This window comes from Ailuropoda melanoleuca, chromosome 2 (assembly GCF_002007445.2).
Source record: "Ailuropoda melanoleuca isolate Jingjing chromosome 2, ASM200744v2, whole genome shotgun sequence".
NCBI classification, from domain to species: Eukaryota; Metazoa; Chordata; class Mammalia; order Carnivora; family Ursidae; genus Ailuropoda; species Ailuropoda melanoleuca.
Window position 1 is genome coordinate 51,579,364 of NC_048219.1, and position 254,947 is coordinate 51,834,310.

The 254,947-nt window shown below is 35.6% G+C and overlaps 1 pseudogene; it reads left to right on the forward strand.

Annotated features, from left to right (window-relative positions):
- Window positions 1-118,438: 118,438 nt before the first annotated feature.
- LOC100463867 lies at window positions 118,439-226,968 on the forward strand (annotated as a pseudogene).
- Window positions 226,969-254,947: the final 27,979 nt, after the last annotated feature.

The window sequence follows — 254,947 nt, forward strand, 5'->3', positions numbered from 1 at the left end:
ATGCTTCTTATAATAAATTTATTCACTGAGAAGGAAAGGAATAGAGAAGAAGTGACAATAGCTTTTTTTCCAAGTAAATTAGGTGTTAGTGTCAAAGAAAAATTAGTTTTAGGATTCGAAGCACTGTATCACATAAGAATAAACAATATTAGGTTAATGGGAAACCAAATGGCATAGAATTCATCTTGGAGTGAGCAGTGGTAAGTTATTCTCAGAGAGAAAATACATATAACTATAAACAAGACCAATTCTTCAGAGTCATGTCAACTGGATGCCCCCTTTGAGCTTGTAACTGTGATTACATTTAGTGCGATGCACTTACACCTTCCTGCCCACACCCCTTTATGTCTAAATTCCTTCATGAAACTTCAGAAATCTGAAAGATGGCTTGTCAAAATGTTTTTTGTGACTTCTCTATAAGATTATCTTTTCTCCAGAAAAACCCAAAGAGGCATTTCGGTGTGGGCATTAAGACTACTTATTTCCATACTCAGCCCATTATAGTATATATGGTCCATCTTTGCTGCTTCAAATAGCATCTCCCCACAATATGCATTTCCTGTGATCATTTCTACTCATCTTTGCCTTACTTTGTTTTGAGGTCTGGGCCATACCTTAAAAATATTTCTGTTTACCTTCATGGTTTTACATATGGTAGACATTGAAAAAAGTAGAAAATATGTAAGTAAATGAATAAATGGCCCATTTGGGAATAAAAACAACCTGAGGGGGAAAATGCTACTTTTCAACCCCTTCCCCAGACATAAGTATTTTGAAATCACACCATCTTCTCATTTTACATTGGAACAAAAACACTTCCAATCCTTCATGTGGTTAGAAATCTAAACACTGTCAAAGATACATTTCTTATTTCACACTTCAGAAATGATGCAAAAGATCACTTTATCCCCCTAGGGCTTGAAATAATGGGTAGTCTTTGCATGTGCTCCGGTTAGAAAAGACTACAGATTACCCACTGTTCTTTTAACCATACCTATTAGACCACATGTCATCACCACTAAAAGCTTCATTTTTTAACAGGAAGGGAAAAAAAGAGAGAGAGAGAGCACGCACACGCCAACACACCTGTAAATGTGTTAACTGCTCAGTAAATGTTAATTATTCATTCAAGTAGCGGTGGGCTCTTCACGTCCACCAAATGCTTGGAATATGTTGTTCGAGGTTATCGACCCCCCAAGCCCAGGCTGATTTCACAAATTTCTCTTTCTAAGCATACCACGTGCAAGATCTTATAACAGCTCTTCAGAAGGAAGGCACAATATGAATCCAGCATATAAATAAATAAATATTGCTCGCAGATAGGGCTCCAGGTCATTTCTTTTTATCTTCTTCTGTTTCTGTTTTTCAGGTTTACACATTAGCTGTGTTGATTTCCCCCTTTCACACACTTTATTAGCATTGATGAATTCTAATGAGATGATACATTTTTTCCAAATACAAGAGATACAATTTTCTGAGTCGTACAATTACCGGTTTACTTAGGAAGCTTATAATAACTGAGATAGGTATTGGATGGACTATTTTAAGTCTTCTGTAACATGGAAACTCAAGGGATTGTGTAAGAACTATATAATGTGTACAGACTTAGAAACCATTTACTTGCTTCACTGACCCTGGGCTGGTTCCCTCCAGTCATTAAGACTTCACGTTTTTGTCTGTAAAATTGTGATGACAAACCCTAATACATGGGGATGTCCTGAGGATGTAATTAAATTCCCTGTTACATAGTAGGACTTTTCAAGTCTGCTTTATTTTAACCTAATCTAAAGCAAACAGTTTAATGCAAATTAATCAGGTTCACTGTTACAGGAACCCAAATATGCTTTCATTTCAGTTGATTTTTGTCAAGCAAGTCCCATTATGAAGCCAACAGTGAATTCTTTGTGGATACAATATAATTAGTATCTTTTAAAATTAATTTTCACTGAGCATTATAAATGAGCACAATTAGTATTAAGAGAAAACTATTGATATTCTGTGTTCACTCATTAAATGAAAGTGCATATTTAGGTCTCCTCTCCAGCTTAACTGTCACACATTTTCTCAGTCAGTGACTTAGGTGCCATTGCTGCTATATCAGAATACACAGTCTGATATAACAAGCCACAAATATTTCTTTCATTTCTATGAAGTGGAAAGGCATTATGCATAAGGCACAGCCCACGCAAGACTCTATTGAGGATGATACTCCCTGGGCAATATGATTAAGGGTTTTGGGAAAGAAAGTAGCTCAATTTTCATTATATGTTCTTTGATACATTTTGATTTTTAAAGCATATTCATGTATAATAGTCAAAATAACTAAAAGAAGAAAGAAAACATCTGTCTTCAAGGATTTTAAACGGGAGCAAGAAAGAATATGATGCACAAGGACATGATACCCTATGTTTGCCTTATTACTCTCTTGTCGTCTTAAAAGTCTTAAGTTTTGGACAAGGGGTCCAACATTCCCATTCTGCATTGGGCCTGTGTCTTATATAGATGCACCTTTATACACATAAATGTGGGATTATAAGGTAGAATGTGATGAGAACGAAGTGAATAGTACTCACAGTTCCTGACTAGGAGAAAAGAAAACCAAACCAGTGTGTCTAACAAACAGGCCAAAGTTGGATAAATAGCATCATCCATAAAAAGAACAGGTTATGCAAAGCATCTCGTTATTACTGTAAATAGTCCAGTCTCTAATGTGTCTTAACTCATTTTCAAATAGACCAAACCCTCTCTTCCAACCAAAAGATGATTAGAATTCTATGGTTATGATGTTTTTCAACTTTGATGCACTAACATTTAGAAGTAGCATCTGTTCACTGAGATAGAATAGGCTCCTCAGTGCAAACTGACACCTATTAGTAATCAAGAGTGTAGGCATTTGTTAACTTAGTGAAAGTTAATTTCCCTCTCCTTTATATTTAAATTTTCTATCCTTCTAATACATTGCTGCTATTGCCCTTTTGAAGGACCCCTTTGGGGACTGATCATGTCTATAATTCATGCAACAGGAGCAACTTGTTTTCAAAGCCTGGACAAGATACTGTCAGATGGGTCACTTTGTGACACATTTGAACTTGATTGGTACGAATTGTCAAAATCTTGGAGATGCTTCTTAATGCAAGAGTTTATCGATCCAAACCATCAAATTAAGTTGCATCAAGAAAAGATGCACCAGAAAACCTAACTTTTTGAAAATCGCTATAGACCAAAGGACTCTTGTAAAAAATGGAGACAGTTCAGCACCAATGCCCCCTTTCCCAAACTCTATGCATATTGACATGAGCATGTGGACATGATGCGTGGTGCCTAGCTTTTCTTAAGGAGAGAGACTGAAGTTTAAGCCAAGTGATTTAGGAAGCCAAGTGACGGCAGCTGACTGTTTCAGCACACAGACATGTAGAGATGCCACAGTGGCAAATGGAGCTGAAAGGCACGAGAAAAGTGGGACAGGAAAAGCGCTGGGCAAGACACAGGATGATTGATGGCATGCCTCTTTTGCTGGGTGCCATCTGGTGAAGAGTACAAGGAGATAAGTGAATAGTGTGTAATTTTTAAATAGCTTGTTATTTTTATGAAATCAATCAGTGTAATAGAACTTAAAATGTACATGTCTACTTGCCCTCACAGATTCCAGCCCTTTCCTTCTCCTGTCAAAAATATTTTTGGTAAGTAAAAAGAGGCCATCTGCCATATGTGTTTTAATATGATAATTTTTAAAGTTTATATTTTCTTTTCCTTCCCTCTTCGAGAAAAGGAAAAGTATAATTGCATAGATTCTATTCCAAAAGTCACTTGAGAAAAGATTTGCAGAACAAGTTCCTTCCTATTATGTTGTTGATTATTTCATTCACTGACATTCCCTAGTGTTCAAAACCATAACTTTAATTTAGAGTTGAAAATGAATAGTCAAAATACACTATCACTGTGCATTTTAGATAAAAGTATTGTAAAAACCTGTTATGCCTGTCATTGATGGGTCCTTAATTTGAGTAAGGTTTCTTAGTAACCTGTATGTTTATTAAAACTTATTTTAATTTTCAACTCCTGCTACCCATCTCTTCTCCTTCCCTCACCCTCCTAGAGAAAAGAAAGAATTTTATGTCTATGCCCAAATCCAGTATTTAAAAGTCCTAAAGTCATTTGAAACATTAAATTAACATGAGGCTACTTTTTTTTTCAGTGAAATGCCACCAATGCTTTTTATACAATGACTACACTGGAAAAGTCTCATATAGTGATGGTGAGGTCCAGCCTATATTTCACAGGAAAATATGCATCATTATTGATGAAGGGAAAGTTGTGTCTATATTTCCATAAGGAATTTGCATAAATCTCCACAGCAATAGGACTTTAAAATATTCTATGAATTTTGTCTTGCAAGTCAAGCTCCTACAATGAATTTAAAATAAGGTGGGTTAGGTCTGTGTTATAAAATGAAAATTCACCTATTTTCAATTGCATGGATTAGAAATTGGATAAGGAGATGGCTTCTTCTATTCTTTTACCCATTTCTTGAGGCTATGTATACTGATTTCAAATATTATTATGGATCAATATCAGCTTTAAGCCAGCATTTTAGCAATATATGTGTAAAGATGAGATCAGTTCTATCAAAAGAAAATTAAAATTTATTACATTTAATGCAACAATTTATAGTGATTATAGCTCCTTGTTAAAAAGCAAAATTTCATTAACTAGGTAATTATTACTAGAGAAAAAAATTACCCTAATACCTTTAATGAAATTTTAAAGGTATTGCTTTGGGGCTTGAAATAACCAGACAAAATCTTCTACGAATCTGGTTTTAGAACAAAATCTAGGTCCCTTTTTGTATCCTACTCCTAGAGTCTCACCAATGAAATGGAGGCTCTCCAGGATCAATCCTAGAGCTCTTAAAATACAGAGGGAAAAATTAAACCATCAAAAACAAGAATCTGATAAAAATATAAAAACTTAACTACAGACCACAAATCTGAAGAGCCAGAAGACACTTTTGTAAAGATTCAGTAATAAGAGCCAGAAAGACTTTTTTTTAGATTTATTTACTTATTTTAGAAAGAGAGACAAGAGAACGTGCACACACACACACACACACACACACACACACGCACACACACGGGAAGCGGCTGAAGGAGAGGGAGAGAATCCTCAAGTAGGCTCTCCACTGAGCTCAGAGCCTGATCCCGTGACTCTGAGATCATGATCTGAGCCGAAATCAAGAGCCTAGAGTTTAACCAACTAGGCCACCCAGGCACCCCTAGACTTTTTAAAAGAAATTTTATATGTGAATAGAAATCAAGTTCAAAGCTTGTCCCTTCCCCTTCTCATATCAGTGAGATCCTTCTAGAATATACTCTTGCTTTGATTTACTCCACCATGTTGGGGCTGTGCTGAAATAATTTTTATCAAGGCAGTTAATAATATGTTAATCCAGACCTATCAACTAATTCATGAAATATTTGATATTTACTGAGATCTTACTAGGTTCTCTTCCAGGTAGTGTGTCAGTATCCGGGCTTAAAGATACAAAAGATACAGTCCATATGTACCATTAGAAAAAATTAGCAAAAAGTAATGAAAGAAAATAAAAAATAAAATTCCATCCCAAACACATGAAAAGCATTTTCCTGATCCCTCCCCTACTGGCTTCATTATTACTACTGTAAATAGACATGTGATAGATATGTAAATAAATNTGAGCCTGCTTCTTCCTCTCCCACTCCCCCTGCTTGTGTTCCCTCTCTCGCTGGCTGTCTCTATCTCTGTTAAATAAATTAATAAAATCTTTAAAAAAAAAAAAGTAATGAAAGAAAATAAAAAATAAAATTCCATCCCAAACACATGAAAAGCATTCTCCTGATCCCTCCCCTACTGGCTTCATTATTACTACTGTAAATAGACATGTGATAGATATGTAAATAAACATTATAATGTGACAAGTGGAATGATAGCATCATATAGAAAACAAACAAATATGAGAAGGATTCTAGTGATACACATATGTTTGTAATTTCACAGTAGGAGTGATGCTTTAATGATTCCATTCATGTATTCCAAATTGCTACAATGTCTGCTTTTGGCTCTAACAAAAGGAATATGCTGCTTTGAGGTGTGCGCCATAGATAATAGTGATTGAATTAAAGAAAGCAGGTGGAAAGAGGAAGAAATAAGAATAGGGCTTAGGAGAGAGAAAATACAACTTTCTTACCAAAGTTCAGAGCTATACTTCTGAGTATGGTGGAGGAAGAGCATAAAGCATGTACAAAATTACTCAGAAATTGTTAAGGAACTAATAATGAACACATCTGTTAGGAACAGACAACAGCCTAGCATGGCAAAGTTGGAAAAACAGGAGGGTTTTCTGTCTTTTTATTATTTTATTCCCTTCCTTAGTGCTTGTTATGTGTGTGTATATGCATATGTACACATATTATTAATCAAACTTTTCTCCTTGATCTAATTTTAGGAATGCACATAGGTAGGAAGCATGGAGCAGGATCAGGCCATTTGCAGATGCAGTGCCACACCATGATTGTGATATTGCGCTATCCACCCAGGCTGAGACAAGACAGGCTAAGAACAGACATCATGATGGACAAAAGTCAGATTAAAAGAAAAAAAAATTTCTTAACATTTAACAAGATGAGGTTAAATTACACCAATAAAAATGAAAAAGCACATGAAAAAAGTTAGATCTAAGCCACTCCCCAAAACACCTAGCAGCACATGTTAAGCATGATAGATACTCAGTAAATATAGATTGACCATGTCGGCCTCAGTATTGATTGTACATAGCCCATTAAGTTGACCACACTCTCCACCCAATTCCTATTAAAAATGGGACCCTCAAGCCTTAATGCCAACCACAGAGAAAGGGAGGGGGAAGAGCAGGTGGACAGATTTTATTGTCTTTTTAATTAACCAACTCCACCTTTTGATTAAAGTGTTAGAATAGTCATGAGGGCTCATCATTACATTGGGATAATGGGAGTCATGTTTCTCATAGTTGGAGAAGAGAGTAACAAACATGGGAAGGAGAAAGGTAGAATAAAAATCTTTGAAGTTGAATCAATGTTGAGAATACTGGTGTGAACTCATTTTTTAACATATTTATCTATAAATATACATATAGAGTTGATATAGACAAATATGTGGATATGCGTGCATGATTATACAAACATATTTTCCAGCTTTGCCTGCAGACACCCAGTGGCAATAACACCCCAGTATCGATGAGCAGAATATCATCTGTGTATCAGTTTCTAAATTTGGTTCTCCAATAAAAGAAACCAAAGGTCTAGGAGAAATGACTGATTACAGATCTAGGTTAAGAGAAGTATAAGCTATACTGAGAATATCTTTTTTTGTGCTAGAAGAAAGACCATGATCAAAGAATAATAGGTATCATGCTATAATGCCATGATCAAAGAATAATAGGTATCATCATGCTATAATGTCGAAAGGACACAATTTAAGGTCGTTTCTGCTGCCAAATCTGAGATAATTGGTACATCTAAATAAATAGATAATTGGTACATCTAAATAAATAATAAATAACATATCGTAACCCATTGGATCCTGAATTTCTAAAGGATGAAAATGAAAAAACTGAGTAAATTTAAATGGGGTCTATAGACTAAATGATAGTATGATATCAATGTTAATTCCCTAATTGTGATAATCCTTTTGTGGTCATGAGGAGAATGTTCTTGTTTTAAGAAAATGCACACTATTCTAGAATGGTCAAGAAAAAATGATATATATAAATATATACAGAAAATGATAAGCCCAATGTGGTATAATGTCAACAATTTGAGAACCTGGTAAAAGATATACAAAGACTTTTTGTTTTATTCTTGCTACTTTTTCTGTAAGTTTGAAATCATATCAAAATAAAAATTTAATAAAGAAAATAAACAAAAATACAATATAGGTCTGGTGCTCATATAAAGCATCTCTTACTCAGTTTACTTGTCATTGGTTTGTTAGCAGGTGCAATCTACATACAGCTAAATCTCTTCCAATACTGTGTTTCAGTGTTAATTTACAAGGTGGGCTTAGGAAAGCTTGTGAAAGCCTATCCTTAAAACCAAGCAAAATATTATAATCTGACTTTAACAGAAATGAAAAGTAGAAGTTGTTATTTTACTTGGAGGTAACTTTATAACATTGAATAAGCCTAATGACTCATCTGTACACATTAAAAAAAAAGACAATAATAGCTCTTGATTCCTCATTAATGATATATAGTGTTAAAAAGATAGAGGGCAGATGTACAAAATGGGAGATGCCTCTGGTATATGGAACTAGTGTTCAGAGTTTAAAGATGCTTTGAATGATGCTAAGAAACCAACAAACCCTAAGGTCAAGAGTGAAAAATAACCCTCTTTGGAGTGTGAGAGATTAAAGATTTTTTTTCAAGAAGTCAAATCATTAGACATTGATTGCTATGCCATGTACTACTATCTTTATCGCTATCTTAATTACATCATGATATTAATTATTCACAGGCTGTTCTTAAGTTATCAAGGGATACTCTATCACATCTACATATTTATTTCATAGCCAGATAGATGCATATGGGTTATAGTTCAAACAATATCCATGAAGTATTTTAAATTTAAATATCCCAGAAATATCATAGTAGCATTTATTATAAGTTTAAAACAATGCAATAGAAAGCAAATAAAAGATAGTTATTAATTTTACATATTTATAATAGAGCATGACATGGCCCAAGTCTTCCAACTTACATTTAGAATGTAAGTTATTANTAAAACAATGCAATAGAAAGCAAATAAAAGATAGTTATTAATTTTACATATTTATAATAGAGCATGACATGGTCCAAGTCTTCCAACTTACATTTAGAATGTAAGTTATTAAAAAAAATAGAATGTAAGTAATAAAGCAATGTACAAATAAATACCGATTTGCAAAGGATGATACATGAGCTAAAAAGTTGGTAGCATGTATATTTGTGAAACTGAATTATGAGATTCTCACTTTGTGGGTTTTTAAAATATATTTTTCCTATTTTCAACAATGCTAAGTTTCACTATGTGATTGGATAATAGATATTATACCTACATATACATAATATTCTAATGACAAATGTTTTTGACTACCCGGAAAAATCTTCTGGCTAGAAGTCTTTTTCCCTAAGATTTCTACAACAGTAAGACTTTACTGTGTGGAACATTATTGATTACTGAAATAGAATACTGCACACCGAAACTGCATGCTATTTAATCCATAGGATTAAAACTGAAAGAATAATCAATAATTTATTTAGCCAAAATCTTCAATAGAGACAAACTCTACAAAGGTGTATNCTGAAAGAATAATCAATAATTTATTTAGCCAAAATCTTCAATAGAGACAAACTCTACAATGGTGTATGCCAGTATTATCAGTAGTTATCTTAGTCTTGAGTGGATAGAGCTCAAGCATGGTTTTCCAAAATTCCCTCTTGAAAAAAATGTGGAACATCAATGAAAATCTTCTTTTACTGTTGATCATATAGACCTTAGAGGTAAAAAGCATAAATCACTTTCTTTATCTGTATAAAAAGTGACTTCAGAGGTGCTTGGAAGGTTCGGTCAGTTAAGCATCTGCCTTCCGCCCAGGTCATGATCCCAGGGTCTGGGAATCGAGCCCCTCCTCCCCACTTGTGCTCTCTCTCTTGTTCTCCATCTCAAATAAATAAATAAATTAGTTTATAAATAAGTAAATAAATACAAATAAAAAGTGACTTCATACAAGAAATTAGATGCTCACAAGCATTTCTGATAAGTTGCAGATGTGCACCCCACCCTGAGCCTCCAAGTCACATAACTCTTGGAACCATACTACTGAGATGGTCCATTGGGGATACCACCTCTGCCAGTATCAGAGAGAAGAACTGAGAGAGCTCTTTTAGAGCTATAATTAAGGAATTAGAAAGCTATCACTATTACTGTGGCAACTGCCTCTTGACACCCACAATTAGTAACTTGACCCTGTAATGCTGTTACAGAAATGCCCAGTGCGTCAATGAACATGCACTGCAGCAACAGCCAATGGAGAGAGAAAAGTCTCATTAATTTTCATCTTCAGAATCAAGTGTAAGTGCATCTATATGAAGGGAATTAATTTTGGATATTGAAACCTCGGTGTAAAGGATTCTGGGATATTGTTTCAATTTTTCAACATGTGCCATAAGGGAAGGCACATTCAAAAGGTGGGCCAATGAATTCTATATTCAGTGTATGATACCTACTTCATTCTTCTCGTCAGACTTTCAGTGCCGTACCTCAAAATCCTTCACACAAAGTTAAGTGGGTCATTCTGTAAACTGGCCATCACCTGGTGACCTGTTTCCTCCCTTCTGGTTTTCTGCTAGTGTTCTTCTATTTGAAATCTTTCCTCTATTCCAAATGAGTTATTCTAATTTTATTCCTCATCTTGCTATCCAGGTCTCTCTGAATATCAAAATATTGTCCTACAGAAGTCAATGTCTGCCATTCTACACCCATTTCTCAGTCTTTCTATTCTTCAGGATCTGGATCCTGAATTAATTAATATCAGGATACTCTTCTAAAGAAGAAGAGAGAAGAAAGAAGAAGAAGTAGAAGAAGAAGAGAGAAGAAGAGAGAAGAAGGGGAAGAGGAAGAAGGGGGAGGGGCCGGGAGGGCAGGGGAAGGAGGAGGAAGAAAAAGAAGAAGAGCAATTCCCCTCCACTTCATTTCTAGTTTCCTCTTAGTCTCCTTTCCAAGTCCTTTACTCCCTACTAGATTTTGAGGGCCTTAGAGGATCAACTGTGCTTGATATTTGTATCAACTCTCTCCATATTAACTAGCATAATGTTTTGTACACGGTAGATATTCAACAAATATTAGTTATGCTATTGAAATTATCTATACAGCTAGCATTTTAAAGGATCTGATTAAAATGTTGTATTTTGAAAAATTATAATTAAAATTAAGTTATTTTCCAAGTTCTTTAGTAAAATATATGGGGATCGAAGTTAAATTTTCAAGGGAATTGAGATTTTTATTTAGAATTTGGATTATTTCTATTGTCAATGCAAAATAATAGTTAAAAGCCTCTCATGCTGGAAATACACTTTGGTGGTCGCATGCATATATGCATATAGTACATTTGACAATATAAAAGTATTTATAAAAACAAAATTGAACTAAATAGATTTGAAGATATAACTGGCTTTATTAAGCCGTTCAAGAATGGGGCAGCATCCCATCTAGCAAGTAGACTGGAGTTGCAAGGAGTTGTACAAAATGGAAAGATTTTATAGGAAAGAGGGTGAGATGAGGAGGTTATTAGCAAAACAAAAGAAAGGATTGTTTTCAGGCAAGGTCACCTTCCCTTAGGGGAAGGGCAGGGAGTCTTTGCCAAATTATCTCATCTTCCTTTGTGGGATGAAGAGGGCAATGTGACAGGTTAACTCATTGGTGCTGACCAGAAAATTCCTGACTGGTTAAGTAAGAATCCATTTCTGGAGGAGGCTGAAATTGCAGTTAGGTATTAAACCTTGGTTTGGTTACTTGGCCTGGCATAAGTGATTCCATTTAGAGCCTGTGGTTTCCTTTTTAATAAAAGGCAAAGTAAGTTCATTCTTAAAAAATAAAGAGGTGACATCTTAATAATATGTCCAATAAAGGGGATATGATAACTATAAATGTGCTTGATATATGTAGTTACAAGTCTTTATGAATATATGATTTGTGTGGACACAGAAAATAATTGAAACAGTGTAAGGAGTCTTCTATTAAGAATTAAAGCCCATCATTAAGCAAAATAAAGAATGGATAAATATAAGAAATTTTAGAAATATTCTCAAAATGCAAATCTACTTGGGTAATTTAAGGGTCTCCATAGTGTCATCCCTTAAGACATTAAGAACTGAACTGAAGGGGCGCCTGCGTGGCACAGCGGTTAAGCGTCTGCCTTCAGCTCAGGGCGTGATCCCGGCGTTATGGGATTGAGCCCCACATCAGGCTTCTCCGCTATGAGCCTGCTTCTTCCTCTCCCACTCCCCCTGCTTGTGTTCCCTCTCTCGCTGGCTGTCTCTATCTCTGTCGAATAAATAAATAAAATCTTCAAAAAAAAAAAAAAGAACTGAACTGAAGATAAGATTATTTATTATCTTATTAGTAAAAAACAAAACAAAACAAAACAAAAAACTGTCATTTAAAGGAATAAGTCTGGATGACCCTAATTATTAGGTCAATGTAATTTCTATGATACACCCATTTTCTTTCCAGATGTTTCGATTTTCAACTGAATTACTTTGGCAAATGAACTGTGAAGCTACTGGTGTTATTTACATATTTATTAATTTAGTCATTTATATATCTATTCATTTATTTTACTTTTAGTTGAATAATGAGTTTTGACAATAATTTTTGGCAAGCTATGTAAAAACATTATGACACATATATTTGCAAATATATATCACTAGATGCAATTGCAGGTCTAATGTTGGAATTGAGCAAGAAGCATTCCATTGTGCCAGCTAAAGCTAAGACAGCAGGCTTTATTTCAATTTAAATAAAACCTGAAGGTATTGCTGCAGAAAGCTGGCTCAAGCTGTATGGCATTCTGCCTGGAAGAGAATCTTTGATAGTGTTCTTCTTTAGACTATATTAGCTTCACCAGTTTTTCTTAGTTAACATTAAAAATTTAATTCTCCAAACAGTATAATTCATCAGGATTTTGCAATTGTTTCATCCGCCTCCTCTTTTCCACATTTTATAAAGCATTTCATTCAAATCAAGATCCTTGAATTCACAAATGAATAATCTACATTTTGCTGACAGTTTTCCTTTCTGAATTCAATATAGTATTGTCATTCAGAACTTGGAAGCACCATTTAATTATATGCTACTGCAGAACTCTGAGCTCAGGGTAGTAAATATTCCTAAAACCTAAAGGGGACATTTTAAAAATGTGTTTCTTAACTTTATTTTCATGTAAGTTTTCAGAGGCTGGGGATTATCAGTCAAAGTGAAAGGCGGATTAAGAAGCATCTGTAGGTTCTGATGGGTTTATGATAAAAACAGTCTGCTTTACATCTGCTTTGTAGGAACAAGTACTCCCTCCATAAAAGTGCTTAGAACACGGAAAAGGAAAAAAATCATAATCTCAAATGGACTAGGTTTTCACTTCTTATATGTTTCAGGCTTTTGGATTTTCATGTCCTGATATCTGAGCACAGTAATTTCCCCATGCCCCACAGGTGTGATTTCCTCAGAGCTGCCTAGCCTCTTTATACATGCATTCCACGAGGATCTCCTTCTAAATATCTTCACAGGAGGTCACTGACAGATATTAACACAATCCAAAAGCAAAGTTATTGAGTTTATTTTTCTGTGAGCATCTATTGGTAGTTTCACAAGGCCTGGAAGTTTATTCAACAGATCTCTTGGTCATTCAGAACCATTTCACTCCTCAATTCCCTTTGACCTGCTTTTGGGATAACTCTGTTGCCCCTTTTATCAGCGTGTTAGGGATAAGAACCACATTTTTTCATATTTGCTATGTAAATTGGGGTCTCACCCAGTTTTGAAAGAAAAAACTTAAGTTGAAAAATTAAAATGACCTCTTGGTATCTCAAGTTTTATTTGGTAACTTTTGTTTCTGCTCTGAGAGTTAGGTCACCTTTCTCTAGCAATATATCAATTGCTAACTTACTATTTACACTGAAGTTAATTTCCTTTTAGATATTGCATTAATTAAATCCCCTTGCCTCATTCAACTATGAGACTTCTTTGAAATTCTTTAAAACTTCATGCAGCAAAGCTTTAGTGACCATCTAGTAAGTGTAGGTTATTACGCTTTGCTGCTGCAATAGATGCACTTTTAATTACCATGAATTTTCCCCATGTGAACTAGCAGAAATGTGAGATAAGCCAAGAATTTTCATGTGTTGCTTTACAGTTTTGTTTGGTTGTAGTTTTGGTTTTCCTGAGAGTGAGAGACCCCTCAGCTCCTTCATCTGAATGGTCGAGTTTATAAATAATACTCTGCAACAACAAAAAAGTATTTCTTACAGGAAGAAAGTATTAGAGATTGCAGGTTAAATGTGGAACTTTCTTGCTAGGTTATAATATGGATAACAGATACAACATAGGCTTTATAATCATTTGGCATCAACAAATAAGGATTTGTTGTAATTTATAGTTTAGTAATTGAATGAAACCAAACACTGGAAATTGAATTAAAATAAAGGAAGATATGGAGATTCTATCTGATGGCATACTGTTTTCATCATCTTTTTAATAAGCCTCACAAGATTACCTATCAACATTTTTAAATGGTAAATATAAATCAATTCCTTCAAAAGCATTACCGGAGCAAAGGATTTCAGTACAAGTAATTTATTTGGAAGCATGGCAAGGGATTAGGAAGTGAGAAAAACTTTTACTCTGCAGAAGATACCATCAAGAGAAATAAAGAGAAACCCAGGGCAAGACAGAAAATATTTACAAACCATGTATTTCATAAGGGAATTTTACCCAGATGATACAAAAGACACTTACGACTTGACAATAAGAACAATAGTACCCTAAATTAAAAATGGATAAAAGTATTTGAATAGATGTTGCCCCAAAGATATACCAATTATCAATAAGCTCATGACAAGACCCTCAACATTAGTCATTAGGGAAATGCAAATCAAAATCACTTTACAAGCACTGGGATTGCTACAATCAGAGACAGACCATAACAAATGCTGGCAAGAATGTCAAGAATTTGACACTCTTGTGTTGTTGAGGGAAATGCAAAATAGTGCAACCACTTTAGAAAACAGTTGGGCCATCCTCAACATGTTAAACATAAATGTACTGTATGACACAGCAATTCCACTCTGAGGTATTTACCGAAGAGCAATGAAAACATGAATCCATGCAAAAATGTGTACACAAATGTTCATAGAAGCATTATTCATAATAGCCAAAAAGTGGAAATAACTCAAGTATCCATCAACTGCTGAATGGATAAATGAAATGTGTTAGGTATATCTATATAATTAAATATGACTTGGAAATAAACAAATTAACATAAACAAAAAAAAATGAAATTCTGACATATGATACAAAACAGTTGGACCTTGAACATGCTAAGTCAAAGAAACCAGACACAAAAAGATCCATATACTGTATCCCTCTGTTTTCTTTTTTTTTTTTTTAAAGATTTTAATTATTTATTTGACAGAGACAGCCAGCGAGAGAGGAAACACAAGCAGGGGGAGTGGGAGAGGAAGAAGCAGGCTCATAGCGGAGAAGCCTGATGTGGGGCTCGATCCCATAATGCTGGGATCACTCCCTGAGCTGAAGGCAGACGCTTAACCACTGTGCCACCCAGGCGCCCCAATGTATCCCTCCATTTTCATTAAAGATTAGAAATCTACAGAAACAGAAATTTGATCACTGTTTGCCTAGGCCTGGGGCAGTAGGGAGAATGGGAAGTGGCTGTATTTTGTGCCAACAAAAATGCTCCAGAATTAGATTGTGTTGATGGTTGCTCTACTTTGTGGATATAATATTAAAATTAGAAACAAGCAAACGAACAAAAATCACCAAATCACATACTTTAATCAGATGAATGGTATTGTGTAAACATTGTATCTCAATAATGATTTTGGTTTTGGTTTTTGGTTTTGGTTTTAAGTAATTGCGACTAAATAATAGCAATTACTACCCTCAAATTTAGTTAAACCTAAAATAATACATTAGGTATTAATATAAAAAAGAATCCTTGTTCCTAGAGGTTTATGATTTAAACATTGTTTATAGTAGTCCCTTTATGTGTAGAACTAAGGTTTAAAACACTAAAACATAAGTACATTTCTAAACATCTAAACATTTTCACATAAAAGCCCCACCATTTCTAACTGGATCCTTTAGTAAACTATCCTATACATTTGCATTAATGGAAATCCCTGTCCAGTCCAGGGAACTGTCAAAGAGAATGGTTTGCTGGGTTCTCTATTATTTTGTAAGGGAAATAAGGAAATGACGAGTAGTAGACTAAAGTAGGATCACATATTATCATAATCTGCCCTCAACATATAGAAGGGTAGAGGGACATCAAAAGTTGCACTGTTTCTTGCTTTGTCAATACATTCCCAAGGTGTCTTTATCCAGTATTTTCATATACTCATATACTAGAGCCTTAAATAACCAGGTTAGGGGTGCCTGGGTGGCACAGCAGTTAAGCGTCTGCCTTTGGCTCAGGGCATGATCCCAGCGTTATGGGATCGAGCCCCACATCAGGCTCCTCTGCTATTAGCCTGCTTCTTCCTCTCCCACTCCCCCTGCTTGTGTTCCCTCTCTCACTGGCTGTCTCTATCTCTGTAGAATAAATAAATAAAAAATCTTTAAAAAAATAAATAAATAAATAAATAAATAACCAGGTTAATCATCTATAGCTTACTACATGGCTGTGCTTCTTCACTGAAGATTGTAAGCAAGTCTACAATATATCATAAGAAATGAAATATAAAATTCTGATAAATCTAACATTCTATCAGTGTCTTAAAAATCACTCTCCTTCAGGCAAAGATCACTAATTTGGTCTCCTTCTAAACCTAGGCTTAAATTTGGCAGGTAAGACTTTAGGACATGAAGAGATGAGTACTAGCTGAAATCCAAGGCTACCTAATACATCTCTAATCTGAAGCCAAGTGCCTAAAACTATATCATGGATAATAGTAGAAAAAAAAAAAAGTGTAACCTCCCTAGAAATTTTTTTCTCGTTTTTCTTTTTTTTTTTCAGGGACTCTGACAATCTTACCCAATAATAAATGCAAATGAGCTGATGAATAAACACCATATTCAACCTTGGAGTTTCCTTTTTAGAACCTAAAAACTTTCAAAAAGATAGTAGCCTCTGCATAAAAGAAAATCTTTTTTTTCTTTTTTCTTTTTTGATGTTCTGCAACTAGTAAGCAAAATTACTTACATAATTAAACCAAATACTTGCATTAACATCAAAAAGTAAACTCACACATGCAATGAGTAATTTTTTAAAAAATTCTAATTACAGAGTGGGATTTAATTGGTTCTCTGTAGTAACAATCATATAGCTTCTTCAAGTAGTCACTTTGCTTCAGTCCACTAAAAAACACTATGTTCAATAGAAAAATTGATTCCAATTNGTTCAATAGAAAAAATTGATTCCAATCTGGAAATAGCCTCAATTATCCTGCAATATTATGTCCGGCAACATATCTAAGGCAATGCTTCTTAAACAATATAATACGATGACAGAAAAGAAATTACACAGTGAACAGGCTTATTCATGTATTTATTTATTTATATCTGCTTCATTCCCTAAAAACGATTTGTGCCTACTCGGAACAAGCTTGTGTGTAAGCAAGGAGGGCTGATGAAGTGCACATTTTAAACTTGGAAAGAAAACAGAGATATAGTAAAGATACAATGTTTAGGGCAGGTTGGCTGCTGAACATAGATTTTATGAAATCTTTTGCAAATATTATCTATGCCAGGAGTTAAATAATCATCAAGCATCCATTAGACAAATCAGGTGTCAAGGAAAGTTTCAGTGACAACTTGGCAATCCTAGAAATCGTTTTTTCATCAGGTTTGGTAGAAATAGATCCTGTCAGCACTTACCTTTCAGCTCTAGAACTGAAATAGTGTGCTGCTGGAAAGAAATTTCAATTGGCCATGTTGCTTTAAATATAATAGTGACAAGACTTTTCTTTCTTAAAGTGCAATCTCTTGACCTTGAATTTGGCAAACTTGCATTAACTTCCAGCTATGCTACAAAGTACCCGAATAATCTTGAACAGTTTTCTGATGTCTCAACTCCTTGGTTTTCTCTCCTAAAAATGGTGACAATATCTGTTCCATCTGGAACAAGTATAATAGTGTGAATACAAAAATAAAAAGTAACTATACAAACTATCGCTGTGGGTTATGAGAATAATTTACATTTATATAACCATTTACTTTCTGTAAATTGATTTCATGTGCCCCCTCAAAGCAACTACAGGAGCTCTAAAGTTGAGACTAATAGGTTAGAAGACTTGCTGTAGCCTATATGGCACAGAGAACAATAGAGAGAGAGGACTCATATTTGATAGTCACATAATAATAAATTATCAATTGTATCACTTTAGAGTTTATAACAGGTTTCATATACATGTTATGTGTATGTTTAATTATCTCAACAGCTCTGAGAGAAGTTTTAATATCTCCATTTGTAGGTAATAACAATTGTTAACATGTCTTAAGTACAGCAAGGCATTCTAAACATGGTGCCCAGGAAGGTCTTAACTATTTTCTTTAGATAAGAATCCAGTGGAGTAGGTACTATTAACTCCTATTTATAGATGAGGAACCAAAGTAAAGAGATACTAACTTGATTAAAGTCATCCACTTAATAAATGGCAGATACTAAAGCTGGGGCTCATACTCTTAAGTACAATACGCTTCTCAACACATAAAGCTAAGACTCAAGCTGCAACATCTCACGTAGGCTCCTTAGTTAGTCAGATTCAAAGGTCTGTAATCTTCACTTTGGACTGTTTTGCTTTTCTTGAAAGTAAAAGTGTACGTGTGTGTGTAATGTTGTCATTAAAATGAGAATTAATGGAGTGGTGAAATGGCTACAGAGATATAATTATAATAAAAATGAAATATAGTATTTCCATTTGTAGAAAGTATATATCCTCACTTTTTCAAATATGCTATGAGAGTATATCTTCTCTCTAATGCAATATTAAAATATAATGTAAAATACCTTAAAATCATTATCTTCCAGAAAATGTAATGTTTCATGTTTAGTTTATGCCTCTTGACTGTTTTCTGCATCAACTTTTTTTTTTCTTTTTTACTGGAAAACCATGCCATTTTTCTTGCTTCTAGCTACTGGTTTTGCAGCAGGTGCTTCTGTATAATATAGCTGTATTTAATATTTAATTATTTTCCAAAAAGTGTAAATAATCTTTAACAAAAGAAGATATTCTTATCAAATTCTTCAATATTCTTACATTAAAGCAGTTGTTTTCAAGTTCAACAAGTACCTGATCCAAAATGCATACAAATATGAGAATATGGTGAAATTCATTTAAAAATAAATAAATGTAGGCACTCTCGTTGGAAGCAATTTTAGTATATCACTTGAAGAATGTTCCACTTAAAATTCTGTTTTACCAAGTTGGTTGATTTAATCCTGTTTTATATTCAGATAAACTAGCTGTTATTTATTGCCCGCATACTAGCTCTTCCACAAGCAAATGTAATTCACTTTTTTGACTTTTCCCTTGCTTAGTTAGTCCACAGTTATTGAAAAGTCAGGAACAGAAATAGGCCAATCTAAATAAAGATAATATAGACTGAATTAAAATTTTAAAATTATTTCATAATGCAATGCACAAAATAAATCTGCTATGATTTTTGTTTTCTGTTCAGAGGTGCTATTCCTGTTGCACAAAATCTAACTCTGTTCATGCCATTTTCTCCAGTGGAATAGGTGGCTAAGAGGTCAGATGTCAGTTTNTTCAACCTTGGAGTTTCCTTTTTAGAACCTAAAAACTTTCAAAAAGATAGTAGCCTCTGCATAAAAGAAAATCTTTTTTTTCTTTTTTCTTTTTTGATGTTCTGCAACTAGTAAGCAAAATTACTTACATAATTAAACCAAATACTTGCATTAACATCAAAAAGTAAACTCACACATGCAATGAGTAATTTTTTAAAAAATTCTAATTACAGAGTGGGATTTAATTGGTTCTCTGTAGTAACAATCATATAGCTTCTTCAAGTAGTCACTTTGCTTCAGTCCACTAAAAAACACTACGTTCAATAGAAAAAATTGATTCCAATCTGGAAATAGCCTCAATTATCCTGCAATATTATGTCCGGCAACATATCTAAGGCAATGCTTCTTAAACAATATAATACGATGACAGAAAAGAAATTACACAGTGAACAGGCTTATTCATGTATTTATTTATTTATATCTGCTTCATTCCCTAAAAACGATTTGTGCCTACTCGGAACAAGCTTGTGTGTAAGCAAGGAGGGCTGATGAAGTGCACATTTTAAACTTGGAAAGAAAACAGAGATATAGTAAAGATACAATGTTTAGGGCAGGTTGGCTGCTGAACATAGATTTTATGAAATCTTTTGCAAATATTATCTATGCCAGGAGTTAAATAATCATCAAGCATCCATTAGACAAATCAGGTGTCAAGGAAAGTTTCAGTGACAACTTGGCAATCCTAGAAATCGTTTTTTCATCAGGTTTGGTAGAAATAGATCCTGTCAGCACTTACCTTTCAGCTCTAGAACTTAAATAGTGTGCTGCTGGAAAGAAATTTCAATTGGCCATGTTGCTTTAAATATAATAGTGACAAGACTTTTCTTTCTTAAAGTGCAATCTCTTGACCTTGAATTTGGCAAACTTGCATTAACTTCCAGCTATGCTACAAAGTACCCGAATAATCTTGAACAGTTTTCTGATGTCTCAACTCCTTGGTTTTCTCTCCTAAAAATGGTGACAATATCTGTTCCATCTGGAACAAGTATAATAGTGTGAATACAAAAATAAAAAGTAACTATACAAACTATCGCTGTAGGTTATGAGAATAATTTACATTTATATAACCATTTACTTTCTGTAAATTGATTTCATGTGCCCCCTCAAAGCAACTACAGGAGCTCTAAAGTTGAGACTAATAGGTTAGAAGACTTGCTGTAGCCTATATGGCACAGAGAACAATAGAGAGAGAGGACTCATATTTGATAGTCACATAATAATAAATTATCAATTGTATCACTTTAGAGTTTATAACAGGTTTCATATACATGTTATGTGTATGTTTAATTATCTCAACAGCTCTGAGAGAAGTTTTAATATCTCCATTTGTAGGTAATAACAATTGTTAACATGTCTTAAGTACAGCAAGGCATTCTAAACATGGTGCCCAGGAAGGTCTTAACTATTTTCTTTAGAAAAGAATCCAGTGGAGTAGGTACTATTAACTCCTATTTATAGATGAGGAACCAAAGTAAAGAGATACTAACTTGATTAAAGTCATCCACTTAATAAATGGCAGATACTAAAGCTGGGGCTCATACTCTTAAGTACAATACGCTTCTCAACACATAAAGCTAAGACTCAAGCTGCAACATCTCGCGTAGGCTCCTTAGTTAGTCAGATTCAAAGGTCTGTAATCTTCACTTTGGACTGTTTTGCTTTTCTTGAAAGTAAAAGTGTACATGTGTGTGTAATGTTGTCATTAAAATGAGAATTAATGGAGTGGTGAAATGGCTACAGAGATATAATTATAATAAAAATGAAATATAGTATTTCCATTTGTAGAAAGTATATATCCTCACTTTTTCAAATATGCTATGAGAGTATATCTTCTCTCTAATGCAATATTAAAATATAATGTAAAATACCTTAAAATCATTATCTTCCAGAAAATGTAATGTTTCATGTTTAGTTTATGCCTCTTGACTGTTTTCTGCATCAACTTTTTTTTTTCTTTTTTACTGGAAAACCATGCCATTTTTCTTGCTTCTAGCTACTGGTTTTGCAGCAGGTGCTTCTGTATAATATAGCTGTATTTAATATTTAATTATTTTCCAAAAAGTGTAAATAATCTTTAACAAAAGAAGATATTCTTATCAAATTCTTCAATATTCTTACATTAAAGCAGTTGTTTTCAAGTTCAACAAGTACCTGATCCAAAATGCATACAAATATGAGAATATGGTGAAATTCATTTAAAAATAAATAAATGTAGGCACTCTCGTTGGAAGCAATTTTAGTATATCACTTGAAGAATGTTCCACTTAAAATTCTGTTTTACCAAGTTGGTTGATTTAATCCTGTTTTATATTCAGATAAACTAGCTGTTATTTATTGCCCGCATACTAGCTCTTCCACAAGCAAATGTAATTCACTTTTTTGACTTTTCCCTTGCTTAGTTAGTCCACAGTTATTGAAAAGTCAGGAACAGAAATAGGCCAATCTAAATAAAGATAATATAGACTGAACTAAAATTTTAAAATTATTTCATAATGCAATGCACAAAATAAATCTGCTATGATTTTTGTTTTCTGTTCAGAGGTGCTATTCCTGTTGCACAAAATCTAACTCTGTTCATGCCATTTTCTCCAGTGGAATAGGTGGCTAAGAGGTCAGATGTCAGTTTACGAGGATGTCACTGACTTGCAGAATAAAGGCAATAGGATAGGCAGTACTGTTTTTCCAGAAAGGTGTAGGGTATAGTGTGTTATGCTCAACAGTTTAGGTTAAAGTGGCAGAAAAACTCAGTAATCCCAACCAAATCTTAGGGGGACACTCTCATGGTCATAAGGGGTTTATTTCAGTAGATATCATAAATCATATATGCAAAGCTTGGTCTTCAATGTTGTTGAAGCTAAAAAACAAATGAACCTCTTTTCTGGCTCATTTTCTAGAAATGGGAGTGAAAAAAGTACTGGCTGTTTCTGCTGAAAAGATTGAGTAGGCAGGAAAAGCAACTGAAGCACACAAGCTTCTTTCTATCATTTTTTAATGGACACCACAGTTCTTTCTTCACCTCTGCCAAGTCCTCCCTGTACTCCCTTTATGATAAATGTCATTGTAAGAGGTATAAAATGCAGACTGGCATCAATCTTGTTATTCCCGGTTTTGGAGAGGCATAGATACAAACACGTTAGATGAAGTTATGAAAAGACCTCTGTTTGTTAAACCAAAGCCACGTATCTTCTATTCTGGAGAGGAATTACAACCTAGATCTTGGCTTCTATAAGTAAAAATTCATGAGTCTGGAAAGCAAAACGATTCTTTCAAACCAGTGAGTCGTGAAGGTTGGAGAGATTATTGGTAACCGTACTAGACCTGACCCTATTTCCAGAGTGGATTGACAGAGACGAAGCATCCAAGAGCTGCAAAAGATAGATTGCAAACCCAAGTCCAAAAAGTGGTTTTCTGCCTAGAATTTCTGTATAGACTGTAGCGACTATAAAGTAACAGAGTGTCTATATGGCCAGGCCACTATCAACAATGCACTGTGTATCACAGGTAAGTGAACTTCCCCCTTCTTGGCCAGATCAACTTTTACTTGTTGTTCAAAATTCTTGTTTAGATGTTGCAGTGAGATGAATAGTGTCCTCCCCCAACCCATGCCCACCAGGTCAGAATTTGGACTTATTTGGTAATAGGGTCTTTGCAGATGTAATTAGTTAATATGAGGTCATAATAGATTTGGCAGTTCGGGGATCAGAAGGCTAAATCCAATAACTGATGTCCTTACAAGAAAAGGAAAGAACAGATGGAGATACACCTAGGGAAGAAAGACATGCAAAGGTAGAAGCAGAGATTCTAATGATGCAGGTACAAGCCAGGAAATGCCAAGGATTGCTGGAAGGCAACCAAAAGTAGGAAGATGAAAGGAAGGATTCTTCCCTAGAGGCTGCAAATAGAGCATGACCCTACTGACACCTTGATTTTGGATTTCAGGCTCCCAGAACTGAAAGAACAAACTTCTGTTGTTTTAAGTCACCTATTTTGTAGTAATCTGTTACAGCAGCCCTAGGAAACTAATACAGCTGTCATGTCAAATCCTCAGAAAACTCTTCTCTGACCGCCCGTGCTTTGTCTCACTACCCCAGCTAACCTAGAAGTTTCCATGTTACACTGTACACTTTTTTCTATCACATTTTAAAGCAAATTCTTCATTTATTTGACTTTTTCTTCATAAAACAGTAATATATTTAAGGTCAAGGATTTTATTTACCTTTACATACCCAGAACTTAGGTTGGGACAGAAATCTAAGTAAACACTTACAGAATGAATGGGTGATTTTTTAAATTATAATTGAATCATTAACTACATTATTTGATGGTTTTCTACACGTATCCAATGAGGTGAGTATTATTTCATTGAATTAGTAATATATATTATCACCATCTATATACCACAATAATTTATTGAGCTAGGTGCTGACAATATTGTAAACCAGATGATCCCTGCCTTTGAAATAATCTAATGGAATGCATAGGAGAGAAAGAAAGAAAAGAAAAAAAAGAAAAGAAAAAAAGAAAAGTAAAGAAAAGAAAAAAAAAGAAAAGAAAAGAAAAAAGAAAAGAAAAGGAGGGAGGGAGGGGAGGGAGAGAGGGAGGAAATGTGGAAGGGAAGAAAAGGGAAAGAGGAAGAGAGGGAGGGAGAAAGAAAGAGTGAGCCTAGAGAGAAGAGGAAACTGCCCTATGATTTAAACTAAGGTCAGAAGGATTCTAGAACTTCTGCTTTTAACTACTTGGATATAATGACTTTGCCCAGGAAAGAGCAATTTTTTTCTACATAAATTCCCATCATGTTAGGAAAGGGAGTGCCAGTACTGACTGCTGTGTACTAACGGTGGGTTTCAAGTCTGGCTAAACTTTATCCATGGTTCACAAACTGTGGTGTGCATGACAATCACCAGAGATTTTTTTGGACCCACATCAAAGAGGTCTGAAATCCAAAGAGGCATCTTTTCAATAGTCATCTCAGAAACTCTGATTTCAGCTACACCTTTGAGAAACACTTCTTCGGGGAATTCTAAAGGCACTTTTAAAGGAAAATGTGATGGATGTTTTACCTATGTATCTTTGTTCATACCATTATCATACCATGAAATGTGCTATCAGTTTTTCTCTACCAATATTGAAAGATGTTCTTCAAATTCATGTTCAAATCTCACAGAATTTCCTGACCATTTCATATCACACCAGACACTTCCGCTCTGACTGCACGCAAGGACTTATTATGCAGTTCCTATTTCATTCTATGTTACTATTTTTTTTGCTGTATTTTTACCTGCATTCAGATGGCCAAGCACCTTTTGATGCATGTAGTTGATATTAAATATTTTACTTTAAATAGAAATGTATTCAAAATAATTTTGAGAGACCACAAGCAAGTAAGTTTGCCACACTAAATTATTTCTTGATAATCAACTATCTAGGACTTTTTAAATATTTCTTAAAGATACTGGTTTGTAGAAATTGTCCTAGCAAAATATATATATGTCTGCACGTGTGTGTTGTATGCATGTGTGCGTGTGTGTGTGCATGTGTGTGTGTATACAGGGATTGTAAAGCATTATAATTAGTGCTGTGCCTGTTCAAAAATTTTCTTGGAAAATTTAATATTCATGCATAATATTCTTTTGCCTGAGGAGCTTATTAAGCTCAAGTAATATAACTGCATGTGCTGAGAGTGTTTCCATTTGCGTATATACAACCGAAGACCATAGTAACAAAGGGTTTCATTAGTTCATATTGACATTATAGGTAAAAAACAGAGTGTTTAAAAAAATCTTGGTGAGGCTGATTTCTTCATAAGCAGCCTGCAGGACAAGCCCCTTTTAAATGAATTACTAATAGCATAAAATGTGTTGAATATTGCATCCAAATGGAATTCAGAAATGTGGAGTTCATTGACATTAATGAGTGGCAAGGGTGGGGAAAGCTTTTCTAATCCACAAATTTATAGTGTTCTCTATGTATCTACCCTTCCATCAGTCAGTCCTCCTGAAACTTGATTTAAAAAAATTGATTTTGCTTTTGCACTTTTAAATACAAATAATGATCTCCCTTTGCTTTCCACCCACAGCTGCAGAATCCCACCTGGATTAATCTAGTGATTTATTGAAAATGAGCACATTGATCTTCCTTTACCCTTCCCTTCTTGGCTTTGTAGAGGTACTCCTGGACCCAACTTTAGCAGCAGTATCTGATATTTAAAACCCTATAGAGACTGAGCCTCCCCAGTTGAAAATAAATTGCTGCTCATTTTGGTCAAGCTCAATTGGTTTTCTAGAACAGGGCTAAGCTGATGGTGATGTCATGACCACTCAGTTCCTGGTGGAAGAAAGTGATTGATTGGTCTTGCTCAGAATGTCAGAGGAGCAATGCACAGAGCGCAAGACATGAGCCACAGTGGGATTCCTGGGTTGACTTTGTGGTGAGATTTAAAATCCCTGGCAAAAAGGAAAACATGACAGTTGTGATGATAAGTGCCTCTGTAGGGTGGCTTCTTCAATTGTAGCAGGTCATGTCACAGAAACACTCTAAACAGCATGTATCAGGTAAAATAATTGCTGCTAGGTCACTTACAGGAAATTCTGAAAAGAGGCTTTTTAAAAAAGCACATCATCTTTCTTGAATACAATATACACCTAATTTTTAAAGACTTTTCTCCAATTTTGTAATTTCTTGCATATTACCCTCTTATTATGAAAGTGTAAGTGAGAACATTTTAAAATAAAATGGCTCACAACTAACAAACACCTTACCCAGATAACGCTGACTATTGAAAATTTTAGTGCAGAAGTTGCATCTGAGAAAAGCATTGAGGGTTGCTTCTTTCCATATGGAGAGCAAGGCTGTTGGAACAAAGCGCTAACTCCTGTTGATTATTTCACTCTCTCATACACTGATCTATTCAATCAATACCTATCAAGTGAAAGACATGCATAGAGTTTGGAGCCACAATGGTGAATAAAGTATTTCCCACCATCAAAGAATTAGTTTAACTATATAATAAGGTAGATTAAATACAGTTTGATGAATGCTGTAATACAGATAGGAACAAGTTGCTATGGGGCACGTATGAAGAAATTTCCAGCATTAACTGACACTGAGTATACATCTGAGGAGCACCTCACAAAGGCTAGAGTAGGAGATGGAGCCAGAGAAAGCTTTCTTTGGGAAAGAACATGCCTACTTCACTGTCATCATCTAATTTCCTGTGTAACACTGTACATTTTCTGGATTAATTAACCTCAAATTTTGTAATTCTTCCAATAATTTCATTTCAGTCTGATATCAACAGAATATTTTCCTCCCTTCTCACAAGATACTAAGGTAGTACAATCAGATCTTAACTCGTGGCATACACTCATTCAAAGTAAGACCATGGCTTTTCATCATCACAAAAAGTGTTCCAAGGAAATTAAAATGGACATTAACATCCTTCATCACCTGCTATTATCCTCTTCAGGCACTTCCAACCTCTTCACTTTGAGCCTTAGACACAAGGATTGTCAAGTTGCTTGTACTTGCTGAATATGTCACATAGCTTCATGTTATCATGACCTTCGTATGTTATTTTCTCTGACTGGAGGCCTTTTGCTTAGTTGACAGAAGCCAATAAATATGATCTCATTCATCATTTGCTCTACAGAATGTTCTCCAACGCCCCCAAGAACAGTTAACCTTTTTCCCCTCTGTGTTTACTTTCCTTTGGGTATTGTACTGTAAATGTAGCACTTCTTTCCCATTCATTCACATACAGTTGATCTTCATTATGTAGGATTCTGTTTTGCCAGTTTACCTACTCACCAAAATTTATTTGCAACCCCCATACACATGGCACATTTGCAGTCATTAGAGGACATGTGCAGGATGATGAAAAATTTGACTTGCTCAATGCAAGTGTTCCCATGTGAGGTACTATAGAGGGTCATTTTCCTAACCTTATTTGGTGACACATTTTTTACATTTTTGTGCTTTTCATTGGTGATTTTTCCTGTTTAAAATGGCCCGTAAGTGTGGTGCTGAAGTGCTGTCTAGTGTTTCTAAGCATAAGAAGGCTCTGATGTGCCTTATGAAGAAAATACATGGGCTAGATAAACTCCTTTCAGGCATGAGTTATGGTACTGTTGATCATGAGTTCAGTGTTAATGAATCAACAATATATATTGTATATAGTATCTTTAGACAAAAATGCACACAATGAATCCAGTTTATGTGTTGTTCAGTTGGCAAAAGTGTTGTGAAAAGAGTTTCAAAGGAACCTAACCCTGTATGCTCTAATTGAGTGTTCATAGTGACTTACAGAACATGACCACTGCAAATAAAGAGACTGACTATATATGTCTTAACCACTGTACTGCTGACTCCTGAAGTGTGGCACCATGTTTGCTCATCTTAGCGTCTTTGGGACTGACTATCATGCTGAATACTATAGGAGTTAATAGGAGACATTTATCAAATGCTTGTTTAATAGAAGGACAGATAAATGTGTTAATTAATCAAACAATGACTGTAGCTCTTTTTTTTTTGGTAGACTAAAGGGAGCCATTGAAAAATTTTAAACTAGCTGTTTACATTAAAAAAAAAAATCCTACTTCAAGATTAATTTGGAATCAAGTTGGAGAAAGAGAAAATAATATATATATACACATATTGCTTGATATATTTGCTTTTACACACATACACACACACACTATATATATATATAGAGAGAGAGAGAGAAAAGCTTCTAAGATTTTATGTAGGAATTATACACACTTAATATAAAAAAAAGAGTGAAGAGTCTAGATGAAATGAAAGAAATTCTAATCAGAGAAATTTTTAAATATCCATGGTAGCTATAGATTCCTCCCATCAAATCACATACCAAGAGGCAGAGCCAGGAGAGAAACTCTGGTTTCCTGCCTAGTAGTCCAGTTTTTTTCACTTAAAATCCTTTAGGCTGTCACAGACCACAAAACTAAAAAAAAAAAACAAAAAAAAAAACCATAGGTCCAACTTTGCATACTATCTTTTACTGTCTGAATAAAGAATAGGGTTCCCCAATGAGAAGTGAGATAAAGGTAAAATTATGACTGTAGGGAGGCCAAGTTTCTGCTTAACACTGATATCCTTCTGGTTTTCATCATGTTCATGCAGCAGAGGCAGCAGTCAGGGAAAAAGTTACACGTGGACACTGATTTCCAAAAACCCACATCTAGACAAAGCTGTGATGGCAAAATGATGCCCATTCATTTGTTCTTTAGAATGGAGAGAGGGTCAGAAGTATTCACATCCCAGAGCATTGTGAATGTTATCGCTAGCTCAGTGGTAATAGAAACTTGACGTTGTGAGAGTTTGGTCTTCCTTAACTAGACTGCGGTTTTTGTTTATTACTCCTAAATAGAAATGCTGCTGGCCCAGAATATCAGGGCACCTCAGGTAATTTTGTTCTTACGTATCTCCAGGTTGATATCACCCTACGACTATAGTTCAGTTGAATTCTGAATGACAGAAATTGTTGGAAGATATAATTTGGCAACCAGCATTTGCCGTTTGTCACAAAAATCAATCAATTAATCCATCATTCAAACACATAGAATGCTATTCTGGGTCTTGCACTATGTACACAGGAAAGTATATGGAATAGTATAAAGAAATTTAACTCCCATCTATTTTTCATTCTCTATTGAGTTGAATCTAGATTTATTTGACAATGGTAGACGTATCTGGATGCTGTTTAAAAGAGAAAAGGCTGTGTTTTATAAAGGTGATATTTATATAAATATTTGAACCATTTATTTGTTTATTAGGACTTCAAAATCCTTTGAGGAGTGGTGGACACAACTCAACCTATAACCATATTCTAGACAGTCAATAAATGTATGCCGGGGAAATAGATAAACAAAATGAATTTCTAAAAGTACCTGAAAACCGTAATTCCAATTAACTCTAATTCAAAGAAGGGAAGAACACATTTAAAACCCAAAAGTATTATAAATGGAACAGGACTCCATGAGTTTGCTCTTAAATTTGTGACACTTCTATTCTTAACGTCTGCTATAAGCTGAGCATAGGCACCTTATAGTGAATGTCTGTTGAAGTGGCTACGTGCCCCCATCCTACTTTTCTACAAGCTGCCTCTCTTCCCCCTCCAAACCAGAGTTTATAAAAGTAGGGTCCTCGAGGGGCACCTGGGTGGCTCAGGTCTTCCTTCAGCTCAGGTCATGATCCCAGGGTCCTGGGATCGAGCCCCACATTGGGCTCCCTACTCAGTGGGGAGCCAGCTTCTCTCTTTCCTCCCCACTCATGTGCTCTCTCTTGAGATCTCTCTCTCTCTCTCAAATAAATAAATAAAAATCTTTAAAAAAAAATGTAGGGTCCTGCAAGTTGTGATCACTAAGCATTATCTTGTGCCTCCAGCCCTATAATAGTTGTTTGGACCAAGGGTCACCAATTGGTCCATACCAAACTAATGAGTTCCTTCATTGCAATTTTTCAGTTTGCGACTATATGATTTCAACTTTAGGTGATGCATACGGTACTTGAAAGGAGAATATGTATATCTCATATCTTTCAGCCATATAAAGTAGCATGTAGAATAGCATATAAAGAGAACTAGCATGTAGTTCAAAATGGAAAGAAAGTGACTGCCAGAGGGGACACAAATATAAGAACTAAATATGTCTACTTTCTGGTTCTACTTCTTTCCTAAGAGTGCCTCTGGTTCCATTAAAAAAAAAAAAGACAAAAGAAAACACCCTTAATTATATATTTCCTAATATATATATAATATATATAATATATATTTCTGTAGATATTAGCTTGGCAAAAAGAATAGACAGAAAAATAGTAGTTTTCTAGTGACCTTGGATGCTCTCCATGAGTTGCCTCACCATGAACAAGGCAGAACAATTGCTTCAGGGGGAGGTCATTCAATCCAGTCCCAATTTTTCTCTAAGTTGTTAGATGTTATCAATTGGGCTTCCTAAATTATTCATCTAGAGAGTTGGCACTGAGCTCAGAGTACAAGCACCAGACTACCCTATAGCCTGGAACAAGAGAGAGGAACAAGGGTGAGGTCTCTGTTCTGAAGTACACCATGAATGAAGCTGGGCTCTCTCATCTTTGTTATCCTCTCCAAGGGAAGATAAGAGAACAAGGAAATAGGGTGCCTACTTGTGCTGACCATCTGCTTGAAAAGTGTTCCCAATAATGCTCGTTTTAGGATCCTAGGGCTGCTATAACAAAGTGCCTCAAATAGAGTGGCTTAAACAACAGAAATTTATTGTCTGACAAATCTGGAGGCTAGAATTCTAAGATCGAAGGTGTTCAAAAGTCTCTTTGCAAAGACACTCACTAAGGATCTTTTCCAGGTCTGTCTCCTGGCTCCTGCTAGACTTCTGGCAATACAACTCCAATCTTCATATGGCCTTCTCCCTGTGTCCATGTCTATCTCTGTGTCCAAATTTTCCCTCTTTATAAAGAAACTAGTCATACTGAATTAGAATCTACCTAGTGACCTTATCTGAACTTTATCATATGCAAAGATTCTATTTACAAATAAGGTCACATCCATAGATATCTAGGGTTAGGACTTCAATATCTTTTAGGGAATACAATTCAACCCATAATACTACCTATGCTGGAAAATGTAATAGTCAGCCACCATTGACAAGTATTAATCATGGAAGGCAATCAGGCTAATAAGGGGAGTAGTCATCAACTTCTGGTTATTCTATTCCAAAATTATTTTCTATTCTGACCTAGAAGAATAAATGATTGAAAGATATCGACACAGAAACATTGGAACCAAGACAATTCTCCCAGAATCTGACCCCTTTGTGTTCTATATGGCTATTTTCCTTAAAGCCTAAAGGAAGCAGGATGTCACTGTTAGTTTCTATGAATATTTACATATTGAGAAAAATATATTTCAATCACTATAAGTGCCAGAAGTATAAACATGAGGAAGATACATAACACCCAATCTTCAGGCACTCTCATTCTGACAAAGGAAATAGATAGTTACTAAATAAATTATAATAATTACGATTAGTTGCTTAATGGAATTATAAACAGTATTATCAGAGTACAGAGGAACAAAATATTAAATCTATCTGGGATCATAAGAAAAAGTTTTATGGTCACATCAGTATCACTCATAAATATTGAGATGGAAATAAAATGACCTTTGAGCACAGCTTTGAAAAACAAATAAAATTTCATGTGTGACAAAAGATGATAATAATATTATGCAGTTGAAGAATATTCATAATATTAGAATTGTGATTATTATGTCCTTTCTAATATTTACAAAATTAACATAATATGTCACATCATTAAAAAGGCCTCACATACACACACACATATACTCATAGAAAATCAGATTCACCCCATGGCTGCCCATTTCTAGTCCTGTTGCCAAGAAGGATTTACTTATTATCATCACTATTCATAATGTGATTAGTGGTAACAGTATCTAAATGTGTCCTTTGATTATCAACATTAGATATTTTCTCTTAATATTTTACCAAGATAAATGAGAATTTACTCACTCCATCCTACCTCCCCTACTCCTAATATAGAAATACCATTCTATTATCACCTTTACTTATTATAACTGACTCACAACCATAGTTTTCTTTTTAATAACTTCTCACTTTTTAGAATATTATTAGTACTCCACACTTCCCTTAACCTCCCCCTTCCCCAATTTCTGCTAGTTGTATTTTTACTTTTATATTGTCAAGAATAAAAATATTTACATTCTTTTTAAAATTATAATCAAATCTTGCACGAATGATCTATAGGTTGATTCTAAATGCTAAAAATGCATGACTATCATTTAAACACAACTACGTAATTATGGTTTACTGCAGAAGCAAGTATTTTGATAGGAATGCATTAGCCTCTCTAAATTTCTAATGCCATAATCCCTGTGCTACTCAAATGGGAATTTTCAAACGGATTTTCTACATTTCACTAATTGCTCAAAACCATCCTAATTTAATTTGCTTCATATTTGGACCATGATTTTCTTGCACTGCTTTCAATATTTTTATTTTGAAATGATGTCGGACTTAGAAATGTTGAAAAGCATGCACTGAGAGTTCACATACATGGTTGCACCTACTTTCCTAATGTTAACAACTTACATAACTACCATACTGTTATCCAAATGAGGAAATTAACTTGTTACAATACGTTTAGCAAAAGTATGGACTTCATTTGAATTTTACCAGTTTTTCTCCTTCTCTTCCAGGATCTCACATTGGATTTATTTCTCATTATCTCCTTAGTCTCTCCTAATCTCTGACAGTTCTTCAGTCTTTCCTTGTCTTTCTCGACTGAAACTTGTAAAGACTACTGGTTAGTATTTTATAGAATGCCTCTCCATTTGGCTTTGTCTTGTGATTAGGTTGTGATTTTGCATTTTTGGCAAAAATAACATAGGATTCATGTGTGTTCTTCTGATTGACTCTCATCCTGGGGACATGATGTCCATGTGTTTTATTATGGGTGCTTTTAACATTAATCACTTGTTTAAGATAGTGTTTGGTGTTTGTTAAGTGTTTGTTAAGATAGTGTTTGTTTCAGCAGTGTAGAATTACTATTTCTTTGTAAATATTTCGTAGGAGATCTTTTGTGGCTATACAAATATTCCATCTCTACTCTAATTTTCAACTACCAATTACAGCACCCATCAGTGAATCTTGCTGTAATAATAGTTATTAATGAAATTTTGTCTAATGGTAGTTTTATAGTTTTATCATTCTTTCTACATTTATTTTTTTTAAAGATTTTATTTATTTATTTATTTATTTATTTTTGAGAGAGAGAGAGAGAGAGCAAGATTGGGGTGAGAAGCAGGCTCTCCGCTGAGCAGGGAGCCCAATGTGGGGCTCCACCCTGGGACTCTGAGATCATGACCTGAGCTGAAGGCAGATCCTTAACCGACATTTATTTATTTATTTATTTTAAGATTTTTATTTATTTATTTGACAGAGATAGAGACAGCCAGAGAGATAGGGAACACAAGCAGGGGGAGTGGGAGAGGAAGAAGCAGGCCCACAGCAGAAGAGCCTGACGTGGGGCTTGATCCCATAACACCGGGATCACGCCCTGAGCCGAAGGCAGACGCTTAACCACTGTGCCACCCAGGCGCCCCCCCTTTCTACATTTATTAATTAGAATCTTTTTGTATGGGAGAGCTGTCTCTTCTCCTCTGTTTAATTATTTATTAAACTATATTAGTATGGGCCCAAAGATATTTATTTTATTCTATGGCTTAAAATGCAACACTACCACTATTTAATTGGCTGTTCAGTGTTATCCATCGTTGGCCATTGCTGGCTTCTTCTACTCGGGATCTTACATCTTTCTGACTTCATTATACCTTTTTTCTATCACTTGTTATTTTTTAGCCCAGGAAAATGTTCCAAGCATATCTTTTATTTTCTATTTGGCCTCGCCCTGGAATTTACTTTTCTCCAAAGAACTTGGTTCATTTTATTATCTACTTGGGTCTATTTCTGGACTTTCCTTTTAATGGTCAATTTGTCTATTAATGCCCTAGACAGTACCACATTGTTTTAATTATACCGGCAATTTTTAATGTCTGATATGGTTATTGCCTGTTTATAGCTTTTCTTTTTCAGTATTTTACTAGGCCAATCTAGCATGGTTGATTTTCCATATGTACTTTAGTATCAAATTGTTTAACTTCATAAAATAATGGCTGGTATTTTTACTGTGGCCAGAATGAATTTCTGTATTAACAGTAAGAACTAATATCTTTGTAATATAGAATTGTCGTCTCTAAAAATACAGAATATATATTCCGCTATTTCAAACCTACTTTTTTGAGTTTCAGAACTATTGATAAATTTTTTTTCTCATAGAGATTTTATGTCCATTTTATTCTTTAGTATTTAATATTCTTTGTTACTATGGTAAATGAGGTTTTTGCTATTTAGCTGATTACTGTTTGTATATATGAAGACTATTGGTTTTTGTATGTTAATTTTAGGCCCTATATTTTTCTGAATTCTTATTGTTTTAATTCATTTTATTATTGATTATCTGGGGTTTTCCAGATATACTATCATAGAGGCAGAGACTGATTGACTTTTTCATACCCATTTTATGCTACTAGTTGATTTCTCTTGTCTAATTTCATTGACTAACAATGCCTCTAGTACAAAGTTGAATAGTACAGTGTCATCTGTTATCACATTAAATGGGTTTTAGCTTCAGTTCTAAGGTGCCTGATATCAGGATCACTATCACTTCTCTGTTTTGATTTGTATTTGCCTGGTATAGCTTTCCTTCTTTTTCTGAATCACTTTGTTTTAAGTATATCTCTTATGCACAGCATACAGCTAGGTCTTATTTTGTAAGCCAATTTTATTTTTCCTTTAACTAGGTGCGTTAGTTCATATTTGGATATATTAATATAAATATATGAACATATGGCAGATAAATTTAATATGAACTCCTTCATTATCTTTTCTAATTATACTTATGTCATTGCATTTGTATATATAGATATTGCTCTGTTCCACTGATTTGTAAACCTTCTTTGGGGATTCCAATCACAGAAATACAATTCCTTCTTTGCCTGTCTTCCATTTCCACTAGCTGTTCTTAGATACTTTTTATCTTTCTTATATTTGTAGCCTCCTTTATGTCATTTTTGTTTACTGGATTGTCTTCCTGCCTTTCTTCAATATATGTTATTCAATTTTCATTTGTGTTAATTCTTGTTTTAGCTCTTGAAATTGGTTACTAATTTGTGACTTTTTTTCTTATTTTGTCCATTTCTTTTCAGAGTTTAATCCATTATTTTCTTCATTTCTCTCTGTTTTTTGCCAATTTCACTTTTTAAATTTCTGATTCAAATACTTGAGTACATCTCATTCTGTTTGGAATGCTAGTTTAAATACTTCTATTTTGTTGTTTTCTGTTTTCTGTGTTTTATGTTTTTTATTCTAATTTTCTACAATAGCTTTATAAGTATTTCCCTTTTCTTTTGTTCATTTTATGGTAATAGTGTACATAGTAAGAAACTGTAAAGCACTATGCAGTATTCCTAGTGTAAGCTTACTCTTATTTCAGTATAGAACAATCCAGATATTTTAAAAGGTTTTGTTGTTTGTTTTGATGACACAGTTATAGTCCTCTAGATTTTATGATTCTCTTTAGTCTCACATAAACACTAAATTCCCTCCCCTTTTCCTACGTTTTAACCTTTACTAACTAGGTGCCAAAGGACATACCTTTCTTTTTTGTTTTGCTTTGTTTCAGTGCCCCTTTGCATTTGGCCCTTTATTCATGACTCTTGAATCACTTGCTCTTGAAATGTCTTCCTTGTAGTCTGTGCTCTGATCTGCCCAAACACTTTTCCAGTATTTTCAGATTTGGGTGGTTGTTTTTACTCACACTAAGGCCTCTTTGCCAGACATCTTCATCTGCTCCTCTGTCTTCCCTGTAGTTTTTTTGTTTTGTTTTGTTTTGGTTTTTGTTTTGTTTTGTTTTTTTCAGTCTGTCCTTGGTCACCACAAAGCATTGAGGCTAACTGGAGATGAGGCAGACATATGAGGGATCACATATTAGGATTTAGTAATTATATTCTTTTTACTCATTTCATGGGTTTTGTGTTCTCTGTCTTTAAATTCTAATGATTTTTTTCACAAAATTTATGTTTCTCCCTTTTTTTTCATAAGAGTTGGGAGGATATTTTTGGAGATACTTGGTTTGTTCTTTCCATTGTCCTCAGCTATCCAGAAGTCTGACTTCTTATACTGATTTTTTTGGTTTATTTTTTAATATTTCAAATGACCTTCCCTTTTTTTATTATTAGAGTGCATGTTTTATGTCTTTATTATATCCATAATGTTTTTCACCTTATTCCTTAATCCACCTGTTGCTGGTATTTTATTATTTTTCAGTATCATCCAATTATATTACTAATTTTCAAAGGTTGCTTAATATTTAATTCTTTACTTTCTCCTAAAGTTTTGTTGTTGTTATTTTTCTTTTTTTCAAGAATTTCTAATTATTTTCCCTTTTTTGTTAAGAAAGAATATCCTTTCCCTTGACATTCTATGCTCACATGAAATGTCATCATTAGAATAATCTGACCTATCACTGTCCTCTCAAATACTTCTCCAGAGAGAAGAGAGTATCTTATTAAAAACAAGCAAATTTTGTAGAAAGAACTGAAGCTGTCATGGATCTGTTTCTTTCCTCTCTTTTCCTTCAAATTTGATGTATTACAAAGAGGAAGCACCTAACTAAAACCTTTTTAAAGAAAATATTAGAAGTTTTTTCCAGATCAGAAAGTGACAGAAGCCCAATGGCATCTGACAGAAGAGAGCAAAATCTAAGATAACAGATTTGGATGAGCACACCAGAGAAGACCAGAACTGAGGACACTACTAAGAGAAAACTTTGCAAAGCTACTGGTAGAGAATTCCCTGGAATAGCAATACAGGAAACATATTTTGAATATCTAAACAGACAAAAGTGGAGGGACAGGCAAGGTCAGTATAAAATAGTCAAAGTATTTTTAGGTGACATTTCAGGGTGTTGTGGTTATTGTAGGCAACATGTCTGACAAATTATGCTTCTCTAGGAGAAGCAAAAGATTTGAAGCATTAAAAGGATGCTAAGCAGAACTATAATGAAACTCCAGGCCTGCTTCTGATGTTGCTCAGCAGAGAAAATAATTTCTTGATGGGTTCATCCAATTCAGGGAGGTGAAAAAGGGTACGATTTTGGATGCTTTTGGATTTTCTTTCACTGACTATGGAAAACTTATATGAAAAAAAAGGAAAACAGATGCCAAGATGAAAAAAAAAAATATTGTGAGAGGGCACAGCAGAGATAGTGCTTCTTTCCAGACTAGGAGGAACACAAAGTTCAGAAACATTAATGGGAACTTCCATTCAAAATCTGCTGAGGGTTCTTCTCCAATTGAAGCAAATGTAGGTTATGGATAGGAAAGACAGTCATCTCATCTAAAATTTTGGCAAAGGGCAACATTTTCCCCAAATGTCACTTTCTGAGAGAGGAAGCATTACGTTTCGGTTACATTTTAGTACTTTAAAATTTTGATGGGAGATGGTCTTTTTACCAAATAGGTTTAAATTCACAGGTGATAGATTCTAGAATATTGGCATAGATTAACTAGAAACCCAATGAGGCTGACACTTAACAAGGATTTTTTTTTTAACCTAACTATGTTTAATTCAATATCCTTAAGTTTCTGTCATAGTTTCTTAAGTTTCTGACATGAGTTTTAGTAACCAAATTCTAGAATATAGAACCATAGTTTTGCTTGTGTCTACATTTCTAGGAACAGTGAATGGGCTTATTTTTAAAATTCGGGGGTATGGGCCAGTGCTATGAAGATACCATGTATCCTTTTATTTTCAATATGAAATTTTGCACTGACAACATCAGATAGTTTAGATAAGTAATGTCAGCAGTGTTAAAGGAATCTGTAGAATAGAGCGTAGCCCGACTCTATTGGGCACCTTAATTGAATACACTGGGACAGAGACTCCAGAGTACAAATTGGAAGAAGGAAGAAATTGTGAGTGTTCCTTTATTGGATTTCCAGTTCTCAGACTTTCAACTTACAAGGTCAAGGGAATTTGACTTTAACTCTTTTGAAATTGATGTATTTATGAGATTTGACATTAATATTTTGGAGTATTAATCAATATTTTAGAATTTGATAAAAGGATGTAGTTATATTATAAATTTAGGGCATCTCTAATATTTGTTATTTTTAAAATTTAAATGTAATCAGTTGATGTCATCACAGAACTTTTGATGAGCTATATGGGACAATGTGGCTGGACAAATTTGAGTTGGAAAATAGAACAGAAAGTGGAATTCAGCCTTAGATACAGAGAGACCCTGGAATTTCATCGATTTATCTGCTCCTTTATTCCAGAGCCTTCTGGAAGTTAAATTGTGAATCCTCACCAAGGGGAATTTAGAGTGGCTGGTATTGGAATAGAAGACTCAAGGAATGTAGGAGAATCACTCTAAGGAAAATCACAACTGATCTCTTTGCATCACAGACAGTCAGACTGTGGGTTGATCAGAGTCCCCATAGTTAGACAGAATGGTTTAAGAGAACAGATCNATAGAAGACTCAAGGAATGTAGGAGAATCACTCTAAGGAAAATCACAACTGATCTCTTTGCATCACAGACAGACTGTGGGTTGATCAGAGTCCCCATAGTTAGACAGAATGGTTTAAGAGAACAGATGTGGAGAAATCTGGAATACAAGATTAGGGAACCTGCTTTCATGTGGCATCTTAATTCTTCAAATCTCTGTCTACAAGGTCCCACCATTTCTTGGACTCTCAGGAATCCACCTGTGTTTCTTCAAGCAATTTTATCAGAGGATTTTAGGTGCAGAAAAGAAAGTTTCATCCATATCAATGAAATTCTCCATCAGATATATGCTAGTTCAGTGGTATTGTCCTGACATTTCTATTTAACATCAAAGATATTACTATTAGTTCTGATGGTATCTGGATGTCTAGATATAGCAGAAAAGATAGATTCATGACCATCAATTCTTCCTCTTTTGCACATTAAAATATTGTTATTTCACTTGTGATCTTAAATCTTATTTGCAAAACTATCCATTAACTTCAATTCTATGACTTAGTGTCTTAATCTATAAAAGCCCTAGGCCTGTGATAGTCTGCCTTTATTCCTGCATGTCAGGTTAACTTATGTAATAATACTGCATAACAGTTCAAACTATGTAATGATATTTAAATCCCTACTATACATTCATTCATGCACAAGGATTAACTAAGTCAAGCCAACTGTTCAAAACTCAAGATAGTGGGGTGAACAGAACATGACAACCTTGCCCTTAAGAAGTTTGTGCTCCAATGACAGATATTTATAATTATCCTGAATAAACAAGACACTTACAGGGTATGAGAAGTGTGATGAACACACAATTGATGTTTTGTAACACAGTGACTGCCCTACAGGGTCAGGGGTGCCTCCATGTGAAACAGAAAGGGAAGGGGATTCTAATGAGGAGCATTTAAGGGGACCTGAAGACAAGAAAGAGTCAGTCACAGCGAGAGTTGGAGGATGAGGAACACATTCCAGGCAGTGAGAATAGCCAGGAAGTGCAAAAGCCTTCAAAACTGGGCAAACTTAGCAGGGCTCTTACCCCAATTTTTAGTGGCTAGTAGGATACAGCTTTTCTATAAGCAGCCAACAGATCTGTACTGATGCACAGCAATCAATACCTGTCTGGGTGCCTGGGAGAGGGAATAAGTGGTGTGGCTGCAGAGAGGAGAGTGGGAGGAAATGTGACAACTTAGCTCTAGTAATGCAGGAGGATGTCTATCTCCTTGTGTATGCTGTTCATGTACTGCATAGGCAGGTCATGCTAAGGCATTTGAATGTTATTCAGTGAACATCTGAGAAGACCAAGAAATGATTTTATCAGAACAGGCACAGAGCTTGATTCATACCGTACAGAGTTGCTGTTTGGAGAATGGACAGCAGAGGAGTAAGAAGAGAGCCGGTGGCTGTTCTCTCTCTGCTTCAACTGCCTCCAAACAGCAGCTTGTACACGCCACTATCTTTGGCTCTTTGATGTGAAAACAGGCATATTCTCTTAGGTGTTTTGAGCTCAGGGGCATCTAATTTTAGCAGAACTCACAAAATATGAACATTTCCATATTTAATGGCACACAGCAGCAAAGCCCCTTGAGCAAGGAAGTCGTGACGTTTTGCCAGGCTGCCAGCAGGAAGGTTCACTGAAAAATCACCAGGACAGGATTTGTGGCCAAAAAAGAATAGAGCAGTAATAAGGATTTCTTAAGTCTATACTACAAATTTGCGGATTCTAGTAGAGTCAAAACTTGGCAAAGTTCACTATGAGGAAATCAGCTGTTGAAACAAACACCCACGATTTCCCTTAGGTAGCTTTCTCCTGTGATACATGTGAATTAATCCACATGATTTCAGTACGCAGAGATATTTGTCTTCAACTCCATGAGAAATACTTCAGTTCAGCTAATTTTCTTTCCAAGCAAAGCATGGAAAATTGTACATTTCCTCATTCCTTTCAGATATTTTATCTATAAAGTCATATTCCATGTGACAAACACTGCTTACCATTTCTAAACGGTTAGAGCTTGCAATAATAGTTTAACAGTTGGTACCAGGCAAATGGCTTGTTTTCCCTAAAGTAATCCTATGGGAATCCTAAAGCCAAGGTTCTAGAATTAGAAGGTGGTATACATAGGTGAAATCTCTGTGGGATTAAGATTTCAGTAGGGTCAAGTTCAAATGCATACAGTATGACCTTGGTCAAAGGTGTTTAGAGAAATGTATTTTATTTAGAGATCTTTGTTATTAGTGGAAAAGTTTGGAACATAATGAACAGCTGTCATTGTAACCCCCAGAAGAATATGTGGCCCAGGAGTGATAATATTAGTTCAGGTTATACCACTGTGTAAATTTAGGAGAAACTATACCCAACTTTCCGGGCCTTAGATATATTTTTTTCTCAACTGATACCAAATGTATTCTGCAACTAAGACCATTACTGACAGAAATAAAATAATTTAAAGGAAATAATTACTTGGGGATTGTGCCATTGCCAGTTAGCAACTAGTCAGGATTAATCTGATCCTTTTATTCTTGCTTATGTGCATATATATGATATTTCTTTTCTGTATGAAAACTCTTAGCATCTTCCTTTCTGTGGTATTTTAACATTTGATTGTAGTGTGTGTGTGTGTGTGTGTGTGTGTGTGTGTGTTTAATGTACTGTTCTAGAGCATTAGTAATGCTTTTAGTTTTAAAAGTCTTATCCTTAGCTCTGGAAAATGTTTTTGTATGCTCTATTTGCAATTTGTTCACTTAAATAACCCCTGCTTCTCCTTCTAAAGCTACTATTAATGAGCAGTTGATCTTCTTGGATTGAATTTAATGTTTGTATTTTTTCTACTTTTAGTTTCTATTTTTATCTTTATGTTCTACTTTTTGGGAGATTTCCTACACTGTTGACCTTTAAACTGAATGGTTGTTTGCTAGTGAAAATTTTGATTTTTCAAGAGCCTCTTCATGTTCTCCAATTGTTCATCTTTCATGTCCTGTTCTTGCATTATGGACACAATATTTTCTGTCATCTCATACATTACAGGTCTGGTTATTGGCAACTGTTCTTGTCATTGTATTTTTTCTGTGGATTCCCTTTGAGTTTGCTCATATTAATTAATTTTTTTCTTATCAGAGGATTTCTAAAAAATGTTGAGTTATGCTTGACTCTATTCATTTTTAAGATTAGGCACTAAAAAGCTGACTGGCTGCTCTCTGTGAGTGGGCATGAAGCTTACTGACTTGTGAGTTTCACTGCAGAATGATCAGCTGAGTGGACTTTTTTTTAGGTATGCGGCTCTCTAAGTGTCAATATATGAAGTTTTTTTCTCTGGGGCTATTTAGTTATTCAGGAGAAAATCCACTGAATCTTCTACTTGAGAGAAATTTTGTTTTCCAACAGTCTGAAAGCAGAGAGGGGTAAGATAACTTAGCATTTAGATTTAGCACCACTCAGCATATAGATTTTACTTGATTCTTTTTATTATTTATTTAACCCTATCTTCCACCTTCCCCCTGACTGTGCATGGGATACTAGTTGTAGGAATTGGTGGCAAGATTTTGGTGTGACCCATCCCTCCCCTATACAAATGTCCAATCAAGTTCCCAGCTATTAGCACAAGATTCACTCCCAACTTCCTTGTAATCTGTGCTCACAAGCTTCGAGGTGCTCAGAAGTTCACACAGGTGAACTGCCTTACTTTCCTTGGATACAATCTTCTTTAGAATTAGATTGTAACTTTCCCTGCACTTTGATATCATCACTTTTTCATTTGCTTCTTCTCTTCCAAAAATACATTGTCAGACTTCCTTTATTCTTGCCTTTTCTCATCTTCTCTTTGTCCTTATGTGCTAACTTTGTTGGGGTTGCATGTTTCATAAATATGTAAGTAGCTTGAAGTCATGCACCATATTTTGTTTAGTCTTTTTTTCATCAGCACCTAAGATAGTGTGTGGCATAAGGTAGGAGTTAAGAAGATCGGTTGGTTTTTAAGGGACTGATTACTAAAACCAGTATTTATTAAACTACTACTGAATTTTGAATATAAATATTATAGACAAAATTAGGATAAGATACACAACACCTTTCAGTATTGACATAATTCAGTTTTTAAAAAACGATCATTTTGTCCAAGCGGAGTATCCTTTCTTCCTCTTCTCTGTCAGCAGACTTCTTATTTATCCTTCAAAATGTTGACCCAGTGGGTTCATCACTTCTGATTAGACTTCTCTGGTTTATAGGAAATTAATCCCTATTCTTTGCTACATTTATATGTCAAATATATACTTATTGAATATGTCAATTTGCAAGTATTTGTTCATTGACAGCAGGAACCTGATCATATCTGCCTTTTTGTGCCTAGAAGCTAACATACTTGACACAGAATTAGAACTACACAAACACTTATTAAACTGAAATGAACTGAGTATTTTCTTCCAGAAATTATAGGGATAAGCAGAAAGGTAGGTACTGGTATTGCTGCCAGTTGGTTTTAGCCATTATAACATAACCACAAACTCAGGAAATTTGGGTTTCATTCTCCAAAAGGATTTTGTTGTTGCATTTATTGTACAAAAGGAGAAGTGTGTTTTCCTACAAAGGGAATGAGGACAAATAAGAAATAAACTGTCATCTCATAAGGGTTTGGAAACATATAGCCAAATCAGAATTGGCTCCTTGATTGAATTTGTTCTATTAGTTTTAGACTATCCCATAGGCCATTTAGATGATTGACCATGTGGAAAGTCAGAGTAGATTATCTAGTCAACCTCTTTTTAATATCAATATTTTTCATTAGATACTATAGCAATAGAGATCCATCAATTTTTTCTAGTGCATTTCTATCCTGAATGTTTATATATGTCAGAATGTGGTCCAAGGTCAAATGCTGCACTGTATTTTAAATAAGGGAGATTCATCATTTCATAGAGGCCAGGAGGAATTTTTCCCTCTATGGTTAGCAGATTTTTAGGTTTTCACACTTGCAGTGAAAACTTACTTTTTATAGAAAAAAGAAACACCTATCCATTGTAGAAAATGTCTTCTGGTTTGGGGATAGGGGAAAAAATGAGGTGGTGAATGAAAAATGATTTGCTCTTCTGTCAACCTTCAAAGAGGTGATTTTTCTCTGGTCTGCTTGGTGATGAGATTTATTTTGATTCAGCTCTATCAGCAGCAGGCCAAAGTGCAGTGTTTCTTTTCTTTTCCCTTTTTGTTTTGTTTTTCTTTAATTTGAAATTAATCAAATCAAACATTGCCACGCTGTACCTTGTAGCTGATATGAAATAAGAGAGCCAACTTGCCAGTTGTGGTCTGGATTACTATGCTTCACTACTATTGATTGGGGCAGTTATAGTCTTGCTGGTTGAATTTTAAATGTGGCTTGATGCACCCAGGCATGTGTGATCATCTAAATACAACTCCAGACATTTTAGCAATTAGAAAAAAAGCAATTTCTCTGAAGCTGCTTGGAAATACAAATTGCTTGTCAAAGGAACAAAACATGTTCTCTTTGCCAGGGAGAGCAAGATGGAGAAAGGTTAGGGAGATAGGAGGAAGACTTAACAGTTAGCAGTGCTGGGAGATAATTACCCTTCCTACATTAAAAAGCCTAACCTTTGTTCTACAATTATTGAAATAACATAGAGTTATTTAACTGATAACAGTTCAGTTTGAAAACAGTTGACTTTTTTCAAAATCTGCGTTGGCAAAAGTGGTCCGATTGAGAAAAATATATCTGCATCTCATATATAACTTCATTTCATAGAAAATCGTCAATATTCAGCATAATTAACAACGTATATATTGTATTCTTTCTATAAAGATTTCTAATGCCTGACTGCTTGAATAGGAATGAGGACACATGTTTTAAACACACCCTACTCTAACCTAACTGAAACAGCAGGAACGTCTAGTCACTAGAGGGCAGCCATAATCTGTTACAGTCCATAAAGATCTTCCTGGATATCCAAGTCCAATTGCGGATGTGGAGGGCATGATTTAGAATCAGTGAGCTGTTTTTCACTGTAGTTATTTTAGAAAGAGGACACTAACATCCTTGTTTAGACAACCTATCAGAAATGATCTGATTAAAAGGCAAAGCAAACAGACGATTGCAGCGCTGCTTGTGTAAATTTCATATAAATATATACCCCAGTTACCACAGAAAAAAACTGAATGTAATAAAAAAAAAAAAAAAAGCCCGTGAGCTTTTACGTGGATGGACGGGCCTCATCCACGTTTCCATTGTTTGCGATGGTTGCCAGGAAACCAAAGTTCCAAGCAAAAAAAAGGAACTCACTGAACAAGTAACTATGGAACGCCTATGAGCCTGCTCATTTCTTCAAAATTCAGCTCGTTTCAGAATACAAGTAAATCTAGTGGAAGAACTTGGAAATCAAAAGCAAATGAACACTTCATGTCAACAGATGTTACTAGAATTTTGTAACGGGTAAATGTGCTCCATGCCAACCCAAAAAACGAGCGCTGCCAAGTAAGCCTTACACATGGTAGAGTTTAAATCTCTTGGCTTTAAAGGGACCTCCTTGTCTGGACAATCGGAATTAAAGATAAGTGCCAATGAGCATCATGCAGACATTTCAGCTTTTGTCCTTTGCTGTAGAACTACCCACCTACCTATTTAAAAATCATTTGCAGGATCTATTAAGCCCAGTAGAGGTCAGTAATTAGCAGACATTGTAGTGCATGCTTATTCACGGTCTTTCACACTGTTAGGGTACTTCCTATGGGTGATCTGTACAAGAAAAATACTACTGTTGGTGATCGTAGCCTGCTAAAGAAGCTATGTTTTCATGCCTTGCTTTGTTCCACAGCAAATCTCACAGCCACTTTCTATTCTACTGGTCATAAGATCAGTTGAAAGAATATGGAAAGAAAAACATTGCTATTTGTATAGCAGGAAAGAACTCTAAACATATGCCTTATTAATAATTGTGTTTCATGTCTACAGTAAGATCAGCCTTCCTTAAATTAGTGAATGACGAATGAATGATTGGGCTTAATATCTTCACGTAAGATAACATTTTGAAGTAATGAATATAGCAGAATATGCACATACCCATTAGCTTTAATTTTTTAAGGTGTCTATAGATGCCTCTGTGCCTCACAACTTAAAGTTGCAAAATAATACATATTAGCCTTTTGCTATTTCATGTGTGTCCCAATCAACACTTACCGAGAGTAAGACTATAATTGTGTGAAGTTCCACACAATTTTAAAAAGATTGGCAACACTATTCTCATGAATTCAAATTAAATTTCAGATATCTGTAGATAACAAAAATAGTGCTTTTGTCATGACCTATCTATGGAGATTTGTTGCTTTGTTCCACTGACAATTCCGAATTTGACATTTTACAACCACTTTGAAAAATTTATCAGATTCATGAGTAGTGGGTTTAAAAGTTGTAAAATGGTATTTACTTGGCTTAGCCAAAATTTTAATTCATCCCATGTATTTTACAGTGTCCAGAAAGATTTTTTTATATACTTTCATTCTCTTTCATTAAAGTTAAACGTGCCAAAACCTAAGTAAAATTAAAGTTAGCTAAATTACCCAGAAGTGTCAGTGCTGTTTAGACTGAAAGGAGCGCTTGACTTGATGTCAAAAGACCTGACTTCCAGCCCTGGGTGTGTTCAAATACAGTGTGACCTTAAGCAATGCATTTCATCTTGACTTCATTCCCTCTTCTATAAAGTGAGGTGGATTCAACTGGCTGATTTTGTAGGTTCATTCCTAGTTGTACTTCTCTTTGGTACCACATTTTGTATAGTCATTTGTATACTTGTCAAATCCCCCCCCCCCCGTAGGACATAAGCTCTGTCCTCGAAAGTAAGAAATATGTCAGTCATTTTCTCTCCTGCAAATTAGATAGCAAAGGAACAAACACATAGCAGATGGGAGCACAGTAAATGTTTCTGGAAACCAAAATGGGGCATAGGAGTACTGTCTTATTCTAGAGACAGACATGCATTTCTCTGAACTGATGCATTGTGGTGACTGCCACTTCCACCTTATTAGTGTTGGAATGAAAGACAGCCAGTAGAGAAATGAGCAAGATATCAGAGCTTAAACAATGTACATGCAGGGAGGCCTGGGTGGCTCAGTCAATTAGCATCTGACTCTAGATTTTGGCTCAGGTCATGATATCAGGGTCATGAGATCAAGCCTCGCATCAGGCTGTGCACTGGGCGTGGAGCCTGCTTAAGATTCTCTGTCTCCCTCTTCCTGCCCCCCCCAAAAACACATATGCAGAAGATGACTGAAAAGTTACATCTATTTTGTTGTGCTTTGGGGTTACTAAAGATCCAAAGATCCTTTCCTTTAGGAGTTTAATAATCAACTGCAGCCCACAAGTATGTTCTCTAGCTCTCCATTTTCAAAACATCTCACTTACATCTGATAACTTCTGAACATTTTAATCTTCATAATAAATGTATCTCTATCCAGCAGTATCAGCATAGGTGAGTCAGTCATTTAACTTTTGAGTTTATGAAAAGCAAGAGTACCTAGGACATTTTTGACATTTTCCCTTTGTGTAAGTCTGTGAGGAAAAGAAAAAAAATCAGAGGAAAACAAACATATCCATATATTCGGGTACTTCCTAACATTTCTCAAAGCATAATTTAGAGAAGTTATTTCAGACGCAAAGGAAGGGATGTTTCATTTATTGTTACATTGCAACTTTGTGGGTTTGCTTTTAATTACTTCATAGATTAAAAAGAGTAGTTAAAATAAAGCCAAGGGTTTAAATCACCCTGATCCCTATATGAGTCCAAATAAAAATAGTTTATTATGAAAGTCAAACTACAATAAACAAATTGAAACAGGCATGTAGAGAAAGTATGAAAGAACCTTAAATCTTAATCTGTTCCTGTTTTTCTTAAATGCCTGAGGTGTTTATGTAAAGGAATGAGGTTTAGGCTTTTAGTTTTATCACTTTGTCCTGTGTAAATGGGTAACAAAGAATCAAAAATGCAATCCTTGAAATCATAAATATCTGTCTGAGAAGATGACCTTCCCAAATCCACTTTCTTTTTCCTGAAACTCTTTCCTGCTCTGGCCATAAGGTTGAAGAAACCGCTCAAGATTCTGACAACCAACCACAGTGGCCCATCTGTCTCCTAAACTATCCCCGCTACCCGCCTTTGTATTATTTTCCCCTTATTTATCATGGCACTCTCCAGGCCGCTTCATAACTCCCAGAGCATTCACACATGGGACATAGGGGCCTGTCCCTTGTCTGCCCTTATTTGATGTGGTTGGTTAGCTTGTCCTGGAGTAACTTTCCATTCCCTGGGGATAACCACCTGATAAGACCCTGCTGGGTCCTGTCTCAAAGGAGAGAACAAATCTGCGTAGTCTTAAATCGACTGGACTAGGGGTTAAATGCTGAAGTGACCTTGGCACCTGGAGATACTGCATCCTTGACCTTCAAGCAGCTGAGGCTGTGAATGACTGCTGAGCTGCTAGAGGTGTCACAGAGAGACTCAGTGGGGATGAGAATTTCTAATGATTTATGGAACTTTGCTCAGTACTGAGAACTACTCTTTGTAGTTACAGGACGCTGTAGAATTACTGCAATATGGAACTTCCGTTAACTGCTTGGTAGAAACATATACACAATAATGTTTATTATATCAAGATCTGCAATGTGCATGTGTGCTCACATGCATTCTGTTTCCTGTGAATCTGAAGTACAGAGCATTATACTGACAGATGTCATCATCTCCATCATCACAATAATAGCTAACATTTATCTAGCATTTACCATGTGTCAGTTACTGTGCTAAGAACCTTCTATGCATTTCTTTATGTCATCCCCATGATAACCCTGTATTATTTAAGCCACATCATAATCCCAAATGTTGTTACTATTATTATTCCCATCATACAGGTGAGGGAAATTATGCCTAGGTAGACCTAGCCCTGAGACACACAGCTTATGATCAGCAAAGAACAATTTCAAACCACTGTCGCCTTCATAGACTGCACTTCAAAGAATAACTGAGCATGCTACTCATTCTTGAAAATTTGCTGAATTTTTACAATGTGCAAGTCACACACAGAAAGAACTTAATTAACGTGGGAGGTGAACTTCCCAGGGCCAGGCTATGACGGTCAAAGAAACTACTAGGGTCTCTAACACTACAGCACCTGCGGCTGTTATTCTTAGAACACCTGATACAGTGCAGACATTTAATAAACATAGTAGAACAAAAATAGCACTGGGGCTTTTTAAAGGATAAAATGTAATCACTAGCATTCACTCACCCAAACCTGTTAAAAGTGACTCATCACAGATAAAATGTGTTTTTCAGTTGTTGGAGATGGTCTATCGTGAAGCTTAAAATCAGTGACACAGAGTTGGGAAGCCACTTACTGGTTGCAAAACAAGGGCCAAAGTATCTGATATTTCTAAACTCTTGGGATGATAATAATCTTACCTACCACAGGGGATTGTTCTTAGGACTCAATAAAATATTTCATTTGATAGGTTTAAAGGATACCTGACAGACGTATCATAAGCTCTCCATAAACATCAGCTATCAGGGTGACCATTTTCCATTTTATAGAAATCTCTGATGAAAAGGGCTATTAAAAGTCATCCCCTTTGGTGGAGTCATTAGGGTTTCTATATATAATATCATGGACTCCTATTAAGTGAAAAAGGAACTGGGAACACAAGATGATGCCATCTCATTTAGATGAGATGGGAGCTCACTACTTCACAAAATATCTTATTTTTTTTCCCCACTTCAGGAAATTTCTAAATGCTCAATGTCTCCCATATATTGAATTAACATCAGTCTCTCTGTAATTTCTGTCCATTAATCTGGAGCTTCACAGACTATGTCAATTTTCTCCTTAAAGACATTTTCAAATATTCAAATACCTCTGAATTATTATTATTTCCTCTACCCAAGGGGAAATTATCCATTTATTTTAATGGATATTTCTCCTTTGAGATATTTTTGAGATCTTTCCCCTTATTAGTCATCAATCTTTGGGTATATTTCAGTTTGAAAATGCCCATCCTAATATGTGGTAGGAGAATGAGAGGTGATATCTAGATGGAGTTTGTTTCTCAAATAATAAAATCTGTACCATTCATGTTCTAGACACTGATACCAATATAATCTAAAAAGTTTACACATTGATGACTGGGCAGAAATTTAGTCCGCTGAAACTCCTGAGCATTTTCCACTGATCTGTTTGTGAAAGGATTTTTGAATTCCTGTGCAAACTTTCATTGATTCTTATTGTTGTTGTTGGTGGTTTTATCATTCAAACTTGTCAAGATATTTTCATATTTCTATTCTACCAGAGAATTAGCTTCATCTGCACTTCTTTTTATTGTATATTTATAAAGTATGTTTTATACATTTTTAATACAAGAATTGAGAAAACTGGAAATAAGACTAAAGCACAAATTTAGAGATGTTTTTTCTAGGTGGATATCTACACATTAATCAAAAATGTCTATCAGTACCATGATAAATTAGTTCTGGTTCTTCCTAAGTATGAAAGTTTAACATATATGTATATATATATGTGTATATACACATATATATACACACACACACATACATGTTATATATAATACATGTTTTGACTCAGTATCCCATTCCTTGGAATCCATCTTGCAAAACTAATAGTTTTAAGCAGTTTTTATATAGTGGAGTTACATACTTTGTGGTGTTTAAGTTAGTGAAAAGCATTTCTGAAGATCCTTTAAATACTGGAATCACCCTCAGAAAAGAGACATGCTGTCATTAATGGCAGTTTCAAGAGAACTTAGGTTCTTGTAGCATTCTCCTGTAGCATTCAGGTTCTTGTAGCATTCTCCTGTAGCATTCTTACTCCTAAGTATATGAATCTGATCCTAAAAAAAAGGCCTACAGTATGTAAGTAATGAGGCTCTTCCCCTAAAACCTGGTGCATTCAAAGCTAAGGAATATTATGTACAAGGGTGAAGTAGATCTATGCTTGTTGATGAGTTGACCTACACACACACACACACACACACACACACACACACACACAAATTACCTCCACTAATAGGGATGGCAACATGTTAAAGAGAGGGGAGAACAAGACTATGAACATATACCCCTTGAGCCAATGTAGTATTTGAATCTTCATAATGACAATGTGTCACTTTAAAAAATATTAAGTATAATTTTAGGAATCAAAGATCTTAACGAAGCCTTGTGTCTTACGATTTTCCAAATATTTATGGAATATTTGGCCTGCAGGATTTCAATATAGTTAATCTTATCCAACCACTTTGAGAAACAAGCTACCTCACCAGGAAGACGGAAAAGGTACGGAATGCATTCTATCTTGAAACCTAAAGGAAATTACAAAGAAATTTACCATTAACCTGGGTCTTGGAGAATCCAAATGGATTAGTGGAGCAGGATAAGATATTTTAGGCAGAGGGGACAGCATGTTCCAATTAAAGGAAGCAAATATGTGCATGACCAATTGAAGAATAGTCTCACTTGGCCAGGACATGGGCTACATGGTACGGTCAAAAGTGACATGGGATGCGAGCTGGGGCTACAAGAGGGAGGCCCATGAATAGTATATTAAGTGTATCCTTAAGAAACTGGAATAACACAGGAGGATTTTTAGGTAAGAGAAGGACATGACAATGTATGTATTTTTTAGAAAGTTCACTCTAGGGTTGGTGTGGAGGACTGATCTCAATGAAGAGAGCCTGGGGCCAGGTAGACTGGACAGAAGGCTGTTAACATGATCCAGCAGAGAGATGATGAGTGCATGGGCTGGAGAGTGCAGCAAAGATAGACAAGAGCAGGCACATTCGTGAGATGAGTCAGAGTCCAAGTACAAGTTATTTCAGTCCTTGGGGATGTAATCAATCTGGACCTGGTAATGTGAACTCATTTAAGTAGCTAAGTGCTCTCTTACTATCTCCTCACTTATCTAAGGATTCAATTCCCTTGTTTGTCCTACCATTTCGAGTTTGAAGATCATTTTTTTCCTGATTGAGAAAACAGAAGCAAAATAGGAGTTTAGTCCTTCCAATGTCATCTGCTAATATTACACCATCTGTCCCAGGAAGCAGGCCTATTCCTTGTTCAGTATTTCTTAGAAATTATATTTAAATGGTCCTTAGTGCTTTCCAAAAGGCTCAGCTCACAGTGTGGTTCAGCCTTCTCCATACTAATTTTTGGGGTTCTTCCCACTCTTTCAATTTTGTCCTTGGTGGTATGTCTTCTCTCCTGGCTTCCATTTTCCTCAAGATTCCAGAAAGAGAAATATCTATTTGTGATACATGGTTATTTTTTTAGGCTTCAATTTTTAAATTCTCTCAGTGTAAGAAAATATTAAATATATATCCCTTTCATTTTATGTTAATGAACATTTTAGAGCTGCGGTGTTAATAACAATACACGTTAAATGGTGATTGGTATATTGAGCTCTTCTTTCCATTTCAACCCAGAAAGTCCTTCACTTACATACTGTGCCCTTTTTATATATATATATCCTCTTTCTTTTGTTGTTATTGCTTTGCTCCAGTTTGTTCCGCTTTACATAGCTCTTTCTCCAAGGATTTTCTTGCCATCAATTTCTATCTTGATTGATTTACTTTCTTCTGAATATTCCAGTCTCCTTTCTGGTTGTTCATGTCTTTCCCAAGTTACTATATTTAGTATACTAAATATACTAGTGCTAATATTCCTGGTATCCCTGGGCCATGAATACAGAATTCATAACATGTACCACGTGTGTGTGTGTGTGTGTGTGTGTACCAGTTTTTCAATGACATTTTAGAAATCTTCAAAACTGTGTTTTTGTTTTCTCTGGATAACATAAATTTTATAGTTGTTAAAGTGTTTAGTTGTTGTTACTCATAGTTATGCTATAGATGACAATGGTTTGGTAGAAATAATCCCTGAGTAGAAGTAAAAAGATATGGGATTTTCTGCTTTGCCACTGTATAACTTCCTTGTTTAAATCACAGTTTTCTTAAGGCTCAGTTTCTTTCTCATACATAAAATAGGAAGGGTGAGGGGCGCCTGGGTGGCACAGCGGTTAAGCGTCTGCCTTCGGCTCAGGGTGTGATCCCGGCGTTATGGGATCGAGCCCCCACATCAGGCTCCTCCGCTGTGAACCTGCTTCTTCCTCTCCCACTCCCCCTGCTTGTGTTCCATCTCTCGCTGGCTGTCTCTATCTCTGTCAAATAAATAAATAAAATCTTAAAAAAAAATAGGAAGGGTGATATTTTCTACGGTAAATCACAAACTTATAAGAATCAAATGAAATAATACACATAAGATCTATTTAGAATCTATCAAGTGTTACATATCGTTTTTAAATTAAATTAAATTAAGCTCAAACAAAAATTTCAGGTTTTGTTGTTGTTGTTTGTTTATATATATGATTCACTGCATAAAACTTAGGGAAACTAATGAAAGAAAATTGCTCAGGTACTTCTTTTTCTACCTGATGCTCTGAAAACCAAGCTTGCCAGACTACTCAATTTTTTTTTTCTTTTGAGCTACATTATTTAGTTTAGTTTAGCTTTAAATTTTATTTTTTCACTTACTGATGGAAAAGCATACACAGCCCATGGAATGAATTATATTTGCACTGTATTTTCATAAACAATATCTTTGCATTGAAAAAGTAACACAAATACCAATTTATGAAGTGTTTCTTCGTGAAAATGGAGATATTACAAATACTGGTTTCAAAAGCTACAGATTTGACTATTCTTCACACAAAGCATATATTCATAATGATGCTACTAGCAATTGTTCATGATTTCAATAGCTAGAGATTTAGAATTAAACATGTACTTATGGAGTATTGATTTCCAAATCTATCCACTTCAACACTCATCCGATTGGCATTACCTTCACTGGAATTAAAGAAGAGATTTATGTAAGAAATCTATTTGGGGATTAAGGAATTCAAAGAGAATGATAGGAACTCCTGGAATAAGAAATTTGGTTCTTTTTGATGCAAATTCAAGGAGACCTGATGTAATGTTAGTTGTAATTACCACCCATGTCCTGAGGTTAATCAAGCTCAGGATTGCAGATCCAAGCTGGGGCAGAAAGTATGGAAGGGCATCGACTCAGGCATTGACTCAGAACAACATCATAGTTGTTCTGCCTGTATGGGGTGAGCATATATTCCTCTACTTATTCAGTGTGGATCACTTTGTATTTTAAGTGACATTAAGTTCAGAGGTGCTGCTGACCCTATTAGGAAAGAAATAGCAAAGATCTTATGCTAAATAAAGGGAAGACTGGCAAAGTGAAACACAGGTACAGCATCACATTTTTGATGAGCTGGGTGGTATGGATGGGTATATGTCAAAGTGAAATATCGCATTGTTAGAGATGCACTAGAAGTTGTCCAAAGTTTGCCTGGGGGTGGGAGGAAGGAAAAAGTGGTGAGAATCAACATTCTTGCTTAGAATCTGCCAGTTACACACTTTAAAATGAAAGCTGTGTGTTTCTAAGCAGATGCCCATTGTGTTTTTCCTTCTTCAATTTAACTAACATTAGGCATTGTCACAAACCGAATACTATTTACAGCTCAGCCCAATGCCTTTATCCTCTTTCTTCTGGTTTCTTCATTTCTAATGTTCTCCCTTTTGTGTAGAGAAAACAAGGTAGGCAAGATCGACACCCACATTGGGCATTTACTCTCTTGAACTACATGGGGCTAAGCTCTAGACAGATGCCTGATTTTCTAAATCTCAAGGATTCTTGAATGGTTTTATATTTGTGGAAGAAAATGTGTACTGATATACTATAGGCAAAGCAAAATTAACATTACATCACATTATCTTGTATATTTCTTTGACTTTGAAAATGGTCAGCAATGCAACTGTAACATTAACAGTTATTACATATTTAAATGGGACTCTGCAACTGATTGACAAGATCAATAATTTTAAGATCAAATAGTAACAGCAGGTTGTGTTTTTTCTCTTTAATCGGGGCCTCTTTGTTTTATATGTATGCCTACAGCTAGATCCTGTTTTCTGTCTGTAGACAGTGATTCCTGCTGTGCACTGTTGAGAAAATGAGAAGACAAAATGGAGAATCAATTTAAGAAAGAAAAAAAAAAGCTTTAGTTGACAAAGCTTTATAGTAGATCAATGGAATCTAGCTAGTTAAGATAGCTTTAGTAGTTGACATAAGATTATATAATTAGTTTAAATACTTTTACATTTTATGTCTTCCTCATTTTGAATTTCTGTATTTGGAGAAAATCTTCATAATTATGCAAAATTTTTTTCCTTACGGCAGTTGAATGATCATTTCTTTTGTTATAATATATATAACCAACTTCATAAAGCAATAAATCAAAGATACTCCAACTCCATAAACATTCTACATACTTACTTGGAATTCATCTACTTAAGAATGAACTTCTCCTTCCAAGAATTGAAAAAAAGTGTTAAGTGCACTTTCAAGGTGGGCGTAATTGTTTTGCTCCATTACTTAGTACTTAAGGGAATTGCTTATTTTACAGTTATTCTTTTATCACTTGTTTGTTTAAACAGTGTTCCCCATAAGCACAGAATGTGTAAGACTGATACAAAGCAGGAACATTTGTTTAATAGGTTGATCCATAGATCTGATATTTATTTAATTAGGTTTCACTGAATTTGCATACTAAAGTAGTTAGTTGTTTAAAATTCCTAGTAGCATTCAGCAAAATACTGTTTGAACTATTTCAGCACACCTTTGTTTGTTTATTAAAAAAGTAAACAAACATTAATGAACATCCTGCTCCCTGGCTCTTAGTCACAAGAAGAAAATACCCAGCAATGTTGCCTAAATATGAAATATAGAAGTAAATTATTTAGAAACTAATATAAAGCTTGCAGCTAGTTTACAAAATAAATAATATGATTCATACTCTTCATTCAACTTTGACCTAAATATACTGTAGGCTGAGATCCTTATTTGTAAATAAGACTCTTTTTACTACATCAACACCATTTTTAGATTAAATCATATCTATTATACATAAACACTTTGGTGATTCCGGAGCATGGCTATTCAAAACTAGCAATAACCATGCACCTTTGAAACATTCTGATTGCAAAACCCAATGACACTTAAAATTGAATATTCTGAACACACTCAAGTATGCATTAGTTCCAAATTAAATCACACGGTATGTATAAATTTTCACATAGTAATTCATTATTAAAATGCAATTTCTGGACTTGGGAAAGCATAAAATATATACACACTCACCAAGTACATACATTCATCTCAAAATAAATGAAGCTATTGATACCACGTAGCCAATTAAGACTACCGTAACTGGCAATACTTGAGTGTGATAATTATATTTATTTTCTCTTGAAGACAATTTCAGTTTCCCAGATAAAAGCATACTGTTACAGAGTAGATTGTGATTGTTGATAGTGCAGAATTTAACAAGAATAGCTATCAAATGAAATCTCTTTTGCCATCACATTTCCATTGGGGAAATTGTGTGCCTATCTCCCTGGAGCAGAGAAAGTGAGACGGAGTTATAGAGGTATGAAGTTCATCAGTAAGATGAAAATTTGCAGAGCACCATTCCCTATGCAAAAGTACTGACTTCTTTAAACGATGCAGGTGGTTACTCTTAAGCTATGAGGCACCATTATTATAGTTGGAATGGCACAGAATGGCCTCCACTTAACTTCTAGGTTTGGGAGAATAATTACAACCTTACTACACTTGCTTTTTCCAGACAGTTCCTTCAGGAGACTTTGACTGTAAAGTAATGGATAAAACCTCTATCCTATGAGGCTACAACTTTATGAATTGTGATCATTGGTGAAAGAAGAGGGATGCTTTTGGAACCCTCTCAGTGGATCCAAAAAGATAAATGTCACATTGCCTCTTGTGGCAGCATTGATAGCAGCCTCACAACAGGGACAAAGCCATAATAAAGAGGATGCAGATAGGCAAGAGAATCATCAGATGGTGGTAGCTAGGATAGGTCCAGACAAGAATGGAAAAAAAACTCAGGCATTGTTTAATCATAACTCCTTGGGCGTGGGATTCAACAGGTTGGAGTAGAAGGTACATCCTTCCACCTTTATACCTGGGAAAGACTTACTGCAAACACAAATTGAGAAAGCATTGTTTCCAGCATCAAGTAATTCTAGTTTTCAAAGTAGTCTGACTTTATCCTATTAGAACTGAAACACAGTTCATGATTTCATTAATTATGAACACATAGGGAAGCTGTGGTTTTGAAAGCCCTCGAGGGTAATGGCCTACTTACCTGGGATGTGTACATGGGGGACAGAGAGGGGTTTTACAAGACAATCTGTGATCACTCGGGCATGTGCTTAGAAAACTGTCATGGTACTCTTGGTAAAGCAAGCTCATTTTAGTCAAATTATTGTTGAACTTAAGCAAGATTATTTTGATCTGTGTCTGGTTTTGTTCAGTATTTTTTCTGTGGTATAGAACGATGATTTTGTATAATACAAATTATATAACATGCGATGAGTCCAATTTGCATGTTCTGAAGACATATAGTTTGTGGTTAGAGTGGGGTTTAAATTCTTCCTCTGCCATTTAATTATTGTACGGTAGTGAATAAGTTGCTTAACCTAAAAATCTGCTTTCTTTTATTGTGTGGGTAAAAAACCTGATTTTGGGATGCCTGGGTGGCACAGCGGTTGGGCGTCTGCCTTCGGCCCAGGGCGTGATCCCGGGGTCCTGGGATCGAGCCCCACATCAGGCTCGTCCGCTATGAGCCTGCTTCTTCCTCTCCCACTCCCCCTGCTTGTGTTCCCTCTCTCGCTGGCTGTCTCTATCTCTGTCAAATAAATAAATAAAATCTTTAAAAAAATTATAAAAAACCCTGATGTTACATCATATAACATTTGCAGGTATTACTGTATTTCACAGAACCCAAGCACCATATTTTTTAAAGTTTTTATAACTCTGAAATTCAAAATTATCTTTCAGTGTATGGCATCTTAAAATCCCTGTAAATCTTGATGAAAGCACATTTCTTTAAGAGTAGAATTGCTTTTGCCTCTGTGGTCACTTGAGGATATTACGTACTAATGGCCAATTTAAAATTATAATACACACATACATTGTATTTTAGAGACAGTTCTTGTGAAATAATATGTGTGTGTGTGGAGAGAGAATGAGAGAGAAGACAGATGATCCGACTAAAGACAGAGAACACTCACTGAAAAAAATAAAATTAAAACCCCGAATCTTCACAAAACTGAGTAAGTGTACAAGAAATAATTAAATATTATAAGTTTGCAGTATTTATGCATTTGTAGTACTTTATATATCTGGAATCATTAAACTTAAAAATTGCCTGGGGCACCTAGGTGGCTCAGTTGGTTAAGCATCTGCCTTCAGTTTAGGTCATAATCCCAGGGTCCTGGGATCAAGCCCATGTCAGGCTCTCTGCTCAGTGGGGAATCTGCTTCTCCCTCTCCCTCTGCACCTGCCCCCCTCTGTTCATGCTCTCTCTCACTCTTGCTCTCTCTCAAATAAATAATAGAAAAAAAATTTAATTGCCTTAAGATTTTGTGTATGTGTGTGTGTGTGAATATTTTTATATGATGGAAAACCAGAAGCATATGTGGAGCAGATAGACTTTAAGGTGCCTCCATGATTTCTGCCTTCTGATATTCATATCCTTTTTAATCCCCTCCTCTGAGTGACTTGTAGGACCTATGTTTACTAATAGAATATGGCAAAGGTGATATGATGTTATTCCTCTGATTGTTATGTTATAAAAGAATCCATCTTGCCAGCATACGGCTCTGGAGTATCTCTCTTTACCTTGCTGGCTGTGAGGAAGCAAGCTACCGTGAGTCCTACAACTGCAAAAAAATGAATTCTGTCAGTAATTTGAGTGAACCTCAGAAGAGACCCTTTTCCAATCGATTCTCCAGATGACAAACTACCTTTGGCCCAAACCTTGATTGTAGCCTTACAGAAGACCCAACTAAGCCATGCCCAGACTCATTGTCCCACAGAAACTATGAGTTAAATGTATGTTGCTTTAAACCACTTATTTTGTCATGATGTCATATAATGGAAATCTAATTCAATGTGCATAGAATATGGACCCTTTTTAAACAAGGGATAAGTGATTTGTTATCAAGGTTAGGGGTCAGGAATGAAGACTGAAGTCTGTGGACAAAGTCAAGTATTTAGTCAAGATCAGAATTCTGAACAGGCTAAGATGTCTGCAGGAAGTTTCAAAGATCTGACAATGGAATTGTGGTTTAGGAAAAATTAAGGATTCTGCATATAGCAACAGATTGGAGGATAATCTAGAAGTCCAGGTCATGTTTCATCTAAAATGTTCACAACTCTTTCTAGAATGAGAACAGATCAGAAAGGTACACTAAAGCTGCTTTGTGAGGGATTAAGGAGCTAATACAAAAAAAAAAAGAAAGAAAGAGAAATTTGGGTGAGGAGGCATCAAAGACATTATGCAGAGGAGCAAAATAACCAGATCATGGTTTTTTGGAAGTGAGAGGTCACAACATTAGAGCATGAAATGTGAGGAGGGGGCTGGAGAATGCAGAGATGGGGTTGACTTGTCACAAAATTCAAACATTACAGAATGCTTGGACTAAGGCAGAATGTTTCACACTTTTTGAAACAGTTCATGTGGCCTTATTCCTTGATGTTTAGAATGCCATTCCTTCTTCTTCCCCGCTGAAACACTGTTAGCTTTTCAACCTCCAGGAAAATACCTGTTCCTTTAAATATTTTCCCATAGAAATTCACACCAAAATAGGAGAATTTTCTGTTCCTTATGCCCAGTCATAGGGTCAAATAAAGCTTGCATTTCACTTCTCAAAAAGACATCACATAGATGCTTTTAATTATGAACTTGGTAATATAATTTACAAATTTGTTCAATACTAATTGAAGAATGTTATTAAGCTTTAAAACTGGTTTGTTAAAGCATCTTAACAGAAAAAAAGAAAAGTGTAATTCTGAAACCTAGATATTTTAATTGTATTGTGGCACAAAAAGAATACTACAAAAAACATTGCAACATGCTTAGTTGATTCTTTTCTATTCATTGAAGTTTGGCATTTTAAAATTTCATAAAAGTTATTAATGCATAAAAAGCCACTTCATCTTGAATTCAGAATAATCATCACAATGTTTTGATAGTCTGTAGTACCCTCTTTTCATTCTCGTATTTAAAAATTCTGTGGTATTGTGTCACTCAAAAAGCTTTATTCTTTATTAAAACATTAAGGGATTTGTTGATTCAGTACAAAAAGATTTGGCTTGTCAATAAGTATATTAAATTTTATTTTAGTCTAATTCAAAATTGCTGATCCTTTTCTACTTTAATAATGATGGGCTTGGGAAGAGACAGGTCAACATTTCTGTTACTATCATATAAAACACCAGATAGCACTACCAGAAATCAATTCTTTACATTAATGTGGTGGTTTGAAGTTTTCAAAGCTTTATAATATCTTATGCCTTTATGGTACAGAAAAGGCAGTTATTAACTTTATTTCATCTATTTTTAAATATCTTTATTTATTTATTTTTGAAATACAAACTAAGACCTACAGGCTTTAATTGATTTGTTCCAAGTCACAGAGGTAGTAAATGATTACATTGGAATTATAGTTTAACTCATCTGAACCCTAGAGCTTTCCCATAAACCATGCTGGTTTCTATAACAAGACACACTTTGTAGCACTCTGAAGATAAAAGCATACAAATCCCCAACTGGAACCATCTTCCATGACAAGTATCTCAGTCAACAAAATGGCAACACTTAAAAAAAAAAAAAAGAAAGAAAGAAAGAAAAAAGAAAAGAAAAGAAACAGTTCAGATATAGTAGCTAGACTCCCAGGGCAACTACCAAAAGTGAATTTTCTGCATAGAATGCCTAAATCAACTTTCTGTAGTACAGTTATTTTCAGTTATATTGTATATTTAATTGTCTTTTTATGAGATGGAAATGAAGACAAATAACTATATTGTTTCTCTCAGAATAATATATTCTATGATGTGGGAAAAGAATAGAACATGTACCTCATGTAATCCAACCCTTTAGACCTGTTAACTTTATCACCAGAACAGAGAACAGGATGGGGGTGGAGTGAGTGTTGGAAACATTCGGGTCTCTTACTTTTCTTCTACAGATGAACAATGTTAGTCTAATCAGACAACGGAAGAAAGCAGTGGATTAGAGAAAAATGCATGCTCATGTAAAATATGGTAAGAATCATGGGCCATCATTGCCCTAATATGCCACACTTACATATTAAAACATAATATTTATGATTATAAATTTGTATTCTTAATGTTGGAAGTGTTAGCACCATCTGTGGTACACTGCAGTAGTTACCACTACTGTATTTACCACTACTGCAAAAATTGTTTTTTTCTGCCTCACTATATGTATGTTCTATTGCAATGTTTGTATGGTGCTTCCCACATTAAGATGGAGAGTCTGTTTCTATACTTCTTGATTCTAAGACTGGTTAATTCACTTGCTATGACCAATGGAACAGTATCAGTGTAACTCATGCAGAGACTTGAAGAGTGCTTGTATGGTAGAGTTCAACAACTTTTGCTGCTGGGAACCCTTCTGCCACCATGTGAACAAGCCAAGGTAACCTCCTGCAGTGTGGGAGACGATGGTAAGAGAGGACCCAGCCAACCAAGCTGTCCTAGGCATCCTACTTGTATTGTATGCAGACATGTAAATAAAGCTATTCCAAAGTGCTCAACCCGACCAACTAAGAGAACAATAAGGAATAACAAATGTTTCTTTAACCCACTGTTTTGGAGTGTATTGTGATGTAGCAAAAGTTTGATGATTCACCCATTTAATTGTGCAACTTGTCATCAATCTTGGTATCTAATAAAAATGAAAATCTGGGATTTTAAAACTTAAAGATTTGTGTACATTATTGATGTATATATTTGAAATTGATCTTCAAAGAAAATATATCAAAAACTAGATGGAGCATATTTTCCTTATGAATGTTCTCATTCTGTGCTCTCTTTCTGTTTATATGTTAGAGTTGTTTCATCCATTCAAGTTCAAGTTTTTAGTTATCTATTGATCTTTCTTTCTTTCTTGTACACTACATAGAATTCATCTCTAAGGTAATTATGAGAATTAAATAGGTTTACATAGACAGGTAGACAAAAAGCTAGATGATAGACCAATAAGTAGATAGAATAATAGAAGGACAGAAGGATAAAGGAGCAATGAAGAGATAGATCGAAATAGGGACAACTAGAACACTAATTGGTGAAACATAATAAGGATTTATAAATGTAAATATAAAATAATTTTATTATTATCTAACTAGATCCTATTTGAAAATGTTTGCCAATGTCTTGTTTTTCTTCATTCACGTTGCTTTTATTCTCTTCAGGGTCTTTCAATGCTTCTTGCTTTGAATATTCCTCTAATATAACTTTTTCAGCCTTTTCCCTCAAATACTATCTTTTCTCATCTTTTTTTATTTACAAATATTATCTTTATAAAATAATTCCTTTGCTCAGATATATCCATAGTTTTCCCTTACCTAACAAAATAAAATCTCAATCTATGTCTCTACCTTTATGTCCTTTGCAACCTGATACCCAACCAAACTTTCTGGCTTTATTATTTTCTACTCCATTATGTCTGTATTGAGTTTTAGCCCAGCTCCATTACTTTTTGTCACCTGCAGATAATGCATGCATTCTGCACCAAGTTCATGTCACAAGTGCATCAAGGATCCTCCTTGTGTCCAGTTCTTTTCCTATTGTTCTAGGCTTAATGTACTATTTTCTGTACATTTTTTTAGATAATTATACTCCTAGAATGTCCAGGCTTCTTTGACAATCATAACATTATAGTTGAACAGTTTTTGTGGCTACTTATAATTTTCTACTTTATATTATTGTTAGTATATTCATGTATTAAAATCACTACTAAATTTTATGTTTGTTCAGGCTTATATCTATGTATCTGTATCTCTGTCTATTCCATCTCCCATGTCACCTAGATAGTGCCTGGAATATATTTTGACTCTGTAAAGTTATTTTAAAATAAATATTGTAAAAGAAATATGTGAATAAAACCCCAAATTAAGTAGCTGCTAAGTAATTTGTAAATGGTCTTAAAACTGATACAACTTTAGGGATGCCTGTGTGGCTCAGTCAAACATTTGCCACCTTCAGCTCAGGTCATGATCTCAATGTCCTGGTATCAAACCCTGGGTCAGGGTCAGGCTCCCTGCTTAGCAGGAAATCTGTTTCTCCCTCTCCCTCTGCCACTCCCCCTACTTGTGCTCTCTCTTTCCCTCTCTCTCTCTTTCTCTCTCTGTCAAATAAATAAATAAAATCTTAAAAAAACAAAGCAGATACAATTTCCATTTAATTAAAAAAACAAAGCAAAGCAAAACAAAACAAAACAAAAAAATTCTAACCATCATCTTACAGCAACAAAGCAATCTTTCAGTATTCCCCATGTTACCGATCAGGACAAAAAAAACTAATGTATGGTGATAAACAACCTCATAGATACTGCATCCTTTCCAGGATTATTTCTGCCAAATGTGTATATCTAAATCTAATTGAGAGAAAAAAAAATCAGGTAAACCCAAACCAAGGCATATTCTTCAGTACTGTGAAGGTCCTGAAATGCAAGGAAAGACTGAGGAACTCTTCCATCTTGAAAGATGATAAATAGACATCATTTTTAGAGTCAACTAAATGAAACGTGCAATTATGAGCTAGATTTTTTGTTGTAGAGGACATAACCAGAACAACTGGTGAACTCTAAATAGAGTAATATTGAATCACCCACTATCAAAACCAAAAAAAAAAAAAAAGACACTGATATGTTATTATGACCATTAAGTATTAATAATTGGTGAACCCTAAATAGAGTGTGAATATTTAATGATAATGATGTACCAATGTTAATTTTTTTAGTTTTGATAGGATTGCTGTTATGTAGCAGAATCTTCTTGGTTTTCTTGGATAAATACTAACGTATTTTGGGCATCAGTTTGTCAACTAACTCAGAAACAGTTCTAAAAAAAAATAGAAAAAGAGAGGAAAGACAGTATAAAAATGGTATAATCTTAATATTTGGGTGAATATTAGTAACAGATACACAGGAATTGTTTGCACAGTATGGAAACTTAATTCTAATTTTTAAATTACATAAATTAAAAATTAAATGGTCCAGGGTGTTGATAAAGTGATATACCTTTATTTATTTTTTTCTCCATAAAGTTTACCAGCACAATTGTGTGCTAGAATTGAAATACAGGATATTACTATACTATCCCTGCAAGTATAGAATTATCTCCAAATGTCTAAAGGATTAACTCTCTGATGATTATCCCCACTGGAAACAGTATGTATGGATGCACTGTTTTGTTATCTTGCACTGTCCAGGATTGCTCTGACATAACCTACAACTTCCCATCTCCCAAGTCCATCATTCTCTGATATCCTCGATCTGTTATGCTCATCCACAAGGTGATTTTTCTGGCATGCTTAGTGTGATGAGTGAGATTGAATGTCTTTATCTCAGAATGAATCCTCTATCTCTTCCTACCTTTAGCAATAAAAGAGGACTTTATAGATGAGGTGATTAGCTTTTCCACCTCAGTTAATTCAGATCTTTATTCCATTGACCAAAGAAAGTGAAAAAAAATTTTAAAAAGGTAGAATTATAATAACATTCATTATTTGTGAACTATCACATGTATGTATGTAGTTAAATATTTTATCATGTAGTTTTTTGTTGCAATGGAGCAGAGACATTTTAACTGGCACAACCAAAAATGCAGATAGTTCATAGTTTTAAATTTATTTTTTAATTAAAATAATAATAATAATATGGACACACACAAGGAGATGTGATTTGCATGCAATGATGTCATTACTCCAGGGTAATTCTGTCTGCGTTTTATAGGTTACCTGTTAAGAACTGCCAGTGAAATATTTGCTTCTGGAAAATACCTTCTTTGTGTTCTATGCTGTCTGTGCTGTCTTTTATTTCTTTTCTAAGAGACATGAAGTTTTTATGTCTACACTCTAAATGATGATACTTACTTCTGGCTGCTGTACAGCAGTGTGCTCTCTCTGGATTCCATTCATTTACTCTCCATTCAGCAACATTTATTTTATCAGGCAGTGCACTAGACTCTGAGGATAACAAAATGAGTAAAATCTTGGCAAGGCTTTCTAATAGCAATCTAAATGACTTCTGCAGCAGATACCGCTCAGTATGCACGCACACACACAATTACTTCCTTTTACTGAAAAAAAGAAAAAGAAAGAAAGAAGAAAGAAAGAAAGAAAGAAAGAAAGAAAGAAAGAAAGAAAGAAAGAAAGAAAGAAAGAAAGAAAGGGAGAGAGAGAAATCTGGCTTCATGATTAGATTAGGATTGAAGACTTTACCCAACCAAGCTCAACCACTAAGATTCTCTTTTAATGATTTGGAATTAGGACTTAAAGGATCTAGTTCTGACATTTTGCTTTAATTTATACTCTAGAATGGTGTGGGGAGGTTACCTTCTCCCATGTCTGTGAAGAAGGAAAAAGCATTTAACTACCACGCAGAAGAATGAAGAGAGATCAGAGTAAGACAAACAGGAAAAATGATTAAACTTCAGAGAATAACTATTTGGCTTTCTGGCAGCTTTCCAGTTCCCATTTTAAGATTTTAGTTAGGCCCGGATGTACTGTTGACCCTTGAACAGCACAGGAGCTCAGGGCACCCACTTTCTGCGCAGTTGAAAATCCATGTATAAATTTTGATTCCCCCAAACCTTAGCCTACTGTTGACTGGATGCTTTATAGATAACATGAACAGTCAATTAACACATATTTTGTACATTATATGTATTATACAGTGTATTTTTAAAGTAAGCTAAAGAAAATGTTATTAAGAAAATCTTAAAGGGATACCTGGTGGCTCAGCTGGTTGAGTGTCTGACTCTTGATTTGGGCTCAGGTCATGATCTCAGGGTCCTGGGATTGACCCATGTCCACATAGGGCTCCGTGCTCAGCAGGGAGTCTGCTTCTCTCCCTCTCCCTCTGCCCCCGCCTTTATACAGACCAAATAAGACTAAACTGTACAAGATGAGTTTATTTTTTCTTTCACACAAACGTGTTAGCTGATAGACAATCAATTAAGTGTAGGGAAGCTGCACTTCAAAAAGGGAACCAGCAACCCAGACTCCATCTATCTCATTGCCCTGTCATTCTTTAGGGTGTTGCTTTCATGTTCCAGCCTACAGGAAGGGAAAAAAGAAAGTAGAGGTCAAGCAACACCCCTTTAAAGATGTGATCCAGAAGTTGCTCACAGAAATTCTCTTCATATCCCACTGGGTAGAAGCTAGTCATACGGCCGTGTGATAAATATTTAAGAGTTGCATTGCCTAAGGGAGGAAAGGTGCAATGGCTATTGGGAGCCTTTAGCAATTTCTGCTAAAATAGTGCCATTGGAACACAATGGTGGAGCTACTATGGTCATTCACTCGAGATCATAAGAAAAGGTATCCTGGAGAAAGTGAGTCTCAGCTGGATCTTGGATGATAAATTGGACATTGTTAAGGGAAAGAATGACAGTGGCCATTTCACAAAGAGGAGATATAATGTAAAAAGACGAAGATTTATTATTAGAATTTCTGTGGCTTAAGCATAGACTGTGTATGATGAGGGACTGGCAATGATATCAAATGAATCTGAAAAGCTAAACTTCAAAAATTTTATATTTCCTTGTAAGGAATTTAGATTTAATGCTATAGTAGCAAAAAGTCTCACATTTTTATTAGCAGAGTGGTGATCTAATTAGATCTGTTTTTAGGAAGATGACTGGTAACTGGTGAAGAATAGAAAGGAGTAGGTATAATGCTGGTGGTACATGGGGGTTAGGTCACAGAGAGAAAATGTGTGATCGATATTTCTGCAGGCACTCAGTAAACATAAAATGTATCTTAAAGTTCCCAATTTTCCTTTTATCAACACCATTTCTCAAAAGAATCACCTTCTTGTGTAGAGGTTTTCTCCTGTATTACTTATTCCTCAGATTGCCTTCTTTATCCAGCATTCTTGATTTTTCTCTTGTCCAAAAAAAAAAAAAAAAAAAGCACCTATATTTACTCAGATAATTACCAAGGAGAACCCAGAGAAATTAATGAAGTAATCTGTAACACATTAGCAAATCCTACTGGTTGAATGGAATAAACTCATTTATTTACTACACTGGCGCAATCTGCTTCTTTTTCTGGGCCTGGAACAAATGTTAAAAATCAACCACCAAACACTGGAGTTTCTAACTTAACTAAAATATAACTTCTTAACTGATAGTCAGTGGGAAACTGGAACTCAATTTTTCTGATTCTTTTTCATTGATCTTTGTACTCATCTGATCATCTCTCCCCACCTCCCCACCCCCATTCTTTGAGCACATGCTTTGTGTCAATCCAGGCTTTCAGGTTGTAGCTGTGACTGAGGACAAAATCCCTTCAGTTACAAAGCTTACTTTTGTTTCCCCTTTGCTTCTAGTATACCATAGGACCAGTATTTGTGTGTTAAGAGGGGCCTCATGAACATGTTTGTTCCACATAGTAATTGAGGGTATTATACAAAAGACTAAATACATGGTTCATTGAAGTCTGCTAACCTCTGAGGCTATACTCATAAACAATATATTGTCCTAATCCTCAAGAGACTTTGTTGGTTCCCAACAATAATGGGAAAATAACATCTTTAAAAGCGAATAAAGAGTTAAATATATGTTTATGTCAATGGGGCAGAAACACGTGTTCAATCTATCACCACACAATCCAACTTCTTCCAGGTTGGAAGGCAAAGTGGATAAATGAGGGGTTTTCAGGGATCAGTGATTTATTCATATATGTCTTCATTCATCCAACAACTAATTATAGAGTGGAACTACACTGCATGCTCCAGGAATACCCTAATTTAAAAAGTAGGCCCAAAACAAAACAATACAAAACCTTCCTTCACAAAGTTTGCATTCTGATGGATATTTATCCTCAAAGATATTTTCTGAGAACTTTACAAGTGTATGCAGTCCTTTGCTACAGGTGTATTTGGGTTTCTTGTGAGCTTTATCTTGTTTCCATATGTATGACACTATCAAGCCCAACAGCTGCTCCTTCCATATTACTATCACATTCATTCTGTTGCTCCCTCAGTAGCTGGAGTGATCTCTTTGAATAGAAAGTCACATTATGTCATCCTCTCTTCAAAATCTAGTTGGATTCCAACATCACTCAGAGAAAAAGCCCATATTGAGACAATGGTCTCTAAAGCCCCATGTGATCTAATTCCCTAACGTTTCTCTGATTTCAGCTCCTGATTTCCTCCTTATCCACTTTGATCCAGCCACATTGCCTTTCTTGTTTCTCTTCAAACATAATCTAATTTAGAACCTTTGAATTTACACTTTCCCATTCCCAGGCCTCCCTTGCCCTGTATATCTATGGCTAATTTTCTCACCTCCTGAAATATTTAACTTAAATATTGCCATATCAATGTGGTACACTTTGGTCAGCTCTCTAGATGACAACATCTCTCCACATATTATTCCCCTTACCATAATTCAACTTTATATGAGAACTTCTATTTTTTTCTTTATTACCTATACCTTCCCACTAGATTTTATGCTCCATGTGCTAGGGGTTTTTCTCTGCATTATACATATTTGTTTTGCATTTGTTTTCTATTGTTATGTAACAATTTACCACAATTAGCACAACTTTAGCATCTTAAAACAACACGTTTATTATCTCACAGCTTTGTAGGTCAGAAAGCCTGGGTGGACTTGGCCGTGTTCTTTGCTTAGGGTCTTATAAAATCAAAATCAAAGTATCAGTAAACCAAACTGGGCTCTTACCTGGAGGCTCTGGGGGAAACGTGCTTCCACGTTCATTCAGATTGTTGGCAAAATTCAGTTCCTTGCAATTAGGATTGAACTCCCCATATCCTTGCTGGTGGTCAGTAGAAGCCTCTCTTAGATTCTAGAGGCTGCCCACATTCCTTGCCATGTGACCCTCTCCATCTGTCAAATCCTTCTCGTGCTTAGAATCCCTCTGGTTCCTGCTTCTGCTACCAGATGGATAAAACCTGGTTTTTAAGCTCTCATGCAATTAGGTTTAGACCCACCCAGATAATCTCCCTTTTCCCATGTAATGTACATAGTTAGTTACATGAATAACGTTCGCAGTGGTGATTACATAAGGTTAAAGGTCATTGGGGTAATTTTAGAATTATGCCCACCACAATGCATATACCTCCACTTCCAAGATTTTCTGGAACATTCATTGAATGAATGCAAAAGTGAATAAATGAGTAAATGAATGAATAAATGAATGGATGACTATTGCTACAGTATCACATGATTCTACTGGGAATTCTCTATGAGTCTGCCTGCCTCTCTGCGTAGCACAACACACAATCATTGTTTAGTGGGGGCTAGTACGTACTCATTTCTAGGGCTCTACCCAGGCAAGGCACATGGTAGTACAACTTCCTTTGACTCTCAAATCTCATGAATGTATCTAGAGAATCTCTTTGCCCTTACTCCAGTAGATCAGCAGCCCTCATAGAGACTAAGAAGAGAACCCATTCACAAGGACCCATCACCTTCTAATCTTGTCATTTCCCTCCCAGCTCAATACCTCTTCCCCTCAATACAGAGAATCTTTTTCTAGCTAGACCCTACTCTTCTTTGTTGGGTTACTCCTAGTCCTTTGCAAAGTCCTTAAGTCTTTTTCCTTCTCTCTTCAGAACCTACATCTTTAAATGTCAAAAGTCAGGATGAGATCAGTTTATAGAATGAGAAAAGGGCAAGAGAGGATGGGAAAGGAAGGTAGAGAGGAGGAATTAGAAATACAACAAGAAACATTAGTTAATTTTTCCAACATATTATTCCCCACGACATTTTATTTATTTATTTATTTATTTATTTATTTATTTATTTATTTATATTTATTTAAAGATTTTATTTATTTATTCAACAGAGACAGAGACAGCCAGCGAGAGAGGGAACACAGGTAGGGGGAGTGGGAGAGGAAGAAGCAGGCTCCTAGCGGAGGAGCCTGTTGTGGGGCGATCCCATAACGCCGGGATCACACCCTGAGCCGAAGGCAGACGCTTAACCGCTGTGCCACCCAGGTGCCCCTCCCCACTACATTTTAAACTCTTATTTCACTTCATTACTATGATACATTTACAGATCTGTCTCTCCCTCTTATGCTATTGGATTATTAAGGGCAGAAATAGATATCACTAATTTATTGATTTATTTCCATTTCCTCGTACAACTCATAGCAGTTATCCAATAACTGTTTGCTGAATAAATGAGATGAATGCATGAATTAAAATGATGAAATAGAATGTGTACATATTTATTATTCAATTTAATATAAAGTATTCAGTCCAACAAAAGATACCCAGATTTCGAATATCTAGGTAGATAGAGATACTTAGAAAAGAATTTCAGATAATTTTTGCCACACGACAAAATGCAATGGTTAAAGAAATATTGATGGTAAATGTTATCTTTTCTACTAATGTAGTTTTGAATATAATCAAAATATTTAAGCACTGTTTTACTATATATTTTCATGTGCCATTTACCAATATGAATCAGATTATTAAATGCAAACATTCTTTCTTGGATTTCAAGTGCATGTATAATACATTCCAAAAGTTATAAATTTGTGTCGGTTGTTTTTTGATATCTGCTAGAGGATGTTCACATTAAGATAAATGGATTGTCATGTTTCGAGAACTGTTTAGTTTCACTTTTAGGGGACCATCTGTTCTCTGATGAATGGTTCTGTGTATAAGAGTGGGCATGTTGATTTAGCTCTTTTTTAAATAAATGCCATAGCTAATTATTTTCTTAAGAATGCAATTCTTAACCCCTTTAACTTCTATAGTCTCTTTTTAAAATAATAACTATGTAATAAGTGTCCATGCTAACATAAAGGTTTCTCTTAGGATGCAAATGTATTCATCTTCAGCTATAGAAAAAAATTAATTTGGTAGGCTGGAATTCATGTACTCTTGCTGAATAATTCCCTTCCCTATCTGAGAAACTCATAACCTGAATAAGCACATAATTTGAACTGCATACATTGAACAGTCAAAGAAGGAAGGACAGGCTTGAATCAATTTTATTCATCACTGAGATGAAAAGTAGTCCAATAATAGCACCTGCACATTTGTTTGGACACTGCTACTTTGCATCATCACAAAAGAAAAATAATACAAATAATAAAATTAAAAGCAATACAATTAACACATAATGATCTATATAATTTGTTGAACTGGTGGGTACTAGTTAATTTAAAGTCTGAACATGTATTTAAACCATTCAAATTATAGTCCACAGCTATATGATCAAAAGCAAAATTATTAAGTACTTTCAGTTGTCATTTGTATAGAAATGTTTAAAAGAATCTACTTTGTAACATATAAAATATATGGTAGCATTTGTAAAATACATAAATATAAATAGATGGTAGACGGACTTACAGACAGATAAATGACAGATAAATTTCTTTTACTGCAGAGATCTGTAGTTTTCCAACTGTGTTCTGCAGTAGAGCCCAAGGTTTATGAGAACTATGGGTAGGATTGAGAGAAAAGGCTAACTAAAATAGGACTTATGGACACCCATTCTTAATTCAAGCAAAACTGCTCCTTTTTAATTTTACAGAACATATTTTTGCATGTTTGCATTCATTGAATCAGTTCCATAGCTAAAGGAATGGGAAAGCCAGTGCCCTAGATAAATCCACCTCCCTGACACTTTTCTACTTTGAAACATCAACCATGATTGCAGACAATGTTTTTCTATGCAAAATAACATTTATCCTTGTCAGAAGAGACCAAGTAACGGCTGACAACTATTTCTTACTTATTGAAATAGGGAGAGGGAAGAGATAACTAGTTCATTGCTTCACATCTGCTCACCGGACACTGTCTCCTACAGTGCACACCAGTGACAAGCTCTCTGCAACCACATAGTCCTTAAGACCATGATGAGTATTCTCTGTTGCTGGGATCTCTGCCATGACATGGAGAAGCTCGAGAAGATATTTTAGGATAGAGAGATCTTTCTACTTAATGGTTCCCAAATTTTCATCAAGATGGCTTTCTTTGCATAGCACTGACTTATTTTATCATTTAAGGTTTTCTGTATTAAGTCAAAGAAAATTACTCCAGTTAACTAGAGTAAAAGGGAATTTATTGGGAGGATGTAGGGTAATTCACAGATTTAAAGTAAGGAATGAGGCTTCATAAAGGAAGACCCAGAGAAGCTTCCTGAATCTGGATAGTAGTAAATAGAAATATCTGTTCAGCTGACACCTATTTGGTTAAATCATTTGTAATTTTGTTCTTTATTCCTATTACAGTAGGACAAAGTGCCCTGTCCCCATCAGAAGTTAAACCACCCATCTGCACTCTATCAACCATCCCTCTCACTTTCTCCAAGACTAAACTCTGAAAATTTTACTCTCTCCAGGGTATTTCTCCCCTAATTTCTACATGTGCCCATATTCTCTTCAACATACAGACATGCTTTAGAATAGCCACCCCCCAAAAAAAAATTCTATACACTTTTGTCATCATTCTACCACCAGCTACCACTTCCTTACTATCTTTCATGTCAACACTTCTTAAAGGGAGCAGGTTACTGTTGCAGTTCATATGTCCTCACATAGCATTCTTTCCCACTCTCCCATTCTAACCCACTCTATTGTCTAGGGACCAATAACTGAAGAAATCACTGTTGCCAAAAATACCATTAATCTCTATCCTCGTCAGCTCTGATGGTAACCTCTCTGATTTTGCCTTACTTAGCTTCTGAGAATCATTAAGGCTTGGTGACCATACCCTCTTTCTCAAAACATGTTTTCTCTATTTTTCCATAGGAAATGTTCTTCCTGACTTACTGGATAGTCCTTTTCAAGATCTCTTGCTGGCTTGACTTCTAAGTGTTGAAGTGCCTCCTGAGCTTATCTCTGTCCTTTTCACCATCTACATGCTCCACACCCATGAACTCATTCTCTTTCTCATCAGTTACTCCACATGTCACAAAATCCCAAATACTTCTCTATAGCCCTGTCTTCTCCTCAGCTTAAGATACTTTATTCAGTTGCCTACTTGCATCTTCACATGCATGAGCAATAAGCATTTAAAACTTATGTGAAACACAGAATGTTTAAATTCTTCCCGTTCTCAACTAGATCTTTCTTTAGTCTTTCTCCAACTAGTTGGCCAAGCCAAAAATCTAGGATATACATCCAATCCAACAGCAAATTACTGTTGATTATACTTTTAAAACTTAAAACCCATTCACTTTTTTAAGTCTGTACTAAGGACACCCAGATCAAACTATCTCGTTTCTCGCTTGGACTATTATCATAGCCTCCTGAATAGTTCTCCATTCTGTATCTTAACAATTTACTTCTCTTCACAAGACAAGAAAAAAAAAAGACAATTTAGAAATAGTATTTGTAGTATCACTCTCTTATTTAAAACCCAATGATCTCATGTCATATTTGGAATAAAATCATATTCTGTGATATAATCCCACTAGTTCTCTGAATTTATTGCCTACCAGGTTACTTCACTGGTCTTCTTTACATAGATTGACCGAGATACCCCTTGAAAGCCCCTGATTTATACATGGATGACTCCTCTTATTCATTTTAATTTATATCTTTGTATAACTATCTGACATAACAAATAATTCCAAAATCTCAGACTTATCTCACACACACACACACACACACACACACACAATGGTTGATTTCTCACTGATATATAGTTCAATTTTACTCAGTGTGGTGTGTGTGTGTGCATGCACATATGTGGTAGGGGGACTTGCTCTGCACCATGCAGTTTCCAGGGGTTTCTTTTATTTAGTGGCACCAATGTCCTATGGGGCTTGAAGATTCCCCCCTTAAAGCCTCTGCATCTGGCCTATATCACCTTTAGGGAAGACAGTTTTTGGAGGATTACACAGGATCTTCTTATGGGCCAGGTCCAAGGTAGATTTCATTAGTTTTTCTCCGTATTCCTTTGGCTAGAATTCAGTCCCATGGTCACATTACAGAAAAGAAAGGCTGGGAAATGTGGCTTAGTGGTTTCTCCGGAATGAAGAGAAAATATGAATAGTGGTAATTACCAGTAGTCTTTGGTATACCACTTAACCAAGTAGTTACCCAGTAATATTTTTTTCACATTGCCTAATTTTAATTATGTGTAAAGCAATTTTTACAACATTATTTTTCTTGGTTTACTAATTATTCCTGTAGTCATGCATTAATTAATCAATATTCATGCTGCTTCCCTTTAGGAGAATGTAGGCTTCATAATGACAGGGATTTTGTCTGTTTTGCTTCATGCTATGCTATACCCTTAGTTCCTAGCTCTAACATATGACTAGAACATATTAAGGACTTCATATATATATTTGTTATAAGTGTAGAGGTTCTTGCATGGTTTATGCCCAAGATTTAAAAAGATTTAACAACTTGTTTGACAAATCTATGAACACTGTTATCTTACGAGAGATAAATGCAATTAAGTCTTGTTTCCTTCATTCACTTTTAGCAACTTAGCAAGAAGCTGGCTCAGAGCCAACTAAGCAATTCAGATTGAGTTAATTGGAAGAACAGGCCAGTACCAGAGGCTGAATTCTGGAGGGTTTCCTATTTCTAACAAGGTCACTATGTCCATACAAGGAGCCTCCACTATGGCATAGCTGCCTCAATATTTCCTGCTTTCCTTTTCCTAAAATACCTAGATCATTTCAGGTTTAAGTCTTTCTCTACTGTAATGCTGTCCATGTGTCCCCCAGCTAGTCCCAATCTAGACAAACTGGCCTAATGATAATGTGAGGGACTATGTTTTTAACTACAATCATTCTCTCTCTGTTTTTAAGATTTTATTTATTTTGAGAGAGAAAGAGGGAAAGGGGAAACTCAGGCACATTTGAGCAAGGGCGGTTGCGAGGGGTGGGGTGAGAGGCAGAGAGAATCTCAAGGAGACTCTGCACTGAGCTTAGAACCCAATGTTAGACTTGATCCCAGGACCCGAGACCATGATCTGAGCTGAAACCAAGAGTCAGACGCTTAACCAACTGACCCAGACAACCCTATAATCATTCTGTTTTTAAATTTTGGGGCAACTTATTTCTATTTTTATTTTTTACTGTGAGTGTTAGTATCCATGAACCCTATGTACAATAGTGTCCAGTGAAGGAGGATTAAGTCACCAGTCAAATCTGAGTATACTTATTAGAAAAAAAGGCGGAGAAGGATGGAATTTTAGCAAAAAAGAAAACAAAAGGGGCTATCTAGATTTTTCTTCTCAAAAAGTAAAAATCTGTATGAAATAATGTCATTATACACAAGTTTAAAGAAAATTTTGTCTTATTGAATACTAACAAAATCCTGAAATTATAGCAAGTAGAAAAATAATTGAAATAATTAATAGTAAGTAAATAACTATTTAATAAGTAAATAAGGATACGTTATTGTGCATATGTAAGAGTTCAGGATTCTTTATATTGAAAAATGCAATACAGATTCTTCTTTATTTCTAATTTTTTAAAAGTTCTTATATTTTCCCTCATATTTCTATTCTAGAAAGCCAATACTGTTCAAATGAAGCACACCTTTTGGGAGGGAAATTACAATTTCACTGGGATTTGAAAAAAAATCCTAGGAATTAGTATGCATAAGAGCTTTTTGGTGGTTTTAATATCTATTTTCCTTTATTCCATAAGACAACCTTTAAAGCAAGATGATATGATGAAGCATTTTTCAACTTTTATTATTTTTCATAATTTTATAACCTTGGTAAAGAGTTTTTTCCACTTGGATCCAGTATCAATTAAATATACTTGCAAACTGATGTTTATTTCATTTTACAAACATCGCTTTTTTTTTTTTTTTTAGTCTCAAAAAGCACTCATTAAAGACAGCAGTTTACTATGATGTAGGTACTACTTAAGACAAAGTTAAAGTCCTCAAAAAGTATAGATGTGCATACAGGTTATTAGGAAGCTTGTTAAAAGAGTCAAATCACACTTTACAGGAAGCAATGCTTTAGTTAAATCCTCCTGATGAGCAGGAGTTCGCTGGACAAAATCTAGAAAGTACAGTGTAGGGGAGCAGAATGTGGAGAGGCAGTGATTTGTAAAGTAGCATCAAAAATTCAGGTACGACTAATAGTTCAATACGTCTGTGGGAAAAACTGAGTTACATAAGAAGAAAAGAGCTAAGCACGGTTATCTCATAAGGGGTCTTCTATGTTAAGGAATTGTTTTTTGTCATCTATGCAAAGAAATTTGGAATTTGCCAACTTTCTAAATCTTCAAAATGAGTCAAGCATAGGAATTACATAATCAGATTCAGGTATCAGAAATATAACAATTAACGTTTGAGGTAGGAAACTTAATATGGAGACCAAATAGAATGACTTATGGTTATGATGGTCCTATAACATTATAGATTAAGCCACGGCCTTGAATCCTAAAACACAGTAATAATAAATAATTTTTAAAATATTAAAATTAAAAAATAATCAAAATAAATATCTCAATGATTTAGAAATGAAAACTGGAGACTCCACTTTGAGTATTTATTCAAATTAATGAAATCACTATATCGAAAAGATATCTGCACCTGTGTTTATTGCAGCATTATTAAAATAACCAAGTCATGGAAACAACCTAAATGTCCACCAACAAACGAATAAAGAAAATATTGTATATGCAATAATATAATATGATATATATATATTCATAAACATACACACTATTCAGCCATAAAAAAGAATACCCTATCATTTATGACAACATGGATGGACCTCAAGGGCATTATGTTAACTGAAATAAGTCAGACAGAGAAAGGCACATACTGTATGATGTCTCTCACACATAGAATCTAAAACAAAAACATAGAAAGCACATAGAAAAAGAGATCAGATTTGTGGTTACCAGATGTGGGAGGTGGAGGAATTGAATGAAGGCAGTAAAAAGATACAAATTTCCAGTTATAAAATAAGTACTGTAGACATAATGTACAATATGATGACTAAAGTTAACGGTGCTGTATGGTATATTTGAAAGTTGCTAGAGAGTACTAAAATTTCTCATCACAAGGAAAAAAACATTTTTTTTCTTTTTTTGTGTGTGTGTCTATATGTGATGATAGACATTAAATTTATTCTGATAATCGCTTCACAATATATGTAGCTAAAGACATATGCTGTAAAAAAAAAAAAAGAAAAGAAAGGGAAAGAAGAAAAAGAAATGAAAAATAAACACCAGGGTCAGTAAGAATTTTCATAATGACAGCACCATTATTTTCCCAGCACAATGAATGAAAACAAGTTCTACATCAAAGCATATTATCACAGAGTTTTCAGAACATCATGGATAAATATTCTCAAAATTTTGAAAAAGTAAAAATAGGATGCATACATAACAAAGCAATAATTGAGATGTCATCCCACTTCTAAACGGCAACACTAGAAATTAAAGACAATGGCGTGATGTTTTAAACACTAAAGGAAAATAATTTTCAACCCAGAAGCTTAGTGAAACTATCAGTCAAACTTGTGCATAAATTTAAGGTATTTTCAATCATTTAATGCACCTTTTATAAGCGTGCTGCTTGATGACATGTCCACAAAATCAAGAAAGAAAGAAAGATAAAAGCCCAGGTGCAAGAAATAGAATATAGAATATAGAAGGGAAGAGAATTCCTAAGGTGGCAGAGAAAAGCAGAAACAAGGAGATAATTGGGCAACATACCTAGANTGTGCTGCTTGATGACATGCCCACAAAATCAATAAAGAAAGAAAGATAAAAGCCAAGGGTGCAAGAAATAGAATATAGAATGTAGAAGGGAAGAGAATTCCTAAGGTGGCAGAGAAAAGCAGAAACAAGGAGATAATTGGGCAACATACCTAGAAAGCACAGGAATCCAGCCCAGGGGTCATACATCCATGAAAAATACAGATCCAATAGATCNGAAAAATAGGATGCATACATAACAAAGCAATAATTGAGATGTCATCCCACTTCTAAAGGGCAACACTAGAAATTAAAGACAATGGCGTGATGTTTTAAACACTAAAGGAAAATAATTTTCAACCCAGAAGCTTAGTGAAACTATCAGTCAAACTTGTGCATAAATTTAAGGTATTTTCAATCATTTAATGCACCTTTTATAAGTGTGCTGCTTGATGACATGCCCACAAAATCAATAAAGAAAGAAAGATAAAAGCCAAGGGTGCAAGAAATAGAATATAGAATGTAGAAGGGAAGAGAATTCCTAAGGTGGCAGAGAAAAGCAGAAACAAGGAGATAATTGGGCAACATACCTAGAAAGCACAGGAATCCAGCCCAGGGGTCATACATCCATGAAAAATACAGATCCAATAGATCACCTAGTGTCTTTGATCACGTAAGAAGAGTTTTATAGCTCCATAAGATAACTGAGTGAAAATTTGGGACAGATTAAGCATATATCTGAATAGAATTTCAGAACTAGGGAATGGGAGAAGACTAAAATGAAGGGAATATTTAAAAAGATCATGGCAAGAATTATCTGAACCGAAGGAACACAAGAGTACTCATACAAAAATCAAACATCAAATTTGGGGTAGAATAAATACAAACAAATACATGTCATAATGGAACTTCAGAACTTCAGAGAAAGAGTGAAAAGTCTTCCAGAGAAGAAAAGTCATTTAATTTACACAAGACATTAAGCTAAGATGACATCAAGAACAGGTGCCAGAAGACATTTTCATATAATTGTTTAGCCCTAGATTGGGTAAATTGGGAGGAGGAAACAATTAGAGGACTACCTGTCAGCCCACCTAGATTTATTGCTATTGTCTCCTTACTTGAGACACTCCTTTCTAGCTGGTTGGACAACGATTTGCCCAGGACACTGATAGAGGGGATGAGGGTTGGGGGGATTCATGGGAGGGGTCACTGAAGGGACACAGGAGAGAGGGGTGTATTGAATTTAAAAGAATAATCTCTCTCCTACCTACCCTACATCTATGACCTCCAACCATGTGTTCCAGGATAGTTCCTTTGCTTCTGTTCCCTGGTATCCAACCAGCTTCTATCTTCCCAAGGTATCCTCAGAGTTTTAGTAAATTATTCACCATAGCCTGGAGAATCATAATACTNAGGAGAGAAGGGTGGATTGAATTTAAAAGAATAATCTCTCTCCTACCTACCCTACATCTATGACCTCCAACCATGTGTTCCAGGATAGTTCCTTTGCTTCTGTTCCCTGGTATCCAACCAGCTTCTATCTTCCCAAGGTATCCTCAGAGTTTTAGTAAATTATTCACCATAGCCTGGAGAATCATAATACTCTGTCATGCGTGTTGCATCTCAGGGAGACAGAACCAGCAACTGATGCCAGCTTACCACCTTCTTGGGAAATAAAATTTTATCTAAACTTTCATTTTTATACTGACCTTTACATTTTCCTAACAGAACCAAAGTTTATGCAGTGTCTTTATCCTCTATCAAGACCCCTAATCTAGCAGATCTCTGAGAATTCTCTTTCCCCTCTTCTCCATGTCAAGAATAAGGAAATTAGGGGTGCCTGGGTGGCACAGCGGTTAAGCGTCTGCCTTCGGCTCAGGGCGTGATCCCGGCGTTGTGGGATCGAGCCCCACATCAGGCTCTTCTGCTATGAGCCTGCTTCTTCCTCTCCCACTCCCCCTGCTTGTGTTCCCTCTCTCGCTGGCTGTCTCTCTCTCTGTCAAATAAANATTTATGCAGTGTCTTTATCCTCTATCAAGACCCTAATCTAGCAGATCTCTGAGAATTCTCTTTCCCCTCTTCTCCATGTCAAGTAAGGAAATTAATTTAAAAGGTGCCTATATGGGAATGATGAAAGTGGTGCCTGGAATGAAAATACATTAGTTTCCTTAGGGCATAGGGATGCCTGGAATGTAAAATAAGAAGTGGTTAAGCCCAAACAGCAAAACTTGAGGCTCTCAGTCTTAAGGCACAACGTTCACTTCCCAACCTCAAAAAAGAATCCAGAAGGGTTGAAACCCAGGCTCTGCCCCCTACCCTAATGTAACTATCACTAGTACAAGCAAAGTTCTAAGGGAATAAAACAAACTCATATGGAAAAAGACAAAACATCTAAGATGTACCAGCACTAAGAAGGAAATCCATACTCTATCAGTGGAAGCCTAGAGGATTTTTCAAAATAGAAAAAATATTGTAGTATTCAGAATGCAAGGACACAGATCATGAACAAAAAGAAGATAGTGAATTTGAAAACATCAAAGTCAAGAAACAATCTAATTTCTTCCAGAGAAAATATAACCTCAACAGAGTAAGAGTCTGATTAACATAAGATTTCTTTATATTAAAGAGAGGTGGAAGAAGAAGAATCAGGAAAGACCTTTAATTGTACAACCAGAAAGAGAATCATATGTAGTTAAAATAAATATATAAATATCAAAGGCATACAAGATCTGAGAAAATTTAATACACGATGACTCTTTTTGGAAAAGGAAGGAAGGAAAGAAGGAAGGAAGGAAGGAAAGAAGGGAGAGAGGAAGGAAGCAAAAGCTTGTATTCTAGTAATAAAATAGCAATAAATAAGTCTAAGAGAAAAAGAAATAATACGAGAATGGCTATGAGAAGAGAAGAGATCAGAGATGACTGCAGGCCAAAGTTCTTTTCTTATTCAGACAGGATACACAGGCAGGGGAAAGTTTCACACAGACACAAGAAAATTCTCACACTTGTGGCTTTTATTTAGTAATGATAGCCCACAGCAGAGAAGAAAGAGAACATTTGGCTTTAAAACCAGAAGAATATTCCAAACATAGAGTGAAAGACATAAAAGAAAGGAAAAATTCATTATAAATAAGCAACACAAAATAGTAGAATAGAAATAATTATTGGTATAGTTATATTTACAATAAATATAAAATACTGAAGAGATCAGAGAAAAGAAGGGCTATGTATAAGCTGAATTACAGAAAAATGTTAGCCACATGTTATCTACAATAGCCACATTTAAACCTATAATGTGAAGAAATCTTGAAAGTGAAAGATTGAAAAAGATCTGTCAATTTTGCTTTAAAAAGATAACTGGGGTAGTATATGTTCTATCAACTGAGTCAAAATTAAGTTGAAAGTAATCACAAGGTAAATTTAGGTGTTAAATACTAGAAAGGGGGGCAAAATAACACAAAATATAGACTGTGAGCATATATAAACTCAACAATATAGGTTCAAAATGTATAAAACAACTGAGAGAGGGGCACCTAGGTGGCTCAGTCAGTTAAGTGGGCGCCTTCCTCTCAGATTATGATCCCGGGGGGTCCTGGGATCTAGTCCTGCACCAGGCTTCCTGCTCAGTGGGGAGACTGCTTCTCCTTCTCCCTGTGCCTCTCCCCAGGCTTGTTCTCTCTCTCTCTTTCTCTCTCATTTATCCTCTCTCTATCCCAAATAAATAAATAAAATCTTACGAAAAATTAAAAACTGAGAGAACTGGAGAGATTTACAGAAATCAAAAACTATACTGGACTTTTAATAAATCCTTCTCAAAAGCTGACATAAAAAGAAAAAATAGCAAAAATATAGGAAATTAAATAATATGATAAATTTGCTTAAACTAATAATCATCAGGAGAACTATAAACCTAACAACCAAAAATACAATTTTTTCTTGAGCAAACACAAAACATTCGCAAAAATCAAATATGTGCCAAGTTAACAAGGAAGCCTAATATATTGCCATAATCAGTATTATAAAAAACTGTATATTCTCACTCTGATGTAATAAAATTAGAAACGAGTAACAGAACGTGACTTAAAACTACTTATTTGTCTGTAAAGGTTTAAAATATACTGTTAAATAAGGGCACTTGGGTGGCTCAGTCGGCTAAGCATCTGCCTTTGGCTCAGGTCATGATCCCAGTGTTCTGGGATGGAGTCCCGTGTTGCAGCTCCCTACTCTGTGAGGAGTCTGCTTCTCTCCCTGCCCCTCCCCGCCACTTGCTCTCTCTCTCTCTCAAGTAAATAAATAAATAAATAAATAAATAAATAAATAAATAAAATCTTAAAAAATATATACTGTTAAAATAGCACTTGAGGGGCGCCTGGGTGGCACAGCGGTTAAGCGTCTGCCTTTGGCTCAGGGAGTGATCCCGGCGTTCTGGGATCGAGTCCCACATCAGGCTCCTCTGCCATGAGCCTGCTTCTTCCTCTCCCACTCCCCCTGCTTGTGTTCCCTCTCTCGCTGGCTGTCTCTATCTCTGTCAAATAAATAAATAAAAAAAATCTTAAAAAAAATAATAGCACTTGAAATAAGAATTACACTAAATTGAGTATGATACACTATGATTGATAAAAAATATCATGGGCAGTAAGGCCTTCTGTGGCTGGCATTGGCATAGAGAAAAGCTAAAAGCTGAAGGGAAAACATGAAGATTGAGGAAAAACCACCTAGAACTCCAGGCCTAAGCACTAGAAATGGCTAGAGATGAGTGAAGCATGTGGGACACTGATCGCAACCATCGCAACAACAAACCTAGATCATCTCCCAGCTGGATAAACACCAATGGGAACAGCTTGACAGAAGAAACAAGCCTATTTCCAGAATCAGTTGTACCTGCCTCGGTCTCAGTCTATACACATGATATCTGCCATTAAATATTTTTTTTAAAAAGTATGAAACATAAAACATAAATGGAAAATATGTCTCACTGTCAAGTTTCACCATACTTTTCATGGTCAAATTAATTTTTCTCTATTTTCTGTGTGTAATAAACTTGCTTCCCAAAAAGGTTTCTGTATGAGCAACATGAACATTATCTTATAACTTGATAGAAATGCAAATAATCAGGCGCCATCCTAGACTTATTGAGTCAGAAACTCTAGGGTTGGACCCAATAAACTGTTTTAAGGAGCTCTGCACATGATTGATACATACAAAAGTTTGAGAAATATTGCAGAGGAATTACTAGGCTAGTCTACATTCATTTCCTTGAAAATATAAAAATTTTAAAGGAAGGCAAAGGATTGTGTTAATATTGGCATGTGCCAATCTACACAAGTTCTTATGGAATCTAAATGAGGAGGGTTTGCTCTTTTTGCTTTTGAGCTTTTCTTATACCAGCTGAAAATCCTATAAGCTCTAGAGAAAGAAAGCTTATGGTAGTTAGTGACCCCCCACCTACACGTGTAACAGATCTGACTGTTCAAGCACAAATGACTTGTTGGAGAACTTTGATCCCATTCTTCAACACAACTTATTACAAAGAAAATATTAGCTGTATGATTTTTTTTCACAATCTAATTTGCTAACAGAAGATAGTAACTTTTAAATATGAAACGTGAAATCTGTCCTCAGTTTTGGGTTTCCTCTCTAAAATTTCATAATGGTCTCTTTCTAAAACACTGACTCGTGTTATAAGTGCTAGAGATTGCTCATAATATTTAACATCGGGAACATATGCTAGGAGATGGGCAGCAGCTTGCAGTAACTCATCAATCATGATAGAAAAGAGCTTACTGTACCATTTCATGAACTCAAGAGGAGTATATTTCATTTTGATACTTAGTCAAAAATAGTGATAGAGATAAAATAAACAAAAATAGTGGTTTATGTGTAATAATGTTTCCAATTAAATGGACTAACTTTGTTGGATAATATAACAATTACCATACCATATCAACTTTTATATTAGAGACAGTATATAATACAAAATTACGTCATTTAAGGCCTAGAACAAAAGTCTTCTCATTCTTAATTTTTTGAAAGACACTTGAGAAAATCAATGTAGTAATTGTCAACTTACCCTGAATGTTAGTCATTCCTTCTAATAAAAGATGATATTGTAAAAATGCCTAGGGTTTTATATGTAGCTCAAAAGTGTTACATATAGCTGAAAAATATGGATTTTATAAATGAAGAAATGCAAATGGGATATAATCTGTTTACTCCTAACCTATTACGCTGATTATAAAAACAGGTACCTTCGTGTTCAAGCAGCTAAAGCTTGACTTTACCACTTCCCAGTCTTTCCTTCATCTGCCCAGTGGTTCTGGGATATAAACACATGTACAACCCTGATGGACCAAAATTCTTTTTTTTTTTTAATCGGACTCTACCAACCACTGCTCTTCAGAATCAGTAATAAGAAAGTGACCACCATTATTTCTTACTATTGCATTTCCACGTTACTAAAACATTTTGAAATTAGAGAAACATTTTATGTTCTCTTATCCTGTAGATTTTCTCAGCTCCCTTAGGGCTCAGGTCTTGCAAATGTTATGATAATGTAAAAGACTGCTCTCTGTACCATCCATTCAGAGAAATCAACAATGCTATTACAAAACAGCTGGTTTAACTACAGGAGAGAAGTACAAATTAGCCTCAGGTATGAAACTACTGAGATGGGGAGAAGCAAAACAAGGCGTGGTGCTGAGGGGAGCACTGTGGCAGCTGCGAGAGGGGGAAGGTGCCTTAGAACAGAATGATAGGAAATGTTAAAAAAAAAAAAAAAAGAAAAAAGAAGGAAGGAAGGAAAAAGAAATATCCTGCCAGTAGAAAAAACTCACAAGGCTCCCGGTATTTAAGAACGATCTTCAGATTGAAAGAATAGTAGCCTAGCATCCTGGTAACTTGTTAAGTTATATAAAACTTCTCTTGTAACCCATTTGGGAATTATAAGTAACAAAACACAGTACTATTTAACTTTTTAAATTGGCATTTTCTTAAACCCGAATTTAATCTGCACATCGTTAGACTCATCACCGAGTAAGAGCAGATTGTTTTGTGCAGTGTTGGAAAGTGTTGAATATCTTCACTGAACATCTTTTTTTTTTTTTTTTTTTTTTTTTTGTATCCTCTCTACTCTTCCTTGGGGGAAGGTAGGGAGGCTCAAAGGTAAATATGACATTGACTTCTCCATATTCAAGCCCTTCAGGGCCCTTCCATTAAATCTAGAATAAAATGTATAAGCCTGGCATGTTTTCTGTTCGCTTCACTAGCTGAGCTTTCCTGAAACCCTAGTATCACTGCAGTTCTAGTTCAGTCCAGTCTAGTCATGTTAAATCTTTACAATTTCCAAAACCTACCCGTGAGTCCTGCCTGCCTTAGCATTACGGCTCACCTTTCCTTTTGCTTAGAAAGCCGGTATTGCTCCTCAGCTGCTTGTGGAACTTCTACCTACTTTCCAGTTCTAGCGCAAAAATGTCTTCACTTGTGAAGTCTTTTCTGATCAACCCAGGCATGGTTAATAATTTATTCCTCTGGAATCCCCCAAGTCTGTAATAAAGAACCCCTTTTATAAAGCTCATAATACAATTATGTGTTTACATTTCTGCACTTTTTACTAGAATCTTAAGTTCTTTAAAGGAGGATCTTGTCTTCTATATGGTTTCTGTGCACATATCAAAATGCTTGCCTTAGAATGAGTGCTCGAATGATATTTTTTCAAAGAGTGGATATTCAGGTCCCTCCTTAAAGGAGGCCAAAAGAGGGTGAATACACAAACCCCAAACAGAGTAGTATACATTTGTAATAATTTATTTCAACAAAGTTACTGCTTTGTAGTATTTAAGTGTCCCTTTCATTCAAGAAAATCATTAGTAATGAGGAAAAAGTGCAGCCTTCTTGCATATGGATAATAAAAGATCACTGTAGCCTTAATTACAGTGATGAGTATTTGGAAAAGATGTTTAACCTCCTGAGGCTGCAGCTTTCTCAGACATAAAAATAATATAAAATACAGCAAATTGACAGTTACTGAGTAAACTCTTACTACATGCTAGTTGCTATTTCAATTGTTAATATATTCAATTTGTCATTACAAATTGAGGTCAGTCCATTTCTATCTTACATGACTATCTTTAAGATTTTAAAATAAGACCATATTTGTAGCACCTCTCTTTGTTTTCATGTTTAGACAAACATACGCAAAAAAAAAAAATGTCAGATAGATATTCTCAGAGATCCTTTTTATTCTCTAATAGTTAGGAATAAAGTCCAGTGATAATGCATTTAGAAGGAATTTTTTAGAGAAATGATAATGGGGAAAACATGTATCCAGTGGTTGGATGGACAGATAGATAGGTGGGCAGAGAGATAGATAGATACTTCTTTACTAACACCCATTTCTAAAATTAAAAGAAATTTAAATGCCAGTCTTAATTTGTTATTCCTCCCTATTCATTTCTTATTTTTGACCTCCTCAATTCCTTTTCTTTTCTTTTTTCTTTTCTTTTTTTTTTCCTGACTCAATGGCAGAAGGATTACAAATGTATGCCCAGAATTGGGTAGCAATATTAGGATTTGTTTCAGGGAGTCAAGTTCATTTTTATCTCCATTAATAAATAATTCCCCTTCTAACAAATAAATTGTAATTTTAACTCATAAATTTGACACGAATACAGGCATATCAGTATAGATCTGTTAGTGAAATAAGTAGGCATTGTTCAATGCTCACTTTTACCCAGGCTTTTTTCTTCTAACCTCACAAAGAATAAAGAAAAATACACTTGTTATGAATGGTACTTATTTTGGCAACCATAAATTGATATCTCAGCTTTAGCCTTTTTTTTTTTAAGATTTTATTTATTTATTTGACAGAGAGAGACAGCCAGCAAGAGAGGGAACACAAGCAGGGGGAGTGGGAGAGGAAGAAGCAGGCTCCCAGCACCCTAGGATCATGCCCTGAGCTGAAGGCAGATGCTTAAAAACTGAGCCACCCAGGCGCCCCAGCTTTAGCCTTTTTATAGAACTATGACAACATCACAGGGTGACCTTAGGAAAAATTATTGTATAAAATCCCCAAGGAACTGAAATAAAAGAACTACTAAGTTAATTTCAACCCCTTTTGTTTTATATATCTAATGCACTTTATGGTTAATGAATAAGAGCTCCTAATAATGAAATAGACTAAAATTTAAAATGGGATTAAAAAAAAACCCCACACATCAAATCAGAAGATCAAAGTACAATATGTCTTAAATTAAAACAATGTATCCAATGTTTCCACTAAGTATTATAATAACAATGCCATATTTTAAAAAGTATAAAACTAACAATAAGGTACCAATAAATTTATGTTTTATTGATTTGTGTTTATTGGAATGATCCTATATAAATATTTTCTGCTGGGTTTCTATCCTGATAGACAAGTATGTAGTATTAACAACTGGATTTTGCTTAGTTAAGGACAACCTGTCTTACTTGTACAATTAATGACTTAGTGGATGATATTTATGTGGTTCAGATAAAACAGTAGGAAACAGACAATAGTACAAGGGGTGGATTTATGACACAAATTTATATATTATTATTCACTTTGAATGACCATATACAAAGAATATACCAGATAATGTTATTTATGTCAACTTGGATGGAGATTTTCAAAATCATACCAATGGGCAATACACAATCTATACAACAAGCATTTAGAAGAAGACACTAGTTGAAACACTGACCATGTTGGTATATAGGCTATAAGGAATAACTGAGTAAGCTGAATGACGAAATCCAAATTTTGAAAGATTCTGACAGGCATGAAAAATGAGCCAAATTTAACAACATGTAATCTGGGGGGAAAATGTCAATATATTGACATTCTCCGTATATTTTTGATAGGTATATAATCATGTGATCTTTGTAAAACTGAGGTTGTAAAGAAAAGACAAGAAGGGTCCTTTCAGGTATAGTGTCCCCAGCATTCCTGGCTCCAAGAGCACCTTCTTCCAAGGAAGATGTTGGAAGAAACAGAAATGTCTCTTTGTTTTTCTGTGGTTCATCAACTGTCAGAGAAGTAAAATTCTGCCCAAGCAATAGAATGGAATGACAGAATGCTTTTTAGGAAGTGAGTTTTCAGTGATATCAGTGATGACACATAAGTTAGTCTGTTCCAAGTAGCAAAGTGTTGAAGAGTGCAGTCTGGAGTAACTACTAAGGAGATGGGACCATATGTCAAGTGCATAGGAAGTCACCCATTCTTAGTGATGCTCACCTTCAATGATGTGGAGACCTAATGGGTATACATTTGTAAAATGATAAACTTTGTAAACTTTTCCACAAAATCTCTTAGTAAGGCTACTTCATGGTCATTTAAACTCTCCAGCAGTCTTTTCTGGTGTATGATTTAGCCTAGCTATACTACTAAATAAATTAAAATACAGTTCATTTAACTCAAAAATTGTTGCTACCAGACTTGAATAAAAATATTCTTTAAATATTATACAAGACAATTATGTAAAGAAAGTGCATCTCAATTTATCCAAAGGATATAATATAGTACATATTTTGCTTGATCCTGAAAATCTTTGCATTACTATCTGATGTTTTGAAAATTAAAATATTTCAGAAAAGGGGTATGCTAAAAATTAGTGTTTAAGACAAAACCCTCTATGTTAAAAAATAGCAAAGATCTTTAGAATAAGAACATCAAATTGATTTAATCATGAATGCAATTGAACTTTCTAATGGATATATTTAGAAGATTATTAAGTTGGAATTGATTTTTAAGTTGGAAATCATTAGTAAAAGATTCTCTTTAAGGTTAAAAAGAAGGCTTTTTAATCTGCATTCAAAAATTAACACAGAGAAATATATGCAGGGCAATATGGCACTAACTGAAATTTTAAAAAACACAGTATGTGTTTTTAACTGAAACTATCATTTCTTTCACTTAAAAGAAAGAAACTAAATTTGTTGTCTACGGAGAAATCAGTCATTTAGAAATTTGTGCTCAATCTCAACCATCAGAGCAGAACTTCCTACCAGGTAAATAGAGAAATAATTACTTGCTCATTAGACTTTGGGAGTTCTTTATCCAAACTGTGATCCTTTGTCTCCTACTCTGGGGCACACAGAGATAAAATAACTGGGTATTACTATTTTCAAGTAAAGGTTGAAGGATAGTTTTGAAATTTTTTACACTTTGTTCAAACATTTGACTACCTCCTCCCTGATAGAATATAAGAATTTTGAGGGCATATATTTAAAGGTTGTGCATCTAAACTCTAGAACAGTACCTGAATACTATATGCTCAACAAATTTTCACCAGATAAAGAAAGGAATATATGAAGGATAGATTGCAAAAATATAGAAACTAAAAAAATATGGATAAAATTATGTAAGGTTTTAAGAAAAATGATTGTTAGATGCTGGAACTTCTATCTAGGGTTTTGGAAATCCTCATTGTTGTAGATCTTGAAGATAATACAATTACACAGCTTGGAAGAAAGAAGTCTGAGTCCAGAAAATATAAAATAACAATACTACTTTTGAGGACCCAGAATTTCTGCGTTTTTTCATACATGCAAACTTTATCCAATTCATGATCTTCCAAACTCAAATCCTACATTAATCCTTGCCCCTGGACTTCCAATATTCTTCACTCAATTAAATAATATTATGGATAAAAACATACAATATAAACTAGAACTATACTCAGACGCTAGAGACTGCCAAATCTGAAACTCTAGCTCCAACTTCTGAAGGACTACAAACCAGGATTGCCAACTCTCAAGTAAAAATAATCACACTGATGACTCCCAAGAAACAAAAATAAACCCAGTGATTATCCATCTTCTTCCCTCCTCTTTATACATGCTTACTGGCCTTTATTTTTTTTTTTTTCTGTAAAATAGATAATAACATCACCAACAGATCATTTGCCCAAGCTAGGATCTTCTGAGGTTTACATGACTTCTCTCGCTTTTCATCTCTGGAGTCAGTTGGAAACTGTGTCAAACATAACTCCTCTCCATGGTCATTGTCACAACCTTCATTCACTCTCTCTCCATCACACCACAAAAGAATTAAGTGACCTCCTAATGGAAGTCCCATTCTCCAGTTGTTCCTCACCAAATTATTGCTTACATTGTCTGTGACCAATAGGTCATTTCAATTTTAATTAATGTTTAGGGAATAAGAAAAAAACCAAAACTCTTCTGTTTTCCAACTATGCACAGAACTATTCTCAATACTTCACTTTTGTCACTTCTGGTCACCAAATATATGGCCTCCCTCCCCCACGCTCCCAACCCCAAGGAATTCTGTAAAACAACTGTATGTCTTACAATTCAATTCAGTTCTGACACTACCTACCTAGAGTTGGCTTCAGATCCACAGATTAAGGGCTCAATCACAAGACTGCCCCTTCTCCCCATTTCAAATGTCAACTGCAAGTCCAGGTTGTTATCTGTCCTTCTGAATGACCAGAGCTTTCTACTATTCTATTCTTTCTACTATTCTTTCCTTGAGTCAGCTAAAAATGTGAGGTTCCCACTATTCCTACCTTAGTTCCAATTAATTTGCTAGAACTGCTCAGAGAACTCAGGAAAACAGTTTACTTACTAGATTATGGATTTATTTATTTTTTTAATTTTTTATTTATTTATTTGACAGAGATAGAGACAGCCAGAGAGAGAGGGAACACAAGCAGGGGGAGTGGGAGAGGAAGGAAGCAGGCTCACAGCAGAGAAGCCTGATGTGGGGCTCGATCCCACAACGCTGGGATCACACCCTGAGCCGAAGGCAGATGCTCAACCGCTGTGCCACCCAGGTGCCCCTTGATTATGGATTTATTACAAAGGATATTAAAAGATACAAATGAACAGCCAGATGAAGAGATATGTAGAGTGAGGTCCAGAAGGGTCCTAAACACAGGAGCTTCTGTCCCCACAGGGTTTGTCATGTGCCATTGTCCAATTCAGATTCAACCAACCTGAAAGCTCTCCAAACCTCATCCTTTTGGATTTTTATGGAGGGTGTATTATATAGGCATGGTTGATTAAAACACTGGACATTTGTGATTAATTCAATCATTATTCCCTCTCTCCTCTCTAGAGGTTGAGTGGTAGGGTTGAAAATTCCAACCCTCTAATCACATGGTTAGTTCCCCTAGCAAACCAACCCCATCCTTATGGGCTTTCCAAAACTTACCTTATTAATATGGTTAATATGGTTGAAAGGGGCTTGTTATGAATAATAAAAGATATCTCTATTGTCCTTATCACTTACGAAATTTCAAGCATTTTAGAAGTTCTGTGCTAGAAATAAGTACGAAAACCTAATATATGTTTCTTATTATAAATCACAATATCACAATTATATAATAGGTCAGTGAATAAAAATATGTGCTGTTACTGAGTATTTTAGTAGGGCAAATTTCTAGAAGTGCAATGACCAGATTTAAAGATATTAATATATTTCAATCTTTTGATCTATTGTTAAAAAAGAAATTTTTCCACATTTGTTCAAAGAAATTTTTCCACAGTTTAATGATCTAGCAAGCCTTTATTCAGCGATTCACGAATCCAGTCACATCCAGTCTAGTGGATAGTAAGAAACTCTGAAGAGCTATACAAGGTAAGACATTGTTATACACCATAGGGAGTAGGAATGGGAAGACAATATTGGGCTTTTGGTGACGGTTAGAGGTGGGTTGCTTTCCTTATATGGAACACATTTCTTTAAAGTGGATGGAAGTCTTAGAGCAAAGTTAGGTAATTCGTGCTGAGGAGACAGCACTGATTAGCTGACCTAACCTTTCCTTTCTGGGAGAGGCAAGCACAGAAATTTAGTTAATTTTGGTCTGCTGAGCTGGGGCTTAGCATGAACTACTCCCTTTGGGCTTAATCTGGTTACTTTAACAATTTACTATGGTGTTTTCTTCAGAAAAATTTTACAGATCTACCTTATAAACAAACAGCATGAGTGTATCTTTGCTCCCCAAACCTATTTATATAATTTTTTAATCAGAGCATTTTGATCAGCAAAAATAATATTTGGTTATTTCAATATGCAGTTTTATTACTGTTATTTGTGCATGTTTTATTATGTGCATGGCTATTTATATTTCTTGTTTTATAAAATTTTTATTCATGTCTTTGGCCCACTGATCTTTATAAACTTAGGTTATCATTATGTGGTATTTATGTTACAGACATTTCTACAGTTTGTTGTTTACTTTTCAGATTGAATGGTTTTTTTCCATAGATTTTGAGGTCCTTCTTGTTAACGTTTTGAAAAGTGAAAAAATGATAAACATCCTATTACTTTTCAGATTGAGCACGTGTGATTAGTAGTATCTAGCCAAAAATTTCCTAGTTTAGTCAGTAAGAAATAACATAGAGTAAGCATATTGAAAGGCAGAATAATGCACTTCTGGCCATTTTTAATGTTGGATTCTGAAACACTCAGAGAAAAAAATACTTTCATTCATCCAACAAATATTTATTAAACTTTTACTGAATTCTAGTACAGCCAATTCCTTTTTGTTGAAAGTCATCTAGGGCTTGCCCCTCTTTGAAAACAAATTTAGTCTGAGAAACACAACGTGCTCATATAGGATAACAAGAAAAAAAAAAGCAAGTACACAATAATTTAGTTTGAAACAATATATGAACTGAGACTAGTTTCAATATAGAATGGAATTGTTGAACTTCACATTGATGAATGTAAAAGAAACCTACGAATTGCAAGAAAGTTAAAAAAAGAAAAAATGATAAAAACCTCACCTTGCTGTTACAGACTTTCAAAATGCCTATAAAGCACTTGGGAATTATAATGAGAAAGGTACGAGTATAAAGAACATTCTCAGTTCTATTATATGCCTTGATACATGCAAGACTTGGCAAAAAAAATATTAAGCCCCCAACCTTGTATGTTTGTTGCTAGGTATATAATAATAAATAAGACAACACTCCTTTCCTCAAAGATAGAACCTAATGGGGCAGAGAGGGGCATAATCAAATATCTACCCAGCGTTATTATAAATTTAAAAGAGGAGTTAGTTTTATGGTGATAGAAAAGCATAGAAAAGAAAGCCTTTAGTTCTGCCTGGAAGGGCAAGCAAAAAGAGAAGAGTTAAATGAAGACTGCTTTCAGGAGGCTGTAGATTAGCAAATTATTGAAATATGAATAGGAGATGATATGCAGGGCCTGGAAGGAAGAAACTGAAGCCTGACTGAGGTGTGTTGTGTTCTGGAATTGCAGGTACTAATGGAAATTAAAGGGGAAGAGAAGACACAGGATGGAGCATGATGTCTCTTAAACCAGACAGAAGAATTAAAGTTATACTAAAATGTTAGAAACCATTAAAGGGCATTGAAATAATCAAGTTTATATTTTAGAAAGAGTATTAACAGAAATGAGGACAAATGAAGTGTAAATAGGTAACCTCGAAATTCAGAAACTCAAGCTGCTATAAAAACCCCAGCTGGTGGTGATGAGGGCGTGACCCCCTACAATGGAAGAGGGAAGCATAGGAGCTGACCCAGTTCGGAAGGGACCTAGGATGGCTACTATGTTTCTCAGCGGGTTGAATGGATGTATGGCAGTGCCATTCTCTAAGAACAGTCTATGGAAGAATTACAGAGGAGGAATATGTACATATCTCATTGTATCATGCTTCGCCTTATTGCTCTTTCCAGATATTGTGGTGCTTTTTGTTTTTGTTTTTTTACCAACTGAAAGTTTGCAGCAACCCTGCATGGAGCAAGTCTATCAGGGATATTTTTTTAACAGTATTTGCTCACTCTGTGTCTGTGTTACATTTTCTCATTCTATTTCAAACTTTTTTCATTATTATTATATTAGGGTGATCTGTGCTCAGTGATCTTTGATGTCACTATTGTAATTGTTTTGGGGGCACCATGAACCATGCCCATATAAAAAGGCTAATTTAACTGATCAATGTTGTATGTATCCTGACTGTTCTTCCAATCAGCTGTTCCTCCAACTCTCTCCCTCTCCTCAGTCATCCCTATTCTCTGAGTCAACAATATTGAAATTAGGCCATTTAATAACCCTACAATGGCCTCCAAGTGTTCAAGTGAAAGAAGAGTTGCAAATATCTCACTTTAAACCAAAAGCTAGAAATATTAAGCCTAGTTAGGAAGGCATGCAAAAAGTCAAGATAGGCTGAAAGCAAGGCATCTTGTGCTTAATATATCATTAGCCAAGTTATAAAAGCAAAAAGTTCTTGAAGGAAACTAGAAATCTATTCCTGTGAACACATGAATGATAAGAAGGCAAAAAGCCTTATTGCTGATATGGAGAAAGTTTTAGTCGTCTGGATAGAAGATCAAACCAGCCCCAGCATTCCCTTAAGCCAAAGCCTATTCCAGAGCAAGCCCCTAACTCTCTTCAATTCTATGAAGGCTGGAAGAAGTGAGAAAACTGCAGAAGAGAAGTTTGAAGCTAGCAGAGATTGGTTCACGATATTTAAGGAAAGAGCCAATCTCCATAACATAGAAGTACAAGGGGAAGTGCTCGCGTAGAAGCTGCAGGAAGTTATCCTCAATATTTAGCTATAATAAATGAACGTGGCTACAGTAAACAATAGATTTTCAATGTAGATGTAACAGCCTTCTACTGGAAAAAGATGTCATCTAGGACTTTCACAGCTAGAGAGAACTCAATGCCTGGCTTCAAGGCTTCATAGGACAGGCTGACTTTCTTGTTAGGGGCTAAAACAGCTGGTGACTGTAAGTTGAAGCCAATGGTCATTTACCATTCCAAAAATTGTAGGGCCCTTAAGAACTACACTAAACCTACTCTGCCCGTGCTCTGTAAATGGAACAATAAAGCCTGGGTGACAGCATATCTGTTTACAACGTGGTTTACTGAATATTTTACACCCACTATTTAGACCCATCACTCAAAAAAAGATATCCCTTTCAAAACACTGTGACTCATTGACAACGCACCTGGTCATCCAAGAGTTCTGATGAAAGATGTGCAGTGAGACTACTTTTTTTTTTCATACCTGCTAACATAACATCCATTCTGCAGCCCAGGGATCGAGAAATTTGTTTTTAAAATTTTATAATTTAAGAAATACATTTTTTAAGACTGAAACTGCCATAAGCAGTGATTCCTCTGATTGATCTGAGCAAAGTAAGTTAAAAACATTCTAGAAAGGATACACCATTCTAGATGCCATTAAAAATATTTGTGATTCATGAGAAGAGGTCAAAATATCAACATTAGCAGGCATTTGGAAGAAGTTGATCCCAGCCCTCATAGATGACTTGGAGAGGTTCAAGACTTCAGTGGAGGAAGTAATAAGAGATGTGGTGGACATTGCAAGAGAACTAGGAGTGATGTCTGAAGATATGACTGAATTTCTGCAACTTGATGATAAAACTTTATTGGATAAAATTGTTTCTTATGGATGAGCAAAGAAAGTAGTTTCTCAAGATGGAATCTACTTCCAGTGAAGAGGCTGTGAAGACTGTTGAAATGACAACAAAGGATTTAGAATATTACATAAATTTAGTTGCTGAAGCAGTGGCAGTTTGAGAAGGCCAACTCCAAGGCTGAAGGACATTTTACTGTGGGTAAAATGCTATCAAGCAGCATCACATGCTGCAGAGAAATCATTAGTGAAAGCAAGTCACTTAGTGTGGCAAAGTTCATTGTTACCTTATTTTAAGAAATTACCAGTCACCCCAACCTTCAGCAACCACCACCCTGATCAGTCACAGCCATCAACACTGCAGCAAGACCCCCATCAGCAAAAACATTAGGACTCACTGAGAGCTCAAATGATGGTTAGTGTTTGCTGGCAAAAAGTTATACTTATTTAAGATAGGTACATTATAATGCTTTCGCACACTTAATAGCCTACAGTATAGTGTAAACTTGTACCTTTTACTTGTACTGGGAAACCAAAAAATTCACTTGACTTGCTTTATTGTGGTGGTCTGGAACCAAAAATTAATTCAATGGATGCCCTGTAATTAACAAACGAGCTATTTTGACTTTGTAATCCCACAATGTCATTTGGGTTACTACACTTCTCTCACTCCCTTCAATCCATTTTGGTTCTCTATTGAGTATATTAATGTTTTCTTTGTGAGATAAATGTGTATTTTTGATGTCACTAAAAGTGTCAGAACTTGAATGATGCTTCTCCATGTGCGGGAGCCACCCTACCTGTTAGATTTTGCTGTTGTTCTTGCTTCCACCAACATATAATACAAATACAAAACTACTTCTTTTCCTTAGCTCTTCTACCAAGGTAACTTCACGGTGGCACAAAGCAAAGGAAATTGGAAACATTTCTCCAAAACCTTATGATGTCATTCCTAATGCCCACATCTGACATGATGCTTTGCTATCTCATGTTTGGGGCCTTGGGTGAGAACTCTTGGAAAAGCTAACACACGTCTGCTTTATTCTCTAATAGTTATTAAAGGAGAGGTTCTGACTTTCATTGTGCCTTTGCCTCTGTCAGTCCAACAAGGGAGAGTGAGGCCCACGGTATTGGTTTTACCTAGGATTGTTGTGGGAAAACTCTTACAGGGTTTTGTTTTTGTTTTTGTTTGTTTGTTTTTTAGCTTTCAGAAGAGTTAAATTTACTCTAGATCTACGAGTTACAAAGGAAACGCTGTTTGCTCCAGAAGTGCACCATTCCCTGCCATCGCCATCAGTCTGATGTCAGGCTGGAGACAAAGTCCAGTTTTTTGGTAAAAGCTCCTTCCCTTACTAAGGACATCGTATCGGTTTATTTTTCAATAGAGTTTAGGTTTTGGGTGGACTTTCTCTTTACGTGTCTCCTTGGTTTCTCTTGCTCCAATTTTCTTTGATGCTCCATCCAGGAAGTTTAAAATTATAATCTGTGCTGATGTAAGGTATTGTCCCTTTGAGCCCATGCAAGCTCTTAAAGACACATTGTGGAATGAAAATGGGTGACCAGCAAACAACTCACATTTGTTAGCTCCTCCGAGGGCACAGAAGTGAGGATGTGGCAATGCTGCACCCACTCTGTCCAGGACAATTCTGGACCCTCTCCCTGCTAAAGTTCAGGTTGTTCCATAATCCAGAAATTTTGTGCATGTATTTCCTTCTCCCGCTTTTGTTTCTTCTGTCTTAGCTGAAGTCTTGTTGGGCTGGAATTGCTAATTTCATTTTTCTTCCCCTTTACAAAATATTGTTTTGGAAAAATGATGATAAAAAGCCAGATTTGATTTATGGGTTATTTTGGCATGTCAAGGCAAAATCTTCAGACGTATTGGATATCAGTCTGGATTTTGGAAGAAATGTTGATGGTCCACCTGAAAAGAGCTGATAGGTGAAACCATGGAAATAGAAAAAAAAAATCCTCAAGAGAAGTATCTATGAGTAGAAAAGTCAAAGGAGACTAGAACACAGGATACCACCAAGAATAAGTGGATCAAGAGGTTCCTGTAAAGATGAGAACTATGGAGCGGTTTATGGTTTAAAAATTGATAAGAATTCTAAAAAAGAGTAATGTGGCAGAAACCAATCAGGCAAATAAACACACACAAAAAACAAAACACCAGATTTCAAGAAAGAAAGTGTTCACTGTTGTCTAACTCTGAAAATAAAAAAAAAAAATGTAGGCTTGGTGTTAGACTGACTATCTACACATACGTCTCAAGCTAATGTCTCAGTCATCTGTTTCTAAAACTTTTTTTTCCAATTCATTTGGAGCTTTGAGCCCAGATTAGCTCAATAAAGCACAAAAGACAAAATGAAAAATGATTACAAAGAAAAAGCATTGTAGTGTTTCTTTATTGTTTTCATATTTAATATTGATCTATGGTGTTCCAATAACAGATTTCCCTGGCCTAGGGAACTCAGCATTGTTTAAACATTAGGATTGATGTCAACAAACCTTCCTTACTATTATAATAATTTCTTTTATGTATCATCAGAAACATAGAATGTTAATACTTACATGTGAATAGAGTAGATTAATGACATTCCAGGCTTATCAGTGTGTTATAGGTTTATAGATATGGAATCTTCTGACGTTAGTCAATCATTCATCTTTATTCCCTGCATTCTCCTTACAGTTAAGTGCAAAGATATTGGATGCAATTTTAATATTGTAAAACCTCTGTAAACATTTTCCTATGGCAATCAAGTTGCATATTCTAGTAAATCAAATTTCCCTGCATTAGGTAAGAGTTTAAATGCTGGTTTTATAAAGGGTCATTAAGGACACACATCAGGTATGTATGATTGTGGTATAAAATTGATTTATTAAAAAAAATTCTGAATTTTAAACAAAAAGAGAAACATATCTTCATATAAATGTTCTTATGATACAAGTCTATTGTACTACAGAAATGCAAATAATAATAATATTTTATGAGTTGTGATATATTTATTGTACATATTCCTTATGCATCATAATAAAATATTTACTCCAAATACAATATGTAAAATTCACACAGTATGAGTCAGACTTACATACCTCCTACATTTAACTTTTTAAACATTTCATTAAATTATTTATTTGTAAGTACCTTCATAAACTAGAATACTTTTTTGGGTACCTAAAAAATGGTAAGATTAACAAGTTTTTGTGATAATATATATATATGCTTGGATTAGTTTGCTGAAGACAGATAATGCTGCACAAGAAAATTTTTTTAAAATCTATATATTCAAAATATCATTGGAAAGTTTATCACTCTCAAACAATATTCTCTTTTAAGCCTTAGATGAAACAAATGCTATGTTCATTAAACTGTGTAATTTCTTATCAACTACAGTGGCACTTCAATATATTACATAGATGTGGATTGAAAAGAAATCATTAAAAGTCATTCATGCTGCCCCTCCTTTGTCCCTTCCTGTTCATTCAAGAATAACAGCTGCAAGGAGCAGACCCATGGTTATGCTAAAGAATCCTGTGTTCTCTATAACTGTATTTAATTGTTATGTCAAGTGAGAGCCATAGAATTGAGATAATAAAAATAAATTTTCTAAGAAGCTGCATTTGGGAATTAATAAACTATATTAACTATTTTGATCTGTGCTCACCAGAGAGTAAATTTCCCATATTGTTTTCAGTATGGTAGAATCAATAGCCAAGTTTAAAATCATCGTATCAATTTTTAGTTGAAATCAATTAAAAGTTCAAATGAAGAAAGTCTGGAAATACAGTCCAAATTTTACATGGAAATAATAAGGTAGAATTGAATCAAACCACCATTTCTGTTGGAATAAGTTTCTCTAAAGCTTTCTTGCCAAACCGAGCTTCAATCTCAAGCGTAAAAACATATATACAACTTCCTATCAAAATGCCTGCTTATGCAGAAGTATGTCTAAAACCTCTTTTATTCTTTCATAACTCAGTTTAAGTTTTATTGAATCCACTAAAATCTTCTCTAGTAATAAGTAAGCATGGGATTAAATGACAATAATAACTACTCTTTATAACATGCCCACCATCTTTCAGTCACTTTCTCTAAATTATTTAATGTAATGCTTCCAAAGCCTTAAAAAGAAATTATTATCACCTGAATTTTCCGTATGAGGAAATGCATGATCAGATAAATTAAATAATTTGGTCACTTTCTATGGCTTATAAATCATGGGGCTTTAGAATCCCAAGTAACTCCTTGATCCAACAAATGATGAGCGTTTTGTGTCTGACACTATCCCAAGTACAGGGTTACAAAGATTGATAAGACAGTTCCTTGCAACCAACAAATTGGAAGTATGCTGGATTGCAGAGATCTGCCCTTTACCTGAGGTCCTACCGCCAAAGGAGGAACATTTGACCCGACTCTTTGATACATAATTTGATAACCCCTCTTTCCATTCCAAAAAATGAATTATTATTTAATAAATTTCAAATGCAGCTCAGGATGTTTATATGTGTGCATCAGACTACTTATAAAATAAGTCCTTTTATTCATTTCTGTTTACAAAATGAGTGTAACATAAAGGGAACTAAAAAACGTATCTCTATCTATTTAAGAAATTTCTCTTAGCATGGCATCAATGCTAAACATAAATATATGAAGAATAAAAGAATGATAAAATCTAAAATTTTAAATATGAAATCTTAAGTTTTAAATATTCCAATGTATCAAAGAAGACAAAATACAATCTAGAAACATTTTTATAATCAACTTGACACTCAAAAGTTTAAATCTTTAGTATATAAAGGAATAACTTTTGGTCTTGTTTTTTCAACTGAATCATTCATTGTAATTTCACATATAGAGAGAGAAAAAAAAGAGAAATTAATGAAGATATCCAGAGTTTGGAGCAGAGGTAGAGGCAAGCCATCTCTGAGTTTAAAAGCTGATCTACAACTTGGGTAGAATATTGATATGAGAGATATTTATGTATCAGGAAGAAAATAAAAGCTTGATACAAACATGGACAAATCATATAACCTGGCACTACAAAAGTTTAAACATAAATGTGACTAGAAACCCTTAAAAGATACTTAACTTCATTAGTAGATGAACTTCAGGACACACTAGTATAGTTTAAAAAAAAAAGTTTCCCCCGATTATATTAGCCTCGAGTCCCAATTCAGATAGCTAGCTAAATCTCTAGACAAATATCAATTATTACAAAGGTCTCACTCATTAACTTACATTCTATAGTTGTTCTTATTATCTAATTATTTATGTAGTATTTCTCGAATTAGAGAAAACTATAGAAGCATTTATTTATTCATTTAACCAATCATTCCACCAATATTTATTGAGATCCTAACATATACCAGGCATTGTATGAGACATTAGGGAGTAAAATGATACACCACCTGCTTTCAAAAGATTTCAGTCTATTGAGGCACACAAACATTTATTCAGTTGTTTCACATGCATTCATTTAATACCTTTTATGAGCAAGAACTGTTGTAGGTAAGATAATGGAGGGAAAATGAGAATATCATATCCAGGAATAGCATGTGAAAATGTCTGGAATTCAGTGAAGATGGCAAAGATGAAACTTGAAGACAGGCAAGGAGCAGGCCATGTAGGGGGCTTGCTAATAACTGTAGATTTTTTTTTTAAGATTTTTATTTATTTATTTATTTGACAGAGATAGAGACAGCCAGCGAGAGAGGGAATACAAGCAGGGAGAGTGGGAGAGGAAGAAGCAGGCTCATAGCGGAGGAGCCTGATGTGGGGCTCGATCCCATAACGCCGGGATCACGCCCTGAGCCGAAGGCAGACGCTTAACCGCTGTGCCACCCAGGCGCCCCAGTATCTGTAGATTTTATCCTAAATAAAATGGAGAGTCACTGATGGATTTTGAAGCAAGGATCGATACGGTGTGACATGTAATGATAGTAATAAGAAGTCTAATAGCATTCAAAATCATAATAACTAATATGGTATTGAAGACTTACAAATGTGCCAGGCATCATGCTATGTGCTCTTGTACACATTTTTGTTCATTTAACGCTCACAGGAAAACTATGAGGTAGATATGAATATCTCCATTTTACAGCTGAAGAAATTAGACTCTGTGAAGATGTATAATCTGTTCAAGATCACATGGCTACTACAGGAGGGTCTGAATTCAAACACAGTTCTGGCTGGTTCTAGACACTAACCAATGCGTTCTGACTCCAAATTAGAACTCTTTCAAGAATGCCATTGACAGATTATTAAAAGGCCAAGTAAGAAAGAGCTAATTTGCTTTCTTTCAAACCCCAGGCTCTGGTTCTAGAGAACAGAGGAAGATTTAGGTTGGAGTTTATGCTTCAAGCTTCTTACCTGCAGGGGCTTTTTCTAGAGGAGGCCCCAACTATCACCTCAATTGTACAAGATTCAGGGCATTATTATCTTAATTACGCCACGATACAGAGTCCTTTCTAAGTTAGGAATCAACCCAGGGAAGAAGGGCACTGGAGAAAAAAGAAAGCCCTCCAGAGTAGTATCACCAAATCCCCATGAATGACTCAGGATTTGTCACTCATCTGCAAGTAGCAAGGATAATAGGGTTGGGGGAGGCCCATCCTAGGTCCTTGAAAATAAGTGAGCTTTAATGAGCAAACTCTGTGATGCGGGTTAAGCCCTCCAGGAACCAGACTAGCGAGTGCCCTTCAGATTTAAACCTGTGCAAACAAGGGAAAGAAGCAATATCAGGCAGAGACATCAAACTGCAATGCACGCCAGACAGGCTCAACATTCACAGTTCTGGAAACTGGGGTGGGAAATCATGGGGGCCATTTTAGGATTCTGCCTACCACACAGGACATATGGTTTCTGTCACAACTGTTCAAATCTGCAAGCTGTAGTGTGAAAGCAGCCACCAAAGATGTATAAATGCATGGAAATGGCTGTTTTCCAATAAAACTTTATTTATAAAAATAGGTGTTTAGGTGGAGTTAGCCCATGGACCATAGTTTGCCAATATCTGGTCTAGTCAAACAGGAAAAGCAGAACTGTTGGGAAAAGACTCACATTAAATGCCTACTGAATGGAATCCAGCTGAACAAACCCCATGTAAGAGAATTCCAGGCATAAGAAAGAATATGGTAAATATCTACAATATCACAAATGAGACACATGAGAGGGAATACTAGAAAATGTGATTGCTTCTGTAATCAGCAAGATGCCCTTCAACAATGAAATGCTAGAATAAGTTTTAGCTCTTTCTAGACAGCAACTTTTACAAAAGGTGATAACCAGAGGACATTTAGAAGTGCTGCCCACGGGTTTCAGACAACTATTGGTCAAGAGACTTTGAAAATTAAAGAGATTCTGTAACATATGAGAAGTTAGATTTTAGTTAAGCAATTACAGAATGAAAAAAGTACAAATAAATTAAAGTCCCTAATCCATCAAGAATTACATTTACATAGTCAAGTGTTAAATAATATGAGAACACTAGTAAATACTACAGACATTTAGTTATTGTTATGTCATATGTTAATGCAAATAGTATATCTACCTACAATTACTGAAAATATCTTTTGTGGTCTAATTCATGTTTATATTATTTACTAAAATGTAATAAGTTCCTTTAGGGCAAAGACTGTGCTATCCCCATAAGTTTATGACTTAATAAATTGAATAAAAATAAGAGAAGCAATTAATTAAGAGAAATGTAAGATTTTATAGAATTAAAGAGTTGTAGATTACACTTTACTTAAAATGAGAAACCATATTTTTAATTTTTATTTTCCCCAAGGTACTTAGAATACTTTCTGGCTATAACAGGTGCTCAATCAATATGCTTTGCATTGTTCTCTGCTAAGTTATAACAACATCAACAACAACAGAATCCGGATAATTTTATTTGACTTCCATGTTGGTTGTTAGGGATCCCAGGTGTTCCCAGGCCATCAGTGGGTATATGCATACACAGATCTTATACAAAAACTTTTAAAATTATCAAATAGAGTGTACTGTTTAATTGAACTTATCCTATTTTCCTAATGTAGAGATTACATATTGTAAGAAAAAAAATAATGATTTGGTTTCACATCTCTGTCTCTCATCTCCCCTTTAACAGCAGAGCTCTCACTAAGGAGAAGCCAAAAACAAACTTTTCCTCCACTTCTCTAATTTAGAGCTATCTTTTTGTTATACACTGTGAATTTTCTATGGAATGATCAAGATAACTATGTCATTGGCCTAAATTCCCTTATTATGAAAAGCACATATTGTCTGAGTAGCAAGTGGTTATCTATAGCAAAACTGTCATGAATGTAAACATATTGCAACATACATATATATATTAGATCTTTCAAAAGTTCTGATACAAAGAATCTCCAAGCCCTAGTGTTATAAAAATTTTTTGCCTAAGTATATTGCTTATTCACCACATTTACTCAATTTTTTCAATATAAAATATAATTTTCCAATGTCATTTTACTTCTTGTGAACTGGCTATAACCCCCAGGGAATACTTGTTCAAAATGTTCATACTTTACCTGCATTCTGACAGAACATTCTGTACAAAATAAACAATTCTTATTTATTATACAAATTAATTTTCTTAGTGCTTGAACTTTAAAATAACATCCATATACATAGAAAGAATGCAGGGGTTTTGTGTGTGTGTGTGTGTGTGTGTGTGTGTGTGTGTGTGTGTGTTCACAGCAATCTCTGGCAGAAGCCCCAGTTTCAGGTCACTGTTCTTTGGCAGTCTATCAGTCCGCATTCAACCAGGGAAACAAGTATGATGATATGTAAAAATGTATTTCAAGGAATGGTTTATGCAGTTATGGGAGCTGGCTGAACAAATCAAAAGTCTGCAGGTCTGGCCATCAGGGAGGGAATATCATGATTAGGCTGAAACCCCAGGGACATGATCTGAATTTTGTTGTCTACAGGCAGCCAGGAAGGAAGATCCAGGGGAGAAAAATTGCCAACTCACATGCTTTTTGGAATCTCTGATCTCAGAGAAGGCCTGATTCACTTGCTCTTTGGAATCTCATTTAAATGCTTTCCTGCTGATTAGTCAGGATCACCCAGGATAATCTCCCTTTTGATTAACTTAAAGTCAACTGATTAGAGACTCTAATTACTTCTGCAAAACCCCCTCACTGCAGCATCTAGATTAGTGTTTGATTGAATAACTGTAAGAAAGTGTGTGCTTGATTAAAAATGGCCACTCCTTCTTCCCTGACCCACTCTTGTAAGAGATCATCTCTTATAGCGTATCCTAACATCTTAGAATCATCCCAGAAACATTCTCGAAAGGGAGTTCAGGGGATGGTAGTTCAGACTCAGCACATCTACATATCAAAACACCATCACAAAAATTATTTGCTTTTGGCCTTACAAAACTCCGAATAATTAGCATTTGACCAATGTCCAAGCAAAAACTTAAAAATATCTATTTGGTAGAACCAGAATCACCTCTGACATGGATTTCCTCAGTTTACCTAGGTATCTTAACTTTCTCATTTAGAGACAGGCACAAAAGCACTTAAGACATAAAAATGAGAAGAATAATAAGGTTTGAATAGTTAGATTTCAATAAAAATGGCAGACATAACAACATTTAAATTCTTACATAACGATATTTTAAAGGGAAATAGTTTAAATAATGAAATGCTTAAAGAAATATCTGGCTCAGTGCTCTGCATTTTTTTAAGACTTTTGAAAGGTAGGTCAAGCACATTTACCTGAAATGCCATCAACTCGGGTCTTTTTTGCTAGGTCAAACTGAAGGACTCCCCATCAAGTCATGAAATTCGCTAGTCTACTTCAGCAAGTCGCTCCATATGGAAATCATAGCTTGGTTGAAGTTGCAGCAGAGTATTTTTGAGCAATTATGTCAGGCAGCCAGAGACAAAAAAACATTTGTCCTAACATGACTGTCATGTATTTATACACACATTTATTTTAAAGAGTATTCTTTTTTTTTTTTTAGAGGGAACAAGCATGAGCGGGGGGTGGGGGGGGGCAGAGAACGAGAGAGAGAATCTTAAGCAAGTTCCACACCCAGCACAGAGTCCAACACAAGGCTCAATCTCAGGACCCTGAGGTCATGACCTGAGCCGAAAACCAAGAGTCAGACACTTAACCGACTGAGCCACCCAGGAGCCCCACAAAGTGTATTGTTGATCTAACTCCGTGCAAAGCACTATTTCTGCTGTTTCACATATTTATATGAAATATAAGAAGGAAAGAAATGCTGGAAGGACAAAGTGAAGGAGAGAGCTAGGGAGGGGAAGAGTGAAGGAAGGAGAGAGGACAAGGAAGGGAAGAGAAGGTAGAAGAGAGGAACATTTAGGTCAGCTGTTCTCTCCTCCTCATCTAGTGGCCCACTGCCTATTGCAGAGGAGCATAGCTTCAGAGATGTGCCCAGAATAAGGTGGTGTCTCATCTAAGTACCAATCTCCAGGGGAGGGTCAGAGCCTCAGATGCCTCTGCACAAGTTGTCAAGCTGCTTTCCTGCATTTTAGAAAAGGATTACCGCTGAGGTTCCATTACCTCTGTGGACATTTCCACAAGATTGGTTTTGAGCCATATATGATGTCACAGGTTAAAGATGTCACTCCCTGAGGAAATGGCTTTCCTGACAGCATACCCTAATTTTTAGAGGAACGCTGCTTAATAAAGAGGATATTGCAAAAACACCAAAGTAACCTGAAAAGTCAAGGTGTAAAGTAGTATTTAGTCCTAAGCTCTTCTGTGCTGCACTGTATTTCTCTACTTTGGAGGGCAAAGATGACAATCAGTCAGTGGTGGTCTGGAGCTGTTGCACCTGCTAGTGAGAGTCAGTGGTACTCATCTAGTAATTAGTAAAATGGAAAACTCCTCACCCCCACCAAAATTATCACCCAAAATTTTCTTTATGTAGGGAAATTTCCTGTTAATTTGTTTTGGGATTATCTTTCCTAGATTCATCTCCAAAACTAAAGCTTGCAGAGATACTATTTATAAGTTATATTTTTCAAGAATGAAGGATAAGAAGTAACTGGCTTCATAGGAATTCCAGGGCAAAGAAGTATTTGACTAAGTCTCAAATTTCTTATGAACTTACAGGAATCAAATGAGTGAACTCCATCCTGTGGTTAATACTCTCATTCCTTCATTCTCTGGATTGATTTTCTTAAGAGAAGAAGGATGCAGTCGAACATTTACTTCTTCTGTGTGAGGCATTTCTGCTTCTGTGCATACCTGAATGAATGGCATGAATGGGCACTTCATGTGGTGACAGAGTGTGAATGAACGTGGGTAGGATGATAAATGGTAAAGATATACTATTTAGAAAATTTGGAATAAAAAGATGATTTGGATATGGTCCTTGACTTAAATTCAAATGTCATTTTACCACTGAGGAATAGGTTTAGAAAACTGAATGAGAATTCAAAAAACTGTCATTTGAATTAATAGCCATATCATTTTCCACTCAATGACACTGTATGCTGAGGATATTTTGTATATGTTGTGTATATTAGATGTATTATAAATTTTTATTTCACACAGTATGAAAAATCAGCTGTGTGCAAACGTCTCACAATTTCCCATCACAACTTCAAAGGCCTGAATTCCAAAATAAGGAAGGATGTGGAAAAGACATTTCTTTGTCAATAGTCCTTTGTCTACATAAAAATTATCTGGGGGCATTTCTGAAAAATATAGATCACTAGGGCTTTACTCTACAGACCTTTCTTTCTTACACCTATGAAACCTGCATACATTAAACAAGCAGGTTAGGGTAAAATTCTGACAGATATTTCCATTCATATTGTGAAATACACATTGTGAAATACACATTGTGATGAGAGAGATTATCAGGACTTCCTGTTAGATGAAACCAAAACCCAAACCCTGTAACCACTGAGGGCAAAGTGCCTCTCCCCCATTCAGGGCCATGACGGTCCTTGAGCCGTTGTCTACCTCTCACAAATGAACATCTCCTAGCACTGAGTCTTTAGAAAAGTGGTTACACAATCAATACAAGTATTCTTTTATTTATTTATTTATTTTCAGTCCAGGGTGGAAGTGGAGTGGTAGAAAGGGGTAATCCTGCCTGGATGTAACTTGGTGCTAGACAGGAAATCTTGGTATCAGCCCAGTATGGGATTTTCAGTATATCTGAATTCCCTTTCTCTCATCACTTCTCAGACTCATAGAAGCACATCACTTCTCTGTAAAAAGTCATCTTCTCACTAAAAACCCATATTCTGGGAATCACTGTCATGAATAAATATCATGGCCAAAGTTCAAATAAGATGTAGAGAGGATTTATATGGTCTCACGACAAAAAACAAGAGGTCAAATACCAATAGGCATTTATCTTCTCTAAAATATTCCAATAATAGCTCTTCACTCTCACACCTAACACAAACTAATCAATAATCACAACACTTTAAAATCGTAATAAAGACATTTAATCCTTAAAAATTTATTTCCAATCTCTTAATTGAAAAGCTTTGACAGTAAAAAAGAACAAATAAATTATAAATTTATTTATAAATTTATATAAATTTCATCATAAAATGAAATGGGTGGACAAAGAGAAGAAAGGTTCCTGTCTCCCTAATGCAGTTTCTCCTGTAAACGATATGTTAGTTGTGATTTGTTGTAAAACATTACACATACACTATCTTCTCAACAATTTTGTTGGGTAAAATAATTAGAGTATAATGGTTATTATACCAGTTAAAAAAGAAAAATTTAGTTTCCTATTATTTGCATTTCTTATTTGCCACCAAATAAAATTGTTCCCTGTGTAAATATGCATATATAAATCTTGTTGGTACAGAATTTGATAAGCCATACGCAGAAAAAAAATCATAAATATTTCCTTGCTCTTTTTTGCAGAAGATGAAGTACAAACTATTGAGGAAGAACAGGTCCAGAATTTTTGTTCTGGTGATTTGTGTGACAAAACTAATGGTGAAAGATAAAAATCTCCTTGGAGGTAGAAAAGAGACAAACTTTGTGGTGTTTTCTGGGATATACTAGGAGATCTGCATGTGCACACAGCGGAGTGTGATACTCAAACAGCCTCAGTTTTCTCATGAATAATTACCCTCTTGGCTGCTGCCAATATGTCAGGCATCACCTGAGGCTACCGTGAATTTACTGGAGCACACACTTGTGGAGGGCCAACCACAAGTCAGTTTTGTGATTTAAAAATTATCAAAATATCTGCCACAGAAAGTAAATATCAGTTTATTTTTAACATATGAATAAACTGCTTGAATCATAATTTTTTAAAAATCCACTGGGGGGGCAGCATAAAATGCATTTTATAAGTTTAAACGTTAAATATTCAATCCTGGTAATTGTGCTTTTTGAGACAGGAGCTCATAGATGGCCACAAACCCCAGAACTTCAAGGAGAAAATTTAGAGTGTCTTAGATATTTTAAAATTATGGATACACTTAGATTAAATTTCATATGTAAGATTTTACCCAAAGGTAGGAGTCAGCAACCTTTTTCTGTAAAGGGCCAGCAAGTAATATTTTAGGCTTTGTGGGCCATATGGTTTCTGTCGCCACTGTTCAACTCTGCTGTTGTAGCATGCAAGCTGCCACAGACCAAATACAAACAGATGAGCGTGGCTGGGTTCTGATAAAATGTTATTTACAAAAACAGAAAGCAAGCCATAGTCTGCCAGCCTCTGTCCTAAGGAATTAAGCAGAGTTAGCAAGATTTATTATACAGATATTCTGAAAACATGTTATTTATAAAAACCAAGGATTAGACACAACCAAAATGCCTAATAGAATGGAAATTAATAAAGTAATTATTGCAAATCCACATAATGGTATAGTATCTGTTTAAACTTTGTAATATTAGGTGATTTGAGTAGAATATAAAATCACAAATGTAATTGTGATCCCAATGCTATCATATATAGGAATATTCAATATGAGAATTGTTAAGGAAATATATAAAATATTGACAATATTATCTGCTTTACCATTTTCCCTTTTAACCAAAATTTCTACAATTAGTCAATATTACCTCTGTGGTCAGAAACATAGTCTTAATTAAAGGCAAATCTAGTACAATTTAAATTTAATCAAAATGTAAGTAATTAAAATATTCACTTAGCTGATTACCCATTTCACTAAAAATGAGGGGGAAAAAAAAACCAAGTGGTGATGTGGATTTAATTGAAATATATGACAGTAAACTTGAGTAAATAGAAAAAACAAATTAATGATCAGGTTTTCACTTTTCCAAAAATTAATCTTTAAATTCAATATAATACCAATAAAAGTTGTAAGTTTCTTGCAACTCGAAAAAGAAACAAGATCCAAGATGATTTTACAAAAGAAGAACAAGACCACCTTCTCACCTTGTGAGGTATTAAAAATTACCTTGAAGTCATTATAATGAGGAAAGGATGATATTGACGCATGGCTAGACTAATCGATAACACTAGCCTATAGAAAACTTGCTGTAAGGGGTTTGATCATTAAGTGCCAATGTTGCATTTTATCTGAGTCTTGTGTTACCAGAAAGCAGTGATGGTTAAGGATTCTCCCACCTGGCCTTTTTGTTCTCTGGAATTCCTCCCTCACTTTTAAGTTCTAGAAAATGGGAAACTTTAAAATATGCCCTTGCATATCCTTAAATAAGACCCTTCTGTATCCTTCCTTATGATTCCCTAAGACTTGCAGATGACTCTGTGTAGCCACCTCAATGATACCCCAAGTGCAACTTACTTTACTTTGAGATGCTTATTAATTTTCTTCCATCTGCCATATCTAACTCTATAGAATGAAATTATTTCCTTATTTTTTCAGTACACTTTGTCTTTCACAAAAATCAAAAGGGACAATATGTACCATTCAGCATAGGAGCTTAGAAAATTGATTATCCTTTGTAAATTAAAAAAAAAAAAAGTATATCTTCTTCACAACACAGACATAAATAAATTTCTATAGGTGTAAATATATAATGTAAAAACTAAACTTTAAAAGCTTTAGGAAAAAATACAAGAGGGTATCTTTACTGCTTCAGGGTAGGAAAATATTTCCTTAAACAATACACAAAAATGCACATCGAAAAGGAAAACAGAAATAAATTTGAGTGTATCAAAACTAAAAACGTGTAGTTCAAGAGACAATTTTAAAAATGAAAAGCGGTGAATACAATGGAATAGGAAATGCACAATGGAGTTTACTACATGGTTTCCTATAGTTATTTTACGTCAGAATTACTTCATAATAAAAAAATTAAGTTTGAGATTTAATCTTGGGCAATCTTCAGCTCTGGAATGGAGTATTTCAAACCATTTAGAGCTCTCATCAATTAGTCATCAGCCTTGTCCCAGATCAAACAGTGTCTAGGCTGAAATTACAATCTGTGTGTTTTAGTAGTCTGACTTTAAATCTTCTTTTTTTTTACATAATCCTCAGGGAGAGACAATAGTCTGAATTACCATCCCCTGGTACTGGCGATAGGAGGTATTTCTTCAGCCCAGTCCCAACTCGCAGAGCCTCTGGTGTTTTTCCTGGGTCTGGTCCAACCCCTGCCAGTGCCGTGCCTGGACAATTACCCTGGTCATCTCGCCACACGGAGAGTCTTAACAGCAGGACTCCTTCTCTCTCAGTGGGTAGCCCAGTATTCTCTCTGGAGTACAGCAACAGCTCCAATATCCAGGTTCTTTTCAAGTTTGCTGTTAGCGATAATGACATAATATATGTGAAAGGGGTATAAAAAAGATAAGCGTTGCTTTGGGAAAGAATGTAGAAAAAAGAGGCTGATAGGGAAGGCTTCCCACTGAGAAAATGAATTCAGTGGTGTGGAAAAGAGAATAATAAAACTGCCCTGGATTTGTATATCACTGTTTCTTCCTAAGAACGCTGGGGGATTTCTCATTCTATTACTTCATTTTATCCTTGTAAACAGGTGCCCAGTGGAGATGGGAGCTTAAGATTTTTGAAGTTAGAAAACTGTCAAGTGGGAGGTTATAAGAAGTTTCTGCCTTATTGGCTGGAAATTGATATTTGTTTTGGGGCAGACCTTTCTTTATTCTGGGAGGGACCGCTTGGATAACCTACTCTTTAACTGATAGAGATGTTAGGCAAATAGGTGCATACTTAAATTATTCTTGGGGAATCCTGACTCAATGACATAATCCAAACTAAGATGCTTATGTGATAAATGTGAAGTGGGCTGTTTGCCAGGCTGACTTGGGTGTATCTGTCTATAAGGCAGCAGCTTTTTCTGGATCCCAATACTGAGTGTGCGGTTGAATTGTGTCCCCCTTCAAAAAAGACATGGTGAAGTCCCAGCCTCTGAACCTGTGAAAAGGACCTTATTTGAAAATAGAGTCTTTGCAGATGTAGTCAGGTTTGGATGATGTCATACCTGATTAGGGTGGGCCTAATCCTTGCTGTATGACTGGTGTCCTCACAAAAACAGGGAAACCTGGACACAAACACACACAGGATATTGCCATTGAAAGCAGAGATTGGAGCCATGTGTCTATAGATCAAGGAACTCCAAGGATTCCTGGCAACTACCAAAAGCTGCAAGAGAGACACGAAACACATTCTCCCTCAGAGCTTCCCAAAGGAACCAACCTTGTGGATACCTCAGTTTCAGACTTCAGAATTTTGGCCTCCAGAATTTTGAGAGAATAAATCCCTCTGTGTTTTTTTTTTTTTAAGATTTTATTTATTTATTTGACAGAGATAGAGACAGCTAGAGAGAGAGGGAACACAAGCAAGGGGAGTGGGAGAGGAAGAAGCAGGCTCATAGCGGAGGAGCCTGATGTGGGGCTCGATCCCATGATGCTGGGATCACGCCCTAAGCCAAAGGCAGAAGCTTAACCGCTATGCCACCCAGGAGCCCCAAATCTCTGCTGTTTTAAGCTACCTAGTATGTAGTACTTTGTTACAGCTGCCTCAGGAAACTAACCGAAGTCAAATTTAGTGCTAAGAGTTTAGCTTAGTTCAGTTTTCCCTGAATCTGGATTTAGAATATTTTATGCTTGAAATTTATATATTCTTTGTGATGTGTGTGTGTATATATGTGTGTGAGAGAGAGAGACAAAGACCAAGCGGGAAAGAAGGAGCAAGTTTTGGTTTAAGCAATTGCTTTTTTTTTTTTTTCTTTTTTTCATTAGCAGCCTAGACCAGACTTAGCCAGAATAGATAACCAGATTTGATTTTCCCTCCAATCCCACTGGTTGGAAAGAAATCAAAGGACTTGAAATGAGTTGTCTCACAGAGGTGTTATTTAATACAACATATCTGACTTGGGGAATGCACTGTCAGTTAATGAAGTCGCTATGCTGTTTGTGTGACCCAGACCACACCATAATCACGTGAGTGGGAGTTACACTCCCAAGTAATGGAGGTTCTCACTGCCAATCATTCTGAAAACAAGTTAAGTGGCAGGAAATTAACTGTAACTTAGACTCTCAGAGAGTCAGTGGTTTGGGTCTTCCTCTTATATCCGGGGATGGAATAAAGTCCATTCATGGAGGTGATGTATATTTTTTGTGATGTGAGATAAACCGGAAACCAGAATGTAAAGGCCTGTGTATAGGTAAGCAATGGTCTGAGAGTTTTGTTTTGTGGGACCTAAGAATAGCCCCTGCTAATAGTGGTTTCAAGCTACCTTTCTGTCACACTTAACATCGAGACTTTATGAATTCCTGATAAATGTTATTTCTTGGTATGAGTTGTGTTATGAAAAACATGGCAAAACATGTGAATTATCCATGACCATGGCCAGGGAAGAAAACCACACTGGAAGCAGGTAACCTGGTATAAATGCAGGGGTAGGATGGCAAAATGAGAAGACAGAAACATGGCACAGATTTTTCTGGGGCGTCTATGAAGCTTTCCAGGGAACCCTCAAAAATACATATAGGATTGTTAAGAAGTCCAAATTTTTGACATACAGGACAATAGGAACTCTAACTTTAACTCGGATATTGAAACCATATCATTTTTTGTCATCTTTACCTGGTGAGGCTTACAATTCATTCTCACATTTGTACATTCTCACACTATCCAGTTCTGTTGGGCCCCTAGTAGGTGCTCAACAGAAAAGCCTCAATGAAGCACTCTCTCTATTTTAAGGGTACAGCAAATGAGGAATGGGAAAGTTGGTAAAGTGACAGAGTTGGTATGAGAGAGGTTGAAACTTTAGTACATGAGTCTGTGGTCATCTCCAAAAGTGGCCCCCTAATTCCTTTCCTCTCTATGCACAGATGTCCCTCCTCACATCAAGAAATGCAACTTATTTCTCTTCCCTTGGATCTGGGCTGGCATACGGCTTTGGCCAAGAGAATGTGGTTAAAGTGATAGCCTGGGAATTAATGGATACCAGGACTTAAGAGTATTGGCAGCTTTTGCCTCCTTCCTCTTCAAAAGCTCATTCTTCCACCTCTATGTCGAGACCCAGCTCCTTGTACTCTGAGAAGCCAAAGCCCCATATAGACACAATGTGCAAAAAATGGAAATGCTCTGATCAACAACTCCAGAACAGTTCCTGGCCAGGAGCAGCACTGACTGCCAAGCCATGTGAGTGAGATAGTTTGGACATTCCAGACCAAGGCCCCAGATGACTGCAGTCTCATGAAACATAAAATGGAGCAGAAGAACCGCTCATTTGGGTTCAGTATCCCACAGAATCACAAAAGATAATGATTTTTTAAGCCACTCAGTTGGGGAGAAGGGAGAAGGTATGATTTGTTACACAACAATGAATGAATAATACAAATCCTAGTAGTCTCAGAATTAAGCTGCTAAAGCCATCGGTGCAAAAAAGAGACAGTCTTTTCTTCCATATTAAATGTAAACTGATGTGCTTTTGTCACCTTTTTGCCATTTCACAGATACAAAGAAAATCATCAAATAATACTCTGAACTTGATAGAATGCTGATGATCAGATGATGAAAATCCCTCTGAATAGCAGCCAGACTAAGACACTTCAGACAAAGGCCCTCTTGCCAACATTCTCTATATATGTATGGGAATTGAGAGGCATGATGATGCCAAGGAAAGTCATTTGCACATTTCTACTTCTAATATTTTTATAAGATGCTAGTTTTTCATTGTTTAAACTGAAATTGACTTTAAAATCTATGCAATCCAATGCAATGAAGAATCCAGAAAGTAAGAGCCCTGGCCTCATTATTTAAATGACATTAATATGAACCCAGAAAAAGTGAGCTGGACACAATTTATTACTTTTACTTTATTTGTCCCTGCTTCAACCCCCCCCCCAGACCTGTCTTTGATTAGGGGTGGGAATTGCTGGGAGTTTGTTGTCTATAAAATGCTTGGGAAAACAAACGTCAGATACATTACGGCAGGGGTGGGGAGGAAGGATTATGTGAACATTGTAACTTCATATGCAAACGTGACTGTCATTCATCATTGCCAAGTTATTCTCAAAGTGGCAAAGTTTCTTCTGCTTATATGAAAAATATAGACTGGCAATCAACTTAATTGTAACAACTGGATGATTTTTCAGAGACTTCAGCTATGATTACTTCTCTCTCAAAAATTTACATTGAATGAAAATGACACCATAATGCCTGAAAGTATAATAAGTAATAGACTCAAGAAAAATTATGACTCTCTAGAGACTATTAAAAATCTATAAACATTTTTGTACAGCAAATGAACCATTTTAAAATCAGCTTTTATAAAACATTTTCATGAGATCTTCTAAATCTTCACATGATTTAAATTAAACTGCCTTGGTAAAAATCAGGGATTATCTCCAACACATTTTTTTTTTTTTGGTATACTGTAAAAGTAGAAGATCCTCTGATTTCTAGTGTGATGTTCAGCAAGGTTCATTAAATCTGGTGATAATCCTTGATTAAACCATTTAACTCTTCACTCTTTACTCACACAGAGAAAGTCAAAATAGCTAAGTGAAACATGAAATGATCAATGGTCAAATACAGTAACATGAAGGAAATGCAATAAAAAGCCTCATCTGACAGCCTTTCCTCTACTTATTCTGAGCCATTTTTTTTTGGAAGTACAGTTCATCTCTCAATCTTCAGAGGCTAAAATCGATTACATAGCCCTTCACATGACTGAGGAAAGAGTAAGACAAGCTGACACATTGTGCTTTGCCTTCACTTAAAAAAATTTTGTTTCCTATTTCTTATACTGATGTGACAAATTACACTAATGAGCTAAATCAAAGTAGCTGGGGTATTTGTTTTTATCGTTAAATATATCATTTCCAACTTTTAAAATAGTTTTTGCTTTAATACTAAAAATTCATGACCTCTGAATGCCATTTATCATGCCACTTAAAATTGGGTAACAAAATCTGTATGCAAGAAAATCTCACTTTAAATTGTGCAATTATGTTCCTTAATTTAATGGTATCTACATGAATGTCTATATCATTATTTTTCTTCTAGTGGTACTTATATATATTTATTTGATATGTTATTATGTATGACATACTTTAGAAATATGAATTACATATTTTATTTAAACAAAATAAAATTATTTAGTTCTCTTCTAGTTGTAAGACTAGCTATACTTTGATCTTAACATTAAGAGATACACCATTTTGCACACATATTACACAAGATATGTTTTCATTAAAAAATCACGTAATGATTTAGATTTTTTTTTAAAGCAGAGGTTTCAGAACATCTACAATCAACTACTACAGCCAGTGCAGTAATTAGTGGGCACCCAGCCGGTGTTGTCCATAAAACTCTTACAACCACTGAGGTCCCGTATTGGTTACTTATTGCTTCATAGCAAACCACCACACAACTTAATAGCTTAAAATACCACTATTGCTCTCAGTTATTTGGGTCCAGCTGTGAGGCAGAACTCACTTGGCTCAGCCCATCTCTGCTCCGTAGTTGTACTGCCAGGGCTGACCTCGGCTAAGGCTGGACGATTCAAGATGACTTCACTCGTGCCTGCCACCAGAGCTGTATTGCCCCAAAATGTCTGGGGCTGGCTAGCACAGCTGGGGTACCCCTTTCCTTGGTGTTGCCTGGGCTTATACATCTGGAGCTTTTGTTTTCCTTCACAAGACCTCCCTTTCCACTTGGTTTCTTATTCCACAACACCTCTCTTTCCACCTGGCTTGTCTCTACAGCGTGATATTCTGGACTTTTGTACGTGGTGACTGTAATTTTTCTGAGTAAAAGCAGAAGCAAAAAGCCTCTTAAATTTTGGTCTCAGAAGTCCCAGCACATCACTCCTCGTGCTGTATCGGTAGAAAAAAGTCACAAGGCTGGCATAAATCAAAGATAGGGGAAAACCCACTCTACCTCCTGACGGCAGGAGCCGCAAAGCCACAGCCAAGGGCCACAGTCACAGAGAGGCACAGTGTATGGGGGGACCATTTTTAACAGTCTACCAACAGGTACACGGAACTTTTCCTATTTTCTTTTTAACTGGCACAAAATATGTTTCTCTTTGGGAGAGTGGTATATGAATTAGCTAAATGTGTGCTATTTCGCTGTTTTTCTGATCTGCTTTTAGACTATGAATTTGGTAGAAAACTTTCCTTTGCATTACCATTTTTAAGCTCCAACTTAAAGCCTGTGGAACAAAAGTAAATGTTCTTTTATTTTTTTTAATTAAAATGGAGCTGTTAAAATGTTATTGGCATCTGTTTTCTAACTATACAGTTGAAAATTCTGAAATATTCAGAAACACTCTGATTTCATTTTCCTCTCTCTTGTTCCTAGCAAGTAGCAAGTATAGATTTAGGGGATTTTTCCTGTAACCTTACTATAACCTCCACACATTTCCTTCTCAACTCTAGTCAACACATCTCTTTTATTAGCCTTCTTCCTTTTTAGTTTGATAATTATTCTAAGATTGTATTAAAACTCAAAGTGCAAAAAAGACACAGAAATCACTTATTCATTATTCCTTTCACTTAAAAAATTGATCATATGCTATGTATCAGGTACTGGAATTAATTTCTTTTTAAGATTTTATTTATTTATTTGAAAGAGAGCACAAGCAGGCAGAGGAGCACAGGGAGAGAGAGAAGCAGACTCCTCCTGAGCAGGGAGCCTGACATGGGGCTCGATCCCAGGATCCTAGGATCATGACCTGAGCAGAAGGTAGACTGTTAACCAACTGAGCCACCCAGGTATTCCTAGAACTAATTTAATAAGATACACTCCTTTACCCCAAAGAGCTTCCACTGGTAAAAGCAAACAAGTGAATACTTAATTATGATGTAACCTGATAACTGCAAACATTATTGTTAAAATAAGTGTATTGTATAAAAAAGCGCAGGGACTCTGGTGCAAAAGACTGGGCAAACACCAGCGTCATCCCTTGATACAGATGGGACCTCACAGTGCAAGAGTCAAAGATATATGCCTCAACTGCCTGTGCTCTTGCTAACCCATGAAGGGCACATGTAAGTCAGCACTGAGGAAACTCCAGGGGCTGTGGTTCTGGTGAGAGATGATGGCAACAACTTGATTTGGACTGAAGTATAAATAAAAGAAAAGATGTTAGTAAATCTTTTTTATTATGTATTTTATACATATATATATAGGCATATATATACATTTTGGAAGTACAGGTCATCTCTCAATCTTCAGAGACTAAAATCTATTACATAGCCCTTCACATGACTGAGGAAAGAGTAAGACACACTGACACATTGTTCTTTGCCTTCATTTGAAAAAATTTTGTTTCCTATTTCTTATACTGATGAGACAAATTATACTAACGAGCTAAATTAAAGTAGCTGGGGTATAGAAGTAATAGATGTTCATAAATCTTTTTTATTATGTATTATATATATATATATGTACATTTTAAAATATTTTTTATATTTTAACCAACCCTTTAGGTTGGTAATATAGACTGACTTTTCTCCTTTCACCTCCAGGCTTGGGGTTGGTTTTGGCATCCTGGGATAGTCGGAGTTCGTGTTTACATAAAACCAAATCATTAAGGGCAAAGGGGGTTTAAGGGCTTCACTGGCCAAGAAGTACATTTTCTTCCTTTGCCTTATTTTCTTCCAGGATCGGCTGTGGACATCCTTTTCTGTGCCTTTGAGCTTCCAAAACTACTATATTCTGGACTCAGGTGGAGGTGGGGGTAAGGAGTGATGGTTTCTAGTGATGGTCTCTTCCAGCATTTATCTTCACTGAAATTTGGTGATATATTCTCTATGTTCTGCCATAGCACAATCCAGTCAGACAGCAGCAGGGTAGCTCCTGTGCAACTGAAAGGCCTCGTAGGCAGTGCTCTCTTTTAGCTAATTCTATAATGCTCTCAGAAAAGTAAAGGAAATTTTGCATGTTCACCTAGGTTCTTGTCTGTATAGATTTACCATGACTGTCCCTGCTATTGTATTCTTTGACCACCAAGATGGTGTGGGGCAAACTTCAAAGGTTGGTTGCACCCTAGTACAACAAGGTAAAGATGCAGAAGTTCCCTGTGCTCTTGGATCCCCAAATCTCTCCAGGGATTATAACACCCTATGGGGATTTGACTCCAGAAGGAGTATTTGAATGCAGCTTCAAAGACGTGACATGGTGAATGGTATTGCTCTTCTTTCTGTTCTTCCTCCTCCTGCCTCTACCTTAAATCACTTTTATAGTTACAAATAGTCACCATTCAACTGTACCTATTGCTTAGGTCAGGACCTGAAAGGCACTTGGTGCTCCAGAGAATAGGTGTTCTATGTTCAGAGAGCCTTTCCTGGTCTTATCACTTCCATCTGTGATTTGAAACCTTAAAGCTAGACATTGACTACCTAGTTCCTGAAATTTCTGCAGTAATAGCTCTACCTTAAAGGTAATAAAGATAGAATTTCTTTGCTTCCTAACAGAGAAAGGAGAAGGTTTCTATTATGATTGGAGAGAACTGAGGCTAAGGTGGTAAAAGAATAGAAATTATTTGGAAAACCTTTTATAATATCAGACTGACCCATATAGATTTGAGGGAAGAATGAGTCTGTTCAACAGTATTTGTCCATGTTGGATGAAAGAATAAGAAATAAAGCATGACCCCAAGTAGCTTGGTGGTGTCATTCATCAAAATGGACAGCAGGAACAAAAGCAGGTTTGGGGAAAGATGAAGAGCTAGGTCAGATCTCAAAGTGTAATGTTTAAGAATAACTCAGTCTGGGTTTGAGATTTTGTCATTTAGTATATTACTGAACCCCAAAACAAGTAGTACAAAGGTCATGTGTGAGAAAAAAATGTAAATCAATCCATATGGTTCCATGGTCTCCAATGATATATGTTATTTGTGGTACAGTTTTTTGCTACTTCTGAGGCAAAATCTGACCATATAGCAAAGAATCCCCAGAACTCTTGGCAAATATTAGAAACAGTAGCAAGTTCTCCAGTCTCTGCGCATGGAAGGTATTACTGGAAGAAATGAGTTTTAAGTCAATTTTTAAAAATAAGCATAAAAAATGTTTCATTTTCTAAGTAACTACTGATTGTGGCAGAGACTACTCTGTTTCTCACAGCCAAAACTAATTCTAAGTGATATATGAATGAACTATTTCTTTACTCAAAATAAGTTGAGCTTTGTGTGGAAAAACTAACCTGAAAAGCAGACAAAAATGAATTAAGCATTAGCGAAAACACTGAGAACTGCATTTTCATTTCTTTCTGGAGACAGATTCTTCGTTCTGACATTAAATCAATTTCTTTGGCAAATCATTTTATTCATTTGTTCATTTTGTAGCATCACATTTTCATACCACAACACCTTTCTCTTTGTTGCTGATATAATATAGATCAGAACTTGGATCTTCAGACCCTCCTATGTTTTAATTCTTTTGCTTACCCATCTCAAACCAAACTGTACCATATTTAATATATTTGGCTATTTCAGCACTTGATCCTTTAACATTTCCCACAAGCCGTGAAATTTTTGCCATCAAAGATTTCCACTTTCTATACATGAAATTATGTGGCACAATTACCGCTGTAGAAGGTTAGTTGTGTCCTTAAATCTTATAGGCAATACGGTGTGGGCTCTGAGGTCTTACTACCTTAGTTTCACTACTTACTATCTATTGACCTTAGGCAAATTACTTATCAACTCTAAACCTTTCTTTATTTTTTTCTTGAATATAACATGGAGTATTAATGAAAGTAAAATTAAATAATCCATGTAAAGCAATTAACTGAGGCACTGTTAGAATAAGTGTACTCCATACACTAATTGAAAATAGTAATGGATTTTATTTCTACTTTGCAGTCTTAAAAAAATAACATCTTCTGTTATTTTCCTTTTGAAGATGATATTGTGTACATTAATTCATTTATTCAACAACTATTTCTGATTTGTTTTAATGCCTGGTGTTGAAAATACTATGTAACAGAAAAACCTGACCCCTACCATCATCACATGACTTCTCACTTGCTTGCTTGCATACAAATTTAGTAGTCAAACAATTGATATGCCTTACTGGTTTGATGCTCTTTCAGGAATTTTGTGCTTTTCTTATGTCTCTTTTTATATTTTTCATTGTCTTTTGGCAATTGTCTAGGTAAATAATGCATTTGTTTTAATTTATTTTTCTAGGTATGGGTACGTGACTACCTAGTGCCTCAAAGATATCTGTTTAATTAAAGATCATTAATTATTTGGGTGATAACCTATAAATAAAAAAGAGGAAAAGAAAGTTGGAATAATCATCTGAAAATAGTATTTTTATATTTGTTTTTTAAAAAGTCCGGTTCCAGTGAAATGTTAGATTGACTATGTTTCTTCATCACACTAAAAAAATAGACCTTGAAAGTTTATATTTTTTCTTTAAAAACACAGTTTGGATATTATAGATGAAAGTATTCAGAAATCTTAGCAGCTTCTCTCTGTGATTCAGCATAAGAAGGGATTATGGACTATGCACCATTGGGTAAAGGGCTCAGTGGTACACGCTCCGTGCATATGGCGTTCAGATCAGACCTCTCTGACATGGCAATGCTTCTGTTCTCTTTCCCTTACACTGTTTCTCATACCCTTCCTTACAATTCCCGCACCATCAAAAAATTTATCATTTCTCATCGTCAAATTTTTGCTCCTGACCTAAATAAACTTTAATTGAACCTTGAGTGATGCAAAAAAATTGAAAAAGAAACATTCTCTCTGCTACAACTTTATTTTTGTTATATCTGTTTGCTTTCTCACCCAACGGAAGAAGTAAAGAAAATATGAAAATCTCTGTCAGAAACTTGAAAATGGTATTAGTGGAAAGCCACTAAAGAATCCCAAAGGGCATCACTAGATTTGCACCCCAAAAATCTTTTCTGTTGAGATGAAAAAGCAAGCCCATTTATTAAAAATGTGCAGCGTATCACATTATACAGTATAAATCAACACAATGTGATATGATCTGACAAGTTAAAAAACTGCCTTTTCTGCTTCTGCTCAGACCATATGTTCAAATTATTAAAAATACCCACAAATGCTTATTATTTTAAACAAACTCAAGCTTCTCTCAAATAAACCAGCTTGGCTTTGTATTACTTGGGCAGAAAACTATTTTCTTCTCTTGAGCACTTTATTTTATAGATAATGTTTTGATTTTTTGCCAGGAGAGCTTTTATAGAAGAAACACATATGTACACACACATATATACTCAAAAAGTAAACTACTGTCAAAAAGAAAGGTGCTACTGTATAGTGAAGAAATATAACTTATCTGGGAAATAGTGATGTTTACTTGTGGTATCAGACACACCTTACAGTAAGAGCCTCTGAATATTTTACCTTATTTTGGACTTTTAATATTCTATATTATTATGAGTCATTGAATATCTAAATATGACTGCTCTTCATTGCAGCTGATTTTGACCTGAATTCTGTCTACTGAGCGATCTCTAAAAACCTGCTCACCCATGGGTAAATAGAAGCTAGCCTTTAAAATATATATATTTTTTTCCATGCAATTTATGGGAAAACAGCCATCTTGGCAAGTTTTAAACACACACACACACACACACACACGCACACACACGCAAGCCCTGGAACACCTTGACTGGGTTGATGACATGACAGCACTGCAGTAGTCTACCAGCTGGGCGCTGGCTGCGGTTCAGAAATGGACTCAAGACAGTGGAGCAGAATTCCAGAGGAGGCGGCTCTCCACTAGTGTGACTGCTTTGTTAAAACCAGCAAGAAGACCATTTGCTACACCAGCTTTCCCTCATTCTGCCCTGAGCTGATTTCTTGTGGGCAACAGAAAAATGTGACATAAGGGGATACAATAGCATGTGAAATGATACTGTGCAATCTGCTCAAGCTTCCCTCGCAGTCTCCAGGCGTGTTTCTCATCTAGCGCTGGATCCCCCCTGAGCTGATGCAAGCACGGAGTTCCGTGGAGTCCCGTGGACTTCCAAGGAGGCTCCCGGCCTCTGGCAGGCTAAAGAATGGAAGGTAGAAGGGGAGAAGGGGGGGGTAGGGCACATGAGTCACTAGGAGAGTTATCTGGTTCACTATTATTTGCCTAAAGTAAAGATCAATGAAATGTCAGGTAAAACTCAAAAAAAAAAAAAAAAAAAAAGAACCTCATTTATAAAGGTTTTGAAAGCACACTTCTGCCTTTTTAATGTCTCTGCACTTCTGGGTTTTTTCACCTCTTTTTAAGCTGACCCAGAGAATGCTGAAAAAGCAGGGAACAGCCGTGCATGTAGTACTTTCAGTCCAACCAGCAACACGATGCTTTCAAAAACTTGCAGGATAGCCCTTCCTCCACTACCCCCTCCCCACCCCCAGACTCGCAGTTCAATTTTGCAAACACCAGAATTTCCATAGTTTTGATAAAGTTCAAGTAAGCATCCTCAAAATTTCGGTACTTATCTGTACCAGTGTGAACGTTGCATTTTTTCTTTAATTCACCCAGCACTAATTACCTTAATATTTTGAGATAACAAATACTGATCTGTAATCTTTCCTGGGGAAAAAAAATCTGAGGTTCCCATAAAAAATAGCTTTTTATTAATATCCTTGAGGATCTTGAAATATTGGGTACTGTTATGTCAGCACATCTGTGGATCCTGTTTGGGCAGAGAAATTAACTATCTGGCATTACTGATACAGCAGGGGAATTTCTAAGGTCCTCTGATGAGAGGAAAGTATAACTGTAATGAAAAATTAAGTTTTTTTTTTCTTATCCTTCTTAATTTATATTGCAGTATCTCTGGCCATTAGGAAAGTGAAGGAAGTAGTGTAAATTTCTTAATAGCTAAATGAGGCCTGAAATAGACCTACAAATTTAAAAGCCTGTAACCCTAAGCATAAAGAGAAATTAACTACCTTCCAGCTTTCCTTTTTATTTTATTTTTTTTTTAAGATTTTATTTATTTATTTGACAGAGATAGAGACAGCCAGCGAGAGAGGGAACAAAAGCAGGGGGAGTGGGAGAGGAAGAAGCAGGCTCATACCGGAGGAGCCTGACGTGGGGCTCGATCCCATAACGCTGGGATCATGCCCTGAGCTGAAGGCAGATGCTTAACCGGCTGTGCCACCCAGGCGCCCCCAGCTTTCCTTTTTAAAGGACAACTCTTTCTAGCAATAATAATAAAGATCAGAAAAGTTTATGCTTTAATTTAATAGCTAACATTCTTTTAAAAATTTACTTCTACTAATCCTTTATGCTTGGTCAGCCATGAGAAATAAAATGTTGAAAATCTCACAAGCACGTATAGGAATTTGTTTTTGGCATACAGTACCCCATTATATTTGAAAAAGAAAATGTTAATTAGGACTGATGAATTAAAATATGTAGGTAAAATAAATTCTAATTGCCTTAGCTAGAAATAAAGGACTGTTATAACAGTCCTCAAGAGAGCAGCCCCGGGTATCTGATGGAACTATCAACTCAGAGGACTTGTACTCCATTCTCTTCTCACACCTTATGTCTTTTTTTTGAAGTGATTTTCCTGATAGAAATTCCATGCCTTAATTGACTTCTTCTTTCTCTCTGCCTTATGAACTTTCTTCTTTTTATTTCTATTCAGTTATATATTTCTCCTTTGCAGTCTCAGCTCCTGGCTAGATTTCACTAATCTAGTTTTAATTTCTTATAATTTCAGAATTCAAAGTAGATATTTAGGATGATAATATAGTAATAATAATAATAATAGCAAGCTAGGATTTATTGATTACTTATTATCTGTGGCACTCTGTGCTTGATGTACCACAAATGTGATCTCATTTAGTTCTCTTAATAACCTCGTAAAGCAGGCACTGTTATCTCCATTTAAGAATCAGTAAATTAAGGCTCAAAGAATTTAAATAAATTCAGCAACATCACAGATTTAGTGAAAAATAAAACTGGAAATGAAACCTTGGTCTCTCCGACTCTCGCACTTAATACCCATCAACACTAAGATACTCTTGCCCTTATTCATCCTGTCTTAAGATACGTCATTACGGAGAAAAAAAAGAAAGAAAGAAATGTCATTATGAAATGTCTATGCAGACTATAAACAAATTGAAAATATATCATGTTTAGCCCAAACATGAAGCACAGTTTTAATATCTTGTATTAATTTTTTTCCCCAAGCTTTTATTTATTTTGAGAGAGAGAGAGCATGCACATGAGCAGGGGGAGGAGCAGAAGGAGAGAGAGAATCTCAAGCAGACTCCAAACTGAGTGTGGTGTCTGACTTGGGGCTCGATCTCACTACCCCAAGATCATGATGTAAGCCAAAATCAAAAGTGGGATGCTCAACTGACTAAGCCACCCAGGCTTCCTTCTTGTATTAATTTTCTTATCATTCAGCCATCTCTGCATGGACAGACTTCATGTTTACACCCTGTGATGACACTGCCAAATTTGTGTGAAAGGTACAACTCTGACAGTAATAGTAGTCCATAAAATTGATATATATATATATATCTATGTATATATATATAGATAGATATAGTTTTCTTTATTTTTATGTGATTCAACTTAATTTCTAGCATGAGCTCATTCCCATTACTGTATGATAACAGAAAATTTGATCTACTTGATTCTGATTTCTCAGAGCCCAATCCAGTGATTTCTCAGTCATTTTCAGCTTACACCATAATGGCATTTAGTATTAAAATTCGACCTCTAGGGGCGCCTGGGTGGCACAGCGGTTAAGCGTCTGCCTTCGGCTCAGGGCGTGATCCTGGCGTTATGGGATCGAGCCCCACATCAGGCTCTTCCACTATGAGCCTGCTTCTTCCTCTCCTACTCTCCCTGCTTGTGTTCCCTCTCGCTGGCTGTCTCTATCTCTATCGAATAAATAAATAAAATCTTTAAAAAAAAAAAAATTCGACCTCTAATGTGTCTCTTTCTCCCTAAAGAAATTCTGAGATGATGCCATTTCAGAACTTGGATTGAATATATAGGAATATCATCTTTGTCTTCCTGTCTCATTTCTCTTTTGACCTTTGCTTCCGTTTTAATATTATCTTATCAGGCCATTTGTGGAATAATGAAGTGGTATCCAGGATTTTTGTGGGCTTAATTGTAGCTTTCACTTGGCTAACTCTGTCATAGTTAATGGATTCACTGATATTTCAGCTATGTCTTTACTTCATCACCGGGAGGGGAATGTATAAGATATAGGACACATTTCCTCCTAACTTTTAAGAGGCTTTCATGAAGACTTGCTGGCATGCTCTCTCTACCAAACTCAACGGTATCCTACTTGAGAACCAAAGGAACTTTGGAATACATCACAAAACACTCAAAATAACAAGTTGGGTCTTCTTGTTTTCAAAGTGAAGTATGCTCAGAAAAGAGAAATACAGGTCAATATCTCTGATGAACATAAATACAAAAATCCTCAATAAAATACTAGCAAACCAAATCCAACAATACATTTAAAAAAATCACTCACACGATCAAGTGGAATTTATTCCCAGGATGCAAGATGGGTTCAATATATGCAATCAATGTTACACATCACATCAAAAAGAGAAAGGATAAAAACCATATGGTCATTTCAATAGATGCAGAAAAAGCATTTGATGAAGTACAACATCAATTTATGATAAAAACCCTAAACAAAGCAAGTTTAGAGGGAACTCACAGCTAACATCATATTCAATGAGGAAAAAATTAAAGCTTTCGCCCTAAGGTCAGGAACAAGACAAGGATGTCTACTCTCACCACTTTTATTTGACATAATATTAGAAGTCCTTGCCACAGCAATCAGACAACCAAAAGAAATAGAAGGCATCCAAATCGGTAAGGAGGAATTAAAACTTTCACTACTTGCAGATGACATGACACTATATATATAGAAAATCCTAAAGACAACCAGAAATCTACTAGAACTGATAAATGAATCCAGTAAAATTTCTGGATACAAAATCAATGTACAAAAAAATTGCATATCTATATGCTAATAATGAAACAGCAGAAGGAGATATTAAGAAAATGATCCCATTCACAATTGCACCAAATATAATAAAATACCTAGGAAAAAAACTAAACCAAAAGGGTGAAACACCTGCACTCTGAAAACTATAAAACACTGATGAAAGAAACTGCAGATGGCTCAAAGATATGGGAAGACATTCCACGTTCTTGAATTGAAAGAATAAATATTACTAAAATATCTATATTACCAAAAGAAACCTACACATTTAATGCAATCCCTATCAAAACACCAACAGTATTTTTTTTCACAGAACTAGAAAAATCAATTCTAAAATTTGTATGAAACCACAAAAGACCTCGAAGGGCCAAACAATCTTGAGAAAGAAGAACAAAACTGGAGGCATCAGAATTCCAGACTTCCAAGTTATATTATGAAGCTCTAGTAATCAAAACAGTAAGGCACTGGCACAAAAACAGACACATAGATCAACAGAACAGAATAGAAAACCCAGAACTAAACCCACAATTCTATGGTCAATTAATCTTCAAAAAGCAGGAAAAATATGCAAGGAGAAAAAGACAGTCTCTTCAACAAATGGTGCTGGGAACACAGGGCAGCTACATGCAAAAGAATGAAACTGGACCACTTCCTTATACCATACACAAAAATAAACTCAAAATAGATTAAGGACCTAAATGCAAGACCTGAAGCTATAAAAATCCTAGAAGAGAGCATACACAGTAATTTTTCTGACATCAGCTGTAGCAGTATTTTTCTAGATAGGTGTTCTGAGGCAAGGGAAACAAAAGCAAAAATAAACTACTGGTACTATATAAAAAAAAAAAAAACAAAAAACAACAAAAAAAAAACCTTCTGCACAGTGAAGGAAACAATCAACAAAACTAAAAGGCAACCCACTGAATGGGAGAAGATATTTGCAAATGATGTACATGATAAAGGGTTAGCACCCAAAGTACATTAAGAACTGATACAGCTCAACACCCAAAAAACAAATAATCCAATTAAAACACAGGTAGTCGGGGCGCCTGGGTAGCCAGTCATTAGGTGGCTGCCTTCCGCTCAGGGCGTGATCCTGGCGTTCCGGGATTGAGTCCCACATCGGGCTCCTCCGCTGAGAGCCTGCTTCTTCTTCTCCAACTCCCCCTGCTTGTGTTCCCTCTCTCGCTGGCTGTCTCTCTGTCATATAAATAAATAAAAAATCTTAAAAAAAAAAAACACAGGTAGAAAACATGAACAGACATTTCTCCAAAGACATACAGATGACCAGTAGACGCATGAAAAGATGCTCAGCATCACTCATTATCAGGAAAATGCAAATCAAAACTACAATGAATTATCACCTCACACCTGTCAGAATGGCTAAAATCAAAATCACAAGAATCAAGTGTTGGAGAGGATGTGGAGAAAAAGAACTCTCATGTGCTGTGTGTGGGAACGAAAACTGGCACAGCCACTGTGGAAAACAGTAAAAAAATAAACGGAAAAAAAAAAGTTTAAAATAGAACTATTCTGTGATCCAGTAATTGCATTACTGGGTATTTACCCAAAAAATACAAACACACAAATTCAAAGGGAATATACACCCCAATGTTTATTGCAGCATTATTTACAATAGCCAAATTATGGAAGCAGCCCAAGTGTCCATAGATAGAGGAAAGGATAAAGATGATGTGATATATTAGAATGTGTTAGAATATTAGTCATAAAAAAGAATATAATCTGACCATTTACAACAACATGGATGGAGGTAGAGAGTATAATGATAAATGAAATAAATAAGTCAGAGAAAGACAAATACTGTATGATTTTATTCATATGTGGAATTTAATACACAAAACAAAGAACCAAAGGAAAAAGAGAGAAACAAACCCAGAAACAGACTCTTAACTATAGAGAACAAACTGATGGTTACTAGAGGAGAGGCGGATGGGGGCATGGATGAAATAGGTGAAGGGGATTAAGAGCACATTTATCATGATGAGTACCGAGTGATGTATAGAATTGTGAATTACTATATTGTACACCTGTAACACTGTATGTTAACAATACCAGAATTAAAATTAAAAACTTAGTTAAAAAAAAATGAAGTACGTTCTTCTCCTTGTATGTAAACTGGACTTTCTGGCTATCTTCCAAAAATAAAGGGGAAAAAAATAACTTTATAGTGAAGAAACATCTTAAGTAACCCTCCAACCCAAGCGATTGATGGAGTGAACAGCCAAGGATAAGTCATATTGATATTATGCATCAAGATGTGATGAGAAAGGCAACTCTTGTTTTGTATTCTTCTCAAAACCCATGAGAAAGCATCAGACAAACCCAAATCGAGCAACATTCTACAAAATACCAGATCAAGTATTCAAAGCTGTCAAGGTCATAAGAAAAGGCAAACCTGACAAACTGTCATAGACCAGAGGAGACTAATGCAACATGACAACTAAGAGCAATGTGGCTTCATGGACCGGATCCTGAAACAGGAAGACGTTTACTAGTAAAAAAAAATGCATGCAATCCATATAAAATCTGTAGTTAGTCAACAGCATTGTACCAATGTTACCTTCTTAGCTTTGGCAGATGTATCATGACTTTGTAAGTATTTTACATTAGGGGAAATTGGGTGAGGAGCATATGGAAACTCTGTACTGTCTCTGCAACTTTTCTATAAATCAAAAATTACAAAATGAAAAAGTCTATTGTACAGACCAAGTGCATGAGACAATTTAATTGAGATACAGGAAGGAAAAAAAAAAAACAAATACAAGCCATCCTTAGTCATAGCACATGAGCTGATTCCTTGTCACACACTATGGAAAAAATGGGAGTTCTACTTGGGTAGGCAGGGACATCCTTACTCCTTTGTTATGTATTAATATATTGTGAGGTACTGCAGTGTTTGAATGTGAACATAGAGACTATATTATCTAAAAGAAGCATCTCTAAATATTTTGAAAAATAGCAGGTCTTTTGAAGGAAAATCTCACATACCGAACAGAGATACTTCAAATATCGAAAGAATGCACTTAAGGAATTGTCAAAGTTAAAGATGACTTACATATTTTTCCTTTACAAAAATAAGTATTCCAAAATTGTCACATTTTAACAATGAAAAAGAATGTAGTTGCTTTACAAAGAAACTCCTGCTATAAAGAGGACATTTTGAAAGGGACTTTTTAAAATATATCCATCTTCAGATAAATTTGCTGCTGAAAACAAAGTGTCACCTATTCAAATTCTCATATCATCATACTTTAAAAACTTAGAATTCTCATTCTTTATTCTGATTGTAAATCTTTCTAATGAATTTCTGTGACTGTCTTTGAGCATATTTTATAAAAATATAGCACTTTCTAACTCAAAAGAACAATTGATGAATATCAGGGAAGCTCAAAACCTAATATCTGATTTCAACAAAATATTTGCATTATTAGTGGGTAGGATTAAAACATGAGTTTCAAGATTTAGTAAATGCAGGCAACATGCATTTCTTCTATTTGGATCTATGAAGCTTTACCACTTGACTTTTCCAAAATGACACTCATTAAACAAAATAGGCAGTATTTCATAAAAGAGAACTTAGATCTGCAAATCATTTTCTTGCATAAAGTTTTAAATCAAGATATTTATGATGATGCTGCTGCATATTTAATCACACTGAAAGCACTAAATAATTTTAATAAAATTTAAAAAGTTTTTAGCATCACTATAAATAGAACAGAACATTTTCTAGAAATGTTTTCATCTCACCTTTATCTCATCCATCTTAATTTCATGGATTTCTGTGTATATTATTTAAGACAAATATATGACTACAGTGACACATGTATAACTTGTAAAGATTTTTGTAAGCACATGCCTATTCACATATCAAAAAATAATTGACTTTTTTTAAAGATTTTATTTATTTGTCAGAGAGAGAGAGCACAAGCAGGGGGAGCACAAGCAGGCACAGGGAGAAGCAAGCCCCCTGCTGAGCAGAGAGCTGGATGTGGGACTCAATTCCAGGACCCTGGGATGATGACTGGAGCCAAAGGCAGACACTTAACCAACTGAGCCACCCAGGCATCCTAATAATTGACTTTTTTAACTGCAGAGATTTCTTAAAAAAATAAAAAATGGAAACAACTGCTTCCCATTCTCTGCTCTGGACTATGTCTAGATGTCTCTACTCTGTTTCCAAAACTTAAGGAGATTGCCAATACAGAGTGGAACATGGGTTGTGACGAATGTTCCTTAACAGGCATCAAACTCTTCCTCTCCAGCTCTCCGCCTTGTTTCTTGATAGAGAACAGGGAAAGAATGATTTTAGCCAGGTTATATATACCTTCAAACTTTTCTGTCTTGCATCAACTCTTGAATTTACAGGTTAAAAATTAGGGATTATTATTTACTGTCTTTTAACCTTATATCCTTTTTTCCTGGGGAAAATTGCAGCCCTATGTCTCCACTTTAAAAAGAGTGGTCCATGGGGCACCTGGTGGCTCAATTGGTTAAACATCTGCCTTTGGATCAGTTCCTGATCTCAGGGTCCTGGAAATGAGCCCTGCATGATCTGTCTCACTGCTCAGCTCAGCGGGGAGCCTGCTTCTCCATCCCCCCCGCCCCGGGACACACACACGTGCTCTCTCTCACTCTGTCTCTCAAACAAATAAATAAAATCTTTTAAAAAAAAAATTAAAAAGGGTGGTCCTCAGAAATAATGTCATTTAACAGTTCACATGGATGTTATCGTTTCAACTCATTTATATACCATTCAGATAGAAATTAAGGAGGGCACATATTGCATGGAGCACTGGGTGTTATATGCAAACAATGAATCATGGAACACTACATCAAAAACTAACGATGTACTGTATGGTGACTAACATATCATAATAAAAAAATGAAAATAACTACTCTAAGACTATTCAAGGAGTATAATCTATCATGAGACAGGCCCATCTTGGATGATTCACAAAGAAAGGTGAACCTGAATTTACAAGGCAGCCTCAGCTAAGCCCGGGACACAGAGCCAAAGGGCAGTGAGGCATCAGGGTATTGCAACCTGGAGTGGGTGTGCTTTGATATAAAAGAAAATCATCATGCTAACTGCACATGCCAATGTGGCACAGATTTTAAAGAATGAACCCTCAGGCCCTGAAAAAAATTAATGAGTTCTGCCTCTCCTTTCCGTGACCTTTTAGCAGGTTTTTATGGGAATTTGTTTTCTTTGTTTTAGTCGGAGCTGTTCTGGGAAGAGTCACAGTGGGATAGTGAATCTGCAAAAGGGCTCTCATGGCACAGATTTTGCAATCTACCATTGAGCTACTGGCTCCTGAGTACTTGAAGGTCCTGACCTAGGCAAATTTGTGAAGTCAAATATTGTCTTACAAAATCCAACCTGGGGTTCCTCTTTCTAGGTGTTTTCCTCTTTGAAAGATTTGTTGTGTTGTTTTTTTTTTTCTGCAAAGAGTAAGTATTTTCATCTCATTGTTACTCCTTTTTTCCATCTTTCAGATCTTGCTTTCGTTAACTGTTCAGATTAATTCACTCCCCATGTCACAAGAGAGTAGAATATAGGGACAAGAGCAACAGAACTGAGGTCAGATTATCTGGCCTAAAAATCTGACATTGCCACTTACTGAGAGTTTGAGGTCACATTCATCACGTGTTTGCCCTCAGTTTCTTATCCTATTCTATAGGGCTAATAACCTCTGCTTTGGTTCAAGTAGCAGTTGTGTAGATTGTGTTAGAGCATTCCTTCAACTTTGCCCCCTCCCCCTGCAGCAGCCAGTGCACTCTGAGTGGGATTGATCCAGAATGGGTCTTTGCTTGGTCTAAATTTATCAACTAATTTCACCCTATTTGCCATTGAGACTGGTGCCTGGATAAACAATAATTTAGGATTATGTGAATAGGCCTGATTTCTTCCCACAGCGGTTAGTCTAGTGGTGGGCTTGGAAACCCAATTTGCCCAATCAGCACGGAAAAAGCATCTCTTTTCTTCAAGTTACATTTTGTGTGGGTATGAACCTTGCTCAGAGCCAAAGGTTATTCAGAGATATGAAATTAACCATGGCAATATTAAAAATATCTAATATTCTTCAAACGGCTGCCTTCAGAGCATTCTATATCCTGCAAAGCTATTAGGAACTGCAATTAATCCAGTCTAATGAGCCCAACCCCATAGCCAATCACAGTCCTTGCTATATATGGAGTCATGGGAAAGCTACAAAAATATTTTCTGCTTGGCAATTTCCTATCAAATTATTCTGTTTTAGTTGGCTTTGCATAAGCACAATTCTTCAATTTTTTTTAGGGATTCAGAAAATATAAAACTGCGATATGAATTAGAAATAGTGAGGAAAGAGAAAAAAAGCAAAGTTAAGGAACATAAACATAATAAGGTTAATTAAAAAATACTATACATTGATATATGCATGTAAAGTGGATAGTAAATTTGCTTTATGTAAAAATTAAGTCTGATAGTTTGGAGATGTCTCCCTATAGTACTATGTTATAAATATTCTTCACCCATCTTAATACTTCAGGAATGTATGCTTTATTATGAGTGATAACTGCCACCATTCAATAAGGAATGTGTAAGCATTAGATACTGGGAGACAATTTTCCTGTTTCTGCCCATCACTGATAGATTTTGTATAGAAAGAGGCCTTAGAAGATAGAGATAGTGCCTCCCTTGGGAGCAAAGGCCAGGTTTATATACTATCCAGTTTAATAAAGATAATGTCTCACACTGGGTGAAGGTCAAGCAGGCTGACTGCCCATTATAAAAGATTTTTGTTTCCTGTGCTGGGACTTCCTTTCCTGTAACAGACCCCAGTGCATGTGCGGAGAGGCCCAGTCATCTGGCCCTCTCTGCATTACCCTGCGGGAATTAGGGTTCACGTAATCAGCACAAATCCTGACACTTCTGGCCCTGCTATCATTGTAAGTACTAAGACCATCTGTCTGTGGTCCAGGAATCTCCTGTCTCCTACCCACATGCAGGGAATTGTGTGGCAAGTTACATTTTAGTTGCAAGCGGAGTAAAATTTCAGACCCTTCACAGTTCTGGAGATAACAGTCTGCATTTGCTTCCTATTGCTGCAAAAGAAATTATTACAAACTTAGTGACTTAAAATGAGACTCATTCATTAGCTCAAACTTCTTCAGGTCCGAAGTCCAGGCAGAGTGTGGCTAGGTTTCTGTTCGGGTGTTAAAAGGTAAAATCAAAGTGGTGGCCAGGATTTGTTAAAGTCTGGAGTCTCCAGGGGGAAGGATGATCTTCCAAACACTTTTTGGACAAATTTAGTTCCTTGCAACTGTCAAACTGAGGTCCCCATTTCCCTGCTGGAGACAACTCTCAGCTCTTAGGACCCACCCATATCCCTTGCCACACAGCCCCATCCGTCTTCAAAGCCAGAACAGAGAATATACCTCAAGTTGAATCCCTCTCCATTTTGGATCTTTGACTCCTTCTGACTCCAAACTCTAGATCCATATTTTAAAAGCTCATGTGAGTAGGCCAGCACCACCCAGATAATCTGCCAATCTTAAGATCAATTAATTTGGAAACTTATAATGTGACATTTGCAAAATCTCATCTCCCCTCACATTCAAGTGGAGGAGAACATGCAAGGGTGAGAGTCCACAGAGGTCATGGGAGAATGCTGCTTACCACAGAGTTCTGACATTTGTTATCCTGTCCATCTTGGGAAAACTACCCCCAGTGTCTCCTTGACTCTCACATGACTAACCACATGACATCACTTCTAACACCACATGTGTGGGTTTTCATACATCAAGCCAGGCTTTGAAACACCAGCTGGGTGTCCTAACAATTCAATTCAATGTGACACTAACCAAAGCTAGTGCAGACTCCAGTGGTTAACAGGCTCAGCCTGACAAGACTATTCCCTCCACCACCTCAGATGTTAGTCATGAGTCCCAGGTTGTCTGTCACCTGTGCTTCTGACCACCAGCTATAAACTGGAGGTTTTCATGACCCCCTCCTTGGCTTTCATCATTTGCTAGAACAGCTCATAGAACTCAGAGAAATACTTAATTACATTTATTGATCTATTAATGTAATAAACCAATAGAGAGCAGACCCTCCAGTCATCATGGAGTTGGGGGACACTACCTTCTTGGCACATGAAAGTGTTCATCTACTTGGAAGCTCTCTGAACCCCGTACTCATAGGATTTTTATAGAGATTTATCACATAGGCATGAGCAATCACTGACTAAATTTCCAGCCTCTCTCCCCTTCCCAGGGGATGGGAGGTGGGGTTGAAACTCCAAGCTTCTAAATATGGTTTGATCTTTCTGGTAACCAGCCCCCATTCTGAATCTAACTACCAGCCCACCAAGAGTTACCTTATCTGAACAAAAAACATTCTTATCACTCAGGAAATTTCAAGGGATTTAGGAGTTATGTGTCAGAAGCCATGGTCGGAGACCAAATATTAGAATGAAAGACTCTCTTAGTGTTCTTATCATTTAGTACATTATCAGGGTTTTAGGAGCTTTGTGCCAGAAACTGGGGACAGAGACCAGTATATGTATTTTCTACTATTTCACATTGACCTAAGTTTTCAAACAAACAGTGGAAACGGCACACTGAAATCATTTCTTAAAATAACAGTATCCTGGGATAAAAATGAGCCAACTAATTAGAGCAATAACTTATCCAATAATATTAGAAATTAAGTTTTTGATTATCATTTCATAAAAGGAATGCTGTGTGCTGTAATGTGTAACCTCCTCAACAAGATGCTTACAGTGAACACCACGAGATGATCCACAGGTGTATTTCTTATGACATGTTTTCACCATGAACTAATGGAAACACACCAAAGCACACTTCAACGAAAGCAACTGTATAAGGGCTCATCTGAAAGAATCAACATGCACAGTGCTTTGCCAGTTAGTCTTAACATAAAGAGAGACAGATGTTCAAAGTATCTATAGCAGGTTAATAATGTGAAATCATGTCAAGAACAAAGCAAGCTGGGACACCTGTGTGGCTCAGTTGGTTAAGTGTCTGCCTTCGGCCCAGGTCATGATCCCAGGATCCTGGAATTGAGCCCCACTTGAGGCTCCCTGCTCAGTGGGGAGCCTGCTTCTCCCTCTGCTTGCTTTGCCTGCCACTCCCCCTGCTTGTGCTCTCTTTCTCCGACAAATAAATAAATAAAAATCTTAAAAAAAAAAAAAAACAACAAGCAAATAGCATAATGGTTAAGACAGTAGGGAGTGGTGGCATCTAAAACCAACCAGAAAGAGCACACCCCATCTAATGACATCCAATGCATCATGTTTAAAACACTGCACCTGACAAACAAAACGCATCTTCAGATTTCAAAGAGACAGTTCTAAGTTGTAACCTTTAATATATCTTCATGTCATTTAAACAATCTTCTATATTGTCATCTTACTTGAATGTTAGATTATACTTGTCAGTGAGTCCAAGATGGGTTTTATGTCTTGGAAAACATATGAAGCATAGTAATCAAGTAAAAGCTAAATAGGACTTAAATAATAAAATTTGTTTTTTGTTTTCAATTTTGTTGTTCTTTGTGGTTTTAATTCAAATTTTGTTGATGGTTATATTGGTATTTAGGAAAAATTTCGGAGCTACTGATAAAATCCCCTACTTTGTGAATCTATTTAAGACTAGAACCAATTATTTGCTTGTAAGTAAATTAGTTTAACAATCCTTAGAATGTCACATGCAAGTTTTACCTATAGTTATGTATCATATTTCTTTTTTTTTAAAGATTTTATTTATTTATTTGACAGAGATAGAGACAGCCAGCGAGAGAGGGAACACAAGCAGGGGGAGTGGGAGAGGAAGAAGCAGGCTCATAGTGGAGAAACCTGATGTGGGGCTCGATCCCGTAACGCCGGGATCATGCCCTGAGCCGAAGGCAGACGCTTAACCGCTGTGCCACCCAGGCACCCCCATATTTCTAAGCTTGTGCTGAGTAGAGTTGTCAGAAGTGGAGAGCCTATGAATTCAATTACATATCATTTGAGGCTGATGAAATAGAAATTTATATGTCAGACCCCTGCTAACTGTCTACTTGAAATTTCCTCTTAAAATTTTATGGACATTTCAGATATAATAGGGATGAAGAGAACACTTTGTTACTTCCTCAATGTCCATCTTCCCTAATTCAGTAGGCCCCCTACCTACAAGTGAAAACTCAGTAGTTATTGACATTTTCTCTTTTTTCTGTCATTGTAACTAAACACTAAGTATGTTTTGTTTATTCCACCTCCAAAATATAACATATTACTCCAGCTTCATTGCCATCCTCCTTGTTCAGATAATAATAATTTTTTCATCACCTTGAATTATACAAGATCATCTTAATTATACTCCCATTCCATTCTTGAGTTCTCCCTTCTGTTCTCCAAATCTTGCGAAAGTTATCTTCCTAAAATAAATATTAATCAGATACTGCCACAAATTTAAAACCCTCTACTGGCTTCTTTATCACAGCAAGTATACTTCTACCAGAGGGCCTTTGCATTTGTTGTTTCTTCCCTCTGGGACATCTTCTGGAGATCTGCTTGACTTTGTATCTCACAGCTTTTCAGTCCTTATTCATGTCCCTTTCTCAGTGAGACTTTCTATAACATCCTACCTAACATAATGACTACCCTACATCTCTCTGCTTCTGGATTCCTCAGTACTCCTCTCTATACATATACTATATCTTTTTCTTATTTACTTTGTTTCTTGTTTATCTCCTCTCCCAGGGTATAAACTTGATGATGATTTTTGTCTATGTTTGTCCCTGAGGGAATATTTTTCCTCACTCTTTTTTTTTTCAGATTCCTCACTTTTTTTTTTTTAAGATTTTTTAGATTTTTTTTTTTAAGATTTTTTAAGACAGAGAGAGAGAGCACAAGCACGGGGAGTAGCAGGCAGAAGGAGAAGCAGGTTCCCCGCTGAGCAAGGAGCCTGATGTGAGACTCGATCCCAGGACCCTGGGATCATGGCCTGAGCTGAAGGCAAAGGCAAATGCTTAACCAACTGAGCTGCCCAGGTGCCCCTCTCACTCTTGATACAGTAGTTCCAGCTCTTCCTTTAACACCCAGTTTAAATATAATATAATAATATAATAAATATAATATAATATAATATAATATAATAATATAATATACAATAAATTTTTGACCATTCCATCTACAGTCAATTCACTTTATTTTAGCCATTTTTATGAGACTGACACACTGCCTGCTGCACTAAAGAGGCACCTTATTATAGCCATATTTAAAAACTATAATACCACAATCTAAAATCATTTTACTTGGCTTTAGGCCCCCAGCAATTAGCTCACTATTTGTCAAGTGACTAACTGAATGAATGAAGAAAGGAATGAAGAAAGTGTAGAATATAAATAATGACTAAGGGTACATGGGCCTAGGGAAATTTTATATATTGAAGAACTTTGATACAATGTATATATTTTCAAATCCTTTTATTGATTTGTTTTTTCCAGTAGTATTACATTTTTCTTTTAAGAATCAACTTTATACACAAAGATCATGTGTTCTGATACTTGGAATAAGTCTCAGGATTAAATCCCCATTCTAATTCTTATTAGCTATGCAGCTGTGGATAAGTCACTGAACATTAATTTCTTTATTAATACAGTTGGGATAATTATACCTTCATTATAAGTTTAAATGTGGTAACATTCAATTAATGGTTTTATTTTTGTTGTTAATAGTATAAAAGGAAAGTGCTCATAGAAGTGGGTGAAAGCTCTTTTGAATAAGAAAAAAAAAATACATGCTCACACAGCACTAAGCACCCTGGGGGTAGATAAGTTACAAAGATTAGGGTTTGCATAATTGGTGTAACTCATAGTTTGCATTAACCTTATGAAGGGCAGCCATTTTTCATAGGTGTTGAGAATAATATTAAAGAATACCAAAGCCTAAACCCTAACAATCATGAAAGTTAGCATGGATTATTAAGCTAATTAAAACACTGGGGCTCTGGAGACCTGAATTTTAATACACATTTTGCCACTAACTTATAATGTAACCCTAGGCAAGAGAGCAGGTCTCTTTATTCTTTGCTTTCTTCATTTGTGAAGTGAACATTACCTTCCAGAGGTGGCTGTGCTGCATAGCAATGAACTGATAGAAGGTACACTGTAAGAATGGCATCCTTATGATAATTGCAACAGAGTAACATAAAAAGGATGTGTTGTGGTTAAAAGAAACCTGCAGACAGACAGATTAGCCTTCTCTCTTCAATTGGTTTATTGTTCACAAAGGGAATGGGATCTTTTTTGCTATTGGTTTACTTCTCCCTACCCTCACCCCCAGTGACTTCCACATCCCACCCCACAGAGACCCCTTTAAATAGTATCCAAAATTAAGTGATAAAACTTTTCAAATACTCCAACAACCTAAAAATTAGAAAAACTTATAGTTAGCAAATGTTAATTAAGATCCTATCTTTACCAAATTTACCTTAAAATGTGAGGTACACCAGAGTACTCATATCTATTGCTCTTTAATTAAAGCTCTGATGTCTATGGCCACTGTTATCCTTGAATGAGCCCTCCCCCATCCAAGAAGCATAATTAGGAAGTAAGTTAGGGTGCTGGATGACGAATGAGTGTAGCACTCCTTGTACTAAGTGCTGTACTAGAATATAAAATGGATGGGTGTCATCACAATGTAAAATATGGGCTTGGGTTTAAGATAAATTAGCCTACGTAGAGCACACTGCAATTTTCTATGCAAAATTAATTTATCTTATCTGCCAAATTACTGTACATTTATTTAATTTGTACAGTTTATACATTGTATTAACAGAAAGAAACTTTTGGTATAATAGTAAGGTGACTCTTTGATTGTTAGGTATATTTTTGCTACATTGTAACTTTAAAAATTCTTTTTCTTAAGTCTGGCAAATTTGCCATCAACGTGAAGAAATAAGAGTAGGAATTCAGAGAGTTCTTTTTTTTTTTTTTTAATTTATTTATTTGACAGAGATAGAGACAGCCAGCGAGAGAGGGAACACAAGCAGGGGGAGTGGGAGAGGAAGAAGCAGGCTCCCAGCAGAGGAGCCTGACGTGGGGCTCGATCCCATAACGCCGGGATCACGCCCTGAGCCGAAGGCAGAAACTCAACCACTGTGCCACCCAGGCGCCCCTAGAGAGTTCTTACTCTTTTATGTAAAATATTATTAGTTGCTCAAGGAAAAGCTTTATTTTTCATTTGAACACCTTTAACAAACATTTATCTTCTACTCTTTAGAGAAGCACCTAAGTTAATCTAGATTCAGTATCCCTCACTCAAGAATCACTCCTAACTCTCAAGAGATCTAAATTTCCTTTTCCTGTTTATTCACTTAGGTGGTTTATTGTAATGCAGTCATATGTTACTGATTTGGGTGTATTCTTCCTTTCCTTTTCCTTCCTTCCTTCCTTTCTTCCTTCCCTCCCTCCTTCCCTTACATTTTAGGGAGAGAGAGAGAGAGCGCACAAGTGAGTGGGGCAGAGGGAGACAGAGAGAGAGAGAGGATCTCAAACAGACTTCATGCTGAGTATGGAGCCTGACTCTGGGCTCGATCTCAAGACCCTGAGACCATAACCCAAGCCAAATCAAGAGTTGGACAGTTAATCAACTGCACCACCCAGGTGTCCCATGATTTGGGCATATTCTTTACATAGTATATGACCTCTCTTTAAATCTGTATGATGGAGAACATGAAGACAGAGAAAAGAAAACTTACAGAATATTACATTAGACTATTTGTGAGTCCTGAACTACCCAAAACCTCCATCACACCAAGTGGTTGTAAAAAGAAAATTAATAAGTATTGCTTATTTCAAACTAAGGGACTTTCCAACATTAAAAACAAAACAAAACAAAAATGTTAGAAAGTAGATCACCTTGTTCTACTGAAACAGACTGTATTTCTGTATATCAACCATGGAAACAAATTCAGTAAGTAATAAGTGATAATAAATGAATCGTGTTTATTTTGAAGTAAATTGTGACATTGTTAATATTGCCACATACTTTCTAAAGTCATATTACAAACAAACACTGTTCTGAATACTCCCTGTGCTTAATCAGAAAAGACAACCTCAAGTACTTATATATCCCCCTAATGTTATTTGTTTTACATTTCTATCAGAGCTCTTACAATTATTAGGAATTCTGGAGTGAAGCATGAATATATTAAACCTCTTATTAAGGTATTCCAAAAATTGTTGGTTTCATTTGCTTTTTCAATAAACTAATCCATAAGTTGATGTCGACTTTATTTGACCTTCATACAAGTGTTGTACTCTGAGTATAGAACGTGGGATGACTGTCTTTGTAAATGTTTTGTTTGGAAATATAGTCCAATAACATTGATTTACAGTGATGTCTAGTCACAAAACCCTTATGAATACAACATTCAAAATGAATAGGACAGTGACAGTACATCATTCTGGGGAAGGGGAACAGCTCAGCAATATGAATCATAGACATCCATAACTGGTGTCACTTAAAACACATTAATATTAAGGAATGTAGTTTACATTTTAGAATTACTCAGTATGCAAACACTGCATTTCAACTTTACAGTGCATACCTAGTCAACACAGAAAGGTATGTAGCAAGACTTCAAGCATAATAAAAATAGTCATCGGCTTTTAACCCTATATAACAGGATATCAGTAGCAATATTCTCTGCACTAGCAATAATAATAAAACTTGTAATAGTAGCAAAAATATAATTGATTACTGAGTAATTTCAGAGACCTCATCACCTCTCAAAACTAGTGATTTATTATATTATATGGTAGAAAGATTATATTGGCAATATTCAAAATAGATTCTGAGATTAATGATTCTTTACATATTTCGTAAAGGAATTTGAAATATATGTATAATGATGTATTTAAACAGAGTAAGTAACAGATTTTGCTGCTAAAATCTTCTAGCTTACAGTTTTTCAGTTCCTCTGGAGAATTAAAAAAAAGAATTTTGATAATTGATGAATAGCTCTCTACAATATGCCCCACGAGTGGACTGGAAAAAAAAATTGACGTTACACAGACATTAGGAGGCAGTTTAAAGCAGCTTGTTAGTTGAATTGAGCAATAGGGAAACTTACAGTTTAACAGCTTTGCTAGCAGGTGTTCCTGTTGTCGTGGTAAAGTGCCGCATGTTATACTCAATAATGGTGATAATACGATCGAGTTATCCCCAAACTGTAAAAACTCAAATAATAAAAGCACATTATGGTTTCTTTATTACTCTAGTGTTGCTTTAAACTATGTGCCCCAAATATGTCTGCTTTTGAAAATGTCTCTTATTTAGACAAGAAGAAAAATGATAATTTTGAAAATGGAATTCGATTTAACCTTATATTCTTTGTTCGAGCCACTATATACAGGCATGTTTTTTTCTTCTCAGCTGCTTCACAGGTCATTAACAATGTAAAAAACCTACCAGTAAATATACTGTCACCTATATTCACAGTAACTAATTATAATAAAAAGAAATATTGCATTTCCTGATCAGGTTTTCAGGTAATACAGGATCACCTCTGGTGATACACTTTAAACCTTAGAACTTTTATAGACTTGAATAAGCTTAGCCTCAGGGCAAGTCAAATCAACTCACTACATTAAAAAAAAAAAAAAGACACTAGTTAGTTAAGCATGATTATTTTAGTTTGACCATAGAGGTTTTTACTTGTTTTGGCTTAGGTTTTATTTTCCATGTAGGAAATACAATAAAAGGGAAAATTGTAAGTGCAAATATACAAAGAAAATAATTTAAAATAAGCAAAAAGGTGGAGACCAATGACATCGTAGCTACAACTCTCTTACTGATCTCTTGCAAAGTTTTTCTTTAGGCTCAGGCACATGAATAGGCTTTCAGCTGAAGCTGTTCTTAATTAAAGGAACTTCTGTATGTGTCATCTCAGTGGTCAGTCCTTCATTCAATGTGTATTCATTTTCAAGTGAGGCATCATGCCAGGTACTGAGGTTACACAAATGAACAGACTGGACCTGATCTCCAGGGACTCAGAGTTCAGTGGAAGATATGCACACGAAAACAAAAAATTGCAGAGAGTGTTATGACAGAGCTATGAACAAGGTGATAGGAGAACACAAAGGAAGAAACACAAAACTCTGCCTGGAGTTATTGAACAATAGCCTAAGGATTTCACTTGCATAAGATTAGTAAATGCTGATCTCCTTGGAGAGTGGGGGCATACACCAGAGTTTGAAGGACAGCATTTATTTAAGCCATTATTCAGAATTCAACATACCCACTGATAGCTGTTTTCTACTGTGAACATGTAGGTGCAGTTGTGATATCTTTTTGGGTTTCATCTCATGAATGTATCAACTGACTTAAGTTCAAGTCTATGAATATATGCATTGAATAATGAAGCCTTATGAGTCTTATAAACAAGAGTGAGATTAGTCATAACAAATTGTTAGAAATAGGATAATGGCTTAATTTTCTGCAACTATTTCCATAATCAATGCATGTTTTAACATAAATAGGTTGCAAATGATGAATTAAAATGTGGACTAAAAAACAATTCTACTGTAAATTTAGCCATTGTATATTAAAATGTACTCATTTTTATTGCCTGATTTGACCTCAAACTTCAATCACTTTTGTCAGCAGCTATGGAAGAATAGAATGCAATAAAAAATAACTGTTAAAGTATGTCAGAACACAATGATATAAATGAGAATAATGGAAGACACAATCAATTCTCCGAAAAACAGTAATGTAAAATTCTCTTTTTATTTTTAAAGATTTTAGCTATTTATTTGAGAGAGAGGGAGGGAGAAGGTGTGAGCAGGGGGAGGGACAGAGGTAGAGAGACGAGCAGACCACCCCCCTGAGCAGGGAGTCCGATGTGGGGCTCAATCCCAGGACCCTGAGATCACGACCTGAGCCGAAGACAGATGCTTATCCAACTGAGTCACCCAGATGCCCCATAATAATGTAAAAATTTTTCAATGCCTTATGCAGTATTAACAAATGCAAAAAAATTTAAAAATGTCTATAATAAAACACCCACGTTTCTTGATTTTCACTACTGCAACTACTATTACTAATATAACCACTGCTAAAATCTATCATGTTTTTATCATGTGTCAGTCACTCTCATTTCTTTACAGAGATTATATCACTTGATGAAGACAGAACCCCACTGTATTAGTTATTTTATTATGGGGATCTAATAGATAAGAAAAACTGAGACTCATAAACCTGAAATTACTCCTCCGATGCAGTAAAATTAGCAAGTAGAGCAACCAATACGCAAATCCAACTATCTGTGACTTAAGACTTTATACCCAAAACCCCAGTGCCATAATGCATAGTAATATTAAACACACACAGAGAAGTTATTTTCCAATGTTATGTGTTACAATACCAAGCTTAAACACACACTAGGTCCACATTCACAAAGTTAAAATAAAGCCCTCTATCTTATGATTCTGGAGTCAGATTTTTTTTTAAAGATTTTATTTATTTATTTGACAGAGATAGAGACAGCCAGCAAGAGAGGGAACACAAGCAGGGGGAGTGGGAGAGGAAGAAGCAGGCTCATAGCGGAGGAGCCTGATGTGGGGCTCAATCCCAGAACGCCGGGATCACGCCCTGAGCCGAAGGCAGACGCTTAACCGCTGTGCCACCCAGGCGCCCCTGGAGTCAGATTTTTAAACCCTGAGTTAAGTTACTTTCCAGAGAAGCCCTACTAAACTTGGTGGAGTCAGATTTTGAATCCCCGAGTTACGTTACTTTCCAGAGAAGCCCTACTAAACTTGGTGGAGATATTCTACTACATGCTCTACAGTTCATAAATCACAGGGCCAGATTCTGCTTTGATTAAATGAAATCAGATGTGATCATGCATGTTCATGGTGATGAGATAATCAAGTTAGAAAGCCTTTATATAAATAATTATCTAATGTGATATTTTGAAGGCCACAGTGCAGCAAAGTCAATCTTATGCTACAATGAAAAATGAACACGTTGAGATGAAAAACTGATATGTATACTACGATCACTAATATATAAAGTAAACATGTAAAAAGATTATACAGAGAAATCACCCAAATTTAGTATCATATTAGTGGAATTATGGGTGATTTTTTTTTATTTTGAACTTTCTCTGAGTTGATAACATTCTGAAACTTAAAAAATGTAAATGGTGGAATAAATATTCAAATAAAAGTCAACGTAGAGCGAAAATTTAAATAACAGATATTAAGAGCTGATCTTCTGCCAACAGTATATAATACATTTGTTTGTCAAGTTTTTGCAAATATTCTTATAACTTACGTATAAAATGACACATAGAGACCTCACCTCTGGAAGGCCAGTTCTTCAGCTTTGGGTTTTTAAAATCATACAGGTTTTATTTTGATTTTCCCTAACTAATTCTTTCAGAAAGAATTTATGACTGATAGGGTTATTCTAAGTTTTGTTTTTTTTTAAGATGTTATTTATTTATTTGACAGAGAGAGAGAGCACAAGCAGGGGGAACATCAGAGGGAGAGGGAAAAGCAGGCTCTCCTCTGAGCAAGGAGCCCCATGCTGGGCTCAATTCCAGGACCCTGGGATCATGACCTGAGCCAAGGCAGACACTTAACCAATTGAACCACACAGACTCCCCTTTAAGTTTTTTTTTAAAACCACTGTTCAATCTATAAAGAATTGTATACTTGTATAATCTTTATAAAAGTTAGTATGTATTAATGAACATACATATATGTATCTACGTATGTGTGTATATGTACATGACTAAGGTTTTTATACTTAAAATAATAAGGACCATTATACTTCAATGTTTCTCCAAGTATTTTGTTTAATATCATTAACTGGCTATCTGGGATACCAGCTCCTAGATTTTTATTAACTATATAGTCATAGTTTATATTTGATGTTGAAGTGAGATGACTTGGCAAAAACATTAGCAACTTCATGGAATCAACAGAGGAAACAAATGGAAATCCATGTATGTTCTAAATAAGGTAATAGGTTGTATAATACTTTGCTCACAAATAAAACATTCTGTAAAGGAATAAGAAGTAGCAAAACGTAAGATCAAGGATAACCTTAAAGGCTTCTATTATTAGTCTCTTATTTCTATGTGTCTTATCTAACTACAATGTATTTATGGACTCAAATCATCTTTATCTTTCATTACATGTAGTCAGGACATGATTCAAAGCTTGTTCTCAGGGCACCTGGGTGGCTCAGTTGGTTAAGCATCTGCCTTCGGCTCAGGTCATAATCCCGGTGTCCTGGGTTTGAGCCTTGCATCAGGCTCTCTGCTCAATGGGGAGTCTGCCTCTCCCTCTCTCTGCTCTTGTGCTCTTGCTTGATCTCTCTCCCTCTCTCTCTCTCCCCCCCTCAAATAAATAAATAAGCTTGTTCTCATATCCTTTCTAAATCTCATTTTAGCCACAGCCAAAATAACCCTAACAAACCAATTTAGTCAATGTCAATATACCCTCCGTCAATTTGCCACACTTAACATATATGCTTTGAGAATAAAGAAGAAAATTGGTAAGGATTATGGTGCTTCCTTAATCAAATTTATTCTAAAGTATCTAAACTATATTATTTATATTTATATATATAGTAATATATGTATTATTTCATATCAGATTTTAAACATTTTCAGTTATGAATCCTCTACTTGCTCATTATTTTAAAGAAAATAAGGTCATACTACCTTGAATTTTGTATGTCTTCAAACTTTGAAGATAGCTCCCTTTCCATTCATTGGTTATACCTGGACAGCCTATATTAAGCACTTCTTGGAGAGTATATGGCTCCTTGAGGACAAGTCTACTGTACACTACAATGAACACTCATTTACAGTGTTTATTTAGCATAGAGGTTTATCATAAATACTCATTGATAACTATTTTCTGTTAAAACATTTCCCATAATTACATCATTAGCATATTGAAATGCAAGCAGAAATGCAACATGTACTTAAAAATCTCAAAATCTGTTGACAGCATACCAATACATGTCTGTCCTCTATCAATATTGGTAGCAAAATACTTTTGAGCATGTTCAAAGTTATATTAGGCTTCTTTCTTGTTTTGTTTTTTTGTTTCACATTTCCATTTGGGAATCTGGTCAATTACAGCCTCCTTTGTGGAGGATTGGGGAAATAGCTATGTTTCAATAAAAAAGAGAGGGCCTTAGGAGAGTTTAGAAGGTCAGAGCTTCTTGATCCCTGACAAACACTGATTAGTGAAAGTGAATTTCCAAACTCCACCACGTTGGGAACAATTAGATAAGTAAATTCAAGGGCTGAGGGAAAAAGATAACATGAAAATTAATATAGTATTTATCTTTCTATTCTCCTTTTTTTCCTTGAATCTAATTTATACAGCATGGCATCATTGTAGTTTCAGATATAGGTCTTTATTCTGGATAAATAAAATCTCGAAGAGCTTATAAAATATCAACAATCATACTTTCAGAAAATCTATTTTCCAGAGTTTTGATCAATAAGGCAGTGGATAAATAAAGAGACTGAATGAAGAATTAAAGTGATTACACAGATCTTCTCCAAGGAATGGGAAACTATGGCAGGACTAGGAATTTAGAGTCCTGAAGTATCCAATGTGGCTGTTACATTGTTCAGATTTTCCAGTTTAACTCTAAAAACTACATTCCACATTTAGTTTGTAGATACTACCAAATTACCGGTTCAGTTATTGGTTATTTTTGTTGTTATTTTTGTTTTTGTAAATGGAAAATAGTTTACTGAATTTCCTTGCCAATTATTTGTAAAAGTATAAGATCAATGTTAATAAGAAATTATTTACAATAAAATATTAAGTCTGTGTTTAGAGTTTTAAATAACAACAATCATAAAAGGAATATGGACAAAAATACAGAAAAGTACTATAAATCCCTAAGGCAAATAATTTTATTGCAAATTATCTTCTAGTTCTGTCCATCAAAACATATACCTAACATTATTATAATTGTACAATATGTTATGTTTCAGTCTCCATACTTTTAATTATCTTAAAACCAGTTTCCATAATTTTCATTATCTCGATAATGATTTTTAATGGTTTAAAATTTTCTGTCCCACACATTTAAAAATGAGACTCTGAGCATAAGGAACTGGAAATCAAAGCTGATTATTTTCATAGCCAGTTAGTAGAATCAATATAAATATACCATCAAGCTCTTACTTTATATATGTATACAATCAATGAATATTTACTAATGTGCATAATGGTATCAAACTTTGGAAGCCAGTGAATAAGTGCATGTATGTATGTATGCATGTAGTTGTATGCTTACATATCTCTACTGCAGATAGGTACACAAAAATTATTTATATAAGTGAATAATAGCTTAAAATCCATTAGCACACATTAGACACATTTACATATTTTATTAATGTGTCAGTACTGAATTATACATTAGATATTTCCTTCTTCTGTTTTTTGTTTTATTTTATTTTACATTAGGTAGCTCCTTGAGCCTCACTTTTGTCATCTGTAAAACTGGAATGAATTACCAAACTTCACACAATAGACCAAAGTAACAAGGAGGCAACGCACTCTGTTTAAATACCAGTGTAATCTGGATTGTGATAGATACTGATAGACAGAAGTAGGTACTATGTAACCAGCTTAATTGTTGCATTAAAAAATAGATTATAGTGTTGATCCACTTGTTTAAAATATTTGTGATACTCTCGGAGAATTGATATCAAGTTCTAAATTTTGGAGTAAACCCGAGAATAAATGAAGAAACTACAAATGATAGTGACAGTTTTGATATCTGAGTAACATACTTATTCTGAAGAGAAGGAAATAGCCAAAGCAGCCATGAAACTTGGGCCTTTACATCAAAGAGGATACTCTGGATGGCAAACAACAGAACATCAACTCAAATTGACTTAAACCATAAGGAATATTTATTATTTCACATAATGAGAAAGATAAAGATAGTTCCTTTGGTTCGTCAGAGACATTATGAGGGATCTAGATTCCTTCTATCTCTTCAGGCTCATATTAGCACAGAAGCATGGTCCTCAGGATAGCTGTCTGCAACAATCTGAGGTAGCTATAGCATTTCCAGTTATCATGTCCAAGTAGGACAGCACCCAGTAAAAACCAAGTCCATCTTTTCCTGTGTCTCAACTTACGATATTTTATATAATGGATCTAATTTGATCTTGGACTAATTTGTCACACTTTTGTGCTGTGCCTATTCCTAAATTGATATTAGCAGAGGAAGTGAGATAACCATAACTGACTTAGTAAAATGAAAGATGGGCAACCTAGACTGTTTCTTCCAAACAGAAAGCACTATTTAAAACTGATTCATTCATAAGTATAGCCAATTCCAAAGCACAACAGAAACCAGAGATTAATTGCTAAAGGAGCATGCTAACTCTATCCTAAAGAATTCAAATGTAAAAGTGAAGAAAAACAAAACAAAAAACCTTTCACGTTCTTTAAATGATGAAAGTATCATACTAAAATTGACTCATTAGAAGGCCTGATTTACAGCATATTCCAATTTCATGGAGTTTGGTCCATTTCAAAATACTAACATAAAATCAACTCCCTAGTGAACTGGCTCCAGGACTCTACTGCCTCCATCAATGGCTTCTCAACTCTACCTGTGCTTGTCTATCGTATACCCGCCACATAACAGCAAGAGTGGTTCTTTTAAAGCTTGTCAGATCATTTCAACACTTAGCTCAAAATGTTCCACTGGCTCTCTGTATCATCAGAGACTAAAATCCTTACAAAGTTCTAGCTGATCACACCCTTATCTCCCTGAATACCTCTTCATTATTCTCCCTTGTGCTCTCTCTATTCTAGCTACCCGACCTCTTTGCTATTCCTTGATTAGTCCTAGCTAGCTCCTCTTTTATGGCCTCTGCCTGAACTTAGCCAACATTTTTACCTTCTTTTAAGTATTTGTTAAAGTGCTACCTTCCTTATGATGCCCACTTAATCTGAGGGTCCTATTTATAATTTACTTAAAATTGGAACTTTCTGGGGTCCCTGGCTCCTCAGTCGGTAAAGCATGCAACCCTTGATCTCCAGGTTGTGAGTTTGAGCCACACATTGGGCATAGAGATTACTTAAAAACAAATAAATTAAAAAAAATAAAATAAAATTGCAACTTTCTCCCTGTAAATTCATTCTTCTCCTGCTCTTTCCCAATCCTCCATGTAACATCACCTTCTATACAATAAAGATTTACTTATTATGTTTATGCTTAGTTTTGTTTTTTTTATTCCTCTGCTATAATTTAAGCATTAAGAAAATAATTTTTGTGACACTTTGTTTATTTACATATCTCAGGTTCATAGAATATTGTCTATGGTACTATTGTACTATTTTGCATGTTCCATATTTAACAAACATCTTTTTATTGAATGAACAATATTTTATTTCTAATAATGGAAATAATTTTTAATATTTATCTTTGGCTCTCAAAAGCTGCTGTGCTTTCCAATAGTATTTTCTATATAAGTACAGTATATTTTCTCATTTGTGTATCCTAGAAACAACTTGGTTCTCTGAATTACATTTTCAAATATTCCACCATCCCTATTTTAGATCTGAAATTAAACAGGTAAACAGACATTATAATTCCCCTCATAGAAGCCAACTATGCAATAGTTGTTTTGATACAAATAAGCAAACTTCATATACTTCTACATATGACCAAATTCATATGGGGGGAAGGGCTGTCTTTCAGTGAGAATCAAACAAAATTGATGAAAGTTTTCTTCTCTCAAGATATATAATCAATAATGGGGAATAAACATACAAAATGACTTCATTCCTACAAAAGTTATTCTAAATTCAATAGTTTATCCCTTGGAGTATATCTATTTAGAGTATATATTATTAATAACTTGTGTAGTGTCTTTCAAAAACAATTAGCAAATTTTGCTGGTGTTGTTATTTAAATTTTACATATGCACAAGCTTCTAGACTCTTGTAGATGTCATGTATACTATCAATAAAAGAAGAAAACATTTTCTAAATTTAAATTTTCAAGGACGTTTTTCCTCTTGAATTTAGATTTTAGGAATGAAAATCTAAAATAGTATCTCACATATCTGTACACTGACATTACAATCTGGGTGGGTGAGGAAAATCTAAGGTGCATTCATAGAGAAAGAACTGGTTATGAACAGAAGCCATTAATATAACTTGATGATATTTGTCCTTATTCCCAAGATTTCTTATTAAATCCCTCAACTATTTATCCCTGTCTGAATATGTTGATTTACTCTAGAGGCAAGTAAATTAATTATTTGGTTGAACAGAAAGAAAATTGCATTATCCTCTAAATATGTTTCATGATGGATCAGTCAGTCATTTTTCTCAGTCAGGTATCTAAATGCACAAAATAGCTCAAAATGTATTTTCTACTAACTTGTCTCCAAAACACTTTCAGTTTTGTTTTTTACTTTGTTTTCTTTTGTCTTATGTTTTACGTGGAGTTAATTAACACTTTGGACTTCCAGTTTTTCGTTCAAAATGTTAGAAGCTTGGAAGTTGCCATTCCATTCTAAGTAAAAAGCTAAACAGACTAAAAATTTAAGAACTCCTGTTGGACCCATAGGAGAGGTGAAGATGCAGGGCAAACCACTGTCACCAAGTTTTAAAATACAGAAAGACAAATACGGGAAGTCAGAGCTTCCCTGAACAGAGATCACTGAAACTACCCCAGGAACCTGTTCCAGGTGGGATAGGAAAATCTGACCTATACCAAATTGCTGGGACCTCAGTTGGGACCACTGTGGGAGTTAAAAACTCCAGGGATACCCAGTCATAAGGGGGGCTCCCTATAATACTGTGAAATTTACTTCCAGATGCTTGACCAGATGCCCACAGTAAATATAAAAAATAAATATTGTGTTTTTCCAGCAGAAGAGGGGAATAAAGGACAATTTTGAAATGCCAGAGCACTCTGTCCTTCTAACAAAGACTGACCTCAGGGTAATTGGTTAATCAGAGCCTAAACTGCTGGGGCATTAACAGCCTAACTCGTCTGGGGGAAGAGAAATTTCTATTCCGGCCCACTCTAGCCACACTGTCCCAACTAAGCAGAGAGAAGAGAAAATCAGAGAAACATGTGTGCAGTTCACAGACCAGGGGCATAGGCTCACTAAAAGACTGAGACCTAATCAGAGGATTGTAAACAGCTTCTGCTCCCTTCACAACTTATCACCACATTACTAAAGCCCTATTTATAGGGCTTTTACCTTTTACCCAAGAACATCATGTCCAGGTATTAATAAAAAATTTCAAGGTATACCAAAAGGCCAAAAAACATAATTTGAAGAGACAGAGCAAGCATCATACACAACCAGACATGACAAGGATGATACAACTATCAAACTGGGAATTTAAAACTATGATTAATATGCTAGAGACATTAATGGATAATTCTGAATTATCATTGCAGGCTTTCCCTATGGGGTTGGTTTAAGGGTGCATATATACATATCCATATATATGGATCTATATATGGGATTGATTACATATATGTATATGTGTGTGATTTCAAAAATCATTCAGTGAAACATCACATTATATCATAAACTTTTAGTTCATAGAAATTCATGTAATTACCTCAGAACAATTATTAATTATTTATAGTAGTCATACTTTAATGGATAAATTTGGTTTTTGTTTAGGAATAATAATAAATTAATTACCATAGGAGGATAGGAATACATTATTATGCTGAAATTTTTTAAATGAATGGTCATATCCATCAACTTGATTTCCTTCAGCTTATTATTAGAATTGGTCTTCTAGTAGAAGATGTTTATTTTCCAATTGGTTTACAATTTCTTCATCCTCCCTCAAACTTAAGGGTAATGATTAGCTGGATATAAGGAAGGCATTTTTTAAAATTTTTATTTATTTATTTATTTGAGAGACAGAGAGAGAGAACGCACATATGCGTGAGCTGGGAGAGGGGTAGAGGGAGAGAGACAAGCAGACTCTGTGCTGAGCACGGAGCCTGTTGCATGGCTCGATCTCACAACCCTGAGATCATGACCTGAGCTGAAATCAAGAGTCGGATGCTTAACCCACTGAGCTACCCAGCCGCCCAAAGGAAGGTTATTTTTAAAAGAAAAAGAAAAAAGAAAAAGTTTGTGCTGATACCACGGATTGACCCATAATATGAAGTTCAAACAATATCAGTTTTCGAACTCAATTGCTATTCTGATTTCACTCATTTCATAATGGTAGTCTACACTGATACTCTTGGAACAAAATATTCCATGGGTGATGTTTTTAATTTTTATCCTACTATAACCACATTTAGGTTGCCAGTCTATTGACACTTAACTGTTTTTTATTCAAATATGAAGTTCTCAAACTGACTGCGTTGCTATCCTAGAGAATGACATTGGAATGTAACTCTAAGCTCTGACTACCTTTGAGACCACCTGACTTGACATTGGTAGATGAGTCTCAAGTAGGAAAGAAAATGCAGTGTGATTGGAAATCTTGATTTTAATTTTAATTTTGTCATATTTTAGCTAGATATGCTTGTATACTTGGCTATTTTGTTTCCTAACCACTCACATCATGACATTACTTCCTTCTTGTTACAGTTATATGTAGAATGCTATACACAAAGCAGAAAGTAACAAAAATAGAAAGATATAATGAAATGAACTAATCAAAAAAAATATGATTCTCCAAAGTGGTTTAAAAAGGGGGGGGTGGGACCTAAAGAAACTGTATCCAGAGTTAACCTTCTTACACTGAAAAAATTGGGGGGAGGTCAGATGATTTCATACAAAAGTATTAAACATTTGAAAACCAGATATTTCTCATTTTTCTCAAACTATTCATGAATATTTCAAAAAATAAAGTTCTCAACTCATTTAATAAGGTATGCATAATGTTTAAAAACAAAATGACAGAAAATACAAGAAAAAAAGTTAGACTCATTCATCCATAAACATAGATGCAGTATTCCTAAAGCAAATTTAATCCAGTTAAAGTATAAAAAATAGCCAAAACAAACAAAAAAAACAGTATATTTTAACAAGGTTGGATTTATGCCAAGATTACAAGAAATTCCATTCCTAGATAGATAAAAGAATGGAAAGGAATACTAGTGGCGGATTAGGAATCCTGCACAAAACAGCTATACTTGCTGGATGAAATACAGAAATAATCTCACTGAAAGCAGTGGAGTGGTGCTAGGGCAATAAGAATTGAAGGGACTAAGCCTCTCAAAAGGAAAGAACTTCAAGAAGTGAACTGACTTTTGTAGTTACTCTTAGCCTGGGCACATTCGATGATTCTAGGCATAGTCAAGAAGCTGAGAATCTGAGCTTTGCATCCTGGGAGGTTCATTGCTGAGGGAAGAAGAAACAAGCCAGTGTTTTGGAAGAGACTTGGAAGCTTCAGTCATTGCAATTTCAACCTAAAGACATTTGCAAAATCCTGGAGCCGCATGCGATAGGAGAATTAAAACCTAAGCAGAAAACCTCTAAAGTGCAGAGAAGATCTTTCCTTAGTCTGTTGTGAAAAACATTAGAATTTGTGGCCCAGCAAGGGAAAGAGGCCCAAAAAAGACATTAAGGTATTAGCTGAAAAGGATTATGACCAGGAACAAACCATAGGTAGACTGAACCTTACAAGGACTGCAAACTTAACATGAGGCAGTCCTTGAAGACACTAGGTAATCACCCAATATTTTTTTCAGCTTGGAGAGTAGAGCAAACCATTCCTAAAGGAATAATACATGCAGCTTCTCTAATTTTCAATGAATAATTTCTAAAATTAAGCCAAAGAAAATTAAACATATGAAGGAAAACATATACAATTAAAATCCAACAGAAAAACACACAATATATTTTAAAACTGAGAGATGGTCGACATTTTGGCATCAGTTGGCAAATTGTTTAATAACTCCAGTTAACATATTTTTTTAAAAGGGGAAAAATCTGGAGAAAGCAGATGAAAAGATGGGGAATTTTACCAGAAATTTTTGAATTAATAAAAATAATCATATGGTAACTTTATTAATAAGAAAAAATGGCTACAAATTTTTCAAAACTGACAGAAGACATCAACCCACAGTTTAAAGAAGCACTGTGAAGCCCCAGTAAAATACTAAGAAAACCACACCTAAAAATATCCTAGTAAAATTACTCAAAACAAAAGCCAAAGAGAAATCTTAAATCCAGTCAGAAGGGAAAAGATACATATATCAACCTCAAGGAGAAATGCTAAAACTGAAAACTAACTTCTCAAAAATGAACAAAAACAGCAAAAAATAAAGGAAGCCTAATTAATTAGTTAATTAATTAACAAACTTAAAGTATTGAAAGGAAAAAAGAAAACTGCGAACCAGAAAATTCTGTATTAAAAAAAAAATCTTTCAAAATTAAAGACATCTTCAAATGAACAAAAGATTTAGAATTGTTTTGACCAAAATCACACTAAGCATATATTGAAACCAATTACTTAAACAGAAAATGAAAATACAGGAAGGAATGAAGAGCAACCAAAAATAAAAAAAAACTTGAGTAATTACAAATGAGTACCAACTGCATATCAATTTCCAATATAACAATAGTAGTATCTTGCAGGGATAAAAATATATGTAGGATTAAAATGTTTATTAAAATAATGCTCAAGGAGTCAAATTCTTCTAAAATTCTAGTATTTATAGGTAAGAGTTATAAAAAAGAAAAGTTACGTGTAGCTTCAGTACCAAAGCATAACAAGACCACTACAAGAAAAGGAAAGTTATAGATCAATTTCTCTCATTAATATAATCATCAAAATCCTAAACAAAAGATTTGGTAAATTATATACAAAACATACCAATTTCTCTTTTTTTAAGATTTTGTATTTATTTATTTGGCAGAGAGAGAGAGTGCGCAAGCACAAGCAAGGGGAGCAGCAGAGGGAGAGGGAGAAGCAGACTCCCTGCTGAACAAGGAGCCTGATGTGGAGCTTGATCTCAGGAGTCTGGGATCATGACCTGAGCCAAAGGCAGATGCTTAACCGACTGAGCCACCCAGGCACCCCCCAATTTCTTTTACTTTTTTAAGATTTATTTATTTATTTTAGGGAGAGAGAGAGAGAGAGAGAGAAAAGAAAATAGGGGAAGGTAGAGGGAGAGAGAGAATCCTGAAGCAGACTCCTCACTGAGCAGGGAGCCCAACATGGAACTTGATCCCAGGACCCTGAGATCATGACCTGAGCCGAAATCAAAAGTCGACCACTTAACCACCTGACCCCAGGCGCCCCAAAATAAACCAATTTCTTAACAGAGGCTTATACCACTAGTATAGGCTTATTTTAACATTGAAAAATTAATTAATAATGGGGGCACCTGGATGGATCAGTCGGTTAAGCATCTGATTCTTGATTTCAGCTCAAGTTATGATCTTAGGGTCTTGGGATCGAGCCCCACATTGGGCTCCCTGCTTAGCAGGGAGTCTATTTGTCTCCCTCTCCCTCTGCTCCCCCCCCTCATGTGCTCTCTCTTCAAATACGTAAATAAATCTTTTTAAAAAATTGATGGATTTAAACTGTTTCTGTTCCAACCTGAGAAGATCTTAGAGGTCAGCACTCTGTCCTAACAATAAGCAAAAAATTCAACAATGTGAAAAGTCAACAATTGCTGCCCTCCAAATTGAAGAGATACGCAGATATGGAGAATCACAACTTACTGGAGCAGAAATCTCCACAGGAACTAGTGCCTGGGTAGGATGATCTGAGAACTATAATTAATGAATTATTGGAGATTCAATATGGAAAAGCCTGAGGGATAAATAACCCAGTCGTCAGGGCACAAGAGGTGGGGTTGGGTGCATATTTTTTTTGAAATTTTTGCCTCTAAGAGCTCTACCAGGCTCTTACTTGTAGATCAGAAAAAAATCCCCTCTGGCTCTAAGCAAGGTGGGGGGCGGGGAGAAAGTAATTATTTTGAAACATGTAAAAACATTCTGTTCCAATTAATATGACTTGCCTTGAAGAGATATGATTTTGCAAGAGTCTGAACTATTGAGGTTTTTATCAGAGCCCAACTGACATTTGGGGAAGGAAATACACAACATCAGCCCCTCTAGCCATTCATAACACCAAAGGGGATGAAAATAGAACAAAACACGAAAGTGAGAGCAACTTGTGAAGTTCACAGTCCAGGAGAATGGACTTACCAATAGATGGAGACCTAATCATAGGACTACTGAATGTTCCTCCTCCCTTATACCTTATCACTATATTACTGAAGGCCTATTTACCACAATTCCTTTTTCCCAGTATGTCATGTCTGTCTTGCAACAAAACATTGCAGGGCATTATAGTAGGCAAAAAACAAACAAAAACAGTTTGAAAATACAAAGCAAGCACCAGGATCAGACTCAGATTTGGCAAAGATACTTAAAACAGATATGGAAAAGAATTTAAAAACAATTATGAATAATATGTTAGAGCTCAAATGGAGAAAGTAGGCAACATGCAAAAAATGGGGGGGTGCGTTAAGGGTAATAAAAACTCTAATGAACAATCAAAAAGAAAAGCTAAAGATCAAAAACACTGCAACAGAAACAAAAAAATGCTTTTGATAGGCTCATTAGTAGTTTGGAAACAGGAGAGGAGAGAATCTGAATGTGAGGATTTGTCAGTTAAAACTTCCAAAACTAAAAAACAAAAAGTAAAAAGTCTGAAAGAGTGAAACAGGATGTCCAGGAATGTGGGAAAACCAGAGAAGATGTAATGTACATGTAATGGCAATACCAGAAGAAGAGGGAAGAGGAACAGAAAAAACATTTAAGCGATGATAACAGAATTTTCCTAAATTAATGTTGGACACTAAAACACAGACCAGGAAATTCAGAGAACAGTGAGTACAATAAATGCCAAAACAAAACAAAACAAAACAAAAAACAGAACCTATTCTTATGCACATCATATTCAAACTAAAGAAAATCAAAGATAAAGAAAAATATTATGCAAGAAGTTAGAAGTCCTGGTGGGGGTGGTAGAAATCACCTTACTTATAGAGGAACAAAGACAAGAATCACCTGACTTGTCAGAAACCATGCAACCAAGTGGTTTCATAGAGTGGGATATATATATATATTTTTAACGTTTTTAAAATTTATTTATTTATTTGAGAGAGAGAGTATGTGAATAGGGTGAGGGGCACAGGGAGAGGGAGAGAGAGAGAATCCCCAAGCAGACACCCCATTGAGCATGGAGGCCGACGCGGGGCTCCATCCCATGACCCTGAGATCATGAGCTGAGTCAAAATCAAGAGTTGGCCACTTAACTGACTGAGCCATTCAGGCACCCTGAGTGAGATATTTAAAGTGTTGAGAGAAGAATCCCCACCAACTCATAATCTGTGCCTTGCCAATCTATGCTCCAAAAGAGAAGGAAAAATAAAAATTTTCTCAGAAAAAAAAGTGAAGAAATTCATTGCCAGTAGACCTGCCTTACAAGAAAAGTTGAAAAGAAGTTCTTTAAAAACAAGAAAAATATATTGGTCAGAAATTTGGATCCACATAAGAAAAAAAGGAAGAACATTTCAATGACACTTTAAATGGTGTTATGGTCTTAATGTTTGTGTCCCTCTAAAATTCATATATTTAAATTCTAAACCCCAAACATGATACTATTAGAATGTGGAGGCTTTGGGAGGTCATGAGGGTGGAGGTTTATGAATGGCATTAGGGTTCTTATAAAAGAGGCCTCACAGAGATCCTTTGCCCCATCCACCATGTAAGGATATGATGAGAAGTCTGTGATCCGGAAGCAGCGGCCTTGCTCAACCATGCTGGTACCCTGATCTCAAAATTCAAGACCCCAGAACTATAAGACATAAATTTCTGTTGTTTATAAGCCACAGTCTGTGGTACTTTGTTATAGCAGCCTGAATGGACTAAGACAAACATCAGTGGTCTAAATACATCAATTAAAAGACAGATTGTCAGAGTGGATCAAAGAACAGACTCAATCATAAGTTGTCTAAAGAAACCCATTTTAAATATAGACACACATATAGATTAAAAGTAAAGAGATGGAGAGAGATATGCCATCCTAACAATTTTTTAAAAGGTGGAGTAGCTATATTAATTTCAGACAGGGCCAACTTAAGGACAAATGAAATTATCAAAGATAAAGGGGGCATTACATAATGATAAAGGGGTCTATCCTCCAAGATGAGATAAGCAATCTTAATGTGAACAGGCCTAACAACGGAGCAGTTAGTTTGCTGAGTTTTCTTTTTTATCCTTAATGGGTATTAGATTTTGTCAAACATATTCTCTGTATCTAATTATATGATCATGTGACTTTTTTCTTTAAAAAATTAAATGAGAGATTAATCATGTAGCAAAGAATTAGAAAAAAAGAAATTGTATCAAATTGGTTAAATGTTATTAAATTGGATATGCAGAAATATTCAGATACATAGAAATCTCTGGTAAACTTAGAATTTAGAAAAGCATGCACAAAGTATAGAAGAAAAGGTATATATTGAAGGGTAGCCAAGGAGTAACAAAACTTTATAAGAAAAGATGAGAGGAAAATATATCCTAGTATAAGCTAACACCTGAGTGGGAAACATACTTAAGAAAACAAAGAAACAAACAAAAAACTTTGCCTTATGTTGGCAGTAAAAACAAAAAGAAAATAGAGGGAAAGTTATATCTAAGTGAAATAAGTATAATATTAACAGATGACAGTGAGAAAACAGAACTGTTCAACTTCTTTCTTCTCTATCAAAGAAAATGATCTTAAAATTGGGAAGAGTTGAACAAAAATTGTTTGAGTGGACTAGAAAAACCTAAGATAACTACTCATACCTATATTCTATGCCTTTTCAGTGTGTTTCTTCCTTCTTGCAGCAGGGATGAATTATCGGTAGCCATCCATCTTCTCTCATCCTCTCCCCATTTTGACCAATGACACTCATTTTCTGAGAGAGTTGTCTAGCAAATTTATTGGAAGGTTTAAATTTGTTGAGGGAACAAGGAGGAAACATTTTTATTTTCCTTCAACCCCTGCTTTCAAACATGTTTGATTTGCTCTCTTCCCTGTCCTAGATAACATCTCAGAAAAATCCCCCAGCTTTCAAGTAATTCTCAGGAATTAAAACAGTTTGCCATATCCACATTAAAAGTCCATTATAATGTGCAACTGAAGTTCCCCCTTCTCCTCTCCCCACCCCACCCCCAGCTAGTGTCTGAGTCATGGCTTAGGAACCTCTTGCAAATAACACATAATCCATCTTCTGCTATTTCTGATTCTTGGATAGAATCAAGAGTCTGGAGAGGAAACATAGAGAGAAAAGGGCAAAAGATATGTGATGGGTGTTCGTTGGACAAGTATTCACATTTTATATCTTTCACAGAGTACAGGAATTTTCATAGTTCGTGATTCTATAATGAAGCTATGGACCTTTACAAGCTATCCCCTCAGCTCCTGCTTCCCACATACACACTATACAAGGCTTACTACTAGAATGCCACAGTCCGATAATAGATTTTCTCAGGTGGAATACCATTCAAGATGGCCTTGAACCACCGATCTTCTTCAGTACCCACCTGCTGCAAGGGAAAACCACAGCATCCACGTCATACCAAACAAAGGAAGAGTAGTGACTCTTCTACTGCCCTTATTATTCCTCGTAACCAAACCTGTGAGCCCCAGCTTCAGCCTCCCATCTCCTCCAAGTTATATAGTTGAGAGGCAGGCATCAGACTGTTTTCACATGCCTTCTAAACTCCAGGAACCACATGAAAATTTCCCCTAAGAATTCTCATAGAAACCTACTCAGGTGCACTGCCCTAAGCTGGTCAGTTGCTATAGTTTGGCAAACTACCATTGTGGGATGCATAACTCATCCCTTCCTATAGAAAACATCCCCAATATTCATGAGTGGTTCTCTTGAAACCTACTCATTTGGCTTAAGGTGTCCACTCTACCTCATTCCACAGGGAGAAAATAATAAATCACAGAGCATTTTCTCTTGGGCCTACAACTACACTATCATCCCCTTCTATTTCTCCATTATTATCCTGCATGGGTGTGTAGTGGGCAGTGAGTTTGAGGGACACAGGACAGTATTTTGGTATCTTTTTTTTTTAAGATTTTATTTATTTATTCAACAGAGATAGAGACAGCCAGCGAGAGAGGGAACACAGGGGGAGTGGGAGAGGAAGAAGCAGGGTCATAGCGGAGGAGCCTGATGTGGGGCTCGATCCCATAATGCCGGGATCACGCCCTGAGCCGAAGGCAGACGCTTAACCGCTGTGCCACCCAGGCACCCCGTATTTTGGTATCTTTTAAGATACTCTAGAGGAGAAAAAAGAACGTCTGCCAGTTAGGTACCACCTTCTTCAGAATTTGAGGATTCTTATTACTTGTTATTCTTAAAAAGAAGACAAATTCCATTCATCTTTGCATTTCTGTCTACATGTCTAGTTCTGCATATACATAGATACATCTCTTTCAATACCAAGATGGGGATTGAATTTGGGGTACAATTAAATAAATACGAAATTCAGCCCACTTGAACTACCCAATTATAGATTAAAATATGGAGAAATAGAGAGTTACTATAATTTGTTGGTAATAAGTGGCTGCACTTGTCTACAAAAGTAGTTTCATTTTAGTGTAAGGTCTCTAATTTATAAGAGTATATTCAAAGGTATAAACAATAGAGTTAAGCTTACCTTCAAACATTCATAAAAATTCCTGGATTCCAATGGCTCATAACTTTGAGCAAAATCCTTTTGGCTATTTTTTTAGGCAGAAGCAAAGAATAGGAGCAATTTTCTAATTTTAAGTTCAAATTAAAATTATTCAATAATTCAGAAATCAATAAACTGTAAAAACTGAAGATTTACATGAATTCAATCCCTTCCCAGCTAAGATTAGTTCAGAAATTTAGGCAAGATATATATTTCTTTAATTATTTCAAAGCAATGTGTTATGAAAATATTTATTTGGGATTTGTTTAGTATAAAATGGGTGATTATATTCCAAATATAGAATATAATGTTAAACAAAGCTTAGGTATTTTGTGGTATTGTGGAGAAGATCTAATTTATTTCCGATCATGTGGCATGATCAGAAAAATTTAGATGTATATATATAAGATATTACTATATAGAAAAGTTAGGCTCTTTATCTACAGCTAAACAAAATCTTCTAAAAATTGACTAAATAGCATAAAATGAAAGCATACTGATAGACTGACTTTTATATTGTAAATAAATATTTGTATTGAATTTATATTATATATTACATGTAAATATTTGAGTTCTCAGAAGATTTTACATTCAACAAAGTATAAATTTTACATTTTGAAGAATATAACTTTAGAACATCACTCTCCAATAGAACCTTCTGCAATGAAGGGTGTCTGCTATCTACACTGTCCAATCCAACAGCTACTAGCCACATATGGGTATTGACAATTGAAAGGAGGACAGTACAACTGAATAAGAGAATGTTTAGTTCTATTTACTTTTATTAATTATAAGATTATATAGACACATGTGTCTAGTGGTGCTCCTTTTGGACAGCTCAGATCCAGAATGAAATCAATCCTTCACATTCTCCTAACTTTTGTAACCTTAAAAATTATACTAACTATAATACATGCAATCTCCACATACACAGGATATTAGGAAACTCAAAGACTACTAATTCATTATTTTCAAAATGGAATTTTGTGAAAGCAAATTAATGCCACATATGAAAGTACAGCATATATCATTAATATCCCTAAAAATCCACCAGTGCATATAGACTATTGATACCAATCATTACTGTGGCATATGACTCTAACACTCCATACAAGGTTTTCAGATTTGTATGATTTTTAAATAGAATATACAAGTTGGAAGATTACCATACAAATCTGTGATTTCAAATTGCAAAAGCGTGATCTTTTTTAGATGTATTTCATTTCCCCATTTCTACCTCCCCACCTTTATATAAATTTCTTTGTGTGTTTTTATACGTCTATAGCTTATTAAATTAGGAAGATAAGAAGGTGGAAAATCTCTAAAATTTGGAAATGTTAACAGCTTGTTTCTTCCATGACACATGTGCTCTCTATAGGGGAGTTTGTAATGCTGACTTGCAGAAGATTCCATAACCAATCTGACCTTGGGACTCACTATCTTGTTCTTATTTCCAAAGATGAATGTTTTCTGTACTCTGCCAAACACCAGGAAGACCGGATTCATTCAGGACCAAATTATTTAAAAGAATATTTTGCACACTTCCTTTTAGGGACAAGATTTTTTTTTTGTTTTCTTTTTTTTCTGTTTGATCGTGTTATATTCTATAGTGATTTCCAGAATGAAAACTATATAAACTATTCTATAGTGATTTCCAGAATAAAAACTATGAAACTATAAAAGGAAATATGAATAGCATTTTAATTTTTTTAATTTAATGGTGACATCAAGGAAATGTGAAACAAAATGCAATTCATTCATTTTTTATTAGAGTTTATAGGATTGTGGTCAGCATTAAATAAAGTAATATAAATTAAGCACTGATAATAGTGCATGATATATACAATCACTACTAATCTTTTCATTTAAGATAAAATTCTTATATAGCTACTAATAAATTTTATTCTGAGGAAAATACTAGAAATAAATCAGATCTTCTCCACAATGTTGTACAGATAGTGCTTCAAAGGAGAAGTAGTACTTTCCAGAAATACTAAATTTTGTTACAAAAAAATCTAAATAACAAAAATTAGTATTCTGTCTGTCATATCCTCGAATAATCTCAGTAAGCCTCCATCATTGGAGTCAGTACTTTTAAGCTACTTTTTCTAATAATGGAAATGGATTTGTCCCGGTCCACCCACATTCCCCTGCCCAGTCAATGTCATGCTTCTGTAAGAGTGCTGACTAGTGTTGCAAGAGCATTCCCACCCTCAATAATAATTAACTCTGGTGTCATGGTCAGTTGGCTAAATCATTTCAGTCCCTTTCTATCTTTCCGTCCATGTAAATCAAGAAATCATGACAGGTTTTTAAATTTCTGGTTATTTCTTTCAGTTCACAAGCTATGTATTGTTTTTCAACTCTTTCTCATGAAACTCTTAATTACAGAAAATAAATATATTGGCAGAGTAATATTTCTACTATATAAAATACAATAATCTTGTAGTAGTATTTTACACTACTTATTATCTACAAATTTTAAGAAAATACTAATCAAATGATTAGGTTACAGTTTTAGAGTGAATATATAAATGTTCTTAGACTATTTTCTACAGTACCTAAAAGAAGGGCATTAGTTCTTAAAAATAATACATTAACTAACAGTGAACTAGTATTTTCAGAAAATCAACTACTCAAGGACATCATGGTGAAATAAAATAATTTTTTAAAATTTTTATTTGCTTCAAGGACCTTAAAATCAAAGTGTTATTCAAAACAAACTCACAGAAAGCACTAACAATGCAATGTTGTATTACAGTAAGTATCAACTGTACTTCAGAGAGTAAGTACAAAAAGAGGTGGGAATTTATCAGATTCTCCATAAAAAGGATAAAAAGGAGGGATAGAGTCATGGAGAATAACAGAAACAGTATTTTATAACAGGGAGGGTAACAAAGATGGCATATTTGGCATATAATGCATACACAGGGATTTTGTCAGGAAGAAGCATGTGTTAAGAAAAGCATACTTGGAGTTTTATTATGGGGAATCTTAAATATCAATTCTAGCAATTATTATAAGAAATAGGAAGACACTGAAATTTGAAGCTGGCATTATTCTGTATTGTTATTATCTTCAGGAAATTAATTAAGTGATTAAACGCAGGACATATTTGAATAGGGAGGGGTAAAGCATGGTGACTAGATTTTGTGGCAGTGGTGGTTGTGGTAGCAGTCATAGTAACCATTGGATTTCACTTTGAAGTTGGTTTTTGACAAAGTTACTTTACATATTTTATCTCATGTGATTGAAGCAGGACTGATAAAAGACTTCTTTAGAGTTGAGGAATTAGGAACCTGAGAGAGGAGATATATAGGCATTGTTTTAAAAGTAACATAAACAAGGCATGGTAGTTTGGGAATGTGGGAGTAGGTAAGATACCAGCGATAGTGCTGGGGTGATAAGAGAAATAGCAGAAAGAGAATCAGGACTAGTTTGACAAGAAATCCTGTTAATTGTTCTAGAGTGCTGAGTTTGAAGCGACAGTAAAACATTAAAGTTCAAATACTCAGCAAGTAATGAAGACCTAGCAACTCCTTACATAGTAGAAGGTTCAAGGCCAGAGGTCAAAGTAAGTAATTCTCTAAGAATATCTTCGGGGGAGGCGGGGAGGGGAAGTGTAGAAAATTACTTTCAGGAAAGAAAGAATGAAAGAATTTGGAAAAACAGGAAAATGCGGTATCACAGATATAATGAAACAAAAGACTTTTAAGCAAAGAAAGCATGATCAATAGCTTGGTCAAAATTTCAAATATTTTACATTTCAAAGATTGAAGAAGGCTTTTGAGTTGGGAAGAAGATTATTGTTGATCTTCATGTGTAAACTTTCAGATCTCGGGGTGCAACAGAGATTAGGAAATGAAGGATGGTGAGAATATTGTGTCAGACATTATCAGAACAAAGGCAAGAAATGAGAAAGGAAAAATACAACTGCTTTATGGGAGCGAAAAGGTTCAAAGACAAAGAGATAAGAGAAGAGGGGAGATTCAATGTGCCAGAAATTTAGGAACAGAGAGAGAAGCACAACGTTCTAAGGGGGCAGAGAACACAAGTTCAAAACCAAAGGGAGGAAATACCATTTTCTAACCCACACATTCTTAATATAATCTCCTAATTAAAGCTCATTAAAAGTAGAATACCAACCAAAATATTTTTATGGTAATCACTACACACAATAATCATTAAGTCATTTTACTGACAGAATATGAACAATATGGAAACAAAGGAAAAAGTTGAGCTTCAACCCTCCTGGAAAAGATTCTCTTTAATCACGAGTTGTACAGTTATTCCCATTTCCACATAGCATTATAGATCCCAAAAGTGGGCTCAGAGGGCAAGTACTCAAACCAGTGATAAAGAAAATCCAGTTCAAAGGATTCTCTATTACCAAGTCATATTTTTATACTTATATCCTGATTTTTACAGCTTATAAAATTGCCTTTTTCAGATAACACACATGAATGGAATTTATAGTGTTTTGTTCTTAATACAAACCATGCTTTCTGCTTTTACTAGTTCTATCCCACATTTGTTGCAATAGTCACTTCATTTCCTTCTTACCACATAAAGCAAAAAGGCCTTGTGAGGAAGGATGGAAAATACTTAAGGCTAGTAGAACAATAAAGTGCTATATATCTGAGAAACTAGAATAGTGTTCCACATAGCTTCTTTCACCCGCAGTAGTTTTGTGACTGTTAACTGCATAGTGTGCGCTTTCCACTGTGTTCACACCAGTTCTGTGTCTGAGAAAACAGCGCTGACGATATTAATAACCCGTTAAGATGGGAAACTCTGTTTAGAAACAAGTCAGTAAAATCAAGTTCACTGGTCCAAAAGAAGACTCAAATAATAGTCAAGGTTAAATTTACCTTCTAAACGTCCCTAGTATCAAAGTCCTTGGAGGATCATTTTTCTTAGTATCTTACAGCAGATTGTCTATAAGCTACTCTTTTATCTTACCGAGAAATAGCTTAGATATCCTTATGGTATGAAAATATAGTTTTCAACTGGCCTTAATTTCAAGACAGTAAATATTTACACAAAAATTATATGTATTTTTTCCCAACAAGGTATAAATCATATAATATTGACTTACAAAATGCTGTTCACCCTTACCAACCAATGATCTGTCTACCGACTCTTCCAACAAAAAAAAAGTCATTATGTCAATTCATCATCATCAGAAGCACATTTTTTCCTACAGTATTGATACTACTGGTCACTTTTAGCTCTGGTCCTCAGCACAGAATAAACAACAAATTTTTCCCAGATTTAACTGAATATAAATATTGCACTTTGAATTGGTGGCATCAGCAAAATATTGGCACTACAGGTCAAGCTGTATTTCAGAGGTACAAGCAATTCTGTATATTTCACTTACAGTATGATTGATGCAATAACTTTCAAGAATTACTTGGAAATAAAGAGAAGTAATTATATTTAAGGGCATTCTCAGTTACAATATAAGACTTTACTTTTCAGCCTGAAAGCATTTTGGCTATACTAATGTCCTGTGGCTAAAACCTAGTTTCAATTCAATTAAGAGACCATTAGTGTTCATCAAAATGATTTAAAAGTATTGGATGGATAGTACTTGTGCATACCATAGGTGCTAAATAAATATTAAATACTGGAAAGGGAATTTCAAAGTGATGTCACTTTCCTAGCCTAATCAAATCAAATCAAATTTTCCTTTCATTTAAGGTAAAGGATAGTGGTCTTTGCAGAGTAGGAACGATTAATGCTATCTAATAAAATTATACACAGCAAACATTTTAGATACAACTTTAGATAAAATAGGTAATTTCAGATAAAACATTTTCTAAAAAATAGAATCCAATTTTATTCAGTTAATTTTGATGAGGCATTTTTTGTTTGTTCATTTAGTGTGAAATTACTGGGAGGAAGTAAAGAATACAAGAAGGTAAACTCCTACGAAATAAGACTGTATAAAACATACTGGCATCCCATTATAAATTTGACCAATTACAACTGACTACACAGTTAAGAAACACCCTTTGACATACAGATTTTCTGTTGATATAGTTTGATGATATTCATTGAAAACACAAAAATGTCAACTGAATATACCTGGGATAATATAGTATATCATCTTTGTGCTAAGGCATATAGCCCAAGAAATAAAAATTAATAAATGCAAGTAAAATCAAATCTCTACTCACAGGGCATAGTGATAGATGCCATAGATCCTCTATTCTTATTTCTTAGCCTTTTGATATATTGGTGGTACCTACTTTTCCCAAAAACTTTAATTTTAATTTTATTTGTCCTCATTCTCAGCAACCAATCCAAAGCTTTGTAAAAAATGATTTTTTGAGGACTTCTCTTTCTCTTCCTGCCCTCCTCCTTTCCTTTTATGTCTAACTTGCCCTTTTTCCAAAGTTCATTTCACCCTTGAAGTACGGATCAACCATTCTTGCCTCTCCAGTTCTCCCTCTCTGTTCTCCCTCTTCTTCTCTTCTCTTTCTTCCCCATCCCTCCTTCTCCCTTTCATTCTCTCTTCTCATGAATCAGACTCTCAGAAACAGATCTGTCGGTTACACAATTCTTCAATGAAAGCAAGAAAGAAGATCATTTCTGCAGGCAAAGACAGATTTGCCTTAAGAGGGTAAAGAAATTTTGTGGTGGGGTGGGAATGTCTGTGGATAGTCTCTTGTTAAATGTTTTTGTCCTTGTTATGAAACAACAAACAAACAAGAAACAAACACAAACTGTCAAAGATCTTATATGGACATGTCTAAGTCCACCCTCAAGTTTCGAAATTTAGGCTAGAAAAAAGAATGATACTAAAATTCAGAGTTTAACATCATGCTTTACATCCCACACAATTTCCCAATTCAAATAGAAGTAAAAGCCTATTAGTCATTGTGAAGTCAATAACCTCGCTCTCCAGGGGAGCTCTATTTGAAGACTGAAATGGATCCATTTAAGTCATGAAGATTACTGTACCCATCTCCAGTCTCAGCACCTAACGACAATGTTTTCCATGGATAAACTCTATATTAACTTATGAAAAGGAGACATAGAAAAAAAAAATTCCAGTTCTACCTACCGTTGTGCCAGAAAAGAGAAACTATGGTCAGTTATAATACTTTAAACTGTAGTATACTTTGCAGTTTCCAAAACCTATTCACTTACAGTATTGCATTTGACCCACAGCACTCTGTGAGTTAGCTATTATTATTTCAATTTCATAGACGGAGTAACTGGAGCTCAGAGAGGTTAAATGACTTGCCCAAGTTCAGATAGTAAGTGACAACAGAACTTGGAACCTATGACTTCTAAAATTGGCTCCAAAGATATCTATTCATTTTCACAGACAAAAACTGAGTCTAAAATTTATTATGTGGATAATGGGTTATTCATTGCCTTTTGTGTTTTCTCACAAGGAAGAGACACCAGGACAGAGACACTCGACATTCGAAAGTGATGTAGGGTAGAGATCAAGCAAGCTGGTTGGACTCTTGTGCCTCTATAATTCCCTATATGGTGCCTTATGAATACTATATGCCTTCTGCCACAATAGCCCTTATACCTTGAATCCTTTTAACAAATCATAAAAGATACAATGATTGAGTCTCTATAACCATAGCAAATTGAATGCAAAGCGAAACCTTTCTTTTTTTTCTTTTCATCCAATTTGCCAGGAGTCATCCTATGATCACACACGCAATGGGAATCGCGGTTGTGTCTCTGATGGAGGTTACAGCCACATGGATGAGTGGCAGTAGGGCCAAAACCCGCATGGCCGCATTAACAGTTCCTCTGTTGCTGTGTTCTGAACAGAGTAGCTGCCTAATCAGAGGCTGCCGGACTGAAGGATGAAATGAACACAGGAAAGTAGCTTCTGCAACCCTGCCTACTTTGGCTTCTGGGCCTACTGCGGGAAGTTCCTTGAGATATCTATTTCCTCAAATGCACGCTAATAAGTACTTGAAAGTCCCAGACCAAGTCTTCACCTCACCCAGTCACTGTTCTGCCTGACACAAATTTTCAGGCTCTCTTTTTGAGAGTTAATAGTTAAGTGAGTCACAGTATTGTCTCAGCTTTCCAATCTGACTGTGGCACATGTTCCGTGAACCCTTCCTCAGTTTCTTCATTTGCTTTGCAATTTTAACTTTGGAAATCATTTTCATCTTTCTTTTTTTCCAAAATTTGTTTTTTTCTTCTCTCGTTCGAGTGCAGTTAATGCCTTATCTCATGAATCCTCCCCACAAAAGTATGAAGAAGATATATGATAGGAAAACATTTCCATGTTTGTCTCTGGAGCAAAACTGTATTTAATTTCAATGATTTGACAATGCACTTGACAAAATAATTGACTTTAAAGTTTGGACCTTCCTTGTTCATCAGGTTTTTTTTTTCTCTCCTATAAATCTTTAAAGAAAGACTTTGATTTGAAACCTATTGACCCATGCGAGTAGGATGCCACAAATTAATAAAGGAAGAATTCTACCATTTACAAAACAATGTGATCAGCCAACATCCCACCCAGAATCTCTCTGTGTAAACAAAAATAATTAAGAACATCATTTGGATGGATGTTTATGTCTTTTTTTCTGATTAGTTGAAATTTTATAATTCTGGATAAAAGTTGGAAACCAAACTAATGAATACATTATATTAGAGGCAAACCATCATGGACTCATTTATGCAATGAGTTCAAAAACGCATAGATTTTTGTAAACATAACAATTCAGAATGTTTTAATTATTGTGTTAGTATGGGGTAAAATGAAAACATTTTGTGCTATGATTAGGGTAGTTTATGTTGCCAAATACAAAGATGTTTGCTGTTTTGCTTAAACAGATGTTTTTGCATTCTGACTTGGCCCCTCATTACTTGAAGGAAAGTAATATTTCTTTGTTATTCAACAACACTTCCATAGGACTTTATTACTCCTTAAATAAGATCTATAAATTTGGAATAGAAGCTACTTAAAAGAAAATTTCAGTCTTTTAATATATATTATGCATATAAATTTTGTTTAATTCAAATTTTCATAATTTACAATGTATAAACAATGTGTAATATATTATATACCATCGTTGTGTCATTTTTATCATTCATAGTTGGGAAATATTTACTCATAGATTCAGAATGCATTCTAAAATAGAATGAGATCTAGATCTCTGTATGTCACTTGTCAAAAATCTATCCAGAAATTTATTTTTATTGTGATGAATATGTTCCTTAACGCTGCCTGTATACCAGCTGATTATTTTTGTTTTCTTGTTAAATTCTGTGACTCATTCCCAATTTTTAAAACTACTTTTATATTATAAGATCATCTAGATCAACATAAACTTCCAGATTCTCATTTTTACAGTTAAAATAATAATAATACAAAATAAGATTAGTAATAATGGAGGACAATTAATTTAATTTTAAAAATGACATATCCATATGATCTTCTAAAGATTTCCTTAATTATGATTCAAATTTAAATGAGACATCAGAGGTATTCAGCAATAGATGGATATCCCTCTATTTCCCTTAAAACCAATTCCAAACCTTCCCCAATTTTCTCTACATTCTAATTCCAACCCAGCTCTGTTCCTCTACCCATCTGTTCCCTCTTCAGTTCCCTTTCTTTCTCTCTCCTGTGGGCTGTGTGGGCAGCGCACTGTGGCCCTACCCAGCCCTAGCTCTAACCTCAACCCTAACTCTAGCCTTAGTGTTAGCCCTAGCTCTAGCTCCCCTCTGCTGATGACCTCTGTTATGTTACCTGGAGAAATTGTGCCTATTGGACATTAATCCCTTCTACATCTTACCTCATCATCTATATTTACCTCTATCTCCTTTCATCTCTACTTTCCTCCTTTATACAGGAAGCAGGGGATTTGCCCTTCTATATTGGGTTCCTATCTAAAGCTTCCTTCTGAGCATTGTCATTTCATCCCATCTCATCTCTTCAGGAAAAATCTCGCTATCCATTAACTCCTTTTTTTCTCTATCTTCACTAACACTTCCCTACTAATTGTTCTATCACAGAAAGCTGATGAGCTGTCTTTCATCTGCACACAATAAACACAAGTCCTTCCCTAATAGTTTTATACTCTAGCGCTCCTCTATTTTACTGTATTTCTTTATATCCATGATTCTTAAAGAGTTTCCATTTGCTTTTGCCCTACTATTCCTTCATCTTGCTGTTAGATCCACATTTTCTACATTAAATATGGTCTCATTGAAGTCACTACCGGGACTGCCAATCATGGGTCACTTTCCATTTCTAATTTCAGCTGAACTCCACGTGTATGTGAAGTTATGACATCAATTGCCCTAATGATCTCTTCCAACTTAGTTCCTATAGTTCTTCTCATTCTTTGACTATTAAGGACCAGTTTTACTCCCTGACTCTTCTGTCTCATTTTGCTTCTTAAGTATCTTTGCATTTTACTCTTTTTTTAATTGCAGAGTCGATCCCCTTCACCTTTAAGATTTACATAAACCGACATACCTGTATCTTAAGCACGATCCTCAGTTCCAGACCTGCATATCTACTGGCATCTCTCATTATTTGCTCTTTCAGAACTTATTCAGCTGTCCAAAAACTGATCTTACAATTCACTTTTTAAAATTTTATTTATATCTAATAATGAGGCATTCATGTTTTAAAATGAACTACAGTGGTTTAAATCTACCTGTTTGGGTATATTGAGTAATGATTTCTTGTAATCAATCTTACCCTTGGTGTTATTTAACATATTTGTTAATTAATTTTCTACTGTATTATATATATATAATTTTGGATAATATTAATATTAGTTGGTATTGGTGCTGGTACAAAATCCATAAATAATGAGATAATAGAAATAAATAAAAATGCTCTGTAAACTCTAAGTTACTCTCTCTTTATATGGATGTTTTTCTATTTCCTGAGAAATCCAATTATAGTTGGAGATACACTAACTTATTATTGTACTATATCTATGTGATTTTATGCATTTCTAAATGATTAGATTGCTAACTCTGAAAATAAAGGGTAGGCAGTTTATCATGTCCACTCAGTCAACACTTAAATTCATACTGGAGTCCACTGAAGAAATATCTGAAGACAATCTAGCAAATAAACCCAAGAATATCACTGTCCAAGCTAAAACTAGCTTCTTTCATTGAGATATTTAGGTTACATTTTATTTAAGTAGGAAACATCTCAGGTTTTCTACCTTCCTATGTAGGGGAAAAAACCCTACCATGTCTTTCTTCTCTGAGTGTCTCCTTTACCTTCACAGAGATAACTTTACTTCTGTTCACCAAATGTGTTAAAAGTTGTTGTTGTTGTATTCCCCCCTCCCCCCCAAGCCCCTGACCAAGCAATTCTCTGCCAAGCCAGCTGGGTGTCCTACATTTTAACTCAATCTTGACACTACCTACTGGAAGATATTGTCTGATCCCACAGGTTAAGGGCTCAGTCCCAAGAGACTGCCTCTATATCTCACTTCACATGCCAGTTACAAGCCCAGTTTCTTCTGACCAATCAGCTATAGATCAGAGGTTACAATGACCCCCTCTTCAGGTTTGGTTAATTTGCTGGAGCAGCTCACAAAACTCAGAAAAACACTTATATATGTTTACCAGTTTATTAAAAGATATGATAAAGGATGAAGATGAATAGTCAGATGAAAGAGATGCATAGGGCAAGATACGTGGGAAGGGGCTTGGAGCTTCCATGCCCTCTCCAGGTGCCCCACTGTCCTAGCACCTCCTTGGGTTCGCCAACCCAGAAGCTCTCCAAACTGTGTAATTTGGGGGTTTTATGGTGTCATGTAGGCAAGATCTTTACTCTATTTGCAGCCCCTCTCTCTTCTCAAAAGGAATGGGAGGCTGAAAATACCAAGCTTCTAATCATGACTTGGTCTTTCCACAACCAGCTGTCATTCAGGAGACTACCCAGAGTCATCTCGTTAGAACAAGACACTCCTGTCACCCAATTACAAGTTGCAGGGACACTGTGTCAGGAACTGGTGTGAAAGACCAATGTTAAAACAAGAGATACCGCAAGTGTTCTTATCACTTAGGAAATTCCAAGGGTTTTAGAAGCTCTATGCCACAAATGGAGACAAAGATCAAGTGTGTATTTCTTCTTATATATACTTGGTCTTTCTTATTTCTAAGTCTTTTCTTATTATAAATAGAAAGATCACACTATCATAATGACAAAATCATAAATCTGTTTCCCAGAAAAAGTGGACAGGACCAACAACCAAAACAAACAAACCCCAAACTACTCAATAATACATAATGAGTACTTATTGCTCATGTATGTAGAATTAGCAGGGTGTCAAATAGGTTGCTCTGCAGATCTTGGCTCAGCTAGCTCACATGTCTGAAAGCTAGCTGGCTATTGTTAAATTAATTAATTAAGGAGACCATTAGTCTGAAGTGGCTGTAATGTTGTGTCTGCCTATCTAAGCAAACCAAAATCTAAGCCTGTAAATGCCTCAAGGTTAAGAAATCAAAACCTAAGGGCAACTGATCACAAACAGCCAACTAGGATTTAAATTATAACCAATCAATAATTCCTTTACTTGGCTTCTGCCTTTTTCTATGACAGTCTCTCCTGAAGCTTCTGTCTTTGGAACACTCCTAACCACTCTCATTCAGTGCTATCCAGTTCAAACAGATAAATCCTCAGAAAAAAATCTTAAAAATTTTTTATTATGCCTCAGTTTATCTTTTAACACTATATGCTCAGCTAAAATAACAGCAACTAAAGCAATGGGAACAATGTGGCTCTGTCCTATGTGTCTTTTCTCCTCCATCCAGCTAACCCAGGTATATCCACATGGCCAAGGCAGCGGTCTAAGAAAGTAAAAACAAGAATTCTTAAGTCTCTTGTGGAATCACACTTGCCAGCATCTGAATGGCCAAAGTTGGTCACATGGCCAAAGTCAGAATGGAAAGGTATTATAAAGTCACATGGGACAGACAGGTGTACAGGAAAGAAAAGACTAAAATTTAAAGCCATTTAAAACCACTTTTGCAAACTACCACAACTGTTTAATTTTCTCTTCAGAGCTTTCAAGAGTTTTTTTGGTTTTGATTTTGGTTTTCTTCATGTAAAATTAAGTTCTGGTCATTTTGGTAAGCGCTTTTGTGTACATTAGCTCACTTAAATTTTACAGCAACTCTGTGAAATCAATGTTATTATTCCTATTAATAATTCCTAATATGTCTTATTTTACAAACATGAAGCTAAGGCCTAAAGGAGATAATTAGCCCAAGGTCACAGTGATTGCAAATAGAAAACCTAGGATGTGAACCCAGATGGTCTGACTCCAAAGACTTCTTAACCACCATGTTATGCTGTCACAAATGCTCAAATTAAAAAAATAAAATAGAATAAAATAAAAAATCCTGTGATGATGCTATCTTCTGCTTAATGACTGAAATTTTTATCACATATAAAGAAAAAAATAAAAGCATGAATATACTTTTATAGTTATATGTTTCACCTCTTAATTCCTTTTTATTAGTGAAATAATTAGAATAATTTTTTTCACATTTAGAAGAGTATTATACTTTTTGTTTTGGTTTTGGGTTTTAATTCAGTTCTGACAATAAGAAAGTCCATAGCAGTACTTGAGATTTATAAATGAACCTCAATTATAAATGCTGTATTAGAACGTCAGGTCTGGCGTTAAACTCACCTAACAAGCAGGAACTGCCACAGGCTTCAACTGCTAGTATAAAATACAAAGGAAAAAAAAAGTAAATTCATTAAATCCTTACCACAGGCTTCTCATGCTTTAAAGTTAAAAATTGGCTTAAACCTGAATGCTTCAAGCATTTTATAATTTGGCTTGTAATCAGTTAGGAGAGAGGAAAAGTAATCACCAAAACAGAGTAGTTTACCATACTGCAACTGGGACAGCATAGAAATCTGATTTCATGATAACATCAAAACAAAGGAATGTCTAACAAATACAGTGAAACATTCTTTGTAACCTTTCAAAGCTTGTGCTGTGCAAAACTGTAATTAAATATTTTAAACTCATGAACTCATATGCATTATAGACTGATGAGTTTACATGCTGAAAATTAGATTTTGTTCCTCAAAAACAACCAAAAAGAAAACAAAAACCTTACAATCACATTACCACATTACATCTTCTTTTTCTCTAAAAAATTTTTTAAAAGTAACAAACATGTAATTGACCAATTTGAAGTACTTCCTAAAAACTAAAGAATGACAGACACAATTAATTAAGCAGTTTGAAGAACAGGACTAGAATGCCCTTTGTCATGTTGCAATGGAGCAATTGTTAGAATTTACACTGTCATAAACTGGAAAAGGATACTGGTGTAAGAGAATAGTTTAGCTGGTACTTCATCTCAGGCATTTGAAAAGTACAGAGGAAATAGTAATTTTAGGAAGTATAAAATTGAATGTCTGTTGCTAAGTGCTACTGATACATTGTGGGGGGAGGAGAACAATTCAAGGCTGAGAACGATCAATAATCTATTTAAGTGATGTGTGAAAGCCAGAAGTCTTTCTTAGCAGCATAGAGAGACTCTCACCTTCCAAGGCTGGAGGGCAGAAATTACTGAGAGGGCCATTACTCTGATTTTTTTATCACCATAAATTAGTTTTGCCAATTCTTGAATTTCATCTAAATAGAATCATAAAGTGCTTGGCTCTTTTTTCTCCGGTTTCTTTACTCATCATAGATCTATGAGATTTGTGCATGTTGCTGAGTTTAAAAGTAGTTTATTCTTTCATATTGCTGTGTTATATTGAAGTGTAGAGAAAATATGTTAGTGTTTGTATAGAGTAGGAGCCTTCTGAATAAATTTTACAGGAAACTTGTAATCCTGAGCTGGGAGAAAGTCCTGGGAATTAAATTTGCCATTATATATAGAGAGAAAAAATTCCAGAGAGATTTACCTAACTTCAGAGGTATGTGTTTACTCAAGAGAAAAAGAGGTCCAAGACTTTGGAGACATCTCTAGGTTGTAAAATCTGAAGACTTTAGGGACTCTCTGGCTGTTGGAGAGATTTTATTTATATTCCAAATGGTTATAGTGAGAACTCAGAATCCTTTCCATCTCTTCTGGGAAGAGCAAAGGTTTTGCTCCCTCCTTTTGGAGAAGAGAGAGAGTCATCTCCCATTTTCTCCTGTATATAAGCAGAGAAAAATCAATTTTTCTCCATGTCTTAATAATAATATAGACTTCAAAGTTTTTTTGTGTATGACATTTGACCTGGCTTTCATTATACTACCCCAGCAGTAAGAAGGGGGATATGAGGAACCACAGAGCTATTATTTGCTCTTTAAGTAAATAATGATATTTCATTCATGGTTCATATAATCTCTGTGGGAATTCAGGATAAAATTAGTAAATATGAATATTAAAAATTCCACTGTATAAACAATAGAATATATTTATCCATCCTTTTTATACTTACCTTGTTTCTAACATGCAACTATTATGAAGAAAGCTGATGTGAACATTCTATGTATGTACATACAGTTTAGGGATCATACGCCCTCATTTCTGGAGGGATATTATAATTAGGAGTGAAACTGCTGGGTTATAGGAAAGTTACATGTTAGCTTTTGAAGGTATTGCCAAATGCCTTTCCAAAGTGATTTACCAAGATGCACTTCCACCAAATATGCCAAGTGTTCTACTTGCTCCATATCATTAGCAAAATTATTCTACTTCTGATAGATTCTTATTGTCAATGCTATAACGATACTACTGAATTATTTCCTGCCTTCACAATATTTGTTCAGAAGTCAGCCAATATCTTACTATTCTTTCTTTGGAGGAAACTGCTCTTACTTCTCTGGCTACTTTTAAGATTATCGCTTTGTCTTTATTTTTCAACATTTTAATGTGTTCTTAGATGTTTGTTTTGGTTTCTTTAACTTTAAAATTTATTCTTCTTTGAGGTTTTCAGGTCTTTTTAAATCTGGGGTTTGATGTCTAATTTTAAGAGTTTTAGAAATTTCTAAGATATTAACTTGTTAAATTTTGCAGTTGATTCAACCCATCTGTTCTTCCCTTCTGAGATTTCAATTTCAGTGCATAGTAAATTGCAAAAATGGCCTCTTTTTTTCCCCCTCAATCATATAGGGATATGCTTTTTTAAAGGGAATTTATTGCTCTTCCCATCAAGAGGTTGAGCCTATTTCTCTATTCCTTAAATCTTGTCTTGGATATTTGAATGGTTTTGGACACTGGGCTATGTGGTAGAAACAAATGCTTAAAAAGCAGTTGAGCATTAGGGCTTGTCCTCTCTCACATTCTTACAATCTTGAAACCATCACATGAATTAATCTGAGGTAACCTTCCACGGAAGGAAAAGCCAGGAAGAAGAGGAATGAGATGCCCTTAGTCAACAATCAGCCATCCAGCATCCTATGGCCTGACAAATACCAGATGTGAAAACTATTCTAGATTATCTAGCTACTTGTTGACCCACCAAGTAACTCCAGATGCAGGAACTCTAGCCCAGGACAGATCAAGTAAGCCTTTCCAGACCCAATGAACCATTCAGACAACCCACAGAATTGTGAAAAGTTAACCTACAGAATTGTAAAAAAATAATAAATGGTCATTGTTTCAAGAAACTGCATTTTGCTGTAATAAGTTACCTAGCAAAATCACATTTTTCTCTGACTCACACATTTTTATACACTATGTCTTCCTTTCCATTTTTTTCATCCTGTAATTCACTTTATTATTAAGATTTTTATTTATTTATTTGAGAGAGAGAAACAGGGATAGTGACAGAGATAGCAAGAAAGAAAGAGAAGCAGGTTTTCCACTGAGCAGGGAGCCAGATGCAGGACTTGATCCCAGGACCCTGAGATCATGACCTCACCCGAAGGCTTCACCAACAGCCGCCCAGGCACCTCTTACTAATTGTTTTTGTATCAGTTGTTAAACCTGTCCAATGAGTTCTTAAATTCAGATATTAAACACTTTAATTCTAGAATGTGTATTTCATTGATCTTCCTTGTAGATTATGTTGAAATTCCCCATAAGTTTCACCCATTTTGTCCATCTTTTTCTGTCTTTAACATATTAATAATAATATTTTAGTTATTGCTGTTAAATCATCATGGGACCATGTCAGAGTCTACTTTGTTTATTGTTTAATTATTAGTTGCATTTTCTTGCATCTTTGCATGTATATTTTTTTTAATTTTAAGCCAGACTTCATCACAAAAGGCCTGCATAAGTCCAGATAATATTTTTTACCCATGAAGAATCTCCCATTTCCTCTCCTAGTAAAACAGTTTGAGGGGATGATCATCTCTGTCAGATCAGGAATTGGTTTGATTCCAGACTGAGTTCTACTGTTAAAAATTTAGTAAAAATATATACTTTTTAAGTTTTAATGAAAATGTAGTAAGAATTCTGCCCTTTAGCTTTCCACTTTTTTTGCCTCCCAGCTTATGAGTGTCAAAAGATAGCCAACATCATAAAGGGAGACCAATAGTGTGTCTGATGCAGCCCTTCCCTCGTCCACCCCATCAGTGTGGCTCTGGCTTCTGGACTAGCCCCTACCCTGTCCTGCTATCCCAAATTCAAAACAGTTTTCTAAGGAAAACCAGTCTTTGTTAGGGACCCCCTTCATTTCCTATCCATGTACCAGTTGTGTGAGACCACCAAAAGTGATCATTGTTTTAATGGATATATGATGTTTTTGAGGAAGAAAATTTTTTCCTGACTGCCAGGGTTAATACTCTATTAAACAGAAATTAATCTGTCTTCCCTTTTAGCATATCCAGCACTTTCTTATTGGCATGTATACATTAGATAGACTGATAAATAGGTAGGTAGGTAGGTAGATACAGTGTTTTCTTTACTATATCTTTAATTATCTCATTTTTCCTCTTCCTGTTCTTTAAATATATTTCATTTTAGAATTTCTATAGTCTCATTATTTCTTTTCTGTTCCTATTGAATTGTCTATATGTTATTCTTCAGAGAGCTTACACACTTGTGCAGTTTCAGCAATCATCTTCACATATAATTCTTCAAAGTTTTTATTTCTAATTTAATCTCACTTCTCAGTTCCGCTCTTTGTGGCAAAACTTATTTATTAAATGCCCCGCCTAACTGTTTCGCTGGTTTCTGAAATTTGTGCTACCAGAGAATACTATATACTTGTTAAAGAGTCACTGGATATATTTAGGTAAACTTCATATTGCCTATTCTAAAATTTCCGAGAAAAATAAACTTAGAGGCAGCGACCTGGTTTGAAGTTCATTGAAGAGAACAGTAAGCAAATTATCATAAAACTCAATGTTTTTATCAAGCACCTTATCCATTCTCTAAAATATATTAGCATCTATTATCTTATAAATATCATTCTAAACAATGGTGATACATCAGTGAACAGAACAGACATAAATCCTTTTCTTGTGAAGTTTACATTGAATCTGGGAGATAGAAAATAAGCAAACAGGCAGAATAAATAGTCGACAAATATGCAACATAAGCATACTATATAATGTTACAACAAGATATGTGCTATAAGAAATAAATAAGGAGACTAAGGAGGGCAGGACATACAACAGTGCTTCGAATGAGCCTTAGAAGTCGAAATTTGAGCAAAGACTTAAAGTAGATAAATGAGGAGTGTATCAGATAGGTTTCCACCACAGAAACAGAACGAGTGGAATAAATGTAGTCTCCTCAAGACAGAGAGACAGAGACAATGAAACAGAGACAAAGGGACAGGTGTGTATGCGCGTTTTATCCTCCTTGTTCATGGATTTATGTGTGTATATGTATGGGCAGGTATATTTAAATGGATGTATACATTATTCACATATATGTATGTGTAGTATATTTGATGTGTATGTGTGTGGGGGATGTATGATCCTCATTATTTATGGATTACATATCTGCAAATTTATCTACTTACCGACATTTATTTGTAATCCACAAATCAATGCAAATCAATAATCATGGTACTTTTGTGGTCATTCATGAACATGCACAGAGCAGCGAAAAATTTGAGTCACCCAACATACATGTTTCTAGTAGAAGGCAAACAAGGAAATCTTGTTTTAGCTCTTATATCCTTCTTGTTTTAGCTATTATACTGTAACAAGTCTACTTTTCGTGACCTATTCAGCATTTTTCCCCTTAGTTTTTGTTTGTTTTTCAGTGATTTCACTGTTTAAAAGGCCCAGAACCATAATATCAAGATGCTATCTAGTTTCCCCTAGTACAGAAAGTCTGTGATGTGCTTTATTGAGAAAACACATGTGTTAGATAAGGTTTGGTCAGGCGTAATAATGCTGTTGGCTATGGATTCAATATTAATGAATCAACTATATATTAAATAAAGTGTCTTTAAACAAAACACACATAAAATAAGGTTATATGTTCATCCGTTGATGAAAATATTGTGACTGGAACTTAACCCTGTACTTCTCCTAGGAGTAATGGTCCAGTATTTGCTAATTCAGTGTTCCTGGTGATTTTATAGAACATCGCTACTACATGATGTGTGTGTGTGTGTACGCTAATATATTAGTATTATAGTAATTATCCTATGTATAAGTATATAGAATTAGTAATATACTTATATGTATGTGTATATATATATACTTATATATATTTGGTTCTTATTATTCATGATAGTGATGTTCATACATAGATAGAGACAGAGAAAGAGAGAAAGAGACAGAGATTTATTGCAAGGAATTAGCTTATACACTCAGGTAAGAGCTGATGCTGCAGTCCACAGGCAGCATTTTTTCTTTAGGGAAGCCACAGTTCTGCTCTTAAGGACTTTCAGTTGATTGGATCAGGCACACTCAGATTATTAAGGATAATCTCCTTTACTTAAAGTCAACTGACTTTAGATGTTAAATGCATCTACAAAAGACCATCACAGAAACAATTAGATTAGCATTTGATTGAATAACTGGTTACTACAGCCTAGCCAAGTTGACACATAAAGCTGACCATCACAAGTAAATCTGGAGTTATCTATTTATATTTCAACAGGATTAATTTGAATGTGGTATTGACAGTATTTTGAAGGACAACAAGAGTAGAAACAAGGAATACATTTAGATAAGAGACTCTGATCAGGGTGGTAGCAGTGATGGTGGTAAGAAATGATCAGTCTGGATATATTTTGTACTTAACATCAACAGGATCTGGGGAAAAGTGAGTGAAAGAAAGTCAATAATGGCTCTATGAGTTTTCATATGAGTAACTACAAGAATGGAGTTGCCTTTACTAGAATGGGGAAGGTTCTGAGTAAACATGGTGTGGATTAGGGAATAAACCAGAAGTGCTGCTTTGAAATGTTTCATAAATAACTAAAATAGAGACACTGAGAGGGCAGGTGGAAGAGTGAATCTAGAATTAAGGATCCTTAATTTGGTGTAAATTAACTTAGTCTTCAATGTATATTCCGTGTCTTAATCCATGAAACTGAATTTCATCACAAAGAGGAAATAGGCAAAAAGAGAAGCCACCCACAGACTAAACCCAGAATATCTCAATGTTAAGAGTTTGGAGAGAATTACAATCATCATCATCATCATCATCATCATCATGAGAAAGAGTGGGCATTGATGTTGGAGAAAAAACAAGGATGTGGGGTTATCTGGAAGCCAGATGAAGAAAGCTTCTAGGAAAAGACAATGATCAAGTGTTAAAATGCTGCTGACAGTGAAGACTAAAACCTGATTGGAGTGATTTTAAGAGATAATGGGAGGAGAGGAAATTTATGCAGGAAGTGAAAACAACCTCATTAGTTTTGTGTAACAGGAGGATAGTATATTTATTTGAAATCTAAAGAGATTTGATTATTGGTTGAGGGATAAAACTCCTTCAGCCAGAGTCTAGTTGCCCTCAGTGGATGCTGGCCTTTGAATATGCTCTGTATTTCAGCATGAGTTCTTACTAACTATTCTCTCATAAATGTCCTTTTTTAATGATTTCCTTTTTCCTTCATCTAAATTTCCTATTATTTTAAATAATAATTCAGTCGTATTTTCATCTATATGGTAGCTTCTGCTACTTTTATCTCTGACAGATTGAAAGCTACCTAAAGATAGGAAAAATTTCCCTCATGATTGTATTCTTCCTAGCCCCCCAGCATGATGCCTTGCATACAGTTTGCAAGATGAATGAGTAAACATGATAGTTACTATTTATTGAATGAATAATCATTCCTGAAATAAAAGGGGGTAAAAAATTGGCATAAACTTTAGAATGTATTTTAACTAACCTTTATAAGAATAACAACAAAACATGGAGTTTATAAAACCACCAGCCACTGTTTTTGAGATTTTCACTGTTCAGTTAATGTGGTATATTTCACTTTTTATGAATACATTCAATTCAGGGTTTTTGGTTTGTTTTTTTTTTTCCTTTTTGCATTTACACAGTCATATTTAACTCAGACCCCCATTCAGTTTGTCATTACAAGAAGTGGCTTTATGGCATAATGAACAACCTCATTTCCTGCAATTTTTAAAATAAGTTAAAACTATTAAAATAAAAATTCACTGATATGATTCATTATTAACCATGCTTCTTTTAATATTTTATTACAGCATCCTTACAGATGAAATAAAATGAATGTCCAACAATTACAGTAGAAGGAAACAGAGAAGCTAGAATTCAAAAGACAAAAGGGAAGTGTGATTTTTATCACATGTTGGCAAGCTTTCTCACTAGAATCAGTCAAATATGATTTCCTCTAGCAATGTTCAAAATTACAAATTCTGAGGAGGAAACATTTCATTAGCTTAGCTTGCATGAATTAACTATAGCCAGTTAGCAAATTTTGACCACAAGAACTTAGTTTTATGTGTCAGGAGGAGTTCCCAGAAAAGCGGAAATCAATGACATCTAAGGAAGTGACTCTGAGACACATTTAAAAATGTCTTTTAGAGAATTTTTTAATTGCAAAAATGGACTTATTATATGTTGACTGATTGTATTCCCTACTGATATTTTTAATAGATTCTTTCAATTTATCCATTTTTTCCATGCATTCAATTATACACCAACTTGCACCAACTTGACTAGACACTTAGGATAGAGGTCAGTAACAAAGTTATTATTTTCTAGGCGCTTTCAGTTGCATACAGTGTGTGAAAACATGTACACAAATAATTATGAAACAGTATGTTAAAATTTGTGCAAATTGCTGGACAAACACAGAGGAGGGAGTGAATATATTTGAGGGGTACTTTTCACTGTCAAAAAACATAAAATCTCTAATTTGTCCAATGCTGGACATTTAGTAGCCTTAAGATACTAATCATTTTCAATCATTTTCAGATATTTTCTAAAACTTGGAAGAGTGATCTGAAGTGAAAAGTTTGAAATCCCATTACCATTCCTTAAGCTTCTCAGTGTCTGAAAAAAAAAATTTTTTTGATGGCATTCTTCAGTTCTACAAAATGATAAATAGCAGAATATTACTGGAGTTTAAATATTTCTGAGAGAGCAATTCTTCACTCCCTGCTGTTTACAAGTAAAACACTGTCTACAAATAATACATTACATTAGCTGTCCTCTTTATCATAAAGCCATGTTGAATACTTGTAACATTTATAAAAAGACACCAACTGATTGCAAGATGAGCATTACCCTTGAGCAAATTATGAACACATTTATTTCAGTCTTATGCATTTGAAACTAATTTTCTGGTAATATCAAAAGTGTTCATAGAATTAATTTCCTGTCAGTTCAGCAGTATTCAAGTGAATATTTTATGATTTTGCATTAGCTGTATTTGTCTAGAGTTGTGACATGATCGAGTCATTCTCTGAGGGAAACACATTAATAATTAAACTCTGTCCAATGTGGAGTGCTAAAGATGACAGCGTAATTGTACATTTCCAGAGACCGTTTCGCAAGGCAGGGGAGAATTGCCCTGCCACCATTTAAATGTCAATTTAGAATTTCTTTCTAAACTAAAACAGAGCTTCAGTGAATAAGGGGGGGGGTTGATGTCAAATTTGGAAATTGTTCTCTTTACTTTCTCTTTATTTTAAAATGTGAGCTAAATGCAAATAGCCTCCTTCCTTCTTTCCTTCTCTTGCTGAATAAGTTGTCAGTTAGAAGTTCTTTCTTTTGGTAATATAACATCATCAATGGTCTTTGAACCAGGACTGTTTAAATGATAAATACTACTTGCATAGATTATCTCTGTAGGAAATAGTGCCGCTGACGAGAAACTTTGATTGGTTCCAGCTCTTATATTTGAGTCTTTTTTAACTTAGATAACTTCAGCAATAATTTAAGATTTTAATCTACTTTCCAGTCAAATGGTTGTGGATGGATCACTCTATGCATCCTTATTTATGTTTCCTATTCTGATTCTTAAAATAAAGTTATTGGATTTTTAGAAGTGAGATTTTTAAAAATTTCCAAGGCATATATATTTTACATATTAAAACTCACATTTGTGTTTCCTAGACAAACTGTGGTTCAAAACTGTTACTGGAGAAAAATGAAAACCTGAATTCAACAGAAACCATGACTAGAGGCATGGAAATGCTCCGAGAATAATTTGAGTTGAAGTCCGCTGTTGAAAAGAGAGCCTAGCAGCTAACCCCTCAATGAACTATAGTTTATTTCAGACATAGAAATTCCTTAGCAATAACAGATATTTTCTCATTATCTAGTATTGACTGATTACAAGTCTTTGAAAAATCCCACTTTCTGGAATTTTCCCTAAAGAAATAATAGCAGGTAATTTAATCATAATGCATTTCCTGGCAGCATTGTTTATAAAGGTGAAAAAAAGAAAATTAATTTAGCTTAATGGCTAAAAATAGAAAATTCATTAAATAAATTATGATGTATTTATATCATTAAATATTCTAATGATGCAAATAAAAACCTTCAGTCACTAGAAAACTGTTTATTCATCTATTATTTATTTATTTATTCATTCATTCCACAAATATTCATTAAATGCTAATTAAGTGCCAGACAGTGTTTCTGATATTGGAGGTAGGACAGTGAAGAGAACAGTATCTCTAGTTGCGTGGAGTTAGCCTTCTAGGAGTCACAGTCCTATAATAACCACAAGAGGGTATAAAGTGCTGCATGTATTAAAAGCCAAGAATAAGTAAATCATGGAATGCATTGGAGGATAGGGTTATTCAGATGGGTGTTCAATGATGGCCTCTGAGAGTTGAAAATAATAGGTTAGACCCAAAGGTCATCCTAGGATGAATGATTAGGAAATGTGCTAGGTGGAAGCTGGCTTGGTGTGGTTGAGAAGCAGCAAGGGAGCCAATGTGAGTGGGTGAGGAAGTAGACAACCACCAAAGAGTCATAGAGCAATCACCAGCATTAAATGATTATTCTCAGTCAGATGGGAAGTCACTGGAGAGTTGTAGGCAGAAAGCTAGAATGATCTGACTTTTGAAAATAATAATTTCGTGATATATTAAGTGAAAAATAAGCAGTTAAAAAAGAAGTATGCACAATGTATAATGTATACTGAGGTATGGGTTGATTTTTATTTTGTAGTATCTATTTCCCTCTGTGGATTCTAAGCTCCAAGGGGGCAGAAACACAGGCCCATTTTCTCGTAGCTGTGTAACCAGCACTGAGCTTACTGCCTGGCTTATATTAGGCAAGTAGTAAAATGTGTTGGATGAATCAATGAATGAGAGAGTAAATGGACAAATGTTCTAAAATATTTTAAGAGGTTACATATAAGTAAAATCACTTAGTTTCCTTTTATCATCTGGCTGTAATTTGCTGTTACATTACTGGTTCCTCTTGCCCTATTAGACTAGTCAGTATTGGAGTTCTACAATAAAAATTACTGAGGATTATCCATGAAATGTACTTATTATTAATTCCTTCATAATATTAAAAAAAAATAAAGAAAGAAGTTAGTGGACCTCACAGTGGAGTGTGTGACACATAAAAAAAATATATATACATAGTGACAAAATAGGAATAAATAATAAAAATATGTTTTTAAAGAGAGCTTAGGCAATTTAATATGCTAAAAATTCTAAATTCACTTTAGCAAAGAAATATTAGAAAACCATTTCCCCAAATTTACTTATTTAGAGATTGGACTGATAACTTCTTCTTTGCAGTAAACAGCATAAAAAGAGGTTTGTAAAAGCGGTAAGCCAAGCAAACAAAAAAACCAAGGGAGACGTCTATGTATTTCTTTTTAAACAAACCGATTCCAACTACTATAAAACCATAATTAATAACACCTCAATCTCTCAGAATATGCAAGTATTAGGAATTGTGATTGCTATTTTTATTTTGCTTTTTCAGCATCAACTTCTAGAAGAAAGAGGCAAATGACAAAAATACCTCTGGGCAATTTTTGGAATTTATTCAGAAAAATATCTTCCAGACTATATTATGCTGTCAAAATACATTCTTATTTTTCTCCACTTTTTACATCTACATTTACACAACTGTGTAGTGATCACCAACATTTCAAAACACCTAGAAGTACTAGAATTTATTATGATCATTGGACTGGACTATCTTAGGAAGAAATGTGAAACACTGAATTATAGAGTTATCTTCTGAGTATCTGGAAATTAAACTACATTTTCCAAAAGATTCCATTTTTAGCATATATTCAATTTTGAAATCTTTTATTAAATTTTTTATAGTTTATGAGTTTCCCTTTCAATATAAGAAATACTCAATAATTACAAAATGAACTGCCATACTTGGAGGACTAATCATCTGATTATTTAATAAAAGGAGTTGTCCGAAAAGTAGCATATATGGTGAGCATAAGTTAACAATCATCAGAACTTTCATGTAGAAAACAATCTATAACAATAGAACACTAAATATTTGATAATTCAGAAGACTCCTAGGAATTAGAAGTTTCATATTGAAAATATATTATGACAGAGTCATATTTAAGGAGGCTCTAACAAATGCAGAGAATAGACCAAATGCATTTACTAGAATTTCTAATAGACAACATTTAATTAACCTACTATCAGCTAGCTGGTATGCATTTGATGTCATTGTGAAACTAGGACTTCCTTGAATAGAATAATATACTGTATATATCAACCCAAGTTCAAATTAATGAAGTTTTGTCTGTGAGACCTCTGCATAAGATCATAACTCCGAAAGACAAATTCCTTTTTGACAGTTATAGAAAAATATTCAATATATTTCCCTGACTTTTGAATCCCTTAGGAGATAGTTTTCTTACACTTAAAATTATTTTTGTAGGTCATGAAAGTGTATAATTTTCTACTGTAATACTAGTAGCACATTATTAAAATGTTGTCACCTTTTTTTTAGAAACAGACTAAGAATGCTCTAGGGCTACAGAACTATGATAGCTATAGTGAGGGGTCAAATCCTGGTCAATTTAGAAAACTACTGTCAGTATCTTTCTCAATCTTTTTTATTTCCTATGTTTTACTTGTATATCCTTCATTTCAGGGCCATTCTGGAGACTTTCTTGGTACTCACTCCACAGATTCATCTGGGCAGATAACGCAGATAATTATATACATGCATACATACATATATTATAATTTTAAAAAAGAACATACTAACATGGTTTGAAAAAACAGAGGAACATTGTTAAAAATTTAGTATCTTTCTCTACTCTCTGTGCCCAAACCCCAGGTGAACTCCCCAGAGGTAAACAATGTTACTGGTCTCTTATATATCATTACAGAAATTTTCCTATATGTACATATCTGTGTGTGTGTGTATATATATATATATATATATACACACACACACCTATGAAACTCCTTTATGTACATTAACAGTTTTATATGTACTGTTCTGTGCCTTCTTTTTTTCACCTACCAAATACAGCTTTGTTATCTTTTCACATCAGCACATATCGATTAACCTTATTATTTTTCAACTAATGCCATACTATCCTACTGTATGGCTATCCTGTACTTAACCATTCATTTACAAATGGGATCTTAGAATATTTCTAATCATTGTTACTGAAAACATTATTATAATAAATATTATCTAAAAAATTCTGTGTACATGTGTGATATTAAGTCTTCCCATCCAAGAACAAAAGGTTTTTCCATTTATTCAAGCTTGACTCCCCTCCCTCTACAGTGTTTCTCAGGAGAGAGTTGTGAAGTGCTCTTCATGGAGGTCTCCATATATGACGTGCTCTGTGCCCAGTCTATCTAAAAGATGATCCCTATTACATATATGAGTTCTGAAGTCTGACCACTCTGGTTTGTATCCAGCTTTATCAGTTACAGGGTCATCATTCTTGGAAAGCTTATTTGAAATCTCTGCCCCATGCCTTCATTATCTGTATAATAGGGATAATCAGAGTACCTACTTTGGGGGCTTGTAGTATATGTAAAAGAGTGCCATGCACAATAACAAGCACTTAGTAAAATTAGTTATCCACATTATAACCATTCTTACTATTATCACTTTATGTGTGCTTACACAATGCTAAGGAATTCCTATCCACTTGTACTTCATTTAGAGGTCTTAATAAAGAATATAAATATATTAAAATTTTAAAAATGTATTTTCAGCAACTGTTGAAATAAACTTACTGTTGTTTTATTACCCTTCTTAGGGATTTGTAGATATTCATAATTGAATTTGTCTGCAGTTATTTTTTTCTTTCTTGTTTAAACTACCTTTCTCAGGGTGCCTGGGTGGATCAGTCAGGTAAGCATCTGCCTTCAGCTCAGGTCACGATCCTGGGGTCCTGGGATCAAGCCCCACATCAGGCTTCCTGCTCTGCAAGGAACTTGCTTCTTCCTCTCCCTCCACCTGCCACTCCCCCTGCTTGTGCTCTCTCTGTCAAATGAATAAATAAAATCTTTAAAAAATAAATAAATAAACTACCTTTCTCAGGTGTTCATATTAATGCCATATTTTTGTGTGTACCTAAAAAGGTGTGGTGTGGTTTTTTTATCCATACTGTAGAAAACATTGAAAAACTTTAGGAAAACCTGTTTATGAGCATTTAACATTCCCTCTGGATCTTTCTGGGAATGATATTTTGTGACTGGTATCTCTGATAATTTTCTCATTTTTTTTTCATTATCACCTGGGTCAGTGTAAGTGTTCTATGCTTTGGTGAATAATTTAGGTAATGTATATTTTCTTACACAAATATTCATTTCTTACAGTTTATGAAGTGAATTTCATTTACTTAGGGTTTAAAATGTTATTTTTTTAATTTTATCTTTCTGACTTTTTCTCCATTTCTTTAGTAATTTTCTATATTTACGTTTCTTGTCTACTTGTTTAGGAACATTTTCTCAACACACTTGCTGAGTTCCCTGCAATTAGTGTTTTCCTCGTTGGGGAAAGTAGAGATGTGCATGGCTCTCAGTGAGCTCTCTGCTCATCCCCCTAACTAGAAAATATTTCTGTGCTGATTTACAATTTTGTGACTCATCTATGACCCGCCAAGGACACTACTGATCCAGACGAAGGATTAGGCTAGCCCCATTTGTGTCTCTAATTCCAGAAAACAGCACCTGTTTCAGATTTGTAGAGGTCTATATCTGCTACAAGAGACTGCTCTTGGTTTGGTCTAACTTTTGCAGTATTTGACAGCTTTGTCTTATAGGCAGACGTTTAGGGTTGTAACTAGCTCCTGATTTTCTTGGTGATGCTGATTTCTTTTCTTTCCTTTTTGTTAATTTTGGTATCAATATTTTTATTTGACTATAAAGAAGAAAATAAAATGCCTTTCTTGCATCATATTCAACTATAAGAATTGCTTATTTTTTGCTTATCAAACTTAATTCCATTGGTTGATCCATTTCTTTAGGGAAGTTTTCTAAATGTCACTAGTAAAAGCGTTCTTTAAATTCTTATCATATTTTCCCACACCTCTCTTTTTATCTCTCATTCTTCATAAATTTGTGTTTGCTTGTATTTCCCCAAAAGTTGCTAAACTGAGAGAACAGGGACAATGTTAATCTGCACCATTATATCCCTAAAATAGTACCTAGTATATTGTAGGCTCTTAACAAATATTTAGTAAATGAATACTTCCTCCCACAGGTGTTTGTTGTTTCTGTTGTTGTTTAGCAAATTATTTTTAGTATAATGGACAACACTTGATTTCACTCTTTGATAATAAAACATTTTCAGTTATTGGTCAATGAATGTTTTAGGTATTAGAGCACAGTCTATTTCAAGTATAAAAGAATGGTGTAGGATTTTGGATGACCAGGGCACTACCTCATCCGTTCCCTTATACCAGCTATACTCACCAATATCCCCAAATCATGAGTCACGTGGCTACTATGGGTATTTTTCCTCTGGATCGCCAACACTTTCATCCTTAATAATCATGTGCACACAGACACACACACATCCCTGATATCTCATGAATAAGTCCTTTTATAGTTACCAATTATCAGATAAGGTAATATTTTGGTTGTTGGAAGCTGGCTGACCAGTTTTTCAATATTACATTGCCTTTAACTAGCTTGATGGCCTTAGGCAATTTACTTAGCGTCTCTAAATCTCAATTCTTCCTTTGTAATACAATAGTATTACCTACTTCTTGAAATTGTGTGCAAAATGCTAAATGCAATGCTCAGCAGATTATAAATACAAAATAAATGTTTTTATCAGCAAATAGTATATTTGTAGAATAGCAAACTGAAGTTGAAAAGGAATTAGATCACAGCTAAGCATCACAGGTTTGGGAAGAAAAGGTGATCTGATCAGAAATCTGAAGGAACCTGAGCACCTCCTTCTTGATTTTGCCAAGGGCTGACCCTGTTAGAACAAAGTAAATAGGACAAAAGTAATGGCCTACAGCCATCTTGAATTCCCATTCTCTTCTCACACTTCTAAAGTTCTAGTGTTTTTTAAACAATCATAATCTTAACCTTCCTTAATATTGCATCAGAACCATTTGCTATGCTATGATTTTTTAATGCAAACTTCAAAATGTGCAGAAGAGAAATATATGGCTATAGAAGGTTAAATGGTAAGAAAAGATGTTGCAGGACATCAAAATAGGGTCTGCAGTGGTCGGGCAAATACCTCTGCCACAGGCTTCTCAGAGCTATCCCTCAGGCTAGTTTCAACTTTACTCCTATGAATTTCATATGTTTTCTTTCAAATGATTATCACTGAATCACTCAGAGGTTGGTTAACGAGATTTTGTATCTTCCTTCTTTAACCTATGTCTGAAACCCTATAGGTTAGAGTTAGGTGATGTTCCTATCAGAACAAGGGAGAACAGGACAGCTAGAATTTAAATTGGCCCAAATCATTATTTTATCTCTGTACATTTAAAAAAAAAAAAAGCAGAAGCAGAGATTAACTTTATACGTTAAACAAGTATCTAGATTTTTTTTTTTTAAAGTGGGCTTCATGCCCAGCACCGGGCTTGAACTCACCACTTTGAGATTGTGTCCTGAGTCAAGATCAAAAGTCAGATGTTTAACTGACTGAGTCACCCAGGCACCCCAGTGACTAGAAATTTATTTATCCATTCATTTCCCCACTGCCCAGATAATCACATGTCAGTGTTTTGGCAATTTGTCATGGCACTGAAAGCACAGTCCCTAAACCCTATAGAACTCAGAGTTTTTAAAATGTCTTTTTTTATTAGATCCAAATACACAGAAAACTTATAACGTCAGGGTCTTAGCAAGGGATTGACTGCTATGTCTCTCATTTTGTAAGTATCTGCAGGCACACACTGAGAATAGAAAGATTTAACAATATGATAGCTGGTCTACTAAGCATGTTTGGGATCAAGAGCCTAGTATTGGAGACAGGAGAGAATTGAGAAGGAAGAGAGAAAAGAAACAGACGCACAGAGAAAGGCCTTCTCTCCTCCCAACAAATGGCAAGAGACTGAAGCTGGAAAATTATATTGTCCAGTTGGTGGAGTGCCTGAAGGGTATTCAGAACATGAATATCCAACATTCACTTCTAAGCTTCTTATACCATTCCCATCAAAAACCTCTTCATGCTTCAAAACTCAGCAAAGCATGCTATATCAAATCCCTAGGGAATGTCCTTGAGAGAGGCAGGGAGGTGGGCAGAGAACACTGATATATGGATCTGAATCTTTCTCTGCATCCGTAATAAACAAAAAGAGATAGTAATAACTGGAGATGAGATGCTGGTGAAATCTAGAGTTCACTGGAGCAAGAACTTGAAATAAGAAATAGGAATTAGATAAATAAGTGGGGATGGAAATCATTGGATATCCATCCCATAGAATATCAGCAAGAGGGACTGTTTAAAACTTGTACAATAGGGTAGCTCACCACACATCTGGTATATGATATTTCAGTGTTTCTTTTTTTTAAAATAAGAATTTAACTATATAGCTAGACAGTATTAACAAAAAGAGAACTACCCCCTTCTTTATTTGTTTTTCCTCTCACCTAATCTCATTTCATTCCCACAAATCTCTTATATACCAGGATCAACATTTAGAGCAATTCCTGTTGCAAAGGATCTTATAAGTACATGAAAACATAATATAAATCTCTAGAAGGATATTGTTAGTAATTTGTGAAGGGAACACACTAAAGTAGGTCTATGGATCTACTTTATGGAGGTATGGTATGGAGAAAGAGGTTAGCTATAATTTTTGATGTACAGATATTTACCAAAGGCCTTCTCTCCTCCCTACATAATAATCTGTCTAAATGACTTATTTTCTCCTATAGCTCTGCTTGTCCAATGAATAAATGTGAAAAGGTACACATATGAAACAAAAACATGACATCTAATCAGACATTATAAATTTTCAGAAAATACAAAGGCATGATAATGGTAGCGGTAATTACTGATAATTGTTCTATGCCACATTTTATTTATCCTTTCCCTTTGGATGGCTATTTTGTTTCCAGTTTGGAGTTATAAATAATGTTCCTATAAGAATTGTTGTACATATCTTCTGGAAAACATACACACCGATATCCTTTGGAAATATACCTAAGAGTGTGTAGTTGGGTCATAGGGTAGTCATATATTTAACTTCAGAAGATAAGATCAAACAGTTTTCCAAATCAATTTACCATCTCATCGATAGCATATGAGAGCTCCAGTTACTCCACTCCATTGTCCAATAGATGGTATGGACAGTCTTTTTAAAATTTTATCTATTCTGATGAGTATGTAATGGTGCATCATTTTGGTTTTACACCACATTTCCTTTGTTGAGTAATGATGTAAGGCCCTTTTCATGTGAATATAGGCTATTTGAATACTCTGAGAATTACCTGCTCCAGTATTCTGCAATTTTTTTAACTGGGTCATCCACCTCTTTCTTATTGATTGTAAGAATTATTTATATATTTCAAGTTATTTTTAAGTTATATGTACTGTGAAAATCTTTCAGACTGTGACTTGTTTATTCATTTTTTAATGATGTATATTCGATAAACAGTGATCTTAATTCTAATGAAATCCAAATTATTTTAAACGATCGATATGCTTTTCTGTCTATTTAAAGATATATTTTCCTACTCTAAAGTCACAATGACATTCTCTTTTTCCTTCTAGAAGGTTTTTGGTTTCTTTTTCTCATATTATTATGAGATAATTAATATTTCTCATATTTCTTTTTCTGACATGCAAGTGAACAGACATTGTGGTTTATTCACACAATGGGATATTATACAGTAATGAAAAATAACATATATACAACATGGATGAATCTCATAGACTTCATGTTGAGAAAATCAGCTCAGAAGAGTGTAGACTGTGCGATTTCATTTGCATAAAATTCAAGAATGGGCAAAACTAATCTATGAATTAAAAAGTCAAGGGGCACCTGGCTGGCTCAGTCAGTAGAGCATCCACCACTAGATCTTGGGGTTGTAGGTTTGATCCCCACTTTGGGTGTAGAGATTTCTTAAAAAATAAATTTAAGCTAACTAAATAAGAAGTCAAAATAGTGGCTATTGAATAGGAAGAGATATAAAGGACTTCTGGAATGACAGAAATGCTCTATGTTTTTATCTGGAACTAGGTGTACACATAGGTAAATATTTGTCAAGCTGTGGACTTAAGATTTACATACTTAATATATAAATTATGCCTCAAAAAATGAGTGCATCAATTTAAAAATTCAGATGCTTTCTTAGATCATGCGATTTACTTCTCAGAATCTTCTTTCTTTTTATGTTCATTTTTTTCACTTTAGCCTTAAGGATATTAAGATGTTTGCCTTACACTATAACACAATAAACATCATAGCCACCACCCTAAAGAACTCTGACTATAAAGTTATAAAGTTTGACTTTTTAAAAGATTTTATAGAAGATCATAAGGAAGAAATTGAAGCCTTTCTATTTGCAAGCATACATTAAGCATAGCTTTTGATAGCTCATAGTTGATTCTTTCCTGGATGAATTGCTTACATCTTCAATATCATTTATTTAATTTGTTTTGTCATTAGAAACATCATTTTAATTAACTATTTTTCAAAGCTAAGCATTTATTTATGAAGTATTCACATTTCAATGTTGTGACACACTAACAAGACCCCCTCACAAGCTTAAAGAAACTTGGCAAAAAACTCTATCATTGGTGAGTGTCTTCACACTAAATGTTCTTCAATTAAAAATAAAATTGAAAGGCTGGGGCACCTGGGTGGCTCAGTTGGTTAAGTGTCCAACTCTCAGTTTTGGCTTAGGTCATGATCTCAGAGTTGTGGAACTAAGCCCTGCGTCAGGCTCTGCACTTGGTGCAGAGGCAGGTGGAGATTCTCTGTCTCTCTCTGCCCCTACTCCCTCTCTCCCTCTGACTCTCTCTCAAATGAATATATAAAGATCTTGAAAAATAATAATAAAATTGCAAGGCTAGAGATATGGTGTATTCATTTGCAAAGGCTGCTGTAACACAGTACCACAAACCGGGTGGCTTTATGCAACAGAAATTTGTCTCACAGTACTGCTGGCTCAAATTCCAAAATTAAGGTGTTGGCAGGGTTGGTTATTTCTGAAGACTGTGAGTGAAAGATTTCTTCTAAGCCTCTTTCCTTGGCTTGTAGATGGTCATTTTTATGTTCACATTGTGCCCTCCTTGTGTATGTATCTATCTCCAAACTTCTGCCTTTGGCAAGGACACTGTCATATTGAGTTAGGGAACTAACCAGTACTCCAATATGACCCCATTATAACGTAACCAATTATATCTGCAACAATCCTATTTCCAAAGACATCATACCTTAAAGGTATTGGGCATTAGGACTTCAACATATGAATTTGGGGAGGGGCATAATCTGACCTATAACACATGGCCACAGTGATATAAAGTCCAATTCAGAAAAACCATGGAGTTGAGAAATATTTTATGTTAATGTAACATTAACCGTAATTTTCATGAAAAATAAATTGCTTAGAATATCTTTTAAACTTCTCCAAAGATGCATTTTAAAATAGGTAAAAGCATAATCATCAGACTTCTAATTATGAATCATTATCTATATAGTTTAAATGTTCTTGTCTTTCATTTTACAAATAGCTACACTGAATTGACCTTTGATTAAAATGATATATGGAAAAAATTAAAAATGCAAATAACTCACATATGAAATTAAGTAGAGATAGTTGATTTACCCAGTCAACTAAAAAGCTCTTATATCTCTAATGATTTAATCCCATGAATAAAGACCTAATAATATTCTTTTTTTTTAAGATTTTATTTATTTATTCGACAGAGATAGAGACAGCCAGCAAGAGAGGGAACAAGCAGGGGGAGTGGGAGAGGAAGAAGCAGGCTCATAGCAGAGGAGCCTGATGTGGGGCTCGATCTCATAAGGCTGGGATCACGCCCTGAGCCGAAGGCAGACGCTTAACCACTGTGCCACCCAGGCGCCCTTACCTAATAATATTCTAAATTTGATTTTGGCATAGAAGCTTACAAAACTCATCTTCCCTTTATATCCCATTCCTTCCTATATTTGTCTGTAATGAAAACTCTTACTCAATGCTTTTAGTGTTAAATTATATTTCAAAGAGTTGAAATTTATTCATAGTCATAGACATACCATAGTGTTTTATATAGTGAAAACCACTTCCTTCAGTATAATAAATTTCCCATGTTATTTCCTCATCATTCATGTATTCAAGAACAAAAACACCACAATGTAGCACGATAGCACTCATGTAATCATTCATTTGTACAAAATTGTAAATGCATGACTAGAGATACTTCAATTCAGTGATGAATGCAAACAGAAGGGCTGAATTTGGCCAAGTCAATGTTAAAACAAATACATTTTAGAGGTTTTTTTGTTTAAATCTATGATCCTCTAAAATATAACCACTTATTATTTTCTCATGTTATTCTCATATTCATGTGTGTCAAACAACTAAGTTGTATCCATAGTTCTCATTTTCAACATTAACCAAAACTCCACATTTTCTCATTGCAAAAATGTGTATTGATCTGCCAGAATTTCCTTTAGGAATATTTTCAATCTTCTATATTCACTGGCCCCTCATTTTCTTTTCATGTGAGAAACGATATTCAAGTATTCTACTTACTTCTATTATCAAGGAGCAAAAGGAATTAACAGAATAAAACTATTTGATGGCCAAATATAAATATAAGCTACTAACAAATGGCTGAATTTATATAAAGAAGTGAAAGTCCTAGAACAGGCTGCCTACTCAGATTGACCCAACTGCCCTGCTTTATAGAATACCCCATGCCCTCAACACATTCTCTCCTTTCAGTTGCTCAGTAAATGATCCTCAGTGTTATCAGCCTTAGGATTTTGTAGAAAACCATTTGCTATAGGCTGAATTGTTACTCCCCAAAATTCATTTCTTGAACTCGTAAACCTCAGTATCTTACAATGTGACTCTGTTGAGAGACAGGATATTTAAAAAGATAACTAATGCAAAATGAAGTCGTATGTGTATAGCCCTACTCCAATATGACTAACATTCTTATAAGAAGAGACAAGACACAGACAACACAGTGACCAAGGGACAATTATGTAGGGACAGAAAGAACAAGCCAAGGGGAGAGGCTTTGGAAGAAACCAAAACTGCTGAAACCTTGACCTTGGACTTCTAGCCTCCAGAACTGTGAGAACATAAATTTCTGTTATTTAAGTCACACAGCCTGTGGTATTTTGTTAGAAAACTAATATGCCAATTTTATTATTATTATTATTATTATTATTATTATTACTATTAACAGAAGCAGCTCCTGGATCCCTGTTAATTTGCATGGATGGTAAAGACATTAGTAAAGCCATCCTTTATTTTTCTGAAAGCACATGCTTACTGTTAAATTTAATTGAACTTTAACAGCATTGACCCTTACCATCCTCTATGCAATAATTGGATTTATGTAACACTCTCCTTCCTGCAGACTTTAGCTCCTTCAAAGGAACTCAGCATTTTACTGATAGAAAAAGAGAGTGCATGGATGATTTCCCTTGTCACAGAGCATGTGATACAAGCATATATATGATGAAGGCAAAAAAAAAAAAATTAATCCTCTTCAGAATTGTTCATTAATGACACTAGCTTTCATTTATTCCATGGAAACTGATGTTTAGAGAGGTTACATAATTCACCAAAGCCAGATAGTTAGTAAGAATCCTAAACTTAGGTCTATAGATTCCAAAGCCAGTTTTCACTATGATGCTCTAATTCACACTAACGCTCATACATGACCATTTGTGTTTTTAGGTCATCAGTACTTCCAAAGCAAGAGCCAGGATAATTCCCACTTTATAAGTCCTCAGAAGAATTCCTCAGTAAATATTTATTAAAATATTAAAATATTTAAAATATTTTGGGGCTCTCTGTATGTTGTTCTATTTACTTGCTTCTCAGTTTTAAACACCTAACAAAGACACCAAAACAAGGTAAAACTACAGTAAAACAAATGTCTGAAAACAGTCTATATTAAGCCTTCCTTACAAAGGATTAGGAAGAGCAACGTTATCTAAGAGAACCAATATGTTGAAAGAATTCCAATTTACATCAAACAGAGACTGGCACATGAAGAGGTAAGAGGAAAATATTTTGCTTTTTACTTTAGGTGCATTGTTGATATCAAAAGAAATCATTAATCTCAGATGGACATTATTCATTTGAGGCCATTAAAGGTCAGTGCTAGAGCACTTTAAATTGCACACAACATTCAGAATTGGGAGAAACAAAAGTACCTGGACTAAGTGAGGCTTTTTCTAATTAGTGACTATAAAGTTCCTTAGAACACACTGTACTATACAAACACCAAACAAAAATTAAAACATCTGGTTTGTAAGAGTTCACCCTCCTACAATGTAGAACTATTTTATAGATCTGATTGCTTCCTCCCTTAATAATATGTCTGGATTGGAATGCTGCTTTATTTATTGGTTCTGTACTACTTAATGGTATTTTGGTTAAGCTAGTATTTTATAAAAAATGGTACAATATTTACACAAGCATTCAATCTATGTTTAAATCTATGAAATAAAAAAGACGTCTTGTAAATCCTTGATTTGATTTATGGGGTACTTCACCAAGTAAAACTCTTGTTATAAATAGGGGTGATGGTGCGGATAACTTGGGTGGGTGGCAACAATGGAATGAGAATGTCATTCCTGGTTTTTGTTTTTCTACTCATCTAATTTAGTGTAGGCTTTCACAGCTGGACGCCCCTCTCTATAAAATAAAATGGAGGGGAGTAAAGTTGTCTAGCTGCAAACTAGACAGAGAAGAAGAAGAATTTCCCATGGCCCAATATGAGCACAACAGCTTTTAATAGTAACAACGTAGAAATAACTACTAACAATTACATAGGATTTTATAATTTAAAAAATTACTTCAAAATATTACTAATTTCATTTCCACAAATATATTACAGTATACACACAATGATTCTTACATTGCAAATACAAAAGTGTGATTTACCAAAATTATGTTACTTATACAAGGTTACCTGGGTTATACAAGGTTTCTCTGGTGGCAGAGCCTAGGAAGGAATTGACTTCACCATGCTGGTCATACCCACTAGCCATGGATAGGATGAGGCCTGATATCATAGATATCAAATCTACTTTTTCTGGTTGGTTATTGACACCTGCTCAACAGCTAAGAGCATACCCTTTCTTCATACAAAATTGAATGAAGTAGAAATAAAAGAGAAAACCAGAACATTTTTCAATTGTAAACAGAAAACTACATTTTTAATTTCCATTTCTTATCATAATTGTTTTTTTTTCTAGACTTAAACTATGTCATGGTTAGAGTAAAAATGTAAAGAAAAATACAATCTAATATGAAAAAACTAATTCTTAAATATAAAAAATTTTTCTTATCAAGAACTAATTAACATATGAAATTATTCTATCAGATTTTGTATAACTAAAATGGTAAAAGTGAAGGAGAATTTGATCATGGGACAAATGTAGATTTCTAGGAATACAGAATTTGTCCTTTTTTTCTTTAGCAGGTTTCCTGGTTTTACTGAGTTAGTTAAATAAATGGTTACCCAAATTCTCCTTGTCTTTATATTGCATGCATAATGCTTATAAACATATCACAGGTAACACAGATTATCAACTTTAATGACCTCACAATTGTCACCATGATTCATAATATGACTGTGGCAATCCTACGCTGACTTTGCTAGACATTTTTATAGACTCAAACTTCATGATAATACTATGCTCTGAAATAAAAACAACATATTTCCATTTTAAATACTTAACTTTAACCAATTGTTTATGCACTAAAAAATGGAATGCTATTCCAATGAGAAGTTGGCTTCTTTGGAAATTCTCAACATTTGTATGCCATATGCTTTCAAATAATAAAATATTCAATATTTAATAAAATAATCCCAAACTGAAACCCATCCATTGCAGCTGGAGTTGTTTCCTTATTTAGAATGGTTTACTAAATTTTAGTTGAGGGGAAGATAATTCAGGAGGAAGCCAAGTTTCTCCCAGTAAGACCACTTTTCTCATGCATGTTGAAGGTAATTTTATAGCATTCTATTAATGGAAAGATCTAAGCAAGATTAAAAGGCCTCTCCAGGTCCCTCCCACAGCCCAGCATGCACTGAAGTACTTTAAAGGAACTGTTTGCATTGGAATTCTCCCATGCATTAGCACTTAAATCTTTAAAATATCTTTGAAGCCCATCTGCTACAGAGCTTCATTTTTAATAAAAATGGAAAGGGGCAGTCATAACTGTCTCTGATACACTAGTTGTTTTGTTTTTTTTTTTTCTTTCCTACAACTTTACTTTGTTGTACCTCACAGGAGATCTTTAGATCAGTATTATTTTCACTCATTAGATATGAATTCATTATAACCAATCTGTAATAATACAAATCATAGAAAACGGAAATATATCATATCACAGATAGATCCTTTTCCATCTTTAGAGTTTCTTCTATAATATAGAATATATTTGTTTATTGTTCATTCACAAATTGATATAAAAATCTTTGCATATGGTGTCCAACAATATTTTTATACTCTAATGTACTGAGTACATTGTATTTTTGAAAGAGACATTTAGTAATGCAAAACATGAAAAAGATGGGGCACCTGGGTGTCTCAGTTGGTTAAGCATCTGTCTTCGGCTCAGGTCATGATCCTGGGGTCTTGGGATCAAGCCCTGTGTCAGGCTCCCTGCTCAGTGGGGAGTCTGCTTCTCCCTCTCCCTCTACTCCCTCCCACCATTTGTGCTCTCTCTCACTCTTCTCTCTTTCTCTCAAATAAAATCTTTAAAAAAATGAAAAAGAATAAAATATTAGTGAATCATTTGCCCATATACATTTCTAGATACAAAGATTTTATAATAATAATAATATTAATAATAAAATTATTATTATTTGTTTCCTTAGTTTTATTAAAGTCAGGGACTATATATCCTTTCCATAGAATTTAGAAACTGCTAAATTAGATAATGGCTTGGTAACATTTATATTTAACCCAAATTATGTCTTTTTTAAAAATAAATTTTATGTGTAATGCTGGGTAAGTTTAAGGTATAAACCTGTTGCTTTGAGACATTTATATATTGTAATATGACTGCCCATGTAGTGATATTTATCACATTACAAAATGGTAGAATACCATTGTCTATATTTATTATGCTGTGCATTAGATCTCTATGGCTTACTTACTACTTGTTACAAATTTATACCCTTAAACATCAGCACTCCTATCATTCCCCACTCAATCCCTTAATAAGCACTATTTTACTCTTTGTTTTTTATAGATTCAACTTTTTAGACTCCACATATAAAAGAAATAAAATGTTTAAATTTAGTCACTGAAAGATTATAACAAAAATTTTTTCCTTGGTTCTCTTCTCTAACTTGGGGTGTTTTTCTTCCCAAACAAGAAAAAGAGAGTGGCTTCTCACTTTTGGGGCAGTATAAGCAATGGATAATGTCTGGCCTTTGAAGTTAAACCATTCACCCTATTATCTTGTGAGGCTTGGCTAAGTTACTACCTTCTCTGAGGCTTAGCTGCAACCTGAGCAAAATAAGAATAAAAAGGGATTCAGGCCATCAGGTTCCTGGGAGCTTTAAACATGTTAATACATGTAGAGAGCTCAGCACATAAATAATCCTCAATCCACGTTCTGTATAATACCATTATGGTGATTTATTTTCCACATTTTTTCCCGATGGCTGGTTGGCTCCAGCTACGCCAGTACATTTACTTAGAGATTAGAGAGTGGCATCACAGAATCAGTCCATGGGGCATGTGCAAACTTCTTAAAGAGTCACAAACTTCCTCGACTTCAGGCTTCTGAAGGTGCTCTACTTTTCTTTCACTTGCATCAGCATCAAGAAATGTGATAAACAGGGAGATGATTTCAAAATCTGTTTTGTAGAGACTATGTAGATCGGGAAGTAATTTCAATTCATATACTAAAAATGGAAACAGTTACATATACTCCTAAGGTTTATTGTAAGGAATAAATAAAATAGTATGTAATTCAGTAGACATTCAACAAATAATCACACATTTTTAAAAAATTTTTAAGGAAAGTGATTCAATGAATTTTATTTCCAGAAAGGTTAAAGGAGCATGTGGTGGACAAACAAGCCAACTGAAGCAACTAAAAATAAGCCAGACAGAATGCAGAAAGCACTGCTGCTAAAAACAATAAGGATTACCAAGCCAAGATCCTAAGGAGAGGAGAACTGAAATATTGAGCTGAGTTTCTGTAGCTGCATTTTTCTCTGCGGAATTGCCAAATCTGAGTGCAGGAAATAAATCTGAGAATATGTCCTTTGCTTGGGCAAATGGCCACTGCTGCGAGACAGAAAATGCAGTAGTTTATGATGATCTTTGGAGGCTGGACATACAAAATTGGCCAAGATGCTGCAGAATGGTGGGCAGAAAACTGGGCTTGACACGCAGGCAGATTTCTTCCAAGATGTTTGTAAAAGCCTAAAACTGGAGAGACAAAAGGCCAAGCAGCTAATCAGAAAAAAACACTTTCCCTTTTAAAGAAACTCAAATTCAAATTTAGGAACAGCCAGGTAAGAAACTCCAGCAAACACAAAAGGTTCTCAGTTGAAAGCTCGGAATGACTGTGACCTGGGAGGTGCATGTTAACTGAGGATAGATGGGGCCTGGGCAAAACCAAAATCATAACCTAGTCTCACCTCAGCTCTGTCTTTGAATGGATTCAGGTGATCAGACTTGTTCTACCTAACAATAGAAAGAACAGAAACTCACCAGAGAACAATTACATCATCTTGATCCTTGGTAGTTTTTATATACAAATGGGTATTGCATTTGATTTAATATTTAAATTACTAGAAGAGCAAAGACACAGGGCCATAGAAATGTGTGTGTGTGTGTGTGTGTGTGTGTGTGTGAGAGAGAGAGAGAGAGAGAGAAAGAAAGAAAGAAAGAAAGAAAGAAAGAAAGAAAGAAAGAAAGAAAGAAAGAAAATATAGAAATTTAACAGGAGAATAGCAACTAGAAAAAATGGGAATTCTAGACTAAGAAGTACAATAATTAAAATAAGACCTCAAAAAAAGTTTTAACAGCATATTGGGCAGAGCAGAACACAAGATCAGTAAATTGGAAAATACATCAATAGAGAATATACAAGCTAAATTTAAAAGGATAAAAATGAATTTTTATTTGTTTGTTTGTCAAAGGGAGAGAGAGCACAAGCAGGGGAAGTGGCAGGCAGGGGGAGAAGCAGGCTGAGCAAGGAGCCTGCTATAGGACTTGATCCCAGGACCCTGGGATCATGACCTGAGCTGAAGGCAGATGCTTAACCGACTGAGCCACCCAGGCATCCCCCAAAAATGAATTTTAAAAGAGAGTAAGTTTAGGGGCACCTGGGTGGCACAGCGGTTAAGCATCTACCTTCGGCTCAGGGCATGATCCTGGCATTATGGGATCGAGCCCCACATCAGGCTCTTCCGTTATGAGCCTGCTTCTTCCTCTCCCACTCCCCTTGCTTGTGTTCCCTCTCTCGCTGGCTGTCTCTATCTCTGTCGAATAAATAAATAAAATCTTTAAAAAAATAAAATAAAATAAAAGAAAGTAAGTTTAAAATAGTAGGAGTTTAAGTGACAAGTGAGACATTCTCCAATACCATAACCAATGGACAACTGGAATCCATTTGTGAATGGAACTGAAAGAATATTTGAAGAAATAATACCCCTAAGTTTCAAAAAACAATTAAAGACAATAAACACAATTTGTAGAAGCTCTATAAAATCCTAAAGTATAAATACAAAAGAAAACAACACCTAGACATATAAAAATACAACTGTTTAAAACAGAAAAAAAAAAAAATTAGAAGCAGCCAAAGGATTAAACAGGACTTGCCTCTTCTATTTTTCTTAGTATCTATTCATTTCTTTTTTATTTCAGGGATTTGAGGGGTGTGTGTGTGTGTGTGTGTGTATGAAATATCCACAGAATTTCTTCTGATGATCATCATTCTTTAACAAACCTATTTAATCATATTTTTGTCACTGTTTAGAGTTTTTCATATCACTAGATATATTTATCACAGAAACAGCTTTCAAATTCCTTTCTTTTTCTTGTCCAAATATTTCCATGCTGATATTATCTGGTATTTCAGTTTCACATTGTTTCAGTGTTTTAATACTATGCACCAACAATTGTTTGGCTTTAACTGTAAGTTTTATTGGTCTCTTTGGACACCAATATTTATCTTTACCTTATGCATTCTCTCTCAGATTCCTTTTTTTTTTTCATTTTCCTGGGTTATGATCTATAATATTTGTTTTAGTAACTCATGCTAGTATATTTCCTTTGGATGATGTTTTCCAGCAATTTGGGGGAAAAGCATGAAGTGCTTTTCCCAGCTAGGTTGGGAGCAATGATATCTTGATTTCTGTAGGAATCTCCTACTCTTCAAGAAATCCCATTATCTTGGGCACTTGGGTAGTTCATTCGGTTAGGTGTCCGACTCTTGATTTCAGCCCAGGTCATTATCTCAGGGTCATGATCTCAGGGTCAGATTCTCTCTCTCCCCCTCTCACTCTTACCCTTCTTCCAACTCTCTACATAAATAAAAAATAAGTAAATAAACAAACAAGCTGTTCTCTTTGTGGGGTGGGGCACACCTTTTCTTTGCTAGCTGAACTGCCTACACTTTCAAGTTCAGTCTCTGAAATAAACCTCTTCCTGACTGCTGTTGCAGACCAGCTGGGCAAATTAATAGGGCAGATTCATATCAAAATCTGGGTGTAATTCCCCTAAAAGTACCAGTCTCATCCTGCTCCTTCTATCTGAAATGACTCCTTCCTCTACCATCAGCATATGTTTTTATCTATCCATCTGTTCTAATTTGCTTCTTGTCTTCATTAATTCCTAAAATCAGTGGTCTGTAGAGCCTATTCATTATTGTTACACACATAATTATGAAACCACTCTTTAAAATTCACATTTTATATGTCATTTCTAGAGTTCTAGGGTTTAAGTAGTCAGCCATTTGATACAACTCCTTATTAATGAGTTGTAGTCATTGATAAAGAACAAAAATATACAATGTTTTAATGGGATAATAGTGCAGCAAATGACCATGTCAGTTGAATGCTAATTGGTGTATTCCTGTTTTACATTTACACCTGGGTAAAGGTACAAGTTATGTGCTGATAGTTGCTATTTATCTTGTTTTAGAACTGAGATACTATGCTGGTATTCCCAAAGCATGAAAGATGAAAGAAATCACTTAAATTAGTATTAAAACAATATGGTATTATATGATTTGTCAGGAAAATATAGTATCCAGCGGGCCACAAAACCGCATTCACATTTCTCTACTGGATGGAAAACAAGATTTCAGACTAAATAAAATGGTGTTCGGGGCCTTATGTCAGTCCACTTTTTTAAAAAATATTTTATTTATTTATTTATTTATTTATTTATTTATTTATTTATTAAGAGAGAGAAAGAGAGAGCACAGAGGGAGAGTGAGAAGGAGAAGCAGACTCCCTGCTGAGCAGGGAGCCCAAGGAAGGGCTCCATCCCAGGACCCTGGGATCATTACCAGAGCTGAAGGCAGATGCTTAATGGACTGAGCCACCCAGGTACCCCAATTCACATTTTTTTAAAATCTTCTATGACCTCTCAGAATACTACCCCCATTAGGATGTTTAATTTATAAATTAAACATAAACAAATTTTATAAATTTATAGATTAATTTATAAATATAAATTAAATATTTCTTGCATACATCTTTTTTTTAATTTTATTTATTTATTTGACAGAGATAGAGACAGCCAGCGAGAGAGGGGACACAAGCAGGGGGAGTGGGAGAGGAAGAAGCAGGCTCATAGCAGAGGAGCCTGATATGGGGCTCGATCCCATAACGTCGGGATCATGCCCTGAGCCGAAGGCAGACGCTTAACCGCTGTGCCACCCAGGCGCCCCGCATACATATCTTTATATTCTGAAATTTTCAGATTATCTATACTAGACTCTATCATAATTGTGGCATTGCTTCATTGCCCAGTCAATACTGGTTAAACTGACTTAATAATGAGTATATAAAGTCAGATTAAAAATATCTTCATCCAAATTTTTCTTCCCTGTTAGATAGGTCAGCATGTTTGGTTTCTGAGAACTTATTTTGAGTTGTCAGCCATAAAACATCAGTATATTTTTTTCTCATTACTCTCGTGTTCTCTCTGCCTATTCCAATTGTAACACTCCCTTAACTCTCTGAGCCTTCCGCAATTTCCCACCTACTCCGTTCACTTGACACACCTCTTCAGTAGTCTCAGGAGGAACCTCCACCCATACACCTTCAACATCCTTCAATACTTGTAAGGGCCTCATGTTGAATTTGCAGATTTCTAGGAGCTGCATCACCTAGACTGAATGGCAAGGAGTCAAAGGATAATTCAGCCAGGGTAAAGTAAAATATACTAAACCTTTCTAGATACGGGTCAACCCATAATAGATTTAATTTGTTAATATTGATCTACATTTCCTAAGATATACAGATACGGTCCTAGGAAAATATTAAATTTCGACATAAAGTGTTTTTTTTCTTTTTTGTTGTTGTTTTACTAGTCAGGATGGGCGTGGATTTCCTATTTTCTTTCCATAAAACTTTCATCTATTTCAACTAAGATTTCGTAGAGCCAGGCAGATAGATGGGAAATCTGACTGGTTAACAGGTAGTAGGAAGAAGGTGGAAGCAGGCAACAAAAGAGCTATCAGGTGGCCAAAGCCCCAAGAGATAATATGGCAGAGGAAAGACCCTATTTATGCATAGCTATTGTTTAGAATGTAATAGTAGTTTGCCTGTGAATTGATAATGAAGGTCTCTAGCTCTCAAGTCAGAAAGACTGGGGCTCCCCAATTTAAAAGCTGTATCCTTGAAAGCTTTTGTTTTCTTATCTGTTAAATGAAAGCACTAATAAAATCTCATTTAGAGAGTTATTACGAGAATTAAATGTGATAATGCAGTTAAATAATGTTACCTCTTATTAGCTGTTATCATTATAACCCACATAAGACAGACAAGAATACAATGTGAACAAGTACGCTTAGGTAGTGACAGATTAAGGCAACAGATGATTCTAATTGGGAATAAAAACAAGAAAATTAGTAAACAAGCTCAGAGTAGGAGCCCAAGTTACCATATTTCAGACCTCTAAAGGGCATCATTAACATCAGAGTTTATGGCAAGGGCCCCTTCTGGATTAATACAGTGAACGATTTGCATAGTTGCTCCTAGTGGCCCCAGTACAAGATGTTCATATTAGTATAAGTTATACATTAATGTTATAAAAGTAATGCACTTACACTAAACATTTACTTGGTCATCTACTTGTATGTTCAGTATGAACTGAGACTAAAAATTCCTTAATCTCAAATACATTGAAAATTCATTATTTCATAATGAGAAATACGGTCTCTGGAAATTCACCACACATTGAGAACAACTTGAATTTTCCCAAGAGAAGAAAGAACCTCTTAAATATGAGAGAGAGGACTCAGAGTGGTGTGTGTTGGTGCCTGGGACAGCGCCTGTAGAACTTGTTATAAGACAATCAAACTGGGAAACTTGCCCCTAAAAATTAATACTATGGAGCAGTAACGTCTCAATTCTTTCCTCAGACCTTAACCTCCTGTAGCTATAAATTGTCTTTTTTAAAACAATGCTGGCTGATCACACGTCTTTCACTAATTCACCACTCAAACTTCAGCCCTCTTAAGAATCCCTCTTGTGGCAAGACCAGGCTTAAATGATGCTGTGACACTGGACACAGGGTTGACTGAAAGTTTGGTTATTTAGTTCAACTTCCAAATGTGAGAGGAAGCTCGCTATGAAAGGCAATTCCACTCTTTCTACTGTTCTTAATATAGGTAAAGGGAAACTATGTCTCTTAGGCAACCATGATGAATGTTTGCCATAAATTAGCTAAAAGCTCAATATGTAATTTATTCCTGGTTGGAATTTTCTCCCAAGTAGGTTATGCTATATACTACACAGACATACATACAAGGAGAAGAAAGAAAAAAGTCAAGAGTTATAATTACATTCACATGTTGGCTAATTGGGCCCTTCGGGGCCTTCTTCCTAATTATAAGAGGGCATACAAAGAAGAAATATCACTAAAAGCGAGTATGTATAGAATGAATATGAGTTTAAATGGGTTGTTCTGGCTATATAAAAGCTGTAAAACTTGATAGGAAAGGAATGCTATTACTTGCCAAACATCTCCTACACATTAAAAAAAAAAATATATCAAGCCCACAGCAGTGTCATTGACAGAATATAAGATGAGAAAAAAATTATGTTAGCTTTAAAGAGGACACACTGAAAAAAGAAGGCTCCCAATCTACATTGTAGATGTACTTTTTTTCAAATGTTTTAGAAATTCAAGAAGATTATGGACTTATGATACCCCCTGAAATGAAAAACACATATTTTTGTGGCAAACTCAGTCTATGTAAGATTTTTGTAAGACTTCTGAAAAGAAAATTCGATAGACACATTACCTACATATAAGCTTGAAAGCTTCAGAGAATCTATTCACCGGTAATATGTAAACATTGATGATATTATCTCATAATAAAAGCAAAGGTAGATTTTGATCCTTGACATTGGAAAACTATACATTATTGCTCTGATAACTCTTAGACTAAAATTTACAGTTGTTTCTCTTCAGTTTCTCCTGGGGATTTAAGATGGCAGAAAGGGTGTACCTATGTTAGAGTAAATCATGGAACTTTTTACAAGGCTGTAATTTATTTTATTTCACATCAAGTGGTACCCTTTTGACATGTCTATAAAAGTCTGAATGTTTATAGTAGATGTGTATGTAATATTACATTACACCTCATAACCAAGATAAACTGGCACGAACCCTAAAGCTCAATAAGAATAAGATTGCCTTTATCTCTTAAAACTGTCATTTTAATTTTCCACACTAGACAATGCCACAGATGCAGGATGACTTCAGTTTCTAGTGGCTGTTAGACCACAATCTTGTAATGTTTTGAATTTAGTACCTAATCAAACTGCTTTGCTTTTAGTATTCTTATCTTGATTTATGTGAATTGGTAGAGGGTACCCTTCTTCATATATCCAAAGGAACAGTGTATTTTATAGCAGGCTAGATGCAGATCCTGCCCCCAGATTTATGCCATGAACAATGGAACCACACAAAAAAAAGAATTTAAAATAAAACACAGAAAAATGGAAATGACAATTTTCAAGTCAAACAGTCTTCAGTGGCTGGCCCTGATGCTCTGCAGGCCGCCATGACCTAGCCAGTGTCTGAGCAGGGCACAGTATACAGACTGCAATTTCAAAGTTACCTTCTGTGGAGTTGGAATTAAATGCCCGGTTAATACAAAGGAGAATCTCCCTTGTGCAAAATCTAATCAAATGTAATACGTCTATATTATAACCACCATTTCTATGATATTATAATTCAAGTTCCTAATTATGAGTTCAGTTCATAAAAAGAAAATTGGCTTTCATTTGAGCAGCATTTTCAGTCAGAAATGGAAAACACACATTTAAGTACACAGGTTTTCAATTCATTATTCTTTTTAGTTCAAACCCATTATGGGCCCAATTCTACCCTCAAATACTGATACCCAACTCCCCGTGCAGTCGGGTTTATACACAAATCTGAGGCTCGGTGGAAGTAGGAAAGGTAGGGAAATTATTCCTGAGGAAAGGGGAAAATTTAATGATTCCGATGGCAGATCTGAAAAAAAGGACCTGTCGGAAGCAAGACTAAATATACCAGATTAAATCATCTCAAACTAGGTATGTTTGAGAAAATAATCAAATCCTTGGTTTCTATTGCTTTTCCTTCAATGTTCCAATATAGTAGTCTCCACTGACATACAACTGCTCTATCCCCACTTATCTCAGTGTTATTAGCTTAATTTGAGGTAGTTTTACTTGGGACCATAGACTATACAAATAGGTCCTCCACCTAACTGCATAAAATGCAGAGAATTACTATTTTACGTAAACTTCCAATATCTAACTTAAAAATCAGTCAAATACCTGAAAAACTCCCTTGTAAATATTTTGGGGACTATTTTTGTTTTGTTTTGTTCTCTTTAAATTTCAAAATACACTTTCACATTAGAGTAAAGGCAAAAATGTTATTGGTCTTGGGGCCAGGCCACAAAAGTTGACTTAACTTTTGACATGTGAACTATCTCAGAGTGGGCCTGAACTCTAAATACCCCATCTTGTCTGCACAATAAACCATGAGTCCCAAGTACTGAGGAACCTAGATTCTCTCTGACCCTAAACCAAAGCACTGATTTTAACTGCAGTTTGAGGAAAATTATGCCTTCGTTGAAGGCAAGGTGGAAGAAGCACTGGCTACTGGGCAGCTTGCAAGACAACTGGCACTGCTGCAGGAGGACAGGAGATGGGGAAGGAGAATGGATATAAGTTCTTTGGCTCCCAAAGAAAAATCAGAATCAGAAATCCATGAAAACATTATGAGGAAATCTGAGGAAGCAACATCAATAGTGCGGAAGGATATGTAAAACTAGAGAAGGCAAGAAGCGATTAAAACATGAAAAGTCAACTTTACATTCATGAAATAAGAAGTTGCAGTTTTGGGGCTGTCAAAAAGGAAATGTTTCTGCAAAGCCCACAGTTGCCAGTGTGATGGTGGCTGGCTCTACCTACGATAGGAAAGATAGCTCTCACTGAATCAGTAACTGAGCACACATGCAAACAGACCCACTTGGATATTCTTATTAAAATCAAACAAAGTTCATTAGATTTTCAAGTTTATGAGAAATGTAATCCTGTTCAGAAAGAAAAAAATCCTGACCCTAATTCATTTATTTCCATTTCTGTAGAGTGCATTTTCCACTGAAATGGAATATATGAAGACCTGAACTCTATTTCGCTAAATATCATGTTCATAATTTTCAGAACATAACAGACCTTCAATAAATATATGTTAAATGAATTGACACATGAAAAGGTGTTGTTCTTGAACTTACCTTCTCTGATTGAACATGTTAAAAAGAAACTCTATTTTTTTAATGATTTGTAATAGGGGTGCTTGTGAAAGGAAATTAAGTGAAATTAAGCTCCTTTAAAGTACTCACATTTAATGTACTAAGTGCCAATAACTATGGTTTGGACCCTATACACATTTTACAAGTTGATAATTCAGGTTTCAGTGAAAGAAAAGAAAATGAGGCATTTCAAGAATTTAAGGGTTTAATGGAGCAACGATCAGGTTAGAAAAGGAAAAGTCAGCGACTCTGCCACTAGCATTAAAGTCATTCCTCTTCAAATACTATCCTGAGGTCAGAAAGTTACTACTCCTACTTAGAAATCAGAAAATGTCAGGAACCTACTTCCAATGTCTCAGCTGCCCCATGGCTCTGAGGCCGGTAACTGGGAGTAGAACTTTTACAGACAAATGCAAGCACTTTTAGAAAAAGACAAAGCATCATGGGATGGTTCTCAGAATAGGCCACATTAAAAACAGTTGAAGAAATTAAGACATTTATCTTAGAAAATAGAAAATTAAACAAGGAAGAAATACATTTTGCATGAACAACCTAAGGAAGTCATGGGGGTACCCATTTGGCCCTAAGCAAAGGATAGCATTGTTTGGAATAAGGAATCGATGAGACAGTTTTGAGTCACTGGGACAATTCCAAGTTTTAAGATGTAAAAACTTAAAATGCTACAGTCTGAGTTAGATGATCTCACCCATTTATGTTACTTACATTACAAGAAAAATGCAATAATGAAATGAATATACTTCCAAAGTTATAAAGTATTTACTATACTGAATATGTATTCATTAAACGTAAAACTCACCTTGATATTAAAAACGTATATAGAAATTAACAAATTCTGCACTTCAACAACTGAAATATTCTAGTGGTAGCAATATTTGTAGCTTGTAATCTCTACTTTGTGCCAGACACTCTGAAGTTTGATGAGAACAGCGACTCTGTCTCAATCTTTAAGTATCCCCAACACACAAATGCCTCATAACTGGGAGAGCCAGCACTCAAAACCAGGTCTGAGAGGAGCCAGTAGAAGATGCTCCAAAACTTGCCAAGGTAACAAAATACAACTTGAATAAACTGGACATCACTACCTAAGATAATTTACCATTTTCCTACAGGATTTTGAATACGATGAACGTTCAAAAGAAGTTAATTAGAATTTTTATGTTACAAGATTGTTCTGCAATACAGATATTTTCTGAAATACAATTTTAAAAATAATTTAATGCATTTGTCCCCAGCATGGTTCTTAAAATCATAAACAATGGGTTCAAGTTACAGTTCTATCTACTAGTTATGTGATTATACAACTGACTCAACTTTTTGAACCTCAATATACTACACTGTAACATAAATAAATGATTTGTGCCACCTAACTTGATGAAAGAATTCAATGATGTAAACTATATATAAGTGATAAATTACAAATGTATATGTAAATCTTCATAATTGCAAGCAATTATTGAGTAATTATTGACCATTAACTACTCCGCTTAGTAATTTATATGTAATATTTTATTTAATATTCACAGTTGTCTTAATACTATTAGAATTTTAGAAAAGTCCTATGAAGGAGATACTCTTATTATTTTCATTTAACATATAAGCAAAACAGGGATTAGATGGGGCGCCTGGGTGGCACAGTCGTTAAGCGTCTGCCTTCGGCTCAGGGCGCAATCCTGGCGTTCCGGGATCGAGCCCCACATCAGGCTTCTCCACTAGGAGCCTGCTTCTTCCTCTCCCACTCCCCCTGCTTGTGTTCCCTCTCTCGCTGGCTGTCTCTCTCTCTGTCTAATAAATAAATAAATCTTAAAAAAAAAAAAAAACAGGGATTAGAGATCCATATATTTTGCTGAAAGTTACCAATTAGTTATGGGGTACTTAACCTCATATTCACAAATTATAGGCTTATGTAGATTTTACTCTATTACTTTATTGCTTGTACTAATCTATAATAGGTTTGGTACTAGTTAAATTTTTATTTGATATTCTCAAAGCTACAGAAAAGTTTAAAGAACAAACACACATATCATTGACCTTGTCTGCTTATACTCTGCAATTTTGGGTAGAATATAATGAAAACTATTACATAGTGTATTGAATTTAATTGAACTTAAGAACAGACTCGGGTTACATGGAAAGGCACTACATTTATTACTTCTGAAAGTACATCTCAACTAGGTCCTTTGGTTTCTAAGGAATCCTACCAGCTCCTAATATTTAGATGCATGGCTTCCTAAATTATTCATTTTTTTTTAATCTGTGGAGAATTATCACATGTCCCCAACTCATGACATAACAATTCTCTTAAAAGTCTTTGAAGAGAGTATCCACTGAATAAAAGTAGGTGAACTTCTGGTATTTCGGTTTAATTCACACAATTTCCACCAAGATAAGTGTTTAAAATATTCTGCGGATCCAATAATCATGGTATTCTTAAAGACCATGAGAAATTCTACATGAAGAAATTCCAAGAGTGTCCTCATAATAGAAACTGAGTTTTCAAGAACTAACAGATACAGGTATACCTTGTTTAAAGGAAATAAGAACACAGGAGTCATAAATAAAGAACATGGTGTAAATGAGATTGTAACTTATCCTTACATTACCAAACAGTAGCACTGCAATCCCATAACTGTCAAATTGAAAACTATTCTTCTTCACCAGCTAATCTATGAATAGGAGCCTGCAAAACATTTGGAAAAAGTACAATGACCCAGAAATGCATGTCCTTCAGTGACTGTGGCAAATAATATAAGGAATTTAAGGGCTTATGGTATCCCATGGTGCTAAAAAGTCTCTCTGGAAAAGCCCAGAGTCTATAATTCTTAGGAAAGAAGACATAGCTTGGCTCCTACTTGTAAGTTCTTGAATATGTAATTCAAAGGGAAATCTAAAAATGGTAGTGTTAATGGTACTGTGAGGTTCACTCTTCGTATCTTAAATTCAAATACGTACACATACAAAAACAAACCAAAATTAAAAATATATTGTCTAAGTATTTCATGAAAGATTCCATAAATCTAAAATATAAGCTTGAAATAATACAGAGATGGGGGGAGAAAAGAGAAAGAAAGAGAATTATCTGAAGCTAGCCAGTGTTGGGGAAAGGCTGAGGAATAATGCCCCATCTGAATAAATAGATCATTTCAATTTTATATTTATCAGTATATCTACTTATGTTTACATATAATGAAATAAAATAAGGTAATTTAATATAAGTTGCCAACTTCAGGCTAATTTTAAAACAAAGCAAAAACCTTGCTAAAATTAGGAATCAGCATCAAGCAGCATGATCTTCAGGAAACTCAGATTGTGCACACAAAAATTTAAATTTCAGCAGGAGAACAATTCTAACTTCAAGATGAATATTCTTGCAATAATTCCTAAAACCAAATTCAAAGGCTGATTTTTTTTCCCTTAGAATTTTATGCAGTAAGCCATTTTTTAACAAGAATACATTATTTACTAGCAACATGCACATGCTAGATTAGCATATTATATCTCAAATTCAATTTTTAGGTATGTCTATAAGATTTGTTCCATTTTTCTGTTGAAGTATATTGAGGTGTATTACAAATTTTAAGATAACATATATTAAACTAAATTTTGTAAATGTTCCCTAATGCAATTGGGTATTGTATTTCAAGGCCTTATGAAAATAAAAGGTTATAAGGTGAATTATAAAATGTATCACAGAAAACTATTACATAGATTTTTTTTAATATTAATTTTATTTTATTATATTGTGTTAATCACCATACAGTACATCCCCAGATTCCGATGTAAAGTTTGATGCTTCATTAGTTGCGTATAACACCCAGTGCACCATGCAATACGTGCCCTCCCTACTACCCATCACCAGTCTATCCCATTCCCCCACCCCCTCCCCTCTGAAGTCCTCAGTTTGCCTCTCACAGTCCATAGTCTCTCATGTTTCATTCCCCCCTCTGATTACCCCCCTTTTCTTTATCCCTTTCTTCCCCTACCGATCCTCCTAGTTCTTATGTTCCATAGATGAGAGAAATCATATGATAATTGTCTTTCTCTGCTTGACTTATTTCACTTAGCATTATCTCCTCCAGTGCCGTCCATGTTGCAGCAAATGTTGAGAATTCGTTCTTTCTGATAGCTGAGTAATATTCCATTGTATATATGGACCACAGCTTCTTAATCCAGTCATCTGTTGAAGGGCATCTCGGCTCCTTCCATGATTTGGCTATTGTGGACAATGCAGCTATGAACATTGGGGTGCATATGGCCCTTCTCTTTACTACGTCTGTATCTTTGGGGTAAACACCCAGTAGTGCAATGGCTGGGTCATAGGGTAGTTCAATTTTTAACTTTTTAAGGGACCTCCACACTGTTTTCCAGAGTGGCTGTACCAACTTGCATTCCCACCAACAATGTAGGAGGGATCCCCTTTCTCCACATCCTCTCCAACAATTGTTGTTTCTTGCCTTGTCTATCTTTGCCATTCTAACTGGCGTAAGGTGGTATCTCAGTGTGGTTTTGATTTGAATTTCCCTGATGGCTAATGATTTTGAACATTTTTTCATGTGTCTGTTAGCCATTTGTATGTCTTCATTGGAAAAGTGTCTGTTCATATCTTCTGCCCATTTTATGATTTGTTTATTTGTTTCTCGTGTATTGAGTTTGAGAAGTTCTTTGTAGATCTTGGATACCAGTCCTTTATCTGTGGTGTCCTTTGCAAATATATTCTCCCATTCCGTGGGCTGTCTCTTAGTTTTTTTGACTGTTTCCTTGGCTGTGCAGAAGCTCTTTATCCTGATAAAGTCCCATAAGTTCATTTTATCTTTTATTTCTCTTGCCTTTGGAGATGTGTCGTGAAAAAGGTTGCTCTGGCCGATGTCATAGAAGTTGTTGCCTATGTTCTCCTCTAGAATTTTGATGGATTCCTGTCTCACATTGAGGTCTTTCATCCATTTGGAGTTTATTTTTGTGTATGGTGTGAGAGAGTGGTCAAGTTTCATTCTTTTGCATGTAGCTGTCCAATTTTCCCAGCACCATTTATTGAAGAGACTGTCTTTTTTCCACCGGATGTTTTTTCCTGCTTTATCAAAGATTAGTTGCCCAAAGAGCCGAGGGTCCATTTCTGGGTTCTCTATTCTGTTCCATTGGTCGATGTGTCTGTTTTTGTGCCAGTACCATGCTGTCTTTGTGATCACAGCTTTGTAGTACAGCTCGAAATCCGGCATTGTGATGCCCCCAGCTTTGTTTTTCCTTTTCAACAGTTCCTTGGAGATTCGGGGCCTTTTCTGGTTCCATACAAATTTAAGGACTATTTGTTCCAGTTCTTTGAAAAATGTCCTCGGTATTTTGATCGGGATAGCATTGAAAGTGTAGATTGCTCTGGGTAGTATGGACATTTTAACTATGTTAATTCTTCCAATCCATGAGCATGGAATATTTTTCCATCTTTTTATGTCTTCCTCAATATCTTTCAAAAGTGATCTATAGTTTCTAGCATATAGGTCCTTTACGTCTCTGGTTAAGTTAATTCCAAGGTAACGTATGGTTTTTGGTGTTATTGTAAATGGGATGGATTCCCTAATTTCTCTTTCTTCAGTCTCGTTATTCGTGTATAGAAATGCAACTGATTTCTGGGCATTGATTTTGTATCCTGCCACCTTACTGAATTGTTCTATAACTTCTAATAGTTTGGGAGTGGATTCCTTTGGGTTTTCCATATAGAGTATCATGTCATCTGCAAAGAGAGACAGTTTGACTTCTTCTTTGCCGATTTGGATACCTTTGATCCCTTTTTGTCTTCTGATTGCTGTTGCAAGGACTTCTAGTACTATGTTGAATAATAGTGGCGAGAGTGGGCATCCTTGTCGTGTTCCTGATCTTAAGGGAAAGGCTTCCAGCTTTTCCCCATTGAGAATAATGCTTGCAGTAGGCTTTTCATAGATGGCTTTTATGAGATTGAGAAATGTACCCTCTATTCCTACACTCTGAAGGGTTTTAATCAGGAAAGGATGCTGTATTTTGTCAAATGCTTTTTCTGCATCAATTGAGAGGATCATATGGTTCTTGAGTCTTTTCTTGTTGATATGATGTATCACATTGATTGATTTGCGAGTGTTGAACCATGCTTGCATCCCAGGTATGAATCCCACTTGGTCATGATGGATAATCCTTTTAATGTACTGTTGGATTCTATTAGCAAGGATCTTGTTGAGGATTTTGGCATCCATATTCATTAGAGAAATCGGTCTGTAATTCTCCTTTTTGAGGGGGTCTTTGCCTGGTTTGGGGATCAAGGTAATATTAGCCTCATAGAATGAGTTTGGTAGCTTTCCTTCTGTTTCTATTTTTTGAAATAGCTTTAGGAGAATAGGTATTATTTCTTCTTTGAATGTTTGGTAGAATTCCCCAGGAAAACCGTCTGGGCCTGGAGTTTTATTATTTGGAAGGTTGTTTATCACTGACTCAATTTCTTCATAGTTAATTGGCCTATTTAAGAAATCTATTTCTTCCTGTTTCAGTCTTGGTAGTTTATAGGTTTCCAGGAAGGCCTCCATCTCTTCCAGATTGTTTAGTTTTTTGGCATATAGCTGTTGATAAAAGTTTCTAATAATCCTTGCAATTTCAATGGTGCTGGTCGTGACCTCTCCCTTTTCAGTCATAATTTTAATAATCTCAGTCCTTTCTCTTTGTTTTTGGACAAGTTTTGCCAGTGGTCTATCAATTTTATGGATTCTCTCAAAGAACCAGCTTCTAGTCCTGTTGATCTGCTCTACTGTGGTTCTGGTCTCTAATTCATTGATTTCTGCTCTAATCTTGGTCAACTCCTTCCTTGTCAGTGGGTTAGGCCTGTCCCTCTGTTGCTGTTCCAGTTTCTTGAGGTGAGAATATAGAAACTGCATTTTAGATTTTTCTATTCTTTTGAGTGAGGCTTGGATGGCTATGTATTTCCCCCTTAGGACTGCCTTTGCAGTATCCCATAGGTTTTGGACCGTTGTGTATTCATTCTCGTTGGTCTCCATAAATTGTTTAATTTGTTTTTTGATTTCCTGGTTTATCGAGTCATTCTTGAGCAGGATGGTTCTTAGCCTCCAAGTGTTTGAGTTTCTTCCAGGTTTTTCCTTGTGGTTGAGTTCCAATTTCAGAGCGTTGTGGTCTGAGAATATGCAGGGGATAATTTCAATCTTTTGGTATTGGCTGAGACCTGTTTTGTGTCCCAGAGCATGATCTATTCTTGAGAATGTTCCATGGGCATTTGAATAGAATGAGTATTCTTTGGTTCTGGGGTGTAGTGTTCTATATATATCTATGAGGTCCAACTCGTCGAGTATGGCATTCAAAGCCTTTGATTCTTTGCTTAGTTTTTGCCAGGGTGTTCTGTCTATTTCTGATAGTGGGGTGTTGAGGTCCCCTACTATTACTGTGTTCTTATCTATATGTCTCTTTATTTTGGTTAAGAGTTGGCTTGTGTATCTTGCTGCTCCCCTGTTGGGGGCATATATATTAATAATTGTCATATCCACTTGTTGAATACTTCCTTTAAGAATAATATAGTGCCCTTCTGTATCTCTCTCTATGGCCTCTAGTTTAAAATCCAGTCTATCTGATATGAGAATTGCTACTCCAGCTTTCTTTTGAGGTCCATTTGCGTGGAAGATGGTACTCCATCCCCTTACTCTAAGTCTGAATGCATCTTTGGGTTCAAAATGAGTCTCTTGTAGACAGCAAATGGATGGGTCATGTCTTTTTATCCAATCTGCAACCCTGTGGCGTTTTATGGGAGAGTTTAAGCCATTTAGATTGATAGAGATTATTGACAGATATGATTTTAATGATGCCATTTCTCTTTAAAGTCTTTGTATCGGTTGTGACTTGCTGCTCTGTATCACTCTTGGGGCCTTTTTACCTTTATAGAGCCCCCCTTAATATCTCCTGTAGGGCTGGTTTCGTGGTTACGAAATTGGTTAATGATTGGCGATTTTGGAACGTCTTTATTTCTCCATCAATTCTGAATGACAGCTTTGCTGGATAAAGGATCCTTGGCTGCATGTTTTTCTCTGAAAGAGCTTTAAAAATGCCCCCCCAAGCCTTTCTCTCATTCCAGGTCTCTGTAGACAGGTCTGACGTAATCCTGATACCTTTGCCTTGGTACGTGAGAAATTTCTTTGCCCTGGCCGCTTTCAATACTGTATCCTTGGATCTAATATTTGCGAATTGCACTATGACATGCCGTGGCGTAGGTTTGTCCTGGTTGAGCTTGGATGGGGTCCTCTCTGCCTCTTGGACACGAATGCTTGTTTCCCTTGCTAGATTAGGGAAGTTTTCAGCTACAATTTGTTCAAATATCTCTTCTAGACCTCTGTTTTTCTCCACCCCTTCAGGGATGCCGATGATTCTGACATTGGATCGTTTCATAGAGTCAGTAATCTCCCGTAATCTACATTCGTGGGCGTGGATTTTTTTAAGACCAGCTTCTATTTTCGTTTTTTCTTCTACTAACCCATCCTCCAATTCGCTAACGCGTTCCTCTGCCTCGGTGACCCTGGCCGTCAGAGCCTCTAGTTTTGACTGTATTTGGCCCACTGAGTTTTTAATTTCTGTCAGATTCGCTCTCATTTCTGCCCTTAGGGATTCTATATTCTCAGCAACGCTTTCTCTGATGCTTTTTTCAAGTTTACTCATCATCTTGACCATTGTTGCTCTGAATTCCATTTCTGATAATTGGGATACATCCATATGTATTAATTCTGTGGCCGAGGCCAATTCTGTGGCAGAGGCCACAGACTCATTATCTTTTCTTTGCTGGGGGGGACTTCTCCTTCTCGTCATTCTGATGAAGAGAGATTGCAGGGTTGTCCAGAGCCCAAGTGTTGACTGGGACCCAGGCCGTGCGCCCTTGTTTTATAGAGATCTTAGGGATGTGGGCTTCTTCCTTAAAGAGTTTATTTATTTATTTGAGAGAGAGAGAGACAGTCAGCAAGAAAGGGAACCCAAGCAGAGGAGTGGGAGAGGAAGAAGCAGGTTCCCGGTGGAGAAGCCCGATGAAGGACTCCTTACGGAGCGTTGTGATCACACCCTAATCCGAAGACAGGTGCTTGGTGACTGCGCCACTCAGGCGCTCCGGGTTGTGGGCTTCTTGATTTTTCAGCCTGCCTTCTGGGGGAGGGGCCTGCCTGCCGGTACTCAGAAAACCCTGTTTGGGTAGAGTCTCTGTGTCCCTTGCGAGGGGGGATGGGGATGGGCACCCTGTGAGCCGGTATTTCCGGGCTTTTGTTCTCTGGCGGCTTTCCCTGGCGGTTTGCTATGCCTCTTCTGAGAGAGCAGCAGCGGCTGAAATTCAGCCTCTGTCTCAGAACAGAGGGATCGCGGATCGTTCTCCACTGATGTTCTGGCCACTTTAACTCTGTTTCTGTTGGTGCTGCTCAACCCTGCAGCATCCCGGGCTGTGCGCCCCACACCCGGCGTCCCAGCCCTCACTTCCAGGGCCGGCACGTCTCTGTCCTTTGTGTTTCCAACCCCGCCAGCCGCCAGCCGCCCCGCGCGGGCTCCCGGAGCTCCCCGTCTCAGTCTGGTGTCTCACGGGTGCTGACCGCGAGTCCGCCTGCTCCCCCGTGCAGGTGGCCCTCCAGCCGCCAGCCGCCCCGCGGACGCTCCCGGAGCTCCCGGTCTCAGCCTCGATCCAGTGAGCACACCGGAGCTCCGGAGCTCCGTGAGATGCTTGGTGGTGCACGCTCCCGGCTCACGGACTCAGTCTGCCGTTTCCAGAGTGCGGGTCCGCGGTCCGCCCGCTCCCCGGTGCAGGTGGCCCGCCAGCCGCCCTGCGCGCGCGCTCCTGGAGCTCGCGTTCTAAGTCTGTTGTCTCGCGGGTGCCGTCCGCGAGTCCGCCTGCTCCCCCGTGCAGGTGGCCCGCCAACCGCCAGCCGTCCCGCGTGCGCTCCCGGAGCTCCCTTCTCAGCCTGCTGTCTCAAGCGTGCGGGTCCGCGGTCTGTCCGCTCCCCCTTGCAGGTGGCTACCGCTTCCCGGCGCCCTGACACGGCGGCTCCCTCCCCCTTCTGTTTAGCTTCCGATATCTGTGCGCGGTTTCACGGCTCCCCGCTTCGTACCTCGATACTCAGCGCTGGAGATGTTCATTTGTAGAGATCCAGATGTATCTTCCTGCGTCTCAGGCTGATTCCGTGGATATTCCTGCTGGTCTGGTACCTATCCAGCTCAACTCAGGGGACCGGCTGAAAAAGGGGTCCCCTACTCCTCCGCCATCTTAACCTCCCCCCGACAAGATTTTTTATTTAATTATCAAGAGTATCCTATTTCCTGATGTGTTTTTATCCTAAGTCTCATTTCATTAGTATGAGAACTTAACACACTATTCATTAATGAGAAAATATTGATGATGCATACCTTTATACTCTTGTAGTATTTTATTATTACGTAATATTAATTTAGATACTACCCAAAACTTATAATAGTCCAACATTAAGAACTGAAAGTCTTTTCATCACTTCTAATTATGCACTGGGTCTTTTAATTCCAGATATAAAACATAAAAAGGTTTCATTTTATTCATAAACTTCTCTGAAAAAATGATATACAGTTTTGGTTCATGGAAAATGTGCAGGAAGGCAAATAATAACTTTCCATTTACCTCTCATATGCCCTATAAGAACATATATTTATACTTAGTGTCAGTCTTTTGTATAAGTATAAATATTTCTTCCTCTTATATGTGAAAATGTTTTATCAGCAAGTCATTTCTTTCTATAGAAGCTTTTTCTTACAGTTATGTTAGGGGGATGGACTTGGGAACCAGACTGACCAGATTTGACTCATGACACCAGCACTTCCTGGCTGTGTGCCATTTGGAAATTTACTCACCCTTTCTTGCATCAGTTACTCATCTGTAAAATGGAGAAAATAATAGCCCTACCTACTAAAATGGTTTAGAGGGTTACATGAATTAATATAAGTCAGAACTATGCCCATCACAAAAGAAGTGTTGTACATTAGGTGTTATTACTTCTCTAAAGATTTATTTATTTGAGAGAGAGAGAGAGTGTGTGGGTGAGCAGATGGAAGGAGCAGAGAGAGAGGGACAAGCAAGCAGATACCCCACTGAGTGTGGAGCCTACCCATGAGATCACGACCTGAGCCCAAATCACGAGTCAGACTGTGAACTGACTGAGCCACCCAGGCACCCCCATTATTAAGAATCTTATTTAAGAAATATTTATTGAGAGATTACTATGTGCTAGGCACTCTTCATTGTGCAGAAACTATCTTGGTTCCTAAGGTTGATCTGAAATGCCGTTATTAATGAAGAACCAGTCACTTTCCTAGTAACTGAATTTATCAAGATAAATGCTCTCTAATTTATAGTCAAGGGAGTAAAGGGATGATTATACAACATTGTGATAAGTATTCTGATAGAAATATGCACAGGGCACCCTTAAAAGCATAAAGGCAAAATACAATGCAGAACAGTTTAGTTCAGTAAACCAAAATGTGACCATCTATGGAAGAGGTAATATTTGTACTGATTGGCAGAGGCTAAAAGGATATTTCTTGAAAAGTGTGAGCAACCTTAAAGCACATATGTCAAAAGCAATTTTCCCATAAGAAGTAATGAGAAAAGATTACATTGCCTCTTTTCTAGGACACCAGATACAGTTATAGGTTAATTGCTGATTCTGGTACTGATTAAAAGAGTAGCAGAGGTCTCTTTTACCAGCCCCTGAGGGCAAAAATTGCAAATGCTACAAGGCCCCCTTAGGAAAGGCTGGTCAATAAAACAGCTTCTACTCTGCCCTGTGGAATAGCACACAGCAAAGGCTTTATGTGACTTATTAGGAGAAGAGATTCCTATTGACCTTGATTGTTAAAAGGCTGCTCTCCTGATATAATTCACAGCCAATCTGAATGGTTAAAGAAAAAAAAATAACATACATTCAAAGCAAAACCACATAGGTAAAAAAACTGAAGCAGCAATAAGCAGCCATTTACCAATGACTAACTTAAGATGAAGAATACAGCACCAGAGAATAGGTGTATGTATGTTAAAGAGTCAGATAGAAGGCATGCAAGTATTTCAACAAAACTAAGCTTCTACCAAAAAAGTTCAAGTGAGTTCACTGCCTTCTTTTTACCTGGTCTGGAGGAATCTAGCAGCATGAAAGTAAGGAGCTCCTAAGAGAAGCCAGGAAACCTATTAAAAAAAAAAAAGAAAAGAAAAGAAAAAGAAAAACTTAAAAAAGTAAAAATAAAAGCTCATAAAAATATTAGATATCAGGTTTTTTAAACATATTTGAAGAAAATATACCAATACATATTTGACATATCATTATCTTTAAGGAAACAATGTATACCTCAACACTCATTCTATTTGCTTTAAGAAGTATATAATTTTATTATATTTTAGAGAGAGAAAAAACCCTTTGATCTTAATACTTGAAATTGGAAAGAATGATTGAGCACATAAAAACTCCCTACTTGAACAGTTTAGATAATAAAGACTATAGGAACAAAATCATATTTAATTGCATGATATTTCTTTCCTGGGACATCTAAATGGAACAGGCTTTATTCTTTCTGTAAGGCAAGAAATGTGGTTCTCCGGGTAAGGAGATAGAAGACACCATGTATGTCTCTAACAGGAAGGCTAAAATACAGTATTTGTGGCAACATTACAGCTGACATATCTTGGCATAATCATAACCTATATTTTACTAATTTTAAATTTTTTTAGAGGAGAGTTCTAATGTTCCAGCTTAGAAAGGCCTCACACCCCCACCCCTCAAAGAGATATGAGATGCCTAATGACAAAGAATATGTATTTGAAGAATATGTATTTCACAGAACCTGCTCTGTTGAGCAAATCTTCATAAATTTACTTTGTGGATTGATTAATTTACTTATACAAGATTAGCATTTAAGAGTTTGATGATACTGAATGTCATGGTTTTCACTCTAAATCTTGTTGATCATTTTATACAAACCTCCTTTATTTTTTTATGAATTAACACATAGATATTGCATGTTCACAATTTGCCAGACACTAAGGAACTAGTAATATCGTGATGGGGGGAGGGGTGAAGCAGTGGGAGAGAGATGAGCTCTTCCTTTACAGAGTTTGTTTTAGTGGAGGATTAGAGATGGAGGAAACAATTGCACAGACATTATAACAATTACAATTGTATAAGTGCTAAGAAGGACTAAAGGATTTATTAGGTTATTTTTATGGAACCAGGCCCTCACTTAATCTGGAAAGACTTTCCTAGATTGTGATAGGGTGACAAAGCACAAAAGAGTGTCAGTTAGAAAGGGTAAGCGAGGGAAAATGTCCGGGCACAGGGAATATCATATGCAAAAGCACCTGTCACAGAAATGAGTATCTGTACATCAACACTGAGAGTTTCCCTCACTGTAATGTGCAATTTCATTAGATACAGCCCTGACTGGGAAAGGAGCGTTTCTTAGGCTTCTTTTGCCTCCACAGGTGGTTATGTGACTAACTCCCATCCAAGAAGTTTGATGAAAGCGGTGTGTGTCATTTCTATTCCCTGGTTGACCCCTGGGATAGAAGAAGTCCAGATACCTGAAATACCACATGAAGGAAAGCCACCTGACAGCAAGAAATGCCCATATCAGGTTGTTAGATGAGTAAACAAAAAGCATCTACTCTTTTTAAAGCACTGAAATTTGGGAGTTTATTTTTACAGCTGGAGTATGCTTCATCTTACCCTAACCAAAACAGTATGGGTTGGAAAGTAACTAAAGATTTTAGAGTGACTGAAAGATGTAAAGTATGACTACAGTACAGAAAGAAAAGAGAACATGAATTGGACCATATGCTTATATTTCAAATAACACTATGGCAAGATAAATATCCTGAACAATGTTTCACTATAATGCAGCCAGAAATTCTGGAAAAAATATAATAAACATTATTTTAAATATACAGTTAAGCCCAACCCCGCCCCAAGTAAGAAAAACACCAAAGGACACAAATCAAAGAGAAAAGTAAAAGCCAGAATAGTAAGCTAAAAGCTGTATCTCTACCAATATCAGAAATCAAATTTTACCAGATAATATAATTAATAAACTTTCAGAGTGTTGTGGGGGGGTGGGAGATGGGGTTGGTTGAATTAGACTTCTCTATAACTCCCCTTTCCAGACCAGGGACAAACTCTAAAAGAAAATAAGCCAATAAATAAACATGACAAGCGTACTTATCTGGCTTGGCGTGTACTGTGGTGGAAACAAGTCTGTAAGAATTTACAAATACAAACTTGCGCTCACATAAAGGTTTCAATAATCCGATTTATACTATGTACCTTGCAAAAAAAATCATACAGGTATATTAACATAAAATAATCATGAGGTAAGGACATCTCCAAGGCACCTCTATTTAAAAATATTATCTTTCAAAATATGGCCCAAACGTGGTCCCGTATGATTCTCACAGAAAAAAACCACCAAAACTAAACTCACAGTCCAAAATTATAAAAGGTTAATGAAAATGGCACCACAAACGCTATTCAGCAAAATCAAGACAGGAGAATTAAATCCCTGTTTTTGGTTTGTTTTTTTTTTTTTTTTAAAGATTTTTATTTATTTATTCGACAGAGATAGAGACAGCCAGCGAGAGAGGGAACACAAGCAGGGGGNGGCCCAAACGTGGTCCCGTATGATTCTCACAGAAAAAAACCACCAAAACTAAACTCACAGTCCAAAATTATAAAAGGTTAATGAAAATGGCACCACAAACGTTATTCAGCAAAATCAGGACAGGAGAATTAAATCCCTGTTTTTCTGATAGCTGAAGCAACACATGTAGAATCCAAATGGACTTTTAAAACACTGAAAGAAATAAAAGATGGAAATANCTAACCGCTGTGCCACCCAGGCGCCCCTAAATCCCTGTTTTTCTGATAGCTGAAGCAACACATGTAGAATCCAAATGGACTTTTAAAACACTGAAAGAAATAAAAGATGGAAATATATGCAAAATTAAAGGTAATATGAAGTATTANAATAAAAGATGGAAATATCTGCAAAATTAAAGGTAATATGAAGTATTACAAAGATGTGAAGAGTAATTAATTAGGTAATCTATAAATAAAATTTACATAATGCACTCTTCCCGCATAGGCCGCCCGCGAGCTCCTGGTCCGCCTTCTCCACGCGCCCGCCGGCCACCAGGGAGCCCAGGAGCCTGGGTGGCCCGGGGCCAAGGCGCTGCTCATCGAGAATGTGGCGTCGCTCCGAGGCCCAAAGGGTCCGAGATTACACCCACAAGAACCGGCTGCAGCGGCGCCTCTGGCCCCAGGGCCGGGTCATGCTCCGCTTCCCCCACCACCAGTTTGGGCACCGGGAAAACGCCAAGAGCTAAAAGATCCTGAATTCCCTCAAGCACGTCCCACTAAGCGGCAGGCTCCAGCCCAACTTGCCGCCTCCTAAGTACAAGGTGAATGGCGCGCAGGCGCACCCCGTCTTCGTCTTTCTGCAAGAGGTCCTGCCTGCCCGCAGTGAGAACGCCGCTGCTCTCATGACTGATTCCAAGTTCATCGCCTGGTCTCTGGTGGGCCTCGACGACGTCGCCTGGAACTCTGAGAAGCTCCTGGTGGGCCCCGACGGTGTGCCTGTGCCCAGGTACTGACGCCGCTTTCCAGCCATTGATACGGAGCCTGACATCGAAGCCATGCTGTCCCGGACAGCACTGCCCTCTAGAGATTTCATCCACAACGGTGTTTCCGCGAAGTCAGCATGGAGGAACGCTGGATTTCTGGGAAAATCCACTGAGATGAGTGCTTCTTCTGGATCCCAACACCCCCTCCTAAACCAAGGCTCCTCGCTAATAAAGTGCTGGTGTCAGCAAAAAAAATAAATAAGTAAAACATAATCACTGAAACAAAACAACAGAGTGGTGAATTAAAAAAACAACTGTAAAGAGAACTGTCAAACTTGAAGAAATGCATCACAGAAATTCAAAAAGTTGAAGTTAAAAAAAAAAACACAGAAGCTAAGAGACGTGAAGGATAGAAGAGAAATGTCTCAGTTTTTTAAATCAGATTTACAGAAGGAAATAGAAAATATAATGGGGGCAATATTGGCAAATACAGTGAGTGAGAATTTCACAGAATTAATGAAAACTAAGAATATTTACGCACAGGAAACACATGTCCTTCCATGCAAAATAAAAGAAAATCCACACCAAGACACTTTATAAATATACTGAAAAATACCAAGTGCAGGAAGAATAACTTCAAAGTAACCAAAGAGAAAAGAAATATTACTTACAAAATGTGCAATATCACAATGACTATAAATAGCTTGTAGAATAATAACCTCAAAATTCTGAGAAAGGGTTGGTAGGAGGAGAAAACTGTTACTTTAGGATTAGATACCAAACTAAACTATCACTAAGGATTTTAGAAAAAATAAAGACATTTGAGACAAAGAGCTTGCCACTAACCTACCCTCACTAAAGGAAATCTTCAAGGATTATTTCGGAAGGATGAATAATATCACAAAAGGAAGGTCTGAGATGAAAAAAAAAAGGCAATGAAATTGAGAAATGTATAAGTCTAAAAAATATCAACAACCTGAAACAGTTCAAATAATAGTAATGTGGGGATAAAAAAACAAGGTAGATTAAAACTGTATTCAATACCTCACAACAATTCTATAAGAAGAAAAAACATTTGCAATTAAAGTATTCAAAGTCAGTGCCATTCAAACTACATTCCATGATCAGTACCAGTCCACAAACTGTCTTGTACTGATCTGTGACAAGAAATACATTGAAATTGAGAGTAAGAAACTTTAAAAGCATTTTGACAAAATAATTTTATGTCTGTTAAGTCTAATAACCAAAAAAGTAGCCTTGTATTTAGTGTGCACTTTATCATTTCACTTTTCTAGTAACATGTGCTGATTTTATTTTGCAGATCTATCAGTCTATAAGGAATTGGAAATTTTGAAAAAAAAATTCTTTACCACTGACAGTTTGAAAAGTATTGTTCTCAAATCCTCTATGTTTGGGGAAGAGTACAGAAATTATCTTGAGATAGATAGAAGCAGATCAAATACAAGATAATCCAATGGGTAAAAACTAAAAGATTAAAAAAACCAAGTAGCAGCAAAAATGCAGAATTAAAAAATAAAACTATAAATGGAAAACAAGAAAATTAAAAAGAAAAAAATAAGCGTTGAAAAGGGAGGATAAAGGGGAAACACAAAATAAGAAACAAAATCCAAATATATTGAATTTGGTGCTTAAATGAAATGTAAATACAAATGAATAAGCCTTATTTCGATGACATATTTCACAATGGATTTAAGAACAAAACAAAATCCAATTATATGGTGTTGGTAAGCAATCTAACATATGAGAATGCAGAAAGCATTAGAATATCTTTTGATTTCAATAATAAGAGATTCTAAAATTCTAGAGAGTATGAGCAAAATTTAATACATTACTATATTTTTGAAAAAGCTAATAATGAACAACCATGTTTATCCCAGAAATGTTAGGATAGTTTACCACTAGGAAATCAATAAATGTAATTCACCATAACATTAGATTAAAGTAGTAAACGCATAATGTGATTTCAATAGGTACAGAAAAATCATCCAGTAAAATTTAATACTATTCATAATAAGACATCCTTCTATATTAGTAATAAAAGGCAATATCCTTAAATGGTATCTACACAATCTGCATCTACATAATACCTAACATTGCAATGTCAGAAGCTTCTCTTTAATATTAGGAAAAATAAAGATGACCTACTAGCACTATTGTGATTATCTATCTAGTGTGTGTGTCAAGTATATATTTGTATGTATATCTATATATGGTATATATGTGTGTATTAGCATATATTATATATATCTATGTAGATATCTATTTATAGATTTATCAATAGATACATCAGGATAGCATTACACTGTGATTTTTATAGATATAAATTAATGTGAAGATAAAATCAAATATAATGTTATATTGGCTTCAGCCAATACAGTAAAAACAAAACAAGAATATGAGATTTTTCAAAGTTAATATGATTTTCTACATGACACCTAAATTAGTTAGCAGCCAAATTTGAAGAATAAGGATTCATCAAGATTGTTCAATAAAAGAACAATATACAAGTTGATGTTATTCTTGTATATTAGCAAATAATAGTAAATTATAATACTATGTATTATTAACACTATTAATATTAATAGCAAATCATATTTTCATGTAAATTTCTAAACATTAACAAGCATAAAAGCAATAAAAATATTAAATAGCGGAGGTCAACTTTTTTAAATAAATCTGAGTAATGCCTTTATGGAGAAAAGTTTAAAACTTGAATGAAAAATTACTAAGGAAGACTAAATTAAATGGCAAGAGAAGCCAAGTTTGTAAAGAAGAATGTTCAGTGACTTAAAGGTGTTAATTATCTCCCAAACTAATCTATAAATTCAATGAAATTACAAATTATATTGTTATAGATGATTCTAAAAGATTGAGGAAAATGAAAAAGGCCAAAATAACTACGTCTTTTGGGAAAGAAAACTTGCCCTCCAATTTTCAAGATTTATTTTGACACTATTCTAAATAAATCAGAGCAAAATTTGCCTAGGGAATGAGCAAAAAATCTAATGGAAGTAGAGACAAAGAACCAGACTGATGATATGACTTTTCGTATTTTACAGAGATGGTATTGCAAGTGTGGGGGGAGGCTATGTATGGTCTAGTCAAGGACTGCTGCTACGACAGTTGTTAGCCACAGAGAATGAAATAATATTTTCGTATATTCATTTCAGGAGTTGTAAAGAACTGAAGTGGACATGCAAAGCTTCACAATGTTTGTAAGTAAAATAGTAGAATACCTGTATGCCTTCAGAGAAGATAAAAAATTCTTGAGTAAGATATAAAAAGCACAAACCAGGGGTGCCTGGGTAGTGCAGTCATTAAGCATCTGCCTTCGGCTCAGGGAGTGATCCTGGCGTTCCCGGATCGAGTCCGGAGTCCCACATCGCGCTCCTCCGCTGGGAGCCTGCTTCTTCCTCTCCCACTCCCCTGCTGTGTTCCCTCTCTCCCTGGCTGTCTCTCTGTCAAAATAAACAAATAAAATCTTAAAAAAAAAAAAAAAAAGCACAAACCAAACAGGAACTTTTATGAATTCAGCTCCATTAAAGTGAAGACCTACTATGCAACAACATAATTCATAATCAAAGTGAAAGATTCAGAATTTAAATGTATCACATAAAAACTACAAAGACTGTGTATAGGCATAGATATTATATACTCCTACAATTTAACATACAGACAAAAGAATCCAATTTAAAATGTGCAAAATTTCCAAACCACAAATCATGGAAAAGAAAAAGGGAAGAATGAAGGGGGTAAACAGAAGGGGGAATGAACCATGAGAGGTGTGGACTCCGGAAAACAAACTGAGGGCTTGGTGGGGGGTGGAGGATTGGGATAGGCCGGTGATGGGTATTAAGGAGGGCACATATTGCATGGTGCACTGGGTGTTATACGCAAGCAATGAATCATGGAACACTACACCAAAAATTAATGATGGACTGTATGGCGACTAAGATAACATAATAAAAAATTTAAAAATAAAATAAATTCACAGTTAAAAAAAAAGAAAACCTGCATGGCCAATAAACATTTAAAAAATTATAAACATTATGAAGTATAGATTTCTTCTAGATTTCAGTAAAACGTATTATATGGACAAATATTTAATAATCCATGTGGAGGATGTTATGAGGCATTGCCCAGATCGCCGTGAGGAATGGACTTTTATTCCCTCAGCTGCAGGAAGCACTGCCAAGGGAAAGCACTCCGCTGTCAGATTCCTTCAGGGAAACTGAGGGAATGCAATAACTGAAGAGAACTGCCTCATCCAAGTTCAAATCTAGAAACCAGTGACAGACCTATGTTGGAACATAATGGCTTAGATCCTTTGTTCCAACTCAGGACATCTGCAGAGAGTTATGACAGCTTCTGATTCCTCAGTCAGGTCGGCTAGGGCCTCTGTTAAAACTGAATCAGAACTCTTCTCCAATCCCATTGCTTTGCCTTCTCCTTCACAAGGATTTAGGCTGGGTATACTCCCTAATAGACCTCCTGCTTCTTAATCTCCTGCTGCTTCCAGGACTCCCATCCCAGATCAGTGGGTGCCCAAGCAGGGTCTGAAAATGGAAATGATGGAATAGGATTTGGGAAATGCATTGTTTGCCACCTGGCTGTTAACAGAACCTCCATCCCATTACTGGAGGTGAGGGCAACACAGCCCCAGGTACGGGTACCAATGCAACTCCCAAAATAGTAACAAGCTTTAGCCCTCCTTAAAATTTGTCCTTAACTCTCCTGGTGAGCACTAAACCGATAAATTAAAGTTAAGGTAACAACATGCTCAATCGGACAGGTCAGAGCCAATAAGGATGAGAAACTCCCATACTGAAATGGAGCTGCAGACCTAATTACCAGTTAGGAAAGCAGACATGAAACTGAATTCTATGGGTGCATAATGAAGAGGACAGAACATAAACAAATATTTGCAATACTTTAAAAAATCACATTTATAAGAAAATCAAACATCATAATCTTTGTATTTTGAGCCCCATGATGGGGTACACCTCGGCATTAAGTAAATAATTACATTTTTTAAAGACTTTATTTATTTGTCAGAGAGAGAAAGAGTACAAGCAGGGGGAGCAGGAAGCAGAGGGAGAAGCAGGCTCCCCACTGAGCAAGGAACCTGATGTGGGGCTCCATCCCAGGACCCTGGGATCATGGCCTGAGCTGACAACAGATGCTTAACCAACTGAGCCACCCAGGCGTCCCTCATTTTCATCAACATACCATAGCCATATGATTACATGGTGAACTTCAGTAAAGAATATCCCTTAAAATTCAAAATAATTTATCCTAAATATGCAAAATCTCTGATGAATTGACATGATTTTAAAATAGATCTTGTGACATAAAAAGTAAACTGCATACAACTCAAAAATTTCATGAATGTTATTTCTCACAAAAAAAATTAAAAGAAAAGGAAAAAAAAAAGAAAGAAAAACAAAAAAAAGCAGAGAAGCCAAGGATATATTTTCTGTTAAACACCTACAGTCTACAAAATCTGTTACCAAATAAGGGCTGATGTGTATGCTTTGACAATTAGGTGACATGTTATCTTATGGCTGGAAAGAACACTAGCTAGAACAGGGGCCTGAATGGAAACCCACCCATTACCTGTACTAGCTGATATAGAGCATATATACGTGAGCAAGTAGAAACTTGCCTCAGATAACTGGTGGGTCCAATCCACCTCTTGGACAAATGGATAATTAAGAACCAAAGATCTGCTACATTAGAACAGCTTTAATAATTTTTTTTGTGTAGTGATATTTAAAACAGAGACAAGTTTTGCATTGCAACCTTAAAAAGACACTAATATAGCTTAAAAAAAAAAAAAAAGGCAACCAGACCACACAATTAACTCCATAACAGGAACTAGAAGTATATAAATTGTACTTCTAGGTAACTATAATTTTGTCCTGATATCAAGGATTCTTAGGTATAAATAATTAAACAGTGAATACATATATCAATGAATATGTTAACTTTAGTTAGTAACAAATCTTTTAAAGAAATTATTATAAAACAGAACAAGTACCCATTGAGATGGTTTCTAATGTATCATAGTAAGCAAAATAAAAACAAGAGAAATAAAAATGTATCATATTCAAATCAGAAAGATTTTCTCCATAAGAAAATTTTATTTTTCCATAAGAAAACAAATATTTCAGAAAGCCATACACTGAAAATAATCCATAATGTTGTCCAATCATAAAAACAGATTTTGTTTTTTAAAGACAGATCAAAAATAATTGCATTTTGCTTAATTGATGTTTTTTTTTACTCTTTTTCTACCCTTTCATGGCAGTATATAATATTAATACCATAAGAAGCAAAAAGAAACAAATGCTCCATTTAAAAGGAAATTAAAGATATCTCAAACCTTTTTCATTTAGAGATGAAGTATGCTCAGTTTGCCACAGTAATTTTTTTTAAATCATGACTATGAATACATTTCTAGTTTTTCTACCCTTCAAATAACTAGAATCTGGAACACTGGAAGATCTCAAATTTTAATGAGCATGGGAACAGAGGTAGAGTTAGGAATTGTATGCATTTGACAGTTACTGTTCTATTTATATCTTGGTTGATTACAAGAAAAATCAATGGTATCACTGTAGAACCACACCAGAGGGATGGAGGAAAGAAGAGAATAGTCATCTCAAGGTTCTATTTGATTTTTGTCTGAAAGAAAATTCTGTGTAGCAGGCAGGCATTCTTGACTAAAACAAGACTCCAATTGACTGCCATGAATAAGGTTGAGAAGGTTCAAAGGAAGAAATTTAGTGAAAAGTAGGAGAAACATGTGAAATACATGTTTGGTGAATCCATTTACTGAAAATGGATTTTTATAGTGAGATCTCGATATTACCCTGACCATTCAGTATTATATAAAGAAAACTAACTTTGAAGTGAGAAGACCTGTGATCTATACCCTCTGGATAATTTACAAGTGACTCGGTCTCATGTATTAACTCTGCCTCAGTACATCCCCTTATGAGGTATAACCTATGACTTAGAATCTAATATTAGTTTCTAGAAAGAGATCACAAATTACAAAACAAGCTGCAATATTATTTCCTATATATACATAATGTTACTGAGATTCTGTGCCTGAAATATATTTCATATCATAAAAATAAAAATACATGGTTTTGTTTCATTTTTTAATAGCCTTCTTTCACACCATTGGTGAGGAGAGTTTTCTACCCCAGGGCTCTGGAGATGGCCAAACACATGACACCTGACACTGGACACATGTGACTGATAGCAGTTTATTGGTCTCATATACTCACAGGAGGAGAACGCTGAAAGCTGTGAAGGGCAACACAGAAGTTGTATTTGGAAACAGAGAGAACACCCAGGGGCTGTTGGAGGCAGGCTTTAGAGCATCAAGAAGGTTGGATGACACGTTGGTTGGTTCCTGTGGGAAGAAGTGCTTGGCCTGCCTGAATAACTCAGTGGTCTGCTGGGGAACTGAAACTTGCTACTCAAGGACAAGCAGGAATGGTGTCTAATCCCCTTTTAAGAGGGCTGTTTGGCTACAGGACCTTTTCTGTGGGAGCAGCGTAGAGGTAACTTGCAGTCAGGCCATCATGGCTTTCCCAGTTGTACTACATGTCAAGGCAGCACATGACACTGAACCTTAATTTTAGTCTTCTCACCACACTGGTCGCTAAGATAAACTTGAAAAATCAAATGCAATACAGCTTTCTAAAAACATTTTGAAATCTGTGAAATCACTTGATGTGAAAGCTACATCATAAGTCCTCTTTTTTAAGAGAATTTTTCTCTTTTGGAGGAAACAGAGGATGCTTCTGTTCATGGTAAATCTTTTGTGACAATAACCAGTGTATTTAATTTTCTAAATACCTCTGAAATGCATTCAAAATTAGGGTCAGCTGTCTTGAAAACTTTTATTGCTGTTTTTTTTAATTTGCAAGAATTCCCTCAAAAATGTCTTTTAATGTAAGATCTTGACAGTTTAAATGGGAAAAATTTCCCCTTCAATGATCCCTACTCCCTTTTTCATAGATATTAAATACCTGTTATGAAGAGCATTCTTCCTCATTAATGGATTTATCTTTATTTTTTTTTTCAAAAAATTTTGAAACTCTTTTTTTGGGAAGACAGAAATTGTTAATTCTCTACTTAACTGTTATGCTATTCAGTTATATTCCTGAATCAATTATACCATACTTTTATCTCACTAGAAATGTTTTTCATGGGTATTTTACCAGTTGTTCAAAGCAATGCTTGGCAGAACCATAGTCATTCCTTCTCATCATGAAGGGATGAAATCTAAAGTTCTCAGTCTTATGGATCACCCATCATGTTTTCTTACTGGTGTGTTTTTTTTTTTTTTTAATTGCATTGGCCTAAAACCAATCAGTTTGGCACAGTATCCTATTCATCATTGGTTAGAGACTTCACATGTCCACATTCATAGAGTGTTGGTCTATTATGTTGAGATTTACAATAAGGGTTTAAAATGTGTATTCATAAAGCACATCCCCTGTAGTCAGAGTTCACTTATAATACATTTGTTATTACCTAATGTTTATGAAAGTTTTTCTTCATTATAAAGCACTATACAAATAGTGTTCATAATACATCCTTGATTTTACTGCTTTCTTCCTCAATACCATTTTTTTCTTTCTTAACAGTTCCACTTTATTACTTTTCTGTATTGATTCCTTATGCTATATCAAGATGAACTCGACTTGCCATTTTATCCACCTCTAAATCATCTTTGAACCTAATGAATTACTCATTAGAACTTCCTGGACATATTTGAGAAGCTCCCTTTGCTCCTTAATTTCCCTGTATATTTGTGTACTTTTTTGTTAACATCAGGCAGACATGATATTTAGAAGGGAATAGCATTTGTGCTTGCTATTTTCCTTCTAAAAGTATGGCAAAATATATTCACACAAAAGAAAGCTGTCAAATGCACTAAAATTGATGAAAGCAGACAGAACATCATTTTGTCCTTTCATGTTTTACATGCGAACTATGCATATGCATGTATGATTACACTCAAGCATCAGAGCATCCAATGTTTTTTTCTACCCTGTTTTTATAGTTGTCTAAAATTCTAGATTTAACCAGATATTTAAACTAATTGTGATACACTTAATTATTAATGTATACTCAGAAACACACCATTTGAGAAAGAAAAAGTGTCAAATTTTACTTTTTGCCCTCTTACCCTAATATTTTCTGTCATTTCTACACTGAATGGGAGGCAAATTATACTTACAGTGCTAATTCTCACAAATCCATGTATAATAGAGGGTTATCTGATCAATACATTTTTGACAATAAAACAAATCAATGAAAAAAAGAGTAGCAAAATACTAAAATCTTAGATTCTTACAAGTGGAAAGGATGATACAAAATATGAAGGACTTATTGTCATCTGAGTAGAGAATGATTCAAGTTTTTGTTGAACCTGAAATGTTAATATTTGAGAAACCAATGTTAAGAAAAAGAATATATTTTTATCTATATGTCTCTTTATTTTGGTTAAGAGTTGGCTTGTGTATCTTGCTGCTCCCCTGTTGGGGGCATATATATTTATAATTGTCATATCCACTTGTTGAATACTTCCTTTAAGAATAATATAGTGCCCTTCTGTGTCTCTCTCTATGGCCTCTAGTTTAAAATCCAGTCTATCTGATATGAGAATTGCTACTCCAGCTTTCTTTTGAGGTCCATTTGCGTGGAAGATGGTACTCCATCCCCTTACTCTAAGTCTGAATGCATCTTTGGGTTCAAAATGAGTCTCTTGTAGACAGCAAATGGATGGGTCATGTCTTTTTATCCAATCTGCAACCCTGTGGCGTTTTATGGGAGAGTTTAAGCCATTTAGATTGATAGAGATTATTGACAGATATGATTTTAATGATGCCATTTCTCTTTAAAGTCTTTGTATCGGTTGTGACTTGCTGCTCTGTATCACTCTTGGGGCCTTTTTACCTTTATAGAGCCCCCCTTAATATCTCCTGTAGGGCTGGTTTCGTGGTTACGAAATTGGTTAATGATTGGCGATTTTGGAACGTCTTTATTTCTCCATCAATTCTGAATGACAGCTTTGCTGGATAAAGGATCCTTGGCTGCATGTTTTTCTCTGAAAGAGCTTTAAAAATGCCCCCCCAAGCCTTTCTCTCATTCCAGGTCTCTGTAGACAGGTCTGACGTAATCCTGATACCTTTGCCTTGGTACGTGAGAAATTTCTTTGCCCTGGCCGCTTTCAATACTGTATCCTTGGATCTAATATTTGCGAATTGCACTATGACATGCCGTGGCGTAGGTTTGTCCTGGTTGAGCTTGGATGGGGTCCTCTCTGCCTCTTGGACACGAATGCTTGTTTCCCTTGCTAGATTAGGGAAGTTTTCAGCTACAATTTGTTCAAATATCTCTTCTAGACCTCTGTTTTTCTCCACCCCTTCAGGGATGCCGATGATTCTGACATTGGATCGTTTCATAGAGTCAGTAATCTCCCGTAATCTACATTCGTGGGCGTGGATTTTTTTAAGACCAGCTTCTATTTTCGTTTTTTCTTCTACTAACCCATCCTCCAATTCGCTAACGCGTTCCTCTGCCTCGGTGACCCTGGCCGTCAGAGCCTCTAGTTTTGACTGNGCAACAACTTCTATGACATCGGCCAGAGCAACCTTTTTCACGACACATCTCCAAAGGCAAGAGAAATAAAAGATAAAATGAACTTATGGGACTTTATCAGGATAAAGAGCTTCTGCACAGCCAAGGAAACAGTCAAAAAAACTAAGAGACAGCCCACGGAATGGGAGAATATATTTGCAAAGGACACCACAGATAAAGGACTGGTATCCAAGATCTACAAAGAACTTCTCAAACTCAATACACGAGAAACAAATAAACAAATCATAAAATGGGCAGAAGATATGAACAGACACTTTTCCAATGAAGACATACAAATGGCTAACAGACACATGAAAAAATGTTCAAAATCATTAGCCATCAGGGAAATTCAAATCAAAACCACACTGAGATACCACCTTACGCCAGTTAGAATGGCAAAGATAGACAAGGCAAGAAACAACAATTGTTGGAGAGGATGTGGAGAAAGGGGATCCCTCCTACATTGTTGGTGGGAATGCAAGTTGGTACAGCCACTCTGGAAAACAGTGTGGAGGTCCCTTAAAAAGTTAAAAATTGAACTACCCTATGACCCAGCCATTGCACTACTGGGTGTTTACCCCAAAGATACAGACGTAGTAAAGAGAAGGGCCATATGCACCCCAATGTTCATAGCTGCATTGTCCACAATAGCCAAATCATGGAAGGAGCCGAGATGCCCTTCAACAGATGACTGGATTAAGAAGCTGTGGTCCATATATACAATGGAATATTACTCAGCTATCAGAAAGAACGAATTCTCAACATTTGCTGCAACATGGACGGCACTGGAGGAGATAATGCTAAGTGAAATAAGTCAAGCAGAGAAAGACAATTATCATATGATTTCTCTCATCTATGGAACATAAGAACTAGGATGAACAGTAGGGGAAGAAAGGGATAAAGAAAGGGGGGGTAATCAGAAGGGGGAATGAAACATGAGAGACTATGGACTATGAGAAGCAAACTGAAGACTTCAGAGGGGAGGGGGTGGGGGAATGGGATAGACTGGTGATGGGTAGTAAGGAAGGCACGTATTGCATGGTGCACTGGGTGTTATACGCAACTAATGAAGCATCGAACTTTGCATCGGAATCCAGGGATATACTGTATGGTGACTAACATAATATAATAATAAAATAAAAAAATAAATTAAAAAAAAAGAATATAAAATCAGAATTACAAAATTAACTCAGGTCCTTTGAATAAACTGGCAAAGTTAAGATGAGTGAAGCATAAGTTTCATATAAAATCCCACATTCATGACTACATACATTTAAATAAAAGTTGGGCCTTATGTTGACCCCAAATCTGCCTACTTTAAAATGTTATCCATCATCCTGTGAAAGTACTCAGAACATTTACTCCTTCTTCATGATAGTCCTTTAAATGTTTGAGTTAAACTGTATCTCTAATAAAAGTTTATTCCTTTGTTGTTTTCATTCAGAGTCAAATAAGTCAATCTCTGATTCCCTCAATTATTATTTATGTTACATACATTCAGAATTTCTCTCAATTCTTCTAACTTGGCATTATTCTTCTCATATTATATGGAATACAGACTACATACAACTCAACAAGCATTAATGTAGTAACAGTTCTAATTTCCATTCCTATATTATGAGGATTCAGACCATGTGACTTCCACCCTCAGTGTCATTGCAATAGACAATAATGATATTGTCTTAAGGTAATTCTAGAGCAAACTCATATCTGGGAATTTGTCCTAGTGTTAGGTAATTTTATATTGCTTTAGTGTTAAACTTTTAATTGTTCAATGTATTGAGTGATCCTTGAAGAAAAACCCCATTTGTAGATCCAATTCTCTGGCTGAATATTGCTACATTTCTGAAATATTCTTCAATGCTTCTGTTTAGGCATTTAAAGATTCCCTTGAATGCAAATGACTTGTCAGCCAATCTCTCTTCTCAGAGTAAATTTAAAGGGATGTTTTCTCATTTTCCAATGAGCACAGTTTATTAAAGTGGAACTGTATTGAATTCACAAATGTACTTTAAAAGTAAATATTATTTTTTGTGGTATTCACTTTAGCCTGAGGCATATTTGAGCTATTATAGATGTCATGCCATGATCTTTCAATCATTGGGGGGAGTGAACAATGTAATTTAAAATCATGACTACATCTCTGTTTACTAAATGGAATGATAGGACATTCAAGACACAAATGAAGGTTAAAACATATTTGTCCAGAAATCTACCTAAAGACTGACAGAACAAATTCCACAACCTAAGGAAGAGAAGAGGCCATTTCAGAGAAGGTAGGAAGTGAGGATACATGGTTTTGGGGAGAAACAGATCATAGGTGCTGTGGAGGGGAGGGAGCCATGGTTACAGAGAAGGGTGAGAGAGGAGCACACAGGGGAACACAAAAAAGAGAACATTTCCCCAAAGCCAAAATGAGAGGGGCTGAATTTCATGAGTTCTTGCAACCAGTGGGGCTTAAAACCTGGGGTTTTAAAGGTCAGCAGGCTTGGCCAGATAGAGCCCAAAGAAGGACATTGTGCTGCTCCTGGAGAGGAGGCAGGCAAACGGCATGGGGGCAGACAGTATGGTAATATTGATCTGAAGAACACCTGGGGCACACAGTGGGGAGAATATTTGTTCTTGTTGCAACTCATCCCTGAGAAGCAGCATTCACAGAGATGCCTCTCCAGGAACAAAGGAGCTGGCTGGTGCCATTTCCCCACCCTTCAGCAAAAATACAGAGCTAGCTGTGGGAAGCAGTACGGAACTGACCCTGGCAGCCAACCTTGCTTACGCCAAGCCCCACCCCCCTCCACTCTGGCAGGCCTGTCCTTCTCAATCAAGCTTGCCTCAGTCCCACTGTGACAGGCCCTCCCTCAGAAGATCAGCACACACACCTGCCACACCACATCTCCTGACCAGAGTTCTGCAGGGCCTCAGTTCTGGTGAAAGTGGTGTCAGGTCTCATTTCACAAGCATACCAGAGCACACCTTGTTAAAACTCACCACATTCAGGCTAGGGACCAAACACTGCCCTAAGCAGTCAAGGAGAGCCTCTGCAGGCAACTGGCCTGAAGGATAGAGCAGCCAAAACACAACAGCAGAGTGTATGCAGCACACACCTGAGACACTCTCTGAAGTGCCAGGACTTGGGCACTACATGACCTCTACTTTCAGGAACAGGAGACATAAATGGCTTCTTTAACATACCGAAGAATGTGGAGATTTAGACAAAATGCCAAGACAGAGAAATTTATCCTAAATGAAAGAACAATAAGGCCATGACAAGAGATCTAAGTGAAACAGATGTAAGTAACATGCCTGATGGAGAACTTAAAGCAACAATTATAAGGCTACTCAATGGGCTTGAGAAAGAATAGAAGACATCAGTGAGACCCTTACCATGGAGATAAAAGAGTTAAAAAAGAATCAATCAGAGATAAAACAATAAACAAGATTGGGAACAGGCTTGATGTAAGCAGAGGAAGAAGGCTAAAAGATGCACAGGAATGAATTAGTGATCGAGAAGACAAGATAATGGAAAACAATGAAGCTGAACAAAAGAGAGAAAGAGGTATTATGCAACATGAGAAGACTTAAGAAACTCATTGACTCCATCAAATGTATAACATTTGTATTATAGGAGTCCCAGAAGAAGAACAGAGAGAAAAGAGGCTAGAAAAGTTATTTAAAGATATAATAGCTGAAAACTTCCCTAATCTGAGGAAAGAAACAGACATCCAGATCCAAGAGGCACAGAGAACTCCCAATAAAATCATCAAAATCAAGCCAACACCGAGATATTCTGTAATTAAATTGCAAAATATAGGAGTAAAGAAAAAAACCTCAAAAGCAATAAAACAAAAGAAGTCCTCCTTAACTTACAAGGGAAAACCCATAAGGCTAGTTGGAGATTTCTCAACAGAAAATTGGCAAGCCAGAAGGGAGTGGTATGATGATATATTCAAAGTGCTGAATGGGAAAAATCTGCAACTAAGAATATTCTATCCAGCAATACAGGAATCAAAGAGAGATAAAGAGTTTCTCAGACAAATTAAAACTAAAGGAGTTTGTGACCACTAAACCAACCCCACAAGAAATATTAAAGGGGACTCTTTGAATGCAAAGGAGAAATCAAAAGTAACAAAGACAAGAAAGGATCAGAGGAAATCTCTAGAAACAATGACAAAACAGATAATAAAGTAGCAGTAAATACATATCTGTCAATAATTTCTTTAAACGTAAATGGACTACATGCTCCAATCAAATGACACAGAGTGTCAGAATGGATATAAAAAACAAGACCTATCTATATGCTACCTACAAGAGACTCATTTTAGACCTACAGACATCTGAAGATTGAAAGTGAGGGTGTGGAGAAACATTTATCACACAAATGGATGTCAAAAGAAAACTGGAGTAGCACTTTACCTACATAGGGCAAACTAGACTTTAAGACTGTAAAAAGAAACAAAGGACATTATAGAATTATAAAGGGGACAATTCAGCAAGAAGATATAACAATTATAAATATTTAAACACCCAACAGGGGAGCACCAAAATATATCAACAATTAATAGCAAACATAAAAGAACCAATTGATCATAACACAATGGTAGGGGACTTTAACACCCCACTGACATCAATGGACAGGTCATCTAAGCAGAAAATAAACAAGGAAATAATGTCTTTGAATGATGTACTGGACCAGATGGACTTAACAGATATATTCAGAACACTCCATCTTAAAATAAGAGAATACACATTCTTTTCAAGAGCACATGGAGCATTCTCTGGAACAGATCACATATTAGGTCACAAAATTGGCCTCAACAAATAACAAAAAGATTGAAATCATATCATGCACATTTTCTGACCACAACACAATGAAACTAGAAGTCAATCACAAGAAAAAATTTGGAAAGACCCCAAATACATGGAGGTTAAACCACATGCTACTGAACTATGAATGGGTCAAACAGGAAATCAAAGAGGAAATTTTAAAAATACACAGAAACAAATGAAAATGAAAATACGAAGGTCCAAAACCTTTAAGATGCAGCAAAAGTGGTCCTAAGATGGAAGTATACAGCAATAGAGGCCTACATCAAGAAGAAAAAACCTCAAATAACCTAACGTTAACCCTAAAAGAGTTGGAAAAAAGAACAACAAAAGAAGCTTAAAGCCAGCAGAAGGAAGGAAATAATAAAAATTACAGCAGAAATAAGTGATATAGAAACTAGAAAAGCAAAAGAACAAATCAATGAAACCAGGAGCTTGTTCTTTGAAAAAATTAATAAAATTGATAAAACTTCTACCAGACTTATAAAAAAGAAAATAGAAAGAACCCAAGTAAATAAAATCACTAATGAGAAAAGAGAAATCACAACCAATACCACAGAAATACAATTATAAGAGAATATTATGAAAAGCTGTATGCCAACAACTTGGACAGCAGGGAAGAAATGGATAAATTCATAGAAACATATAAACTACCAAAACTGAAACAGGAAGAAACAGAAAACTTGAACAGAATGAAAACTAGCAAAATCCTAAAGAAGAAAACGGGCAGTAACCTCTTTGATAAGATAATGGAAGTTGGCTGTAGCAACTTCTTACTAGATACATCTTTTGAGCCAAGGGAAACTGAAGCAAAATGAACCATTGGGAATTCATCATGATATAAGGCTTCTGCACAGTGAAGGAAACAATCAACAAAACTAAAAGATGACCTTTGGAATGGAAGGAGATATTTGCAAATGACATATCTGATAAAGGGCTAATATCCAAAATCTATAAAGAACTCACCAAACTCAACACATAAAAAACAAATAATCCAGTTAAAAAAAATGGATAAAGACATGAACAGACATTTTTTCAAGGAAGACACACAGATGGCTAACAGACACATGAGGAGATGCTCAATATCACTCATCGTCAGGGAAATGTAAATCAGAACTACGATGAGATATTACCTCACACCAATCAGAATGGCTAAAATTAACAACACAGGAAACAACAGATGTTGGCAAGGATGTGGAGAAAGGGGAATGCTCTTACACTGTTGGTGGGAATGCAAGCTGGTACAGCCACTCTGGAAAACAGTACGGGGGTTCCTCAAAAAGTTAAAAATAGAACTATCCTGTGACCCAGCAATTGTACTACTATTTATCCAAAGGATACAAAAATACTGATTTAAACAGGCACATGCTTCCAGATATTTATAGCAGCATTATCAACAATAGCCAAATTACGGAAAGAGCCCAAATGCCTATCAACTGATGATGGATAAAGAAGGTGTGGTATGTATACACAATGAAATATTATTCAGCCATCAAAAAGAATGAAATCTTGCTGTTTTCGACAACGTGGATGGAGCTAGATTATTATTGTAAGCAAAACAAGTCCTTCAGAGAAAGACAAATAGCATAAGCTTTCACTCATACATGGAATTTAAGAAACAAAACAAATAAACATAGAGAGAGAGAGAGAGGCAAACCATAAAACAGACTCTTAACTATAGAGAACAAACTGAGGGTTGCTGGAGGGGAGGTGGTGGGGGTGGACTAAATGGGTGATAGGTATTAAGGAGGTCACTTGTGATGAGTACTGGGCATTATTTTGTAAATGATGAATCACTCAATTCTACACCTGACCCTAATATTACTGTGTACGCTAATTAACTGGAATTTAAATAAAACTTGAAACTAAAAGAAAAAACAAACACTATGTAGCCAAAATTGGAACTCAAACTCAAGTTCTTAACACCTATCATCCCCACCATTTTCTGCAATAGTTATTTATGAAATTGAATTGAACTGAATCATTTCTACCTTTGATCACTCTCCAACTTTTGCTACTTTTAAATATTGAGATCATTCAAGGATGACTGAACACATTTAATTGCTTAATTTACTTATATCATCTTAATGAATGTGAATTGTAACTCAGTAGATTTAGTCTTTGTGATTGACACTGATGATAAAATTAGACCTGAAACAAAGCAAGTTAGTTCTTTTTTATTTATTAGGAAGAGTCACAGCCTTTGAGTGATAAAACATATCCTTCAAATATGGAGCAAAAGATGCAAACTTCATGGATCCCATCAGTGATTTCAAAAAGATTTCACCTGCATTAATTCTGATCATTATCTGCCATTTTGTTACCAGCAGGCAGGCAGTCATGTCTGAGACTCTGCCAAGTACTGGGAAAGAGTACTAATAAAATGTTAGACATCAACATTATTATCACAAAAACCATAGTCTACTGGTAAAGAGAAATTAAACAAGTAAAAATACACACACACACACACACACACACACACACACACACACGAGTAAAGATGACATGGTTATTCTTTAAACAAGCTCAGGAGAAAGAATGTTTTCTAGTTCCTACAGTATGAGTGGACCTGTGATTTGTTCATTCCATTTATAATATCTCATTCCAACCTCACACAACTTGGCAGGAGATATATTAAATGTACATGAAAAACAAGGAAATATACTCTGAAAGAATAAAGCAATAGATTTAATAATTTCTAGGACTGGGATTTGTATTCCAGCAGTTCTGCATGATTTTGAAGTCAACGTTTGAGTACTTTCTCCCATATTAAAAGACTATTTTGCATTTACTTATTGTATTAACATCTGGTTCTTCTGCTGTACTATTTCAGTATATTTTTCAAATTCCCAAGTGACATAAAAGAGGTTTAAATAACTTCCAAAGGAAATGTCACAGCAAGGATTTATTTTATCTGTTTATCTTTTCCCCAATAAATTGACACTTGTGGTGTTATATAAACAGAGTCATTATGACAAACATAGACCTCATAAAAATTTTTGTAATAGAAAATGCTCTTAGCATTTGAACTAAACTTGAATAGGCAAGAATAAATTGTAATCATAATTTTACCAACAGAAGTGTATTATTCTTTGCATTAAAACACAATTATCTTCAAATAAATCTATATAAACAATCTTTGAACAAACACAATGAGTTATTTCTGCCTCTGTAAGTTCTATTAGATAATTTCTGCACCATTTCTATAGGTTGGGAGTTAAGGTGACACTAAACTATGACACAGCGGGTGATGGATATTTGAAATAAGTCTACTCAGCATCACAATCCTATGTAGACCTCTTGATTTGAAAACTGCTGGAAGAGTCAGAGAGCTCAATGGTACCCGATAAGAGGGGCCATGTCACAACAAATAGCACATGCAATCAATTAATTTGTTTTTCTGGAGATTTGTATGGTGACGGGAGAAAAATCAACATGTTTAAAAATAGAGGTAACAGGACAAATTTTAAAGACAGATTAGGTGTAGAACAGTGTCTGACAGATGGCCGGGATTCAAAAATATGTGTTAAATGAATAAATGATAGAATGGGATGCAATAAAATATGAACCCAAACTGGTACTCTATTAAGCCTTTCTATTTCTTAATGCCTGACCCCAGAGCAGAAATTATTTCAGGCCAAGGAAGCAAGGAATAGGAAAAAAGTCTTTACATACAATATAATGGACTTGATGCTCTCTTTCCTACCTTGAAAAAAATAGGTAGGGGTGAGTAGGTGGGTCCTCTGAGAATCTTCAAAGATTTTTCACCCTCTGCCTGTGGCAGACAGACAGCTTTTTCTGTGGAGCACTTGATCAACAACGTGTGTGAGCTGTGAATGCCTGGGTTGCCCTGCTGGGAGCAGGGTACTCTGTTAAGGATGAACATTGCTGTCTGCAGGCTTTGTCAGCAGGAGCCTGAGAAAAAGCAAAAGAAAATTCAACAGAGGTAATTCGCAGGGGGGCGAAATCCACACATTAGTGAAGTGGAGGTGGCCGAGTGTTTCAGCGTCCCCTGGGAGCACTATCAGAAAAATGAAAGTGCTACTTTGGATTGTAAGGAGCAGCGTGGGGTGAACTCCACAAAGAGAGAAAATAACACAAATTGTCTACCTGTGATAAACTAGTCAAGTTCCTGGAGTAGTGGTTTCAGAACAGCCTGCTTCTTCCTTCTGGTCAATTGAATGCCTTTTAGGTGGGGGTGATTCAGTGCAGGGGTTGTGTTTAGAGTAATCAAGTGTTTGAGGGTAAAACATTTGGAAATGTATGATGTCTAAGTGGTTATGGCCAGGGAACACTCACTTGGGCCAAAGAAAAGAGTGAAAAAGAAATTACCTTTATATACATAGAAAGCATATTTTACTCCTCAGACTTTTAAAAACATGTGACAAGCCACTTTGGGCAAATAAAGGGAATTTTTCAGTATCTAATGCAATGTGGCATTTTGAAAGGTTGACATTCACCCCAAAGACACTATAATAGACTATAATAAAATGCAACCCTTCGTCCTACTTTTTACATCCTGATCTCTGGCAGTACTTTCCAAATGAGCAAGGAATTCGATATGACTCAAGTAATTATCATGCTTAAAACACAAGAATAGGAGCAAATAAGTTGAAGGTGGGGTTTCTGTCTTATCTAATGAGTAGAAACTTGGTGTTATTTAGCCTGTGTGGCTTTGGAATAAGCCATAACAAATACAGATACACTGTTCCTTTTTATTTTTAAAAAGCAAGAGCTTCATTATTCATGCATTCATTTAGCATATACTATTGTGGATTTTGGTATTCTATGTTTTGCATGCCTCTAATACAAAATCAAGTAAGAATGTCATTAAAATTTTAAAAAAGTATTATGAAACCTATCAACCACCTGACATTTAATTTAAATCAGACCTGCCATTCATTTTTAATAACATTTATGAATCTCTGAGGTGGAAGAAATCAATACACATTTTTAGCAAAACAAAATCAGCAGGACGTAGAAGACCCTCAGCAATACTTTGATTTTCTTCTGGAAAAGCAGCGAATGATGTTGTGGTGTTGTTCCTCTTATCTGAATGTTCCTGAAGTCCTTTAGCCATACAACCCTGTGTTGGTAGAGGAACATATTTACTAAAAAGCTAAAGCCTTCCAAGGGATTGTTTACTCTGATCCTCTCACATCTCTTCCTTCCTCTCTTTCTCTTTGTGCCTCTGATTACCTTAAAAGACAAACAAAGGTATATGAAAAAGACTCCTCTTTGTTTTTCCAAGACTAACAGCAATCAGGAAAGTGGAATACCACAGAGTATTGGGAGCATCTGCAGCGGGGAGACGGCTAAGGGGAAGAGCCCGCTGAAAATACGTATGGAAACGACTGTGAGCGAGGGAAACAGTGAAGGGAGACTGTGGTTTTGATATATATTTTAAGTAAGGCCTGAGGGGGATATGGATCGGCACTTCTGAGGACAGAATTTTTACCTCAAATGATGTTTTGTTTCAATGACTAAGAAAAGCAGATTTCTGAAGAAAATGTGGAATTTTCCTGCCTCAAGTGAAGACACTCTAAATCAAGCTGATTGGATACTGTTAATATATCAATTANGCTGATTGGATACTGTTAATATATCAATTATCAGGGGCGCCTGGGTGGCACAGCGGTTAAGCGTCTGCCTTCGGCTCAGGGCGCGATCCCGGCGTTATGGGATCGAGCCCCACATCAGGCTCCTCTGCTATGAGCCTGCTTCTTCCTCTCCCACTCCCCCCGCTTGTGTTCACTCTCTCANGTGTTCACTCTCTCGCTGGCTGTCTCTATCTCTGTCGAACAAATAAATAAAATCTTAAAAAAATATATATCAATTATCAAATGGCAAATGTTCTGGCACCCCAGGGAGTTAATGGACCAGGGTTCCGATAGCCGTTAGAAGGCAACATCTTTATACTTGCATATCAGGCTCTTTTAAAGTGGATCCCAACCAAATCACTGCCTGTCCTCCACTGCTCTCTCTGCCTGCCCACTTCTCCAGCTCAGGCCTTCTTGCCTTCAGCACTACTGATGTCTCTGGCCATGGAATTCTTTGTTGTGGGAGCAGCCCCTGGGGATGTTTAGCAGCCTGCCTGGTTTTCACATGCTAAATGCCGATAGTGCCTCCCTGTTGTGAGAATAAAGGCACTGCCATACATTGCCTAGAGGAAACAAAACTACTACCTGTGGAGAACCACTGCTCTAATTTCAACGAACTATTGAACTATTTTTGAATTAATGAATTACCTTTTATCGCCTAACATGTTGATGTTTCACTCTTCTCTGCTTTGCCCATTCTGTTTTCTATGCTTTTGATGCTTTCCTATCTTTCTCTAGCACACTTGTTATACTTTAAGCTCATACCAAAAGTAAATCCCTGTGAAATTTCTGACACCCCAAAATGGCAAGTCACTTCCATTTCCAAATCATAAGGCACTTTATATGTACCTATATCATATTCTATAATAATTATTTATGTATGNGTAAATCCCTGTGAAATTTCTGACACCCCAAAATGGCAAGTCACTTCCATTTCCAAATCATAAGGCACTTTAATGTACCTATATCATATTCTATAATAATTATTTATGTATATGTACATTTCCTCTGCTGTAATTCAAAGCATTTAAGGGCAGGAACTTATCTCCTTTTTCCCCACCCACATTACCCAATATAATGCATCATACCTAGTAACGTCAACAGTAACAAACACAAAAAACATTAGCAAGTATTCATGTCTAGCAAGGGGCTATTCTAAGCACACGGTATCCACCTGCTCATATTATCCTCACAATAGCATTGTGAGGTATGCACTATTACTATTGCCATTTTATAGATAAAGGAACTGAGGCCCAAAGAGGCTAACTAGCTTATCAAAGTTTACAAAAGTAGGACATGGCTGGTTTGAACCCAGCTAATCTGACTTTATTCTTACACTTGGCATTACCATTATGCAATACCAACCTCCCAAGTAAAGGTATGAATATGTGTAAAATTAACATTGTTAAAGCATTGATTTACATAGTGGAAAGATGAATTGGTATCACCATTTCTGATAAAATGGGAATGTGCAGACCACAGAGATATAACTTAGTGTAACTCAGTACACCTAACAGATAAAGAAAATACAATTTTAGAGATAACACAAATGAAATTCATTATATGGCATTTGATATAATATAGAGTTTAAAGGGTTTAGGGTTGAGAAAGGACAATAAGGAAGTAAAGATTGGTCACTAAGTTTGAAGATAATTGCAAAATTCAAAAAAAAACTACCTGAATTTGTATAAAAGTCTGCTTTTATCTAAAACACACAAAGCAAAGCAAATAGCTTTATTCCATCAGTAGACATCAACTCTCATGCAAGCAGTGGTGGTCTAAGTATAAGGCAAAATTATGGCTTCCTCACCTCTATTAAACCTCTACGACGTTTTATTTCTACAATAAAGTATATGGGCACCTACATATACTTTCTAAATTACTCATTTTCTTTAGCTGACTGTCTTACAGCTGAGCAACTATAATGAATAAAATAAATTTGAAACTATTAGATTGCTTTTTTCAACCAGGAGAAATCAAATAACATTTAATAGATGCTTTTAGAAATTTATTAAGATTCTTATATTCTTCAAAGATCACCTCTGCAGATAATTTAACTAAGAAGCACAAAGCTCTCAGGGCATGCCCATATCTGTTTAAGTATAACCTTGAAATTCTCAGCAGCTCTCACATAGTCATTGATGGCTGGAACTATCAAACTGTATCTATCCCTTAGGTACCTTTGTTTGCCAATAACATGATGTATGAGAATCAATGGAATCGTGTTACAAATACAAAGTATATCCAGAAATTCCTTGAAGATATGAAAAAATTTCAGACTTGAAATTAAGTTTTTCTGCAGTCAGTTGAGAACAGGCTATTTTTTTTAGTCTAATGAGGCTGAGCAAATTGAAGCAGGGATGTAAACATAGTTTCAAATTCGTGTACACTATCCATTGCCATCCTCTTGCTAATGAGTGGCATCCAGTCATTCAGCGATTGCTAGCCTAATGGTATCCTAATGTCTCATCCTGTGTTTAAACATTATGTACAAATAAATTATTTCACAATAACTGAGCAACACTGTATTCTATTAGCCACCACTGACTTTTGGAACTGATAACCCTTCATCCCCTAAATCAGTAGGTTGACACTTGGTATATTTTTAGCCCACATCTTAGTCCAAGCAGTGTTCTGCTTGGGTAGCCTTCCGTGTGGTCAGTGGGGTCCCAGTCTCTTTCATATTGTGACTCTCCTCTCCATAACATACTGCTCTGGATAGAAGGGTGAGAAAAGAGAAGGTGAGTTACTTCAGGGAGGTTTCTAAGGGCCAGGATTCTAATCTGCACATACCACAATGAACATATTCCAAGGTCAGAACTCAATCCTATGGCAACCCCAAACTGCAAGAAGGACTGGAAAAGGTAGCATCGTGTGGAGACTGGAAGACAAAGGAAACAGAGTTTGGTAAACACAGAACATTCTTAGCCATAGCTTTCTGAACAACAGGTTCATTAAATACTTAGATACATAGATCATATATACATTCCTATTTTCTACATATATGAACCAATACAACTAAAATGTCTCTTCCGGTTTTTTTCTCATTTTGACCACCAATCTTTCTCATTCAGTCATCAATAATATTAGGCCAGTTGTGCTGTTTCTGTATTTCGTTATTGTGTTTGAGTGTCTTACTCTGTCTATCTTTGCTCCTCTTTTCAGGTGTCCTACAATGTCTTCTCTTTTCTGACTGTCCCTGTTAGTGGTACTTCCCATAACTATATTAGTCAAATAATAGTACCTCTTCTCACACTTGAGATTGAAAAAGAGTTTTGTTGGATCTCAGAATCCAAAAAGGATTAGACACCAAAGCCTTGGGAAGGTCAGAGATACAGCTGGTCTTCAGGAACAAATGGAGTCCATGGCTCCAAATCCACCAGGACTTTGTCTCTAATTCTCATCTTGCTTCTTTCTTCAGAACAGCTGCCCAAATATGTCGGAAAGCCTTGTTTTTACATCTTAGGAAATCCATTACAGGAGAGTAACCCTTTCTCAGTTTCAATTAAAAAATTCCACTTGGTTTAGTCATATGCCCAACTCAAGATCGATCAAGGGTTTCTCAGGGAAGGTCATGTAGGATAACGACAGCTTCTTTGGGAGTGAAATATTTGTAGAAATATGTGGAACAGTTCCCAGAAGAGGTGAGGTGGGAGCCAAAAGGTGAATTTGGGGAGGTGAGGAGTAACTCCTTGTATTAGGAAGCAAAATAATGTATTTGCTTCTGCAGAAACTCAGATTTTTCCCAGCATTTTCAGTCCAGTTATTACGCTGCAAAAATTTGCAAACCTCACCAGAAGACTTTGGTTGTTTTTAGACTGAAGAGACAACTTTATTTTTTTTCTTTTTTCTTTTTTATCATGATTTATTTCTAATTTTCTTTTCTCATTCTTAAGTTATCATTTTAATATCTCTGAACCTCCATGAAGCATATAGTGCTATATTGCCATTAAATACCATCTACCATCTTACATTATTCTCGGCATAATCATCTGAGGTTGCATTCACTTTTCAGACACATATTTTATAAAAATACACTTTGGGACTTAAATCCTCATAGACAAGCCTTCAGACTTTTTTGACTGAGCCAAATGAAAACTATTTTATGCATCATAATTTAGTACAGACTCACACATGTACACATTTTGCTGAAATAATGAAAAATTTTGTGAAAAAGGCTTATCTTTGTGTGACACACTCTGTTTTATCATATTTCATTTGTAAAATGCTGGTCATAAACAGCTGATTTCACAACTGTTAGTTCTAAAGTAACTCACTCTGGCCATCTGTCCTCTTAGAATATAGACTGTATGGGGTATACTGATGAATCCCATCTACTGTTCCTGCTGGCTACCTGCGGAACATGGAGACCTGACATTGCCTTGACCACTCCTCTCAGATGTTACAAAGTGACTACAGCATCACCAACTCTAGGAAAAACTAGAGTATTCCATCTTGAAAAATCAGAATGTCAAATTTCTGGATTATGTTCTATCCACAAGAGGCTAATAATGACAACCAAAGCAGGAATAGTTCTGGAATAAAAAATTCTCTGGGCCTGTATTTCTATGTTTATAAAATAGGAGTAAAAACTATAGGAGAAGTTAACCATCTAAAAATCCTGAATACTATATCCTAAACAGCATGGAAAGAATATGAACAGTACCATAAAGTAGCATATGGGAATCACACCTCCACTCAAAAAAAAGAAAAAAAAAAGTGATTACACTTTTATCTACTGGTTTCAGGTAAACCTATAATAGTGTAAGTTATTTTAGTAAAGACTTGATAGAATAAGTTTTCACTACGGAGAAGAGGCAGAGGGCAATGGATATTCAGGCTGAATGAATATCAAAACAACAGATCATTTTATCATGCTATTCTCTGTATATACACATCATTTAAGAAGACTTCAGATTGGATAATAATAGTACAAAAACAATAATTACAATCATATATACTGCACTGACAGAATGAAAGGCACCATGCCTGCTTTAATCTTACCTAATTCTCATGACCTTATGCTAGGAATATAGATATTTATCCCTGCCTCACAGTTGAGTTTGATAATGTTATTTTGCTCAAAATCTCACACCTATAAATTTTAAAGTCATAAATTAAATCCAGTTCTGTGTCATTCCTTAGCTGGAGCTTTTAGCCACAAGGCTGTACTACTCTCTGCTCACCCTCTTCCCAACTCCCAGCTGCCAAGTGATGACCTAGCACCAGATTATGGTTGGTTGCTACCATAATCTGATACATGCACTCCGACTATCACATAGAAATTTTAGCAAAAACAGTTCTTATAGTTATTACCATTTTTTTTCTTCTAGAGCTTCCCTGTCCAAAATAAATTTAAATTAAAGTTAAAAACTCAGTTTTTCATTTGCACTAGCTACAATTCAAGGGCTCAATAGATGCATTTGACTTGCAGCTACCATATTGGAGACGAGGAATATATAACATTGCCATCATTGCAGACAATTCTATTGGATAGCACTGTTCTTGACTTTAACAAATGGCCTTAAAAATCAGATGTAGTTTCTACAATACTGAACTAAAGAGCAATTTGAGTCATGGATACTCTGATTATTGTCTAAATCCTTTGAACCTATAAAATGTAATTTGATACTACTTTGTTCCCCTTCGTATTCTTTAGTTGCCTCTTGTGAAATTTAATATCCGAATCTTCAGAAAACTCAGTTATTCTCATTAATCTCTATTTATGTGTCTAGATTTATTCTATTAATGGAAACACCTTAATCTTAAAAACAACAGCTACCTTGTAAAATTAATTAAATATTTATTTAATTCTGATCGGCTCATGTAGTTCAGTGTCAATAGGTCCCCAAAAATTAGATAATGCAGATGAAATTCTTGGCTTTCTCTATACAACCTTTGTGTGCTTGAGTCATTCATTCATTCTTTCTTTCAACAAACTTGCACTGAGTGGCTACTTGTGACAGGTAATGTGATAGGTTCAAGGTATATATAAAAACATAGACAGGGTCATCCTGGATCTTGTAGGTGCTATTACAATACGCTCTCTCCATGGGGGTAGGATTTTCATTGTCTTTGTACCCTACTATATCCCCAGCACCATTTTGCACACAATACCTACCTCTAAGACATATTTTTGAATGAATGAGTAAATAATTTTCTTTCATTTGAATTCATTTTTTTCATGTTTTAGCCATAATACAATACATATAGAAAAATATGGTGAAACTAGCTGGCCAAAATTCTAATCCCATTCTGTTTGCCCACTCCCCATAGACAAGGTTTTAATGTAATTTAATTTAAGGCAAAATTTTCTCACATAAAAACCTCAAATAAATCTCAAATGTATTACTTAGATANCAAATAAATCTCAAATGTATTACTTAGATACTGCTTTTCCTAATAGGTTTAAAATGTAAGCTAAATTATAAATTGAAACAGCAGGCCTAAAATTAGATATGAATTCCTTTGTGGTGCTGGTCATCACACTTCACATACCTGATTCCATAGAAGCATTATTGGAATTATGCCGAGGTGAACCCCAGATGTTCAAAAAACGCTAACTTTTCTAGGCAAAATTAAAATAGAAACCGCTCATTCTGGCAGCTGAAATGCTAACAGTTGGCATGAAGCCTCTTAGAGACTAATGAGAAAGACGAGAGTGATAATACTACTTTGAGAGTCTATTTCATTATTCATCCTCTGGTCTCGGTGGAGGCTTTACAAACATTAACTAATGCTCAAAAACATCCCTGGGAAGTAGTTTATCATTGATGTCTTTGTCTTGTAACATGGAAACTAAGGTATAGGGAAAAATGAAATTATTTGGTCAAGTTCTTCTAAAACTTTATCAACTGCAAAATGTAGAAAGTATATTTTTATACATTCCAAACTCTTGACACAATCCTTATTATAGTAGTAGGGAGACAGAGAATAAAACACTAGCCAAATCATTTTTAGGCAAAAACAAAACAAAAAACACTAGGCTGTTTTAAAGACCCTTCTAATCTGATACATCCAGATTTCCTGAAGGGGAGAAAATATATTGACATAATTATGCTTCCTGTGGTTAAATACAGCAATATGACCTAGAAATCCTATCTTCTGTGTAAGATCCTAGTGAA